Consider the following 288,358-nt stretch of genomic DNA (forward strand, 5'->3'; position numbering starts at 1 on the left):
GCCTTTCCATGGAAAAAGGAGGGGCTAGTGCATAGGGATGTGCATGGAACCGGTCCGTGCACTCCCAGGAGGGTGGGGTGGGGTCACTTTAAGGGACAGGGAAGTTTCTTCCTACCTGCCCATCCCTGCCCCTCTGCTTTCCCCCTGCAAGTGTGTTGGCCCTGGCCGCTGAACAGGGCTGCAAGCAGGAATGCTGCAGCTCCATGCCCACACTGTTTAGGAGATTGCCAGCAGCCTTCCCTGCCCCTTAAAGTAACCCCCCCTCCACCCTCCAAACCGGCTTGAACACAGACCTTCAAACCGGTTTGGCACTCCAGAAAAGGAGCACCGAACCAGTTCTTTGCACATCCCTACTAATTCGCCCTAGCTAGTGCTGACACTTCTCTTATGCTGCAATGCTGGCCCTTTTACTTTGTTTGCCTGAGGTTCTGGCTCTGACCCTCAGAGCTGTCCGTGGTTTGGTGATCCCATGGAGTCCCTGGCCCAGCCTAGGATAATTAGGCGACTGTCCAATAATACCCATCTCTGATACCAGCATAGACTGCAAGGGTTTGAAAAGCTGCCGGCATGTTCTCATCTATTACGAACACACGAGGCCTAAGGCTGAAAGTTTGCTACCCCTGTTTTACATTTAACTGGACGAGAGAGCACCAGTAACTTCCTGTAGGTACTACTACTACTTCCTGAATTCAAGAGGTTTAAAGAATGCCATATCCAACAAATTAATGCTGGAGTCCCAACATCACATTGTATCACATCAGACATATATAATACCCTATCCTTCCATTTGTATGTCTCCTGTAACCTAATAACTGCTATTTTCTAACAGAACAATTTCCTTTTAAAACAAACCTACATTTTGAGCTCTTTCTCATGAGCAGTGAGAACGGGCTACCCAGTTTGCGGGGAGGAAGCCCAGAAGCGCTTAACTCCCTGCAGACAATCATTCTGCTGTCCCTGGCTGGGCGGATCACGCGCCCAGAGGAGCACCAGCTGTTGCCAGCAGTTACGAGGGTCAGGGTGCCCGGACGCACTGCCCTAGCTCCTGGAGCTCCAATAATGTGCCATGCAAGGCGCATTATTATGGAGATTCTAGTAGCCTTTCCCCCGCCCCCGCTGGCCTCCCCTTTCCGGGCCGGGCCGGCCGCCGCTGTCTCCATCCTTCCTGCGGCCGGGCCGGACCCGTCTTTCCCCTCTCGTGTCTCTGGTGTCTTTGTCGCCAGCCTCCTCCGTCTCTGGAGGGGCCGAGTGCGGCCGCTGCCACCAGCGGGGCCCGGCCCGCCGCTGCCGCCAGCGGGCCTGGCCCAGTCCTCTCGCCGTGGCCACCACCGCCATCGGCCCCAGTTGCCCCGCCGCGGCCACCGCCGCCAGTGGGCCCAGTCTCCCCGCCGCCAGCGGGCTCAGTTCCCCCGCCGCGGCCACTGCCGCCAGTGGGCCCAGTCTCCCCGCCATGGCCGCTCGGCCGTACTGTGTCCTCTGGCTGAGGCTCCGCTGCCGCCTCCTCGGCCGGCTTCCCCCGTTGCCTCCTCTCCCCGCCCGGCTTCGGCCGCTTCTTCTCGGCCCGCCGCTTCTCCTCCTCCCAGCCAACATGGCCGCCTGGTGCCTTTACACCCAGGATTCTCCCGAGAATTCTCCCCCTTATGGGGATTCTCCCAATTCTGTCAGCCGAGTCTGTCAGCACTCGCTCTCTTAACCCTATTTTGAAGGGAGGCTTCATAGGCGGGTTTGCCACTGTGGTGCCCCTGGGATTGGGCCCAATCCCAGCGGTTCACACATACATGCCAAACCGGGTTGGGCTCCCTTAGCCCAGTTTTGCAAGCATGTGTGAATAGCCTCTGAAAGTATTTTTACATGGTTAACAGCTATGGTTCTATTTTGAGACATCTTCTATTATATTTTCTTTAAATCTTATTATGTTTATTGCAAACACATCAACTAGTAATTATTTTCCTCCACTGGAGCTTTACTCTACCTGAACAATTCCTTAACTATGCACTTAAAATATCCCTGCTTTATTTTCCAAAATTGTGGCTTGCTTACATGTTTGTCATGTCATCCACTACACTACAGAATAGAAACATGTTCCAGAATCAATTATGTATTGGGACTTTTTCCCATTAATACATCTCAGTACTAAAATTACGACGCACAGGTCTTATCGAACAGACTTATGCATCATAAAATGGACAAAAGCTTATGCAACAATAAATGTGTTAGTGTGTAAGGTGATAAAAGATTCTTTATTAATATTCCACTGCCTAGTACTTAAGCAATTAATGAGTGTGCATATTGTTCCTACTGAAGAAATGGTGAGTGTCTCTTTTTCACACACATCCTCCAAGCCCCTTGTCAAGACTGAAAAAAGTAGTCAGCAGCATAAAGTGAGGGAGGGGGAGGGGGAGAAATACGCAGAACCAATGAGGCCCTACTCTTCTCTCACCCATAAATCACTTTCTGTTTTCCGCCAGGAGGCATACACCCACTCATATGTAGCCTCCATCTGGGGCTGGATGAAGCAGTTACTCCATGAGTTGTGGTCATATTAATTCCCTTTATTCTTCTCTAAACTATCAGCTGAGACACAGTACACCTATCTGATTTATAGCCAAAGCAAATGAAAGCTTATTGATTTATTCTCTAACCAATTACAAAGCAAACTTTGTTTACCAATTACTTAGGTCTGAAGCTTTGGTTTGGGGGCTAGTCACGAGACCCTTAGCCAGGTACTCTAGGGGGAAACTCACACAGCTCTTGTGGATGCAGATTACATGTAGCTTTATATTACGTTGCCTCGTAAATCTACTGATTCTAATTCAAGGATTGTGTCAATTTCCGGGTTCGCATGGGCATTCAGGGACTAAGACGAGAGAGATGCATTTTCATGGGGAAATGGCTGGCATAAGCGTTATTCAGCAGGAGCTTGAACAATAACCCCACTTCTCCAGAGCTTTCCTGTCTGTCCCTAGAAAAAACATCTCCCCTGTTTTTGCCTCTTTTAGATGCCTTGTTCATTTTTTTCTTCTTCATGTCACTTGCTGAAGTTGTTCTTCAGGATTCAGCTCCCTCCTCAGAGTCTCAGGAAATTAAATCTCCAAGGGGTGGGTGGATGCCTCACGTCTCATAGGAATCTGCCTTGTACCAAGTCAGACCATTGGTCCATCTAGCTCAGTGTGAGGCTGGCAAGGGCTTCTCCAAGGTTGCAGGCAGGAGCCCTATCTCGGAAATGCCAGCCAGGGAGGGAACTTGGAATCTTCTGCATGCAAGCATGGAGGAGGTGCTTTTCCCAGAGCAGCGAATATCGTATATCATACAGTGCTCACATTTAATCTCTCATTCAAAGGCAAACCAGGGTGGACCCTGCTTAGCAATGGGGATAAATGTACTTCCATGTAAATGGGTGCACGACACTAAGGCACTATGTGGTGCACACAGCATATTGTGGGTGGAATCCAGTTTTAAGCAACATATAATAGTAAGTGGAGGGCTTGGACAGTAATCCTCTGTATGAGAACTGATTGTTACACCGTACACTGTCAGAACCTTCAGATGGGGTGGTTTATAAATGTAACAAATAATAAAATAACAATAATATAATGAATAATAATTAATAATACAGGTATCTCCATATTTTTAGCTGTGAAATGTTGGAGGGTATGGGCTTGACAAATCTGTTTTGGTTAACTGGAATAGCATGCACTGCACGTCCTTTATTACACGCTTTCCATTTGTGGCATGCTTGTAGTCAGGACTGTACCCCACACTTCCCAGATTGCTTGGCCACAACCTTACACATTCACAGGCATGTCCCTATTTTCACTGGTGATATATTGAAGGGTATGTTTTTCAGGCATGGACAGAAAACAGACAACCCCACAGAACATATGTAGGCCACTTGCTAGATTAGGAAGACTGGTAGCTTTGTTTCAAGAAGGGAAACAAGAAACAGAGTTTTCCCTGCTTCCTTAAGCTAGCATAAACAGCTGACAGGAAAGGCAAACACAGAATAAATGCAAAAACAGAATAAATGGATTCAAAATGGCTCCTGTTGTGCTAATGTCCTACTTGCTCCCCAATTTGTTACCTGCTAGGGATCATTCAGCTTAATGGGAAATATTATCTGACTGTAGGAGCAGTCTCAAGAGGGGATGCAGATTTGTTAGTTCCAGTCTCCAAATGAACTGTTTTTTTTTACTTTTTGCTTCAGGTGCATGCCAAAAGAGAGAGAGCAAAAAACAGCAACAGCAGCAACAACAACAACAACAAAAAGTCAGAGGAAGGGTAGCACTGTTTTGATCAGTCCCATCCTCTTCTGCAGTTCTGACTGACAGCATGTGCTCAGTCCACCAGCTCTTCAAAAACCTTCAGCAGTGAGTGTGGTAAATTGGGTTCTGCACACTCAGTTTTACCTGGGAGTTTTTCCATACCCAGCTTTTAGTTCGCATCTCCTCCAGAATGGAGGTGTGTATCGGCCAAATTTACCCCAATGTCCCTGCGAGATATCAGGGAGCACTTCACATACAATTTTAGTTTTTCATCCCGCCTTAGTGTGTAGCCCAATTTATATCCGGAGTAAAACAACAACAACCTACTTTTTGTGTCAGGTTTTTGTTTTTGGTTTTTTTTGGCAACTTTGAACTCACAGTAAAGCCTCACAGAAAACCTGCGGTAAAGCCTGCTGTCTGGAAAAGCTCTAGGTGAGGGACATTCCAGACAGGCTGAAGTCCCAAGTTTTTAGACTGACTAACAGGAGTCTGCTTTTGTCTCCCTAGTCTATTACCCCAGTCTCCCAAACAAAGTTCTGAGTCACTGCCACCAGCAGGGAAAGATAAGTACTGTATTGCCAATTAAATGTCCATTCACGTATCTCAAATGCGACTGTGGAGATTTTTATTTTTTATTTTTTGCCTCTTTTGAAATTCACCCTTGGGATAAATTCCCCACTTGTCTGTGAGCTAAAGTTCCAAATCCAGGGGGCCAAAGTAATTACAACACCGACAAGTTAGCTTTTCCTTGCTTTTATCCATAGGGTTGAGACCAATCGTAAATTACAAATCACACAAGCAGGATTTCTCTCTCAAAAGGATAAATGTTTTCTGAATACATGCTTCTAACTAAGATTACAAATTAAACAAGCAAAAGAATTACAGCTCACAAGTTCATGACTCAATGAAGAAATCAAATTGGTATTTTAAATGTTCTTCCTTGCCTGTCATACGATATATTTTCCCCTAGATGTTTCATTCAGGGCTGCCAACTCTGACAATAGCTATTCCTGAAGATCTTTTCCCCAACCTTGTTCACAATATCAGGTCATTAAAATCTCCAGAACTGCTTTCAAAATAGTCACCTGGAGATTCATGCAAATTCCTAGAGATTCCAGGCAAATCCTGAATGATAGGCAATCTTGGTTTCATGAAGTAAGCCCCTTTTATCCTAACTTCACTAAATCTTCCTAAATCATATTCAGATTTGCAGCGGGGCAAGCCTCCATGTAAACTGGATAGGCTGCATGACCTTTAGAATTCCTGGGGAAACTCAAGAATGGAATCCCAAGAAGAAACAAAGGAGAGCCTCCTATATTTATTGTCCAGACTCCACCCAGTCTCCCTCTGGAACTTTATCTGAGTGGAAGGTTCCAGACAGGGTCCATCGTTATATATGTGTCTTGCTGCTTTCTCTGACTTAAAATTTTTTGCAACTTGCTCAAACTTCTGACTTACACAATGATTTCTGTCAACTGACCCAGTGGTGGTGGTGGGGAACCCATCTAGGAGCCAGTTTGCATGAACATTGCCCAATCACATGAAGAGGGGTGAGGACACACTGAGGGCGCGCTCAGCCTGACGTCACTGAAGGGTACTCATCTTTATGGGGCCATTTGGATGAACAACACATGCAACTGAAGGACGTTCTGACAGTGTGTCGAAATGGCCTTCAATGAATAACATCAGGGTGGGCATGCTTTTGATGCATCCCTGCCTCTCTCTTCACATGTTTGGGCTGTGCTCATATGAACAGGCCCTAAGTCAGTTTTTGTCTAGCCAGTCCTAAACACAAGTGCAAACCACATTTTTCCTCAAAGAGCCTTCAGGCCAAAGCCTGACTCTATTCCTCAGGGGCTGCAACCTTAAGCACACTTATTAAGAAGCCCATTTGAAATCAGTGGGTCTTACATTTAATAAATTGTCCTAAAATCACTGTGAATCTCTGACAAGTAATCTAATATTTTCCTTGTACAGTACATTGGTTCAGCTATAATCAGTGTCCTTATAATATAGCATAGGAGCTTACCAATAGCTTCTGAACAGTGCAAATTACCCTATAATTATAATTGCCTCTTATTGGCTTCACAGTGACAATGTCTTACAGGAAATGTAATTATTTGCCTGTCAGCATCTAATTGCCAATTAGCCACAGAAACTCTGTACCCTCAACCCAGCAAATGTCCTTGCTAACCCTAGCATTCTTGAAGGCAGTTTTCATGTCAGAAACAGAGACTTTCTGACAAACAACAACAAACAGCATCACCTCTATCCACTTCTCTCACCATAGATGGAAGTCACACTGGCCCCTTATATGTAGCAATTCCCCACAAGGGTTTCTGCCTACTTTGTATGGAAAATTATAATGTTGTCAAGCAGGGGTGCTAAGATTTATGGCTGAAGTGACACAAGTTGGAAGAGGCGTGTCGTCCTTTGGAAGATGTTTCCTGACACTTGTCAGCTTGTACAGAGGTGTATAGAAGAGTGGCATGCATGTGACAAAATGGGTGTTGACTGCTGTTGTGGGTGGTTGTGATGGCACATATGCAAGGTTCTGAAGAAAGTATTTTGGAGAAGGTGCTGGTGGTGACATTTTGACAATGTGCTTCTCAGGGGAGGACATCTTAGGAGTTAATAAGCATTAAGGAGGCTTAAGCAGAAATGACACTGAGCACAGACTCACTCTCAGGCAGCAGAGATCAAAAGTTGAATAGAAATTGAGTTAAAGTAAGTGTAAATGTGTACCAGAAAGAAAGGGACCTCCCTCCATGGACCTGAACTATGAAACGGGTCCCATCCCATTCCCTGTAGAATTTGTACTCAGGGGCATAGTTAGGGGAGAGAGTGCCCATGTTCGCCCCTCTCCCCATTAGCCCCTCAGATTGAGGGAATCATGAAGAAAATAGGGAGAGGGAGAGCTGGGGGGCCCTCAGGAGCTGGAGGGCCTGGATTCTTTGAACCCATCTGCTCAATTATAGCTACACCAGCATTTGTACTGAAGCGCTAGAAAAGAGCTAAGTAGAGAGCACTAGTCGGATGCACATATTGTAGATATCGTCTAAGTAAGTAACTAAGTAACCATGATTATGATTCTGGTATGGAGCATAAGAGCAACTCCCTCTATAATTAGTCATCACACTTCCAAACTGTGTTGCTCCATGATAGATCTTTGAGGATACATTTAGGATCATCACAGTTGAGTATGGTACACTTACATTTGAAAATGTTGATTTTTCAGGTTGTAAAGTACATAAATCTCACTGCATAAATCTCACTGCAAAAGGTGTATGCTTTTTTGGTTGCGTTTTCCCCACATTAAAACATATGACAGTTCTTCCAGTAACTAGAAAACTGAAAGAACTGCAAGTCTCATCTGTTTTTTAAAATTGGGAGAATGGATAAGGGCAATAACCGGAATGTTTGCCATGTTGTGATTTAGAAAACAGAAATATGCTCCTTTTCAAACATCAACAGAGTCACACCAGACTACACAAGCCCATACTGACTCCCATATGTTATTGGCACAGATTAAGTCAGTCAGGTGCATGTGACAGGTGCTCCCAATCAGTACCTGTGGTAAACAGCTAACACAGATGTGCCCATGTAATTTCCCAGGGCCCAAATCCTCATATACAAATTCAATAATATTAATTTATAGATAGATAATTTCAGCTCTGTCATGCTGATTGGAGCTCAGGGAGTCGTTTCATGGAGCCACCTCTACCCTGTATCTTGGGACATGGAAGATAATATTTATGTTCTTTTAAATATGCAAAGATTAAATCTTGGCTACATCAAACTCAGTGGCAAAGCTCTCATTAAATCTGATGGAGGCAAGAGAATGAAGTGCCACGGTTTTTAGATACTGCAGTTTTAGAATACCCAGAATTGTTAAATTCTTGCCATGCAACTCTGCTCTCTTGCTATTCTGGAAATCTGTGTGTGTGTATTTGGAGAGACTGTCAAATTGTCACTCTACTCATCTGCAATAGCCCAGGGCCTGACTACGAATAATATATCCCTGGAATTCTCAATGAGCATATGCAGTTTGGCTCAGCTGTGATAAGGGAATTATGATGGACAAAGGATATGCCTTCTGAATGTCTGTGCGTGCACATGTGTCTGGGTATAAAAATGGTGAAAGAAGAGAAAAAAATGTCTTGAAAACAGTTATGACATTTCCATAATTGCCCCAGCACTGACAGCCAAGAAAAATACAGGGGCAATTGCAGCACAAGCCTGCTCCCCCTCTCCACCACCCCATTTAATCATAATTTTGCTGGCAGAAAATGTCTACCACAGTAGGCAGTGACACTTTGCATAGAAATGAACCTGCCTGCTTAGTCAGCAACACCTCATGTCTTGGTCTGAAACAGTCCTGTCTTCACCTGGTAGGGTAATTAGGACTGAGAGAGAGGAATACTGAATCAGAAAGGGGCGAAAGGACACCTTTGAAAGGAAAACTCAGGCAAAATCTCCTTTCTAACCAAAGCGCTGGAAACGTCTGCCTGAGTTTATTTTATTTGACTCCTAAATAAAATAAATTATTTCGGGAGACTGATGTGAGCTGTTCTATTATTGTGCGTAAAGTGAGACATTCTTCATAACAATTTGGAGCCCTTGAGACTCATGGCTCCATATAAAGAATCAGTGCATTGCTAATTAATAACTTATAATTTTTGTTTTGTTTTTAACTCTCATTCAGAGAGGGAATGAACCCTTTGGTTGCGATTTCAAAGCTGTTCTTCTCTCTTTGATGAGCAATCCTTTGTTATCAGTAAGGGCAAGTGTTTTAGAAATCCCCATCTTCTTCCCCAGGAACTGGAAATGCCCAGGTTACTACATACTGGTTTAGACAGCTGCTGATGCACTGACACAGCTTGCTTGAAATTCAGCACAGGCTTGCTGGGAAATAAAAAATTGTAATACTCATCCACAATTGACCATTGCTTTTGCTGGCTCTGAAAACAGATTGATCCTTCTGCACACCACTCTGCACACCACTCTTGGATATACAACTCTTGCATGCAGTATTGCCTTTGTGAGTGTTGATGAGGCAGCATGTTAATTTCAAGCCCCACTAGAAACAAAGGACAGGAACAACAGTGTAATTCATATTTGTCCAACTGAAAACTGCCAGGAATTTGAGGCATATTCATACCTTTTGTACGTGACGCATTATTAGCACCTTGCTTCTTCACTGCATGTGGCAATTATTTTAGATGTGTGTGCAGAACAGGGGAAGCTGGGTCATATGTAACACTTAGATGCACCTTTACAAATACCAGAATGAGCAGTCTCATCTGCAACTCTCTGCAACTCATCTGCAACTCTCTGCACAGAAACTCTGCAACTCATCTGCATCTCTCTGCACAGAAACCATTGGAGTCTGTACTAAAAAAAGGACAGGTTGGGAGCCAAGCTGGCCAGGAGAAGACCATCTGCCTCAGCTGGCAGATTTGGGGGAACCATAAATGGATACCAAATGGCCAGTAATTTAGTGTATTGTATTTTTAGCACATTGTGAGTCTGTTCTCACGAGCAGCCAAGACCAGGCTGGGCTTGGCTGCCCGTGAGAACTGGCAGGAGCCAAGTGGCTCCTGCTGGTGCTGCAGCAGCAAACCTGCCTACAGAGCCCACCAGTTGGCCAAGGTCAAGGGTGCAAGTGCACCCTTAACTCAGACTAACGGATCATGTGTAAGTGTCAGCCATCACTGGGGCGGGGGGGGGGATCCTCCTGGCCATTGCTGGGGGGATTACCACAATACATGTGGGATTTCCAGGGGATGGGACCATGCGTTCTGACCCCTGCACCTCTGCACTGCCTGGGGCAGCAGCGGACAGTCTGGTCCCACGATCCGTGTGCCCTGATCTGGCAGCCGGATCGTCTGTGGGGAAGGCGAGCTTCTGCTGCTCTCCCTGCTGCCCGCCCTCAAGCCCTCTCGCAAGATCATGAGAAAGGGCAATACTTTTATTTTATGCTAGGGACCTGTGACCTGCCCCACCTTGTGAAAACAAGCCCATGATGGCTCACCAAACAGCAACAATTAATATTATGAAAGGTAAAACAAAACCCAATTACAGTAAACAGTTCAGATGTTATACAATCTGAAGACCCACCCTTGCGGTGATATGCTCATAAGCTTCGTCCCCTGCTGCCCATGGTTACAGTGCGTGTTTGCAGGGACAAATGCTGTAGTTGTGGACAGTTTCTTCCTGTAATCAGAATGCCAGTGGAATACTGCCCATGAGTCAGCAGACAATCGCTGTATCTGTGGATGGTGGGGTGGGCAACATCTGAGTATGACAGTACTGCTAAGGGGCAGGGCTTGAGACCATGCTCACAGGGATGTATGCTGTGCCCCTGAGACAATGGGGAAACTCGAAACACTCCACTGTTCCTCATGGGAGCTCCTAGGGATACCAAAGTGGATTGGGTGGTAGGGCATGATGGGTGCTACCTACCACCCAATCAACAAAAGAAATGGACAAGCGGGCAATTTTAAACAATTTATTAACCTTTCCTCAAACCCTCCATAGGATTGCAAGCCAGTGCCTGAAAACCAATTAGCCAGGGAAACATTTAGAATTGAAATGGCCGTGGTTTTGTTCTGAGCTCAAAACAGGCACTTTATTTAAAGGGCATTTTGTTTTGAGCTTGAAACACTTGAAATGGCCTGTTTTGAGTCAAAACATTGCAACGTCAAAACTGCTGTGCGTGTGTCTAAGCCCCACCTGTTCTGTTGCAGAACACCCTGTACTGCTGCGACATAAATTTGCCCAAGTGCGGTTGCAGAACACAACATCCACTGAAAATAATGGACTTTGCATTGTGCATCTTTAAGTTGCTGTAGAACTGGACTGTTCCCCAGCAGCACAGGTGGGGTTCAGACACACACGGAAGCATAGGCAGTGCTCAGCTACCCACATTTCACAGCACTGTATGTCAGTGACTACTCTCACCATTGTTGTCGTCGTCGACATCATCTCCTCTATATATCTTTTCAATGAATAAGTTATCAAAGTGGATAAGAATGATAAGATGGTTCCCTGTCTCCAAGGGCTCACAATCTACACACACACATACACACACGGGCCAGATTATGACATGCTGATGCCCTAAACTATGTGAAGCTTAAAAGGCCCCATAGGAAAGCACAAATAATATTATTCAAACAAAAAGGACAATTAAAATAGAAATAATAAAGCTTTTTTAACTTGGCAAAGATGCAATGAAAACTGTTTTTGTGAGATTATTAGTTTACCTTGCAATAAGTGTGTCTGCATTGGAAATACCTTTTAATGAAAATACAGAACTTGAAATGTAGTCTTTTTCTTTGTATTAAGGGGCCTCTCATAATATGAAGCACTAAGCTGTAGCTTATTTACCTTGTGTCTAAATCTGGCGTGCGCACGCACACACACACCCCCCTGCAGCCACTGGAGGGATGCTCTGTTGGGGTTGAATAGGATCAGTTGCTCTCCCCCTGCTACATATAAATGGTTTATAAATGCAACATATAAATAAATAATATAAAGAGAATCACCACTATGAAAGGTGCATCTTTGCCTAATTAATGGGGGTGTGCGTGTGTGCTCACTACATGGTGGGCTTGAGCTGATTTCTGTTCATGATGCATTATACACTATTTATCAGGAGATGGTATTTTAAAGAAGCTAGCTTGGGTTTAAAACATGCTCCCTGTTTCTGAATTATTGACATAAACAATCAAGAAGTAAATATTCTGCTCTGAGCTTGACTTTTTGCTGCTCCACGCCAAATGCTCTTTATTTTGTTCAGAAGGTGCAGAGATGCTGCAGAATTAGATAACGTGTCCTACTTTTAGCATCTTGGCTGTGGAACACTAGAATAATTGCTCTATTAATAAACACACCATATGTATCTTTAACTGTTCGTTATTATGTAATATTTTATGTTTGTTTTAGGCTCCCATTGCGATTTAAACTGTGCAGAGCTTTAAAGTATATTCACTGTTGTTCAGTATTAATAGAGTTGTACTAATAATGAGCTTGGAGGAAAAGACCAAGAGACTAGCTGTGTAAAACCTGGATATCTGCCTTCTCCCCACCACATCCTTGGCTGAAGTGTTGCTGTTACTGAGCTACATTGATCAGAAGAAAAGGAAGATGGTAGCACCCGAGGACTAATGGAGGTGATTTCTTTTCTGCACTATTATTTATTTATTTATATAGTTATTTTAAAATTTTATTTCCTGCCTTTCAAAAGCTTGATTCAAGAGGGCTTAAAAATCAGTAAAAACTTTACAATCAAATTTTTGAATGGCGATGAGATACACATCTTCCAAAATCCACAATCTTCTTTTTCAAAGATCTCTTTAATGCAAAAATAAAACATAAAAACAGATGTTCAAAGACAGCAAATGTTTTGATGTGAAACATCAGCTGAAACACTGACAGCAATTGGCCAGCCCCAAGAACATGTTTCTGCGACTACTGTATAGCACTGAAGCTGATGTGGCACATCAAAACGCTTGCTTGCCTACTACATTTATATCCTAATCATCTTCCAAGGAGCCCAGAGCAGTGTACATGGCTATATTTATTTTCACAACAACCCTGTGAGTTTGCTTAGGCTGAGATATAAGCAGCTTGCCCAGAGTCACCCAGTGAGTTGCATGGCTGATTAGGGATTTGAACTTGGGTCTCTTCAGACCTAGTCAAACACTCTAATCACCATTTTATCTTCTGAAGGGCTCAAAGCAGTTTACAATATTGATGTTTTAAAAGGAGCAATTAGAAAGATCAACAAATAGACTAATGGCAATACAATAAAAAATTTAGACAAAACACCAAAGAAGGGAGAGAAGCACCACAATCTTAACAAAACAACAACAACACAGGAACAAGCCTGATGGAGCAGCAGTGCCTTTAACCTCCTCCAAACCCTGGCAAGGAGAGCTTTGCTCAACCCCCTGCTAACTGAGGCACCTTCACCAAAGTGATGATTCTCTTTATTTAGCAGGGAAGAGCAGCTGACCCTATCCATCCCCAGCACAACATCCCTCCAGTGGCTTTTGCTAGTGTCTATATTATGGGTTTTTTCCCTTAGATTGTGATCTCTTTGGGGACAAGGAGCCTGTTTATTTTATTCATTCATTCATTTAGTTATTTAATATCCATCTCTGGAACTTTTGTTTAAAAGCGTTTTTTTAAATACTTGTCATATTCACATTTAGGTACACCTTACAAGTCAAGGAGTTCACACAGTGGATGCAGCCACAAAGAGGGCCCTCTGATGACTGCGGCATACACAAATAGGCCTTCCTAGGAGGAGATCTTACAGGACAGGTAGACTCATATAGATGGAGATGGTCCATTAGGTACTCTGGTCCCATGAGATTTAAAGCTTTTAAGGTAACTACCAGCTTGTTGAATCGTGTCCAGAAACAAACTGGCAATCAGTGCAGCAAAAGAGGTGTGATGTGATGTGAAACATTAAGCAGCTTAATGTTTGTTCCTGGCTGCTGAAGTTTCCAGATGGTGTTCAGGGGCAGCCTCACGTAAAGCATGTTGTAGTCACCCCCAGTCTACTCTTAGTGACACACTGGTGCGAGTGCTCTAGCATGGGCATAAATGACAATCCGGACAACCATGGAGGAGTCTGACAGTCATATGCAGAACTCAGGACTGGCTCGACTGCCCAGGCGAACAACAGACATTTGAGACAGCAACATACTTTTAGAAGCACCAGTAAAGCCAGATGCAATTGACGAGATGGACCCCATAGGACATGTAGCACAACAGACAGAGAACTGGTCTTGTAGCAGCAAGCATGAATTGTCCCATTTGCTAAGCAAGGTCTGCCCTGGTTTGCATTTGAATGGGAGAGTACAAGTGTGAGCACTGTAAGATATTCCCCTTAGAGGATGGGGCCACTATTTTTTTTTTTTTACATTGATTTAACATTTTTTGAAGAGCAGCTGCACGCTTGCATCCAGAAAGCTCCAAGTTTCCTCCCTGGCATCTCCAAAATAGGGCTCCCTGTCTGCAACCTTGGAGAAGTTGCTGCCAGTCTGTGTAGACAATACTGAGTTAGATGGACCAAGGTATAACGCAGCTTCCTATGTACCTATGCCTAGATCACACCTTAACATATTACAGCCTAGCATACATTAAGCCTATTCACACGAGCAGCCTAACCCAGGTTGCTTGTGTTAGGTTGCTTATGTGGAGCGCCAGGATCACTCCCAATCCCAGCGTTCCTGTCCCGACTAACCCTACTTTTTGCCCTGGCCTTTAGCCAAGGGTGGTATTGAATAAATAAAATAAATAAAATAAATAAAATTAAGGGCGAGAACAGCCCTTTAAACCCAGTGCTGGCACCGTGTGTTTGCCCAAGAGGCTTTACAGACAGGGCTGTTACCCCAAATCTCCTTCAGAAGGGAGTGTGTGCATTCACACACCAGCAAAACTTACCCCTAAGTCCCTTTGAGATCCTTGGACCCACCCAACACACAAATTGGGCTTTGTCTTGTGAATTCTAGCTTATCTTGGGGTATTTCCGGATTTTTAAAATGCTGGTTTTAAGCTACTTTTTCTGAAAATGCGGGAGCAAATAGGGAGAGGCACTGACATAGAATCATTAGCATGGTAAGAGGGATACTCTCTTTACAAACGCAGGTGTAGCTCTTTAGTCATCTCTCCCCCATTGGCTAGAAGGAAAACACGGAGGCATGCCATGTGAACTTCTAAAAACAGAAACCAAGAGAGGAGAAGAGAAGCTGCTTCCCTCAATGCCGCAAGTGTGATTCAAAGTGGCTTCACTCAACATTTACCCTGCAGCATGAAGCCATGTGCAAATAACTCCCAGGCTGTACACAGCCCGAGTATACACCGAGCCAGGTGGCAAGAACACCTGGCTGAGGGAGGATCCCTCAATGCACTGCACTCCTGGCATGGGGCATTCAGGGACGCCAGAGGACTTCCTCCTCCGGCTCCCTGCTTTGGCACTTGCCGCGGCACCGCTCCTGTGTGACAGTGAGTGGCAGAGTGGAATGGGGAGGGAAATCATGTGCGGGGTGGCAAGACCACTGGCATTGATGGTCGTCTGCACAGCCTCTTTGTGACATTGCAACTTATCCTGGGGTGCAACACTTAGTGTCAGGGCTGCTCAACTCCGGCCTTCCTGCAGATGCTGGCCTACAACTCCCATAATCCCTGGCTATTGGCCACAGTGGCTGGGGATTATGGGAGTTGTAGTCCAAAAACAGCTGGTGGGGGGAAGTTGAGCAGGCTTGACTTGACTTAGATCACGCTGTAGTAGCTGTAGGGAGCAGCAATATGTCTTGTGTCAACTCTCACAAATATCTAGCCTTGTTCCTATCTCACAAAGTCCTGAGACAATCGCTTTGCCATGAGCACATCTGGATCTGGGCTGACCGGAAAAAAGTCAACCCTGGCAGAAAATAAGGGCATTATGATTGCTGGAACACCATGGTTTGCTACAGCAAACTCGTGGATGACAAACATGTGTGAACGAACACACACCTTTAAACACCAATGTACACAAGTTGGGACATTGTTTTCCAGACATCTCTGCATAGATGTTTAAAAATACAGTGCATACATGTGTGTAACATACACCTGTTATGTTTTTGCTGCAGAAAACACTTGGTGTAACATCAGAGTTTCCAACAGTAGGAGCTAGCTGAAGTGACCCTTCAAATTCATTTTTGATGCTAAATTCTCACCATCATACTAAGGTGTGCCTGCCTTGAGGACTTTCTTGTCAAACATTGCTGCTACTGAATCATCCACTCTGTGAAAAATTCAGATGTCTTATTTCAAATTTTTTGTAGAGGGATTTTCTTCTGGCAGTTCTAGTACTGACTCCAAAGTGATCTCCTTTGTCCTCTTCCAAAAGCTTGCTGAAATTTCTCTAACCGTAACCCTAACCTATAGCTTTTCCTCCTAAGTCTTCTCTATGAACATCTAGCATAGTCATGTTTCTGATCTAACCAAAGAAGGGATCTTTTCTCCCTAACTGATTAACTTGAAGACCAAACTGCATGTTACATTAAGTGTGTAGTTTGGTCCTGTGTTTTTTCTTTAATTCACTCAAATAGGAACCATGGTAGGATCAGGATTGGCACTGTAGTGCATGAGGAGGGGTATTTAACCCTTTCCCTTTAAGCTGTGGCCTCAATTATTCTTGGCAATATTACAATTAAGAATATTCATATACCTCTTTTCAACAACATTCTCAAATCAGTTTACATGGCAAAAGAAATAAGAAAACCAATTCTCTGTCTCAAAGGAGCAAATGAATGAATGAATGGATAAATAAATAAATAATAGACGACTCAACAAAAAACAATTGAAGAAAATAACTAAATACAAGGACTTTCCGACTGAAATTGAGCGGCTCTGGAAAAAGAAAACAATAGTGGTGCCAATAGTTGTTGGTGCCCTTGATGCAGTACCAAAAAAACTTGAACACCATCTTGACACCTTGGGCATCAGTAAAATTACAACACATCAATTACAGAAGGCCACACTACTTGGGACAGCACAAATACTACAACAATATCTTTAATTTTTCTTTAGCTATTCTAGACCCTTGGAAAGGGCCTGATAATTAAAGTACCAAATCCAGTCAATAACTTCTGGTAGACTGTGTGTCAATAGCATAATAATATAAAGACACAAGGGACACACCAGCAAACAGCCACTGGAAAAGATGCAGTATAGGGTTGAGTAAGAACAGTTGCTCTCTCCCTGCTAAATATAAAAGAATCAGGACTTAAAATGAAAATGTCTCCTCAAAGTTGCTACCAACCTTGGAAAAGAAGCTCCCATGTTGCTAGAAACTGACATCATCATAAGATTAGAATCTGCCATGACTTGGCAGCTTGAATCAATCCAGGATAGCAGTACCTTTTTTTGTTGTTGTTAACAGTTGTTAGCTTTAGGCTTGTGCACGATTTATCTCCATTTCTTGACATATAATGCCACTTATGATCAAGGGAATACATATGTATATCCCACCCACTTGTACAATCAGTCCATCTTTTGTGTTTGTGTACATCTGCAAATATGGGTGACTCCCAAGTCATGTGTGACATTCATTCTACATACAATGGGGCATGCATGCAAACCTGAAGAATCTCCTTGCATGTAGACAGGCCCTATATGAAAGGGGCCCATATGAACTGGATTGTTTCAGTTGCCTAGCCTCAGGCAGTGGTATGTTCTAACATGCTATCAATTGGAAAAAAGATATGTTCTTTTGAAGGTTCAGAGAGATAACAAGTTAGAGTGGACAATCTATGTCAAATGGCTGGCCTCTGCGTCTGTAGGAAGACCCTCTTGTAGTGAGCAAACTATGCTGCTTGCATCAGACAATAACAAAGAAAAGGAAACAGGAAATGTGAGGGACTCATCAAGACATAAAAATATTAGGGATCCCATTAAATTGCAGAGCACAATGCCTGGAGGGGTTTTAAAACTGTCTCAAAGACAATGATTCTAGGGTTCTGAATCTGATGTCACTGAATGTGCAGTTTTGCATTATGACTGAATATGGAGAGGGAAAATTAGGAAGTTCATCTGAATGTGACTCAGTGGGCTATTTTTAGGAAGTGATATTAAAAGACATTATAATCTCTACTTAAACTGAGAATTTTAATTACTGTGCTTTTGTTAGATGGTTTTGAGGAAAAACACCCTAATCACAGTGAACATATTCAAATATATAATAAATGATAATGTAAAATGAAAAGGCAATGCATATCATTAGCGCATATATAAAAGGTAAAGATTACAAAGTAGCTTCATTAAAAGATTCACACATATTTTCTAAACCTAGTCGCATAAAATGGAAACTCTCAGTGTTTTTTAAAAGAAACATTTCACAAGATACAAAATGTCTCTGCAGTATAAAACTGACATATTAAAGTGTTATTTATTTCAAATTTTCAGGTTTGGTTTTGCTTTTATGTCCCAAACTTTCCTTAACTTTACTACTAGTTAAGTAGTCAATCAACAGCCACTAGTCTGAGGGCTACAGGCCACCTCCAGCCTCAGAGGCACACTATGCCTCTCAATACCAGTTGCAGGGGAGCAACAGCAGGAGAGAGGGCATGCCCTCAGCTCTTACTTGTGGGATTCCCAGATGCATCTCGTGGGCCACTGTGTGAGAAAGGATGCTGGACTAGATGGGCCTTGGGCTTGATCCAGCAGGGCTGTTCTTATGTTCTAACATTCTCCAACCCTCTGGTATGCCATCCTCAGCACTTACATTTCAATTGGCTCTTCTGTGTAAACCAAGAGCAAGTCCACCACTGATCCCTGTCAACAAATGATTGCAGGGACCTGAGGGGACATTCAAATCAGTAGCCAGCTGTACCCAAAGTTGATGTGCGGAGAGACTGAACGGAATGGATAAAATTGTAGGCATGGTTAGAGTTCTTGGTTGGAGCACCTAGCTGTCAGAGGGCATTCTTATAAAAGACTTTTCCCCCCAAATGTTACGCCATTGTACTGGCTTCATGATGTATATGTTCAGACAGTAGTATTGTTGCTTTCTTAGAAATCTACCCCCACAACTTATAATGTTGCTTATTTCTGCTTGGATGGAAATTGCCTAGCACTGGGAACGTAGCAGGTCCATTTGTCCTAGATTTTTGGTACCAATGTGTTTGGGAAATTGCTCTTACAAAAAGGCTAACACATCAGATAAGATTAGAGGCTTGGCTAAGCCAGATCCTTTTCAGGCAAAACAGTACTAGTTTATTACTTTTATAAAAGGAGAGATTTCCGTCGTGGCCTCCTTTGCAATATATATGATAGATTTGACCATAATATAGCAGGGATGGCCAAACAGAGGCTCTCTCACCCAGCTGCAGCAGGGGGTGATGGGAGTTGTAGTCCAACAACAGCGGGAGAGCTTCAGGTTGGCTATCCCTGCCATATAGAATGGCAGTATGGGTGATTTTTTTACAACTGAAACATAGGAAGCTGCCTTATACTGAGTCAGACCATGGGTCCATCTAGCTCAATATTGTCTACACAGACTGGCAGCGGCTTCTCCAAGGTTGCAGGCAGGAGTCTCTCTCAGCCCTATCTTGGAGATGCCAAGGAGGGAACTTGGAACCTTCTGCTCTTCCCAGAGCGGCTCCATCCCCTGAGGGGAATATCTTGCAGTGCTCACACATGTAGTCTCCCTTTCGTATGCATTCAGGGCAGACCCTGCTTAGCTAAGAGGACAAGTCATGCTTGCTACTACAAGACCAGTTGTCCTCCCATGGTAAAGTTAAGTTGTGCCATCAAGTCGGCGTCGACTCCTGGAGACCACAGAGACCTGTGGTTTTCCTTTGTAGAATACAGGAGAGGTTTACCATTGTCATCTCCGGCACAGTACCTGTATGAGATGATGCCTTTCAGCATCTTCCTTTATCGCTGCTGCCAGATATAGGAGTTTCCCATAGTCTGTGAAACATACCAGCGGGGATTCGAACCAGCAGCCTCTTGCTCCCTAGGCAAGTTACTTCCCCGCTGCATCATTAGGTGGCTCCTCCCATGGTACTGGTGCACAAATGTATTTGTATATTCTTGTAATCTTTAATTTTATCTTCTGTGGTTGTTTCACCCTTTCCTCATGGTCATAACTTTGTTTAAGATTGTCAATACAAACATAGTTAAAAAGAAAGCCACCTCCCCCGTCTCCTGGTGTAGGAGAGGCTACCGCCCCAGGAGGCTCATCCTGCTTGGTGGCAACAATGGCAACTGATGAGGCATGAATTTCGGAACTCTTCCATTCACAGGAATAGAAAAACATTCATTCAGATTAAAATAGCCATGCTTCTAGGTTCTGTCATTTCAAATTGAAAATGACTGTTGGCTGCATTATACATGACGTCAGCCATATTAATAAGCTCTTAAAAAATACATAGGGACAAAAATGTATTCTTCATCTGATTTCTGAGAATGCCCAGAGCACCTTGGTTAGCAATCAAAATTGCCCTCTCCTGTATGTTATGTCTCACAGCAACTGAGCAACTGGATTTGATTCCTTGATCAGAAATACTGGATATAGAGGAATCTGTCTTTGTGTGGCAGGTGAACAAAAAAACCCAAAAAGCTTTCAAGGTGTTTGTGAATGTGATTCAAAGAAATCTTACCATTAAAGGCAGCAACAGCTGAGTTTCCATCTCTGACGGCATTACATGCAAGCCCTGCCCCTGCCTCTTCCTTTTTAATTCAATGGGATGCTGACAACTTAGGAACATAGGAAGATGGATTATTGGTCCATCTAGCTCAGTATCATCTACACAGACTGGCAGCAGCTTCTCCAAGCTTGCAGGCAGGAATCTCTCTCAGCCCTCTCTTGGAGATGCTGCCAGGTAGGGAACTTGGAACCTAGATGCTCTCCCCAGAGTGGCTCCATCCCCTGAGGGGAATATCTTACAGTGCTCATACTTCTAGTCTCCCATTCATATGCAACCAGCACAGAGACCCTGCTTAGCTAAGGGGACAAGTCATGCTTGCTACCACAAGACCAGCTCTCCTCTCCTATAGTATGACTGTCTTGGGACCAGGGATGAGTGAATGGCTTTGAAAGACAATTATGTCAATTCATTATAAAAAGTCTTCTGCCTCACAGAGTCCTATATGAATATGGACTGGTCTGAGTAAAACCACTTTTGAGCGCGTTGACCAAAAGTAGTTCAAAGGGGTTAATTTGGGAAAAGTCCCGGGAAGTAATTTCCATCATAAATGTGAGGATACTAAGATTTAAAAAATATGCATTGATATAGAGAGTTGAATTTAGATCAATGTATAGAAGCATAGTTTGCATGTAAATTTGAAAGATAATTTTTATTCGGATGTGTGTTCTGCTTATTTTGCCTTTTTGTAAGTTAACACAGTGACTTGGACAAAGCCCTAGAACAGCAACATTCTCCAGATGAAGGAATGCTGGGAGAGCTCCTACAAGTGCTAGCCAGGACTGGTTTCAGGGGCAAACTATCCTCTGTGGGTCCCCTCCTACCTGGATGAGTTGTGTGAGGTTCACTCTACCACCAGCACAGAAAGACTATGGATCTAGAAGTGGTCTCAGGGTCCAACAGTGGGCTCATTTGAGGACTCGGGGCCCTCCGCATCTGCTCCCTGATGCCAAGCTTTGACGTTGGGCTTGCTTGTAGCTCCCTATCTCTCATTTCAGACACTCCTGTAAATTACTCTTGGCCATTCCTTGAAAGTGAATATTTACAAAACTCAGGGTCAATGCAACCTAACATTTATGACATTTATGTATTGTAGAAACATTTGCAGTTAAATTTGTAGTTAAATCACAACATAATTTATGTATGTCATATAAAGCGGAATCCTTATGATTGTTGGTAATATGGAAATATATACAAGAGATGGACTATCAATAATTTGGTGGAATTGCTGATACATCACCCCTGCTAACTGGACAAAGAGACACCTTTCAAAGTGATGTTTCTCTTGTATTTAGCAGAGAGAGATCATCTGGCCCTATGCAGTCCCAGCACAGAATCCTTCCACCGGTTGTTGCTTAAGAACATAAGAGCATGCCCTGCTGGATCCGGCCCAAGTCCCATCTAGTCCACCATCCTGTTTCACACAGTGGCCCACTAGATGCCTCTGGAAGCCACAGGCAGGAGTTGAGGGCGTGACCTCTCTTCTGCTGTTACTCCTTTGCAACTAGTACTCATAGGCATCCTGCCTTTGGGGCTGGAGGTGGCCCACAGCCCTCCAACTAGTAGCCGATGATAGACCTCTCCTCCATTAAGTTATCCAAACCCCTCTTAAAGCCATCCAGATTGTTGGCTGTCACCACATCTCGTGGCAGAGAATTCCACAAGTTGATTATGCATTATGTGAAAAAGTACTTCTGTTTGTTGGTCCTAGATTTCCTAGCAATCAATTTCATGGGATGACCCCTGGTACTAGTGTTATGTATGAGAGAGAAGAATTTCTCTCTATCCACTTTCTCCACACCATGCATGATTTTATAGACCTCTATCATGTCTCCCTGCAATCGTCTTTTTAAGCCCCAGGTTTTGTAGCCTTGCCTCATAAGAAAGGTGCTCTAGGCCCCTGATCATCTTGTTTGCCCTCTTCTGCACCTTGTGTATCTTTTTTAGAATGCGAGCATTTTGCCACATCCCATGGCAAAGAATTCCATAGATTAATTATGCACTGTATGAAAAAGTACTTCCTCTTGTCAGTCCTAAATTTCCTGACCTTCAGTTTTATGGGATGACCCCTGGTTCTAGTGCTGAGGTACACTGCTTTGGGGACTTTTGTTGAAAAGCAGTATATAAATATTTGTCTTATTCAACCAATACTGTGATCCTGAAAACAAGGATTATGTGGAACTGTCTTGGCTCTCTGCTGCACTGGGTTGATCTTCCTTTTATGAAGGACTTCCTTTACTTGCAAGGTTCTCACACTATGTGCAACCAGGCAGACCTGAAATGAGGTGAGGCAAAATGAAATAAAATAAGTATTGTTTGCAGTGACACCTAGTGGCAAAATGAGGAAATGACTTTCCAGCCTGCAGCTGTTTTGATTTTGTTTTGTTTTTTTAAACATAAAGAGAATGTGTATAAATCATTACAAAGAGCAAATGCCAGGGAAATGCAAGCAAGACAACAAAAGGGCCTTTGCTAGGTCAGGAGCCTGGGGCTCCTTGACTGAATCTGTAGAGCTAATCTTGGACTACTCATGAAAAATGAATAAAACATCCCCCACCCCATGGGCATATAAGAAGATAGTGAACCATACAATACATTAATTCCCAATTCAGATGGGACCCCATGTTATCATGGTCACAAAAGCATTCTGCCTGTAACAGGGGCTCTTCTTACAAGTATTTGCTTTGGAAATGATGTCAAGGGAGTGAGTGGCTAACCTTTACGCCCAGTGGCAGGATGATAAGACCTAGCATCACACAAAGATGGTCCATTCGCAACTCATGCTATGGCCACTTTACTCAGATTAACTCACGTGCACTTCTCATGTAGAGATGGAAGGAACTGGAAAGGCAAAAAACGGGAAACTTCTAAAAAGAACCCAACTCCCCTTCCTCTAAGTATAAACTATGCAATTGCTGTTTTAGACTCCAAAATGTTTTCTATAAGGCCAGGGGTAATCCTTTCACGAGGAAAGGGGAGGCAGTCACCTCAGAAGAAAGCAGATTATTGGGGTGCCAGCAGGGCGGCATCATGACCTGCACGGCCACTGGAGCAGCTCTTGGGGATCATCTGGCCCTTGCTTGCTTTGCCAGGAGTACCTCCTCTCACACGCCTTACAAAGCTTGCAGGAAGCACAAGGAGGGGAGAGGAGGCGTTCCCTCCTCGCCACCCCTTGTGCCACTTTCAAAGCTTTCACGGGCTGTTTTTGAGATGGAGCTGGCCCCGATGAGGGCTATGGGGCCAGGCAGCATTTGGTGTCTTACCTCAAGTGCCACAATACTTTGGGCCACCCCTGTATAAGGACAATGAGACAGGGGAGGCCAACCTGAGGCTCTTCAGCTACAATAGTAGTAGTAGTAGTAGTAGTACTACTACTACTACTACTACTACTACTACTACTACTACTATTTATATACTGTTTTTCATCAAAAGTTTCCAAAGTGGTTTACATAGAGAAATAAAAAAATATAAAGATGGATGCCTGTCCCCAAAGGGCTCACAATCTAAAAAAAGAAACATAAGACAGACACCAGCAACAGCCACTGGAGGGATGCTGTGCTGGGGTTGGATAGAGCCAGTTGCTCTCCCCATGCTCAATAAAGAAAAGCACCACCTTTAAAAAGGTGCCTCTTTGCTCAGCAGGGGAAGTGATGGGACTCCAACTCCCATCACGCCGAGCTGTTAGTTGGGGATGATGGGAGTTTCCACAGCTGGAGAGAACCTCAGGTTGCCAACCCTGGCAGTAACAGCTCCTATATATTGGTGCCACCAAGAGTGTGAAATAAAGGGTCCTTTTTCTTTCCAGGCCTTTTAAAAAAACACCCCTATTTCCTATGAAGCCACATAGCCAGAAGGCGTGCTGCTCCACAACTACTTTGAAAATGTTTCACTGTTATTGTTACACCCCCGCCCTAAATCAGAATCTTTGCTCTAAGACTCTTCAAGCCACTTGCACACATTAAGACTCCCAATGCAAATCTTTAAAATAAGATTCAGTAATTAAATCCAAAGAATATATGTTTATCTGGTAAAGAACCGAAAAATAATTATGTGCTAGGTCAATTATATACTTAGCCACAAAGTAGAAAATATTTCTCCGTTTTGATAAGAAAATAATTAGCTTGCAGATAGTTTTACTGATGCATGCCAGACTAATTTGAATAACTCTTGGGATAAGTTTCTTGTGAACTGTAGAATTTCAATAATACCATCCAAGTAAAATAATAAAAACTGGAGAACCTTTTTGGATTAAGTGTGAGATACAGGAAGTTGGGAACATTGCAGATTTCAATTTTCAGTTTGAGAATGTGATGCTGTGTTAAACTTGCAACAGTGTTGTTATAAAAAAAAACAACCACCCCAGATATTATGCCAAATTACCCATGGAAAACACAGCTGATTAGTTAGTTACTAATTTTTGAAGTCACTCTCTAGCTCTTTTTCAAAAACTCTTCTACAAAGAATTGTATTCAATTATTTAGTACAAATATTTGCTCTAGGGTTTTTCTGTGTGGGTGGGGACGGGGGAGAGACAAGATTCCTTGCATTATTCACTAAGTTCTTGGTTTTTTTAACAGCCTACTGCCTGGGCACTGCCTACTAGCATTAGGACTATGTGAACAGGCACTGCATTATAATTGGATGGAGAAGGTGGACTCCAAGAGATGGGATATACTAAATCCTCCACCATCCTATTGCATTTGTTAGCATTGTCATATGTTCATACAGAGCCCAAATACTGGTAGACACTAACTCTCAAAATCAGTGTGCTTTCCAAAGGAGAGCCCCTTCATTTTGACTGTCTCAAACTTCTTCTAGTGTTGCTGGCATTTGCAATAGCAAACTCCTGCTAAATGGGTAAAGAGGAACATTTTAATGTGGTGATTCTCTTTATTTAGCAGGGGGAGAGTAACTGGCCCTTCCCCTGTCCCAGCACATTACCTCCAGTGATTGTTGCTGGTGTCTACTTTATGTTCCTTTTAAGATTGTGAGCCCTTTGGGGTCAGGGATCCATCTTATCTTATTTATTTATTATTTCTATATGTAAACTGCTTTGGAAACTTTTGTTGAACGGCAGTATATAAATTGCTGTTGATGATGATGTCTAGGTTCTATGCAACAAATCACACAGAGTAGTCCTAATAAAAAGGAATTGTCCTTTTAATTTCAAGGGGACAACTTTTAATAATTTCCTTCATCCTGTCATCAACCATAGATTTATTTATTTAAAATATTTATATCCTGTTCCTCCAGTCCACTGCTGTTCAGGGTGGCTCACAAAATTAGTAAAACAGATAAAATATAAAACAATATGAAATTAACAGAAATTAACTATAAACAAGACACAATTAAAAATTAATTTAAAAGTTACAAGTTAGAAAGTTAAAGCTTAACACCCACCAGATATGAGCAACAGATAAGTCTCTCTTAAAATGTGGGACTTTAGTGGGTTTTTTAAAACCCTGAGGGAGGGAGCACAGCGAAGCTCTTCCAGGAAGTTTTTCACATGGAGCTTTTAAAGCCTGTTAACTCGCACCTCCTCCAGAATGGAGGGGGTGCACTGACATATCAGCCAAATTTACACCCAAGTCCCTGCAAGTTATCGGGAAGCAGTTCACAAACAATGTAGGTTTTTCACAGCACCTTAAGAGTGTAGCCTGATTTATATCCAGGGTAAAAAAAAAATCCACTATTTGTGTCGGTTTTTGGGGACAACTCTTGAGTTTGCAGTAAAGCCTCCCGACAAACTTGTGGTAAAGTGTGCTGCTGTGTGTAAAAGTCCCAGGAGGACTTTCTAAAGCCAAAGTGCCACAACTGAGAAGGCTCTGTCTCTAACTGGATCTCCGTGAGTGGCAGGGCTGTGAATATGGGTCTGCACACACTGTTTGATATTGAACTGGTTTGCATCAGGCTGAACCAGACTGGTTCGGCCATGAACTCAATCGAGGCCAGTTTGGTCCGCGATCCAAACAGGTTCTGTGATGAGCGGTGAGAAAGGTTGTGAAAGTCTCTTACCTGGCTCCCCGCTTGCCACCCCCACCCGTAGCCAGATTGCTCTTAAAACACAGGCTGCCCGTATGGCGGTGGCGCAGTTCCAGCCTCCACACAGCCACAGAGGCCGGAAGCACACTGCTATTGTGTGGGCAGCGTGTGTTTCAAGAGCAATCTGGCCAGCAATTCAGCTGGGGATGAGGGTGGGAAGCCAGATAAGAGACTTTCACAACTTTTCTCACTGCTTCCCCGCCCCTTTACTTGTAAAAGGGAATCCTCACCAGATTCCTCTTTACAAGTATTGCTACCTGAACCTGTTTGTTTGAATGGAACGGACTGCCCAGTTCGACCGAACAGGTTCGACACAACGCAGTTTGTTTCAAATTGATTTGAATCTGAACCAAAATCAAATAAAATGTTTTAGTTTTGTGCACACCCCTAGCCGTGAGCAGGGCTTTAGATGCTGAATGGATGGCTCTCGCAGGTTTGTGTGGGTGAATGTGGTCCAATAGAGACCATGGCCCAAACCATGTAAGGTCAAGACCAGCACTTTGGATCCATCCCAGAAGCAAGCTGGTAAGCAGTGAAGCTGCTGCAGGATGTGTGTAATGTGATTGTCTGTCTGTCTGTCTGTCTGTCTATCAGATAGATAGATAGATAGATAGATAGATAGATAGATAGATAGATAGATAGATAGATATGGGTTTTTAAAATATAGATTAGGCAGGGGAATGCTGCTGTGGGGAATATGATACTAGCTCAGTCATTTTTATCCTATTTCTGTACCACCTGATATGTGCATCTCTAGGCGGTGTACAAAGTTAAAAGCACAACAGATGTAAAAACAGAATAAAACAGTTAAAATTCACAAGACAAATAAAAACCACACAAGATTAAAAAAAAATTAAACAGTTTAAAATTAATTTCAGTTAAAATCCAGAGAGAACAGGTGAGTCTAGAGGACCTTCCTGAAAGCAAACAGGAGATGCTCTTATTTCAACAGGGAGCATATTCCAAAGCCCCAGGGCCACCACAGAGAAGGCTCAGTCCCAAGTCACCACCAAATGAGCCGGCGGCTACTGTAACTGGACCTTTCCAGATGATCTCAGTAGGTGACAGGGTTCATGACAAAGAAGGCACTCTCTTAAGTACCCTAGACCCAAGCCATTCAGGGCTTTATAGGTAATTGCTAGCACCATGCAACAGTTGCACTTCTTAGGGGCAAGAATCTGTGTTTACCAATAACTCTGGAGGTATGTATAACCAGTTCTTACTGGGGCAATGTCATGGTTCATGTCATGGCTGTGCAGTCCCCCATGAGAAAACAGTGATGTTTGAAGAGGCCTCAGATCAAAACGTCTGCCTGGCAAGAGCTTTATCCCAAAAGAGCTTTAGCCCAAAAGAGTTTTCTAGACACATGTCGCTTCCTGTACTCCACTCCTCTGCCTGCCGCTGTGTGTAGATCTAATCCCAGCCAAACTACTTCCCTTGCCCTCACAGACAGAGGTGCACCTAGATAATTTTGGAGCCAGCACCTAAAGGCCTTTGGAGCCCTCCCCCCTGCAAATTAAGCATCATCATGCTCGGCTGGGTGACCACACCACCTGGGACACACTAAAGAGGTTTTGGGGGCCCTTAGGGGCTGTGGAGTCCCTGGACTTTGGCCTGGAAGTCCAGAGGTAAGAACGCTTCTGCTCAAAGATGATGGGACTGCAAACCATTTTGTTCTCTGAGCAACTAAACATTCAGAGCCATTGATTACCATTGATCTGTGGTGTCCTGAAACCATTTGGGGTAGTAGCTGTTGGTGGCAGGGGACATGTAAGCACATGAAATGCAATAGTGTTTGTGGATGAACACAGGATACTGTCTGTGGAGACCATCTCCTGACAAAGCAAGCTGTGCTGGTGGAAGTGGCTTGGCAGATTGTGCCAGCCTGTAACATTTCCACTTTTAGGAATGGAGGTGGAGACCTGGTCTTGTTATCCCCTTTGCTAAGCAGGATTCACCTTGGTTTGCATTTGGATGGGTGATTACATGTGAACTGTACAGTATTCCTCTTAGGGGATGGGGCCGTAGCACAGTGGTAAAAAGCATATGTTTGCATGCAGAAGATCCCAGGTTCAATTCCTGGAATTTCCAGATAGGGCTGAGAGAGACTCCAGCCTGAAACCCTGGAGAAGCTGCTGCCGGTCAGTGTAGACAATACTGAGCCAGATGTACTAATGATCTGACTGGAGGTAAGGCAGCTTCCGATGTTCCTGAGCTCCAGCTATAACTGAAAGTTAGAACTTCTATCATGGAGGCCATCATCTTCCATGATGTTTTGCTCTATACCAGGCATGCAGACTCCTAGAGCCCCTGCATTGTATCTTTTGTTTTGTGGTTGTTTTTACAGACTGATAGGAGCACTATATGGACACTGAGTGAAAAGCAGGATGTAATTTTTAAAAACAGACGAGTAAATGATGTGCTTGCTACTTGTATCCAGTATTAATGCTTGTGTGCATTGCATGCTTGTAGCGCCTTTTTTCGTGTTTGCGACGAAATTTGGGGCTTCATGCACATATGGATTCACTGCTGTGTGTGCCATAGTACTGACACACAGCACGAGCTTCTTGTGATGGCAGACTGTGTGCCACTGTTTTGTGCTACAGCCCGGACTCTCCGACCTCGGGAAGCGCCCCTCTCTCCATCGACACCCTACATGTGGGTGTCGGGCACATCCCGACACCCACATGTAGGGCACATCCTCATCGGGCACATCCGACACCCACATCGGGCACATCCTTTCGCATGCACGCAGGGGCAAACGACGCCCCTGGAAGCCACCTTGAGGACCTTCCTTCCTCGAGCGTGCAAGCCATGCCCTGTGTGCATGCAAAGGTGCCCTCCCCGGCTTCTTTCTCCTGGAGCTCCTGTCTCCAGCACCTCTCTCTCTCTCCCGCTCTGGCGACAGGGCGCGGGAAAGCAGGTTCCCGCGCCGAACCATGTTGGGGGTCCCCTTCCCTCCCGCAGAACAGAAGCACGCACCTGCGGGCTGGGCTGATGATGCTCCCCCGTGGTTTTGTTTTGCAAGGAGGTGGAGCTTACGAATCCCACTCCATGAACTGAGGGGTGGGGGGGAAATCGGAGCCGGGAGGTGGCGGGCGGAGAGCTCCGATCTTCCCCCAAACGCCTGTGCCGCCACCAGCCCTGCTGCGTGGGTCAGGGCTTGAGCGAGGCAACACGTCCTCCCGAGGCCAAAGCACCGGAGAGAGCGAGCCTCCTCCTGTGCCGGAGGTGCAATCGGGACCCTCGGGCGGATTGGACGCCCCCAGAGACGCCGGAGACTTGTTGAGACCCAGAGCCGCGCTTCCGTGGTGGTGCCCCCATGGAGGGGGACGTTATGGACAAGCTGGAGGACATGGCGTCGGTGAGGGACTTCGACCCGCTCACGGGGAGCATCCCCGCCACCAAAGTGGAGCTTACCGTCTCCTGCAGGTAAGGGAGGAGGCCCAGCAGCCGCCAGCCGGCGGGGGTCCAAGCGGGCTCGCTGGCAAGGGGGGTGGGGGGTGGGGTGGGGACGGCTGGTGGCGAGCACAGCCTTAGGCGGGAAGTTTCTCATCGTGCAGCCTCCAGTTTGCTGCAAAGATTCTAGCGAGGGGTTGGCGGCGAGAGGGCTTCGCACGCCGCTGCTTGCTCAAAGTTTCTGCCTTGCCAGGCATTTGGCTGGCTGGGAAGCGGTGGGTGGGGAACTTGAGGAGGAGGAGGCTGCACGATGGAAGAAGAAGCAGACCTCGGTGAGCGGGTAGGCTGCGCGGGAAGACTGCGAAGTGACGAGCTCGGCGGAGGAAGGGTGGCTGCAGGCTGGTCCACATTCAGACCCCCTCTTCCCCCGCTTCGCAGCTGCAGAGAGGGGCATTACTCCGGGCACACGCACCTGCTGGGCCCAGGGGCGTTGCCTGCTGGACGGCGGTGGGTCAGGGAACGCTCTCGTGGTTGGAGGCGCAAGAGACGAGAGGGGAAATTCGCCCACCACTACTAGCCGCTTTGATGAGGCAAACGACGCGTTACATCAAACATCCCATTGGCCCTGGCTGTGTTTTGGGTTTCCCTCCTAAACAGCAGAGGAGGGGGGAGTCTGCGTGGGGAACGTGGTGTGGGTCAGAGGAGGGAGGCTTGAACCCTTTGAGCCTGCTGCCTGGCCCCAATCTAGTTAGCCCCTTCGCAGCCTCACAACAACTGTTTTCCCATTGACGGGGCAGGGGAAGAGGGGAGGGCAAATAAAACGAGTATTACGGAATAAGCATCTCACATAAACAACAAAGAATCTAGTGGCAACTTGAAGATCAAGACATTACATTGATGGTAGTGTGAGCTTTTGTGAACTAGCCTAGAGCCCACTTCATCAGATGCATCAGTTCTGTGCACAGTGGCCAGGGAGTAAGTCTCTCCCATCGAAGTGAGACCTCCTTCTTAGTAAACATGCATAGGATTGGTCTACATGTGATCCTAAGTAGAGAACCTCTGTGAAAGTGCACCCCATATTGCAGCTCATCTGGTGTTTCTGGTCACCCCAGAACTCTGTCTTGCAGGGTTGAGAAAAGCACTGTGAAGAGTCCAGGTGCACTGGGTATCACTGGATCAACTTTTACAAGTGCAGTGCCAGGCATACTTCTGAGCCATGAAGAATTCTTTTCTTGTTTTTGTTGTTAACAGTTTTTCGGCATGGAGGTGGTTTCTGATAGGCAGTTGTGTGTAAGCAGTCGTGGTGGCACTTGGCCAGTTCTCTCCTACTCTTGAGTCCTGAAGTTGCTGATTTGAAACCTGACAGAACCGTGGGGAGGGAAACTGAGCAGAGAAAGGTACCTTTAAAAATTCAGTTTTGAGAGAGGATCCATATCTCAGTGGTAGAGTATCTGCTTTGGATGCAGAAGCTCGCCAGTCTGTGGTAGGAAGACTGGGAAAGATCCAAAAAGTTGCTGCCAGTTCGAGAAGATACACTAGTACTTGGTTAGATGAACCAATGATCAGACTCAAGATAAGGCAGGTGCATGTGTAACTGATGACAGCACACTGCTGTACAGAAGTCGATCCAGTGAAATAATCTTACCAATGATGGAAGATTTGAAATGATGGAAGAAAACTTTCTAATCTATTCACAAATTAATAATATAGATATATGCCCAGTGGGAAAAAGTGTTTCTTCTACTAAGTCCCAGAAATACATACATTTTTATTATACTTACTGAACAGTAAAACCTGAGGGATGTTATAAGTACAGAAATCTTACTGCTATATAAATTTAGAAAACTCTTTACATGGTGGTACACAGAAATTGTTGTTTTAAATTGACTAGCTACTGTAGATCCAGGAGTGCAGAAAAGATGCTTGAGAAAGGTGTTCCATATACTGATCTAAAACTAAATTAGGTTGAATTTGTGGACAAATTAAGTTTCACATGCTATAGACCTATCCTTTTAACACTCTAACTGCCTTGATACAAATTTACAAAAGAGTGGTAAACATGGGTAATTTACCTAGAATAAGTGATCTTGAATAAGCACTCTTGCATCACAGTGCTGACTGTGTGATCAGACAGACACAAAAAGAACACACATTTAGACTCCAACCAGACCAGCCCCTTCTCCCAGTTTCTATAGTCTGTGGAGCATAACTGCAGTTTAAAATTCTTTTTCACACCTCGGATGCATGCACAAAATCACTGTCTGGGAGTTGCAGTACAGTCTTGTGCCTGTTTACTTTAAAGCAAGTTCTATTGTATCCAGTAGGGCTTACGCCATAGTAAGTATATTAAGGACCCTGCTGTATTCAAAATCAGAATTTTCAAATTCAGAGGGGGGAAATAGTGATAAGCAACTTGAAGTATGGAACAAAGGGAGGGAGAGTTATTCTGGTAAAGTTAACAGAGTACAGGGATTTGATCCTGTAAATATATTGCACCCTATATCACACTATGTAGTATGTACCATCATGGAGGAAGTACATTTGTACTCCATGGAATAATGAACCCTTAATTCAATTTAAATAATCACTTCACCCATTTTAATTTTGGCAAAATCAAGAACATTCTACGCATGAACACACACATGAGACATACAAAATAATAGTTCTCCAAATCATCCATGTTAAATAATTCCCTCGCACCCAAAATATACTGTATTTAATACGATTAGCAGGATTTGAATAAGATTTCCCCCTCCGTTAAAAAAAAAAAAAAGAACACCATTCTAAGGGAAAGTACAAGAGTATGTAGTAAGGTAAAATAGTAAATAAAATGTAGCATGTTTATAACTCGGTTCTCTGCAGATATGTGCTTCCTATATGGACCCACTTCTTAAATCTTTTCTTTATTTCTCCTTTTGCTGCCTCACTATCACTGGGCAAAAGGCTAGCACTGTGAAAATTATGTTGTTGATGATTCACTGTATGTTTTTCTTCTTCTAACAAGCAGACCAAAGAATTTCTTTAGATTTTAAAGGTAAAGTGTGCTGTCGAGTTCGGATCAACTCCTTGCGACCACAGAGCCCTGTGGTTGTCTTTGGATTTTAGGAACTGCCTAACCCTTTTGCAAACTTCCCCACTAATCTATTTGCATTGACACAATGAAGCAACTTCATTCTTAATGTAAAAGCTCTTAGAATCATGACATTAGAGTGCCTCCTTATTGATGATAATATTCCAGATATTGTAGGGACTTGTACTGTGAATGGTTCTATGTCTTGATAATTTACCAAAAAGAAAAGCTTTTTTCTTATATATTGGAATTCTTTGGGCAGTGGAACATCTTGGATGTGCCATTCAGTCTGAAGATACAGGATTTCTCTGTGTTGGCTAATTGTATCTAACAAGCATGGTTATTATGAAGTTAGCATTGGACTGAATCATATGCAGTCATGCTTTTTAACAGTACAGTTCAAGCAAAATGAAATGAATGCACTGAGCACTGAATCAGAATAGAACTTGGCATGCAGCTCTCACTCAGCTATCCTGGCCCCACTTTCTAATGAAGAACATTCTCTCACACTGGACTGCAAGGTTTCTTCAGCGTTAAACACATTCAGCTTGGAATTAGAGGGGAGAGAGCTGGGACTGGCTGACCTGTGTGCTTCTATTTGCATTGCCTATCTGAATTCTAAAATAAGGAGAAGCCTGCTGAAATATTAGTGGATCTGGAGGCTCTCTTCACAAATCTGTTATATGATTATTCCAGCCTTAGTTAGGGCATCAGTTGTGATTAGGGTAGTTTATTAGCAGTAGTGTAGTTGCAAATTCAGAAGTGCAGGTGATAACCCCCATGCCCATCCTGACAGCCAGAGAAGCCAAGAAGTACCAACGCTCCTTTCCTGCATGTTCCCCCTCCACTACACCCCTGTAGTGGTGAAATTAAGCTTTTAAATTATAAATAGTCACTCATCTGGTCACCTGCGGTAAGTGGGAATTGTCTCCAGGTAACCAGGCAGGGAAGCTTTACAACAGCGGGTTCTATTAGCAAAACACAGTTCTGTGTATACATCAGCTAGTTAAATATTTGTGTAGATGTAGTTGGAAGAGTGAATTAAAAATTTACCTGTTTGGCATTGGTGGTTTGAAAATCTCTATGATTCATTTGAAGAAAGGTAGTATTGAAAACTTGCTGTTGCATGGTGAAATGACATCTTCTAGTAAAATAATAGCTCTAAATACATTTTTATAGGGCTTTTAAAGTTTGTATACAAAAATGATTAGCAAGGGCTTTGTTATAATTCAGTATTTGCAGACCAGCTTTTGGACAGTGGCTGATGACCAGCCTAAATTACTCATGAGTAGTCCCATTGAAATTAATGGGACAAGTTAGTCTAATTTCAGTGGAGCTGCTCATGAATAATTCAGTCTGGATATCAGTCAGTGTATATTAATGTCACGCAATTCTAGTGAGTCATGTGTATGGGCTCCAGAATGGGTTAGCTCAGCATGAAGGTGTTTTTCCCCAAAGTGAGGCTCATCCATTGCACTCTGTGTGTGCTGACCCCTGTGACTTCCCCAAATACAGGAAACCCGACTGCATAATTTGTGGTCCTTGGGTCGCCAGGTGTGGTTTGGCCATTGTCGCTGGGGATGATGGGAGTTGTAGTCCAACAACATAATCCCTTTCTTGACTAACAAGCAGAAGGTTGCCAGTTTGAATCCCCGCTGGTACTATATTGGGCAGCAGTGATATAGGAAGATGCTGAAAGGCATAATCTCAGACTGTGCAGGAGGAGGCAATGGTAAACCCCTCCTGTATTGCCCCAAAGAAAACCACAAAGCTCTGTGGGTGCCAGAAGTCGAAATCGACTTGACTGCACACTTTACCTTTTTAGATGGAAACCAATCAGTTTCTGGAACATAATGGAACATAATAAAAAGTATAAGTTGTGATATAAAGCTATTTGTGCTTTTCCTGCTAGGGTCAGAGGAACAAGTTCTGAAAGGTTTGTTCACTTGTGTATAGCAGGGAATTTGGTCCATAAGATTTTATTTCTAATAGCAGAAGATTGAGGAGTATTTCAAAGTGAAGGTGAGTGACAAAGTTGCTTGTGGAATCCACACGACTACCTTCTGCCCCCGAGATTTTCAGCGACTGGAACTTTGTTCCTGAAACTAAAATCCATCAGCATTATTGCTCTACACCACAGGACAGCACCATCAGTACTATAGCCATTTCAAACAAGGAATTTCACTGGCAAATGCTCTCTGTTCTCCTCACAGTATGTTGATTTCAGCTGTAGTCCTAAAACCAGAGAGCTAGGGAAAACAGCTTACGCTCATGCTGTCACCCCACCTCAAAGAACTATTACATCATTACATGTTCTCTTACAAACATCTTTGACCACTTAAATTTGAGCAAGAATGGAATTGATCACCGTAACATAGGAACATAGGACGCTCCCATATACTGAGTCAGACCATTGGTCTATCTAGTTCATTATTGCCTACACACTGACAGTGGCTTCTCCAAGGTTTCAGGCAGGAATCTCTCTCAGCTCTATCTTGGAGAAACCAGAGAGGGAACTTGCAACCTTCTGCTCTTCCCAGAGTGGCTCCATCCCCTGAGGGGAATATCTTACAGTGCTCACATGTGGTCTCCAATTCAAATGCAACCAGGGAGGACCCTGCTTATCTAGGGGGACAAGTCATGCTTGCTACCACAAGACCAGCTCTTAAGAAGGATACTGTAGAACTGGAAAAGGTGTGGAAGAAGGCAACCAAGATGATCAGGGGCCTGGAGTACCTTCCTTATGAGGCTAGAGCTACAGCATCTGGAGCTCTTTACTTTGGAAAAGAGGCAGCTAAGGGGAGACATGATCGAGGTGTATAGACTTATGTATGGAGTGGAGAGAGTGGACAGATAAACATTTTTCCCTCTCTCACAACACTAGAACCAGGGGTCATCCCATGAAACTGAAGGCTGGGAAATTTTTAGGACAGACAAGAGGAAGTACTTTTTCACACAGTGCATAATTAATCTATGGAACTCTTTGCTATGGGAAGTGGTGATGGCCACAAATTCATGGAGGACAGGTCTAATAATGGTACTAGTCTGGTGGCTATAGGCCACCTCCAGCCTAAGAGGCAAGATGCCTCTCAATACCAGTTGCAGTGGAGCAACAGCAAGGGCATGCCCTTTGCCTATGGACTTCCCAGAGGCATCTGGTGGGCCACTGTGTGAAACAGGATACTGGACTAGATAGGCTTTGGGCCTGATCCAGGAGGGTTGTTCTTATGAATTGCAAATACATACACTACCAGAAGTATGCAACTCAGTGCTACATGTACTTGCACTCAATTGCATAAGGTGAATTAAGGCTGCAACTAGAGATGTGAAGCCCTGGGGGGATGTTTTTTCACATCTCTAGCAGCAACATCAGTGTGTTTTTGGCACATTAACTGTGAGTGGATTCTCATAATCCCTGTGATGCAGGCCAACCAGGAAATGGGAGACTCTGGAGTCATGTGTGTTCTCCCAATTTCTGTTTGTAAGAATCTGGAAAATTTCAGCCATGTCAAGTTAGCACCATGCCACCCTGACATTTGGAGATCAGCAACCTTAGCTCAGATTCTAGATTACTGATCTCCTTTAAATGTTGGGTTGGCACAGTGCCAACCCAACCTTGCTGAAAATTTCCAGGTTCTTATGAATGGAAATCATGAATCTAATTTTCCATTCGTTGGCATTGTGAGGATTGTGAGAATCCACCCTGCATCTACATGGTGCTGCAATTAATGCAAAACCATGTATCATTTCAGTTGGCTCCACTGTTCCCTCTAAGGCACGTGCTCACAAGTTTTCTGATGTCCGCTCAGTTAATTTTAAATCCTGCTCAGTTTGAATTAGGAAGGCCCCACTCTGAATGCATGTGCGCACACATGCATGATATTGCCGCCCAGAACAAAACTCATTCCGCACAGAAATGAAAAAAAATTAGAGGGACCACTGATTGAGTCTTTTTTCTTTTGGGTGAGATTCTGGTTTGGTGGGTTCAACATATGGGAGAATAGAATGTACCATGGACAATTGAACTGTCGGCCAAGTCCATTAATTTGCAGATGGGTTATAGTGAGGCAAGGGAGAAGCCCCTTGATCATAGTACCTTTCTGCTTTCTGTTCAGGCTGAGATGTTTTTTATGGCTGTAATCTGAAACACACTTTCTAGGAGTAGGTCCTGTTGAACACAGAGGGCCAGTTCAGATGTTACACAGGACCACATCTAAATCTTGGTTCCATGTGATGCCTCCGAGCCTTAGGGGTGTGCATGTCCCCTCTCCTACCCAAGTGCAAGTCAGAAGAATTCTACTTCTGATTATGGTTAGAAACAAACCAAGATTAGATGTGATGTCCAGACCATCCAATCTTGGTTTATATTATAACCAGCTTGCTTTATATAAACTGCAATGAAAGAATCAATTTCCTAGTTTGGACATCATGACAGTGTTGGTTTGTTTCTAACTATGCAGAAATCATAGTTTGCAGAAATCTTCTGAATCTCAGGCAGACGGTAGAGAGTGGAGTGTGTGTTCCTGAGGCACAGAGATGTTGCATGGAACTAAGATTTAACTGCTTTCAGGTGACATTTGAACTGGCCCAGTGGGTCTTGCATCCAAATTAATATGCCTAAGATTACAGAAGTGTGTAAAAGCTTGGATCATGAGGGGCTCACTTTTCCAAGGAGGAAAACCCTTTTACAGTGAGTCCAGCAGCCTGGCCTCCATCTGAGCAGTAGCAGAGGGTTCCATACACTGGCTTTAAGTGCCTGGTGTCCTAACTGAAGCCCACTGTGAAGCACTTACACCTTCTGGGTTGACGGCTATTACAGAACTGCTTCCCTGCCCACCCTCGCCAGCCACTTAATAGCCTGGTAGGAGTGAGGGTTGCTGGATTTTATGGCTGCCTTTCACTTAGCAAGACATCCACAGCTCCAAGTGCTTTTGTGCCTGCTTCTGGGCTCATTAGTTAGTGCTATCAGTGGAGAGAAACCACTAAACTGTCTTGAAACTGCTAAAGAGTGAACGTATGCACAGGCTGAAGTGCTATGAAAGTGCCAACAGTCTGCAGTGTGCATTAAAACCAAGAAACCCCAGTGCTTTTACAGCTAAGTAGTAATAATAAATTGTGTGAACAAGCCCCAATACAAGGAACATCAACCTTTCAACATTAGGACTCCCTTTCTTTTAATGACTGTACAGAAGAGGGTGAGTATCACCAGATGTGGTTTTTCTTCCTCATATCTGCAACAAACATGTTGTAGATTTTACAGGACAAGCAGCATCGGCTGAAATTTCCTCTTAAAGTGAAAGAATTCTAATATTGAAATAGTGGCCATTTCTGTCTTAAGTCATTTGTGAAGTAAAGTATAATTTTCCTACAAAATCCAGAGCCGTAAGTTTTGGACAGTATAAAAACATGTTAAAAAAATAAAATAAAATCCGTAGGAAGCTATTGGTCTGTCTAGTCCAGTATTATCTTCCTCTGATTGGCAGCTGCATTCAGATATCTTTCTCAGCCCTGCTACCAAAGATCCTCTTAACCAGGCATCCCCAAACTGCGGCCCTCCAGATGTTGCTGAACTACAACTCCCAGCATACCCAGCCACAATAAATTGTGGCTAGGGATGCTGGGAGTTGTAGTTCAGCAACATCTGGAGGGCCGCAGTTTGGGGATGCCTGCTCTTAACTGACGAAGCTAGGGACTGAACTGGCATATTATGCACACGCTCTGCCACTGAACTACTGGCATCCATCCCCTATGTTAAGTCCTCTCCAATATGCGACCTTTCCTCAAGAATTTCATCCATCTACTCTAAATTATCGCTTCTACTATTTTGCCCATCACAGACATCTGGAACATATAAACATAGGAAACTGCCATATACAGAGTCAGACCATGGGTCCATCTAGCTCAGTATTTTCTATCCAGACTGGCAGCAGCTTCTCCAAGGTTACAGGCAGGAGCCTCTCTCAGCCCTATTGGAGATGCCAGGGAGGGAACTGGGAACCTTATACATGCAAGCATGTAGGTGATCTTCCCAGAGGAGCCCCATCCCCTAAGGGGAATATCTTACAGTGCTCACATGTAGTCTCCCATTCAAATGCAACCAGGGTGGACGCTGCTTAGCTAAGGGGAAAATTCATGCTTACTATCACAAAATCAGCTTTCTACCAATCTGAAGAAGAATGATGTTGCATTGTTGGCTTTCCAGTCCAAAGATGGATGCTGTGCAGCACCTACAAACTAGAATGAACAGTTAAACAATTTCATATTTGAGTTCCTTCAGAATTCCTGGGTGAATATTATCCAAGACTGATGTCTTATTACTGTTTAACCTATCAGTTCTGAAACTTTTTCTACTGACTTCCATTTGTGATGTTTTTGTTGGTTTGTTTTTACATTTATCACCAGACAGGAATTATTCTGGTATTGGTATCTCTCTAGTAGACTCTTTTAAGAAAAGCGGTTTCTGAACGATTCAAAGAGTTTATTCAGATCTCTGTCATCTGTGATTACACCTTATGGAGTTTAATAGCCCATAGCCCCACTGAGTCTCTAGCAGGCTTCATACATCATAAGAACATCGGAAGCTGACATATACTGAGTCAGACCATAGGTCTATCTAGCTTAGTATTGTCTACACAGACTGGCAGTGGCTTCTCCAAGGTTGCCGGCAGGAGTCTCTTTCAGCCCTATCTTGGAGATGCCAGGGAGGAAACTTGGGACCTTCTGCTCTTCCCAGAGTGGCTCCATCCCCTGAGGGGAATATCTTACAGTGCTCACCCATGTAGTCTCCCATTCATATGTAACCAGGGTGGACTCTACTTATCTAAGGGGGCAAGTCATAAGAACATAAGAACAGCCCTGCTGGATCAGGCCCAAGGCCCATCTAGTCCACCATCCTGTTTCTCACAGTGACCCACCAGATGCCGCTGGAAGACTGCAGGCAGGAGTTGAGGGCATGCCCTCTCTCCTGCTGTTACTCCCCTGCAACTGGTACTCAGAGGCATCCTGCCTTTGAGGCTGGAGATGGCCTATAGCTCTCCAACTAGTAGCCAATGATAGACCTCTCCTCCAAGAAGTTATCCAAACCCCTCTTAAAGCCATCCAGGTTGTTGGCTGTCACCATATCTTGTAGCAGAGAATTCCACAAGTTGATTATGTGTTGTGTGAAAAAGTACTTCTGTTTGCTGGTTCTACATTTCCTGGCAATCAATTTCATGGGATGACCCCAGGTACTAGTGTTATGTGAGAGGGAGAAGAATTTCTCTCTGTCTACTTTCTCCCTCGAAGTAGGAGGTCATGGCTCACAAAGGGTTAACTTCCACTCCTTGCTCCCGATAGACAGGAAATCTCAGGTGTTTTTCAAGTAGCTGAAGTCCGTCCTCCTTCTCCCAGCATGCTCAGGTGTGATTCCCCAGTTCCTTCCTATCTTCGCTCCTCATGACCTACGCCAGCCTGACCGGCTGGGGGGTACATTGCGAGGAGCTTACAGTGCAGGACCTCTGGTCCCCTCAGGAGGCCCTACACAACATCAGTTGACTAGAGCTAGGAGTCATCAGGCTGGCTCTAGCCCACTTCTCAGTCCGCTTACAGGGGTGGCATGTATTGGTGAGAGCCAACTACATGACAGCCAAGGCCCATGCGTATCAGCAAGGGCGGACCAAATCCATCCTTGATGAAGGTGACCAATGCCCCTTTTTCCAGTGGGCAGAAGGTCACCTAGCTTTGATCAGGGCAGTGCATCCAATGTCCAGGCAGACTGGCTCAGCTGCCAGACGGTGGACCAGTTGGAGTGGGCTCTCCATCCCGAGGTGTGTATTCACATACAGCAATGCCTGGGGATCCCCAGGTGGATCTGTTGCAACCCTGTTTGCAATCTTTCGTGTCCCTGTTTGTGTCCCCCACAAACAGCAGGTGTAGTGGTTAGAGTGCTGGACTAGGGCTAGAACCAGGGAGACCCAAGTTCGAATCCCCATTCAACCATGATACTTGCTGGACAACTCTGGGCCAGTCACTCTCTCAGCCAAACTTACTTCACAGGTTAATTGTGAGGAGAAACCTGGGTATGTAGTGCACCGCTCTGTGCTCCTTGGAAGAAGAGTGGGATATAAAATGTTAATAATGATAATGATAATAAAATTAATAAACAAGCTTCTTCACGAGGTGCCACCACCACCTTGTGGAGGGCATGGACGCACTCAACTCTCCTTAGCCGCAGGGTCTCCTAGATGACCTCACCCCGGTAGGTCGTCGTCCAAGGCTGATGGCACAACTCTGACAGAGAAGGGCACAGGTAATCTAGGGGTCCCGCTCTAAGGCAACCATTGTTTGCCGGACTGGTACCCCTCTCTGTCATGGCCCCAATGCCTCTGCTGCAACGGCTGGACCTTCTGACCCAAGGGCCGTTGCTCCAGCCAGACTGGGTGTGGCTCCACTACATGCCTGGAATTAACTGCACACAATTAGTGAAGAGAGGGCTACTCCAGGGCTACTGCAAGACACAATCTGGGCCACTGGGTGCCAAAGCACCAATAGGATTTACCAGATGATTTGGGCCGCCTTCCTCAGAAAGGCCGCCTTAGATGGGCTAGGCATGAAAAAGTTGAGCTATGGTTGGCCAAAGTCCCCCAAGATCTGGCCTTCCCTTCCTACAGGCAAGCCTGGATCAGGGTCTGAGACCCATTACTCTGAAACAACAGACCTCAGTTTTAGCTTCAGTCCTGAGCCTGAGGAGAGCAGGGAGTATTCAACTCCACCCCCACCTCTCTTGTTTTTTTGAGGAACTACCAATATCGCTCTTCCACTGATTCATCGCCTTCCTTCATGGAACCTCAGTAAGGTCCTGAACGCCCTCACATGGGCTCCCTTTGAACCGATTTCATCTATCCCACTAAAGTATCTATCCAACAAGGTCCTCTCCTAGTGACGATCACTCTGGCACACAGAATATCGGAATCGGGGGGTGCTCTCGGTTCAAAGGGAGCTCTGCATCTTCCAGCCAGACGTGGTGGTCCTTAAGACTGACCCTACCTTGGTCAAACTAAATAATTAAATATATTAACAAACTTAGTCTTCCAAGCCCATACATTCGCTTGTACGCAGTTTGCATTCCCTGAAGGGTTGCTGGGCCTGATGCACCTACATTCAAAGGACCTAAGGCGGTCCGAAGCCCTCCGCGTGTCCCTCCACGTGACTTCACAGGGCTGTAAGGCGCCCAAGGTGACCTTAGCTTGTTGGCCGAGGGAATGCGTCACCACAGCCTACCAAGTCCTGTCAACCCAGCTTCCATGGGGCATCATAGCACACTCTACCACAGGGCAGCCACCTCGGTGGCGTTCACAGCACAGGTGCCGCTAGGGGAAATATTCCGGGCATCCACATGGCCTGCCATATTCCCCTTTCTCAAGCACTACAAAGTTGGGGGACAGTGCTCCAACAAGTGGTACAGAACTGATCCACTCCCCCCCCCCCCCGTAACCTGTAACTGCTCTGGTAAGTCCCTTTGTGAGCTGTGACCTCCTACTTTGAGGGAGAAAGAACTATTGGACCTACCGTGAAGGGTTCTTTCTCCTCTGAAGTAGGAGGTCACGCGGCCCACCTGTGGATCAGAGACTAGTGTGGTGTCAGGCCGTGCCTTCGGGACTAATTGTTCCAATGCTAACCTTGGAACAACATCCATTTCTACCTTGATTAATATCTCAGGGCCTCTGTCCTCTATCCTACACTCTTTGCGTGCTAACCTCTAGTTCCACAACACTGTGGAGTTCCTCAGCCAAATCATGAAATGCGACAGACGGAAGTGGGGAATCACACCTGAGCATGCTGGGAGAAGGGGGACGGACTTCAGCTACTTGAAAAACACCTGAGATTTCCTATCTATTGGGAGCAAGGAGTGGAAGTTAACCTTTGTGAGCCGTGACCTCCTACTTCAGAGGAGAAAGAACCCTTCATGGTAGGTTCAATGTTTCTTTCTCCACACCATGCATGATTTTATATACCTCTATCATGTCTCCCTGCAGTCGTCTTTTCTAAACTAAATAGTCCCAGGTGTTGTAACCTTGCCTCATAAGAAAAGTGCTTTAGGCCCCTGATCATCTTGGTTGCCCACTTCTGCACCTTTTCCAGTTCTACAATGTCTTTTTTTAGATGTGGTGTCCAGAATTGTACGCTGTCCTCCAGGAGTGGCCGCACCATAGTTTTGTATAAGGGCATTATAATATTAGCAGTTTTATTTTCAATCCCCTTCCTAATGATCCCTAGCATGGAATTGGCCTTTTTCACAACTGCCACACATTCAGTTGACACTTTCAACAAGCTGTCCACCACCACCCAAGATCCCTCTCCTGGTCAGTCACAGGCAGCTCAGATCCCATCAGCTTATACTTAAAGTTAGGGTTCTTCATCCCAAGGTGCATCACATTACACTTGCCAACACTGAACAGCCTTTGCCATTTTGTCACCCACTCACTCAGTTTGGAGAGGTCCTTTTGGAGCTCCTCACAATAAGTTTTGGATTTCACTACCCAAAAGAGTTCGGTGGTATCTGCAAATTTGGCCACCTCGCTGCTTACCCCTAATTCTAGATCATTTATGAATAAATTAAAAAGCACCAGTCCCAGTACAGATCCTTGGAGGACCCCACTTCTTACTTCCCTGCATTGTGAAAACTCTCCATTTATCCCTACCCTCTGTTTCCTGTCTTTCAACCAGTTAGCAATCCACACATGTACTTGTCCTCTTGTCCCATGACTGCTAAGTTTCCTCAGGAGTCTTTGATGAGGAACTTTGTCGAAAGCTTTTTGGAAGTCCAGGTATACTATGTCAACTGGATCACCTTGATCCACACACTTGTTGACACTCTCAAAGAACTCCAAAAGGTTGGTCAGGCAAGATTTACCTTTGCAGAAGCCATGCTGGTTCACTCCCAGCAGGGCCTGTTCTTCTGTGTGCTTTACAGTTTTATCCTTGAGGATGCTTTCCATCAATTTGCCTGGAACGGACATTACGCCACCCGTCCTGTAATTTCCCGGATCACCCCTGGATCCCTTTTTGCTACATTTTCTACTCTCCAGTCCTCTGGTACAGAACCTGATTGTAGGGATAAGTTATCTATTTTAGCAAGGAGGTCAACAATTTCACATTTGAGTTCTTTGAGGACTCTTGGATGGATGCCATCTGGCCCTGGTGATTTGTTAGTTTTCAATTTTTCCAGACAGTTTAGAACATCATCTCTCGTCACTTCTATCAGACTCAGTTCTTTAGCCTCCATCCCCAAAAAGCCTAGTTCAGGAACAGGTATATGCTTAGTATCCTCTGCCATGAAGACAGACGCAGATACCTCGTTTAGCTTCTCTGCAACCTCCATATCCTCCTAAATAATCCCTTTCACTCCCTCATTGTCTAATGGTCCAGCCGCCTCCCTGGCAGGTTTCCTGCTTCGGATGTATTTAAAGAAGTTTTTGTTATTGCCCTTGATTCTTTTAGCTAAATGTTCCTCAGACCCTCTTTTCACCTCCCTTATTGTCCCCTTGCATTTCTATTGTCAGAGTTTGTGTTCTTTTCTGTTCTCTTCATTTGGACAGGCCTTCCAATTTCGGAAGGAAGTCTTCTTCCCTTTTATGGCTTCCTTGACGTTAGCCATGCTGGCATCCTCCTGGACAGTGGTACCTTTCCTCCTTTTGGTTATACAACTAACTGGGCTTCTAGTATTGTGGTTTTGAGTAAACTCCATGCATTCTGGAGTGAAGTGACTCTCCTGACTTTCCCTTTCAGCTTTCTTTTCACCATACTCCTCATTTTGGAGAAGTTTCCTCTTCTGAAATTCAAAGTGTCTGCGTTAGACTTTTTGGTGATTCTTTCCCCGCATGTATGGTGAATTTGATCACACTATGGTCACTGTTCCCTAAAGGGTCTAAGACACTGACATCCCGTACCAGGTCCTGGGTGTCACTCAGGACTAAGTTCAAGGTCGCCTTCTCTCTAGTTGGTTCCATGACCAACTGTTCTAGGGCACAGTCATTCGGCGTATCTAGAAATCTGACCTCTTTGTCATGACCTGACTGTGAATTTCCTCAGTCTATGTGTGGGTAATTGAAGTAACCCATTATTACAGCCCTGCCTCTCCTTGACGCCACACTGATTTCCTCCTGCAACTCATGCTTGCCACCACAAGACCAGCTTTCTAATGCTATTGGCATAGCATCCATTGAGGATATTCTCACGATAGGAAACAGAGGGTAGGTATAAATGGAGAATTTTCACAATGCAGGGAAGTAAGAAGTGGGGTCCTCCAAGGATCTGTACTGGGACTGGTGCTTTTTAATTTATTCATAAATGATCTAGAATTAGGGGTAAGCAGCGAGGTGGCCAAATTTACAGATGATACCAAACTCTTTTGGGTAGTGAAATCCAAAACTTATTGTGAGGAGCTCCAAAAGGACCTCTCCAAACTGAGTGAGTGGGTGACAAAGTGGCAAATGTGGTTCAATGTTGGTAAGTGTAATGTGATGCACCTTGGGATGAAGAACCCCAACTTTAAGTATAAGCTGATCGGATCTGAGTTGCCTGTGACTGACCAGGAGAGGGATCTTTGGGTGGTGGTGGACAGCTCATTGAAAGTGTCAACTGAATGTGTGGCAGCTGTAAAAAAGGCCAATTCCATGCTAGGGGTCATTAGGAAGGGGACTGAAAATAAAACTGCTAATATTATAATGCCCTTATACAAAACTATGGTGCGGCCACACCTGGAGGACTGCATACAATTCTGGACACCACATCTAAAAAAGAACATTGTAGAACTGGAAAAGGTGCAGAAGAGGGCAACCAAGATGATCAGGGGCCTAGAGCACTTTTCTTATGAGGCTAGGCTACAACACCTGGGGCTTTTTAGTTTAGAAAAAAGACTACTGTGGGGAGATATGATAGAGGTCTATAAAGTCATGCATGCTGTGGAGAAAGTGGATAGAAAGAAATTCTTCTCCCTCTCCCATAACACTAGAAGCAGGGGTCATCCCATGAAATTGATTGCCGGGAAATCTAGGACCAACAAACGGAAGTACTTTTTCACACAACGCATAATCAACTTGTGGAATTCTCTGCCACGAGATGTGGTGACAGCCAACAACCTGGATGGCTTTAAGAGGGGTTTGGATAACTTCATGGAGGAGAGGTCTATTGACGGCTACTAGTTGGAGGGCTGTAGGCCACCTCCAGCCTTGGGGGTGGGGTGCCTCTGGGTACCAGTTGCAGGGAGTAACAGCAGGAGAGAGGGCATGCCCGCAACTCCTGCCTGTGGCTTCCAGCAGCATCTGGTGGGCCACTGTGCGAAACGGGAGACTGTACTAGATGGGCCTTGGGCCTGATCCAGCAGGGCTGTTCTTATGTTCTTATGAACATTCGGCATTTCCCTTTCCACGTAGAGCTCTAATCTGCATTGGATGATCCTGAGCATTATTTTGCTACAATGTGAAATTAAGGATATTGTGCGAATGTTTGTGCAATCTGTTGTCTCCTTTCTTTGGTATGGGTATGTAGACTGACCTCTTCCAATCTGTTGGCCACTGTGTAGTTCTCCAAATTTGCTGGCATAGTTTGGTTGGAGCTTTGACTGATTCTTATTCCGTTGCTTGCCATATTTCTGTAGTAATTCCATCAATTCCTGTAGCCTTCCGACTTGGTAATGACCGGAGTGCTATATATCATTGAACATATATCACAGAACATATTAAATTAACTGCACACCCTCTGTTCACCACGATATCCTATGCAGTTAATTTAATTGAATTTATTTTTATACCATTAAAAAACAAACAAAGCCGTGAACACAGGATAGCAAAACACTAAAAACAAGAACTACAAAGTTTAGGAGAGATTATGAGCCACAATAATACAATTATGCAGCAGGGCAACACCCATTAAAATCAGCATCTAAATCAGCTGTCTGTCATTACAATCAAGGCGGACTAAAGATATCTTTGTTGCTCATTTAAAAATAGCCAGTGTGGGGACCTGGCATATGTCCCTAGTAACCACAGAAGGAAGAGCTGGCCAAGAGTCGCTTGGCAGAATAAGAAAAGTAATCTTACTGTTATGAAGCAAAGCTTTCTAGGACCCGCATCTTGATAGCATCAAACATATTCACAGTTGCCTCTCTTTGCATACATCATTCTTTCATTAGCTGCTACCTCTATCAGCTCAGAAACACAAAATGCGATCTTTCCCTATTTGCTCAATGAAGCAGCTGGTGATAAGCACTGTGGTTCTATTAAACCTCAGCTTGTTAGTCCTACTCCTTGATGTGTATGCTTTTTGTGTTGAAGCAGATCCATGTGCATTCTGAAGTGATGCAGCCCAATGATTTATTTATTTCAGGGTTTCCCAACCTATGGTATTCCAGATATTGCTGAATTACAATTCCCATCACCCCAAGCTACAATTTATTGTGGCTGGGGATGATAGGAGTTGTAGTTCAGAAACAAGTAGGAAACCCCGCCTTTATTTCATTATATCCTGCCTTTCTTCCAAGGAGATTGGTTGGCATAGATGGTTCTTCCCCCTCTTTTATCTTCACAACAACTCTGTGAGGTAGGTTAGGCTGAGAGATGGTGACTGGCCCAAAGTCACTCAGTCAACTTCATGGCTGAGAAGGGTTTTGAACCTTGGTCTCTCCAGGCCTAGTCCAAGCACTACACTGTATGAGCACATCTACATTTGCCTCAGAGTGGAATCTGCTGCATGAGCCAGTATCATGCAATGGCCACAGAGTTGGAGCTGAATGGTAGGACCATATTGCTAAAGGTGGACCTCGTCACACACAGTCCATGGTTGGGCAATGTATCCATAATGTATTGATGGTTGGGCAATGGATACCCAACCTCAGTATATGTGGGTATATAAATGGTTAAGATCCACGTATCCATGGTTCCTAAGTGGCCAGAAATGACCTCTGTAGTAATTTCCAGCCACCATTTTGTTGAAAGGAGCCATTTTGTGGCTCTTTTGGGGGGGAGGACCCCCCTCAGTGTTTAATGGGAAAATTTAAGATTTGGGGCTTTTGTGGGGCATTGCTGGACAGCTGGAGACCTGCACAGCATGGCATGGTACATTATTTCTTTAATTCTAGCTTTTAAAAGCCTTTAAAAGGCTTGTTTACACCTCCAAGAACCTAACCCCCCCTTCCGATTCCCATTGCCTCAATGTCTCATTATCCGCAGTTCCATTATCTGTGGTTGTAGCCAAGAACGGAACCCCCAAGGATGACAAGGTCCACCTGTGTACTCAGCTGTGAAACTCAACTATGAAATGGGTGATCTTGGGCAAGCCATTCTGTTCCAGCTTCATTTAGGAACATAGAAAGCTGCCTTCTACTGAGTCAGACCATTGGTCCATCTAACTCAGTGAAGCTCTTCTCATGGTCTTCCTGGAGATGTTTTTCCTATCATTTCCCCAATATTTTTCACCATATCGAGCCATTCAGATCTCCAGGATTGCTTTGAATAGTCACCTAGAGAGCGATACCTATTCCAGAAGACTCCAAACCAGTCCCGGAGAGTTGGCAGCCCTAGAACGTGCCCTAGAACAAACTCAGTTATCCATTAGGGGTGTGCATGGCTGGGGAAGATTGCTAGTGGGAGACAAACAGTCTTTCAGAGATACTTGTCCACCATTGCTGATCTTTTTGAGGAATTGCTGGATCTTTATAAGCTTTTGAAAAGTCCTGGGGATGCCTAGAACACAGTTTAAAAACCAGAGCAGCTGGTGAGGGCAGTGCTGGTGCAGTGGCAAGAGGCACCTTTAAAAATAAATCAGCAGGTGCTTACCAGTGTTCGGGCAGCACCTGCCTCAAGCAGTGGCCTCCACCCAGAATCCTGTGCAAGGCGGCAGCACTCCACCCTTATTGGTGGGATGGCGGCATGGCCCTGGCCTCTGCGCGGGATTCCAGGCGGAGTACCCCTGCTTGAGGCAGCTTGCAGGCGCTGCCCTGATGCTGGTAAGCACTTGCTGATTTGTTTTTAAAGGTGCCTCTTGCCACTGTCTCCAGCACTGCCTTCACGGGCTGCTACTGAGACAGAGTAGGTGTGACCTACCTGAGGCTCTCCAGCTGTTGGGCTACAACTCACATCATACCCAACTATGATTTAGTGCAGTTGGGGATCATGGGTGTTGTAGTCCCAACAACAGCTGGGGAGCCTCAGGTTGGCCACCCCTGATGCAGAGACATGGCACCTGAGGAGGAGGAATGGAGCAGGGATGGCTCACCTGGGCAAAAAGCTTTCCCCTGTAGGACTCACACCAATCAACAGCACCTAAAAGAGCCTCCTGCCATGTCTACCCTATTTGAGTTGAGAAGGTGGGATTGAGTCCAGGTTTTCTGTGTTACCAGATCCCTGGAGCCTCATCCCTTTATCCATCTACTGTTTAAACCCATCCCTGCAGTCCAGCACTGCCTAAAATCTCTCCTTCTCCAGGCTGTGCCCTGTTCCTGTGCATGTGACAAGGGAAAGAGCAGAGCAGATTGCAAGAGGCGTCGGGATGATTGCATGCAGCTGTGAAAGGCAGAATACTCAATATTTCAGTAATACAATAAGAGTAAGAAACCCAGCAGAGTCAGACTGTGAATGTAAATTCCAATCTATAATATATAATGCACAGGGATAATAGATTACAGTGATAAATCACATTCGATTTAGTGAGCCAGCTGGAAGCATGGAGTAACAACTCCTGTATCAGCCAGTGGTCTCAATGACTGGCCTTTCACATATGGAAATCTAGAAGCCAGCTGTTTTGTGTGTGTGCATAAACTACTTTTTCTCCTACAAGCTTGCTTGGTTTGTTAATTTTGCTGCTGCTTCCAGTTTCTTGCTGAGTAAACATTGCCACCTATTTATTTATTTATTTATTTATTTATTTGACATATTTTTCTACCGCCCAAAACTTATGTCTCTGGGTGGTTTACAACAAAATAAAAACAGAAAGTAAAACATTAGTTAAACCAAAAACAAACCTTTTAAAATGTGCAAAGAGAGATGTTTACTCTGAGGTGCCATGGGAAAGAACTCAAGTGTTCAACTGGACATGATATGGAAGATCTGTGCATAGGAACTGCCAAGTTTGGGAGTTTTTTTAGTTGAATCATAGCCACTAAGGCTGTTCACACAAGCAGCCCTACCAATGTTCTCTCTAATTATTTTCTTCTGTGTGTGGAATGAGTTTTGTTCTGGGCAGAAGTATCAAGGAAGTGTGTGCACACGTGCATTCAGAATGGGGCCTCCCTAATTCAACCTGAGCGGGATCTAAAATTAACTGAGCAGACATCCAAAAAGTGTGCTCATGTGCATGCCTTAGACAGAACAGTGAGCCTTACGCAGGCTTGCACAGCCCTACCTGGCTAGGGCTGCTTGTGTGAAGCACCGGGATCAGGGCCGATCCTGGTGCTGCCTTCTGGGTAGTCTGGGCTCCCCCCCAGGCTTTTACTGAGGTAAGAGGGTGTATGTGTGCCCTCTCGCTTCAGACCCCAGTCATGTGTCTGCTTTGGCTGCAGACAGACCGAGCAGACACCGAGCCAAGTGCCTAGAGCACCTGGCTCATGGGGGAATCTCCTAATCTTTAATTTAAAAAGAAATATCTTTATTAAAACAAATTTACAGTGCTGAACAACGTTGATCCAAACACAAACAGCAAAACCTGATACGACAAATCCCAATTAATCAATCCATCCAAACTCTAATATTGTCTAAGGCAAGAAAAGAACCAAATATGATGAATAAATAAATAAACAAATAATTTTCCTGATTCCTGTGAAGAATAAAACCTGACCAAATTACATAAAAAGCACTATTTGTTGTCTGGTTTGAACGGGACCAAATAATATGGGTTAGCTTTTCTGAGATTGAGATATGCCATAAATTCTTATATCAGATATCTGTTGACATGGTTTGATTTTCCCCAGTGTTTGTCTGTAGCTAACCTGGTAGCAGTTACCATATACACAATTAATTTTTTTTGATGTCACATCTGTATTGACCCCAGAAAATATATTTACTAACACAAGATGGGGCATAATCCTATTTTCTGGTTTGTAATCCTGCTCATTTCCATGAATAGGAATCCCCCAATCTACTGTGCTCATTGCATGGTGCATTATGGGATTTCTGGAGGCTGGGACGAGTTCCTCCAGCTTCCAGAATGCTGCGCAGCTCACGAAAGCACTGGTTGTGTGGGTGCACGGCCCGGGACCACGCCGGATCATCTAGGGGGAAGGTAGGTGGGGGCCTTCCCACGCTCCCTGGCACTTTCAAAGGTTGAGTGAACAACCTCACTGTGTGTTGGAGTATGTGGATGTGTGAGGTTGGGACCACAGTGCTGCGTGGGGAGAGGCTAACCGTTTCCTTGTTCCATTTTGCTGGTGCAAATTGCTGACCCTGTCCCTGTCCTCTGCAAAGCAGCTGTTTACTCCACAGAGGGAAAATATAATAGAACCACTTAGAGCAAGTGAAGCAAGTGACTTCTGATGAGGACTCAGTTTCAGGCCTGTAACCAGCTGGTGGCATGGCGTGTACCTGCCACACCAAAAAATTCTCTTTCCTCCCCAGCCTCACTGACTGTTTTCACTGAACATTTTATAACCTATCTCCCCTGACTTCTACAATCTCTCCCCCCCACCCCCATTTTGAACCTGGTTACAGGCCTGCTCCGTTTTACCAGTGTATGCAGTCTTCACTGGTAAGTTGCTGAGGCTCTGACCCAGCATTTTAGGCACATCTGGCTTTTTGAACATCTCCAAGGCCAGCTCCCTCTCTTGTTGCTGCCTTGGTGTGCATGCTTAGACTGCCTGGGAACACCATGGAGTGAAAGAAAGACTGAGAACCTGATGCTATAGGGAGGAACAGACCTCAACAGAAGGCAGCTGATGGGCATAGTTGTGGGAATGACAGGATGAAGAGGGCCTGACTAGGTCTTGGCAAACCACCGAGAAGGGTAGTGTGGATGGAGGAAGGGCTACTCAGTGCAAGAACTCTAGGATGTGATGGAGAGAAGGAACACTCACTGACATCCAAAGAAATGTTGGGAGGACACAACAAGAGGCTGTGCCCTTTCAGGCAGAATCTTCCTGAGCAGCAGAGTGTGTACCTGGGGGTGGTGGGGACGACACGGTTTTTTTCCTGAGCTCCCCGGCCTCTGTAAGCACTCTTTGCTGTCCAGAAATATGTCCCTGGGGTCATAAGAGAGACCAGCAAAAATCACTGCCTGTTGCAACATGTGCTCTGTTGCTCTGGAAGACTCTGGTTGAGTTAAGAGCAGCTTCTCCTTAAGAGGATGCAGCTTTGGCGGTCAGCCAGTGTTTTAACATTTTGTCTTCCTTAAGCGCAAGTCCACATGGTCCTTATTACATCAATAGCTCATGCAGTGTATCCAAGCCAACTCTGCAGTCCACACATTTCTGGGGGCCGCAGCTCACGGTAGTTCCCCTCTTATCCACATGTTTGACAAGGATGACTTCCAGAACAGCATTCAGCTCCCTGCTGTCCTCAGAGGGACATCCCGAAGGAAAAGGCACCCAGCTTTTCCATAGGCAGTCAGCACTTGCAGTTTCAGTGCTACCTGTGTAACTCTCTTCCATCTTCCCAGTTATCATTTCAACATCTTTTATGGATGTACTTTCCCAGGACTCTCAGCCTTCATCCGTACTGAGGTACAGTAGGGAATTGCTAGTGTGTCTATTTACAGTGAGACCACAGCTGGGTCCGCAGCTTGCAATTGCTGTGTGGGTAGCACTCTCTCAGGATAAACTGTCTCATGGTAGAAGATACCTGTCTTTCAAGAGGAATAAAGCGGCACAGTGTAACAGAGTTGTTGAGAAGATTAGATGTTGCCTTGCATTGGGCAGGTCCCGGTGCTTGGACCAGCTAATGGTATGAATCAGTTATGTGCTGGACAGTTCGTCAACTCATGCCACCAATTAATTCTGTAACTGAGGTCCTCCTTAGGAATCTGTTACAATCAGCATGTTCCTGAAATATAGTTTGAGACAATTAACTTTAGTGTCAGACCATCATGCAGCTGAAAATGCAAGCTGAGAAAGTGCCCTTTGTGGCAAGCATCAAGGGTGGTAAGCTAAAGTCTTCCTTGAATTCATTCCAGAGCTAAGAGCTTGGGCTGAGGGGGGAAAGCCTCATTAACTTGGAAATCCTTGAGGGAGTAATAAGCATAGCCTCAGTCATCTTTCAAGTTGTTTGGTCTCTCACTACAAGGGAAAGGAGGGGGAGGTTGAAATCCCAGAGAGCCCACAGCATGCCTGACAAATCTCCCAATCTAGGTCTCTCCCCTTTCAACGCAGCAGACTCTGGATGAAAGTAGATGGATTTCTCACTTGATAATGTTCTGGATTGTGCTTTTGCTGTGATGATTGAGAGGCAGATGGAGTGTTAAGGGTGCTCTGCCTTCACAATGGCACTCTCTAACTGCGGTGAATCAGGCGCCAGAATTCCGATTGATTTTCCTCTAATGCAAGTAAATATTAAAGGGGGGACAGCCTAATTTCAGTGCCAGTTTTGAGCATCAGTCTTAACAAGCCTTTAAATAGGATTAAAGCATTTCTCTGATGGCTCTCAGGTTTCCCTCCTGGATCTTCTTCAAGGAATATTAATCCCACCCCCATTGCACAGGACAGTATGTGCTGCCAGAGCAGAAAATGCAGCATAACATTTCTTCTTTAATGCTTTATTGCCATGGCTACCCCAGGCCATTGAAAACTGGTGAAGGGGGAGAGGTTAACAGCAAGGTTAAAATATGCATATTTCATTTGTAAGAAACAGTGGGTAGGAATGTCTGTTGTGGTTTGCAGTTAACAGATGCAGAAATAAGTATACTACTTTGTTACATAAAAGAAATTGTGTTTCAGGATATTTTTGCTATTCTGAATATGCTCTGTGATCCTGATGAATCACTAAACTTTGACTTGCCTTACTTAAAAAAAAAAAAAAAGGTTTTGGATAAATGAGAGAAGCCATGCAGTGTATTAGGAGGTATGTCAGATGAGGAGACCTGGGTTTAAATCCTTGCTCATTCGGGAAGCTCAGACCTGCGCACACACTCTCTCCCTCTCTCTCGCTTTCTCCTTAATCTGCTTCACAAGATTGTTGTGAACAGGGGCTGCCCTTCCACTAGGCAGAGTGAGGTGGTCACCCCAAGCAGCGTTATCTGAGGGAGGGCAGGATAAAAACATAATAAATTGTTCAATTTGCCCTCCCCCAAATATATATTTCTCTAAGGTGTACCTGTTGCGAATCCCATGCGTGGTAGCTCTTATGAGAGTTCACGAGCGAGCTGCCGGCAGGGGGAAAGGAAAGGTGGGCAACGGCAGACAGGCTTGTGGGTAAGGCAGGAAGGATGGGGGGGGGAGAGAAGGTGGTGGCGGCGGGGAGAAAATGGCGGTGGCGGGCAGGCAAGAAAATGATGGGGCAGTTGGGCGAGCGGAGAGGGAAAGAAAATGGCAGCAGTGGGCGGGTAAGAAAACAGCAGCAGGTGGGCAGGGAAAGAAAACAGTGGTGGAAAGGAGGGGGGAGAACTAGAGGTGCAGATGCTCTGCACCTGGCCCAGCTAGTTTATTTTAAAATGGTAGCCACAACCTAAAACAATTTCTTTATTATAGACGGGCTCTTCTGGGTGCATCCATCTCTTCATTTTACAAAGGAACAAAATCTTCCATGCATGTGTTTGTGTGTCTAGACAGATAGATGGATAAAAGTAAATTTAGGCACTATCTTTAAATATCAGCATTAATCCAGATCACCAATACGTCATACAGCTGTTTCTGCTTCATTGTATTGTGATTGCAAATTAAGAGTAATTCCACTATAGTCAAAATAGAAACAGCATTGATGTACAGGCCATGTAAGTGATTGCAACATCTGACTAATGTCATAGCACTGTCTGATGTATGTCAAGGGAGTTCAGTATTCTGTTTTATGCCAGCTGAGGTACAGTCTCATAATTTTTCCTCCTCCCTTGTGTGTATTTGAATTCACAGCTAGTGATTGATGGTTTCTTTGCCATAGTAAGTTGAAAATAAATTAATTTTACATTTTTTTCTTCTATGGCAATTACTGGACCAGATGAAATGGGAACTCTGCCTGGAATTGTTTAGCCTGATTTTTTTTTTTTTTTAAGAGAAAACCTGTGATACTGAGTACCTTCCCCCCATTTTTTGTGTTAAGATTCCATTCCATTCTGTTTGCTTAGAGCTACTGGCCTGCTACTCCTGCCCCCTTAGTCAAAAAGAGATCCTGCATATAAGCACACATACCTCCTCAAGATGTAGGCATATTTACTGCAGTAGAACTTATAGATCTGTTTAGTTCTTGCAGCATTTCATCAAGCACAAATTAATTTTATGAATGTAGTAGTTGTCAGCTCTCCCCATGTTAGGTTGCAGTTAGGCTGCTGTTACCCCCTGGTAACATAGGAACATAGGAAACTGCCATATACTGAGTCAGACCCTTGGTCTATCTAGCTCAGTATTATCTTCACAGACTGGCAGCAGCTTCTCCAAGGTTGCAGGCAGGAATCTCTCTCAGCCCTATCTTGGAGAAGCCAGGGAGAGAACTTGAAACCTTCTGCTCTTCCCAGAAACGCTCCATCCCCTGAGGGGAATATCTTGCAGTGCTCACACATCAAGTCTCCCATTCATATGCAACCAGGACAGACCCTGCTTAGCTATGGGGACAAGTCATGCTTGCTACCACAAGACCAGCTCTCATAAAGTTGTTTATGTCTAGCAAATTGCCTCCATTCACATTTACTGGTTGTTTTGCAGCTTTCATAGAGAGAAACCTAACCACTTCTTCATGGTGCAGCACAAACCCACAAAATTCAATTTTCCACTTACCATACTGACTTAGCGCTGCAGTGGAAGCTCTAAGTAAAAAAATCACCCCCTTTCCCATCTGAAACTGGCATTTTTGCACCACTTCTTTACTCCCTGCTGGACTAAATTACAGGACTCAATTTCAGCAATGAATTCCCACAGTCAAGTAGAGACTTGGCACTGCTTCATATGTGAGAGGATCGTGCATTGAGTGTCACATGCAGGATGTGACACCTGCTGAGATACGATCCTCCCCATCTCTCGTAATTTTCAGGAAACACCTAAAAACACACCTCTTCAACCAGGCTTTTTCAGCTTTTTAAAACTTGTTTTTAAATAGTTCTGAATATTTAATGGTTGTTTTATGATGTTTTTAATTGTTAATTATTGTTTTGTGTTTTATAATTTTTGTTTTAATGATTAATTGATTTTAATGGTGTTTTAATGTAAACCGCCCTGAGCCTTTTGGAAGGGCGGTATAAAAGTTTTAATAATAAATAAATAAAATAAATAAATAATAAATGTGAGGGTTTGTTTTGGTTTTTTTGCTAAATAAATACAGCACAGTTGATTGTGTCTTCCCAGTGTCATGGCCCCAGCATTAAGCAACAAACAGATCCCCAAGGGGAAGAGCCAAGCAACCCTCCATCACCAACATGAGCTACTGAGGTTCAGGCGCCTGTAGTAAGAAATCCCAGGAACCTGAACTAGGACCCCAGAGGAGGGCTCTGTTGAGCCAGACTCACCAGAGGAGGTGGACCTGGATGTACTGGGGACCTCTTGTTCTTCAATGCCTGCTTGCCAGTGCAAGGAACTAATCAGGCAAGAGGTGGCTGTGACATGGTGGCGTGCACACTCAGGGGTAGCCTTTAAAGATGCTACTGGTCCAAGAGACATAAAAGGGCTGAGTTGGAGCTGGTGGTCTGTCCAAGCAGTCTGTTCCCTCAGAGTTCGCCATGCCTCACCGTGCATAGGACCAGGAGGTCATTCACACAACTGAAAACTGGGTAGGGCATTTGTCCTACCCAGGTTTAGGAGCTGTGTGTGCTCCCAATTTTCAGTTGTGTGGGAGCAAACAACTAGGTAGGAGGAGGGAGAAGTGATTGTGTGGAATCCAGGTAGGTAGAAAAGCTGGGTAAGACAGCACTGTTTTACCCAGCTTTCATACCCAGCATTTGATCAAGGTAGGAGGAAAAACTGTCCTACCCAGTTTTAACTGTCACTTCTCCCTCCTCCTACCTAGTTGTTTGCTTCCACACAACCAAAAATTGGGAGCGCACACAGCTCCCAAATCTGAGTAGGACACTTGTCCTACCCAATTTTTCAGTTGTATGAATGATTTCCAGACCAGGACATGACACTCAGCACATGCCGATGCCGTGTATAGTATAATCCACATTACAGGTCCAGGTGAATTTCCTACAAACTCTTACATGAAATTGACTTCCATGTAGGAATTTTGCAAATTATGAAGTGCCCATTATGCCTCTTAGAATATTAACAATAAAGGCGAAAGAAATACATGATCTTAGCCAAACCATGTTTTTGTGGGCCAGTGTAAAAGGGGTTGCTCTATTCTCATTGGTCTTGCAAATGGGTCCACAGATGTTACTAGCTCACAAAAGTGTATCCTAACTTACCTACCTGCACACCCTAATGTAATTTGTAATGGCTCAAGAACAACCTGATGGAAACTCTACAAGTTTACAAAAACCATCTGTCTAGTTGCCTGAAGGTAGTGTTTGTTGTGTAGTGGTTAAAGTGCTGGAGTAGTCTAAGGTTGAATACTCACTCAGCCATGCAGCCTGCTGGGTGATGTTGTTAGGCTGGTTACATTCAGCCTATCCCACCTCATAAACCCTACGAGGACAGTTGTTATGACGATAAATTGGGAGGGTGAGATCATGTATGCAACTCTGGGCTCTTTGGAGGAGGGTGAATTAATTAATCAGTTAAATACTTTGCCATAAGCAAGTGGCTGTTTAATATTGGTATGGGTGGTTTGTCTACCCAATAGCTCACTCCCCTTTCTCCTTTTGATATGCAAATTTTTCATTGACACAGTTTAATGCTGGAACAAAGAGATCTTTCTGACATTGAAAAGAGTTCTGTATCCAAGTTTCACCTCCAGATCTGCTGGTGCAACTTCAGAGTTTAGATATTGAATATAATATTCAAAGTTAGATTTTCCATGTCTGATTTCAAAGCCACATTTAGGAGATGGCATCTCATTTTTAAAATTAGTATTTTGGCATTTAAACCACCATATCAATTTTGGCACTTGAACCAGCCAATTTGGCATACAGAAGAGGTAACACAATGGTGAATTTGTAACACTGATTTGGAAAAGTGCTTTATGAGACACGACTGCATGGCAGTTTCAGTTGGGATGAGTATTACTTTCCAAGTTAATGCCAATACAAGGCATGGCATGGTACAATCCATGGGAGGCACTGGCATATACTGAATTGACCAGCTGGGGTGCTTTTGCCAAGACAAATAATGTTGCTGCAAATGTTTGAAGAAACCATCCCTGCTAGTTTTGTCCCTGCCTTTCCTACATGTGCGAACCAGGACTAAATAAATGACAAGGAGAGAATAGCCAGAGTGACTAATGAAGCAATTAAAAGCTCTAGCAAAGTTGAAGCCATTTGGAACTGTGGAAAGCAACCAGAGAGAATTCAGTCAGCCTTTCTCCTGCAATTGGTGCCAGAGAACAGAAGACCTCACAAGGTACTTTATTTATGATGATAGCCTAGGCATTCGATTGACTTAATTGTCTTGAGTTAACCCAGAAAAAGTAGGCAATTATGTACCATGTATTACAGAGATTTGAGCACAACTGCATTTAATGTAAAACTGAGTGATATTGGAGAGATATTTTAAGCCATGGCATCATATCAGTAAGACACTTTTAGCTTTCCAGCATACAAAAGCAAGGGGAAAGTAGAGGAAAAGTTTGTGATGGGAAATGCTGGTGGTATAGAGATTTTATTTATTTATTTATTTATTTATTTGTTAAATTTTTATACTGCCTTTCCGTAAAATAATATCAAGGCAGTTTACAAAACATTTAAAACAATATAAAACCATAAAAACTACACAAAAATAATTTAAATGGAATATAAAAGTACAAATCAATTAAAAGTTCTTAAAATATGCTGCCCGTAAGCCTGGGCTTGACTGTCCACATGGTTCCTAGTGGTGCTGTAGCGCTAAACCCAGTGCCGAAGCCCAGCTTTTAGCCAAGGGTAAGGTTGCAAATGTGCCCTTAACCTAGCTGCTGACACAGAGACGGGCACCTAGAGTGCTCCTGGGGGAATCACCCAGTGCAGTGTGCTTGGCATGCGATGCTCTGTGGGATTCTTGGAGGCTGGGATAACAAGTCCCGGGCTCTGTTTACCCGCACTGCTCTCAGCAGCGCGGGTTGTGTGGATACATGCCTTGTGTGCCACAGCGGCTCAGAGCAGTTTTCTGGAAGAAGATTGAACCCTGCCTCCCCCGCCCACCCGAACGCACAGTCATGTGGGAAATAGGTACATAGGAAGTTGCCATATACCGAGTCAGACCATGAGTCCATCTTGCTCAGTATTGTCTACACAGACTGGCAGTGGCTTCTCCAAGGTTGCAGGCAAGAGTCTTTTTCAGCCCTATCTTGGAGATGCCAGAGAGTGAACTTGGCATCTTCTGCCTGCACGCAAGCATGCAGATTAGGGATGGGCCCGGACCGGTCCGGAGGCCATTGAAAAGGCCTCCAGACCGGTCCGGACCTGGGTGGTTTGGATCGGGGGTGGGGGGTAGCTTTAAGAGCGGCGGGAGGGTTTACTTACCCTTCCCGCTGCTTTCCCGCTGTGGCGCCGTAATGTAATGAGTAATTGGGGTGGCAGGATACCTCCCTGCTGCCCCTTCCCCGCTGCTGGTCTGCAAAAACTCCCAGTAATCCTTTGTGCATGTGCACGTCAGTGATGTGAAGCGCACGCACAACGTGCGTGCGCGCAAAGGATTATTGGGAGTTTTTGCAGACCAGCAGCGGGGAAGGGGCAGCAGGGAGGTATCCTGCCACCCCAATTACTCATTACATTACGGCGCCACAGCGGGGAAAGCGGCGGGAGGGGTAAGTAAACCCTACCCCCCACCCCAGTGCCGGACCGCAGTGTGGCGGTTCCGTGCACACCCCTAATGCAGATGCTCTTCCCAGAGCGGTCCCATCCACTAAGGGGAATATCTTACAGTGTTCACACACATATTCTCCCATTCAGTTGCAAACTGGGGTGGACCCTGCTTAGAAAAGGGGGAAATTCATGCTTGCTACCATAAGGCCAGCTCTCCTCTCCTTAATAGCTCCTTCTTCTTACTATTAACTGAGAAGGGCTTTTTAGCCACTCTGGTAAAAGTTCTTGATATGACTGGCCAAAATAATATATAGCAACAGCATTGCACAGGTTAATAACATGTTAGCTTGTGCAACATAGGGAAACATAATTTATCACTTTTATTCGCTAAGGAATTATACTAATTATTATTATTATTAGTTCCATTTATATATTCACTTATGTGAATGGTGATTTGGAGTATCTGTATTATATCTGCTGAATTTTGGATACAATACCACATCTTAAAGGTAAAGTGTGCCATCAAGTCAGTGTCCACTCCTGGCGACCACAGAGCCCTGTGTTTGTCTTTGGCAGAATACAGGAGGGGTTTACCATTGCCATCTCCCGTGCAGTATGAGATGATGCCTTTCAGCATCTTCCTATATTGCTGCTGCCCATTATAGGTGTTTCCCATAGTCTGGGAAACATACCAGTGGGGATTCGAACTGGCAACCTCTGGCTTGCTAGTCAAGTCATTTCCCTGCTGCGTCATTAGGTGGTTCCCACATCTTACTAGTGACGTGCACGGACCGGTCCGGAGGCCATTCTACAGGCCTCCAGACCGGTCCGGACATGGGTGGTTCGGAGTTCAGGCGGACTGGGGTGGGGGTTCCTTTAAGGGCAGGGGGAGGGTGTACTTACCCCTCCTGCCACTTCCCCCCCCTCCAGCGCACATATTTTAGTCAGTAATTGGGGCGGCAGGATACCTCCCTGCCGCCCCTTCCCCTGCTTGGCTGCAAAAGGCTTCAGGAAGCCTTTTGCATGTGCGTACGTCGTGTGTGTGTGTGTGGCCGTGCGCACATCGTGGAGACATGACGTGCACACACGCAAAAGGCTTCCTGAAGCCTTCTGCAGCTGAGCGGGGGAAGGGGCGGCAGGGAGGTATCCTGCCGCCCCAATTGCTGACTAAAACACGTGCGCCGGAGCGGGGAAAGCGGCGGGAGGGGTAAGTACATCCTCCCCCCGCCCTTCAAGGAACCCCCACCCCAGTTCCGGACCACAGCTCCGCGGTTCCGTGCACACCTCTACGTCTTACATGGAATTTATTTCTTTCCATCCACATGTTAAGGATCTTGGACAAAAGGAAAGAGAGAGAGAAATATGTCTCAGTATTATAACCTAAACTGATTTTTTTTTGGTAAACATATTTATTTATTTAAGACTTTTGCATTTTACCTTTCTGATAAAATGCACGAGGTGGCTCACGATAATATGAATCCAACAGTTATATTTGTTGGTTTGCCAGTTATTAGCTAGTTTCTTTCTTTTAGATTATTCCAGAAGAAAATATATTGTGTTAATTCCCCCGCACTTTCTTTTTGGTCTGAAGTGAACAGGGAAAAGACCCTAGAGAGTTGGGGCTTGTGCCACATTTATCCCTATATTGGATGAAACCGTTTGCTGTTATGTATGCCTAGGATTGGCTCTATTGAATATCTTATTATGCATTCTAAGCACATTACAGTGAATTATGTTCCACTGAAACTGATGAAACTTACTTCTGATACTCTGCATGCTAATATGCTGTTGTTTATATGGGAGTCCAGTGTTAGTCTAAGTGACCGTAAACCACAGGGGACAATTCAAAAATAAGCTTGTCAGACTCTCTCCCTCACAGTGCAGTTTATTTTTCCCCATCAAGATTATATCATTTGCAAATAGTTGCTGCTCCCGCCGCCCCTGACAAAAGCTCTGCTCTTTAGCAACTGCAGGATATGATCTCCACCATACTACATCTTCTTCCTACAGGGAAAGAATTCTCCTGCTGAATTTCTGCCTGACATGCAAGTGTTGAGGGCACAGGAGCCCTGGCTTAAAAAGTGGCAATCTTATTTACAGTATGCCAGAATTATGGAAATGAATCCAACAGCTCCCCCAGCCTCCGACGTCAGACACAGGGTGTGTGTGGTGCGCTTGCAAATGGAACGGTGCACCCCATTTGCAAGCAAATTCTACCAGTGCTGCATTTGTAGCGTGGCTGGGAGTGGCTCTCCCTGCTTGCAAAGGCAAGCCGTTTTTGAGAAGCTTAGCCAGTGCCGGGTTCCCAGCCTGGCCGGGAACGCATCTCCCTGCCTTTGCAAGCAGGGAGGGCTGCTCCCGGCCATGCTGCAAACATAGTGCTGGTAAAATTTGCTTGCAAATGGGGCACATGGACCTGTTTGCGAGAGCACCACCCGTCCCTGCGTCTTATGTCAGCTGCAGGGGGTGTGGCTGGGGCACCAGGTGCGGCCCTGAACACAGCGGCCCGGGTTTTTTGAAACCCGCCCCCACATGCACAATGGTGGCTCTGCCCCTGTTCAGTTTTATTTTGGCCTCTGAGCACCAATACAAAGTAGGCAGATTAAAAACTTGAAGCATTAATACAATTCATCCTAAAGTACAACAATTGGATTAAGTATGAGAGTCTGTCTGATTCTATTAGCCACCACACCAGTTTGGCTACATTATATGTAACATCGGAATTATGGTCAGCAAGAAGAAAGCAAACAAAAAACTCATCTGAATGGCCTGGAAAATTTCATAGTAAAGGAGCTATTAAGGAAGTATGAGAATCTTGATAAAACATACAGCATAATAAAACATGAACTATAGACTCAACTGAGCTATCGACTCAACTGCTCCATCTCCACATGAGCATACAGTACTCATTCCTCATAAGGAATCTGTTTAAACCTACCCTCCAGAACTGCGGATGGGAGAGCATTAAAACGTGCCAATGAGAACATCCTTCTACACTTAGGCACTATTAATGTGCTAAGGTAACTATCTGGTATAGAGTTATATATTTGGTTCTTCTGCGTGGTCTCCACACAACTGGGCTTCGCGCCTGCATGAAGGTCTGGCTGGGAACTTTCCAACCTGTCACTTCAGAGCCCAGTTTGGCAGTACCTCCACCTTCCCTACGTCTAGAAGATCACGTGCACATCCTTACCTTCTCAGTTTTTCATTGTCCACAGAAGAGAGAACACCCTTGGTTCTGATGGAGAGCTTTCCAGCCTGTAAACAACAAAAAAATCCTTGTTTTCTCTTCCCTACTTCAAAGTTTATTCTCTCTTCTCCTTTTATATTTTGAGTTCACAGTGTTTCTTTCTCCTCTGTTAATTTTGCATGTTCAGTTACTGTCACCCCCTCCCCCCGAGGGGCTCGGCCTATTACCAGCCGCCATTTTATGGCTAATATTACATCTTTTAAACATTGTACCTCCTGTAATGCCAAATTCCTGATTTCAGATGGCCACTAACTCTGCCTACTTTGCCTAGGGGAATCTCATAAAGTGCAGTCTTGCCCACATTGTCAGCAGTTCAGAAGGCAAGCCAGTCACATCTGCGCTCCTTATTGTGGGAGAGAGCCCTCACTTGCTCTGCTGCCATGGCTACAACGGTTTCTGGCAGCATGTCTGTCACTTCACAAAGTGTGCGAAGTAACTTGGCTACACAGATACCTGCAATTCAAAAGGAAGACCTTTCCTTCCTCCTAACCTGCTCAAGGCAAAGATAAATCCACCTTTTACCATAAATGCACATGATGTCCCCCTACAGCAGGGTTTCTCAATGTGTGGGTCCCCAGATGCAATTGGACTTCAACTCCCATAATCCCCAGCTCCAGTGGCCTTTGGCTGGGAATTATGGGAGTTGAAGTCCAATTACATCTGGGGACCCACACGTTGAGAATCCCTGCCCTACAGGGACTCAGCTACGACCCTATCTGGATGCGTGGGAAGACATTACAACAGACAGTTGGGTACTCACCATTGTTCTCATGGGTTATGCAATAGAGTTCCTCAAGCGTCCCCTAAACTCGGGCTCCAGGACCACAATTCCTACTGCAATTCACTGGCAAGAACATAAGAACAGCCCTGCTGGATTAGGCCCAAGGCCCATCTAGTCTAGCATCCTGTTTCACACAGTGGCCCACTAGATGCCGCTGGAAGCCACAGGCAGGAGTTGAGGGCACCACCTCTCTCCTGCTGTTACTCCCCTGCAACTGGTACTCAGAGGCATCCTGCCTTTGAGGCTGGAGGTGGCCTGTAGTCCTCCGACTAGTAGCCAATGATAGACCTCTCCTCCATGAAGTTATCCAAACCCCTCTTAATGCCATCCAGGTTGTTGGCTGTCACCACATCTTGTGGCAGAGAATTCCACAAGTTGATTATGCGTTGTGTGAAAAAGTACTTCCGTTTGTTGGTCCTAGATTTCCCTGCAGTCAACTTCACGGGATGACCCCTGGTTCTAGTGTTATGTGAGAGGGAGAAGAATTTCTCTCTATCCACTTTCTCCACACCATGCCTGATTTTATAGACCTCTATCATGTCTCCCCACAGTCGTCTTTTTTCTAAACTAAAAAACCCCAATAGCCTTGCCTCATAAGAAAGGTGCTCTAGGCCCCTGATCATCTTGGTTGCCCTCTTCTGAACCTTTTCCAGTTCTACAATGTTCTTTTTTAGATGTGGTGACCAGAATTGTACGCAGTACTCCAGGTGTGGCCGCACCATAGTTTTGCATAAGGGCATTATAATATTAGCAGTTTTATTTTCGATCCCCTTCCTAATGCTCCCTAGCGTGGAATTGGCCTTTTTCACAGCTGCTGCACATTGAGTCGACACTTTCAACGAGCTGTCCACCACGACCCAAGATCCCTCTCCTGGTTAGTCACCAACAGCTCAGATCTCATCAGCATATACTTGAAGTTGGGGTTCTTCGTCCCAGTGTGCTTCACAATAGACACACTTCTTCAAAAGGGCTCTATAGAAACAGTCTCTCCAACACAAATGGGTAGTTTTTTACTCCCCCTACTTTACCATCCCAAAGCGAGGTGGAGGACTGCGACCTATCATGAACCTTCAGAAACTGAACAAGTTTGTCATCTGCAAATGTTTTCACATGCTCACTGTGTCAGACTGCACACCACCCCAAAGTGAATAGGAGGGGTGTCAGTATACAGTGGTCCCTCGACTTACGAAGTTAATCCGTTCCAAATGCACGTTCGGAGGTCGAAAATTTCATAAGTCGAAAAGCGCACCCACGGAGGTCTAAAAAAATTCGTAAGTCGAGTAAGCCGCATCTTAAAATTCGTAAGTCGAGGAAACCGCATCTAAACCGCCAACGGTTTCCGTTCGTAGCTCGAAAAATTCGTAAGCGTGCGGCCATTTTTGTCATTCGTAAGTCGAAAACATCGGATGTCGAGTAGTTCGTAAGTCGAGGGTCCACTATATATTAACTGTGAGGTGGTGTGTACAGCTTTAATTACAAAGTGCAAGTCACCGTGTTACAGCAGGTGGTGTAACTGGCAACATGTGAAGCCTGTTAACGAGTAATAAGGCCCTCAGTAATGGCCTGTGGTGATTGGTCACTACTAGTATAAGGGTAAAGCTCAAACCAGAGCAACTTGTCCACAGTGGTAAATGCTGCACCACTGTGGTCCACCCGGCTGATGCTGTATCTATGTGCCTTCTCTGTGTGCCTTATGTATGTGAACGTGTAACTGGACCTTACTGAGACAATACATCATGTGAGTGTCCTCAACTTCAATATATTCCTTTGTTGAACTTTTACCTGTGCAAGGAGTGTTCATACTCAAGCAAGTGTGGGACACAGGTGAATTACTCTGCTATAGGGCGCAGCACCCAACACACTGTCACAGATCTACTGCCCATACTTTCCAGAGGAATGTGGTTTGCCTCAATAGATTTGGAGGATGCCTACTATCACTTAACTATCCACCCACAACACAGACAATTTCTTCACTTCCAGATCGGGTCCAAAAGCTTCCAGTTCAAAGCCATGCCATTTGGCCCCTCTTCTGCCCAGAGAGTCTATACCAAGTACATGGCGGCAGTGGCGGGTAGGGATGTCTGACCTGGTTTAGGTCACATCCAGACTGAATTCGAGCCATCTCAGGCAGCCTGGGCTCGTTTCCACTCTACAAGTAAAGGGCTGTGGGGTCGGGGGTTCTAAGGCTTTTAAGTTTTAAAAATAAATAAATAAGAGTGTGTGTGTGTACCTTTAAAAAGCACCATTGCGTGGCGGGATGTCAGGGTGGGTGGGTGAGGGAAACGTTTCCAATCTTTAAAGTGTTTGGTTATTTTTGTCTATTAAAAATACCGCTGCTGCGGCACCCGCATGGATGGTGGCGGAGGTGGCAGTGAGAGATTTTTCCACCCTCCTGCCTGCCTCCCAAATGACAGGCCAGGCTGGCTGTGGCCCATTTCAGGCCTCCCTACACGCGTATGTGTGCACATGGAGGCCTGAAATGGGGCACAACCGGCCTGGCCTGTCATTTGGGAGGCAGGAAGGAGCCCTTAGTGCCACCTCTGTTACCATTGCTACGGCGGCCACCGCATCCCACTGGGCAGCGGTGCTTCTTAAAGGTAAAAATAACTCGCCCCCCCCCCACCATCCCGATGTGCAGCGACACTTTTTACCACAGCAACAACGAAATATTTACATGCTGCTTTTCAACAAAAGTTTCCAAAGCAGTTTTACAGAGAGAAATAATAAATAAATAAGTAAGTAAGTAAGTAAGTAAGTAAGAAAGATGGCTCCCTGTCCCCAAAGGGTTCACAATCTAGAAAAAAAAAATAAGATAGACATCAACAACAGTCACTGGAAGTACTATGCTGGGGGCCAGTTACTCTCCCTCTGCTCAATAAAGAGAATCACCACATTAAAAAGGTGCCTCTTTGCCCAGTTAGCAGGGGTGATTTTTTAAAAGTAAAAAGGCCTTATAACTTTCCCCTTGCTACCCCCCACTGCAGCCCTTTTACTTGTAAAGGAAAATCCTTGCAAGATTCCCCTTTATAAGTGTACTGTCGAGCTGGCTCACAAGGTGGGGGCTTGGCTCGACTCGCCCTTGGACCAGGGTCCCCCGCCCTGGTTTGGTTCAAGGGTGAGCTTTTGAGTTGAGCTGGCTGAAGTGCAAAGTGGCTCGATTTTGAGCTGGTTCACATCTCCCTAGTGGTGGGGCATCTTCAAGAACAGGGCATTAAACTCTTTCCTATATTGGATGACTGGTTCCTGGCAGCCCTGTCCAAACAGGACCAAACAGGTGGCATGTTCACGTCACCATGAACCTCTTGATGTGCCTAGGACTAAAGATCAATTATGTGAAGTCCCACCTACAATCTATGCCCAGAATCTAATTCCTAGGCTTTGCTCTGCCAACTGCCCAACCGCCCAGAGACAAAAGTTTGGGGCGGTATACAAATTTGATAAATAAATAAATATCACTGCAGATGCTTCAGAACGCAGATGCCGGGGGTGGGCGGAGACCACCTCCTCAACCGCCTTTGGATGACTTGTGAGGCTGGTAATCACATCCGTTTTTTTAGAGCTCCTGGCCATCTTCAAAGCCTTGCTGGCCTTCCTTTGGCCGCCATGTTAAAGTCCGGCACCACCATCAAAGCCTATATAAATCTTGGTGGCAGCACGGGCTCTTGTTCCCTTTATCTAACCATGCTGATTTGGGAATGGACTCTATGACAGTGTATGCATCTCTTGGCTGTATACTACTAGGAATACTACTACTACTACTAGGAATATTTATATACTGCTCTTCATCCAAAGTTTTCAAGGTTGTTTACATAGAAAAACAAATATTAAATACATTAGATGGTCCCCTGTCCTCAAAGGGCTCACAATCTAAAAAGAAACATAAGGCAGATATCAGCAACAGCCACTGGAGGGATGCTATACTGGGGTTGGATAAGGCTAGTTGCTCTCCCCCTTTGCTAAATATAAGAGAATCACCACTTCAAAAGGTGTCAAGGTGTACATCTGGGGTCAGGACAATGCATTAGTGGACTGCCTCATCAGACTACATGCAGTCTCCCACAAATGGAAGCTACACCTGCGGGCCCTTCAGCCTCTCCTCCTCCATTGGGGCTTTCCCCAAGTTTTTCGCCAGCTCAGACAGTCACCAACTCCTGCACTTCTACATGAGGGCGGGTCAGGGATGGGGATCCCTGGGGGGATGCATTTATGATAAATTGGAACCCATTCTTTAGCTTCTTGATTCCACCAGTACCTCTGCTTCCCCGTATCCTACAGTAGACCAGGAAGAAGCCCATTGTATCCTCATAGCCCCCTGGTGGCCGAGGTATCATTGGTTCCACGTCACCTCCACCAGTTGCAACATACGTTCATTCACTTACCTGATCACCTGAATCTTCTTTGTCAGTGACATAGAATGCTACTTTACCCGAATGTGTCTAATCTGCGCCTGATGGCTTGGCAGATTCTCCTATCCTGACTGCTAAAATCTCCTTGGTCTGTGCAGCCTCCAGAAAACCAATGATGCTATGCTCCTATGAGTCGAAATGGAAAAGATTTACTGTTTTCTCATATTCTTTTAAAGCGCCTGACCCGTCTGCAGCTCCTCTGTCTGTCATTCTCTCCCATTTACTTATCCTCCAGAAAGTGGGACTCTTGATGTCCTCTGTCAGGGTCCATTTGGTTGCCTTTGCAGCCCATTAGAAGCTCCAACTTACCACTCTACTCTTTAGCATTCCCAAAGTTAAACACTTCCTCAAGCTTCACCCAGACTCCACCTCCCTGGGACTTGACTCTTGTGCTCAGATCCTACCACAGAACATGAGAGACTCTGGCATGCTTTGGATGTTCATAGAGTATTGACCTTTTACATTAACAGGACATCTTCCTTCTGAAAGACAACTTCTCTCTTCGTTACCTATGGCAACCTACAGAAAGGAGGTTGTGCCTCTGCTCAATCCATATCTAGTTGGATAGTGCAAACTATTAAATTGTGCTATGCATTGGCAAAGAAGGAGCCCCTGGCCTTGATCCAGGCTCATTCCACTGTGGATACGTCCACTGCCTTCGACAGGGGTTAGCCTTTGGAGATTATTTGTCAAATGGCCATGTGGTCATCACCTCTCTCTTTTGTTAGACTTTACGCCCTGAAAGTAAGGGCTAGAACTCTGTTTTTGGAAGCACAGTCCTACGATCTATTTTCCAATGACTCTAGGCTTTTAGTTGCTGTTTTGCCATGTTCCTTGTTCGTTTATCACGTTCCATTTCTACAGTTAACAGTTCTTTGTTTCTGAGGACTGTGCTAACCTCCTCCAGTGATGATAGCTTGTGTTGTGCCCAGTTGTGTGAAGGATGGAGACCACCCAGAATAACGTCAGGTTGCTTACCTGTAATTGGGGTTCTTCTGGTGGTCATCTGTCCTTTCACACACCTGCCATCCACCCTGCTGCATAGTCATGTGGTGGATTCCTAAACTGAGGATGTAAGGGTGTGCACGTGACCTTCTAGGTTTAGAGAGGGTGGAGTTACTGCCAAATTGAGCTCTGAAATTACAGCTTTGAAAGTTCCTGGCCAGACCTTCATATAGGTGTGAAACACAGTTGTGTGAAGGGACAGATGACTATCAGAAGAACCCCAGTTACAGGTAAGCAACCTGATGTTCCCAAGGTAAAACTTATTTATAACATAACTTAGATCGTTTTAGCATGCAATGTCTAGGAGCCTTCGTTTGAGGGCTAACTTGGCACATTCATGGCCTCACATTATAAATAGCTCAGGAGAGAATCCAAGTGAATAGAATTTCTTCTCTATTAGTAATTTCCATCGTGATTGAAAGCCATCCTTCAGTATCAAAGATGCCAAACCCTTAGGAAGAAAGCTAAGCTTTAACTGTGAATTACATTCCACTAGCCAGACCCTGATTTTCACACTTGGTACATCGGCTTCTAAACGTAAAATCACATTAGGCACACAGCAAGGCACTCAAAATAAGCTTCTCAGAAACTTGGTTTGGGTTGTTTCCAAGGCCACGAAATTGGAGTATAAGGTGATTTGGGTAGCATATTGGAGATGGTCTAGAATCAATTCTTTATATTTTACCCTCCAAGAAGCTGCAGTTTCTAGCTGATAATGGGTGTCGTTTAGTTTGCGTCTCTGTGTGTCTGACAGAAGGCAGCTTAGCTAGTAGGTCAGTGCGATCATATCAGTTGGATAGGAATATTGGACTGATATGACCGTTATTGGGATTCTTGGAAGGATTTCCGATAGGGCAACAGGGAGCCCCAGGAATATGGATTTCCAACTAAAATTCCTGCTGTCCTGTTGGAAATGCTTCCACTTACAATAGTAATATCAGGAAAAAACCCAGCCCCGTTGCTTGGATAGACTTTCTCTCTAAACTGTTTGAGGACTGGTTTTTAAGGACTGTACCCCGGACATCAAGGGGTGGGAGTGCAAAAGGAACCCCTCAGAAACTACCTATTGGGCCAGTGGATGCTTCTGGGAGGGGGGTTACTTTGGCTCCCCACCCCTGATTTGGGGGGTACAGTCCTTTTAATTCAAATCTGTAGCCGCTTGGAGAGACTACATTGGAGAGATTGGCTCATTGCCAACTGGATACTGATAATGATAATGTTGGGGAGGCCCTATTGACCTCCCCAATATTTTTCTTTCATATCGTTATTGGATTGGCATTGATCTGATATTTCTTCTAGTGCCTACTAGCGAGAGCCATCCTAGAAGCAAGGAATGGTATTTGCTGTGTAGATTTAAGACTGTTTTTCACAAGTGATTCTTCAGTTGGTTTTTTTGTGTTTCTCACATGTGTAAATTCAGTGCTTTGTTGATTAGGTTCCCAACCTGTGGTACTCCAGATGTTGCTGAACTACAATTCCAGTCATCCCCAGTGACAATTTATTGTCTCTGGGGATGATGAGAGTTGTAGTTCAGCTGCATCTGGAGTACCACAAGTTGGGAATTTCTGGATTAGAATGTACATTTCATTTCAGAATGTTTCTCTTCCACTTTCTATACTGCATTAACAACATTCACAAGTGATGCATTCCATTCAAAAAGGCATTTTCAGCATTATTTGTGAAACTGGTTATCTTCTTCCTAACTGGCCAGAGAGGCTCCTTTTTAAAGTAGAGATTCTCTTATATTTAGCAGGGAGAGATCAACTGTCCCTATACAACCCCAGCACAGCATCCCTCCAGTGGCTGTTGCTGGTGTCTCCCTTATATTTCCTTATAGATTGTCAGCCCTTTTGGAACATGGAACCATTTTATTTCTTTATTTGCGTAAACTGCTTTGAGCCCTTTTGTTGAAAAGCAGTATATAAATATTCGTAGTACGTAATAGTATGTTTAGTCAGAAGTGAGCCTGACTGTGTTCAGTGAGGCTTACTTCCAGATAGGTGCATGTCCGATTGCAGTCTGCTTCTCTGTTGATTGGCATTAATTCATAACTACTTTTTATTTGACCCACCATATGTGCTTGGTAGAAAATCCTTGTTCTGAAGGGCACATGAAGTTGGGGACATCCACACTTTGTGCTAGCTGTTTCCCTATGGTGCCTTCCCATATGGATGAGAACAACTGCATATGTCTTTTCGACCTGATTGTTACCCTCCTTCACATAATTGGCCACATGCACATGTTTCTTGTATTCAAATGCTTAGAGAGAGGACTCCATAGGGAAGTGACTTGTACACCACCAGCAGTAAGTGTGAATGGAGTCTTTGGCGAGTTACCCAATGACCCTCCCACTAATCAATCTAAGATGTGGCGTAAGCTACTTCGTCTGCAGAGGGCGGCTGCCTTTTCAGCGGATGCTACTCTGGACAGTGTTCAGTTCTCGGCATGTGCGGTCAGTGCAGGTGTCCTGGCAAGACGCAACATATGGCTAAAATTTTGGAAGTTGATAATACGTCTAGGGCTAAATTAGCCGCTGTTCCCTATGCTGGGGGGAAAGCTAATTGGGAATGAGGCCCTGAAAGAGGTCCTCATTAAAACTAAGGATAACCGCAGGGCTCTGCCATCAGCTCCTAGGAAGAAGGACAAGAGTTTTAATCATAGACCGATGCAAACCTTCAGGGCGTTTAGACCTCAGTTTGTCAGAGGGAGCCTTTTAGGCCTTTTCGATCGCAGTGGAACAGATCCAGAGGCCAAGGCAGGCAAGGGTTCACTCAGCAGAACCATCAGTCTCTCGGAAACCAGCAGCGGGGCCCCCAAGCAGCAGTCCTGACTCCCACTCAGGCAAAGTGGGGGTCTGCCATTTGGCCTGTTTGGAAAGAATCCATCGACAGGTGGGTTCTTTCCATTAGCCTACACGGGTACGAAGTGGAGCTGGCCAGCCCCCCAGGAAACAGATTCCTCCTTACCCCTAGATCTGGGAAACCGGAAAAGCACAAGGGGTTGTCCATGGCCATTCAGTATCTGGTGGCTATAGGGGCCATAGAGGACGTCCAACCTCTTCAGAGAGGCAAGGGCATCTATTCTGTGATTTTACGGTGCCAAAAAAGGACAGATCGGCCAGGGCAGTTCTCAACCTACGCCCAGTCAACCGTTTTGTGATAAAAAGGAGGTTCAGGATGGAAACCCTTTGTACCATCTCAGAGGCATTGCAGATGGGGGACTACATGACTTCAATAGATCTCCAGGAGGCCTATTTACACATCCCCATTCATCCACGCAGTCAACATATACTCCACTTCTGCTACATGGGGAGGCATTATCAGTACAGAGCCCTTCCTTTTGGTCTCTCATCAGCCACCCGAGTTTTTATGAAGGTTCTAGTCTGCTAGTGGCCACTTTATGCACTGAGGGGGTCCACCTGTATTGTTACCTTGAGAACTTGCTCAAGAAGGGGCAGTTCAGTCGGCTCTGTCCAGAACAATGTCTGTGTTACGTGCGCATGGGTTTCTGATAAATGTGGGCAAGAGTCACCTGATGCCCACACAGAGCCTTCGTCATTTGGGCATGGTAATGGACACCTCAGTAGGCAAACTGTTTCTGCCACAGGATCGGATGGAGGTCTTAACGTCACTGGCTCGTGTGATTGCTTCGAGACTGTGGGCCAGCCTTCTCAATCTAGCAAGTTTGTTGGGTCTCATGGTGGCGGCTATGGACTTGGTGCCTTGGGCGAGGTTTTAATCTATGCCAGTTACAGTGGGGTTTCCTCCCTTACCGGCACAGGATTGCCCTCAAACGTGACAAGAACATTCCTCTCTAGGTGTCTCTTCGCGAGTCGATTCGTTGGACGGCCCGGGGAACCTAGACAAGGGCAAGCTGTTCATAGAACCCGAGAGAGTGATGGTCACGACGGACACCAGTCTATCGGGCTGGGGGGCTCACTGTTGGAACAGTTCTGCCCAGGGGCTTTGGTCGGTGGAATATATGAACTGATGTTAACAGAGTAAATGAATGTTAGGGTTAATGGGCTATTTTTCATGTGGCACCAATGTTTGAACACGCCTGCAAGTCTATTAGGGGATTCAGATACAGCAGTTACTGGAATACTTTTGTACCCTGGAGTCTATTTTCTCATCTTATCTGAAAATTCTGCATATTTAACGGGCCTTGAGAATATAATAACTTGTAATATAACCCTTGTCTGAGTATGATAAGCCTTCTATAGGGCATTTGTATACCCACATCCCCAACTAAATTAGATAAGATTATTCAGCTTCCTCTTTTACTGAATTCTGCCTCCATTCCTTCACATGGTTGAATTCTTATCTAGGTAGCTGCTGAGCCTATTCGCACAAACATATGGGAATGGTTGCAAAAGTTGGGATAAAGAGCTCCTACCCTGGCCTCCACAAATGAGCAGAACCTCCATTTGGGTCCGCAAGCCCAGCACGTAGACGAACATGGCAGCTGTGGTCTCCCTTTTTTCAAATTGGGAGCTGGGTCCTCCAAGGATTGAAAGAGCTATCCCAGCATGCATTGCACTACCAGGAGACTGGCAGCTCTCATCAGCTGTCCTCTGACTGACCCAAAAGAGGCAGTAAGTGGGACCAGCCCTTCTGAAGGCATTGCAAACAAAAGCTCATAGTGTGCTTTGCAGAGTGACACATTTACAGATGCCAGCCCTGTAGCCACTATTACAATCATGTCTGCTGATTCCTGAGACTACCACCAAAGGCAAATGTACCCAGAAGACCAAAACATTGTGTTAGTAGTGCTCATGCTTTGTCCTACCTGGGTTAGAGGATCTGGGTTACTTAGATTTGAGCAAGCTGGGTAGGAAGGATTCCTGTGGGTTCACATGAACACGACTCACTGGCTATGCTGCCTCCTACCCTCTTTCTACTGGTCTATCAAGATTTTGTTAAGTTTAAAGTATTCTAACTGTACCCTATCAGCGGTTGCAAGAGCTTAATAACTGTCCACTTAGACATATTTAGCTTGCCAGATTGTTTGGGGTGGTCCCTACACTTATTGAATAGAGAATCCTTTGTGTGTGGTGGAGCAGTGATCATGTGTGAGCATACCACTGCATGGACAATAAAATGAGACACATGGGTGGTACCGATGTATGCCTGTCTAGCGGATTACCATCCTTGCCACCACCACCTAATTATTGACAGAGTTAACCCACCCCCTCAATCTACCCCCAGGCTTGGGTGGAATCCCAGGGAAACTCTCCTCCTTTTCTTACTGGAAAAGTAAACAAAAACCTTCCATATGCAAGCTTACACGTGGTATGAAAAGTAATAACTGCCGAGCTTTTGAGGTGTGTGCATGCACCAGAGTGAGACTCTCTTTCGGCCCCCTTTCTTCTGAGTCAAAAATCCATTCAGAGAGTTTCCAGCTTGTTGGAACTTTATATTACATGCACCTCTGTAACTATGTATTTGATCCTTCCCTTATTTTACTTTTGTTTAATGTTTTTTTAAAATTAAAATAAGCATTTACAATTCATTTTGTAGAGAAGGATTTGGAAATTAAAGGAGCTCAGTAATAAACTGCAGTTAAGAGATCCTGGGGCTATTCTCATGATGAGGAAAAATCGGGCTAGGAAAGCTTAGCCCGATTTTTCCCGATCGTGAGAACCACCAGGCTCGGCTACGAGCCCGGTGGTTCTCGAGCGAGTAACCTGCTCAAGTACCCCTCCTCTTAGCCTGGGTTTGCAGAGCGAGTGCTCCGCAAACCTGGGCAATCTGGTCATGAGTAGCCACAGCGTGGCTCTGCGCTGCGACTACCCATGAGTAGACCCCCAGAGGGGAGGTGAAAAGTCACCTCCCGGCTCCGGGGGTCTCTCCAGTATGCCTGCGCACTCATGCAGGGCATACTGGGGCTTCCGGGAGCCACACAGCCCCCGAGCTCCCCAGCCCCTGCCGGTTCCGTCACAGAGCCAGCAATCGTGTGAGTGGCCGATACGGCTGCCCAGGGCTTCTGCAGAGATCGACTGTGGGGAGAGCGGGCTTAGCCCACTCTCTCTGCAGTTTCAGCAAAAGCGGGTCTCACTGATCGTGAGACCCGCCTCCCTAACTGTTTTATGGTTTTCCAATGTAATTATATCTCAGCTCATTTTATGATATTATACCAGATGAATCTAATCATTATTTGGCTGTTATGGAATTCCTTAAGATACACGAGGGCTATTCTCACCACCGCATGTGCATGTCTAGGCAGGTGGTGGAGAAGGCAGGGTTTGACCTACCTTCCCCCAGATGGCCACTCTGAACCCCAGCGTTGTGCAAGCTGCGTACCCACATGACCAGCCCTGCCAGGAGCTGTGTGGATGACTATCCATGCCGCTCCCAGCAGCATGGGAAACAAAGGGCAGGACTTGTCCTGGCCTCCACGAATCCCACAGTGCACTGAGTGCAGTGCACTGGGGGATTCCCCTCAAGGGGACAGGCACTCTAGGCACCTGTCTCTGTATCAGCACAAGCTGCAAGCAGCTTGCACTGACATACGATCCTGGGAGCCAGGTTGCCTGGGCTTCGGTGGTGGGTTTAGTGCTGCAGTCTCACAGGCAGCCAAGCCCGGGCTTGTCTGCTTAAGCTTCTCTAGGCTGCTTGTGAGAACAGCCTCATGAAATATGAGTTGATAGGGACAACTTCTACATGATTTTAATGGTTTCAGGAAGATTTTATTTTGCAGATATTTGTATTTATATTAATCAGCATTTGGGATATACAGCTTGATATGTGTGTTTCTTTGACACCAGCTTCTTCTGTTCTTTGGACTGACTTTTCATTTTCATCAGCTGTATTTTTCCTCCTCCGGGCTTCTGTCTTCAGGCTACTCTGTATGTGCAGACTTGACATCTCTCCTGGTCACTCCAGACTCTATGGCCTCTATCTTTGGCCTTCTTCTGGCACAAATGCCCATACCCTCTTCCCACACATGTGTTCTCTGCATTCTAGTGGAGACATTTGTTCAGTTTGCTTTGTGGTACTATATAAAATCAATTCAAGCAGTATATAGACAAATAATAGCACTGTATTTTCCCTATAGCCAGGCTGGTTCACAACACAATTAGTAATAAGGAATTTTGTACATATGGTTACTTAATGATTGCCAGTCAGTGTGGTGTGTGGTGGTTAGACCAGACCAGACTGGAGGGATCTGGGCTCAAATTCCCACTTGGCCATGAAGCTCACTGGATAACCTTGGGTGATTCACTAAGTCTCAGTCTAACCTACCTCACAAGTCTATTGTGAGGGCAAACTGGGAGAGGGAAACAAATACACTGCCCTGAGCTCCTTGGAGAAAGGGTGGGATAGAAATGCATATATACTTGAATCCAAGATTAGTTTCCCCCCAAGTTCTTAGCTGTTAGAAATCATGCGTTTATCTTAAATTCAGTCACCTTCTATTTGGGTAAATATGATATATTGGTATTTATATAACTGCTGTTCACCAGATGGCAGCACAATGGTATAAGAACATAAGAACAGCCCTGCTGGATCAGGCCTAAGGCCCATCTAGTCCAGCGTCCTGTTTCACACAGTGGCCCACCAGATGCCGCTGGGAGCCTACAGGCAGGAGTTGAGGGCATGCCCTCTCCCCTGCAACTGATATTCAGAGGCATCCTGCCTCTGAGGCTGGAGGTGGCCTGTAGCCCTCCGCCTAGTAGCCTTTGATAGACTTCTTATATTTATACAATATAAAAACACAATGAAACAAAAACAATAATGTAGTAAAGTCAAATAATAAACATCAAGGCTCTCCATACGAGCAGTGTGGAGCGCCTAAGATGGTTCTGTGGGGAGAGCGGGTTTGACGAGCAGGCAGCTTGCCCTGGGTGGCCGGATTGGCCACCCACACGACTACCAGCTCCGTCACAGAGCCAGTTGGGGCGGTGGGGATTAGGGGGGCTTCCTGGCCCTCGGAAGTCCCGTCATGCCCCATGTGAGTGCGCAGGGCATTCTGGGAGCCTACTGACACCAGGAGGCTTGTTGTAGGCATGTACTGCGGTGACACATGATCAGACAAATGGGGTTAATGAAGTGCTCGCTCCACTAACCTCATTTAAGGGCCACAATTAAGTGGGGTTGCCACTGGGAGCCACACAGCTCCCAGCGGTTCACACGTGCAGTGGAAACCGGGCTGGTCTCCCTTTCCACTGTGCGTGAGAATAGCCTCATTATCTAACAACTGGAGAAAAACAAGTCACAGTTGCAGACTCTATAAGATTTGAGGGCCCCAATCACCCCCTTTCTAGACATCAACTCCTGTCCTTACTTGGGGACACCGGCACAATCTTTGGGAAGGTAATGCACATCCTTCGCACCCTAGGCTGTAGCCCTGCTCTCACCTGGGCTGCTGCCGGGCTGGTCAGGGGAGAAGACCAGTCCTATAGAGGCAGGCACATACCACACAGCCCCCCATTGTTGAGTTGCTCCTCTCAACAGGACCCAGAAACAAGAAGGAGGAAAGTCTGTTGAGACTCTGCAGTTTCTGACAGAAGTCTTTCCGAGCGGTACTTGGAGTTGACAGGGATTGAACCAGATGCTCTTCTGTTGTGTTAAGGTGTATGTAGGTTTGGTGTAACCATGAATCAGGGTGAAGGAGGGCCACTTCAGGCAGCAGATTATGGGGCAGTTTCTAGGGCAGCATGACAGCCCCTTCCCCATGTCTGCAGGGGAAGGAAGGCAAAATGGCACCATGCTGCTTTTCCTCTTCCAAGGAAGGAGAGAAAGGCAAGAGATTTAAAGAACTGGATTGTAATTGTAATAGAAAAAAGAGAAGGGAGGGAGTGCTCTACTTCAGGCAGCGAAATGCCTAGGTCTCTCCATCAACAAGAAAGTCTATGTTGAGAGAATACATTGGGACTTTTTGGTGGCTTAGAAGAATGGGCAAGATACAGATGTAACAAACAAATAAAGTTTGAGCAACTGGGAATGTTCTGGAAATATTTCATCTATGAAAAGTGATAAGGCTGGTGCTATTGTTTGAGCAGAGCTGGGCGGTTGCATTAAGGCCTAGACTATTAAAAAGAGTGGGTCGCGATTAGGGGTGTTCACGGACTGCAGTTTGGGCCACGGTCAGAAGTTGGACTGGTCTGTGGTCCGGCAAACCAGTCCGGTTCAAGGAGGTACCCGGGGTGGGGCGGGGGTGGATGGTGAGTGTCACCTTTAGAAGTAACACCGCAGGTCCTTACTTGCATGAACACCCCACCAGGCAGCAGCCTGTGCATGGCGGTGCAGCTCCATAACTCAATCTGGCCTTTCCATATGCCTGGAGGCCAGGTGAGTGATGGAGCTGCTGCAGCACATGAGCTGCTGGGGGAGCTGCCTGGAGTGCCCGTCACGTGGGTAACGGCCTCTGGCTTTACTTTTAAAGGTACAACTCACCACCTCCCCCACCCCACCGCAGTGCTGCCTCGAATCACTGGATTGGTCCGTGGTTCAGTTGGACTGGACCGAACCATTTTTCCAGACCAAAGACAAGTCTGAATTTGTCCTGCGGCCCAAACCGTGGTCCATGCATGACCCTAATGTGTAATGCAACTTGATGTTGCTTCCTTATTTTATTGTATTCTTTATAGTTGTATAGGGTGCTTGCTTTTTCGCAAACTGCTTGGTGACTATAGGGTAATCTCTGTGTTTAGCAAAGTAGGGAAAGACTGCTTCCTCCAGACCTTCCAACATGCTGTGATTGCCTGGTTTGATACATGTTACAAAATAGGGAACTAGGCAGGACTGAGATCTTTCAATGACCAATTGTCAGAGTTCCTTCAGTGGTTGGGAATGGCCTTCTTACTGCTTTCCTTTGGCTACTTCGCAGTCTGTGACTCTCGCTTCCTTTGCCTCTTCTTTGTGCTTTTCTACAACAATTCTAATCCAGGTTCCCATCCTTGAAGTGTGATGCAGCTGAATTTCTGGTCTGCTGAAGCTTCTGGTGTGCACTGAAGCTTCTGTATTTTTGGCAACAGCTGTATAATTTATCCTGCCAAAAAAGTATTTTATTTTATTTTATTTTGGGGGGGAAATCGTCATCTAAGCTCTGTCCTCCAGCAGAAAGTCACCGTTGCTCAATGCATGAAGAGACTGGAGAAGGTTTTGTTTTATCCCAGTGGGCCTTTTAACATTGTGGGAATGAAAGAGACTGAAGGGAGGGGAGAGGCTGATGTATCAAGAATCCTCAGAGGAAAGCAAAGCTGACAGGAAAGCAGTATTTTTTTAATATAGCACTAGAGGGCCAACATTATTAGCAGAAGGACGAATAGTTCCCAGTTGGGTGGAATTAGGATATTTCTAATTCCTGGCCTTTCTCCTTTCTGTTTTCAGTGCTTTCTCTTCCTCTCAAATTCTACTCAGTAGAAAATTGAGGACTGCTCTGCATCCCTTCTGATTCTGTTGTTTCAGGCTGAGCGACTTGTAACGCAGACTGTTCCCCCTATATTATTCTGTCTCCTTTGGGATGACAGTGGGCTTCCTTTCTCTGCACACCACTCATGCTTAATGGGTCATTCACGGAATTTGTGGCAGCCACCCACACACAAGTTTTACTGTCTCTTCACATAGTCCTCAAGCAATAAGTGAAGCTTGTCACTGCAGGGCAGGGCATCCTACTCAACAAAAGCGGCACTGCGAGGCTTAGTTGGAGGTCCACAGAAGCATAGTTGGAGGTCCACAAATTCTGCATTTAAAAAAATCCGGCAAAACAGTGACTCCACTTTCACTAGGCACATCACATCTAATGTATAAAGTGCTTTCCAATCAGTCACTCCAGTCCAGAGAATGTAATAGTCCATGAGGTCATGCACACGACCTCACTAGGGAGGCCGGGTGGGCTGTGGGGAAGGCAGGAGCCGTCCTCCCCTCTGCCGCTCCGCATGCCCACCTGAGTGGCGGTGTAGTGGAGGGTGATGCTGGGAGCGGGAGGACTTCCCCCACCTCATCCCAAGGTGCCCTAGGGCATGAGCATGGCAGCCCCCCCCCGCTCACTGCCATAAATGGCGGTGGACAAGGGGGTGGGGGAGTCATTTAACTTGGCTGTGGTCATCCAGACGACCTCCAGATGAGGTTAAGAGAACTATAGAGTAGCTTTAATCTTGGCTAAAAGCCAGGTTAAAAACTCCGGGCAACACCAGGATTGGGCTCGATCCCAGCACTTGACATGTGCAGCCTAACCCAGGCTGGGCTGCCCTCACTTGGGTTAGGCTGATCATGTGAATACCCTTAATGTGTGAAAACTGGTGTAGCAGGACTTGAAATGACATGTTTCTTCTTTCAAGATATTCTTTACTTCCAGATTTCTGTGAGGGGAAAGAAATGCAGTATCACTGCCAAGAGGAGCAGAATAGGACCAGCTAACTGCAGTATATTATGCAGACAATAACTGGTGCAGACATATATTTCCAGCCCTGTCTTCTCCTTCCATGTGTGGACCTCAGGGAAGTACAGTCATGACTGACAGCTTTTTAAGACATTCTCTGCTCCTTTGACTCTATCACCTTTGAAGATAACAGACCAAATGGAGTATTTACTGCTTCCTTAACCATTGGGTGTCGCTGAACAGATCACTCTTCTAAAGATTCCCCTACATCTTTCCCCCTACATTCACTGCTTGCAATGAATGACAATAGATGAATCATTCAGTAATTATTCTGCAGCTTCATACATACCACTGTAGTTTCAAGTTCTCCCATCAGAATCTGTGATGTCCAGTGCCTTCTACAAGCCTGGCTACACACCTTGTATGCAGAAAAATGAAGATATCTATCTTTCTGGTGATTGAGCCACGATTGTGTTGACTCAGAGCAGCTTTTGTGGGTCAAAATGTTTGGGTATTTTCCTGATCTACATTATGAATAAGGGTTTTCTAGATCTTCTAGACTGAGGCACAATTTCTTAGACTCCTGTAAAAGCTGAAGCAGGTGGGTGATACACCTCTGTGGATGTAGCCTTAGAGTTGACTCATACTGTGAAGCAGCCAATTTAGAATGATGTGCATTTGGATGATGTTCACGGAAGCTTGTGGAGTTCCAGTCCTTTAGTATAACTGACAGCAGCATCTTGAGCAATTAGCTGGTTTTTTTATAGCAGTTGGATCATTTGAACCATTGTCTCCACTGAAGGGTTATCTGTATATGAGAAAAGGAAACATTTGCAGGCAATGTTTCTGTAATGGAAATTGATTCATTAGGACTATCTAATGCTTCCTCTTTCCCCCTTCATTTCAGGAATCTTTTGGATAAGGATACATTCTCCAAGTCTGACCCACGTAAGTAATTTTTTTCATATAACTTTACTGTTTTCATCATATGTTTTGGTTATACGATTTAAGTGTTTAGTTCATTGATATTTGAGCTTCTTGAAGGAACTGGAATCCCCGATGTTCAGAATTCATGGTGCCCAGGAGTCAGACCCTGCAAATATGTGCAGGATTGCAACCTTTGTTCGCAATTCAGCCAAAAATAAGCACTTTAATTCACATTGAGTTCAACTTGTGAGAGTTAAGCAAGTACAGTTTTCTCAGTGAAATCAGTAGAACTGTAAAGTGCTTAAACTTTGGGTGGATTGTGCACTGGGTTAATGAACCCAGATTGAAAATAGTTATGCTAAAGCAAGAAACACATTGATTGTGGCAATAGCTTGAGTATGAAACCACTTAGTGCTTGAACATTAACTTTTATTTGAGCTTTCTCTGTATTAGCAGTCCATTTGAATAGTGGCCTCTCTCCAAGGACCTTCTTGGATTGTGTGTGTGTGTGTGTGTGTGTGTATGTGTGTGTGTGTGTGTGGTGGAGGCTGAAGGGAGGCAAGTAAAAAATAATTCACATGCAAAACGGGTCCTTTCTTTGCAATGAATAGGGAAGTTGGTCTGGCAGGGAGCTCCATGCATGCCTTGAAACTCCCATGCTCAGAACAGACTTTTGGTTTAGGATGAGTATGTGCAAATGTTCCCACTGAGGGTGATGTCAACCGAGCCCTTAACCTGGGCTCCAGGATCATGTGTACACTGATGCTGTGTTTAGCCCCTGTGGACACAGGCGGGTGCCTAGAGTGCCTGTCTCCTGGGGGATCCCCCAATGCATTGCATGTCATCCCGGCCTCTGGAGCTCCATACTGCAGGCACACAGTGCAGATCATCTGGGAGCATGGTTCACACTCCCAGCAACTTTGCAGCCATCATCTGGGAGGAAGGTGAGTTTGGCCAGCCTTCCCTCCCACCTGCCCACTGCCCCGCCTGCACGGTCGTATGAACAATCTTGACATATAACTAAAGAGAAGCAGCAACAAATCATCAGCCGCTTCACAAGATCCCTGTTTTTACCTGGCATCAGAAGACACCTAATGGAGGGTCCAAATGGGTTTTCTTGGGGAGGGCATTCCAACGGGTTGGCATCACTAGAGAAAAGGCCCTACTCCCCATAGCCAACCAATGAACTTGGAGAAATATGGAGCAGAGCAGGCCTTAGATTTTGAGCAAAGTGTATGGACAGGGCTGCCATATGGAAAAGAGGAAAAGATACCTGTGCCTTTAAGAGAGTCGCAGAAGAGGGAATTTCATCAGGTGCAACTTGTGCTGCAGGGGAAAGAAAAGCTGCACCTACTAAAATTGCCTCTTCTGTGCATCTCTTAAAGGTGTAGGAGATCTGTCCTCTTTTCCACATGGCAGCCCTATGCATAAAGAATACTTACAGAAGTAGGTGGTCTTTAAGGAACCCCTGCTCCCACCTGTTTAGGGAACTAATACCTTCGAAGGTAAGAACTAGCAGCTTCGATTGAGCCAGACACCAAATGGGTAACCAGTATAGATTAAACACTAATGTGCATTCTGTTTTCCCCTCTAATTTCCAGTATTATGGCATACATGTAGGTTTGGCAGATCAAAAACTCCCTGATCTACCACGAGTTGTAGTTTAGACATGGGAATTTGAGGCTTTGCTCTTGCCCCCCATAATAACTTCTTAGACATTGACTCAGTCTTTTTAAAATTCCTCTGTGAAATAGTGGTAGTTAGTGGTACACTGCAAATAGTTAGTGGTACACTGCAAATAGTTAGTGGTACACTGCAAATGTAAATCAAGCTCAGGATTACTTAATTTTCAAGGTATTTATTTTACTCCAGAAATTCATAGTTCAAGGCATCCATTCAGGTCAGCTTTATTTTATGTAACACATTTGTCTAGATTAAAGAAGTTTGTCTAGATTAGTTGCTTGGCAATTCTCATATCACTCATGTTTCTAAACCACAAGACTTACCTTTTGGGACTGTGCTGCATCACTGCAGACCAGGTCTTTTTATTTTTTATTTTTCTCTTCCCTTTTCTTTTTAAAAAATAGCTTGCACCAGGAGCCTTTACCTGATGCAAGCTATTAAAAAAACACAATGAATCTGACAGGGGACAGGCACTATGGGGAAAGTAAATGAGGTTAATATTCTTTCCTTTTCCTATATTATTAGTGGGAATAGTAGAAGGCATAGAATAGTAAGAGAAGAGAAGCTTATTGATTGTTATGACAGTTTTAGAATGCTTCTAATAACCTCTGAGTAACAACCAGTTTGGTGTAATGGATAGAGTGTTGGACTAGGAGGGAGGAGATCCAGTTCAAATCCCTGTTCAGCCATGAAACTTACGAGATGCCTCTGGACCAGCCACTTATTTCTCATCCTAACCTACCTCTCAGGGTTGTTGTAAGGATAAACATAACCATGTACCCTTCTCTGGGCTCCTTGAAGTGATATAAATGCAAATATATAAATACATTTTTTTAAACCCACCAGACTAATACAATGGCAAAAGTCTAGTGCAGAGTTTCTTAACCTTGGGCCCCCAGATGTTGTTGGACTACAACTCCCATCATCCTTAGAATGGCCTTTGTGGCTGAGGATGATGGGAGTTGTAGTCCAACAACATCTGGGGGCCCAAGGTTAAGAAACCCTGGCCTAGTGGCCGCATTCTGAACCAACTGCAGTTCCCAAAGGCTTCTTGAGGGCAACCACAAGTACGGTAATCAAGCCTTTAGGTTATTAAGGCAAGGATGGCTGTGAGCAGGTCCGTTTTCCTCATGTGCAAGTGTGAATATCTCCATGCCCCATGCATTTGTTTTGAATAATTGCTTTGGCCCTTCTGTCCTCTGGGGATATGTGGCAAAGAGGGGCTTTGTTTCTTCCGAGATACCGAGGGATCATTGGGGAATGAAGAGGGACAAACAGCAGAACCTGAGAAAATCTTAGTGAAGCACCATGTTCTCTCTGCCAGTTTTCCAGTGCTTTGGCAGCCGCTCTTCATTAGAAGCTCATTAATCTTCTTTACATCTCTGCTATGCTTTAGTAACAGGGAGCATTTGAAAGGGAGCCAAATACACTAATGAAGGAATCTTTATTGGTTCACTTAAAGAGCAGTCCTTAAGATCTTGTTTTGATTTCTGCTGGCTTTTTGTTAAATTGTGAAAGACTAGCTTGACTCTGACTTTGCCATCATAGGATCTCAAAGCTGCTTTCAGCTAGGCCTACATAAAGCAGTCAGGAAAAGGAAGGGGTGGGAAAGAGGCATTTCACTATTTCAGGTGGGCTTTGGGCAGCTGCTTTAGAAGGCAGCTTGCCCTTGTCCATAAAATGCGCAAGAGAGGTAATTTTGAGCTTTCTGCTTCTCATCCTGGCTGCTTCACTGCTAACTGTAGGTACTGGGAAGGAAAAAAAAGGCTGCCTATAGTGGGGAAGTGATGCTGCCTAGACTGGAATTGAATGGTTGTGAGTACTTGTTCTTAAAAGACTCATGCAACTATATGGATGAGCGTAAGCCCCATTTACTTTGGAGTAGGGAGGCATAAGAATGGGTGTGCACCCTGTATTTCCCACCTCCATATTAGGGCATTAGGTTCCGGTGGTGCTGATGTTTGTATAGGGAAGGGCTGAACAACTTTGGCCCTCCAGCTGTTGTTGGACTACAACTCTCATCATCCCTGACTATTGACTGCTGTGACTGGGAATGATGGGAGTTGCAGTCCAACAACAGCTGAAGGGTTGAAGCTGTGCAGCCTTGGTATAGGGCTACCCATAGCATAAAGGCAGGCAACTGGAAGGTCAGGACCTCCGTGTAGCCTCTGGAGGCTTCCTGCTTGGTTCCTGCACATCCCCTAGTCACCTTTATTAGGCACCATAGTACTTTCTCCCATCTAAGCCAAGATAGGGCAAAGGGCTCTTTACTGTCACATTTTGAACAGCAAAAGAGGCTTCTTCACATTTCACCCTAGGCCAACAGAATTGATACGATGAGATGCAGAAGGGAAGAACTGAGAGAGATTGTGCTGCTGTTCCAATGGGGATAGAGAGAATTTAAATGTTGTTGTTTTAAATTATTATTATCTTGTGTCTTGAAGTGAATGGCTAAATTCTTGCAGAATTCTGGCTAAATTCCTTTGCCTGCATCTTCACTGTTGTGAGTGCAAGTCAGTGAGCTGAGTCAGGGTTTCTGGAAATTCAGCCCCTGTTCAATTCAAAATATGGCTCTTGTTGAACATTAGTTGCCACCCAAGGTCTCCAGTTCATGCAGTAAGTAGGCAAGGGTTGTATTATCCAGCATGCTCTGTTGCTTTTTAAGTATCTGCCTCTTCTAGTGGCTTCAATTCCAGTTTTCCACCACCTACTATAATACATATGAAGCACTGAGAACGACTGAAAGCACTGTAAACATGCTGTTTAGTATTATAGTCCAAACAACAAAAGCAGGGTGGTTGTGGGGTGGCCTTAGCCACTCTGGTTTTGTCGTTTGGGCTGCAATACTGAATAGCATGTTTATAGTGCTTTCAGATGTTCTGGGTGCTTCCTATGTATTATCTTGTTGTTCTTACAACAATACTGGAAGCATCATCTCCATATTGCAGATGGGACATTGAGACTGAGAAAGGACCACCTAGTGAGTTCAGGGCTGAAACAAGATTCAAACAGGAGATTTTCTGCCTTCTTTTACCCACTGGGGATAAAATACCTTGCATCGTGTTGCAAAGTGTGGGGATGTGTCTCCGTGCTATTGCTGTATATATATATATAGTGGTTGATAATGACAATGTAGTGAAAAAGAGCAAAAGCAACCCCATGAAACTGACTGTCAGGAACAACAAAAGGAAGTACTTTTTCACACAGTACATAATTAACCTATGGAATTCTCTGCCACTGGATGTGGTGATGGCCTCTAGCTTGGATGGCTTTAAAAGGGGCTTAGACAAATTCATGGAGGACAGATCTATCAATGGCTACTAGTCTGATGGCTGTGGACTAGCTCCAGCCTCAGAGGCAAGATGCCTCTGGATACCAGTTGCAGGGGAGCAACAGCAGAAGAGCGGGCATGCCCTCACCTCTTGCCTGTGGGATTCTTGGAGGCATCTGGTAAGCCACTGTGTGAAACAGGATGCTAGACTGGATAGGCTTTGGCCCTGATCCAGCAGGACTGCTCTTATGTTCTTAGAGGAGAAATCATAGATTTCCAATTCCAGATTCCTATCTCGAAGTACTTCTCTCATCTCAGATAGTCGGGGGCAGGCTTCAATGAGCTTTCTTGGTTTCTGTTCCTACAGAGGATCCCCATGTCTAGGTAATAAGGGCATGACTGTGCAGTGTGACATCATTGCTAAACTTCCTTCACTGTGCCACTGGCTGAAGTGACCTGTAATTTTTCTCTTTGCAGTGTGTGTGCTGTATACTCAGGGCATAGAGACCAAACAGTGGAGGGAGGTATGTAACTTGCTTTTATTTTCAATTTTGATGGGGAAATGTTGGCTTCAGAAGAATAGTGGAGCTTGGGCTGATCAAATCTTCTGGATTTCATTCATACACAAAATTGAGTAATGTTTGCAAATGATTTCCCTGATTTGTACCACAGTTTCCACATGTTTATCAGAAGGGTTATGACTAATCTTCTGAAAAGCAAGCTAAGTGGAATAACTAGTTAGTTAAAATTTGTTTTCATGTCGTGTCCATATGCTCTGACAAGAGCGGCAGCTCATGGCACTGCTGGAAGTGGGAATGGGTTACAGCATGATCCTATTCCCAACTTGCACACTCTGGGTGGGATAGGATTGCTTCTACATCCCCTTGCACTGGTAGAGCATAACATTGCACCAGTGGGAGAAGAAATTATGTGGCCTAGCTCTACCCTTGTGTCAGCAGGAGGTTACAGCTATGAGTGCACAAGAGGAGGCTTTGATGATGGGAACCTTTGCACAAAAAGAGCACTCTGCACAAACAACCACGCAATGGACAACACCACCAAAAATTAAGAACCCATGAATAACATCTATCTCATCAGAACCCTTACAGGTTCCCTGCCTCCACTCTCCAAACAGCAAAATTCAGCAGGAATTTCAACACCATTGGTGCGACTGGGCAGCAAGGATAAAACACAGGTAAGCAAGAAAGGGGATCTCACCAAGGAGGGAGGAATCCATGTCTCAGAACAGGATCCTGCACTTCTTCCATCCACCCTCCCAAGAAAAGAGATGGATGTACATATCACTCATCTATGTCCACTATGTATTGGCTTAACAACTCTTCCTTACTCAAACAGATAAGACCTGAGATCCCTAGACAGAGGATGTCAAGGAAGTATACAGTGTGCAGAAATGGGATGCCTCTTGGCCCCAGTGCAGGTAAGCTCTACCATACACCAGTGAAAATCAACACCAAGTATGCCACTCTGGCACTGCTAGGCAAGCATTCATGACCTATTCCTCCTTACACGATCAGATCTGTGGCACGATATATATTTATTCATTAAATATTTCTTGTATACCACCTCCTCCAAAGACTCTAGGTGGTGAACAATAACAATAAAGGTAAAGTGTGCCGTCAAGTCGATGTCAACTCCTGGCGACCACAGAGCCCTATGGTTTTTCTTTGGTAGAATACAGGAGGGAGTTACCATTGCCATCTCCCATGCAGTGTGAGATGATGCCTTTCAGCATCTTTCCTATATCGCAGCCGCCCGATATAGGTGAAACATACCAGCGGGGATTCAAACCGGCAACCCCTGGCTTGCTATTCAAGTCATTTCCCCGCAGCACCATTAGGTGGCTTAACAATAGCAATTAAAAATAAATAAATAAATAAAGGGCAAAAGCCTGGCAAAAAAGGTAGGTCTTGAGAAGGGCCTTAAAAGCCACTAAGGGAGCTGAATAAATCTGAGGGGGAAGCATGTTCCAAAGAAGAGGGGTGGCCACAGAGAAGGCCCTCCTATGGTCCCAGGCAGCAGCACACACTACACTAAGGGCCCAGGACACTATATGGTAACTGGAGACAGTATTTTAGTTCAGCACCTTGGACTGGAATACCCTACAGGTGAATCTCAGCGGGGAGAATACCAGTAGTAGACTGGGACTGAGGCTTGGACATGAAGACTAGAAAAGCATCCAGGTTCTGCCTTCTCTCAAACATCCCCCATCAGCTACTAGAACGGTCAGCTGATGCTGTTGCCCGTTATTCATTCCTATCCTATGATTGTCTTCTCTCTCCATAGGAACACAAAGACGTCCCCCACCCCTATTGCCATGCAGACCACAAGTGCGGCCCACAGCAGCAGCAGTGATCAGTGAGAAGCAAACTCTTTTTCTATGGAGTTGCCACCTTTCTCCTCGCAGGGATCCTGTGCTTTTCCAGCCTGCATGACAGGAAACTGTCTGAACAGGGGCAGCAGAATCCAGCAGGGAGAAGCAATGCTGAGAAAGCTGCACCTATTACATCCCTGACTGTCATGCAGCTTTGTTGGGTGCAGGGATCCTGCAAAAAGCAGTAGCAACAACAACAACACTAAACAGGGGTGGCCAACCTGAAGCTTTCTAGCTATTCTTGAACTACAATTCCCATACTCACCAGCCTAAGTAAACTGTGGCTTTGGATTGGCCACTCTTGCACTAAAAGGTTGGTAAGCCCATTCTTCTGGGTTGCTTTCAGAACTCATTCTACCAGTGATATTGTTCAATAAAAACAGCAACTTTTTCTACTGTGTCTCTGTTCTTGTAACTCACATCAGTATCTTCACAGTGGGGGGCTCACAGTGGGAGGGGCAGAGAGTTCACCCACCGTACTAGCCTCAGAATCTTCATCTTACCTGCTACTTTGACAGTCAAGCTCTAGCAAAGGGGAGAGGAGGGAGCCCAGCAAAAGGGAAGGGGTGGCTGAATGCACACAAGGAAGTGCGTAGGAGTCTCCTTTTTGAATGTAATGTTTGACGTGCTGTGTGCATTCATTCATATGATGCCTGGGGTCAGCCAGGGATGGGCAGAGAGGAAAGAAAGTTAGAATTCTAGAGTTTGAGGCAACCCTGCAGGTTTTCTGTGCTCATCCCCTCTCAAATGTGCAGCTGTGCCTGCAGAAGGTGTGTGTGTGCGCGCACGCATACGCGCATGTGCATGCATCATGCCTTAAAATACAATGCTAGCAAAAACTAATTAATCCCAATTTAAGATATCCATATCTCCGTCAGTTATCTTTTATTATCACTACTTCTATTGCAGAAAAGACTGCAATGAATCACAAATGATTCAGCTTAATTTCAATTTGATGTTTTAGAGCTGATATAGCCTAGTGGCTAAGGGACTGAGCAACTAATCAGGACTGCCCCAATTCATGTTTCGCCTCTGGGATAAACTCACTAGGTGGCCTTATGCAATCCACTCCCTCTCAGCCCCAGTTGCAATATGGGCTTCTGAGGCACCCTGTGCTTTCTTGGTCCCCTAGTCTCAGTGCATGGGGAAGGTGTGTGTTTGTTTTTAGCACCCTTACCCTTCTCCTAGAATGGATCTTCCTTGTCCTGGGCCCTCACCAGAAGTCTGTTTCTTCAGCCTCACCTAGTCCAGCCACCTCATCTTTGGCATCACCTTCCCCAAATAGCCCCATATATTCCACCACTGCTGCCATGAACAGGTCTGTCAATGGCTACTAGTCTTGAGGGCTATATACTACCTCCAGGCTCAGAGGCAAGATGCCTCTGGAAACCAGTTGCAGGGGAGCAACAGCAGGAGAGCAGGCATACCTTCATCTCCTGCTTGTGCCCAGAGGCATATGGTGGGCCACTCTGTGAAACAGGATGCTGGCCTACATAGGCCTTGGGCCTGATTCAGCAAAGCTGTGCTTATGTTCTTTGTTGCCCTCCTCTTACCCTGTTCCAGTTTATCAATGTCCTTCTTAAAGTGTGGAGCCCAGAACTGGACACAGTATTCCAAGTGAAGTCTGAATACGCAGAATAGTTTCAGCACTATGTTTCTATTAACGCTGCTCAAGATTGCTTTGTTTTTTGTTTAAGCAGCTGCATCACTTGCTGTGGTCCTCTAAGACACTGAGATCCTTCTAGTGTGTGCTTTTGTTTGTGACAATCTGTAATGTACCATGTGCTTTGATGGTGCTATATAAATAGCAATATGTAGTTGGTTTTGTACATATGAATATATGAAAGTGTATATGTGTTTGCATTTTAAGCATAGGACTGTGCATCCATATGAGCCATGTGTGTGGAACTAGGGGAGTGAGTGGCTGTTAGAACTTGCAGTATGTAGCAATTTTCACATATCCTATCTGCAATAAACAGCACTCACTAATGTAATCTCATGCATTGAAGCCATTATGAGGGAATAGCAGGCCATTGTGAGGCTTTGCGTGAGGGCCGGCATTATGGAGCTGCTTTTTTGGGCTCAGTGCTCATAAATCACCTGGTAAATAAAGCTGTGACAGCAGAAGCAGATTCCTATGCAGCCAGTGTTAGAAGTCAGCTGCTATGGGCCGAGGGTGGCCCAGGGTCTAGTGATAATCATGGTGCCAATATGCAGAAGTCTTCTCTTGGAAAACAAGCAATTATCTTTGGCGGGGGAGTCTAGCAATTAGTTAGAGGCAGCCAAGTCCTAATTGAATACACACAGAGAGACACAAATATTTGTATGTGGACAAAAGGAAAAGCACACACAGAAGAATGTGCCTACATTTGAAATATTCAGGCTGTAAAGACTCTTCTCTTAAGCGCGTTTGATCCATGGCATAGTGGCCTCAGGACTGGCACCAGCATATGCATTGCACATAGGCATACACTTCTGCACAGCTGCAGGCAGGCACAGAGAAGGACCCTTGATATCGAAATACTTTGATAAACAGTGAAGAGCTCCATTCTGTCATTCTGCATTAGCAATAGTGGGAGAATCCTCATTTGTTTGTAATGAAGCAGAACCTAGTTGTGTCAGGCTAGAGCATAGAATGCAGGACATACTCATAATATTTGCCACCTTAGCTGTCAGGCGTTTGAGGTGTGATGTTGAAGGAGCCTGGTGGTTGTTTCTCCTTGGTGATTAACTTCTTATCTCTCACTGGGCACTTGCTTAGCTGAAGGTCAGCTAGAATTGGGGCAGGGCAGCTTTCACAACTACGCTGAGCCAGCGAGGCATGCAGGAAGGTTTGAGCAGAGTTCTTGAGAGAGCTGCTCCACACATGACTTTTATTATTGCTTCTTGGCTCATTTGCAAGAGTTTATAAAGCGCTGCCAGATCTTGGAGGAGCAGGGGCTAGGAACACGAGCAGGACATACCTGATCTTCCATCCATGCAGAATGAGGATCTTGTCTCCTACTCCTGTACAGCTTCTATCTGTACTGCTAAAGAGATCAGTTGTCACAAACTGTCCACCTGTTGTGGGGGGAAAGTGGGGAGGAAGTCCCAGGTACGCTCTGGGATGGAGAGCTAATCTTGAGGTAGCAAGACCCCTTTGCTAATCAGAGACTGCCCTGCTTTGCATTTGAATGGGTGGCTACATGTGAGTTCCATCTGCAGTAAGATAGAGGATGGGGCCATAGCTCAATGGAAGAGCATCTGCTTTGCATGCAGAAGGTCCCAGGTTCACTCCTTGGCATCTCGAGGTAGGGCTGGGAAATGCCTGAAACCTTAGAGTTCTGTTGACACTCTGTAGACCATACTGAGCTAGATAGACCAGTGGTCTGACTCAGTATAAGGCAGCTTCTTATGTTCCTTTGTTCTCTTTTATCCTTCTAGTCCCAACAGATAATCAATGCTTCTAGAGTTGATAATCTCTTGGGGAGAGGGAGAGAGCGGGGGCATAAGCCAATTTGAATCAAATTCAGTGGCCGACATCCAGAGCAGTGTTCCCCATTTGGAAGAATGGGGAATTCTACCTATTTTGTGCAACCCTGATTATGCCTTTGAAGGGCACAGCAGCCTCATAGCACATCAATATGGAGACATAACGCTGTGCTAGATGTCAGCCAATGAATCCCAGCTAACATATTTCAAAATTATTTTCATCAATTTGTCAGTCATCAAGCATCATCTTTCTAACTAGAAAAATCTTTTTTCCCCTCCCTAGGACATAACCCTGGTATTTCTTGAAGCATTATAATGTTCGGCTTTGAACATGCATAATGTATCACATCATTCAGCAGACCTGGGAAAGATTTAAAAATTGTTTTACTGTCTCTTGTGAAAGTGGCATAACATTTCAGACTTTCTGATTGGACACATCAGAGCATTGGAAAAAGGAAAAAGATATTGGTCCCTCTCTGGATGATAAAGTTATCCAGAAAAAGTTATCTACGGGTATTTATTTAAGTAATTAAAGCCCCAGTTATCATCCCAAAATTCAGTTTCTTCTTATCTTACACTTACTTCAATTTGGAAGGGTTTCTCTGGACATAAAGTGTCTCTAGTCTGTACTCTGCAGTTATTATTTGTAGTATGTTGCTGCTTCATTATAGTACCAGTATATGAAACTTTTGTTTGGCAAGCACAGATGCACATTTTTTGCTGAAACTGGGAGCTCCCCCGCATTCTGAATCTCAGCCTGAAGAGGCAATGAAGCATTCCATCCATGTGCAGCTTGGCTTTCTCCAGTTTGGGATGTTGGCCTTTCTCATAAGCTAAGCATCATACCTTGAATTTTCGTGTGATGTATAAATGTCCTATTTTCAGACTACTTCTTCTTCTTCAGCAACCAGTGTACCCTGGGATGCGTGTCTCCCAAGTTGCAACTTTGTGGGCAACTGGAGGCACCTTAACCATTTGAGGTGCACTTTGAGTTCCTCATTTTGAAGGAGAGGTGCAAAGTTTTCAGGTGTTTTTAGTAACTGGGGAGTCGTGGGCTATCTGTGTACCAAATGTCTGAGCTGTAGCTCATTGCAAACTACTCGAAACATTTCATTACCACTGTGAGTGAATAAATAATGAGGTCTGAGCAGCTTTCTACACATAATTATTATTTATTAGGTTATTGTAGTAGTAATAATATCAGCAATTTCTGTTATGATGTTTCTTGGATTGTCTTGTTTCCTGCACTAGGTGCTTTACCTGCATTCCAGATGAGATCAAAATGCTGCCATCTGATGGCAGATCCTTTTTCAATGAACATTATTTATATGAGGTCTAATTTCTGATATGAGGTTATAACCTCATGTATTGAGGTTCTAATTGAGAATCTTGGGTAAGTCTTCCAAGGCACTGCTAGAGCCAATTTTATATTTTCTTTGGGTGTGCAGCAACCGTATGGCATAGAGCAGTTTAGCTTTTGGTCTACTGGGATACAGGCTGGGTTCTAGTTTCTATAGGTATATGGGTTCTCCAGTATCTCATTAGTTATGTGAGAAAGTCACAGCTTGCCATTCCTTCAGCAAATTTTTGGTGGATTAAAAGAGGGTAGATTGTTCAAACGTTCCTTCTGCATCCTGGCAATTGAAAGAGCCTGGAGGCTATATGTGTTTTGTGAATGCTGTCAGAGTGAATCTCTTATTTTGCTGTGCTAATACTGCAAATCTGGGCCAACTGTCTCATTGCCTGACAGCCAGATTTTTTCCTAACATCCAGGGAATTCTCAGATTCCAAGTAATAAGCTCAACTCTGATTGTAATACTGTGCTTTGGAGCAGGGGTTCTGTCTATGATAACTAAAGGCTATTGGGCTACATATTTTAGTAAAATGATTACCCCAGATTATCGCTTTGTGATGCTCTTTATTAATAATCCCAAAGGAATCAGTCCTGCTCAGTGTTCTCTCTAATTTTTTTCATCTGTGTGCAGAATGAGTTTTGTTCTGGGAGGCAGTATGAAGGCAGTGTGTGCACATGTGCATTCAGAGTGGGGCCTTCCTGATTCAACCTGAGCGGTTGAATTAACTGAGCATACAGTTAATATTATTATACTAAAATAAACTGAGCATACAAAAAAACTTGTGAATGTGTGCACATGCACACACCTTAGAGGAAACACTGGTCCTGCTCTAATTAGACAATTTCTTTCCAAAGGAATCAGTGCTGCTCCATTAGCAGTCCATCATCCCTCTATAGATTGTATTTCGTTACCCTGATCAGTGGCTGACATTCTGACCAATGAAGCACCAGTGCAACAGGAGAAGCACCAGTACTTCAAATCAGTACTGCATCACTGCTACAGTATGCTTGTGTGAGAATTTCAGCGGCTTCCCCTTCCCATGGAAGCCCTCTGTGTCACCCAAAAATATGTCTCTGAAGGCTGCACAACCCTCAGGGGCATACTTTCTGATGGCACAGAGTGCTTCTTGGGGAAAGGAAGATTGTTGAAATTTCCTACCACCCCACTGAACCAGCAGTGGAGCTGAGTTAGTTGAACTTTTCAGAAGCACTGGTACTTCTCCTGTTGCACCAGTGCTCTGTTAATGGCAGCCAGTATATGAGGTCTGTAATCACCAAACCAGCTTCACAAGCTGTTGCTGATGTGCATGAAGTGTGGCCCTTTTCCAGAGCTCATGCAGCAGTTTATGATTTGTTAGCCAGGAAGGCTAACTGGTTCAAATCTCTCTGCAGCCATGAACTGTTTGGCACAGGAAAATTGCCATCTCTCAAGTCTCAGTCCCTGCCCCATTTGCAATATGGGTCTAACAACACTTGACAGCACTGTGGTAAGGTTGCTGAAGTAGTTCATGCAAAACACTTCGAGCACTTGGGGAAAGCCTGCATAAATAGTAGTAATGTGCATGAGAACTGCCAGGATCTGACTAACCCTGCTTTTAAACCCGGCTCTTAGACACAGCACGGATCATCGGGGAGTGCAGTCCAGATCAGAGCTCGTCTGGGGAGGTGAATTTAACCAGCCCACCCGGTCATGTGAATGACTTCTGTGTGTAGTCTGCTCTAAAAAGGAGAAAAGAAAGAAAAAGAAATCCAAGTTCTGCACCCCACCCAAAAACCCTGAATTCTGTGGCCTGTACACATTGTGCAGATTAAACAAATTTGCATAACATGCTTATTTTGTGTGATTTGTTCTGGTGGAGTTTGTACATACAGCAGAATCCAGAGGAGATGCTTTTTCTGGACAGTTCCACTTCTGGCTGCAGGTGGAGAGTGACCTGTTCGAATGTTGTATTGACACAATGTATTAATAAAACTTAGCATTTGTATACTACTTCATAATCATGATCTTGATGTATTTCTTATAACAACCCTGTAAGGTAAGGTCTTTCAATGGCTTCTCTTTCTGTCTGTCTATCTATCGATCTATCAATCTATCGATCTATCCTGCTTTGGGAACTTTAGTTGAAAATGGTATAAAAATAGTCATCGTCGTAGTATCATCCAAATATTATACCTGAGGCAGAGTGACTTGCCTAAGGAGTGCATGGCATAGGTGAGATTTGAACTGGAGAAGTCCTCAGTCTCTTAGCCACTGTATTTATTTATTTTATTTATCATATTTTTATACCATCTGATATGTAAATCTGTATGTAAATCACTGTAGACCCCAAAAGCCAGGTTCTCAGGGAGAAGGCTAGGTTATGCCTTTTTTCTTTGACACACTAGTTTCTTCGAAGTGGTCTCTGTGTTTTACACCAATGGGCTTTGCGCCTGCACAGAGTCCTCATCGGAACCGAACAAGCTCAATTCTCCTGCTTTGGGCGGGAACCCCGCCCCAGCCACTATATGCAGCTGCGCCACTCCTCATCCCCTCAGTCATTCGTCGTCCGCGCTTCAGTAAGCATCATGGAGTCTGCAGCTTGACAACGAGTAGGATCTATCTATCCCCTTGTTGTTTTTTATCCCTGCTTTTTCGATCTTCTTTCTTTATTTCTTTCGTATAGTAGCATTTTTTTCTTGGCGTTTTGCTTTTTTGCAGGTTTTCCCTTCTTCGGAGCTCCGTTCCTGGCCGGGACAGAGCGTGGTGGCTGGCATTTATGCCAGGCATGACAAACTTCAAAAAATGTGTTTGTTGCAGATCTAAGATCCCTTCCCTCGATACTCATACTGAGTATCTCCTGTGCTTGAGGGAATCCCACATTGTCGAGACCAGTCTTCATTGTCAGACGTTTACGAAGTAGGCTTGCAAAAATAGGGCTTCTCGCCTGAGTGCAGCCCTGTGAGATCCGGCGCTCCGTTCTTCGGAAGCCTTATTGTTGAAGCGATCCGTTAAAATGGCTTCAGCGGTGCAGCCGGAGTGTTTGACATCTGCTCCTGTGGAGGCCAAAAACCTGGCCCCGATACCAGCTTCGGCACCTCCTAGTGCTAATCCTTTGACGGCTTTGAGTGAGGCGGTGCGCTTGGAAGACCTCCCTAAGACCTCGGAAGACCTCCCTAACTTTGCTATCAGTTGGCTCATAAACAGTTGCCTACAACCATTAAAGTGCATTTGATTAGGTCCGTGGCGGCCTTTGTTGCCTTCGATCGTGCATTCCCCTTGGATGCTCTCTGCCAGGCAGCTACCTGGGCTTCGCCCCACTCATTTATCCATCATTATGCTATTGATGCCAGGGCATGGAATGATGTGGTATTTGGCAGGAGTCTATCTTGTTATGCGCCCATTTGTGTAAAAAACAGAGACCACATCGAAGAACTACAGGTTGCTTACCTGTAACTCTTCTAGTGGTCATTTGTCCTTTTACACGCCATCCCATCCTCCCTGCGGGGTCTACTGAAGTTGGACTCCGTGACTGAGGGGATGAGGAGTGGTGCAGCCGCATATGGTGGCTGGGAGAGGTGTTCCCGCCCGAAGTAGGAGAATTGAGCTTGCTAGGTTCCGACGAGGTCTCTTCGCAGGCGCATAGCCCATTTGTGTAAAAGGACAGATGACCACTAGAAGTACCAAAGTTGCAGGTAAGCAACCTGTAGTTTCTGCATGCAAATGGATGGTGGGGACCTGTCCTAGGGAGTGGTTCTGTAGCATATATAAACTGGACACAAAGGCAGATTAATGGAAAAACAGCAACAGTTCCTAGCAAGATTATCTTGCTGCTGCTATTTCCCTTAAACTCACTGTTCTTGAATAATAAAATACATCTTGTCTGTCTAAGTGGAGTTGTCAGCTGTTTGCTTACTTTGCCTGAGCTGTCCTGATTTCTTCATGCTGAGGTTCTGGTCCCTTTCATGAGCCATCAAGATTCAGAATCCCACTGGTATGAAACTACTTTAAGCTCAGAATTAACTTTAGTTATTAAATGCAGCCCTGCCCCCAACAATTCATCTGCGCTGTGCCAGAATGTTTTATGGTTTTTCGAGTGTTATTGTGCATAGATTACCAAAATGAAGTGGTTAGTAGTAATTACCACTCATCACGAAAATAGTTCCCTGAAGCACTGTTCTATATCTGAAGATAAACATTTCAGGTTCTCTTAGGCTTCGTTTGATTTCTCTACTGCCCTCTAATAGCGGATATCTGCAAAACTAGCATCTTCCAACTTTCCCCCACTCCTCACTTCCTAGCAGAGGCAATGAAGAAGCATGGAAAAATGTGCAAAAAGCAGTAACCCTGATGGGATGATGAAGTGGGTAATGGATGCTGCTCAGGACCTGAGCAAAGGCTTCTTCAGAGTTTCAGGCTATGAAGTGCAGAATAACTTGGAACTCCTTGCTGACTCCCTCAGAGAGGAAGGCAATGCCATTAAGGCCCCTCCAGCAAGGATTCTGTCAAGTGGTGCTTGAATTACCTTTTGTGCCACCACCACTGCCACCACCCTGGTACAGTATTGCTTTTAGAATGCTATGGGGAGTATATTTCATAGCTAAAATGGGAAGGGATGAGCCTTGCAGGTTTTATTAAGTGCCCTCCACCTTCCCTCCCATAATTTGAGCATTGCCGTCAAGCATGCCGTCTGTGAAAAGAACTGTATGGCAGGGGCAGCCAGGACCTCCTGGCCCAGACATTATCTGCTCCACTCCCAGATTATTCATGGGTGGGTGGGGGGGAGGTGGATCTAGGGAGGGCAGCTCTTTGCCACACTGAGGCATCACTCAGCACCAGAAGTATTAGAATGGGTCCAGGCATAAGGGGAGGAAATCACCTACTTCTTTCTGAAGCTAAAGACTTGCATGTGCAAGCCCTTGCCGAAAAGGTAAACCGCTTTCAGGTCCTGCAGCCCTTGGAGACATATGTCTGGAACCTAAGGAGGCTTTTGAGGGAGGGGAGGTAAATGAAAATTGCTTCCCTCCCCCCTCCCCCCCCCCGGTGTGCTTGGTTGTAGAAGAAGCCTTCCCTGAAGCTCCTCTTCCGTCCTCCTATGCCTGTGGAACATGTGGGTCAACGTCAGGTAGCTTCCTCTGCTCCGTTGCATGTTGTGTTTCTGAAATGGTGAAATAAACGAGATACTCAACTGTTCTTAGCCTATAGATCTTGGATTCTGAATCACATTTTCAAGTTTGACTGTGCAATCATGAACATGAGGGTGAATGTAAAAGTTGAGGATGTTATGAATTCTTTGCTTGGCTTTTGATATCATGATGCAGAATATGCAGAGTCCTGAGTAATACTGAGTACTTGGAGACCTGAGCAATGCAGAGATCTAAAGCTGCAGATAAATTTAATCAGTCAGTCAGTACTTTAAAATATTTGTATCCTGTTTCTCAGACACAAGATCCCTGAACTAACTAACAAAATAAGAACATTAAACCATCAGTATATAACCACAACAAAATTTAAAAAGTCAATAGTTTGGATTCAGTGGTGGTATCAAACCCAATTAAAAACTAAGGCAGCATTTTCAGTTGCTTTCTAAAAATCATTGGCCAACATCTAGATGAATGCTCTCGCTACAGCAAGTTTTTCTGTTGTTTGAGGGGAGATTTTCAATGACCTCCCCTCAGGGACATAGTTTCAAGAGGCACAGGCGGCTACACAGAAAAGAGGAAACTATTGAACATTGTGGCCCCCCCCCCCCAGAAAGCCTGGGCAAGGATGGTGGAGGGGATCTGGGTGTCTGCCATTGGGTTGCAAAAGAATGCTGTAGAGAGGACCTGTCTGTCATTTTGTGTTCAATAGACTGTGCTCTTCCATGGCCCAGAAAGCTTTGTCATAAGAACAGCCCTGCTGGATCAGGCCCAAGGCCTATCTAGTCCAGCATCTTGTTTCACACAGTGGCCCAGAGATGCCTCTGGGAAGTCCACAGCCAGGAGATGTCTCAGGTGAGCCAGCATGGAGGTGAGCCAGCATGGTGTAGTTGTCGGAGTGCTGGACTAGGACCGGGGAGACTCGAGTTCAGATCCCCATTCAGCCATGATACTTGCTGGGTGACTCTGGGCCAGTCGCTTCTCTCTCAGCCTAACCTACTTCACAGGGTTGTTGTGAGGAGAAACTTAAGTATGTAGTACACCGCTCTGGGCTCCTTGGAGGAAGAGCGGGATATAACGTAAAAAATAATAATAATCATGTTTAGTCCTTTGCTCTAGTCAGATCAAGCTTTCAGGAGCATAATGCAGTTCAGAGTGGGAAAGGCCTGAGAGTGCACTGGGTTCTGCTTCTGAGGAGGGGAGTAGAAGAATCCCAAGGCATATACTCTGTGAAGCACATTCACTTGTAGGCAGATGTTCGGTAGCACTCTGTAAGGCTCAGGACACTTGCACTGAGCATCAAAGGGGCTTGGAGCTCCTGCCAGCAGCCTTTACAGAGGTCAGGCGCATCATTTCTAAGGACAAGGGAGGAATAACAAACCTGGGGGAACGGCTGCTCATCCATCTACTGCAGCCACAGTCAATGAACAGACTTGGAAGTGGAGCCTCACAGGCCATTAGAAGTGACATGTTGTATATCTGTAGAGGATGCCATTGGTGCTGCCCAATGATCCCAACCATGAAGACATTTGAGAGAAGAGAGTGATTCAGGCAGAGGGACAAGACTAGTTCAGAGCTGCACAACTTTGGCCCTCCAGATGTAGTTGGAGTACAGCTTCCATCATTCCCAGCCACAGTAGCCAATAGTCAGGGATGATGGGAGTTGTAGTTTAACATCTGCAGGATGGTCAGAGTTGTTCAGCCCTGCTCTAGTCCGACAGAGCTCCTATTCAGGTAAAGAGACAATTGCCATTCCATTACTGAGACTGGTGGGTGAGATTCTTTTACTCAAGAAGTCTGATGACCCCATGTGGTACATTTCATCCTCCTTTGTGGGAGTCCTTTGACTTGTGTTGGCTTTCTGACCCAGATCTGTGCTGTTGCTAAGTTGGGTGGAAGGCTCAGCTGAACACCCATCATTGCTCTTCATTACACATTGGTGGAGCAGAGGCTTGCCCAAAATCACACAGCTGATCAGTGATAGGAAGCTGAAGTATTGAAGTTGAGCCTGCTGGATCTGAACTTGGAGAGTTATAACAGAGTTTATTTTCTCTGAAATAACTGAGGCTCCATCAAAGTTAAACAGTGCATTTAAGCAGTGAATCAAGCTGAGTCAAGATGAGGCCAGGACTTGTTTGCCATGTTGCTTGCTCAGTAGTGCAGAGCTCAGACTATGGAACTTCTGTCTAGAAAATACCTTAATCTACTTTGCCAGAAAGAGCAGATGCTCTCTCTGTGACAAGAAGATGCAATGGGGGAATTGCCATAATCATTCTATATTATTATTTTAAGCATTAGACAAGAACCTTTCATGTTTTCCTGTTAGTATAACAGATGCATACTGAGAGTGACTCAGTTAATGAAGTTCAGTTCAGCAGCTCTGCATGGCAAGCACACTGACTATATGGAAATTAGTTTTAATTATATATTGTGTTTAGCTCCTTCTTCAATCAACAGAGTGTAAATATTTTGAATAAATAAACATGGATCCATTGATGCTAAATATATCTATGATGAGGATCGAGGGAGAAAGCAACCTTTCATTCTGTCTGTTACCAGAGGTTTTCTCAATAGCTGTTGCATTGTTTTTGTTAAAAAAAATTTAAAAGTTAAAGTGTGCAATTCAAAGGATTATTTTTTAAAAAATTTCAAGCAACCAAATCTCTTTTGATATTTGTGGAGATCAAAATGCTGCCGAAATGTAGTTATTTGCCTATATATAATATTGAAGAATCAGAATGTCTCAAATGTATGTGCTGTACCATGGGTAAGTGAGAGCTGGTATAATGCAATGGCTAAAGCTGTGAACTGCTTCAAATGCACTTCAGCCACATATTGCCTGAAGGACTTTAAGGAAGCCACTATTCTCCCCCCCCCCCCCTTCAGCACCTGTTGAAGAGCAATCTTTTATTTTTGCTTGTGTACATTTTCCCCTGAGAAAGAGGTTCCTACCTTGAAAGGCGTTGGGACTTTTCCTACCAATAAATTATTGCTGCACTGTCCTTTCTTTCTTCCTTTCAATAAAATATGTGAACCTTTTATTTAAATATACCTATTGTTGATCAATGATGAAGATTATTATTGTAGGACCAGATTAAAATGTTCTCTTTAGTCACCTTAGCTATTGAATCCTGATCGTAATGGTGGATGAGATAGGCATTCAGAAAATACAAGACTCTTGGCGTTTCTTTGTTCTGTTATATGTAAAGTAAAAGTTTTGCTTGGGAGCTAGAGCCCTATAATCCATCCATACAGAAATTAGTTCCTAAGAAGAAGGAAAACAAATGAGGTGAATTAATCAACTCGGTTTTAAGTATCTTGTGGATTCTAGTGCAGAGACATTATAAAATGAGCCCCGATTCCCTCTAAGACAGGCCTGCTCAACTTAGGCCCCCCCCAGCTGTTTTTGGACTACAACTCCCATAATTCTCAGCCACAGCAGCCAATAGCCAGGGATGATGGGAATTGTAGGCCAACATCTGCAGGAGGGCCGAAGTTGAGCAGGCCTGCTCTAAGAGAACGTCTGGGAGCTTTATCATATTTCCATAATCCTCATCATAAGAAGGTGCCTTATACTGAATCAGACCATAAGTTCATCTAGCTTCATATTTGTCTATGTTGATTGACAGCAGTTCTCCAGTGTTTCAGGCAGGGGTCTTCTCGGGTCCTACCTGGAGATGCCAGGGATTGAGTCTTGGACCTTCTGCATGCAATGCATGTGTTTTTCCCCACTGAGCTATGCCCCGCTGCCCATTGCATCTCTTAGTGCTCTTAAGAATGCTTTCATTGTGCAATATCCTGGCACACTGCATCAGCTACAGAAGCATTGTTTCTACATGCTCCACATTGTTTCTAGCATGCCAGTACAAAAAACACAGCTTGTATAGGGACATTGAGATGCATTTTTGAGGTAAGTAGCAGATTGACACCACCAGATGCATTGAATGGTGTAATAGTACACACTGATCACATGTTCACACCATAACATGAAAGTCTTCTCTGCACAGAATTGTACAGAGCCTACCCTTGCTCCGAGGTTTGTTTGGGTTTGTTTGTTTTTTAGCTCTTGACATTTGGATGCTCAGAAATGACAAATGATACCCTTACTGCTGGGACATCTGGCCATGTGTGCAAATGGACTGAAGTGGAAGCAGGACGTGCTGGGTGCAGTGTGTTAGAATTTATGCCAGTTGGGACTGAAATGTCTCTCTGACTCATACAATGTCAGCATTGTCATGTCATCCAGAGATAATGATGCTGGACATGTGAAGAGCGGGAAGAGAAGAGCCAGGGATAGCCAACCTGAGGCTCTCAGATGTTGTTTGAGTGCAATGCCAATCATGATAGGAGTTCTATTTCAACAAGAGCTGGGGAGCCTCAGTTAGCCACATCTGTGCTATAAGGTAAAAGTTGTGCTGGTGAGTCAGTGTCGACTCCTGGCAACCACAGAGCCCTGTGGTTTTCTTTGGTAGAATACAGGAGGGGTTTTCCATTGCCATCTCCTGTGCAGTATGAGATGATGCCTTCCAGCATCTTCTTATATCGCTGCTGCCCGATATAGGTGTTTCCCATAGTCTGGGAAACATACCAGCGGGGACTTGAACCGGCGGCAACCTCTTGCTCCCTATGCAGGTTACTTCCCCACTGTGCTATATACTCTCTTAAATTTCTCACCTAGTATGCATGTCTGCTGCTTGCCTGGCTTGAAGGAGCTCCTCCTTCTCTTAGAGCTGTGATAGCAGTTCCTGGGACATATCCTTTTCAGAGGTTTCATTATCAATACACTTAGCGGATGTATAGAAGGATGCGATTTTTGCTTTGAATAAAGCGTCATTAGAGTTCAAGTTTTGGGGGTAAAGAATCCTGTCCCTGGTTGATCACCTTGGTTGCAGGAGAAAGAGATATCCATCATTCAAAACTCACACTGTCTTCCCCTCCCATTGGTCATTTTCCCGACTACCAGAATCATTTCAGGCCTTCTTCAGAGCAGCATTGGATTAGTATCCCCATTATACAACAATGGAGAAAAAGCATAGTGAGAGACTCAGTATCTTGCTCTGGACCTTTCTTCGCCCAGGAGAATTGGACGATATCCAAATGTTTATGAGTGTAAAATGTCCAGCCTCTGCCTCCGCAAGCGTGCCGCAAAGGGCAATTCAGAGGCATTTCCCTTCGCTTCTGAAGTAAGTTCTGCCTGGTGGTCAGCTGACAATTCAACACTCTATACACCAATAGAGAGGTTAAGAAGTCTTGCTTCTTTATCTTGACCTTTTCCTCTGGCTTATGAGGAGTCCTACAGTTCTCCTCCACTTCATTGGATGTACAGCTCTTTCATATCCAGTCTCACAGAGTTGGATTTGCTCCCAGCATGGATTGCCTTCTCCATGACTGTGGAAATATCTCCAGCAGAAACAATCCATTACCATATGTAATATAGACATAGTCACTATGGATGTGTCATAGGATTAATTTAGACCCTAACAGATATTAATTGGTGGTAGATAAGAAGGCTTTGCAAGTCCACCCAGCTATTCTGTAACCCCCTGAGGACTGATGACGTATAATTAACATCTGGCTAATTGAGGCACCTAGAGGCTTAATCACAGGGCCTCTATGAACTCCCTCTAGGCTAGCTTTGTGTAAAGGCAGCTGCCTTTGCCACCACACTTAAGATGCAAACAAGAAATTGGCAGTTTTAGGTACAGGAGGTTCCTGCCTCTACACTGAATCCTTCTTCCTCCTCTTTCCTGTTTTCATTGTTTCTTACACTCTGAAGAACACTGCAAACGTTTGAACACTTTCTTTTTCTACACGCCCTTCACTGTCTCTGGAAATGCCAAATGTCTCGGTGCCCTCCAACTGTATCTGTTTAGTAGTTCTTGTTTCCTCATCATGTTGCATCAGTTGCTGCACCTGGTTAGCACTTAATGATGGAGCATGCCCTTCTGATGTATCTGATTTTTTGGTAGACTACTTACTATGGCCACAAGTCTAGCAGCTTGAGTGGCTGAGCGTAGGCATTCTGATACATTGAAAAATACACCCATTTATGGTTTTGAAATATAAATACAGGCTCAGACCTCTACAAATTAAAGTTTTAAATATGATATCCTTGTTTCTTTTCTAGGTTGATTGTTTTCTCTGTTTTATCAACTAGAAAAAGCATGTGTAATAATTGAGGCCCCATTACATATTGCAAATATGTGAAATGTTAAAAATGCTATATACACGCTCCCAATATTTATTTTATTGTTAAATTTCTAAACTGCCTTACAGTAAGATTGATTGATTGTTAAATTTATATACCGCCTTTCATTAAAACAATCCCAAGGCAATTCACAGAAAAATTAAAACAATACTATAAAAACACACAATTAAAATATTAAGCTAAAATATAAAAACATGAGTCTGACTAAAAATTTAAAATACAAGCGTAAAATAACCATACAAAATACAATATGCAAAGAAGCAGCAATAGAAACAATCATATAAAAGCCTGGATAAAAAGCCAAGATTTAACACGCTTTCTAAAAACTATGATGGAGTCAGAGGAGCGAATAGCCACTGGGAGAGCATTCCAGAGTCTGGAGGCAGCAACAGAGAAGGCCCTGTCCCGAGTGCACGACAGCCGAGCCTCCCTCATTGTCTGCACCTGGAGACAGGGGCGGAGCTACCATTGGACGAACAGGTTCAAAGAACCTGGGCTGTGCCCAATCAGGGGCCGCGCTTCGCAGCTCTGACATGCCCCCCGCGTCTGATGTCAGACGTGGGGGTGGTAGTTTAGCTCCCGAGCGGGGGCTGCGCGGCTCCTTCGGGAGCTAAACTGAGGCTAGCGCTGCATTCACAGCGTCAGCCAGGAGTGGCTCTTCGCTCCTGGGCTCCTTTGTTTAACTACTGAAAGGGCCACACAGCCCCTTTGGTAGTTAAGCTGAAACTCCCGAACGGAGCCTCAAGGCTCCGTTCAGGAGCCAGACCACACCCCCTGCGTCTGATGTCAGATGTGGGGCCGTGGCTAGTCCCGCGTCTGATGTCAGATGTGGGGGGGTGATTAGCGGGGGTGGCCGCCGCGGCCGCACATGGGCCGGCGGCAGTCCCGCTCCACTGCTGCCTAGAGCAGAGCCATCTCAGATGACCTAGTGGGCAGCAACCCTTGGGAGCAGGCAGTCCCTTAGGTATCCAGGGCCCAAACCATTAAGGGCTTTAAAGGTCAAAACCAGCACCTTGAATTGGACCCAGAAACAAAAGAGCCAGCGCAGCTCTTTCAAAACGGGTGTGATGTGATCCTAGCGGGCAGCTCCAGATAAAATCCTAGCTGCCACGTTTTGCACTAGCTGCAGTATTATCTCAAGGCGGTTCACACAAAACTGCCCAGAGACGAAAGTTTGGGCGGTATAGAAGTTTAATAAAATAAATAAATAAATAAATAAATAAAAGTTAAAAACAAAACTACAAAAATTATACAATTAAAATATCATCTACAATATAAAAATACAGATCTGATTAAAAGATTAAAAACAAGCACAGTTGAAATATCCTCTTTTCTCCAGTTTTTATCTCCTCCAGCTTTTGGCTTGGCAAGAGCAAAATTTTGCCCCAAAGACAGAAAGGAGCAGATTAACCCTGAATGGGTGAGTTTACACAACTGACTGCTGGCCGGTCTTGAAATGGGGAAAATGTTGGGGATGCATCAGGACATGAGAACAAACGTTCCTGGCATGCCTGTAGCTGCCTAAGTCCAGTTCCCGAGATTCTCCGCCTGACATTCTCTTCACTTCTGCACCCAAGATCTGGAAGTTGGGTGGCCAATCTCAAGAGAATGTCAGGTGAAGAGCACAGGAACCAGACTTTGGCTGGGAGCATGAGCTCTTATGTCCCAGCCTCTCTCTATCATTTCCCCCACTTCCAGACTGGCCAAAGGTCATGTGAACTCACCCTATGTGAAGTATAAGACTAGGATAGTCATAACTTCTTTCCAAGTCCCTTTGCTGTTTGTTAGACCCCTCCAACTATTTCTCATTGACATTCTTTCCCTTTGCAGTTTGGCAGGACTGAAGTCATTGACAACACCTTGAATCCTGACTTCGTGCGCAAGTTCATCCTTGATTATTTTTTTGAAGAGAAGCAGAATTTGCGTTTTGATCTGTGAGTGACATAGGTTTGGGCATTCAAGGATCTGGGGGTGGATGAGGAGAAGGGCTGAACAGAATATCAATGTTTGCCAATACTAATCTAATTTGGGCACTATCCTGGCTGTTATTATGTAAGACTATACCATGAAGAACGAGTGTGCATATTTTATTAGTTGGAATTTGCAAAGGAACCTCCAGTGCACTGAAATGCAGCAGAGTTCTTTTTATTCAGTACTCCAAGGGCAGCAGTAATTCTAATTAATCACAGTATCATCACCTTGTCGAGCCAGGTTTTGTCTGTTCTCTTTTGGTATTCTCATACCATTCTGAAACTGGTATGAGCCTGAAAATTGGCTCCTTACTTAGCTGATGTTTGCCAAAAATCAGAACAACCAAAAGAGGCCAACAAGCCAAAAACATTTGCATGGAGTTTCACATTTATGTTCAAAATGCAAATTCCAAGTTTGCTTTGAAACAGAGTGAAAAAATTGGAAAATTCATCAAATTCTGAATATTTGTAAACATTTGTTTCAGCTCTAGTGTGAGGGAACGGAACTGGAGAGCTCAGATGGGTTAGAACAGGGGTGCACAACTCAAATGCCCTGGTGGGCCGAAACTGACCGTGACTTGGTGTGTGGGGGCCAAGGGCAATCTTTAGGGTGCTGATTATTAAAGTAACACTTAATATTAATTAATTAAATCAAATTAAAATGAATTTAATTACAATTTGACTTTTGTTGGCAGGCCCAGATTAATTTAAAATTAAATTTCTAATAAAAAACATAAATATACTTGTTAAAAAGAAAAACAGCAGAGGCTCCTCCATGGATTCACAGCCTACTTGATAATTCACAAACAAACATGAAAAAATTGCATTTGTAAGGAAAAATAATAAAGACCCCATGGTTTCACAGTTTATTATTCATACAAATCACCCCACTTAACATGAAGAAGCACTTGTAAGGGAAAAAAAGAAAGGTTTTTCTCTGAAATTTTGATTAAAATTACACCTTGATCCTTCACCACCCACTGTTCTGATCCTTCACTGCAAACTCCACCTGTGTGGAAGATGAGAGAGAAAGGGGATAGGGTAGGCTTGACCAGAGAGAGAGAGAGAGAGAGAGAGGGAGAGTGGGAGAGCGAGGGAGGGGATAGAAAAAGGAAAAGGGGAGAGAGAGGGAAAGAGAAAGTTTTAAAAGAAAGAAAGATGGAAAGAGCCACCCTGCTGCGCTGAACCTCCCGCTACTTGCCGCTTGCTTCCCCCCGCTGCACTGAACCTCTGTGTTGTTGTTTTTGTAAATTTAAGCCGCCATGTGGTCAAGGCAAGGCTGCCGGGGCAGGGGTGAGCCAGTAGTCCTTCTACCCCAGCCCCGCTGGTGGCTACCAGAGCAACGCTGAGCCTGCCATTTTGCAGAGCGTCTCCTCCCAACTTCACCATTCGCAGCCGACTTTGCTCCGAGCACCTTGGCGGCTGCTGGGGCAGGAGCTTCCTGGAAAAGAGGGTGCATTCACGCATGTGCCGTCATTTCCCGGAAACTCGTGCCCCGGCCACAGATGAGGTGCTTGGAGCGAAGTTGTCTTCAACCTGCAGGCTGCGGGACCTAAAGGCAGCCATAGCTGCTGGAGAGGTGGGCAGGCAGGCAGCAAGCCCAGTGGAGGGCTTGGGCAGAACGTAAAGGCAGCCATAGCTGCTGGAGAGGCTGGCAGGCGGGTGGAGGGAGGGAAGCAAGCTCCAAGGAGGGCTCAAGACATAAAGGAGGCGGACGGAAGCAAGTGGCAGGCCAGGAAAAAAGGCCTCACGGGCCGCATCCAGCCTGTGGGCTGTATGTTGTGCAGGCCTGGGTTAGAAGAAAGATTATATATTCCAATTCATCTTTTCTTTTTTCGACTTGAAACTTCATGTAGAACAAATGCAGCTTGTTCCAAACATTTCTGATACTCTGTGTTCTAATCCTGCCTTCATTCCTTGTTTTAAGGCGCAGGCCTGCTCAACTTAGCCCCCCCCCCGCTGTTTTTGGTCTACAACTCCCATAATCCCCAGCCACGGAGGCCAGTAGCTAGGGATTATGGGAATTGTAGGCCAACATCTGCAGGAGGGCCGAAGTTGAGCAGCCCTGCTTTAAGGAGTGGTTGGAGAAAACATCAGTTCTGATCTCAGGAGGCAAACATAGGGAAAGTAGCAGGTTTGCTTCTCCTACCTTGAATCTACTCTATTTGCTTCTTTGCAGATGTTGTTCAGTGTCTTGGTTTCACAATGGGCAGTGGGCAAAGTTCAATACTGCCCTGTGTACATCCTAAAACACACCCCAGAATCCTCTACAAAGTGGAGTTTCTGTGGCATAACCTATGCTCTGCTGCATAGGTTGTGGAGGGTGAAGTTGGAAATACCAAGAGCCTATATGATTGAAATGTGAGGTGTCATTTCTTCTTCTCTTTCCTTGCAGTTATGATGTGGACTCTAAGAGCCCTGATCTTTCAAAGCATGTAAGTCAAGTGCATATTCCCTGCCTCTTCAAGTGATTGCTTCACTTCCAACATGCTTGCGTTTTGAGCCTTTTCTTTTTCCCCTCAGATTTCTCCATTGGCGAAGTCTTGTTTTCAGTTGTCAAATATTGCTAAAATGAATTTTTCTCTTTCTGCTCATTCTGTCCATACTTTGGATCTTTCTCTTATTTTGTCATGGTTACATTATTGTTGTGCAATATTCATTCTTCCCTACTCACACCTTAAGCCTCTTGTTTCTGTTTTTTGTTCTGTCACTCACCTAATTTTTCTGCATGTGGATATGATCATGTTTCTCCAGTTGTTTGTGGTATTAGAGCAGTTTGTGGTATTAGAGCCTACTTCATAAGAGATCAGAGAGGTGTGGGATTTAGTCACTTTCCTATTATTTAATCCTATATGCCACTCTGGGAATATCTATAAAGGGGAACCATATGGATTGGCTGAATGAAAAGGGGCCTCTTAACTTGCCAGTACAGTATGGGACTCTTGCATTTCAGTTTTGGCTTCAGGGAATTTGGATCATCCATAAAAATACAAGGAGCTCTTCTTCTCATAAAATAATTTATTTTACTTAATGTCAGGTGGAAATTGTCAACCAGTTCACATGATTGTAAATTGGGTAGTGCAGGCATCGGGAGCTGTGCGGACTCCCAATTTTTGGTTGTGTGTTAGCAAAAACCTAGGTAGGAGGACGGGAGAGTGATCATCTACCAGCTGCCTGTGCCGTCCTACCCAGCACTTGTATCCAGCATTTTATCAAGGGTGGACAGAATGTATCCTCCCCAACTCCTGGCTCCAGACAATCACTCTCTCTTCCTCCTACTTAGGTTTTCCTAACACAAGACCAAAAATCAGGAGCTCGCACAGCTGCCAAAGCTGAGTAGAATGCTTGTCCTACCCATTTTATAATTGTGAGAACTGAGTGATGTTTGATTTGGTTGTAATGAAGAAATGTCCACACTGAGATTAACAGAATTCTTCCAGATATAGAATTTCACATATTGATTATTTGTCATCTCCAATTTCCAGAACAGGGGAAGGCAGCTAAGATGGAATTGTACTATTTCATAATGATCATATTAATTTCCTTTGTCAGGATTTCCTGGGTCAGACATTCTGCACACTGGGCGAGATTGTTGGGTCACCAGGAAGCCGCTTGGAGAAGCATTTGACGTGAGTGTCCAGTCCGTATGAATGCTGGGGCCTGCACGCCATCCATGACTTCACTGTGGTGGCTGACAGAGTTTACTTTGCTTTGTGTCTGCAAGATATAAAGTCAGATAGACAATTGTGAGCTGCTATCGACTGAAAGTGACTGCAACATAAACCATATTCCTGGTTGAGATTCACCAGAGGTTTCTTTCTAGATTCTCAGTTAAAAAGATAAAAGGTGAGCCAGTGTTCCTGCTGCATTCAGCCTCTGATAAATAGGTGAGGTGCTCTGCCTGTCATTTATATTAAATGCAAAGCACAAAAGGATATCGTGCACAGGATATATGTGCATGATATTGTATCAACATTACAAAATTGTCTTAGTTTGATACTAGTTTAGTAATTATAGTTTCCCCCAAAGAACCCTGGGAATTGTTGTTTGACTAGGGTGATGAGACTTTTCGGTTAGCAATCATTTGCACACCCCCACACCCCCACAGCATTACAGCCCCCATGGATCCCTGGAGAGAGGGAATTATATATCAAACCAATGTAATGTTGTCATATAGGTGCACCCTTTGATTCAAAGTGTGGATTCTAAATTCTGGCAATAAGTTTGCTATTTAGCTTAAGTGTCACATATATCAATCCTCTACTCAGTAACACATTTCTCTTTGTTATTGGACAAGTTGTACTAGTTAATACGAGATGGTACAGAACTGTACCATCTGAACAGAACTGTACTAGCACCCTGTTGACACACAGTACCAGGTTGTCACCAGCATTTATTTTGCATAGTCTTATTGAGCAGATCTGATTCCACTTGCAGGCTTACTGGATAATTAGGCTTGGAGCCATTGGTGAAGAGGAAGTCCTGTTTTTCTACGAGAGGCTATTTTGTATTTTTCTTGTGCAATGTCAAATGGATTTTAATTTCAAAATGCCGCAAATGCCACAGCAGTCCTGAAGAGCCTGTTAATCAAAGTTTGCCACGATGCATAACAAGGTCTATTATCTGAAGGATTACTGAATAATTTCCTTTTTCTGGAAGCCTGCAGTTTTCCCCATTTGTTTGCAGGGAGTTCATTCTACTCCATCTCTTGAAGTTTTAGCAGGACCCTGATGCCATCTTCAGATTCCCTTGGAGTGGATTCTTCATTTCCCCAAAGGACAGGCTAAACGAAAGGTTACACTAAATGCAGGTTGCCCCTGAATAAGGTGACCATGTAATCAGTTGATTTCCTCTCCCTCCATAATGTATACTAGGCATTGTGCTCTTCCTTGCTCCTGTCAGCAGCCATCAGTGTTGTGGAGCGGGGATGGAGAGATTCAGGACATCATGATAGCACAGCACAAACTCTGCTAGATGTTATGAAATCTATGTTTCCTCCAAAGAACTTGAGTATCTGTAAATGTGTGTCTCAGAGAAACATAGCCAGTTCTCTGAAATATTTTCTCTGGTTAATATATGTAATTTGCACATTTTATTGCTTTTGCTACTACCATCTGGATCCATTAATGTGTCCCACCATGGCATCTGCCCTCTATTTAAGATGTGATCTGCATTAGCATGTATTAGAAATGCTTGTTCCAGCTAGCTTTCTTTCATATTTGTAGAAAAACAAATAATGACAATTGATGTTTCTTTCCCTGGTTGCAATACTTTTACATATGTCTTTATTGAATTTCACCTTATTGTTTTTGGTCCAGCTCTCCAATTTCTCAAAATTACTTTCAGTGCTGATTCTGTCAACCAAAAATATTTGCAGCCACTCCCAATTTTGTATTTTCTGCACATTTTATATTGCACCCTCCCACCATGACTCCAAGGTTATCATTGTACTTGTTATCTCATACCTTGAACAACTGAAACCTTGAAACAGCTGTTCAACTACAGGTGAAACTCGGAAAATTAGAATATCGTGCAAAAGTCCATTAATTTCAGTAATGCAAATTAAAAGGTGAAACTGATATATGAGACAGACGCATTACATGTAAAGCGAGATAAGTCAAGCCTTAATTTGTTATAATTGTGATGATCATGGCGTACAGCTCATGAGAACCCCAAATCCACAATCCCAGAAAATTAGAATATTACATGGAACCAAGAAGACAAGGATTGTAGAATAGAACAATATCGGACCTCTGAAAAGTATAAGCATGCATATGTATTCAGTACTTGGTTTGGGCCCCTTTTGCAGCAATTACTGCCTCAATGCGGCGTGGCATGGATGCTATCAGCCTGTGGCACTGATGAGGTGTTATGGAAGACCAGGATGCTTCATTAGCGGCCTTCAGCTCTTCTGCATTGTTTGGTCTCATGTCTCTCATCCTTCTCTTGGCAATGCCCCATAGATTCTCTATGGGGTCAGGTCAGGTGAGTTTGCTGGCCAATCAAGCACAGTACACTGTATATTTTTCAGAGGTCCGATATTGTTCTATTCTACAATCCTTGTCTTCTTGGTTCCATGTATTATTCTAATTTTCTGGGATTGTGGATTTGGGGTTTTCATGAGCTGTATGCCATGATCATCACAATTATAACAAATTAAGGCTTGACTTATCTCGCTTTGCATGTAATGCGTCTGTCTCATATATCAGTTTCACCTTTTAATTTGCATTACTGAAATTAATGGACTTTTGCACGATATTCTAATTTTCCGAGTTTCACCTGTAAATGCATATTAAAATAAAATCTTTATCTCACACTTAGGCTCAAGATGGTTAAGAATCCAAACATAAAAAATAATTATTTCAAAAGTAAATAAAATATGTCACGAGAATACCCTCAAAATTCTGAGAATGCAAATAAAAATATGCTGGGAAAGTATCCTAAAACCTGACCCCTTATAAAAGCCACATTCTCTCTCTGTCAGCAGTTGCTGCTCCATCTGCAATATGGGGATAATAATATTCACTTTACTGGATTTTTAATATGCATTATTGGGAGAATACAAATAGATTGAATATTTATATTCTGCTTTTCAACAAAAGTTCCCAAACAATCCTTCACAGTGGTGGCCCTTGTTCTTTGGAATTCATTGAGAGTGTTAACAGGTTAGGTATGTGGATGGATGCTTCAGTTTACATTGTATATTTGGACTTCAAAAAAAGTTTTTGACAAAGTCCCTCCTAAAAACGGTTCTTGAGTAAACTTAGCAATCATGGAATAAGAGGACAGGTTTGTTTATGGACTGATAACTGGTTAAAGAACAGAAAGCAGAGAAGAAATAAATTTAGAATCTCCATAATGGAGAGAAGTAAGAATTGAGAGCCTCCCTGGGATCTGTATTGGGACCAGTGCTTTCTTATTTGTTCATAAATGATCTGAAGTTAGGAGTGAGCAGTGAGGTGACCAAGTCTGCAGATGATAACAAGGTATCCAGGGTGGTGAAATGCAAAGCGGGTTGTAGGGGTGTGCATTAATCAAAATCTGCAACTTGATTGGGGTTGAATCAAATTGCAGACTCCCCAAACTGATTAGTCAAAAGCAGCCAGCTTGGCCGGCTAACTCAACGAATCAGCCCCAAATCACCCAAATCAATTTGGGTGATTCACACACCATTTTGAGGCCCATTTTGCTGAGGATACGGACTTTAAAATGGCACTTTCCCCCCAGGGAGAATTAGTCTACCAATTGGGATTGGTGGGTAGACCAGCCCTCCGCTTGGGACTTAGTGCATCAGCCCACCTCAGAGGACAGTTCTACTCGGGTAGACCTGTCCTCCAAGGTGGGCTGATGTGCCAAGTCCAGAGCAGAGGGCTGGTCTACCCGCATATCCCAATTGGTAGACCAGCTCTCCCTGTGAAAAAAGCACCATTTTGAGGCCTGTTTTTCCAGCAAAACAGGCCTCAAAATGGCCTTCAAAATGCCCAAATCAATTTGGATCGAATTGGGGCGATTCTCCTCAACTCCGAATTGGGCCCTCTGTTATGAGGGTGATTTAATCTAGGGTCATATTTGAGAATTGTCCCCAATTCGACCTGAATTGATTTAATGGTTGATCAAACTGCACAACTCTAGCAGATTTTGAAGAGCTTCAAAAGGATCTCTCTAAACTGGATGAATGAGCAGCAAAATGGCAAATGCAGTTCAATGTCAGTGAGTGTAAAGTGATATATACTGGGCAAAAAAATAATAATTCAAAGTTTCAAATATATACTGATCTGAGCTGGAGGATAGCTGGTCTTGTGGTAGCAAGCATGACTTGTCCCCATAGCTAAGCAGGGTCTGCCCTGGTTGCATATGAATGGGAGATTTGATGTGTGAGCACTGACAGATATTTCCCTCAGGGGATGAAGCCGCTCTGGGAAGAGCAGAAGGTTCCAAGTTCCCTCCCTGGCTTCTCCAAGATAGGGCTGAGAGAGATTCCTGCCTGCAACCTTGGAGAAGCCGCTGCCAGTCTGTGAAGACAATACTGAGCTAGATAGACCAATGGTCTGACTCAGTATATGGCAGTTTCCTATGTTCCTATCAGAAAAGAGATCTTGGGGTCATAGTGGATAGTTCAATGAAAACACCAACCCAGTGTGAGGCAGCTGTAAAAAGGGCTATTGATGCTAGTGATCATTAATACAATCTAGTGATGTGGCCAGTTTTGAAATACTGGGCAGTATCCAGTAATGTAATGTAGTATAATGTAATGCTGCAATCACATTAGTACAACAATTTTTGCCAATCCCTCCTTCGCTCTGCTGCTTTCTGAAGGCTGGGGGACTCTCAGAGACATGCACTGAGGGCAGCAGAGGGAAGGGAGGATCAGTGCAAACTGTAGTGTATGCTAAATGCTCTGACATGAGGGCCGCATTAGTCTGGATGCTGCCCACTGTCTGAAGTTCTGGTTGCTGCATCTGAGACAAAGTCTTGTAGAGCTGGAAAAGGTGCAGAAGAGAGCAACCAAAATGATTATAGAGGGTGGAGCCCCTTCCTTACAAGGAAAAGCTACAGCATTTGGGGCTGTTTAGCTTAGAAAAAAGTCAGTGAAAGGGGGTGCATGATTGAGGCTTATTAAAAGTGTGGAGAAAGTAGATAGCTAGCAGTTTTCATCCCATGAAACTGATTGCTAGGAAATTTAGGACAGACAAGTGCATAATTAGTCAATGAAATTAGACAAATTCATGGAAGATAGGTCCATCAATGGCTGCTAGTCTTGTCTATATTGATGGCTGTATGCTACCTCCAGTTGCAGGGGAGCAATGGCAGGAGAAAGATTATGCCCGTCTCTTAATTGTGGGCCTACCAGAGGCATCTGGCTGGCCACTTTGGGAAACAGGATGCTGAACTAGATGAGCCTTGGGCTGGATCCAGCAGGGCTTTTCTTATGTGCATATGTTCTTCTCTTTGGGGAGTGGAGTGAAAATTTATTTTCTACCTGCTTCCAGCAATTAGATCAAGCAAGTTATTTTTGTTTTGCTGTGCTTTTTCTGATGTTTTGTTTTGATTACCCTGCGGTTGCTTCTCTTTGGTTAGGATTCTTTCCCATTGCTTTTTGGACTAACTTTAAAGGTGAATTGCTTTAATGGCAAATCCTTTTAACTTGTTTTCATTGGCCTACATATTGCATAGCTCTATGAGGGCAGAAGCAGCACTAGCAGACTGGCTGGAAAATAGTTGTGGTTTTTTAATTCCTTCCCCTCCCTCTAAAACTTCTTTTTTGCTACCAGAAATATGTCCCCGAGGGCTATGTGACCCTCAGACATATTTCTGCAAGCAAAAAGGCTTTTGGAGGGAGGGAAATGAAAATCACATCCCCTTCTGCCCATGCTGGGCTGCAGAAGAAGTCTGTAGCTGTTCTCCAGCTGCTCTGCGAGCACACTGCCTTCAGAGCTTTGCACAACATATGGGGTCCACTGTAAACTCCCTTGAGAGCTGCTATGGCTGCAAGGTGGTCTATAAATGAAAGGTGGTTACCTGGGAAAGCACCTTCTTCTGCATGATCCCCATCACACATTAAGACCATCAAGAGAGTTCTGTCTCCATATACCTCCAGCTTGTCTAGCGGTGACTTGGGAGTGGGCCTTCTCTATAGTCACTCCTGGGCTGTGGAATGCACTCCCTATAGACATTTGTGGGTTAACATCTTTACCAGCCTTTAAAAGAGCCCTTATGACACACTTTTTTAGCCAGGCTCTTAATAATCTCTGAATGTTTGAAACATTTAATTGCTGTTTAAATTTTTTAATTGTGGCAATATTTGAATGCTTTAAAATTTAATTGTTTACTAGTTGGTTTTATTCTGTTTTGTAAACCACCTAGAGCCTTTGGAGTCTGGTGGTATATAAATAAAATAAAATAAATAAATAAAAATAAATAAATAAATACAGAAAATAAGTATATAATGGCAGTGAGGCTCTGAACACTCTAAAGCACTGTGCTATATATTATTGTGATTATTTTAGTATCCAAAAGTGTTGCAGTGATAAGAGAATCTGCACCTGATGGAATTCCGTTATGAGTAGTTCTTAGGAGCACTCTTAATGGTTTTGATCCAGCAATGTTGGCTGAAGATGAGACCTCATCTTACAAATGGGTTGTGTCCAAAACTTCCTTTGAAAATTGGATGTTCATAACTCAGAACACATATAGTTCCTGTGAGGAACAACTTGTTTGTCTATGCGGGTTGGTGTTTGTAAATTGGGGACTTCCTTAATTTAGTATGTTATGGAACTTTGTAAGTATGGGTTGTTTGTAAGTTGGATGTTTATAAGTTGGGGAGTGCCTGTATTAGAGTGATTTCTTCATGATAATTGAAGAAGAAACTGACACTTTAGGGCATAGTGGTACCCCCAGCTTGTTATATAATGCTAGATGGTTCATCACTGAACCTAGCTGAGAAGCTAGTGTTGGGAGTGCAGAAGGTTAATAATGCAGATGTACATAGCCTTCGGTTCTTAGCAACAGCAGTTGACACGATCCACAGCCCTCTGGCAATGGGAGGAAGACTGCACAACCCTCTGGAACAGATTACGACCAATGGCAAGGGCTTTTGGAGGGAGGGTAGAGATGCAAAAATTGCTCTCTCTCCATGCCTAGTCCGCTGCAAAAGACGCCTTCAGCACAGGGATGCTGAAGGTTTCTTGCAGACTTGCAGTCCTCCTTCCATTTGCTGGAAGGTTGCGGTTCATGATATCCAGCATCTTTCCTTGTGGCCAGAGTGAGCAGCTCCAGTGACTTCAGGTAGGCAGCAGTTGCTAAGGGTCCACTTGCAATTGCCAGCCATGATTAGAAATGAGGATGTGTACAGTGGGAGAGAGATACCCTCTTTCACTTCTGACTTTTGAGAAGCTGCTTATTAATTCAAAAGCACAATGGGAGGGAGAATGCAAGGAGCAAGGCAGTCTGTTCGGGAGGGGTGTGTGTGCATTAAAGGAACCCACTGTGGAATTAATTGCCACTGCCATTGGAAATCATTCAGAGCCCCGTGCTTTCTCCTTAGAGAAGCAGCAGTTACAAAGTGCTGATTCTGACTGGATATAAAGGGAGGTAGATTTCTAATCATGGTTTAGCCCCTGTGCAGTATTTCCGCTGTGCAGAATGCTTTCCAGTTCTCATTTATCTGTTCGTTACAAGAAGCCTGTGAGATTGGTCATTGTTATTTATTCCCATTCTATAGATAGGGGAATGAGATTCTGAGAAAGTGACTTGCTCAAGGAGGACATAAGAGTGAATCGATGGGACTTCCGCTTGCAAAGCAGGGTGGAAATCCACAGCCTTCATTTCCCTTATGTATCACATGCATAATATGGAAGTAGGCAAATGAAATGTTTCTGTTTACATTTTTCTCTACCAGTTGAACTGATGAAAAGGAGAATGGAGGTTAGAATCCCTATGTATGTATGAAGTCTTTTTTCAAATGTTTTGGAAACAGATCATGGCAGTCTTCAAGCTCTTTTTAGGTTGTTCAATAAAGTTAAGGTTCTTGGGATCGAGATGATTGCAGTAAAGAGGATTCTGCATTGTGACCTGGGAAGGAAGTGCTGTTGCTTCCCAGGTCACAATGCAGAATCATTTTACCCACAATTAAAAAATTGTGGGAAAGCTGGAACTGCTTGCTCAGGCCACAAGGAAAGCTGGTGGTACATTATATTGTTGGAATTTTATACATGATGTTTTTCTATGGGAAATTCACAAGAATAGATCAGAGTTTAGGAATAGAGCAAAGTTGGCTACTTAGCCCAGTGCAACCCCAAGTTCCATTTTGAAAACTGGGGCCCATTTCCATGGCCTAGAACTGTGTTCTGAAAGTTCCTTAGTATGCATAAAAAGTGGTGCTTTTTGGTCTTTCTTCCCCTCTGGAAGCTATTTCCAGAATTCATGATAATGCACCTGCAGATTGCTCCTCTGATGATCACACTGTTGGAAGCACTTATATTCTTGTTAATCAGACACTCATAAGCTGAGAATCCTGTAAGTGATAGTAGACATGGATATAAGAGCCTGTTCATACAGCCATTTCAGCCCTTTTAAAATGGTTGTGTTCAGATGCCAGAAGCCAATCTGGGCTGAGTTCAGTATGTGGTGTTAGCATGCACAGTTTTTGTTAGCAGGGTGAAAATCATGGATGGATTGTAACCTGTGGTTGCTACAACTGAAATATTTGTGTGGTTAGGCCTAAAGGCCTGCCCAGTTGGGGATTTTCCTCCCCAGGAGGGACCTCACACTGAATGAAGTGCTTAACTTTGGAAGTGGCCTTCTCATTCCAGAGAAGTGCAGTGAACTGCGCTTCCTTCCCAGGATCATTTCCTGCCCATCACGGACAGACTGATTGCACCACAGCATACAGGACAGACGAGCTCTCAGGGAGCTTGTGGCAGCCAGCAACTGTACTGATTTCATAACAGACACAGAGGGGAGTGAAAGATGTACCCCTACATCAGCACCATCTCTGCTCTGCTTGGATCTCCAGGAGGTCTGAGCAGGCCTTTCAAGCACAGCTACAAAGCCACTCTTTTTGCTCATGTCCCCCCCAGGTGCAACATGCTTTTGAAACGAAAGATGCAGGAGTGGCTGACACAGCACTTTTCTTTTTCATTTCTCAGGCTTTGATTTGATGCTGATAGTTTGGAGGAGCAGGTAGCCTGGGAATAGCCTGCTCTCGGGAGACAGCAGAACGTAATTGGCCTCTGTGTTTTCAACATTTGTTTCCAGTTGCTAAACTCGAGAACTTCAGTGAAAGTGACAATAAAACATTGAACAAAAAGTTTGATATTATTAATCCACAGCCCCAGCATACCTAGGCCCCATCCAAGATAGTCAGGTGTGTTAGTTGGACTGTTCCGGGTGATTGGTGAACACCCCTAAATGCGTTCGGGTTTTATGTGGGGGATTAGGGAACTGGGGTGGAGCAGCCCCACGTCAGAATGATTTTTGTGCAAAGCTTTGGCTACGGAAAATAAGCTGACAGAGAGGTTGAAGTTCAAAAACAAAGGCTTTATTTGGGGTTCAGAGGTACAGTGGAATAAGAAAGTTGATTAAAGCAATATTACTACCAAAAATAAATTAAAAGATTAACCAGATAACTTCAAAGAGGAAATTTAGCTTAGTGTCCAAATTAAAATAACGTCCAGGCTGGCTAGAGAAAGGAGGCTTGAGAGAAACTGTGTTTTGGATTTTAGAAAAGGAGCAGGGATAGGGAGAGCCCAGAAGGGCACAGTGATGATCATACAGCCTCATCCTTCCTTTAGTGGCAATTGTACTCTCATAGCTCAGGTGCAACCGAAGGACCTCTTTCCTCAGGGATGGAAGCAGGTGATGAAAAACCAAAGGCAGCTTGAGGGTTAGGTAGCAGGGGTGAATCCAAAAGATGTCTGTTTCCGTGCTGCCAGCTTCTAGTAGCAGCAAGATGAGCTAGATGGATCGGGCCAGCGAGAAAGGCCCATCTGGAGGCTGGAAGCATGATTGGCACGCAGAGCAAGGCACAGCTAGATGTTATAGCAGGTGCCAAGTCTAGCATCCTAAACATGGGTGACTCCAAGCTATAGAAACCAAACGAAGCACACTGGTTCAAGGAACCAGGGGCAATTATAGCCCCAAATGTGTCCTGAGGCAACATTCCAGTTGCTCTTCTTTTCTGGGAAAGGCAACTCTGGTGAATCTCAAAAGGATTCATTTTCTGTGTTTGCTGAGCTTGAGTAAAACACAATGATTTGAATGGGTCAAGAGCAACCTGTATGTAAATGGAGTGAATGAGCGTGCAAACACGGTATCTCTCAAGTCAGAAGAACCAGGGGCTTTTATGTACAGCAGGTTTTACCATGAGTTTACGGGGAGGCTTTACTGCAAACTTGAAGTTGTCCCCCAAAACCAGCACAAATAGTCGATTTTTTTACCCCGGATATCAATCAGGCTACACCTTAAGTGGCACAGCGGGGAAATGCTTAACTAAGAAGCCGAAGGTTGCCGGTTCAAATCCCCGCTGTTACTATATCGAGCAGCAGCAATATAGGAAGATGCTGAAAGGCATCATCTCATATTGCACGGGAGGAGGCAATGGTAAACTCTTCCTGTATTCTATCAAAGAAAACCACAGGGCTCTGTGGGCGCCAGGAGTCGAAATTGACTTGACGGCACACTTTACTTTACTTTACACTCTAATGCACAGTGAAAAACCTGAATTGTGTGTGAACTACTCCCCAATAACTCGCAGGGACTTTGGGGTAAATCTAGCCGCTATGTGAATCCACCCTCTCCATTCCGGAGGAGATGTGAATTAAAGGGCTTCAAAAGCCCCATGTGAAAAGCTTCCTGGTAAACTAATTAGTATTTTAAGGAGCTCACCTCTGAGTTCCTATTGCCCACTCAGCTCCTTTGTGATGGGAAGGGAGTTGCATTTGCTGTGCCTTATCTGACTTTCCTGCAGAGGTGATTTAGCTTGTTTGAGGCAACTGCAGAGGAGGGGAAGTAACTGTCTTAGGACAGAAAGACCTTGAGGAGACTAACACGAAAGTTAACCCCGGAGTCTACCTAGACATTCCCAAACATAGGGAAAGGTGGGAGGCTAATCCCCTTTCAATTTGCTTGGCAGCTGCTGAATCTAGATGCTACTGTCCCACTGCCTGCTAAGTGACTGTTCCCCAGTATGCCAACAAATGGGGAGCTCCATGAGGCTCCTGAGCATGTTAAGAGTGAGAACTATAAGCTTGTGATCTCAGACATAAGCAGAGAGGCTTCTGGGAGCCCACAAAGTAGCAGTGCTAGCAACAGGTGTGAGGCAGAAAATGCACACATACACACACCCTGGGGGAAAAAGCCCTAATAATAATTATACATGATCAGCTTTTCTATTCTGTATTTAATTTTTAAATTCCTAACAATTTGCAGAGTAAAGGACCAGCGAAAGGGAGAAATGCTCAGTTCTGAATTGTGTTGTATGTCCTTATAGGTTTCACTTAAGATGTATCCATATCGAGCCTTGTTCTGCTCCTGATTTAGTGTTTTCCTATCAGAATTTCAAGTTCAGAAGATGTTGTCAGGAAAAGAGTGACTGTGGGAGAATCCTACACCAGCAACACTCAAGATAGCTGGAGCTTTGGAATTGTTCATGTATTACAATTAGCTACTGACTCTAACTGGCTTCTTTTTACAGCTGTGACGTACTTCTCCAAGCAAAGACATGAAACATTTGGGCAGTGTGCAAGGGAGCTTTTCTCACCTTTCTAGACAGAATTGTGCCTCTCCATAATGCTAATTTCAACACTGACTGGCAGAATGAATGAATGATGCCTTTGCCTTAGAATGTTTTGCATGTGCAACAGTTTTTCCTAATCCCCATTTCCCTCTGTTGCCCCCAGTGCCCCCTGAAAATATGTCCCTTTGGGCTGGGGACTCTGAAGGACATATGCCAAGGGCAGCAGAGGAAAGGTGGGGGTGGGGTCAGGAATAGAGTGTGTGTGTGTGTGTGTGTGTGTGTGTGTGTGTGTGTGTGTGTGTAAGTGTAACATTCTAATGCGATAGTGCATGCAGAAGGTTCCCAGTTTCCCTCCCTGGCATCTCCAAGACAGGGCTGAGAGAGACTACTGCCTGCAACCTTGGAGAAGCTGCTGCCAGTCTGGGAAGACAATAATGAGCTAGATGGACCAATGGTCTGGCTGAGTATAAGGCAGCTTCCTATGGTATTAGTCTGGATGCTGCCCATTCAGTAATATAATGACTCTGAACACAGATTTCTTAAACATAGTTGCCAGTTATGATAATTCAAAAGGTGTTCTTCTCTCTATAAAATTTAAGCCTTTTTTAATTTTAAAAACACCCTTTTTTTAAATCTAAGGACAACCATTCTCTTTCCTCAGCCATAGTCTTCTCTCTTATGCTCTCTTCCTCTCTCTCAAGCGCGTGCACACACACACACACACACACACACACACACACACACAGGATTCAGTATAATTGCCTTGAACAGCAGTCATTTATCACTGGAGTCTCAATTTCCTTTACAGAAGTAATTCTTCACAACCCTCAGCTGTGTGGTTCAGTCAGTGGCTGAGTGCCAGCCATGCCCAGTGGACCCCTTTGATCTGAAAGTAATGTGTTCAAGCAGAGGATATCACTTGTCTCTTAAGGGGCAAGTTCAGCACACCGGAGGCAACGGGAGAGTTACATGGAATGTGGAAATAGTTCAGTCTTGAAGCTTATTTGCATGTTGCCTTCAGAACAATGGAATGCATGGAATCAAGCTGTCTGCTCCCATGTAGGTAGCTTGAAGAAGGAAGCAGGTTCTGTATTTCTGGAGGCTAGTAGAAGCGACTGGGGATCCCACTTGGCATTTGCCTCCCGTGTCTGGCACTGCTTACCAAAGCTGGGCCAGGACAGAGCAGAAATAACAGCTGCAGGGGAAATGGCTTCAAGAAGGGAGCAAAGTGAGAGGATGGGCCTAGAGCAGGGCTGCTCAACTTCGGACCTCCTCCAGATGTTGCCCTACAACTCCCATATTCCCCAGTTATTGGTCATTGTGGCTGGGGATTATGGGAGCTGTCGTCCAAAAACAAATGGGGTGCCTAAGTTGAGCAGGCCTGGCTTTGAGTTTCTTCCTGGTGGGTACTGCCCATATGGATAAGGAGGTGGCTTTGAAGCCACTGAGTACAACCTCCAGTTGTCACTGTTGCCAGATAACCCACCTGCTCATCCATGCAGGCAGTACAAGTAAGAGGGAAGCAAAGGACTATCTCTGGAGCATCTCTCTCTCTTAAACCAGAGAAGCTTCCATAAGCAGTGCCTGGAAATCACACCCGATTCCCATAACAAGTGCTATGAGGAAGCCTCAGTTCTTGCCATCTGCTCTGACTTTGAGAATGCAAATGGCTTGATTCTGTACATAGGTACGTAGGAAGCTGCCTTCTACTGAGTCAGACCATTGGTCCATCTCGTTCAGTATTGTCATTGACTACACAGACTGGCAGTGGCTTCTCCAAGGTTGCAGGCAGGAGTCTCTCTCAGCCCTGTCTTGGAGATGCCAGAGAGGGAACTGGGAACCTCAGACGTTCTTCCCTATCCCCTAAGGGATATAGTGTCCCTAAGGGATACATCTCACAGAGCTCACACGTAGTCTCAAATGCAACCAGGGAGGTCCCTGCTTAGCAAAGGAGACAATTCATGCTTGCTACCACAAGACCAGCTTTCCTCCTCTTTTGTAGGAATGTAGGAAGCTGCCTTATACCAAGTCAGATCATTGGTCCATCCAGCTCAGTTTTGTCAGTTTTGTCTGCACTGACTGGCAGAAGCTGTACAAAGTTTCGGGCAGGAGTCCTTCCCAGCCTTTCCTGGAGATGCCAGGGAGTGAACCTTGGACCTCCTTCATACAAACAGATGCTCTGCTGAGCTACAGTCCCATCCCCCAAGGGAAGGTCTTACAGCGCTTACATGTCGTCACACACATCTAAGTGCCAACCAAGGCAAACCCTGCTTAGCAAAGGGGACAATTCATGTTTACTGCCGCAGGACCAGCTCTCCTCTTTAAACATTTCCTTAACAGGAGCTAATGTGTTTATCAGCTCTTAAATATTATGATCTGTGGAACCATTGGATGTTATGTCGAAGGAGACTCACTGTTGTAAACCTGTTCTTGAGCAGAGAAAATTTATGAAATTTACTCTGCAATTTAGTAAATTTACTCTGTAAATTTAATTTATCTTGAACCTGCTGCCTGCCCTGAATGTCTTCCTGGTCTTCTCCACTTGCTGCCTGTCTACTTTCATGTTTTAGGCCCTGAACCTGTCCTGCTTCTGTCCTAGACCAGATTCTGTCCTCAGCCTGATCCTTCTATGACAAACTTTCTTGGCCCTGATCTTACATATGCAACTCACAACATGACTGGCTCTTGACATGTATACATTTGCAGCAATACAGAATTTGCTTTCCTACCAGGCCTACTTTTGTCTTTGGGAGGAGATTATAGCCACCTAGTGGCGCAGCAGAGAATTAACTTGCCTAGGGAGCAAGAGGTTGCTGGTTCGAATCCCCACTGGTATGTTTCCCAGATGATGAGAAACACCTATATCGGGCAGCAGCAATATAGGAACATGCTGAAAGGCATCATCTCCTACTGTGCGGAAGATGGCAATGGCTCTGTGGTCACCAGGAGTCGACACCTACTCAACGGCACAACTTTACTTTTAGGCATTAGAGTATAGTGGGACTTACAGTAAGCAGGACATATTATATTAAATAGCATCTCCAGTTCTGGAGGCTGATCAGATGAGTCTTGCTAGCTGATTGCAGATACTGGATAAATTATCAGCTTCTCCCAACAGAAATGGCATCAGGCAAGGCCATGTTCTCTGACTCCTCCATTTGCTACTCCAGGCTCTCTCCAGCTGGTAAGGAGACAGATTGCCACTCTTTGCTGTCAGTAGCTGCAGCTGGGCTGATCAGTCATCTTTGCTCTTTTGCTCCCTACTATTGCTCTGACTGCATGGTGACCACAACCTGAACATGAGGCTGCTGTTTGATAGGCAGTAAGCCTGTCTGAGCCTCAGAATACAATCTCAACCCTCCTGCTGGAGTGGGAATTGGTGCAGACACAGCTGCACATGTAGGGCATAATTATCAAATGTTGGCCCAAACATGGTATTTTCCCCTAATTGTATGTTGCTTTCACAAAAACAGGAACAAAGAGTGCATGTACATAATATGTGAAATAAGTGAAAAATGGGTGAACAGACTGCATGTCACAACATTCAGACTCTCATATTACACAGCAGCTTTGAACAGTTCCCAAATTGCACTGTGCCTGATGGAACAACTTGCTCTTCAGGTTCATGTACTGAGTATCAAGTGATACTTGAGTCCATTACCGCTGCTGAGTACCTCAGTGTAGTTGAGTCCACTGTGTATTGCTGTCGAATGGCATACTGCTGCTGCTGCTCCCTGAAAATGTGTGTTACCTGCTAACTACTGGTCCATATCAGATCACTTTGACTGTTGGGAGTAGACCAGTGGTCTTTACATAGACCACTGGTCCTTTATTATTTTTCAAGTGGGGGCTGCTTTGGCAAAATGACCTTCGGTGTGAGAGCTATTTTCCACTATGCTGACTTCCACACAGTACTGCAGTTTTCTCAGTGAGAGGGCCCTTTAAGAGAGAGGGAGCCCTCTCAAAAGAGCTCTGTGGGGGAAAGTATTAGGAAAAGGCAGAGTATTCAGCTTTGGCTGAAGCTTCGCACAGGCCCAATAAACAATTATGCAGGGATCCGCACTTAGGATTGATGGGAGTCCCCATTGGCCTCTGAAACGTACAATGAAGAAAATTGTCCTCAGACTAGGGATGTGCGAACTGGCTATTTTGCCAGTTTAGTTCAAATCTGGATTGGATTTGAACTGGCCTGGCCCAGTACGGCTTCGGGTTCAGCCAAACCAGGTCTGGTCCTTGAGGATTCCCCTTTAGAAGTAAAGGGGGTACCCCCAATCCCTATCCTAAAGGCACCGGGGGTGTGTGTGGTGAGAGAAAGGGGCCTCTGTACCTTTAGCAGAGGCAGTGGGAGAGATATCAGCGGGGGCTCCTCCAAGTCCCCGCCAGCCTCCTAAATGACAGCCCGGGCTGGCAGGCTGTCATCCATGATTTGTGTGGAGGGCAGATCACTACACAATTTGCATGGTGATGCAAATGGCCTCCGCACATCCGCAAAGGACACAAATATCTCCTGGGTTGTCATTCAGGAGGCTGGCGGGGGGCTTGGAGGAGCCTTCCCCACTGCCTCCAGTGTCTCCGCCGCTGCCTTGCCAGATTCTTAGAACTTGGTCGGGCCGGTTTGAACTCAGATCGGCCTAACCGGCCAAACTGGGCCAGCTCAATTCAGACCATGTTTCAAATTGAGGCAGCTCACACATCCCTACTTCTGACCAACTCAAAAGATTTTTATTTGTTTGTCATGTGTTCGTTTCCACCCGTTCTCATGCCAGTGAACAGCAGGATAGTTGCATGTCCGTGCAGGGTGGAGGCAAGCCTGAAATTATTGTAAACGTCACAGCTTTCCAGATGCTTTGTCCAGTGCAGATGAAGAGCTGAGCCAAGGATAAGACTCACTGAAAGAAGGCTAAACAAGTCTCTCACAGCATTTAGTGGAAGGAGGAGGAGACCTCAGTCAGGTTCTATAAATATTGTCAAGGAAACTGTATCGGTGAAGGAAGAGAATTAGTCACTGTCTTGGTAGCTATGGCCCCAAGCCAAAGCAATGAGGAAAAATTAGAAGATGCAACTGTTCTTAGCAGCAGGGGAATGGGTGGAGGGGAAAGCTCAGATACCCCATAAAAACAGAAATGCATCTCCAGCTTGCACACAAAAAGAAAGTTAAGCTGAATTCCAGAACTGGCAGGATGATGCTTTTGTCAAGGTCAGGATGTGCTTGATCACTGGCTGGCATGCAGATTCTGTCATGATCTTATCTCTTTGAATATAAATTCCATGTGATTTTGTAGGGTGTTTTCAAGGAGTGAGAATTTGGAGGGGTGAGTGCTTATGAACAAAAAGCAGAGCTCAAGAGAAACACCTCAACACAGAGCAACAAACCTCTTGTCCACAGTTTATGGGAGACTATTGTCAATCTAGCAAGGGATCTTCACTGTGAGAATTTGGTGGTTTTGACACATGACTCAGCACGGTCCCATTGTGAGGTTGGGAGTCATTGCTTGGTGGCAGTGCTCTGCATGCAGGAGGTCCCAGGTTCAATCCCTGACATCTCCAAGTAGGGCTTGGAAAGACTCCATGCCTGAAACTTCTGTGCAGACAGTACTGAACTAAATGGACCAAGGGTCTGACTTGATATAAGAAAGCTTCCTGTGTTCCTATGAGGATCTCAGTAGGATCTTCGAATTTCATCGAGAGGTTGTTAATGAAACTGCCCTGGGGTTATTGGTAAACATGCCCAAAATTGTGTTTGGGCTTGCATGAGGAGATTAGCTCAGAAAGGAACAGTTCCATGTCAGATTAAATTTGTGCAAAGTTGTGGACCCAGGAAAAGACTGGACTGAGGCAAGGTTTAAGATCCAAAATAAAAAGAAAAAGTTTTTATTGGAGGGAGGGGGTACAGTGGAAAGAAATGTGTGGTTAAAGCAATATTTATTATTAAAGATATGTTGAACTGCAAAGAGGGTTTTTAGCATAAAGTCCTGATTGTATAAATTCCCAGGTGGCATGAAAAAGAGGCTTTAGAGAGGGAGGCGACTGGATTTAAGAAAAAGGAATAGGGATAGAATTGGGCCCAGCGAGGGGCAAATGTTCATATCACCTGATCTGGACAAAGAAACCTCAGGGCTCCTGGAACAACTGAAGGACTTCGTTCCTCAGAGACAGCTTGGTCAGGGGCGAGAAGGTCAGAGGGGTTAGTTGATAGAGGTGAATCCACGAGAGTGCTTCCTCCCTGGAACCAGCTTCCTATTTTAGCAAGGAAGACTGGACAGATCAGGCTAGGCAAGAAAGCCGATCTGGAGGGTGGCACAAAGAACAGGACGCAGCCTGGCATGATGGCTTGTGAACAGTAAATTGCCCAAGAAGCAGCTGGTGACTCCAAGATAGATTGACTTTTATTAGAGAATGTTTAACATATGGTTTACAAAAGCAATAATGAATAGAATTTTCCGATAAAACACGGCCGCGTACTAACGAATGTGTGGTTGCAAAGGTAGAGAGAATATAGCACTGTACGCAAGTTCCTATGGGTTTGGGTAGACTCCGGTTAAAGGAGTTCAGTGAGAGGAATGTCCAAAAGGTCCAAGGGAGGGACAGATCCCAGCCTCACCTTGCGTGTGGCCGGCAGGGCCGTGCCAGTCGTCTTCTGCCAATTGCAGCCTCTGGGCGTGGGTCCTTGACGGCGGAGGGTCTTCTCCAGGTCCAGGGGGTCCTCCAGGGGTGTTGTCTGCAGGAGTTCCTGGCGTGGTCAGCTGGTACACAAAGAGCACACTGGGTCATGAAATTGGGGCTTGATAAACTCAAAACCATATCCTGGGGCCACATTCCTGTTGTCCTTCTATGTTGAATAGGTATGTTGGGCGGAACCTGCAAGGATTCCATAGTTGCTGATCGCTCTTCCTGAGCGTAACAACACCAAGACTGATTGTCATGACAATAGAGTGCATAGGGAGGTTCCAATAACCCAATCAGTACTTTGAATGGGTACATCTTGAGGTCCTTATTGCTGACTCAACCTCTTTTGTAAGCGGGGAGAGTTACCTCCATGAGCCTTATCTGCATTCTTCCTGCTAAGTTAATTGGCACATTAGCTTGCTGCTATCCTTTGCGAAAGGAGGGGAGGGGCCGAGGCAGTTCACTCCGAGTGCAGAGTGGCCTTGGTTGGAAGTTAACCTGCAACTTCTGGGGTCTATTTAGAGTATCCCAACATAGGGAGGGCATGCATCTGCTCCCCTTTACAATTTGCTTGTTAGTAGCCAAATCTAGGGGTCACTGGCCCATTGTCAACTAAGTGACTTGTCTCCATGTGCCACAAATGGAGAGCTCATGATGCTGTGAGGCTCCTGAACATATCAAGAGTGAGATCTCCAAGCCTGGAGACTTAACAAGCAGGGGGGCCTTCTGGGACCCTGCAGAAAAGCATTGCTAGCAACAAGGCTGATAGTAGCTTAATTTGGAAAATTATGTGGAGTCTTTTGCCATTAATGTGAAGGTTGGTCACATATGCATGTGCATTGCTCAACATATTCTCACTCAGTTACATACCTGTAAATTGGCTCCATTAAAAAGTGTAGTGTTTGATGTGATGTGGGATCTTATGAAAGCTTTTTCTTTGGTATTTGATCTAGGCAGGCTAAATAAGATTGCTTGGTGTAGTTGGCATCAAGTGATGATCACACACATGATCTTAACCCAATGCTCAAACCCACTCTGTCTGCATTCTCCACTCTGCCTGGAAAATCAGTACCAGCACCAGCCTATGATCATGAATTGTTTGGGAATAAATGGGGAGCAGGATAAATGGGGATCTGCTTTCTTAAAAATGTAAACAAACATAAGCGTGCTGTCCGTAGGAATTGTAGTTTTAGCTCATCATTGTTGTTTTTTTCTGTTCCAGGATAGGAGCATTTACATTACATTCTAAAACTGGGAAACCCATGCCATCTGTCTCCAATGGGTAAGTCATGATGAGGCTCCTTCTCTCACATTAGAATTAACCTTGATATGTCTTGCCATAAAATAGCATGAAGTCTATATTAAGTAACCAAGAGCTGGAGGAAGGGGGAGCAGAAAGACTGCTAATTCTGGCACTAACATAACACATTTTACCTACTGTAAAGTCATCATTGGCAAAGGGAAGACAACATTTTCTTGCTAAAGCACACCCATTTAGAAAAAAAGTCTCAGGATTCTCTGAGCCTGGAACCAGTCCTAGTTTTGAGCTGGGGTAGTCCTTTCATTCTGCTGGTGGAACTCCATATGTATGCCTGAAGGTTGACATCTAACAAAATCCTATTACATTATCACAGAACTGCACTAGAGTTATTGGGCTCACCTGTGTTGAAATACTATTTCCATTGGCCGATATCCTGATTAATGCTATGTGTCTGCTTCAAACAAAAGTGCATATGCAGTGCTAAGCTCTGTGCTTCCGAAGTGTGAGTGCACATTGATTTTGGAGCTCTCCACACACTCCAGAAGTGCTTTGTTACAGGGCCAAAACATCCCTGAGGGTCAGGGATGTGTTTCCATACTTCTGAAGCATAGGGAGAGCTACAAAACCATTGTGTTCTTGCTCAGGACTGCCTGAGCTTTGGAAGCCTGGGGACTAGTGTGGGGTCAAGTACTGCATGCACACTGTTGTATGAAGCAGGCACACAGAGGTAGGATGTCAGCCATTGATTCTGCACACAATAGTGATCTGAGCATTATTTTTAGCTGTTTCTATAGCGCTTTTCCAAATCCATTTATTGTAATATAGCAACTTGCCATTATACAAAATCCATCATAAAACAAGCCTTTACACATTGAGCAGTAAGAAGCATCACAAATTGTTGCCAAAATAATGAATTGTGACACCAAGGATTACCAAAATCTCTGTGTTGGTCCATAGTTTGTTTGTTTGTATGTATGTATGTATGTATGTATGTATGTAAGTATGTATTTATTTATTTGAGACATTTAATATACTGCTCACTCCGAAGACTCTGGGGGGTGTACAAAAACATGCAAAGCAAGACAACATTAAAATTACATCTGAATTAAAAAATAAAGTAACTAACAAAAAAGAAAAAAACCAAATAGGTAAACTACAGAGCAAAAGCCTGGCGAAAAAGAAAAGTCTTCAATAGAGATTAAAAAATCAGTAAGGAAGGAGCTAAAGGAATCTGAAGGGGAACGGAGTTCCAGAGAAGTGGGGCAGCAACCGAAAAGGCCCTTGGCCATGAACCTCTCGGAAATTGGGGACTGACAAAAGGGCCATCTGGGATGATCTGACTGGACGGAATGTGACTGGATGGGAGAGGCGGGTCTGTAGGTAGACAGGTGCCAAACCCTGCAAGGCTTTGAAGGTCAAAACCAGGACCTTAACTTGAACTTGGAAGCGAATAGGCAACCAGTGCAATGACTGCAGGAGAGGTGTTACCCTGTCATATTTTCTTTAGTTTTAAAACACATTTTTCTTTAGCATTTATAGCTCTTTTCAGTCTACACAGTACTTGATAATTTCAGTTTCAGTACAGGTGGCTCTCATTTGCATATCTGTGGTCGAGCCATATATTCCCCACCTCGTTACACAGTTTCGCATATCCACGGCTTTTGGCAGTGCAGTTCTGCCCTTACATGGTTGTGCTCTTGCTGCATGTGCTCATGTGTTGTGAGAGGAGGAGGGCAATGGAGTGCTTTGGTCTGACTTTTTTTGGCTTTTAAAAGCCACCTCTGCTAACTTGGCAAAGAGGCACCTTTTAATGTGGTGATTCAGTACCTCCAGTGACTGTTGCTGGTGTCTATCTTGCGTTTCTTTTTAGATTGTGAGCCCTTTGGGGACAGGGATCCCATTTTCTTTATTTGTTATTTCTCTGTGTAAACCTCCCTGGGCCATATTTGGAAGGGCGGTATAGAAATCGAATTATTGTTGTTGTTGTTGTTGTTAATTATTAATTATTATTAATAATAATCAAATTTAGCACACAATACACCAGATCTGACAGTCATCAAGAAGAACTGGATTCTGATAACTGATATTGCAATCCCAGGGGATAGACGAGTTGGCAAAAAACAACTGGAGAAAATAACTAAATACAAGGACCTTCAGAGTGAAACTGAGCGGCTCTGGAAAAAGAAAACAATAGTGGTGCCAATAGTGGTTGGTGCCCTTGGTGCGGTGCCAAAAGAACTTGAACACCATCTTGACATCTTGGGCATCAATAAAATTACAACACATCAGCTACAGAAGGCCACACTACTCAGAGCCACACGAATACTACGACGCTATCTTTAATTTTTCTTTAGTTATCCTAGACCCTTGGAAAGGGCCCGATAACTAAAGTACCAAATCCAGTCAATAACATCTGATAGACTGTGTGTAAATAGATAATAATAATACCTGTTTGACTGTGTAAACAAGAAATAATAATAATAATAATAATAATAAAAAATAATTTGGGGTCGCATTTGGCAGCCTTTGGTATCCTTAAGCAGCCATTGGGAGACTTTAGGAGCCATTGCTCTGGAACTTTTGGAGGCTTCTTGGAGCCATTTTCTGGAGCCACTTGCAGCTTTGTGCTGCCCTTGTAAAATGCTAATTATCACTTCTATAAATTTAATTTTAATTTTGATGAAATTTTATTTTTTTTCAAATTAAAAATTGACTTTAATTCTCCATTGAAAATTGATTCTCCTCTCCCTCCTTGATTCTCACACACTCATCTGTGTGTGTTTATTTAAATCAGATTTAATTTTAGGCTGCCTCTTTAGCCAACCTATCAACTAATCAGGCCAAGGGGCTTGTGCTGCATTACAAGGGAGGAGAGCTGGTCTTGTGGTAGCAAGCACAATTTTTCCTCTTTGCTAAGCAGGGTCTGCCCTGGTTGTTGTTGTTATTATTATTATCATTACATTTATATCCCGCTCTTCCTCAAAGGAGCCCAGAGTGGTGTACTGCACACTTAAGTTTCTCTTTCACAACAACCCTATGAAGTAGGTTAGGCTGAGAGAGAAGTGGCTGGCCCAGAGTCACCCAGCTAGTTTCATGGCTGAATGGGGATTTGAACTCGGGTCTCCCCGGTCCTAGTCCAGCACCCTAACCACTACACCACACTGGCTGGTTACATATGAATGGGAGACTGCATGCATGAGCACTGTAAGATATTCCTCTCAGGGGATGGAGCCGCTCTGGGGAGAGCATCTAGGTTCCAAGTTCCCTCCCTGGCATCTCCAAGATAGGGCTGAGAGAGATTCCTGCCTTCAACCTTGGAGAAGCCGCTGCCAGTCTGGGTAGGCAATACTGAGCTAGATGGACCAATGATCTGACTCAGTATGTGGCAGCTTCCTATGTCCCTGTGTGCTGGACTTCAACAGCAGGGTGAAGGAACGTTATAATTACACATTGCTGAAGAAGCTGGAGAGTGGGAGAGCTGAGGTGGCCAAGGTATAGTGCTGTGCTCCATCTGAGTTTCTACCTTTACTCTGTCTTTTCAGTGATTTTTCGGTACTTTTCCTGGGCTATGGAACTTAACCCCCCAATTCCCATTGACTTAAGGCTTCATTATCTGCGGTTTCATTATCTGCGATTGTAGGCCAGAACGGAACCTGCGCAGATAACGAAGTGCTACCTGTATCTTCACAACAATTTAGCAAGTAGAGCTGGCTTTTGATATTATATATTGTGGAGGGAAGCAGGAAGGAAAGGCAAGCGCTCCTATCATGCTTCCTGAGCAAAGACGTGCCACATCCATTTTGGATATTTCAGAGAAAGCACAAGAAGAGGCATTTGTGATTCCTCCCTCTTCTTGTTACATAATGTCCAAAGCCAATCATAGGCTTAGTGACTGTGTCATACCCTAAGCTGTCTTGGGATATGAATGTGGGTCTTTCCTTTCTATATGCATCTATGTTTGCTTCCTTAAATATGTAAGGAAAAGGTTGAATGGAAGTGAAAAGTGTATGAAAATATTTCTCAAGTATGTGCTCCAAAGGGAAAACCTGTTTTAGTAGCAAACAGTGTTGCAGTTCTGTGTGAAAGCATTTGCTGAACTCCACAAAAACATATGTCACAATTAATTGATTAGTATTTAAAATGCCCCAAGACTCTTTGTCCCACCCGCCATAAAGATGTTGCACATACTCTGGACCCATTTGTCCTCCAGTCTGTATTTCTCTTTTTTGTTGCATAATTATAAACCTACATACATTTTATCCCAGTGCCAAGAAAGTGTGCACAATTGCATCATAATCGTTATTATAATTGATGCCTGTCTTTCCATTATTGAAATGACTCTCAAGGAGGCCTTTAAAGTTAAAACACAACACAATTATATTGTGAAAATAAAAAAGCAGCAGTTAAAACAGTCTAAAGCACAGTTCAACAGGAACTGTAAAACATAACTTATAATAATAGATGCATGCTGAAGTTCTAACTATCATTGCACATATGTGGCCAAAGGATACACACCCACAGGAGCTGCATTCCTGCTTTTGAAGCATGGGGGAGGCTATTTTTGCCAATCTCCCCTTTCCTGGAAGCACTCTGTGCAACCTGCAATTATGTCCCTGAGGGTTGTGCAGCCCACAGGGACATAACTGTAGGTTGCACAATCATTCTGGAGGAAGGGGAGATCAGTGAAGAGTTCCCTCTTTGTGAATGAGTGCATGCACTTCAGAAGCAGGCATGCTTCTGCTGAGAGCATGCATCCTTTGGCTGCATGCATATAGCATTAGGGTATCAGCTCCTGAATGTTACCTGACAGGCCTTCGGTTCCACTCTGTTTTACGTCCAGCAAGAATTTCAGATTTTAGAATGTTTATATCAGATTTTGCTATAAAAAATTGGGAGGCAAATTTAAAAACTCCAAGGTGCCCCCCTCCCCCCAAATTTTCTCACTTAAAAAAATAACTAAGAAGAAATTGTGCAACTGTGTAAATAATAGGAGGGATAGTTCCTTTTATTTCTGATGTACTTGTAATATGTTTTTGACTGGAAAATACAAGAAAAGGAGGAAGAATCTGCCTTCAACCAGCTTACACATTTAACAAACTATACCTCCAGAAGAATAATGGATTCTGACATTTTTAGTTCTGCTCTGCTAAACTTATCCAGTAGAGCGGAACCTCACAATATAGGGCAAAATCTGACAAGAGAAGGATTCCCTAATTATCACTACTTTTAGGTGACATTTGCATGCATTACCTGAAAACATGCTGTTGCTTTAAAAACCTCTGTCTTTATTAATCAGGTGTATACAGGTACCTGTATGTGTTTTGGTGTATCAGGAGATGGCATGGGGTGAGGTTTTCACTGTCCCTGGGGTTATTCCTATTGTGGGGAGGAACAGAGGAAGATGTGGCATTGGCAGGGTAGCAGGTTCTTACATGGGAAGGGAGATCAGAAATTTAATAGCTGTTACCCCTTCTAGCCCCCTTGCCAGCTCTTTGACCTTGGGGAGCAGTACCAACCTCCCACAGAACCACACCTTGCTACTTTGTTAATGCCAAGTCAGTTCAAAATAAACCAGAAATCATCCATGTATTACAGAGACCGGGATGTCACGAGCTTGTCTATCCGCAGTCTGGTCTCTGGTCTCTATCTGGAGAAGCCAGTAGTTCAGGAGTCGCTCTGCGTCTGCAAAGAAGCACAAAAGAACAAATCACTACAGAGTACCCAGTCCAAACCGAGTCCCCCGCAACGAGTCGCTCACCAGATCCCAAATGTCCTGAGCCAAGGGTCCCAGGCATCACCAGCAGCCCGTCCCGGTCGAAATTTTCTGGTGCCCAGCTCAGGAATCAGGTTACAAGCAGGGGAAGCCTGGGACTCAAGAGTTCCACCATGAAGCTGGGAATTCCATGTAACAGAAGGCTTGGTATGCAGCAAACTCAACTGACACGTTGCTTCCAGTGGCTTGTTCATTGCCTGCTGGCTGATTTATAGTCCTTGGCTTAATTTCTCTCCTCCCCCTGCCAGCTGTCAGAGATTCAGTGCTTATCTTGCCTGCTGAGGAAGTGCTGACTTCTTCTGAGTGCCTGCATCTGCTGTTGACGTTTTGCACGTCTTGGCTCCTGTGGGGTTAATGGTTGATCATCCTCTGGCTCAGGGTTTGGCCTTCCACCCCCCATCTCCTCTGCTCCCGATGGGCCTTCTTGTCCTGAACCTTCACCCTGGCCCATCTCAGCTACCACCTGTGGCCCAACAACCGAGCTCTCCCTTTCAGGTGCCTCTACGCCTGCTGGAGAGTTGCCAGCCTCATCGCTATCCATGGGCGAGGGCAAAAAACTGGATGATGGAGACTAGTGGTCCAGTTTAGTCCCAGCTTCTCCCAGTAGGAGCAGGTCAGAGGATGTGGAGCAGGTGGGAGGATGTAGGTGGGGAGCAGGAGTGGCTGTGGTGTATAAGAATAATATCTCCCTTACCACGGTTCCTGTCGGAGAATCGGCCTATATTGAGTGTATGTATCTACATCTGGAGGTCAAGCATAGACTGAGACTTCTGTTGGTGTACGGTTCCCAACAGAGTCCTTAACTGAGCTGACTGACTTGGTTGTGGAGTTGGCGTTGGAGACTCTCAGACTGATAGTTCTGGGGAATTTAATGTTCACTTTGGAACCAACTTGTCAGGATCAGCTCAGGAGTTCATAGCGGCCATGACAACTATGGGCCTATCCCAAGTGGTCTCGGCACCAACGCACATTGCTGGTCACAGGCTTGATTTGGTTTTTTGCTCATCAGTATGGTGTTCTGTGAGTGAGGACTCCAGTGATTTCCCTGATGTCATCAACGGACCACCATCTGGTTCAGGTTTGACTCATAGCCACAATCCTCCTCTGCTGGGGTGAAGGACCTCTTAGGCTGGTCTGCCTGAAAAGGTTTTGGATCCAATAGGATTCCAAGAAGCCTTGGAAGGCTTTAAGGTTAGTTCTGCCAGTGATTCTGTTGATGCCCTGGTTCTGACTTGGAATAATGAACTTACTAGGGTAGTAGACATGATTGTTCCTAAGCTCCCTCTCTGACACGCTTCTAAATGAGCTCCTTGGTATACGAAAGAACTATGGGGGCTGATGCGACAAGGTAGATGGCTAGAGCACAAATGGAGAAAGAATCAGCTCAAATCTGTCACTTACAACACAGAGCACATTTGAAGATTTATGCTCTGGCAATGTGCACAGCAAAGAAGCAGTTCTTTTCTGATCACATTGCTTCTGCAAGCTCACATCCAGCGGAGTTGTCTAGGGTTGTGAGAGGGCTAGTACATGTCCCTCCTCCCTTGAATAAGAATTTGGCTCCATCAGTTATCTGTTGTGAAGTTTTAAATGTGTTTTCTGCTGATAAAATCTCTCGTACTTGAGCTGAACTAGACTCTACAGTTTACTGCAGAGTCTAGTGTGGAAGTGTCCAGCAGCAATTCTTGTACGGTTAAATTGGATCAATTTCATTTTGTGACTCCCAAGGATGTGGACAAGCTGCTTGGGACACTTTGCCTTACTACTTGTCCTCTTGATTCTTGATCTTTGCATGACATGGCTTATACAATCTAGCAGGGAGAGCATTGGAGAGAGTCATGTTAAGATAATTACTGCTTCTCTGAGGGAAAGCAGGACACCTCCTTGTCTCAAGGAAACAATTATTAGACCACTGTTTAAGAAACCTGCATTGGATCCCTCAGAAGAAAAGTTATCTTAATTACCCAAGGCCTCAATGGCTTTATAGGTTATAGGTTAAACTGTTTATGGCTTTCTGTACCAACTGCAGTTTCCGGACTACATACAAAGGCAGCCCCACATAGAGTGCATTGCAGTAATCAAGTCTGGAGGTTACTAGCATATATACTACTGTTCTGAGGTCATTCATCTCAAGAAACAGACATAGCTGGCATATCAATCAAAGCTGATACAAAGCACCTCTGGCCACTTCCTCAGCTTGGGACACCAGGGAGAGGCTTAGGTCCAGAAGCACTCTCAGACTGTGCACCTGTTCCTTCTGGGGAAATATATCCGCAACTAGAATGGGCAGATCAAAATCCTCTCCCAGATTCTGACCACACACAATAAGTACCTCCATCTTATCTGGATTCAGTTTGTTATCCCTTATCCAGCCCATTACTGCCTCCAGGCAGGCATTTAGGCCTTCTCCAGATGATGTTGAGATGGAGAAATAGATTTGGGTATCATCAACATACTGATAATACCCTGCACCAGATTTCCTGATGATCTCTCCCAGCAGTTTCATGTAGATGTTAAAAAGTTGTCAGAGATGTATGGGCAGTACGGAACCCTGAGGGATACCATACAAAAGTTCACATTTTGAAGAGCACCATGTGGACAACATCTGGATACCATTTGGAATCTGCCCAAAAGGTAAGAGCGGAACCCACCACAAAGCAGTGCCACCCACCCCCAACCCTCTCAGACGTTCCAGAAGAGTACGATGGTTGATAGTAGCAAAAGCTGCTGAGAGGTCCAAAAGGACCAACAGAGCTACATTCCCTCTGTCCGTTCCTGATTGGATATCATCAGGCCAACCAGTCCCAACTGCCTTGGGATTGTTTTAATGAAAGGCAGTATATAAATTTAACATTTTTTAAAAGGTAGTCTCCAACCCATAGCCCACTCGAAAGCCAGTTCAAAATGGGTCTAGATAATCAGTTTATTTAAGACTGCCTGGAGTTGGGAGGCTGCCACCCTCTCAATTACCTTTCCCACACATGGAAGGTTGGAGTCAGGCCTATAGTTGCTTAACTGTGAGGGATCCAATGCAGGCGTCTTCAGAAGAAGTAATGATTATCTCTTTAAGACAAGGCAGCATCCTGCCCTCCATCAGAGAAGCATTTATAATCTCTGCCAGGCCTTCTACAACAACCCCCCTTCCAGATACTATGTCGGACAAGGTTCAAGAGAACAGGTGGCTTCTCCAAGCAGCTTGTCCACCTCCTCAGGAGTCACAAACTCAAACTTATCCAACCTAACCACATAAGAGGAGTTGCTGGACACCTCCGCATCAGACACTGCAATAATTGTGGGTTCCAGGTCTAAGTCGGCCTGCATACAAGAGATTTTGTCCACACATAAAAACCTCATTTAAAAGATGGCAGCAGATAATTGATAATTTCAAATTCTGATTCAGGGAAGGAGGGACATGTACTAACCCCCTCACAACCCTGAACAACTCTGCCGGATGTGAGCTTGCGGAAGCAATACGAGCAGAAAATAATAGCTTTTTTGCTGCACGCTTTGAAAAAGCATAGGTCTTCAAATGTGCTCTATGACTTAATCTGTCAAATTCAAGTCGAGTCTTTCTCCATTTGTGCTCCAGTTGCGCAGTTGGAGAATCTGTTGGCTGATATGTTGGATGATCACCAATTCAGAATAGACAGGGGGAGTGTGACTATGTTGATCCTTTTGGATCTCTCAGCAGCTTTCAATACCATTGACCATGGTATTCTCCTGGAGCGCTTGAAGAGGTTGGGAGTAGGAGGCACTGCTTTGCAGTGGTTCAGCTCCTAGCTCTCAGGTAGGTTCCAGATGTTGTTGCTTGGAGATTGTTGCTCTTCAAAACGAAAACTATTGTATGGGGTTCCTCAGGGCTCCATTCTATCTCCAATGCTTTTTAACAGCTACATGAAACCTCTGGGAGAGATCATCAGGGGATTTGGTGCAGGGTGTTATCTATATGCTGATGGCACCCAGATTTCTCCATGTCAACTTCATCAGGAAATGGCCAAACTTCCCTAAATGCCTTCTGGGAAGCAGTAATGGGCAGGATGAGGGAGAACAAACTGAGGCTGAATCCAAGCAAGATGGAGATACTCATTGTGGAATGTTGGAACTTGGGAAGTGGCTTAGATCTGCCTGTTCGGGATGGGGTTACACTCCCCCAGAAAGAGCAGGTACATAGTCTGGGAGTACTTCTGAACCCAAACATTGGCTGATATGCCAGCTACATCCATTTCTGGAGATAAACGATCTTAAAACAGTGGTGCATATTCTGGTGACATCCAGACTTGATTACTACAATGTGCTAGTTCTAAGTTTTAGAGTTTTTATCTGTATTTTAAACTGTTTAAATTGGTGTTAATGTTTTAATTGTTGTTGTGTTCTTAGATTGTCAACCACCCAGGAATGTGGTCAACAACATGTGTGGGTGAACCGGGTTCTGTCAAGTTTGATCACAGACTTGATCACAACTTCCATTCCAGTCTGTGATTGAACTGGTCCATGATTGAACTGGTCAAATGTGGTGGTCCGGTTCTATCACAGACAGGTTCGGAGGATCCCTACTGTGCAGCCTTACAAGGGTGGAGCAAGAGCTTCATCCTCTCAAGGAGCAACTTAATTGACAGTTCATGAGGCGGAGCAGGAGGAGGAAGCTATTTTCATTTCTCTCCGCTCCCTACAAAAGCCCTTTTCACATTCAGGAATATGTCCATGAGGGTTGAGTGGTCCTCATGGACATATTCCTGGATACAAAACAGGCTTTTGCAGGGGGGAGAGAAGTGAAAATTGCTTTCCCCTCTCCATTCACTTCAGCTGTGAGGCAAACTTCACACAATGCTAGCTAAGCCTCTCCTTGCAAGTATGGTGCTCTCGCTCTGCCCTAGTAAGGCTGCACAGCATGTCAACCAGTATCAACAATAATGAGCCAATAGTCTACTTTAGCATAAGGCAGTTTTATACGAAGTTCACTCGGTGGCCTTTGGTAAGCCAGTCTTTTTTCAACCAAACTTCTCACAGAGTTGTGGTGAAGTGAAAATATCACTTTTAATCCTTTGGAGTATGGAGGCTACAACTGTGACAAACATAACAACAGTAATAACAATAAATACACTATCTGGTCTGAAATGGATGGACTGGATGGTAATGCCAAGCCATCTCTTTTCCTCACCTCCAGTCCACTTACTAAGCCATTTGTTTTCTTCTCTCAGGGGGATTCCAGGGAAGAAGTGTGGCACCATCATCCTGTCAGCTGAGGAACTGGGTAACTGCAGAGTGAGTAATTCTCTGCTCTATGAGCTTCTGGTCAATTTATTGCCCCTAAGAAGCATGTCAGGTGAACAAAGAAATGTTCCCATTTATTGTCCCCCATTTATATGTGGTGCTGACCCATGGGCAGAGCACATGCCCATATCAATGTTCCAGGCAATGGTTGTTCTATTTAAATATTCTTACTGTGTGCTGGCCCATACAATTGCATCATAAGCACGCTGGGGATCTCTCACCTATGTGGATGTGATGCTGGAATGCTTACACTGTATGTGTATGGCCTGGAACATCTGTAAGAGCATTGAAATGAACCACTGGTCACATGGAATTCTTGCATTCTTGTCCAAGGCCAGGATCACATTTCAGCTGTATGGCAGTGCAACTTTCTGAAGTATGAAACAGTGGGTTGTGAACTACTCAGTTGAGCCTCAGCAGAGATCAGAATAATTCTAATGCGGAGAAAGAAGCTATGCAGCTCCAGGGAGCCATAAGGTTGCAAGATTATGCATTCTTCAGCTCTTTATTGCTCCAGGAGGAGGATACTCCAGTGTAAGCTCAGTATCCACTGTGCATTCCAGCCAAACACTCCTCTTAACAGCTTTCAAAGCTAGAATTGAGATTACAGCTAACGTCAGTGCCCAAAGTGTGTTCACAGCTAGAAGTTAAGAGTTCAGATTTGTGCTAAAGAACAAACAAGGACAATCACCAAGAACTAATGAGTGTGTGAAAAGGCAGACTGTACAGAGATGGATTTTATACCTAGATCATAAGCAATGTGGTGTCTGGTACAGTGGCGTAGCCAGGTTGAAGGCAGCCTGAATGCCAGGGGCGGATTAAGCTCTTTTCTGCCTGTAGGTGGCTAAAGATTTGCTACCCCAGTGGCAAGGGAGGAAGGAGGGGAGTTTAAATCTATTTTTTAAATGTTTAAAACTGCTACTGCGCCGGAGCATTGCAGTGATAACTCCCTCGCACCCATCTGCCTCCCAAATTATGGGTCAAAGAGGCAAGACAAATTTGTGGGCATATGGAGGGAACAGCGATGCTCCTCCTAACCCAGGCATCCCCAAACTGCGGCCCTCCAGATGTTGCTGAACTACAACTTCCAGCATACCCAGCCACAAAAAAATGTGTCTAGGGATGCTGGGAGTTGTAGTTCATCAACATCTGGAGGGCCACAGTTTGGGGATGCCTGTCCTAACCCAAGCCTGCCCACCTCCCAGATGACAGCAATCGCCCAGTTTCGGGCACGTGCATATGCAGAAAGGCCTGAAGTCAGACGATTGCTAGTATTTGGGAGGTGGGCGGGCTTGGGTTAGGAAGGGTATCACCACCCTCTCCACCACATTGGCAGAGGGTTAGGAGGGGTATCACCGCTCTCTCCACTCACCCACAAATTTGTCTTCCCCTTTTGATGCACCACTGTCATAATTTGGGAGGCGGGCGGGTACGAGGGAGCTCTCGCTGCCATGCTCCTGCACGGAGGCAATTCTAAGCATTTTTTTGTAAATGTCATTGACCAAACTTTGCCACTGGGGGAATTTTGCCACCATAGGCAGTTGCCTCTACTGCCTCTCCTTTAATCCACCAGAGCTGAGTGCAAAATCTGGAGCACCTAGCCTCTCCTTCGCTGGGTTTCCTTCTTGGTTTGCTGCCTGGCATCCTGCCTGGCTTTCCCTCAGCCGGCCAAAGGGCACACTGAAGGGTCAGTGTGGCAGAAACCTGCTGACCCTTTCAAATGGGGTCTTGCCTGCCTACCCCTTGAATGGCTCTGTGCCTGCATGTTTGTCAACCAACCTGAAGTTGGGGTGAGCATGGCTTTGGGGATGAGCTATATGGGGGTGGGGGAGGCAGCAAGCATGGCTTTTTTTTTCTGCCTCGTGGCACATGTTCTTCACATGCGCTCACCCAGTTATGGTGACACCCCTGTGTCTGGATAGAACTAGATAAGTGGTGGCAGAACATTTTATTTATTTGTTTGTTTGTTTATTCGTTTATTGTTAGATTTTTATGCCTTCTTTCATTAAAATGATCTCAAGATAGTTTTTGTCTCTCTCTCTCTCTATCCATTCAGTCATGCCCGACTCTTGGTCAATCTTTGGATCAATGCACTCCATGCCATCCTGTCTCGTACAGCTTCCCTTAATTCCGCCATGGTCATTCCAGTGTCATTTTTTATAATATCCAGCCACCGAGTACAAGGCCATCCCCTTCTCCTTCTTCCTCTGATCATTCCCAGCATAATTGTCTTTTCGAGTGAATCAAAAAGACGGTTTACAAAACACTTAAAACAATATAAAACTATAAAACAGTTACAACTGGAATATAAAAATAAAAATACAAAATACTTATTAAAAGTTTTTAAAAACGTACACAATATGACCATAAAATACAGAGCAGCAGCAAAAAACCAATAACACTCATATAAAAGCCTGGGTACAAAGTCCAGATTTCACTTGTGTTCTGAAAACTGTGATGGAGACTGAGGAGTGGATGCCCACCAGGAGAGCATTCCAAAGTCTGGGGCCAGTAGCTGAGAAGGTCCTGTCCCACATGCACAACAGCCGAGCCTCCCTGATTGTTGGCACGCAGAGCAGAGCCCCCTCCAATGACCTTGTCAAGCAGGCAGAGATCCTTGGGAGCAGGCAGTTCCTCAGGTATCAGGGCCCAAAGTGTTAAGGGCTTTAAAGGGCAAAACCAGTATGTTGAATTGGACCCAGAAACAAACTGGCAGCTAATGAATGTAGCTATTTCAATTGTGCTAAGTTTATGTGGATGCAATTCCTGTGTTAGGAAGGCTTCATACATTTCTCTGTGAAAGCTGGAGTTGGGTTTTTTTCCCCTTCACTTGGTATGAATACACAGCTCTCAGTTACACATCTGCATTTAGAATCATGTGCTACTAAGAAAAGCACCCATTTCAGTGCTTTCTGGTTATTTGTTATCTGCACCTACTTCCCTGGATGTGTACATGTACCTGAATATGTACCATGAGCACTATGGAATAGAAAAATAAACCAAACATTAATGGTGAAATGCACATGCATAGCCACTCTGTCATGCATAAAATGATGCACCCACATGTATGGGGAAGCATAGCTACATTTCAGTGTGTTAGAGATCACATACCCATTAGACAACCAGTCCAGCTTTAGCTTAGCTTTGCAGTTTCCAGCCTGCTGTGTTCTAAAACAGGAATTTATTCAACTAGGCAGGATTAAGCAACTTAATCTCTGTTGCTTAGCCTTGCATATATGTCATAGAGCATCTCTTTCCACTGAAAGTTTATACCTTGGACCATGGGTTCCCTACCTGTGGTCCTCCAGATGTTGCTGAACTACAACTCCCATTGGGGATTATAGGAGTTGTAGCAATATCTGGAGGACCACAGGCTGGGAACCCCTGCCCTAGACTCTATAGGGCAGGAGTGAGCAGACTCAAGGCTTCTAGGAACTACCTTTTTCTGCCAAAGCCATGTGGAATACCAGTATGAAATAGTGGCTTGGGGAGATGGAGCCAGTCACAAAATGGCAGCTTGTACAAAAGTTTATGTCAATGGAATAAGGGCTTTTAACATCAAGCCCCCGGAATTATGGGAGAATTTTGCTGTAGGACAAGAGGGGAGCCAGAAAGGCTGCTTTGAGGGAGAAGAGAGAAATGAATGGGAGAGAATGTAAAAGCAACCCAGATCATTTGGAGTAATTAAAAATGGCATAGCCATACCCCCACTCAGCCAGCCAATCAGGTTTGCAATATTGGCGGAAAAGGAAGGGCAGGAAAAGCAAGTCTGTATACCTGGAGAGCAATTTCAGAAGAATCTGGGAGCTACCAGTGGCTCCTGAGTTACTTAATGCCCACTCCTGCTCTAGGGCCTTCTTTCCAGCCCAACGTCCTCACAGGAAATGGCCTAAAGGGAACTCTCAATTTAGTATATCCTGCAGAGAGTAATGGATTGAAATCAGACTTCTTTGAGAAGAAAACCTCACGGTATCTGAATTGAGTGTCTTCATGGCAGCATCAGTCATTAAAATGGGCTGTGAGGGAAATGTGGGGGCAAGAGGAATTAGCATGATGGACAACTGGTAAGTATACGCCTGAGATAACCAACAGCCAAGTATTGCTCACTGGGACTTAGAATTTCTCTCTTCACTATCACAACCAGCTTGCTGCTGACACTGAGTAGAACCACAGTTGGTATGTGTCTTTTAAGAGAACTACAGACCTGTCTAGACACCATGAAAGACAGACTTTCATTCTCTTTCTTTCCCACATTCAGAAATGAACACAAACAGTATCACTGTATTTTTCTCACCTCCTCTCGCCCACATTTCTGACGTCTGCAAGTGGAGGAAAAATCCCAATTGCTCTCCTACACAGAGTAATGTAAACCCCCCTCCCGATAGATGCATATTGAATTCCCATAGCTTTAAAAAAGCATACAAATTGATTCTTTCTCACTTGTGCAATCATGTGCATATGTTTGTGTGCACAGTTGCACAAATGCATCCGCAATCCAATTATCATATTTAAACCACACACACTAACATTTTACTTTTTCTTTCCCTTGAACATATATGCACACATGAACAGCACTACATCCATAGCATAAAATGTATGGGGAGCACTTTCTCACATTTGCCCATAAGCGTATATTACATGCCCGCTTTCAGCTCATTAGACACACACTGTCTGGCTAGTGCATGCCACTTCTGACATGAATGTCCTTTTCAGAATTTCAGGGGTGTGCTTGAATGCATTCTAAGCAGTCCACCATCTGTTGCAGTATAAAGATAATTTAACACCCATTTCGATCTGAAAGAATGGAGACATAAGCAATTAGCTCTGCATGAGCAGTTCTGCAGCCTGTGATAGAAGTTGGCTTAACTCTTCCCTTTGCTTCAAGGGTGCTTGAGAATGGGTGCCAGGCAATTCACTGTGCTTCCACACAGTGCCATTTTTCCTCAGATGATTGCTTCTGACTTCACAACCACCCCAGGAAATTAACACAGCATCACGGCTTGGAGCTGTTACCATGGCAGGAGAGCCAGGAAGCAGACTGATTTCTCCATTTGCACAGGGGGGCAGAATAATAGGACCCTCTCACTATGGTTCTTATGTCTCACACAGTGTCCATTAATCTAGATCTTTGCAAACTGTGTAGCTCCAGAGAGGATGAGAAAGATACGGCTTTAGTGCCATTGGCTTCATCTGGGAACTGTCAGCTCAAACGGTTCAGTTTAGTTCCCTTCAGCAAAATATGTGAGCAGCACCTTTTGTTTTCAGTGAGTGTGTTCACCAGACAGAAAGTGCTGTCATTTCTATGGTACAAGTCATGTGACAAAGACTAGTTCTTAGAGCTTCCAGATCAAGTCTGCTTCTTTGACCTGAGCAACAAAAGGGGTTGGATCTCTGCTGCTCCCTGCCACAAACCAGTGCTTTGTCTCAACCCATACAGCATTGCCTCTCCTCACTCCTTAACCTTACTGACTCAACAGGATATCCCAACACTATCTTCTGGGATATTCCAACACTGGTAATAGGAAGCCGGCCCATGAAATCTGTAAAGTGTCCTTGACATATGTGGCCTACAGAGTTGGGGAGCAAGTGTGGTGTAGTGGTTGGACTAGGACTGGGAAGACCCAAATTCAAATCCCCATAAAACTCACTAGGTGATTGTGGGCCAGACACTTATATCTCAACTTAACCTGTTACCCCTTTGCCAACTTGACAAAGAGGCACCTTTTAATGTGGTGATTCTCTTTATTTAGCATGAGGAGAGTAACTGGCCATATCCGCCCCCAGCACAGTACCTCCAGTGAGTGTTGCTGGTGTCTGTCTTATGTTTCTTTTTAGACTGTGAGCCCTTTGGGGACAGGGATCCATCTTATTTATGTATTATTTCTCTGTGTAAACCGCTCTGAGCCATTTTTGGAAGGGCAGTATAGAAATGGAATAAATAAATAAATAAATAAATAACCTATCTCACAGGATTGTTGTGAGGCTAAACATAACCATGTACACTGCTCTGGACTCCTTGGTCGAAGGGCAGGATATAAATGTAGTAAATAAATAAACACTAGGATATTTTGTGGCTTCTTTCTCTGACACGCTGCAGACAGTTTAATCCAAACTAGCTGGGCTGGGCGCAGAGCATCTGCGTCTCTAGTTCTCGTCCCTCATTCACAGCTCCCCCCACCTTCAATGTTTTTTTAAAATCTGGCTGGCCGCCTGGCCACCTGCTTTTTCTGGCCGCTGTGGCCCCCGCTTCTGCTTTCTTCCTCGCCGGCCGCCACCACTTTCTTCACACACACACACCTTGCCACTTTCTCTGGCACTGCATTCTTCACACACACCACCGCTTTCTTCACCCCTGGCTACCACTTTCCCTGGAGCCACTTTCTTCATCCCTTGCCACCACCTTCTCGCTTTCCCTGGTGCTGCTCTCTCGCCTGTCCATCCATTTCTGCCCATTTGCTTTTCCCCGGCAGCTCACTTGCAAATTCTCACGAGAACTGCCACGCATGGGATTAGCAACGGGTACGTTTAAGAGAAATAGATAGATAGTTAATTTAGGAGTGGCAAATGGTGTGCCACATGATAATGGCATAATGGCCTGTGTCTCTATCTATACTATGCCAGACCATGAAGCTCTTCTCACAAGCATCTTTTAGTCTTTTTCCACTGAGCACCTTCTTCTGTTTTTCCATGTTCTTTTTAATCTCCCACATAGCCCTGAAGGTACTTTGATGTTTACCAGGAAACCAGAAAGGGACTTTGATCTTCACCAGGAAGCCAAAGTGAAGGTTCTGTTAGCTGAACCAGAAATGCTGCTGGGCAGTAATCAGATAATGAGGCTTTTCTCATGTGCACTCTAACCCAGCCAAGGGAATCCCAGTGCTGCTTAGTCTGGCTTTGAATCCTGGCCCTTAGCTGGGGTTAAGGACTTGAGTGAGCCCTTAATCTAAGTTCTGGGATCGTGTGTTTGCTGGGGTTATGTTCAGCCCCAGCAGACACAGAAATGGGCTCCTAGAGCATTCATCTCCTGGGGGAATCTCCTAATGCACTGTGCATGTCGTGCAGTGCATTGTGGGATATACGGAGGCTGGGACACACATGATCTCCCTCCCTGCTTGCCATGGCACATGACTGGTGCTGTGGCGAGTGGCAGAGCTGGGAGCCGGAGGAGGAAGTTCTCTGGCGAGCGTGGTGCACTGAGGGATCCTCCCTTGTCTGAGCACTCTTGCTGCCTGGCTTGGTGTATACTCAGGCTGCCAGGTATACAAACAACCCTAGTGCCAGGGTTAAGGGCACATTTGTGCCATTAACCCTGACTAAAGGCCAGGGCAAAAGGTAGGATTAGGCAATCCCGGCGCTGCCCTAGCCTGCTTGTGAGAACAGCTTCACTGTCTGGCTTAGCACAGATAGAGACACCAGCCATTCTGCTTGGCCCATTCTGCTTGTCGTGGTCATGTGGCACTCCATTTGCCACTCCTTAAGCTAACTGTTTGGATTGAACTGTTTGCAGTGTGCCAGAGACAGAAGCCACGAAGTATTCCAGTGTTAGGCTTGCCTGTGTAAATCCCCACAAACAGTCCACCAATGCGGTCCTGATTACTGCCTATATTTCTTCAAGAATGGGAATGGAGTATGTAAACTTTCTTGTTTGAATGGGCCCTGAATCTCTGCTGACCAAGATCAGTCAGGATCAGGGGCGTAACTACCATTAGGCAAGGGGATGCGGCTGCCTGGGAGCCCTGACGCCTCGAGGCCCCCCACCGCCCGAGACAAGTCACATGAGGCAAGTCATATGACTATATATTGTGAAGTGTGTGTGTGCATCAGCGAGGGGCCCATTTAAAAATTTTGTCTCTGGCCAGCCTTGTTACGCCTCTGATCAGGATGTGTAAAGTAATGAGGATCTCTGTGTTGCTAGAGGAGTAGCATTTGCAGGGTGTGGGGCGGGGGAGTCGACTGAGTTCCTGGATACCTGATAAGGCTCTCTCCAGTAGCAGGCAGGCATGAGAGGATGCCAGATGAGTTCTTTACCTAACCTTACACAACCTCTGTTTGTGATTTCATTGCCCAACCAGTCTTCAGTTCCTCCACTAAAGCTAACTATCAGCTAGTGCTGCTGCAGGCAATCAGCAGCTGCCCCTCTTCAAGTAGGGAGCGAGTGACTCACCACATGTATGTAAGCATTTAATCTTTCGAAGGAATGCCATTGTAGCTCAGTGAAAAGGAGGAGCACAACTTCTAGAGCAGAGCATATTGAGGGCAGTCAGCCTGTCTAAACTCTGTTCTCGGTGTTATGATTGCCTTGCAGTGTGCTTCTGGGCTAGTCACCTCCTCTTCTTCCCATCTACAATTCACTTCATTAAGAATGACCCAGTGCTTTTTGAAAGTCTAGGCTCAAAAGCACTAGAGAAATGCAGATCAGAAATCAGGGCTGCCAAGCTCAAAGGCGGCACATCTCCCGCGTAGAGAGGCAGTTTGCCTCCTTTGAACATCAACGAGGTGCCTTGCCCCTACTTAGTGTGCACATTTGCATGCTTATGGGAGATGTGGGGAACATTAGTGTCTTGAGTGACTGCAGAAGCAAAGCTGAGTGTAGAACATGAACATCTACTGTGGGTGATACATCCCACGGGTATAGCAGGCTGAGGAACAATGTTATTAACAGCTTCCAGTCTTGGGCACAGTGAAATGTAAGTGTTCCGAAGGCAGAGGATGTAGGATATCTTCCTCCACATTGAGGCCATTCACATGACCGGGCACCTGACTGCTGCTGGGAATGGAGAGCACACTCCCAGACAATGTGTGCTGCATGGTGCAGCGCAGATCTCTGTGTATCCCACAACCCACCCCAGCATCCATATATCCCACAATGCACCTCACAACATGTGCAGTGCATTGGGGATTCCCCCAGTAGATGGGCACTCTAGGAGCCCATTTCTGTGTCTGCTGGGGCTGAACATAGCCCCAGCAAACACACGATCCCAAAGCCCAGGTTAAGGCCACACACAATCATTTGAATCTAGTTTTAATGTGAGTTACCAACATTGAAGTAATTGTGTAAACCCATGCCAAGGTGGGAATCTCAGGCCATGAACCACCTTGGCATGGATTCACACAAGCAATTCAATGTTGGTAACCCACATTAAACCTAGATTCAAACAACTGTGTGAACAAGCTTCTGTGTGCGGAGGCTAACCACCTAAAAGGGGTTCTCCTTAAAAGCTAAGGTATCCACTAACATTCTAACAAGCTAGTAAATCATGATGTCCTGGATTGTGGATTTCCTGCTTATAAGAAATTGTTTTGATGGCAGAATCACTCTCTGTGCTTAACTTCCAGGCTAAGTACTGGATTCATGGCATATATTTTTATTTATTAATTACTTATTTAACATATTTGTATACCACCCACTACTGAAGTCTCTAGGTGGTTTACAACAATAAAACAAACCAAGACATTTAAAAACAAAACATACAAAAAGTTCAAATTAAAATAACTCTCCATAAAAACTAGTAAATAGCTAAAAACCTTAGCTGAAAGATGTGTTTCCCAAAGAGATGTCTTTCCTTTCAGTTGTTTCCTAAAAGCCAACAGGGATGGAATAGCTCTAATCTCAGCAGCAAGTGTGTTCCACAGTAAATGAATCCTTGAAATTCATACAGTTCTCGCGACCATTACTGGGGTGGGCATGGGCGAAGGCAGGGTTGAACTTATCCCCCCCCACACACCAGACAATTGGTCGTCCTCTGTGTGGTGTGCAGCTCGCACACCCACACGATCCTGCTCTGGAGGCCAGTAAAATGAAACCCATCCTCCAGGTATTCCTAAATGAGGATTTCCCTTAAGCTGGGTGGGTGCTGTAGGTGCCCAGCTCTGTGTCTGCTCATGCTACGTGCAGCCCAAGCATACACATGACTTAGTACCTGGGTAAAAGGGCAGGTAAAAATCCCAGGTTACCAGGGAAGGCAGCCTCAGTGAGGCTCTTCTCACAATCAAGTGAGAAGAGGCAAATCGGGTTTGTGGGGAGAGCGGGCTAAGTCCACTCTCCCCACAGACTATCAGTAAGCCCTCCCTGGGCGGCACACACAACTGCCAGCTCCGTCACAGAGCCAGCCGGGGCTTGGGAGTTCAGGGGCCGTGCAGCCCCCAGAAGTTCCAGCAAGTGTGCAGGGCATGCTGGAGAGACCCTCAAGCCAGGAGGCTGCTTTTTAGCCTCCTGGTTGGAGGTCAACTTGTGAGTTGCTGCAGCACGGAGCCGCTCCATGGCAACTCACAATTTTAAAAACCGGGTTTGCAGAGCACTCGCTCTGCAAACCGGTTTAAGGGCAGGGGCAATTCAGCGGGTTACCCGCTTGTAAACCACCGGGCTCGCCTGCCCAGTGGTTTACACTACCAGCAAAAATCAGGCTAGGCTCTCCTAACCCGATTTTCTCGGGTCGTGAGAAGAGCCTCAGTGTGTCATTGGTATTTGGTGAATGCACAAAACCTTGCTGAGGGCAACAATACCCAGTGAAGCTGTTCACAAGAGCTGCCCTACCTAGGCTTGGGCAGCCCTACCTGGGTAGGGCTGCTCATATGAAGCACCGAGATGGAGGCCGATCCTAGTGCTGCCTTCTCAGGTAGCTTGGGATTTTTACCTGCCCTTTTACCTGAGCAAGTGAGCCCTTTTACCTAGGTACAGGTTTACCTAGGCGAAACACAGCTTGAGCAGACACAGAGTTGGGCCTGTGTCCGATGAGGAGGAAATCCCTAAATGCACTGTACTACTCACATGGTGCATTTAGGGATACCTGGAGGCCAGGTTCATTTTCCTGGCCTCCAGACATCCGCGCTTCTCAGAGCAGCATGGGTCATGTGGGTGCGTGAGCCACACGCCACACAATGAGCAACTGATGGTCTGCAGGGAAGGTAGGTTCAACCCTGCCTACCTGATCACCGCCCGCCCTCTCCACCCCTGTAACAGTGGTGAGGATGCCCTTATTGATTTATCAGTATATGAGATGTTCTAAGTCCATAGTCCCCATCTTCCAAACAACAAAAGCAGCTACATCTGATATATTCCTAAGAACCTTGATTGGTTTAACGATAGGAGAGCCAAAAAGAGCATTGGACTGTTTGCCCAATATGAATTTAATTAACCATCTCTAGCATGGTTAGCAACGTATCTTGCCTCTTGGCATTTAAGGAACTTCTGTAGTTCTGTTTATATTCTGAAGATCAGATTCTCACTGCATCTCCCAGAAAAGAAATCAATGAAATTTTCAGGTGCCAGTACTATGCAAAGACAAGTAAAAAACCTAAATTAGGTACAGCATCATAGGGTTAGTGGCCTGGGTAATTGTCTGATTTTGCCAGTTTGGCTTCTTACTATTCCAATCCTCTCCCTTGTCTGTCAATGCAAATTTTCTTAAAGAATGACCTTCATTCCCTATCCTTGCTTTTTACAGGAGCTAAGATTTAAGATCTTGATTGTCACATATCTCCTTACTATATGCATTATAATATATTACTATATTGTTCGGCAGTGTTGTTTGTAAACACTATATGTTTTGCTTCCAATCTCAAGGATGTGGCCACAATGCAGTTCTGTGCCAACAAGCTGGACAAAAAAGATTTCTTTGGAAAATCTGACCCCTTCATGGTGTTCTACAGGAGTAATGAAGATGGGACGTACGTACAAGTACTTTTGCTCTTACTTATTTATTTCTCAATGTAAACCGCTTTGGAAACTTTTGTTGAAAAGGTAAAGTGTGCCATTGAGTTGATGCTGACTCCTGGTGACCAAAGAGTCCTATGGTTCTTTGGTAGAATACAGGTGGGGTTTACCATTGCCATCTTCCACACAGTATGAGATGATGCCTTTCAGCATCTTCCTATATCGCTGCTGCCTGATATAGGTGTTTCCCATAGTCTGGGAAACATACCAGCGGGGATTCGAACTGGCAACCTCTGGCTTGCTAATCAAGTCATTTCCCCGCTGCGACATTAGGTAAAGCAGTATATAAATAATTGTTGTTGTTGCTCTCCTGGATCTGTAAGTTTGCCAAGATCATGCCAGTATGGATTGTCTACTGCCAAACAATGGAAGCATAAGCCCTTCCCCTGACTCCAAACAAAAGACTCAATTTAAGCATCATGGTACCAACAGCAACTAGGATGTCCAGGGGGTGACATTATGGTATATCAGAGCATCCACTGAGCATGGACTGGGAAGGATGTTGCTAGTATAATGATGACAATCTCTCTCATGCTTAGTGTTATTGGCTGCATTGGGGACTTATGAAATCATATGAAACTGCCTTAAAGCAAACCAGGCTAGTGAGCTATCTGCCTCAGGACAGTGTACATTGACTGGTAGCAGCTCATCAGGATATCAGACAGGGAGGCTGTTCACACACACACCCCTATCCAGGCTTGCACAGCCCTACCTAGGTAGGGCTGCTCATGTGAAGTGCCAGAATTGAGCCTGATCCTGGTGCTGCCCTGTCGGGTAGTCCAGGTTTTTGCTGCAGGCTATTACCAAGGTAGAAGAGCACAAGTGCACTTCTTGTGCCCTCCTGGTCATGTGTCTGCTTAGGCTGCTTGCCGCCTGAGAAGACACAGAGCTGGGTGCCCTGAGCACCCAGCATTGGTGAAATCCCCCAATGCACCGCGCTCCTCGATGGGATTTCTGGAGGCCAGGCTTCATTTCCCCAGCCTCCAGATGGCCGTGTGGCTCTGGGCAGTGCTGCTCAAGTGGGCGCATGAACCATACAGCCCAAGAAACTAAAGAGATCATTTGGGGGGAAGGTAAGAGCAATCCTGCCTCCTCCCCAGCCCTCCCTGCCCTGCCATCCAGGATCGTGTGAATGAACGTAGGGTCTTTTTCCAGTCCTGCCTGGAGATACCAGAGATTGAATTTGGGCGCTTTTGCTGCAATGCATTTGCTCTACCACTAAGCTACAGCCACATCTGTGACAAAGGTACAGCCCTCCCCTTTCCCCTCTACTCGGGGGAGCCTCCTTGAAGACTCAAACTGGCAACTGTATGAGGCATGGAGCTTTTTCATGGGCTGCTTCCACTTGGGTCAGTGACTCTTTTCATATTATGATCCTGCATGTTCCATGGCAAGGCCATAGAGACTCAACACATAGTAACATGGTGTGGACATTCCTTCTTTAATATACTTTGCCTGGCATTCTAAAAATATGAGAATTTTGCATAGCTGTGGAAGAATCATGACTCCTGGGGAATACTGTCAAGAAACGTAAAGTGGAAAGGAGGACTTAAAGCTCTTTTAAATATTCTTGTCTTAGTGAATGCTGTTTGCCTGTTCTGGATCATCTTTACTGATTTGCAGTCTTTGCAAATAAAAATATTTTTAAAATGATTGACACTTAAAAAATAAATGATGGATAATTGATCTGATGCACCTTCCTTGTGGGTCTGCTTACTCTTGTACAAAGTAACTGATATGATTCCTTCAAATTAATTTCTCCTGCACAGCTCAGGTAATGATCTTCTTTGGCCAGTTTTTAAACCAGCTTCTTGGTCTGCCGTAGAGAAGAATCCAGCTCCCTGCTTGCCATGTTTCTCACAGTAATTTTTGAAATTCCTTATGATTACCCCTAAGGAGGCTGGATAATGATGGTTCTTAAAAAAATCAAAGTAAGGCTAGCCTTCTTGACTGAGATAGTCTTCCTCTTGAGCGTTTTAAGTTATAGGCAAATGAAATCAAAGTCATACTCTCCTTGATACAGAGAACATTTGCTTCACTTTTAAAAGTACAAAGCTGGCATTGATGCACTGGAGAAAGGCCATAGTTTAGTGGTTGAGCACATGCTGTGAATACAGAAGGCCTGAGATTCAATCCCTCCCTGGTATCTCCAGATAAGAGGATCTTGGATAACAATACTAAGAGAGACCACCACTAGAGATCCCAGCGAGGTGCTGCCTGTTGGAGTAGACAGCACTGTGTTCAAAGAACCAAAGGCCTGATTCAGGAGTTTCATAGGTTTCAGTTTGTAGGGCAATGGAACAAGCTCCTCTCTGACCCTTCATTCTGAAAAGGTTTATATGCATATCTTAATTGAAACAGGACGCAGATACCAAGTAGTCTATATTCCTCTCCACTTACAATATTCGCTTTTTGGCACTGAGGTCAATAGGACAACCAAATTGTTTTCTTCAAAACAATTTAGCACCATCCAAAGGACTATTTTTCAATATATATTTTATTTGGCAAGGGAGACCCAGATGACATTTCATTAATAATGCTTCTGTTGCAAGGGTGTTGCATTTTTGAAGCATTCAAACAACAATATTTGGGGGAAATATTTCTTTCTCCAGCTAGTGCACCTACGACACCACAGAGTGCTGTGTAGAATGTGGTAATGCAAGTATATATTCCACAATTGTGTAACCTGTGGAATCACAAGTTTTGAATGATATAGTGACCATATTTAGACATTTCTTATATATAAGCTTATCCCTACTATCCTGTTCAGAAGCACTCCTCTGGCTCTTTAACAAGAAGTGGCAAACACCGACAAGAATTTCCTGACTTCCATAGTTTTGCCCCACCAGTTTGTGAACTTGTTGGTGTGTGTGTTTTTAAAATGGCTCTTTGAAGGGTGTGTGATTCGCCTTCCTACCGCTGTCAACGCAGATCTTCCTGTTGTTGATAAGTGGTATGCAGGAGTACAGCCATTACCCCTGCAACAAGTCTACCCTGGTACGTGAAAACCAGGATATTGTTCTACTGATGCAAGAACAGTGCTAGCAAAAGTATTGTTCTAAGAGGAATGTGCAGTTTTACTGTCTAGAGAGGATGTACATGTTGTCTTTACTAGCTGTAAATACAGGAGGTGCTCTTTAATCCTGCTTTATGGCCTCTGGAGACGAACAGAGAATGCTACTGTTTTCAGCTATTAAAGTCATCCATTTTGGTCTTGATTCAACCCTGTGTCAGTATTTCCTTGTCCATAAGTGTCAGGAGAATCTATGTTTGGGAGGCAGAAACTTAATGAGGTTTCTTCTTATTTACTCTTCAGTGTTTAACCTAGGGCAGTCTCGGGATGCTAGGGATCGATTCATGACTTAACTGGCTTTTTGTATCCTGCCAGATTTACCATCTGCCACAAAACTGAAGTGGTGAAGAACACGCTGAACCCGGTGTGGCAGTCCTTCTCCATTCCTGTGCGAGCCCTATGCAATGGAGACTATGACAGGTACAGGTTCCATAGAGCTTGGTTTGGCTTAGCAGCTGTGTTTGCTTCGGAGAGAAAATGATGGAGAAATCAAGATTGTGTGAGGCCTGGAGCCCACAAAATGTTGCACATACCCAAAGCCAGGGCTGTCCTTAGGGCATGGCAAGCAGGGCGACCACCCAGGGTAACCCCCCATTAGAATTAACTGGAAGGGGGCCCCACACTGGCTGATTTGCCCCAGGCCCCGACCCCGCCAGGGCTCTCTAAGGACAGCCTTGCCCAAAGCACAGGAAGAACTTTCACGGTATCCTATTCTAGCTGAGTCAGGGTCTCAGGCTCCAGGAACAACACAGGCTTCAGACAGCTCCAAGGTCAAAGGAGCCAGCACCTTGACTAGCTCCAGCTAGGAACACAATAATAGTAAGGATCTGCACAAAACCAATTTGCCTGGTTCGGATCGAGTCTGGACTGGATCCAAACCGACCCAGGCATGTTTGGTTTTGTGCCCCCTGAACATACCCCCAGCTCGGCTCAAATTCGAGCTGGTTCGGGGGTTCTAAGTTTAAAAACAATTATTTTTTCCCCAGACTCACCACCAGGTCCAGGTCGGCGGAGGCCATGGTGGGCTCTCTGCCATCTCCCCTCCCCATACTGGCCTTCTTCCACTCTAAATAGATCCAGTTCGGCCCGTGTTTGGGCCATTCCGGCCCTTCTTCCGGTGGCAGTGGCCATTTTGGAGGCCACCATGCATGCACCTACAACACCACAGAGTGCTACGTAGAATGTGATAATGCAGGTATCTATTGTACACTTGTGTAACTTGTGGAATCACAAGTTTTGAATAATACAGTGGCCATATTTAGGCATTGCTTATATATAACCTTTCCCTACTATCCTGTTCAGAAGCACTCCTCTGGTTCTTTAACTAGAAGTGGCAATATTTGGGGGGCCATGCAGAGGCCCATTGGAAATGCACGACAGCCTCCAAAATGGGAGGGGGAGATTGGAGAGACACACACCCCCTGTGGCCACTGCCACCACCGACCCAGACCCAGCCTGGGGGAAAAATAAAAATAAACTTAGAACCCCCGAACCGGCTCAGAGCCCTTGAGCCGGCCCAGTTCGATGGCGATCCGGCTCGACCTCAAGCTGGTTTGCTCATCCCTAAATAACAGTTTGGCATCACAAAAGAGATGTTGCTCCAGTGGCTTCTTCTGAAGCCACCCTGCTCATACCCTTGCTGAAGGCATGCAGGACTGTTAATATTTTGAGCTGGTATCATGGTTTTGTAAAAACAATTCTTCCATATGAAGTGTGTCTGTGGACTGACAATGCTGTGGACTGACAATGGGGAGCGGGTAGCACTACCTTCAGATTCTTCTTATGGGCTTCCTGGAAGCATCTGGTTGGCCACTGTTGGAAATAGTTGAATATATGGGCCCTTAGTATGACCCAGTAAAGTTCCTCTTAATTTTTTATTTTCAAGATTAGAAGACAACATGGTAACTGTTCCCTTTTGACCCATACAAACAGCAGCTGGGTGTTTCATCCCTTTCCTCCTTTGATTCTATTACTTCACAGAAACTCCATACCCTAGAAAACTGAGGTTGTCAGATTTAGACCCAGATCCGTTGCCTGTAGCTTGAAGAGCTGTGCAGTGCAATAGTATACAGCAGCTGTGCCTAGTCAATTCATCCATCCACATGCTACAGCAAGAAAGAGTGGGCTGCCAGTAGGTTTGAGAGAAGGGTGCATGCACCATGGGATGTGAGGTGTCACTGCTGCATCATCTCACCCTGTCTCAGAGTTCTTAAAGTCTTTACCTGGGTCTGGACCTGTTAACCCTATTGTCCGAGGCGGAATTTCCTGGTAGGTTTGATGCATCTGGCTTGCTTGAAGGAGCTAAGGCTTCATTTTAAAAATGAATCTAAGGCTACATTAAAACTAATGGTTCAATTATTATTTTTTAAAAATCTGATGGTGCAATTGGATTGTTGTGACCTCTTCTTTTGCTTCTGTCAATATGGTGATCCAAAAACTGCTGCTAGTAGGGCAGGTTGAAGCGATGGGGCTGCAACTCAGTGGCAGAGCATCTGTTTTGCATTCAAATGGTCTCAGGTTCAATCCCTGGCATCTTTAGGTAGGGCCAGGAGAGACTCCTGTCTGAAACCTTGGAGAACCCGCTGCCAGTTAGTGTAGACAGTGCTGAGTTAGATAGACCAAACATCTGATTTGGATTGCCAGACCAACGAGTTCCACAACTTACTGAGGTCATTCACACAATCAAAAATTGTGTTCTACCCGGGTTTGGGAGCTGTGTGTGCTCCCAGTTTTCGGTAGGAGGAAAACCTGGTTAGAAGTGATGGTGTGGAAGCAAGGTAGGAGGAAAAGCTACCCAGGTATTCCAGCCGAAAGTTGAGAGCACACACAGCTCCCCGACCAGGGTAGAACTCAGTTTTTGATTGTGGAATGACCTCACTGAAGGTTCAGGGGAGGGCAATACTTGGAAGAGTCTCAAGGTATTATTTTAAACTTTAACCGTTGCACTATTCCATAGGCCAGTGCACTTTGTCACTTCCAGAAGTGCTATAGTACAAAAATATTTCTCCCTCTATCTAGCTGGGGACTTAAGGGAATCTGCCTCTGTTTCAAACCTGGCAGCTCAGAGCTATTCTAAATTGGATAGTTCTTGTTCTGTCTCAGCTTACCTGAGAGGCAAAAGTGGAGAAAGTCAGGGGAGAGAGAACTCCCTTGGGAAAGTGGCTTCCTCCTCACAGGTGGAAGATACCCACAGAAGTGTACTTGATGGATGGAAATCAACCAAAGGGCTTGGGAAAGGTCTGACTGAAGCAGCCCCAGGGATGGATTATCTGCTATAGTCACAAAAGCTTATTATTATTAATTATTATTAAATTTATTTGTTAGCCACCCCATAACAAATTGTTCTCTGGGTGGCTCACAACGTTAAAACATAAAACAAAAACACATAACACATTAAATCATAACAGACAAAAAAAGGTAAAAAGAAAATACAAAATACAATAAATACAGCTTAAAAACTCATTTTAAAATTGGTTAAAAATCAGAACAAATCTGAAATCCCAAATTTAAAAGTCCTGTGTGAACAAAAAGGTCTTTACCTGACATCTAAAAGAACAAAGTGATGAAGCAAGGGGAACCTCACTGGGGAGGCTATTCCATAAACGGAGTGCAACCACCGAAAAGGCCCTCTCCCTGGTAGTCACCTGCCTCACCTCATTTGGCAGGGGCACCTTGAGGAGAGCCCCGGAAGAAGATCTTAAGGTACTGGTAGGGACATATGGGGCAAGTTGCTCTCTCAGGTAACCCGGTCTCAAGCCATTTAGGGCTTTAAAGGTTAAGATCAGCACATTAAATTGGGCCCGGAAACAGACTGGGAGCCAGTGCAGCTGATATTTTAATATGATCAAAACTTCCAATAATCTTGCAGCTCTATTTTGTACCAGCTGCAATTTCTGGACCATTTTCAAAGGCAGCCTCATGTACAACGCACTGCAGTAATCTAAGTGAGAGGTTACCGGAGCGTGAGTAACTGTGGCCAAGCTATCTCTGTCCAGGTAAGGTCGCATTTGGCATATCAGCCGAAGCTGATCAAAGGCGCTCTGAGACACAGAGGCCACTTGAGTCTCTAGTGACAATGCTGGATCAATGAGCACCCCCAGACTGTGAACCTGGTCCTTTAGGGGGAGTGCAACTCCATCTAGAACAGAATGAACATCATTCACCCGGTCATAGGAACCACCAACCAACAGTACTTCAGTCTTGTCTGGATTGAGTCTCAGCTTATTCACCCTCATCCAGTCCATTACTGCATCCAAGCACCGATTCAGGACAGTCACTGCTTCACCTCGTCTGATGAAAAAGAGAGATACAACTGAGAGTCATCTGCATATTGGACACCTCAAGCCAAATCTCCTGATGACCTCTCCCAGTGGGTTCATATAGATGTTAAACAGCATAGGGGAAAGAATGGAACCTTGTGGAACCCCATGGTCAAATGGGATCAAAAGCCATTGAATTAACAAGGCTGCATTCCCCCTGTCTCCCTCTCTCTATATAGGTCAGCCCACAGCGTGACCAAAGTAGTTTCTGTTCCAAAGCCGGGCCTGAAGCCTGATTGAAATGGATTTAGATAGTCGAGTCCATTTCCTCCAAGAGTGTCTGGAGGAGTGTCTGCTACTACTCTTGCAGTCTTGCTGGTGGCAGATTGACAGTCATGTTAATCAAGGTAATACGAGTGCTTTGTACACAAGAATGGCAATTACAGGAAGAATGGCTGGGCCCATTACCTTGTACAAAATATTCTTCACAAAATATTCTTTTGAGGTTGTCATAAAACACAATATGATTCACACCTCATCCAAGTGTGTTTACACTTACACATGAGAGATGTGCATTAATGGTAGCTTTTACCAGTGTGCACCTTGCAACATTTACCAATGATTAAAAGCTCAGCCATGCTGCACATTTGCAATGCTCATTTCATATCAGTAGCCCCTGATGACAAAAATGCAGCTGCACATAGTGCAAACTTCAGCATAATCCAAAAGATGAAAATACTGTTTTCCACTTTTCTAGTTGGTGAGGAGAATGCTGTTTTCCAGTGGAAGGCTGAAACAATGATTAAGATACCGTAGCAGGACTTGGAAGAGCTGGCACCACTCTTCATTCTGTTTCATGATTATGAGTTCTGTGTAACTTGGTCCCTTACACTCTCTCAAATCAATAACATATATCACCTCATTCCTATTTGTATTGTGCCCAGTCATCCACCAGAAACTGAAACTGACACCATATTCCGTTTCCTCGTAATGCTTTGCCTTCCTTTTATTTCTAATACTATTTTTTGCCATTATTTTTCACCTGGACTTCAGAAAGTTTAAAGCAAATGCATCACATAAAATACATTCCTCTATAATTTAAAAAAAGAAAGGAAGAAATCCACATGCCGAATAAGGCCTATTGGACATATTTTTCTAGGTCTAAAATAACATAGTTGCACTATTATTCAGTGCTTGAATTATGGGAGGTAAGGTAGCAGGGAAGCCAATGAAATCCACGAACTCCACCCCTTGGGTCTCCCCAGTTTCAGCCGAATCAAGCTCTTTATTTTATCTTCTAAAAAGTATAGCTGAAGAGGTCAGCACAAAAGGTTAAGAGGCCAAGTCTCCTCAGGTCCCCTGTACATGGTTCTTGCCTATTGCAGAGCATGGCCAGGGAGAAGCCTTCAGTGATGTGGAAAGGAAGCGCGTGCCTTTCCCCATTGCTAGTGTGATGTAACACATCTAAAATAAAATTTGAGTCTTTTGCACATTTATAATTCTATTTTTGAAGGTCTCTGAGTATTTTCAGAGCAAACAAGCCTCAGCATCTTTAGTTTGGGGCAAAAATGAGCAATATACCATTCTGTTTATTGGCCTAATGGTTTCTTGTGAATAATTAATTTGAAGCCCTTCACACTTTACACAGCAACTGAGGTACACTGGTATTCCACTGGTGTTTGCTATCGAAAGCACATGAAATATGAACAAATCCATGGAGGAAAGGTCTATTGATGATGACTGTATGCTGCTTCAGATTCAGGCAGTAAAGTAAAGTTGTGCTATTAGTGAGACTTGCTAGAAGGGGGTTTGCAGGGAGAGCGGGCTCTGTCCCCACAGACGATCAAGCTGGCAGCCCTGGGCGGCTGGATTGGCCGCCCACACGACTGCCAGCTCCATCACGGAGCTGGTGGGGGCTGCTGGGATTGGGGGCTGTGCGGCCCCCGGAAGGTCCAGGATTCTGGAGAGACCCCCAGGGCCGGGAGGCTTGTTTCAGCCTCCCGGCTGCGGTCTCCTCATGTCTTGCCGTGGTGTGGAGCCACGCCACAGCAATATACGATCACAAAAATGGGGTTAGCAGAGCGCTCGCTCTGCTAACCCCGTTTAAGGGAAGGGCTACAAAAACGGGTCACCCGCTTTGAAGAAACTGGGCTCACCTGCAAGGCTCACCTGCAGGTTCTCACGCTCGGCCGAAATTGGGCTAGGCTCCCTTAGTCCGATTTTGGCTGATTGTGAGAATAGCCTCAGTGTCTTTCAGCATCTTCCTGTATCACTGCTGCCCGATATAGGTGTCTCCCATAGTCTGGGAAACATACCAGCGGGGATTCGAACCAGCAACCTTTTGCTCCCTAGGCAAGTTACTTCCCTACTGTGCCATTAGGTGGCTCTGATTCAGGCAGCACATCTCTGAATATTCCTAAGCGCTCCTTATAAAGTTTGCAAGGGTCAGATTGGTCCTGAAGAACTGCTCCAGTCCAGGGGGGCATCTTGCTCTCCTGTAAGCACCCCAATAATCTACCAGCTGAAGTGACTGCCTCCTCTCCCCTCATAAAAGGAGCACCCCTACAGGAAGAGAAGAGTCTTACTCCATTTACCAGTTCAAATTATTTCATTATTTGGCCCAATGTTTTGCTAAGCGGAGATTTAGAGGGTCACAAAGACTGCTTGCTTTATTTGCATGTATGAAAACTCTGCCATAATGGGCAAAAGGGATTTACCTAATGGTTGGACTAGAATTGGGATGTGGTACATTTTGCAAAATATTTTTATTGAGGCAACTCTTGATGCTACTTGATGTCATGTCACCCTGTGTAAAGTACACGAGAGCCCTTTTTATTGCCCTGAAGGCTTACCGTCTACTTTAATTATTGTCACCATCTCTGATATGAGTCCCTCTAGACTCATGTCTCCAGGAACAATTTGGAAGTTGTCATGGCTTGCTAATATATGTCAGTGGTTGAATTTATGACCAGAGCATAGCTCAAAGAAGCTGTTCCTAAGAAGGCTATTCCTAATTTGTTAGGAATAGCCCAATTAGATTAGGAGACTCTTCACATGCGCACCCTAGAGCGGGCTAAGGCAGTCAAGCTCGCTCTTGCCTGCACGTGTGAAGCTGCGGTGGCAAACCTGCCTGCATAGCCACCCTCTTAAATGAGGTTAAGGGAGCACTCGCTTCCCTGCTCGTGTGAAGTGCCAGGCGTCTGCCCATCACTGCTGGGATATCATTAATGCACCACACACTCACTGGTCTTGTGGTAGCAAGCATGACCTGTCCCCTTAGCTAAGCAGGGTCTGCCCTGGTTGCCTATGAAAGGGAGACTAGAAGTGTGAGCACTGTAAGATATTCCCCTCAGGGGATGAAGCCACTCTGGAAAGAGCAGAGGGTTCCAGGTTCCTTCCCTGGCATCTCCAAAATAGGGCTGAGAGAGATTCCTGCCTGAAACCTTGGAGAAGCTTGGAGATAAGTACTAAGCAGGGGATTGGACTAGAAGACCACCCTCCAAGGACCTTCCAGCTCTAAAATTCTGTGGCTGACTTCCTGACTAAATCCCTCAGTGGAAGTCTTGTTGAAGTTAAGTGGTCACTTTAGAATAACTCCTGAGTAGTAATATGAGTATTACTAGGAGAGGAGAGCTGGTCCTGTGGTGGCAAGCATGACTTGTCCTCTTAGCTAAGCAGGGTCTCTGTGCTGGTTGCATATGAATGGGAGACTTGATGTGTGAGCACTGTAAGATATTCCCCTTAGGAGATGGAGCTGCTCTGGGGAGAGCATCTAGGATCCAAGTTCCCTCCCTGGCATCTCCAAGATAGGGCTGAGAGAGATGCCTGCCTGAAACCTTGGAGAAGCTGCTGCCAGTCTGTGAAGAAAACGCTGAGCGAGATAGACCTATGGTACAGTATATGGCAGCTTCCTATGTTCCTATGAGTAACTGAGTCCGGAGATCACTCTGTGATTCTATGAAGCTGTTCTCACACACAGCCTAACCCGGGCTAGGGAAGCTGAGCCTGAATTAGGCTGCATGTGAGAACCGCCAGGATTGGGCCCGATCTCGGTGGGGTAGTGCCGCCTAGCCTGGCTTTTTAAACTGGGTTTACAGCGCCACCACACCATTAACCCAAACTTCAGGGCCATGTGTCTCCTTGGACTATGTTTAGCTGGGGAGACACAGAGACAGGGACCTAGAGCACTGCTCTGCGTGCGGTGCATTGTGGGATACCTGGAGGACAGGATGCGTCAGCCCGGCCTCTGGAGCTCTGCCCTGCAGTGGAGCAGCACAGATCATCAGGTGTGCCGCAACACACAGACAACATCTGAAATGATTGTCTGGGGGGAGGGCACATGGAGTGCAGCCTCCCTCCTGCCCCACCTGGTCTTGTGAATGGGTTCTAAGACTTCTATATTGCTAAGGACTCACTGCTATATGGCTCCTTTTCAACTCAACCAGATCCTAAAGTCTCAGGGCTTATTCAGTGTTTGGCTGTGGCTGTGGTTAGGGATACATGTGAGCTGATTAAAACTGAATCCTAACAAAACTGAAGTAGTGACGGTTAGCAGGCCAGGAGTCTGGGAGTGGGTCAAGAGAAAGAATGGGGATGCCTGTCACTGATGGGGTTTAGCCTTCCCTTTTTACCATGAATTTTCAGCATCTACAATTCTGCATTACAGTGGTAGCGAGGACCATACTTCACTGAAATACACACACACACACACACACACACACACACACACACACACACACTCAAAGTAAAATGTGAACTACCTTTACATAAAATAATAGGCATATACAGCCCTCATGGACATGTTCCTGGCAGCTAAGGCAGCTTTTGTGTGGAGGGGAAAGAAGCAAAAATCTCACCCTACCCCCCCTCTCCACTGCTGCTGGGATGTGGAACTAGGCTAGGAGGGCTGTAAAGCTCTAGCCTTTTTGTGGTGTTTCAGGGCTACTTCCATTGATGTATCATATCAGCCAATGACACTATTTAAGTCCAACCACTTGCCTAAATTTAGCTTCTACTTTGAGATGGCTCAAATAATTTGTAGGTTTTTTATTTGCAAGTGAGACATCAACCACCTGTGCTGCTGTAAGGAAATAATTTTTATCCAGAAGGGAAAAGAACCACCTGTTCCTTATGAAGAATAGAAAATTTAAGGGAAGAAACAGTGAAGAAAGCTTTCAGTTTTGCTGCAGTCACAGAGACAGTATCATTCTGACTCTGGGACCCTTTGGGTCTTCCTTGTACAGTCTCCAAACAGAGGATCTGGAAATGCAAAGTCATAAATAAGTAAATAAATGCGAACTCATCTAGGAGCTATTCTGACTTGTGCGCTAGATTTAATTGTGGGTCTAAGAGGATACCTTAGTGTTCCAGATGACTGCCGGAGCTGGGTCTCACAATCAGTGAGACCCAGTTTAGAAGGGTGAGTGGGGAGAGTGGGCTAAGCCTGCTCTCCCCACACACGAGCAGGGAGGGGGCTGGGGAGCTCAGGGGGCCACGTGGCCCCTGGAAGCTCCAGTATGGAGACCCCCAGAGCCAGGAGGTGGCTTTTTGCCTCCCCTCTGGGGGTGTATTCGTGAGTAACCGCGGCGTGGAGCCGCACCGCAGCTACTCATGATCTTTAAAACCAGGTTTGCGGAGCGCTCGCTCCACAAACCTGGTTTTAGGGGAGGGGTACTTAGGTGAGTTACCCACCTAGGAACCACCGGGCACGCAGCTGAGCCCAGTGGTTCACATGATGGGCCGAAATCGGGCTAGCCTCCGCTATCTTAGTACCCTAGTACCTATGCCAGGGAGGGAACTTGGATCCTAGATGCGCTCCGCAGAGCAGCTCCATCTCCTAAGGGGAATATCTTACAGTGCTCACACATCAAGTCTCCCATTCATATGCAACCAGCACAGAGACCCTGCTTAGCTAAGGGGAGAAGTCATGCTTGCCACCACAGGACCAGCTCTCCTCTCCTAGTAATACTCATATTACTACTCAGGAGTTATTCTAAAGTGACCACTTAACTTCAACAAGACTTCCACTGAGGGATTTAGTCAGGAAGTCAGCCACAGAATTTTAGAGCTGGAAGGTTCTTGGAGGGTGGTCTTCTAGTCCAATGCCCTGCTTAGTACAGGAATCACTTACAGTATCTTGGACAGATGAATACTGTCTGAAGCCTCTGACTGAAAAGCTCTGAGGATGCAGACTGTTCCAGTGTCAATCAGTGTTTGCATTTAGGATATCCCTTTTCCTTATGCCTAGCCTGAATCTGCTTCCTTGCAATTTCAACCTATTCCACTTGCCCACAGAAGCAATAGAGAACAGGTCCTTCTTCCTTCTATGTGGCAGCCCTTCAGGTATCTCATGGGTGACTGCAAGGGGAGCGGAGAGAGCCTGGAAACTGGGTAGAGCACCACTAGTGGAAGCCATCCTCCACTGGTTTCCAGGCTCTCCCTTTCCCCCAGCAGAGATGCAACCCACGCCATTGTGGAAGGCTTCAAAACCTTGGTTACACCTTCTCTGCAGGTTCAAGGGGCTACAACAGAACCAAGACCTACTTGCACTAATTTTCTTCTGATGGTGTTGCTGTGAATATGAGTCCATATGTTTAGATTTGACTTTTCAAAAACACTTTGAGGCTATTCACATGAGCATGCAAAACTGGGCAAAGGAAGCCCAGCCTGGTTTTGCACGCTCGTGTGAACCACCAGGATTGGGCTCAATCCCGGTGGTGACAGGGTGGCAAACCTGCCAAAGTGGGCCACCTAGTTAAATGAGGTTAAGGGAGTGAGTGCACCCTTGACCTCATTTTCTTGATCGTGCTGCAGTGGGCACACTCGGGGTGGGTGGGTGGGTTGGGATGGATCTCAGTAATGCACCGCGCACTCATGTGGTGAATTATTGGGGCGGGGGGGTCACACAGCGGTGCTTCCTTACATCCAGCCCCTGGAGCTTCTGGGCAAGCCGCTGGGGAAGCCGCCACTCGTCTGGGCGGGCAATCCTCCCACCTAGTGAAGGGTGAGTGATCATCTGCGGGGAGGGTCAGGCAAACCCACTCTCCCTGCACACTGCCGAGGAGCTCTTCTCCGTGATTGTGAGAAGAGCTTCTTTTTTTGCCATTCACAACCATTTGCCATCTTTTTGTCTCAGTGGTTTATGGATTTGTACTGGTCTGCATGAGTTTTGGAACTGCACTCCTGTCTGTTACTGTTGGAACCCAAAAGCACAGGTGCATTTGACATTTTATTCTAAATGAGTTATATTTAGGATTTGCCATTTATTCATCAACAAATGACAAATAGTAAATAGAGGCATATTTACAGCTGTCAGTAAGGAAATAAATGGCCAAAAAACAACAACAACAAACCAAACCAAGGAACACCCTAGTAAGCAAGCTGTGTTCACTGCATAAGAAATAACCCTTATATATTGTGACAAGAAACTGAAATACAGAGATAGCACAGTGATCAGAATATATTATGCAAATCAAGCTGCAGATTTTGTGATATAACAGAATTTGGAACATTTGGGGAAGGGATTGGACTGCAACATAGGTTACGGAAGGGAGGCCATAGTGCAGTTGAAAAGGAGTAGACAGAGTCTGTGAAAGAGAAAGAAAGAACTGTGAAAGGCAGTATTGTGTGGTATAGCATACAGGTGAAACTTGGAAAATTAGAATATCGTGCAAAAGTCCATTAATTTCAGTAATGCAAATTAAAAGGTGAAACTGATATATGAGACAGACGCATTACATGCAAAGCGAGATAAGTCAAGCCTGAATTTGTTATAATTGTGATGATCATGGCATACAGCTCATGAAAACCCCAAATCCACAATCTCAGAAAATTAGAATATTACATGGAACCAAGAAGACAAGGATTGAAGAAAAGAACAATATCGGACCTCTGAAAAGTATACAGTATACTGTGCTTGATTGGCCAGCAAACCTGCCTGACCTGACCCCAGAGAGAATCTATGGGGCATTGCCAAGAGAAGGATGAGAGACATGAGACCAAACAATGCAGAATTGCTGAAGGCCGCTAATGAAGCATCCTGGTCTTCCATAATACCTCATCAGTGCCACAGGCTGATAGCATCCATGCCACGCCGCATTGAGGCAGTAATTGCTGCAAAAGGGGCCCAAACCAAGTACAGAATACATATGCATGCTTATACTTTTCAGAGGTCCGATATTGTTCTATTCTTCAATCCTTGTCTTCTTGGTTCCATGTAATATTCTAATTTTCTGAGATTGTGGATTTGGGGTTCTCATGAGCTATACGCCATGATCTTCACAATTATAACAAATTAAGGCTTGACTTATCTCGCTTTGCATGTAATGCGTCTGTCTCATATATCAGTTTCACCTTTTAATTTGCATTACTGAAATTAATGGACTTTTGCACGATATTCTAATTTTCCGAATTTCAGCTGTAGAGGATAGAACATTGGACTTGGACTGAAAAGATCCAGGTTCAAATCCCTGCTTGACCATGAAACTAATTGAGTGACCTTGGGTCAGTCAATATCTAATCTGCTTTACAGGATTGTTGTAAGATTAATAAGGATGTGGGGGACATGTATGCTGCCCTGAGCTCCTGCCCGAGGAAAGACAGGATAAAAATGCGTGAAATAAACTGGGAAACCATGGACCTTCTATTATTATTGTGAAGGGAAACCAGTAGGTGCAAATTTCTTGGGATGTGTGTGAGATGCCACTGCTGCAAATTGGATTCTGGGGACATTCGTGTGCCATCTGTTCCTGGTTCATCCTGGGAAGGTACACTCTAAAAAGCAATTTTGTATGTTTTGTGTGGTTCACCAAAAAATGCTTTTATGGGGCCATGATTCCATGCATTTGCGAAGATGCTGGAACAGGCTGGTGCTCAGATTCGCAGTCCGATATCGCACTACGAGCACTCCCTCTGGGTCAGTCAGTGGGGGGAACGCTTTCCTCAGTGGCCTAAATAGGTAGGGCAGTAGGGTGTAACTTCCTTAAGGGTGTGGCTCTTCCTCCATTTGTTTCAGGTGTTTTAGTGTTGAGCCAACCTGACCTGTGCTTCCACAGGGTCCTATAGGCTGCCACTAGGACTCTTCAACTTTCACAGGGATATCCAGGTTCATAGTTTAGTCTTCTTTTCATTATTCTGTAACAGGACTGCTCAACTTTGGTCCTTCAGCTGTTTGGTTGGTTTTTTTTACTACAACTCCCATAATCCTCAACCACAGTGGCCAATGGTTAGGGATTATGGGAGTTGTGGAACAACATATGCAGGAGGGCCGAAGTTGAGCAGCCCTGTTCTACACCAATTATCCTGTCATTTGATCTTTAAAGTTCTTACGTAGTGTAGGGATGTACATGAACTGAGGTCTGCGCCGCAGGGAGGGGAACAGCGAGCGGGATCTTTTAAAAAGAAGGGTATTTTTGTAATTGGACTCATCTTTAACTAATTGCTAAAACAAAAGTGTTTGTAATTACATTTTTGGATCTGATTATTCTTAGATTCTGAAGCATATGAAAGGTAATTCCTAATTGGTCACAAAAGATCTGTGATTTGGACCAAAACTGTGATCTGTGTGCAAGATCACAGTTTGTACCCTCGTTTTCATGTTTATTCTGCATCTTAAGCCTAAGCCAATATCCGAGAGGCAAGAGTTGCCAACAGTCATGCTGCACCTGAGCACTGTCACATGGAAACATGGCCTGAAGAATCCCATTTTTCAGCAGAACCTTCTTTCTAGTCTGTTTTGTGGACATTTCAGCATTCTCTCCCTGAAACAGTTATTTCCCTCCGTCTTTAACTTGTTAATCTGCATCTTAACAAGTGAAAAAAATGATAGTGATGATGATGATTTTCAATATCGTTGCAATTCCTGCACTGGATCTTTAATTAGTTTGCTTTGACTGCTGCGTGGGCCTTCCCATCCCCCATTTTAGGTGGCATATTTTTAGGTTAGTTTCCATGGAAACGTATGACACCGGGACCAAGCTAGTCACAGACCGAGACAACAAATGCAATCTTCCCCTCATTCTATCTCCTGATTGAAAGTGTGCTATAAGTATTAACTTTCCCTTTCTCCTGTGGTTGCAATTGACAGTAGTTAGGTCACAAACGCTACAGATGCTGGCTACCTAAAGAGCAGGTGCTTGTACATGTGGAAGAAATTCCTGCATCTGGCATTATCTCAGATCTGCTGCCATCTTGTATCCTCTTCATTTATACTGGCACACTAGTGCCAATATAGTCAAGATGAAAAGTTGTTTCAACATTCTATCACTATAAGCCCTGAACATTTTATTGTTCATAAAATCTAAACCGTCTGTCTAGTCAACCTGAAAGTTTGCAGATATAAGGGCAGTTCACACAATCAACAATCAAAACAAGATCGGAGGTGGGGAGCTTGATTGTCAGCCATGCCCCAGCTGGGTAGGATGAGCATGTCCTACCCAGATTCTGTCCATAGCTTTGGAATGAGGTAGGCAGAGAAGTCTTCCAACCCAGCTAGGGTATGACTGATGATTAAGTTCCCCACCTCTGACCTCGTTTTTAGCTAACACACGATCAAAAATCGGGAGCACATCCAACTCCCAATTATGGAGACTTCTCCTACTCTAATGTCAATTGTATTAATTGCCCAATAGAGTTCTAGTCTGTAAATGAGAAGCCTTCTTCAACTTCACACTCTGTGGCTCACTGATATGGTAAAAGTTGAAATGGGAAACTAGATGTTCACTCTTGTGACAAATGCAAGATTTCATCACAGAAGGAAACATTAGAATGGCATATTCACCATATGACACAAACTCCATACACTTCAGTGGTCCCTGCTTATTAGGATGGACCCAATGTTCAGATACCTGTCTCCAGTAAAACATTGTCCTCATTTTGTTCCTGTCTTTCCTATTGCTGGATCTGAGTGAAGCCTTTTAAAAATGTTGTCAGTATGCGTTGTAGAGTTGCTATTCTTAAGGTTTTAGTTCTCTGCACCTGGTCTACAGAAGTTAGATTTCTGAGGCCAGGGGGTGGGATGTGTGTGATTTCATTCTATCACACATGGATGTGAATGGCCCTAATGCCATGTAGTGTACTAGTGGTGTTTGTTCTGAAGAATTAAGTATGATAATATATTATTTCTTATTTATACTACTCTTCCTCCAAAGGGCTCAAGAAGACCAGAACCTACCCCTATGAGGTAGGTTAGGCTGAGACAGTGGCCAACATCCACACTAATACTGTGCATGCAGAGACCAAAAACATACACATGCAATGGCTGCAAGCCTGCTTCTAAATTGCATTTGGCGGGGGTGGGTGGATTTTCTCCAATCCCTCTTTTCCCCAGAAACTCTCTGTGCAACTCACAGTTATGTCCCTGAGGATCATGCAGCAATCAGGGACATAATTGCAGGTTGCAGAGAGTGCTTATAGGACAAGGGGAGCTAGATGAAAATCACACACACAAAAATACCCACCCACACTCAAGTAAATGCACTTCAGAAGTGGGCTTGTAGCCACTGCATGAGTGCTTTTGGGGGCTCTGCATGCACAGTGCGGATGTCAGGCCCTGATTGGCCCAAGATCATCCAGCAAGCTTGGTGATTTGAGGATCTGAACCCAATAGAGGACAATTATGTTTCTCTAATATATCTTATTCAAATGAACAAGCATGTTTTATATGGCCAGTGGAGAAGTCTTCAGCAGGGTGTGCAGTTGTGGCTGGGGAAGGACCCTCAAGCAGTTATCTTTGGTATGAGAAGAGGAGTGTGACAAGTACATGGGAGTACATTTTTTTCATCTCCAAAATGTTGAAGGGTAGGAAATGAATGTGATATCGTCATCTAATTCATTTAACCCTTTGAAAAGTGGCACGAGAATCTGGCATTAAAAAATGTTTGACATTTGAAGACTAGAAGGAGATAAAGTAGAGAGCAGAAGGCTGAACAATATCCATGTCTCCCTGCCCGCCCCCCAGCAAACAGAAGGTACATCCTGGCAGTTTAGGGTTGCCGCCTGGACAGTTTTGAACGTTTTGACTGCCTGTGTTTCCATGCCTGGGCTGGCTGCTATTCCAGACAGTATGAATGTTGATTATCTGTCCAAATGCCGCCTCCAACTCCATCTAAGAAATCAGAGTAGTGGCAGTGCTTCCCCCTCATCCAGGACAGGAGATTATTATCAGTGTTGTCCACTTGGACTCTACAACCCATGGGTAGCGCTCACCTGCCTGTTCAGAGGTTTAAAAACAAAACAAGTCCCTATGACAGGGACTGGGAGCATGATTTCATCCAGTCTTCACAGTCCAGGTATGGCTTCAGCCCATGCAAGGTCATAGAGCTTCCTGGACTGCTCACAGCTAATTTCCTCTAGTTAGGTTCAGTCTACAGGTTTCCTTTTCCACATGGAAGACCAGTTGCACCTGGCTGCTATGTCTACATTAGGTTATTATGTAGATCAGGGTTTCTTAACCTTGGGCCTCCAGATGTTGATGGACTACAACTCCCATCATCCTCAGCCATGTCCATTGTGGCTGGGGATGATGGGAGTTGTAGTCCATCAACATCTGGGGGGCCAAGGTTAAGAAACCCTGATGTAGATCATTTCAATCCCATAGAGAGTTTCCATGCCAACTACGAGTTAGAGCCAGTATCATAATGCAATACACTATTATAAATCTCTGATGCACCCACACTTAAAATACTGCAAGCAGTTCTAGTCCTCCAGCCTTTTAAAAACTATATAGAATTTTAGAAGGCATAGGAAAACTTAACTAAAATTATGGAAGGTGGGAGTTTAAGATGGTAGATAATCTTCTTTGTGAAGAGAAAGATATGTAATTAGGGCTTTTTAGTTTAGACAGAAAGAGAACTGGGGGATATGTGGTAAAATGATTGTCTCTATCTTCCTGTTGAAGATTCGTGATTCAGTAAGAGCCCTTGTTAATGAGGGACATCCAGATGACATTCTCCACATCCCGTGTGGGATTTGTTTTACTTCCATGAAACACTCATTTCTTTTTGTTGATCAGTTATTCTGACTTCATTATGCTAGTGGAACAACTGTCATGATGAGGAAAGATTTAGATGGATGATAGCCATGTCTGGGTTTGAGGAGTAATGTTTTCTGCATAAGTGATAGTTTATTGAAAGGTTCCAATACCCTACCTGGATACACCCCCTCTCTTCTACATCTAAGCACACCTTTGCTGCTTCTGGTTGTTGTCCTTTGCAATTAAAAAACAAAACCTGAAGCTAGTATTATTGCTATTACAATATTCTTCCACCTCTATTTTTGTTTTTAAAATAAAGCTGCTCCCATTCATCCTTACTCAGATGTAAACCTCATTCCTGTTAATGGGATCACGGGTTTTGTAGTAGGACTGTGGATGTATTTGGATGGTAATTGAAGGTTGTTGTTTTTATAACATCTTTTCTATTCCAACTTCTCTAATTATGACAGTTTAAATAGCTGAAAGTCAAACCTCAAAGCTTTAAAGTGTGTGTTCATAGAAACCTCCACACCTATCTGCCTGAAATGTGAGTGGCATAGTGGCCTCAAAATGCTCTCCCATGCATGCAATTTTCATCCCATTTTGACAAGAAATTAAAAAGTTGTAAGTTCTGTAGTATTCCTCATTACAGTCTATGGCAAGAAGTGATTAATTAATGATCAGCAACAGTGCAGAGCAGAAGACACTGAAAGCCACATCAAATATTTTGATGGCAACAAAATTTAAATGTTTTTAAAAGCCTGATTTGGTGGGAACAAGGGAGGGGAAGGGACAGGTACAAACTAGCAATATTCCATCCCCCTAATATGGGGGAAAGAAATACAGCTGAAAGGACACATAGTGATGCCCCAATATTGTACCCCAATTCAGGATGGCAGACACGTAAACTTTTGAGGCGCAATTGCATTAACTTGTGGACAGTCTAACCGATATGAACCAAATTTGCTACAGCTGAATGGACAGCTGAGTGGAAGGGATGCCCCAATGGTGTAGTTTGTGATGATGTCACCTACCCCAAACCAAGATGGTGGATGCATAAACTTTTGAGGCACAAGTGCAGTAACCTGAGGACTGTCAAACCAATTTGAACCAAATTTGGAACAGCTGTAGTGAATGGCACACAGGGATACCTCAATGGTGCGGTTTGTAATGATGATATCCACCCGATCCAAGATGGTGGATACATGAACATTTGAGGTGCAAGAGATCTAACTTGTGGGCCTTTATTTGCACCGGATTTAGTCCAGATGTAGAGATTGTGAAAGGAAAGTAGGCTGATTAATTCTTACTAGAACAACTTGTTCTTAACTAAAATAGTTGTGGGGCAGGGGGATCAGCATGCAGGAGAGGGCATTTAAAGGGACCTTTTCCTCAGACTTTTTTTTGTCAGAAATATGGCTGTCATTGGCTTTGAGCATGTTCTTATCCAATATTTGCAGGAGAAAATCATTACTTGGCCAAATCTTGGGGCCTCGGCCACAGATTATTTTGAACCTAGTTGTTTAATGCTGCTGCTGGTGGTATTATTACTGTGGCTACTACTACTTTTTATATACTGCTTTTCAACAAAAAGTTCACAAAGCAGTTTACATGAAAAACAATAAAATGGGTTGTTATTAATGACAGTAACTGGCTGGAAAAACGCTAGCCTTTTGTGCCAACGTCCAGTCTGAGCTGAGCCCTTCACAAGCCTTGATTCCCACTTGCCAAACTGCTGCTCATCTTGTTATGAATGCAACACGCCACTGGTTTTCTGAATGGTTTTATGTGAGCTCCATTTCTAATGGTTTGTAGAACACTGGATCCGTTTCTTCTTTTGTTGAGCTCACTGAATTCTTTGTTAAGTGTTGATATGATTTTGTCTTAATGAAGGCTTTTTATTATTATGGGGCCTCACACATCCTCTGCTGACTGTCCCTGTTATAAATATATGCTAATGTACTCTTGGCTATAACCTTGACCATAGATTGGGATTGTTCTTCCTTACCCAGCTTTGCTGCATATCTTATAACTTGTTTGCTTTCTATAACTCGCTGGCCAGAGCAGTAGTTTGATGGCGGACCAGCTGGCTTGAAGAGGCACTGCACACATTTAAAAAGCAATTCAAAAGGTCACTGGGGATGTGGCACAGTCTCTGCAAATGAGCTCCAACTGTAGCTCAAAGTGTGATGCGGCTGTTCTGCCCACTCCGATGCCCCTGAGAATTCAGATGTCACCCGTCAACATACATAGAGCCACAGGCGAATTAATCACTGTCACTCTTCTAACTGGAGTTTAAGAAGCCAGCTAGCCAGGGGCATTTCTTGACAACAATCCAGCGGCTGGGGATATGATATAGGGAGTGGGGAGGGGAAAGTTATTATGGCCAGCATTTCCATTGCTTTCTTAGGAGCAAGGAGTACACCTGGCATTGCTGTAAGCGAGTCGGGCCTTGAGTTGTCAGGAAGGGTCAAATGATACAAACCAGAGGCTCACAAACTTTGCCACAGCAGGCTACCCACTTAATCAAGCTTCAGACTGTTCAAGCCTTCCCAAGGGTAACTAAGAAAGAATATAGAGTGTTCACATCGCAGCATTCACTTTTGTTCATTGTTTAAAGACAAACAAAAACAAATCATTTACGAAAGGGGAAGGAGCAGGATTATCTTGATCAGTGGAGATGCTTTAAATTGCTTAGCGAGGGGACTAAAGGGAGGCAAGAAACTTTGCCTGTTGAATTGACAGAGGGAGAAACTGGAGTCAAGTCATGCCTTGCACTGGGAGAACTAATGATGTCAACACATCATCTACATTCGTGTACAGAGGCCTCACTGTAAAGTGGCTAAGAAATGCCATTGCAGGCTTACATAAATTTCTGTCCCTTGTAGAGAAGCCAGTACACAGCTTTAATATCAGAAAAATCCCATCTTGGCTTTGTATTTGCTCTCATTTTCTTTCTTTTTTATCTCTCTTTTGGCGAAGGGCAAATTTTATCTCCAACCTACAGCTTGACACTTTTCTTGCCAATGGTTTCCACAGAGAGAAAGAAACTGAAGCGGTAACAATACAAAAAGAACTTGTTTTGTGAATTACCGTTCTTCCCATATTTTTCAGAACTATAAAGGTGGAAGTATATGACTGGGACCGGGATGGCAGGTAAGTAGAATTCAGATTATTTTATTTTAAAAGCCATTAAAAATCTTTCTGACTGGGGATGTTGGACTAAAATGAAAGGGATGGAGCAGGAGTACATAGACTTGTGGCATGCTTTTGGTTCTTTAAAAACTTCAAGGAAGCAAAAAGTCTGTGAAAAAGATAGCCCTTTAGCATCACAAATCAACACAGTATATAAATATTCTTAACAATGCTTTCAGTTAAAGGGCACAGCTTATATAGCTTCCTATGTTGTCCTTACAGGTGGGAGTTGCACTCTACATCCCCTCCCAAACGTGCAGAAAACACAGGAATTAGGGCATCGAGGGGAGTTGCTCATCTCTGGCTGATAATGAGCCCTTTCTCACCATTGGAGTAAGCGCTCAAAAGGGGCGAGGGGAGGAAGGCTTCAAAAGCTTACCTCCCCCGCAGACGATCCACTTGAAGCGTCTAGGCGTGGAGATCTCGCACCCAGATGTGCAGCTGCCTCCTCAAGCAGCATGGGGAGTTGGGGGGCTGGGGGCATCACCCCACCCCCTGGAACTCCCATAATGCCCCGAGCTAGTGCGCGGGGCATTATGGGGGTTCCCTCGATGCCAGCCGGGAGCCCTGTCGTCTCCCAGCCCTGGCTGCAAGCAGCCGGGGCTGACAAATGACCAAAAGAATGAGGTTAAGAGATCACTTGCTCTCTTAACCTCATTTTGAACGTGGACTCCACAGGTGGGTTTTCCACAGCAGGGGCAGCTGTTACCTCCTACTGCTTCTCACAAGCAGCCATGAGCGGGCTTGGCTGCCTTAGCCCGCTCTTGGCTGCTTGTGAGAACAGCCTCAATGTCATTTACTTGCTGAGACCATTTGTATGATTTCATTAGAAAATATACCCATCGAGAAAGGAACTGCTGAGAGCGCCTCTGTTTTACAGCCTTTCTCACAGGATTTATTTCCCACTAACAGTCATGACTTCATTGGAGAGTTTACCACCAGCTATCGAGAACTGGCACGAGGACAAAGCCAGTTTAATGTCTATGAGGTAAGTTTAATGTCTATGAGGCCTCAAGGTATCCCTCAACATCAGGAGAGAAGATGACTTGATAGTAATAGGTGACTGAGATCCTTCAGCCATAAAACCACTGAGTTGGGACACAATCTGTGGAACCTTTACGGGGCAATCTTATGCCAGCATCCCACATTTCCAGCTGACTGGTTCACTCACTATAGCAGCAGCTAAGTGGCTCCTTGTGAGCTCTGAGACCTCTACCCCGCTCCCTAGACAGGGGTCATAGAGCCCATGGGGTCAGAGCACAGTGTCATTGCCCAGGTGTCATAGAGGTCCTTGCCCTTTCCCCTTCAGAGCATCATCGTGAAACCAGCTGAGGCAAGAAATTAAGATGGGGAGAAGGAATCCCTGTCTTCTAAACCCTGGAAACAAAGTAGCAACAGATATGATAGCATTAAAGTTTGTATTTGTTGCAGAAGGTGGTTTCAACCTTTTTAAACAAGTGTACTCCTTTTGTCTGAAACCTTCAGCTCAGGTACCCCATCGAGATTTTGTGTGTGTGTGTGTGTGTGTGTGTGTGTGTGTGTGTGTGTGTGTGAATATGCAGACACACAAATTTGTGTGACATTTATGAGACAGGCTATTACAGTCACTGGCTTCCATCCAGAATAAGTTACTCATGAGTACGCCCATGGAAATTAATAGGACAAGTCAACTGGTCCCACTAATTTTAGAACCTCCTAACTACCTTAAGCCAGTGACTGTAATAGCCAAGTCTTCTGATCAGGAGGCAACAGGGCTGTGTTCTAATCACTGGTCAGTGAGTCAGGAAAGTGGGAGGGCTCTGGGTACCCCTTACAAGCCTTGAAAGTACCCCAGGGGTTCATATACCCCTAATTGGAAACTGCTGTGCTATAGCATCATAGATGGAGTGCCATCTAAGCAAGGTGGCCGGGGTGGTGGGGAGGAAAACAAGAATTAGCCTCACCTACTATGTCTCATTTACTGCCCCACCCTGCCTGTATGGGCCACTCATGGATTTTAGATACTATTGCAAGCCACTCTTTGATCCCAGGATTCATATACCCCAGAGCCAGTTGAATCTGGTGTATCTCAAAGGTTGCATCTGTAACCTAGCCAACTCAAATGCCCTCATTCCATTCTGCTATAGTGTCAACAAAAAAGATGGCTTTGAGCAAGTCCATCTGTTTGGGCAATTATCTTCGGGGAAAGAGAAAAGTTATGTTTAGGATGGAGTCTGAAGGATGAAGAAGTGGTTGAAGATATATTGAATAACTAAGGCTAGTGGGAATCAACACACCATTGGTTTCTCCTGGCTGATGATGCAGCCCAAAGCGCTTAAATGTGGCTATTTGTGTAATAACACCCCCAAAAAGGAGAGATTTAGTGAGGAGCTGCTGTGCAAAATTGGACTCAGTTTTGTCAGTGATACTGCTCTCTGCTGTGACAACAGAAATATGGCCAGTTCTGCACTTTGGAGTTCACTTTTATTGTACAGCTATGTATGATTTAAACTCTGCATAAAAAGGAAGGGGTATAACTTTCTTGCTGGGGCAATCTGTTTCAACAGAGAAATGTTAGGATCTATGGGAGCAATAGTTGTTGTCTCTCCTGCGGACTGTGAAATCATCCCCTTAAGTGAACTGGCAGCATCTCTTTATCTTTCAAGTGGCTGAAAAGCTGGTGAATTGCTGCTTTTGACAGTCACATGATGAACTACATAAAATAAACCAGTGAGGTTGGAATTATAGGAGAGGTACAGATCCCCCCTCCCTTGTTTCTGCAGTGATTATTTTATGTTTATGTAATATAAATGAAAATTATATTGTATTTATTCATTTATTGTTATAAATATATACTGCCTTTCATTAAAAATAATCCCAAGGTGGTTCACAACACATTTTAAAACAATACAAATTTCACAATTAAAAATAGTAAAGGTAAAGTGTGCCATTGAGTGAGTGTTGATTCCTGGTGACCACAGAGCCCTGTGGTTCTCTTTGGTAGAATACAGGGAGATTTACCATTGCCATCTCCCGTGTGATATGAGATGATGCTTAAAAATAGTACAAATATTAAACTTGAGTACCAAAAATGGTACCAAACTGGAAAACACATACCCAATAGGACAGTAAAATGCAGTGCACAGAAGGCCACATCAACAAAAGCATTATATAAAACCTTATATAAAAGCCTGAATTAAAAAACATAGTTTAACCTGCCTTCTAAAAACTGTGATGGAGACTGAGGAGCAGAAACTTGCATTTCTATAGAATATGGAAAAGATCCCAGAGAAGATTATCTAAAGCAGAAACCTAGCTGCAATGTGTTATACTCCCCCAAACAAATGGGAAATACATCTGAAGACGGTTGATAAGCTTTGATTTCTTGAGCACAGTTGAAGCAAATATATTATTCATTCATTCATTCATTCAATTTCTATACCGCCCTTCCAAAAATGGCTCAGGGCGGTTTACACAAAGAAATAATAAATAAATAGGATGGCTCCCTGTCCCCAAAGGGCTCATGGTCTAAAAAGAAACATAAGATAGAAACCAGGAACAGTCGCTGGAGGTACTGTGCTGGGGGTGGATAGGGCCAGTTACTCTCCCCCTGCTAAATAATGAGAATCACCACATTAAAAGGTGCCTCTTTGCCAAGTTAGCAGGGGTTAATACTAATACTATACTAATACTGGTATACTAATATATACAGTAGTTAATACTTTAAGCTAAAACCAAACAAATAGAGGAAATTCTAGAAAATGTCACCTATGTAACTATATTTCTAAAATGCTTACATTTGGAGCGCTCATGCAAATAATGGGAAAGGAACTTGGCAACTCTTTTCCAAAGATTTTTAGTTATATTGGGTACTTTAGTAAATAATCTTTTTTAAAGCCTTTTTTGTTTGGCTGAGATTATTTTTAACTGAACATTTGTCTGCAGTCTCTTTCTTTCCTTTATTCTTCTGCATTCAGAGATCTCGATAAGTCTTTGTTCTGCTGAGGAATACACACATTATTTAACAGAGCTTGGAAATATGAGTTTGCATGCAGATTCATAGGAAGTGTTTCTGTTGACCTCCCATTTTTTGCCAGGTTATTATTAACATATTTTCTTTTCTATAAATCCGTTTCAATTTTATAAAATATGTCCTGAATATAATATATTATGTAGTTATTAGGAACGCTTTTTTTAAACCTGCAAACAGGTTTTTTTAAAAAAGAAAAAGCATTTTGAGTTTTAACAATGGGTCCTCAGCGTAGTAAGTCTCAGGGGCGTAACTATAATAAGGCAAGGGGAGATAGTTGTCTGGAGGCCCACTGCCTTGGGGGGCACCCCAGAGGCAAGTCACAGGACTGACTCCCCCAGCCGCTCACCCACCCGGGCTTCCTTCAGTTGTATTTATCCTCCGAAATTGATGACCTGGAGCTACCAGAACAGCATGTCTTTCTCTAGTACCATTAAATGACTTGCATCGTCCACAATTTACAAAACCTTTTTAAAAAAAATTTAGGATGATGTTCTATTGTGGCAGATAGGGGTGTGTGTGTGTGTGTGTGTGTGTGTGTGTGTGTGTGTATTTATATTTAAAAAACCACTATTCCACCTCATTTAAGATTTTTTTACTTCATGAGCTGAGCTTCAGTGACCAGGGGTGGGGGTGTGGGGGTACAGTTTTAAAATAGTCTCTGGGCCCACTCCAACCTTGCTACGCCCCTGGTAAGTAGCTTATTGCCCAAGCTATGTAGAGAATGCCAGCAGCATTTCCAGATGGAGCTTTTAGTTTGCTTCACCTTTGGAATGGAGGGTGTGCATTCACATATCAGCCAGATTTACCCTGAAGTCCCTGTAAGCTATTGGGAAGGACTTCACACATGACTTGGGTTTTTCATTGCCTGTTAGAGCATAGCCGGATTTCTGTCCGGGGTAAAAAAAATCCCCTTTTTGCGTTGGGTTTTGGGGTTGGTTTTTTTTTGCAAATTCAAGCTCGCAGTAAACCCGCTATCTGGAAATAATCCAGGCTGTGTTGTAATCTGTAGCATAACTATCATTTTTGCATTTTGTTCTCTCTTTTTCTTCTTTCTGTCCCCAACCCCATTTCTTTTTGAATATTTACCCCTTGTCTGTGACTGTTTGCAAAAATATCTGCCTCTAAGTATTGAATTTTGTCTCTGAGCATATGATCTCAGGCAATGGGTAGAAGATGTCAGAGGCAGCAGAACTTGTACACAGCTCTGCTAGTTTTGTAAGGGAGACTGACATCCAGTTCAGCCTACTGGCACGACAGCAGAAATATGTGCCTGGGCAATGAAGAGCTGTCCTTGTTACACTCTGGCTACACAGCCTTGGACACAGCAGATGGGAGTGAATTTCAGTGCTTTGCGCTGCCTCCAGAACTGCCCTGTGTCATCTGATAATTTTGATTGAAACTGCTCCGGGGTGATTGGCAAACACCCTGAAATCTCCCTTTTGGGATCATGTGGGGAAATTAGCTCAGAAAGGAACAGTTTCACTTTAGTTTTAATTTGCACAAAGTTGTGGACTCAGGAAATGAGTGGAGTGAGACAGGTTTTAAGTTTCAAAATAAAAAGAAGGTATTTATTATAAGGAGGGAGTACAGAGGACATAAATGTGTGGTTAAAGCAATATTACTATCAGAAATACATTTGACTGCAATGAGGCATTTTAGCTTAGAGTCCTAATTGTGTAAGCTCCCAGGCAGGCAAGAGAAAGAGGCTTTTAGAAAAGGAGGTGGTTGGATTTAAGGAAGTGGGGTAGAGATAGAATTTGGGCCCAAGGAGGGGTGAAGGCTCATGTCACTTGTTCTGGATGGAGGGCTCCAGGGACTCCCCAATGAACTTCATTCCTCAGGAACAGGTTGGGCCAAGGCAGGTGCAGGAAGGCTGGAGAGGTTAGTCATTAGAGGTGATTCCAGGAGGGTGCTTCCTCTGTGGAACCAGCTTCCTAAGTTAGCTAGGAAGACTGGGCAGGTCAGGCTGGGCAAGAAAGCCAATCTGGAGAGCGGCATGAAATACTGAACACAGCCTTGCATGATGGCCAGTGGGTAGTAAATCACCCAAAAAGCTAATGGTAACTCCAAGAGAGCGCAAAGATCTCACAGGGCATACAAATTGTAAGGAGCACGCTGGATCATGTAATTGTACAGTGGTCCCTCGACTTACGAACTACTCGACATAAGTATTTTTCGAGTTACAAACGGCAGTTTTAGATCCGGTTTTAGATTCGGTTTTTTCGACTTACAAATTTTTAGATGGGGTTTCCTCGACTTACGAATTTTACATGCGGTTTCCTTGACTTGCCTGCCTGTTTACTGCCTGCTTATTCTTGAAAAGAAATGTTCCTGTGCAGTTTGCAAGCCTTACTGGGGGTCTGGGTCTTTTTTCTAGGCTCCGGAACGCATTAATCCGTTCCCAATGCATTCCTATGGGAAACTGCTTTTCGACTTACGAACTTTTCAACTTACAAATGTGCATTCGGAACGGATTAATTTCGTAAGTAGAGGGACCACTGTATATCCAAATACATATCCTGGGGGCAAATTCGAATTGACTGTTGCTGTATGACAGGTGTGTTGGGAGGGGCCAGCAAGGATCCCATTGTTGCTGATCTTTCTTCCTGAGTGTGACAATGCAGGACTTGCTGAGGTATGCCAAAGCTTTTGTTATGAAAATAGAGTGCATAGACATGAGAAGAGGAATCTGCATAGACGAAAAAGTCCTGTAATCTAATCATTATTTTTAATGAACCTAACATCTCTTAAGTTCATACTGCTTGCTCAACCTCTTTTGTGGCGGGGTAGGGAGCAGGGGGAGATTTGCCTCTGCAAGCCTTATCTGTGTTCTTCCCTGTGAAACTAATTGGCCCATTAGTTAGCTGCTATCCTTTTTGCAAAAGGTGGGGGGAAACAAGGCAGTTCACCCTGAGTGCAAATTGGCCTTGAGAGTGAGTTAACCTGCTTTAGTTAATTTCTACTATGCAGTCTACTCAGGATTAGGGATGGTATGCATCTGCTCCCCTTTACAATTTGCTTGTTAGGAGCCAAATCTAGGAGCCAAATCTAGGAGAAGCTTGCAGGAGAGAGAAGAGGAGAGGCAACATCTGCTCCTAGGTAGACCCCAGGGTGAGAGACTGGGTGTCTGCCTGTTTGCTTCTCCTGCTGCCCCCCTGTCTGTTATCTGCCCCCCAGTACTGGGTGCTGTGCTGAGTTCTGCTGTGCCTTGCAGAACTGGAGCCCGGGGAGGAGGGTGACTTGGCAGTTTCCTGGATTCCATCTGCCTAGAGCTGCCTGCTCAGGGCTATATAGGGTTTTGCCAGTGGCAGCTGGCCCGCCACCGGTGGGGTCCCCACCAAAGGAGTGACACCGAAGGGGGTTGCCCCTTTGGGGGAGCCACTTCGGGGGACAGCGAGGGTGAGGGCCAGGTCTCTTGGCCCAGGTATTTGTATGTGGTGGGGGGCATTTAATTGTGGGGCTTCTGTTTTAATTTGTCCTGGGTGAGATAGACCTAGGATGTGTCTGGGCCTACCTGGAGATGTTCACTGACTTTGGGGGCGTGTTCACTGACTTTGGGGCGACCATTCCAGAGGTGATGGGGAACAGAAGAAGTAACGTTGGCAGGTCAGCAGGCTGTTACAGGGGAAGGGGACTTGGAAATCTAATAGCTGTTTCCCCTTCTGGCTGTCCTGCCAGCTCTTTAACCTTGGGGAGCAGTGCCGACCACCCTTGGTACCTCACCTTGCTCCTCTGTAATGCCAGATCGGTCCAGAATAAATCAGAAACCATCCATGATTTGATTCTGGATGAAGGGGCAGACCTGGTATGTATTACAGAGACCAGGCTGGGGGCCCAGTGTGGTCCCAGCTTCTCCCTCCAGGGTACTCTGTTGAGGAGTGGGTGAGGGACCGTGAGCGGGGAGGTGGAGTGGCTGTGGTCTATAAGAATATCCTTTCCCTTACCAGGATCCCTGTTAGAGTGTTGGACCATATTGAATGTGTGTACTTAAGTCTGGGGACCAGGGATAGACTGGGACTTTTGTTGGTGTACCGATTGCCCTGCTGCCCAACAGAGTCCCTAACTGAGCTGACGGACTTGGTCTCGGATTTGGTGTTGGGATCCTCCAGGCTTGTGGTGCTGGGGGACTTCAATGTTCACTTTGGGACTGATTTGTCTGGGGCGGCTCAGGAGTTCATAGCAGCCATGATGACTATGGGTCTATCCCAAGTGGTCTCGGGACCGACATACATTGATGGTCACACACTTGATTTGGTCTTTCACACTGATCAGGGTGGTGTTCCGTGAGTGGGGAATCCTGTGATTTCCCCATTGTCATGGACGGACCACCATCTGGTTAAGGTTGGACTCACAATCACTTCCCACCTTCGCAAGGGTGAGGGACCTATTAGGATGGTCCGCCTGAGAAGATTATTGGATAGGATTCCAAGAAGCCTTGGAGGGATTTAGTGTTGGCTCTGCTATTGATCCTGCTGATGCCCTGGTGGAGAATTGGAACAGCAAACTCACCAGGGCAGTAGACATGATTGCTCGTAAGCATCCTCTCCAAACCACTTCAAAACTGGCCCCTTGGTATATGAAAGAACTACGGGGGCTGAAGTGGCGATGTAGATGATTGGAGCGCAAGTGGAGAAAGACTTGGCTTGAATCTGACAGAATGCAACATAGGGCTCATTTGAAGACCTATGCTCAGGCAATATGTGTGGCAAAGAAGCTATTCTTTTCTGCCTGTATTGCATCCGTAAGTTCACATCCGGTGGAGTTGTCCAGGGTTGTGAGAGGGTTAGTATGTGCCCCTCCTCCCTTGAATGAGAATCTAGAACCATCGATTACCTGCTGTGATGTGTTGAATGAATTCTTTGTGGAAAACATCTCTCGTATTCGGGCCGACAAAGACTTGGTCTCCACAATTACTTCAGCGTCTGATGTGGAGGTGTCCAGTGACTCCTCTTGTGTGCTTAGGTTGGATCAGTTCCAATTTGTGACTCCTGAGGATGCGGACAAGCTGATTGGAACGGTGCGGTCTACCACCTGTTCTCTTGACCCTTGCCCGACATGGCTTATACTGTCTGGCAGGGCGGTTGTTGTAGAAGGCCTGGTAGAGATTATAAATGCGTCTCTGAGGGAAGGTAGGATGCCTCTTAGTCTTAAGGAGGCAGTTATTAGACCACTTCTGAAGAAGCCTACCTTGGATCCCTCAGAGCTGAGTAACTACAGGACAGTCTTGGAGGAAACTGATTTTCTAGACCCATTTCAAACTGGCTTCCAGGCTGGCTATGGAGTAGAGACTGCCTTGGTCGGCCTGATGGATGATCTCCAACTGGGAATTGACAGAGAAAGTGTGACTAGGTTGGTCCTTTTGGACCTCTCAGCGACTTTCAATACTATCGACCATAGTATCCTTCTGGAGCGTATGAGGGGGTTGGGAGTGAGAGGCAGTGCTCTGCAGTGGTTCTGCTCCTACCTCTTGGGTAGGTTCCAGATGGTGTCCCTTGGAGACTGTTGTTCTTCAAAATCTGAACTTTTGTATGGTGTCCCTCAGGGCTCTGTATTGTCTCCGATGTTGTTTAATATCTACATGGAACTGCTGGGAGAGATCATCAGGAGATTTGGTGCAGGGTGTTATCAGTATGCTGATAACACCCAAATCTATTTCTCCATGCTAGCATCATCAGGAGAGGGCATAACCTCCCTATATGCCTGTCTGGAGTTGGTAATGGGCTGGATGAGGGATAACAAACTGAGACTGACTCCAGATAAGATGGAGGTACTCATTGTGCGGGGTTGAAACTTGGGAGATGATTTTGATCTGCCTGTTCTGGATGGGGTCACACTTCCCCAGAAGGAACAGGTACGCAGTCTGAGGGTGCTTCTGGATCCAAGTCTCTCCCTGGTGTCCCAGGTTGAGGCAGGGGCCAGAGGTGCCTTCTATCAGCTTCGGCTGATACGCCAGCTGCGTCCGTTTCTTGAGATAGATGACCTCAAAACAGTTGTACATCTGCTGGTAGCCTCCAGACTGGATTACTGTAATGCACTCTATGTGGGGCTGCCCTTGTACGTCGTCTGGAAAATGCAGTTGGTTCAGAATGCAGCACCCAGATTGGTCTCTGGGTCATCTAGGAGAGACCATATTACTCCTATATTGAAGGAATTATACTGGCTGCCGATATGTTTCCGGGCAAAATACAAGGTTATAAGCTATAAAGCCCTAAACAGCTTGGGCCCTGGGTATTTAAGAGAACATCTTCTTCGTTATGAACCCCACTACCCATTGAGATCACCAGGAGAGGAAGTCTTTAAAAACACATCTGTTCACCCAGGCTTTTAACTGATACTGTTTTGATTGTTTTAAAGGTTGTTTTAGAATATGGTTTTTAAAAATTGTTAATTGTTGTGTTTTAAATTTCTTGTTTTTGTTTTTAACTAATGTTTTAATGTTATTCTTATTTTGTTGTAAACCACCCAGAGACATAAGTTTTGAGTGGTATAAAAATATGTAAAATAATAAATAATAATAATTGTCACTAAGTGCCCTGTCCCCATGTGCTATAAATGGAGAGCTCACAATGCTGTGAGGCTCCTGAGCATATACAGAGTGAGATCCCCAAGCTTGGAGACTCAAACACCAACAAGGGGGCTCCTGGGAGCTGACAGAACAGTGTTGCTGGCAACATAATATGTCACAGGACTCTTCTGGAAGTAGCGCAAAGCATTGAAAGTTGCTGCCTCATCTGCATCGGAGGCTGCTCAACCAGAACACTGATGAGGAAGTTCTCCGTTGCACTCGTGTGTCTTCAAGCCATGCTTCTGATAGGTGTGACGGATGTAAGCCAGTGAGGTCATTCATATGACCACAAGGGGGTGGACTGGGAGGATGGCAGGAGCCTACCATGGGACCATTTGCCCTTCAGGCCTCCGCTACGCACATGAGTGCCACAGCAGCAAGCTCAGTGACAATTAGAGTGGGGAGCAAGCTGAGGCCACCGGGTGTCCCATAATGCACTGCATGAGTAGTGTGGTAGCTTCTCTTTGGAGAAGCTCTGTGTTGCCTGACTGCTCTCCCCCTCCCCCGGCTCTATGATAATAAATATGGCTGCCAGCAACCTGGGAAACAGCTGCCAGCAGTGCAGAGCCCTCAACAGTCAGAGGATGAGGTTGAAGATTTGCACTTATCCTCCTACCTCACTTTAAACCTGCTTAGACAATCAGGGCTACCTTGGGGAGTAGCAGTGGAATAGGGAGCAATCCCGGGGCCCCAGACAACCAACTCTACCTGGGCTAGCCATATGCTGGTCATAAGAACAGCCCTGCTGGATCAGGCCGAAGGCCCATCTAGTCCAGCATCCTGTTTCACACAGTAGCCCACCAGATGCCGCTGGAAGCCTACAGGCAGGAGTTGAGGGCATGCCCCTCTCCTGCTGTTACTCCCCTGCAACTGGTACTCAGAGGCATCCTGCCTTTGAGGCTGGAGGTGGCCTATAGCCCTCTGACTAGTAGCCATTGATAGACCTCTCCTCCATGAAGTTATCCAAACCCCTCTTAAAACCATCCAGGCTGTTGGCTGTCACCACATCTCGTGGCAGAGAATTCCACAAGTTGATTATGGGTTGTGTGGAAAAGTACCTGGGTTTGTTGGTCCTAAATTTCCTGGCAATCAATTTCATGGCATGACCCCTGGTTCTAGTATTATGTGAGCAGGAGAAGAATTTATCTCTATACACTTTCTCCACACCATGCATTATTTTATAGACCTCTATCACGTCTCCCCTCAGTCATTTTTTTCCTGAACTAAATAGCCCCAGGTGTTATAGTCTTGCTTCATAAGAAAGGTGCTCTGTTCATGAGAATGGCCTCAGTATCTTTAGCTGGGATATTATCTAGAAATAGTTCCTGAGCAGACATCAACTCAGAGTTGTTGTTCACTGGCATAGAGAATATCCAACTAGATGGCATCATCTCTTTACATCCGATATCACCTGACATGATGCACAGCCTACTGTCGTGTAATGGTCCACCCTGTGGCTGCTGCAGACTTCAAGTCAAGTTGCAATGTGATTCAGAAGCAACAGATGCTGAAAGCATTTCTGCAGGTTTCCTCATTTGCAACACTGGGGAAATCTGTGGAAATGCTGCTTCTGCATCTGCTGCCTCTGAACAGCATTGTAGCTTGAAGTCAGCAGGCCTGGGGTGAACATTAAGGCAACAGTAGGCTGCACATAGTCCTTACAAAGAGTCACAGCTCTGGTCTACCATTGGCTCTTGGTTAAGATGGTCAAGCTGCTTCTCTCTGCTTATGCAAGAAGACTTGATGATGTAAACATGGTACAAAGAGACATGAAGAAACTTATCCTTGCGTCCTCTACAGCAGAATATTCTGTTTATTGAGCAATTTGTGTGGAGGCTGCTCTCTGAAACGTAGTTCAGGAACAAATTGGGTGCAGTTGTGCCCCTATTGATGGAAACCAGCAATAATATTTTGGTATCAAATTAAATTTATGAACTGAACTAAAAAAAACCCTTCTCCTTTCCCAATTATATGCCCAGTTACATCAATAATAGAGCTCGTAGGAGCCAACAAGAGCTGTCCTGCTGGTAGATTAACAACAGGTGGCATCTCATAACAGCTAAGCCTGACCAGCTCAAGTGCCAGGAACAACTATTAAGACTGCCATATCTCAAGATCCCTATATCCCTGTTGCATAGAGTACTGCTCCGGTGGAGTAGAGAGTTGGCAGTGTCAGTAATGACTGGTACCACCTTGTACCAGCTTCAGGTATTAATAAGAACAGAGTGAGAGATTGCCTGGAAAGTTGGATAGAGTCTGATGCCTCTGCCTTATTTGCTAGGCACAAAACTTGGCTGTAGCAGCAGGAGCAAACAAAACCTTGTGCACTACCCTGGCCAAAGTGAATTGGACTTCTTGATGGCTTTAGGCAAATAAATCTCAAGCACATTCACTTTGACCAGGCTGTATTAATTTCAGTCTTCATGCCAAAGAGGGCTGGCCTTTGGTGTGGGACTGAGGACTGGGGCACAATATTTTTTGATTTGATTTGATTTGTATCAAAGTGGCTCCAAAGTGGCTCCCCTCCAAAGTGGCTCAGGACAGTTCCTTTATAATATATTCCTTTGTGGCTGTATTAAGAGTTGTAACAGCTGTCTAGCCAGCTTTCATTGCTGAGTCTTGGATGAAGTTAGTCTGTGATGTGTTTGGGTCTGTCTAGAGATGTGGAGACAGAGGGTGCGTCGGTTGACTGTGGGACAGCTATTCCGGTGGTGGTGGAGAACAGAAGAAGTAACGTTGGCAGGTCAGCAGGCCATTTCAGGGGAAGGGAAATAAGAAATTTAATAGCTGGTTCCTCTTCCGGCTGTCCTGTCAGCTCTTTGACCTTGTGGAGCACTGCCAACCACCCACAGAGCCTCACTTTGCTCCTTTTTAATGCCAGGTCAATCTGGAATAAATCAGAACGCATCCATTATCTGATTATGGATGAAGGGGCTGACCTGGTGTGCATCACGGAGACTTGGTTGGGGGAGGCTGGTGGCCCTGTCTGGTCCCAGCTTCTCCCTCCAGAGTACTCTGCAGAGGAGCAGATGAGGGGACGTGGGTGGGGATGTGGAGTGGCTGTTGTCTAGCAGGATGGTATCTCCCTTACCAGGATCTCTATTGAAGTACCTGACCATACAGAATGTGTGTATTTATGTTTGGGGACCAGGGATAGATTGGTGTACTGATCTCTGTGCTGCCCAACAGAATCCCTAACTGAGCTCACAGACTTTGTCGCAGGGTTGGCGTTGGAGTCCCCTAGACTTTTGGTGCTGGAAGACTTCAATGTTCACTTCGGGACCATTTTGTGCGGGGCAGCTCAGGAGTTCATACCAGCCATGACAACTATGGGCCTATCCCAAGTGGTCTCTGGACTGACACACATTGCAGGTCACATGCTTGATCTGGTCTTTTACTTTGATCAGGGTGGTATTCCATGGGTGGGGAACCCTGTGATTTCCCCATTGTCATGGATAGACCACCATTTCATTAAGGTTGGACTTAAAATCACATCCTACGTCCACAGGGGTGAGAGGCTCATTAGAATAGTCCACCTGAAAAGATTATTGGATCCAAAAGGATTCCAAGAAGCTTTGGAAGGATTTAGTGTTGGCTTTGCCAGTGATCCTGTTGATGTCCTGGTGGAGAATTGGAATAGCCAACTCACCCGGGCAGTAGACATGACCGCTCCTAAGCGTCCTTTCTGACCCACTTCAAAACTGGCCCCTTGGTACATGGTAGATCTACGGAGGCTGAAGCGGCAAGGTAAGTAAGTAAGTAAGTAAGGAAAGAAAGAAAGAAAGAAAGAAAGAAAGAAAGAAAGAAAGAAAGAAAGAGAAAAGAAAAGAAAAGAAAGAGTAGATGACTGGAGTGCAAGTGGAGAAAGACTCAACTTGAATCCAACATATTACAACACAGAGTGCACTTAAAAATCTATGCTCAGGCAATACGTGCAGCAAAGAAGTGATTCTTTTCTGCCCATATTGCATCTGCGAGCTCACGTCTGGCAGAGTTGTTCAGGGTTGTGAGGGAGCTAGTACATGCCCCTCCTTCCTTGAATCAGAATTTGGAAGCATCAATTACCCGCTGTGATGTTTTTAATGAGTTCTTTGTAGACAAAACTCTTGATCGATTTTCCACAATTATCGCAGTATCTGGATGTGTCCAGCAACTCCTCTTATGTGGTTCAGCTGGATCAGTTCCAGTTTGTGACTCCTGAGGGTGTAGACAAACTGCTTGGAATGGTGAGACCTACCACCTGTTCTCTTGATCCTTATCCAACATAGCATTCTGTCTGGCAGAGAGGTTGTTGTAGGAGGCCTGGTAGAAATCATAAATGCTTGTCTGAGGGAGGGCAGGATGCCTCCTTGTCTTAAGGAGGCAATCATTAGACCTCTTCTGAAGAAGCCTGAATTAGAACCTCAGAGTTAAGCAATTATAGACCTGTCTTCAACCTCCCATGACTGGGCAAAGTAACTCAGGTGGCCTCCCAACTCCAGACAGTCTTGGAGGAAACTGATTATCTAGACCAGGCATCCCCAAACTGCAGCCCTCCAGATGTTGCTGAACTACAACTCCCAGCATCCCTAGACACAATTTTTGTGGCTGGGTATGCTGGGAGTTGTAGTTCAGCAACATCTGGAGGGCCGCAGTTTGGGGATGCCTGATCTAGACCCATTTCAAAATGGGTTTGAAACCCATTTCAAAATGGGTGGGCTATGGGGTGGAGACTGCCTTGCATGGTCTGATGGATGATTTCCAGTTGGGAATTGACAGAGGAAGTGTGACTCTATTGGTCCTTTTGGATCTCTTGGCAGATTTCAATACTATCGGCCATAGTATCCTTCTGAAATGTCTGAGAGAGTTGAGAGTGAGAATTGTTTTACAGTGGTTCCGCTCTTACCTCTATGACAGATTCCAGATGGTGTCGTTTGGAGAGTGTTGCTCTTCGAAATGTGAGCTTATGTATGACGTCCCTCAGGGCTCCATACTGTCTCCAATGCTTTTTAACATCTACATGAAGCCACTGGGAGAAATCATCAGGATGTTTGGTGCGGGGTGCTTTCAATATGCTGATGACACCCATATCTATTTCTCCATGTCAAAGTCATCAGGAAAAGGCATAACCTCCCTAAACACCTGCCTGAGATGCTAATGGGTTGGCTGATGGATAATAAATGGAGAGTGAATCCAGATAAGATGGAAGAACTTATTGGGTGGGGTTGAAACTCGGGAGATGGGTTTGATCTGCCTCTTCTGGATGGGTTCACACTTTCCCAAAAGGAACAGGTATGCATTCTGTGAGTGCTTCTGTATCCACACCTCTCCCTGGTATCTCAGGTTGAGGCAGTGGCCAGAGTTGCTTTCTATCAGCTTTGGCTGATACACCAGCTGTGTCCGTTTCTTGAGATGAACGACCTCAGAACAGTCGTACATATGCTGGTAACCCTCAGACTTGACTTCTGCAGTGTGCTCTATGAGGTGCTGCCTTTGTACGGAGTACAGAAACTCCAGTTGGTACAGAATGCAGCAGCCAGGTTAGATAGACTGCATTACTCCTGTGTTGAAAGAGCTGCACTAGCTACCGATAAGTTTCCGGGCAAAATACAAAGCACTGGTTATAACCTATAAAGCCCTAAATAGCTTAGGCCCAGGGTATTTAAGAGAATGTCTTCTTCATTACAGCCCCATCACCCATTGAGATCATCCAGAGAGGTTCATCTCTGGATGATCATCTCTGGATGATCCAGAAACAGGCCTTCTCTGTTGCTGCCCCAAGACTGTGGAATGTGCTTCCTACTGAAATACTAGCTTCCCCATCTCTGACAACTTTTAAAAAGCACTTGAAGTCTTATCTTTTCACCCAGGCTTTTAAATCTGTCTCCGGTTTTAAATTGTTTTAAGGTTTTTACTTTCTGTGTTTTAAGATGATGATGATGATGATGATGATGATGATGATGATGATGATGATGATGATTGGTGTGCATTGGAATGTGCGTCCTGGCACCCAGCTGATTGGCTGGGTGGTGGAGGCGCCTGATTGGCAGAGGCGCACTCAGGAGAATTGGCCAGCTGGGTGGCCATGGTGGCGAGGCTGCTGCGGGCCTGGCCGCAGTGGCGGGCCAGGCCGTGGTGGCAGTGGCGTTGGGTCCAGCTGTGGAGGTGAGGCGGCGGCGGGCCCGGCCACGGATGCGAAGCAGCGGTGGGCACAGCCGCGGATGCGAGGCGGCGGCGGGCCTGGTTGCGGATGCAAGGCGGCGGCGGGCCTGGTAGCGGATTCAAGGTGGTGGCGGGCCCGGTCGTGGATTCAAGGCGGTGGCGGGCCTGGCCGCAGCGGCGACATCCATCCTGGCAGTGGTAGCAGCACTCGGCCTGACAGCCTGGGCCTGGCACTCGGCCCGGCCAGAGACTGGGGCAGGTGGTGGGGAGAGGTAGCCAGCCCCAAAGAGTGCACAGATGCTCTGTGCAGGGATCGGCTAATTGTTGTTTATTTATTTTATATTTATATTTATTTTTACATTTCTATACCGCCTTTCGTTAAAAGAAAACCCCAAGGCGGTTTACAAAAATTAAAACATACAATAAAAGCAATAAAAACACCAAGCAATAAAAACACCAAGCTAAAAACATATCAAACAAGCATAAAAAACAAGACAGATAAAAACACACTGAAGCAGCAGTAAAAACGATTATGTAAAAGCCTGGGTAAAAAGCCAAGTCTTTAAAAGCTTTCTAAGAGCCGTGATGGAGTCTGAGGAATGAATGGCCACTGGGAGAGCATTCCAGAGTCTAGGAGCAGCAACAGAGAAGGCCCTGTCCCAAGTGCACGACAGCCGGGCCTCCCTCATTGTCGGCACCCAGAGCAGGGCCCCCTCAGATGTCCTCGTCAAGCGGGCAGCAACCCTTGGGAGCAGGCGGTCCCTCAAATACCCCAGGCCCAAACCATTTAGGGCTTTAAAGGTCAAAACCAGCACCTTGAATTTGACCCTGAAACGAACCGGCAGCCAGTGCAGCTCTTTCAAAATGGGGGGTGATATGTTCCCAACGGGCAGCTCCGGATAAAACCCTCGCTGCCGCGTTTTGCACTAGCTGCAGTTTCCGGATATTCTTCAAGGGCAGCCCCACATAGAGCGCGTTACAGTAATCCAGCCGCAACGTGACTAAGGTGTGGGTAACCGTGGCCAGATCTGCTTTCTCGAGAAAGGGACGCAGCTGGCGCACTAGCCGAAGCTGTGCAAAGGCACCCCTGGCCACCGCCTCTACCTGAGCTTCCAAAAGCAGAGCTGGGTCCAGTAATACCCCCAAGCTGCGTATTTGCTCCTTCAAGGGGAGTGCAACCCCATCCAGAACCGGTAAAATCTCCTCATCCCGATTGGCTCTCCTACTGACCAACAGTACCTCCGTCTTATCCAGATTCAATTTCAGTTTATTAGCCCACATCCAGCCCATCACGGCCTCCAGCCCCCAATTCAGGACATCCACCGCCTCCCTAGGATCAGATGACAAGGAGAGATAGAGCTGAGTGTCATCCGCATATTGCTGACAACTCAGTCCAAGTCCCTGGATGACCTCTCCCAGCAGCTTCATGTAGATGTTAAACAGCATGGGGGACAAGACCGATCCCTGCGGGACCCCACAGGCCAACGGCCACGAGACCAAGCAGTAGTCCCCCAGCACCACCTTCTGGACCCTCCCCTCAAGAAAGGACCGGAACCACTGCAACGCAGTGCCTCCGATTCCCATACTCGAGAGGCGGCCCAGAAGGATACCATGGTCGATGGTATCGAACGCCGCCGAGAGGTCCAGCAGAACCAACAGGGACGCACTCCCCCTGTCTAGTTCCCGGCATAGGTCATCCACTAGAGCGACCAAGGCAGTCTCAGTCCCATATCCGGGGCGGAAGCCAGATTGAAAAGGGTCCAGATAATCCGTATCATCCAAGACCCTCTGCAGCTGGGATGCCACCACACACTCCATCACCTTGCCCAAAAAGGGAAGGTTAGACACAGGTCTATAGTTATCCAGGTTGGAGGGATCAAGGGAGGGCTTTTTCAATAGTGGTCTTACCATCGCCTTCTTAAGGCACGATGGCATCCTGCCCTCCCTTAATGAAGCATTAACGATCACCTCCAGCCATCTGCCTGTCCCCTCCCTGGCAGCTTTTATTAGCCATGAAGGGCAAGGGTCAAGAGCGCACGAAGTCGCCCACATACTGCCCAGGATCTTGTCCACATCCTCAGGCCGCACCAACGGAAAAGAATCCAAAACAACGGGACCAGATGGTACCAAAGGCACGTCTGCCGGAACTGCCAAAACTCTGGAGTCCAGGTCAGCACGGATGCAAGCAACTTTATCTGCAAAGCGACAGGCAAACCGATCACAAAGAGCTGTAGATGACTCCTCCCCCATTGTCTGGGGGGATGTGTGGAGCAAGGTTTTTACCACACGAAACAGCTCTGTTTGCCTGCACTGAGCAGACGCAATGGAGGCGGAGAAAAAGCATTTCTTCGCCACCCCCACCTCCACGGAGTAGTCCCTAAAATGGGCTCTAGCCTGTGTTCGGTCGGATTCGTGACGACTCTTCCTCCAGCGTCGCTCCAGCCGTCGCCCGAGTTGCTTCATCGCCCTAAGCTCCGAGGAAAACCAAGGAGCAGAACGGGCTCCACCAAGCCGGAGAGGGCGTTTAGGAGCAACCGTGTCAACAGCCCGGGCCATCTCCCCATTCCAGAGATCAACCAAGGCCTCGACAGGGTCACCAGCTCTGGACACTGGAAACTCCCCGAGGGCCGTCTGGAATCCAAGCGGATCCATAAGCCTCCGTGGGCGGACCATCTTAATCGGCCCACCACCCCTGCAGAGGGCAGACGGAGCAGTCAAACTAAACCCCACCAGGTGATGATCTGTCCATGACAAGGGAGTGATCTCAAATTCCCCCACCTCCAGATCATTTATTTCCCGGTCTGCAAAAACCAGATCTAGAGTGTGTCCCGCCATGTGGGTAGGGCCCGATACCAACTGAGACAGGCCCATGGTTGCCATGGAGGCCATAAAATCCTGAGCTGCACCCACTAAGGGGGCCTTAGCGTGGACATTGAAATCCCCCAAAACAATAAGCCTGGGGGAACCCAAGGCCACCTCCGAGACCACCCCCGCCAGCTCAGGTAGGGAGACTGAAGTGCAGTGGGGTGGTCGGTACACCAACAGAATCCCCAGCCTATCTCGGAGGCCCACCCTCAAGGACAAACACTCGAAATTCTGAGATTGCCTGACCGGGCACCTGGAAATGGGGAGGGTCTCTCGAAAGATGACTGCAACGCCTCCTCCCTGACCCTCGAGGTGGGGCTGCTGCACGATCTGGAAACCTGGAGGACAAAGCTGAGAGAGACCGACCCGGCCCAGCACATCCAACCAGGTCTCCGTAACACATACCAGGTCAGCACGCTCATCCACAATCAAATTGTGGATGAGAGATGTTTTTGCATTAACTGACCTGGCATTCAGCAGCAGCACCCTAATCCTCGAAGGAGTGTTCTCAGAGCTCCCTAGGGTCAGAGGGTTGGGAGAATGGCCGGAAAAAAGAACAGGCCTCAGTTGCCTGGACCGTTTTCCCCTGTAACAGCCTGCCCAACTCCCACCGCCATACCTCCCTCTGCCCACTACCTATGATATTGCCACCCCCACTCCAGACCCACTTTTTCGCTCTCCCAGACACATCTCCCCAGACTAACCCACCACAGCTTCTTGGCTTAATAAAAATCAGAACCAGAGTTGTACTCTTGCTGGCTTCTTAACTGCAGGGAGAAGGATCCTCAGCGCAGAAGGGGAGAGATCTTCCGGACCCTGGGCAGCTCGCCCCACGGCAGAGAGCCACAAGGACGAGAGCCCTTGTGCTCTCACCCTTCAGCTCGCGCCAAGAGGCTCGCGCCCTTGGGCCAGCCTGCCCTGTATAACAGCAGAAGCCCCAGCACAGCAACAGCCCAGGAGATGTTACACATCTGGAGGAGAGACGGGGCAGAAGCAAAAGACAGTACAGCCAGTGCCCCACCCAAGCTGTTCCCTTCTTCCTTCTTCCCCCTTGTTGTTATTGTTATTATTTTACATATTTTTATACCACTCAAAACTTGCGTCTCTGGGTGGTTTACAACAAGATAAAAATAACATTAAAACATTAGTTAAAAACAAAAACAAGAAATTTAAAACATAACAATTTAATTTTTTTAAAAACAATATTCTAAAATAACATTAAAAACAATCAAAACAGTATCAGTTAAAAGCCTGGGTGAACAGATGCATCTTTAAAGACTTTTTAAAAATTGTCAAAGATGGGGAGGCTCTTATTTCACTAGGGAGCGCATTCCAAAGCCTCAGGGCAGCAACGGAGAAGGCCTGTCCCTGAGTAGCCACCAGATGAGCCGGTGGCAAGTGCAGATGGACCTCTCCTGATGATCTCAATGGGTTTGGGGGTTCATAAGGAAGACCAATGGTCTGACTCAGTATATGGCAGCTTCCTATGTTCCTAGTAATGTCACTGTAAACCACTCAGAGTTGAAAGTTTGGGGTGGTGTACAAATTTGATAAATAAATTTTTTTTTTTAGCACTTTTCTCTCTTTTTTGTGAAAAAAGCCTGCAAAAACTGAAGGCATTTGTGATACCTCAAGTGAATCCACTGGGCAACAGTGTAACACAGACATTAGAGACCTGCCAAGGCTACTGCACAGCATTACTAGGAACATAGGAAGCTGCCATACACCGAGTCAGACCCTTGGTCTATCTAGCTCAGTATTATCTTCACAGACTGGCAGTGGCTTCTCCATGGTTGCAGGCAGGAATCTCTCTCAGCCCTATTTTGGAGAAGCCAGGATACTTGGAACCTAGATGTTCTTCCCAGAGCGGCTCCATCCCCTGAGGAGAATATCTTACCGTGCTCACACTTCTAGTCTCCCATTCAAATGCAACCAGGGCAGACTAAGCTTAGCTAAGGGGACAAGTGTACACGGGCTCTTTTTAAGCATTTGCACAAGAGTGCATCAGCACCATGGCTGCTTCCATGTATGCAGCTGCCATGATTGGTCCCATGATGAATGTCAACCACTGGGTTTTTCTTTTGACTTTAATTTACTATACATTTGTAAGTTCTTCTTTTGTCAGTGGGTATCTAATGTACCTGAAGGAACCTTATCTATTTGTAGAGTTTAATGGCCGCTGTCTAGATGGTAAAGATCAGCAGAGGATGAGGGTGAGTCTCTTTGCAATTGATTCATTTGTGTTAGCAAGGAAGAATACTGATCAGCTTTGATGGATTTGCTAATTTGGTTTAGAATAATTCTCTGTGATCAGTGGGGTTCTGTTAAATGTCAGGTGTCAACATCTTGAGGCAGAGTTAATAAAAAATGTCTCTAGTTTGTCAGGTTGCTTTTGTATTCCTGCCTGGCATATGAAATACTAACTTACTTTGTTGTTTCTGGTAACAATCAAGGTCGGTCTTCTACATTTTCCTCCCTTTGCCAATCAGAGAGTTATTGTTTTCTGTTTGTTAATGGAGCTTGCTACTTGCATCAAGTAAAGCTGGATGTTTGAGTTTGCGTACTGCTCCAATGCCATTCAAGCTATCCTTCTCAAGACCTCCCATGTTTTATTTCTTTCACAAAACTATGTAATATTTTCTGTTATTTCAGCAATGAATATGGAACCATTTATCAAGCTGTCACTTAGAATATATGATTTACCTGCTGTAGTCAGGATATCTAAGTGGAAGAAACAAAGGCAACTAGGGAGATTCACATATTTTAGTGGAAGAAACTGTCTCTTGTTGTTTGAAATGTCACAGAAGGTGGTGATGCTATGGTACCATGTTGTGTGCCATCCCATAGGAACATAAGAAGCTGCTTTATACCAAGTCAGGCCATGTCCATCTAGTTCAGTATTGTCTACACTGATTGGCAGAGGCTCTCCAAGGTTTCAGGCAGGAGTCTCCCCTATCCCTACCTGGAGATGCTGCCAGGGAGTGCACCTGGAACCTTGCACATGCAGGCATGCAGATGCTGTTCCGGTGAGCTATGGCTCCATCCCTTAAGGGGCATGTCTTGCAGGGCTCACATGTAACCACTCATCCAAATGCAAATCAAGGCAGACCTTGTTTAGCAAAGGGGACAGTTCATACTCACTAGCACAAGACCTGCTATCCTTCTCAAATCCCTAGGAGCAAAAGGGTATTTGAGGAAATGGTATTAAACATTCTTAAAGACTCCAGTACATAGCAATGGACTCTAGAATATAGCATATAACATAACATAATCCTCTTGGATCGGCCTAAAAGTCCACCTGATTCAGGATCCTGTTTCCATTGGTGGCCAGGTCCCATGTTCCCAGAAGGCTCACCATCAGGGCATGAGGACAAAAGCCTTTGTATGTCCTCATCACCTGGTAATCAGAGGTATACCGCCTCTGAACATGGAGGTTCCATTTGGCTGTCCTGGCTAGAGATGTGCACAAAACCGGTTTGCCCGCTTCGGTTCAAATTCGAACCAGGTTCGAACCAGGAGGGGCTGGTTCAATGTTAGTTTTGCTCAAACCTCCCCCTGGTTGAGTTCGAATTCTAACCGGTTTGGAACGGTTCGGACTGGTTCGGACATCCAAAATAGGTAGGGTGGTAGCTGGCACCCAGGGGTACCTGCCACCCAAACCCCAAAGCAATCGGACACTCGTACGATTTTTTAATGAATTTTTGAAATTTATTTTTATTTTTTCCTCATAGGGTATAATGGGACTCAAACCAGCCCATTATTCCCTATTGTGGAGCACCCATGGGTTCCAACAACCATGCAAACCCCAAAGCAATCAGACACCCCTATGATTTTTTATGAATATTTGAAATATTTTAATTACTTTTCACATTGCTTTGGGGGTTGGGTGGTTGTTGGCACCCATGGGTGCTCCACAATAGGGAATAATGGGCTGGTTCAAGTCCCATTATACCCTATGAGGAAAAAAAATAAATTTCAAAAATTCATTAAAAATCGTACGAATGATCAATTGCTTTGGGGTTTGGGTGGTAGGTACCCATGGGTGCCACCTACCACCTCACCCAATTTTGGAGGTTCAAACCAGTTCAAACCGGTTCAAATCGAACCACCTCCTGTTTGGTTCGAATTCGAACCTGCAGCTCGAACCTGATGGCTGGTTTGGTTTGAATTTGAACCTTCGAACCACCCTGGTTCGAATTCAAGCCGGTTCACACATCCCTAGTCCTGGCTCATAGCCATTGATAGACATCTTCTACAGATTTGTCTAATCTTTTAAAGCAATCTAAACCGATGGCCATCACATTTTGTGGTAGTGAATTTTATGTTAATTTTTGTGAAGCCTTTTTTGGTCTGTCCTGAATCTATTACCAGTTATATTTGTTGGATGACCAAGAGTCTACTGTGAGAAGGAGAACAATTTCTCTCTGTCAATTTTTCACACATCATTATAAACCTCTATCTTGTCTTCTTCCATCCTTTTTAAAACCTAAAATCCCCAAACACTAGTTTGCCCCTTTTCCAGCTCTGTAGTATGCTTTTTGAGAAGGGCGCTTTCCAGACTAGCTGCTCAATAGCAGCAAAATGCCTCCATTCAGGAAAGTCACATTCAAAAAGGGAACAGCAGGGGGAGCATTCTCGCGGAATTTAACCTGAAAAAATAGCAACTTCTTTATGCCGAATATACTACGTCCTTGCGCTATATTGCAGCGATTAAATTTGAAACAAGGCATTGCAAATGTGAATGGCACCCTGCTGCCCGTATAGGAACTGCGGTGTCACAACGCAGGAAGTGTGGAAGCACACTTCTGAGATACGATGTGTCCTCATTGCAGGGTCTAACCTGGAAAGCACCATGGCCAGAATTGTAGACATTATTCCAGCTGCAGCTGCACCATATACCACTAGTTCTTTTATTTTCAGTCCCTTTCCTGATAATCCCTAGCATGGAATCTGCTTTTTCACGGTTGCAGCACACTGAGTTAACGTGTTCATTGAGCTATCAACACCCTCTTTCCTGGATACCACATCAGTGTATATGTGAAGTTAGATTTTTTCCCCCTCTCCAATGTGCATCCCTTTACACTTATTTACATTAAATTTCATTTGACTTTTGTTACCTAATTGTACAATTTGGAGTTCCCCTTCTAGAGCTTTTTGCATCTTTTTTTCTCCATTCTGAATAATTTGGTGTCATACAAATTTGGCTAGCTCACTGCTCACTCCTGACTCCAGAAAGTTTATAAATAAAGAACACAGCACTGGTCCCCATACAGAGCCTTGCCCCGCCCCCCATCAATGACTACTGCTCTCCATTGTGAAAACTATTTGTATACTTTTAACCTCTGCTTCCTGTTCTTTAAGCAGTTCCACCCTTTTACCTAATGACTGCTGAGTTTATACAGGAGCTTTGGGTCAGGGACTCTGTCAAAGCTTTTTGAAGGTCCGAGGTTATAACATCTATTGGATTGTCTCTATATAACTTCTGCCATGGCCAGGAGTGTCTTTGTACAGCTTTGGCTTGTGTACCAATTCTGCCTCTTCCTCGACATCTGGACTCTTTACGCATGCCTTAATCACATTACATTTGGATGACTGCAATGTGTTCTATGTGAGGCTCCCCTTAGGAACATAGGAAACTGCCTTATACTGAGTCAGGCCATTGGTCCATCTAGCTCGGTATTGTCTTCACAGACTGGCAGCGGCTTCTCCAAGGTTGAAGAACATGCAGGAACTTCAACTAGTGAAAAATTCCAGTGTGCAGCACTGATTGGTTCTTCATACATGGCAGCAGTTTACAGATCTTTGGGTCACCGGTTCTAGCCCAAACAGTATTCCTTTGTGTAGAAGCCATGCTGATTCTTTCTCAGCAAACCTTTTTCTTCTATATGTTTAACATTTCTAGCTTTAATAATGCTTTCCACCAGTTTACTCAATGTAACTGTTCGATTCATGTCATTTTCTGACTTTTTTATTAAAAATCAGTGGCTTATGGACTACCTTCCAATTCTCTCATAAAACTTTGGTACTCTCTAGACAATACATTTTTCAGCAAATTGCCCTGTTGCCCTAACTTTGTTCCTCCCTGCACTTCCTTTACAAGGAAATAACACTTTGCCAGTTCTCAGGCCATACGGTGGGTTGCTGACAAGATAGAACTTTTGAGCCTGCAGGCACAACTAACACCGTTGTTGAGAAGGTCGTGAAACATAATTCCCAATTAAGACAAGATGCACAGCACATATATAAGTGGACCTCAATATTCGTGGGGATTCTGTTCCCGGCTGCAGCTGTGGATATGGAAACTGTGGATATTGAGGCATTGGGGCTATGGGATTGTGGGGGGTGTGTGTGTTAAGCTCCAAGTTGGCCAAAAATAGGCCAATTGTGGGGGGAGGGACATGGAGAGAAGCTCCTTATCCTGCTTTGCTGCTCCATCCGTCATGCTGTGTCCCGGAATTCAGCCCAATCAGCCGAAAATCACCTATTTTTTCCCTTTTAATTTAAACGGAGCTATTTTGTGGCTCCGATGAACAAAATGGCAGTTGGAAATGACCTCTGCGGCCACACCCAACCCGCGGATATGTGAGATCGATGTGTGTTTTTCTCTTTTTCCATTGCATATGACGAGGTCGGGTGTCTTTTACCCAACCACAGATATGCGAATCCACACTTAACAAATCCATGAATAATGAGGTTCTCCTGTACTCATGTTGCTCATGCTGTTTGGAGGGCTTTTAGGTCTTAGTTCTTTAAAGCAGGCTTCCCCAACCTGTGAAATTTTCTTTCCTTTGAAGTTTTAATTTTTAATTTCATTTTAATTTTAATTTTCCACTGAGCTATGGCCCCATCCCCTAAGGGGAATACCTTGTAGCACGCACATAAAGTCACCCATCCCAAATGGAAATGAAGGCAGACCCTGCTTAGCAAAGGGGACCATTCATGAGCACTACTACAAGACCAGCTGTCCCCCGAGACACCCGATGAATGTTATAAATAAATTAAAAACATAAATGGATTCTTTGTAGATCAGGGTTTCTCAACCTTGGGCCCCCGTTGTTGATGGATTACAACTCCCATCATCCCCAGCCATGTCCATTGTGGCTGAGGATGATGGGAGTTGTAGTCCATCAACATCTGGGGGCCCAAGGTTAAGAAACCCTGTTGTAAATTGATGGTGCTTCTGTAGCTGGGTCAGCAATAGTAGCTGAATACTCCACCCTCTATCTTTGTTATTGCAGAGGTAGCTTCTATACCCCATTTCTAATTGGCTTGTGTATACCTCTGTGCTGGGCTGGTTTCATCATGATCATGTGTGTAATAGTGCCTAGCCTGCTTGTGTAAATGTATGATTCATAAGGGAATGGAGAGAATGTTGATGTACTCTTTATTTAGAATGCTTTCTTTTAAAAAATGTGCAGCATTCTGCATCCAAGTTTATTTATTTATTTATTTAGTGCATTTTAATGCCGCCCTAACCCAAGGTCTCAGGGCGGTTCACAACAAATAAAAACAAAACATTAAAATCAATTAAATATTAAAAACAGCTTAAAACAAATCAATACATAATCCAAAATTTTAAAAGTTGAAAAGCTAAAAGGCCTGGGTAAAAAGATAACTCCATCAAGTTGCACTCAGTGAGACCGATGATATACTTCAGTTGGTTGTCAGAGTCTCTATTCATGCTGAGGATCTGGTCCCACAAGCAGATGGCAAAGCCCATGTGGAACGGAGAAGCAAATTGCTGCAGCAATAAACACACACTCACACACACACGTCACTGGTTTGATGCCTGGGGTTTCCTCCCTCCTGTTCTCTAACAATTTTTGCATTCCACATGTGTTAAGTGCAGCAGCTCCTCTTTAATATTATCCAGTCTGACAGTTTTAGGCCGGTTCCTAAAGTGACTGACCTGACTCAGACACAATCAGATCCCGGCAGCTCATCTTATGGAGCTTTGCTGTTCCTCTCAGCAGGAAAAGATGGGAGCATGCAAAGAGCCGGGAAAGAGGCTCCTGCAGGATTTCTATAAATCATTAATAGCTTTTGTTCTGGATGAATTCTCAAGACCTTATCGGAATGGATCATCATGAAAGGGAGGAGGGAAATATGTAATTTCAAAGCAAGCACTTTCCTGAGACTGAGGTGAAAGTAATTTCACTGCCTGGCAAAAGAATGTGTTTGTTTATCATAATGAGCATAGAAAAGAAGAGCATTTGCAGATGCTGGCAAAAAGGAACTGCAACTGTAAAATTTGGCTGGTTATCTGGAAGATAACAGAACGTAAGAGCCTCTCCTCCTCCAAGGCACTGAAAGAACCACACCTTCTCTCTCCATTCCCCCCCCCCATTTTTTTTTGGTCAACAAAAAGGCAAGTTGAGATATGTAAAATATTCAAAATTAATGCTTGATTATGAGCCAGTAAAGAAAAGGGACCAGCCTCTTCACCACTGGTCACACCTTTTTATTTGCATGCATCTGTTTTTTAAATAGTGACTGACCTGTCATGCAGTGCAGCACAGGTGGTACGGGATCACCTGCACTGCCACAGACCTCTAAATTACAGTGCTGCCCAAAGGACATGACGGCTGACTCGCACCGTGCTTCCATGATTCACAATGGAGGTAGCACGCAACATGCGATCATGCCAGAGTCAGCAGTACTGGGGATGCCCTCTTGGGGATGGCCTGGGTAGGATAGTGCAGGACATGCCTTGCCTCCCCTTCAGATACAATGCTGGGGTGAACAATGTGGATTGGCTAGCAAACCCTCACTTTCCCATCCACTTACTTGGATTTTTGCCAACACACAGCCAGTTTCCAGGAGCGCACACAGCTCTGGAATCCTGGCTGGATGCTTTTCCTACCCAACTTCTGATTGTGGGAATGGGCCCACCTTTGCGAACATAATGCAGTGCTAGATGAAATAGCAATAGCAATAGCACTTACATTTATATACCGCTCTATAGCTGGAAGCTCTCTAAGCGGTTTACAATGATTTAGCATATTGCCCCCAACATTCTGGGTACTCCTTTTACCGACCTCGGAAGGATGGAAGGCTGAGTCAACCTTGAGCCCCTGGTCAGGATCGAACTTGCAACCTTCTGGTTATAGGGCCGCAGTTTTACCACTGCGCCACCAAGGGCTCAGCTTGAACTGAAAGCTTGAACTGATCCAGCAGGCTTCTTCATATGTTCCTAATGTGCAGCTGACCTTGGTAGAGAGAGAGAGACACACACACACACAAGGCTGGGGAAAGGATGCCTTTGGGTGTGTTTATTCTGCTCTGATTGATTGTCAGACAACTCACCTGCCGGTATGGTTCCTAGACTCCTAGAGGGAGCAACATGAGCGCAGGTTCATTTAGGCAATAGCAAGAGAGGGGGAAACTGTCTTAATCAACCCACTCCTTTCTCCCGCCATATCCCTCCTTTCTCCCAGGCTCCCAAGTGCAAACTGAGCAAAGCAAGCATGAGCCCAGCTGGGGGAGTATGTCAAGTTATAGTGCTTCCAACCACCTCTGGAGGGGATTGAAGCTTCTCTGCAGATTCAAGGGGCCTCCCCACACATGTGCTGATATAACTTCCAATAATAAAACAGGGCTTCGATTATTTATTGAACAAAGAGGCATCTTTTAAAAGTGGCGACACCCTTTATTTAGCAGGGGGAGAGCAACTGGCCCTATCCATCCCCAGCACAGCATCCCTCCAGTGGCTGTTGCTGGTGTTTGTCTTATGTTTCCTTTTTAGATTATGAGCCCTTTGCAGATGGGGGTGGGATTTTATTTATTTATTTATATCTGTGTAAACTGCTTTGGAAATTTTAGTTGAAAACCGGTATATAAGTATTTGTTGTGTTATTTGTTGATTGATTACATTTGTTTCTTGCTGGGTGCTGTACTTCACATGCCAACCCTGTGCAATTGGTTTGTCTGAAAGATAGTTATGGAACAAGCCTCATGACAGTGCAAGATTTGAACTCAGGTCTCTAGGATCCAAATCTAACACTCAGTTTATTCAGTCCACTACATCACGTGGCTTAAGGAGAAAAATATGAGAAAGATAGCTGCATTGGCTAACAGGAGGTATTGTCCTGGCTGCTAAGCTGCTGGAGAAGGTTTATATGGGTGTAAAGGACTGCAGGGAAGGGTCGTTTACTACATCATAGTGTTGGAGTATCTGCTCCCCACTCCCACAGACACTATTGTTCTTGGCTTTTGTGTAATCCCTCTCTAGAGGATGCATAACAAGAAGACACACATTGGAAGCTTGGAATAGAGTCTACAGTATTTTCAGACTTTTATTTAATTGTTTTGGAATAACTATATGAAATATCCTGAGATAAATTTATTTATGTGAGTATTTTATACTGGCTATTAGATAAACAAGTCTCTTGAATCTAATGGCCCTGAATGATTGGTTTAGAACTTTCTGGCTGAGGTCTGCACTTAATGCAAACGTGTTGCTTGCTGTTTCCTGTTAAATACCAAGGCAGAGAGTTATTGAAGTATGTCAGCTCTATTTTAGAGAAGATTATTTTGTACACATGCAGTGGTTGTTTACAGTATAATACACAGAATGTTTACTTTGCATTTGCATTGCTTCACTGCAGTCAATGATTTCTTATTTCCCGTTTGAATTTGCATCATTTCTATCTTAGGGGGTGTCTCAGGCCCCTGTTCCAGGGATAGAAAGAAACATTCAGATCACTTGAATTCTTGGTCTCACATCAAAGCACTCAACCGTATAATAATTCTAGCGGCTTGGCAACTCACAGCACCAGCAAGCTGGTATGCAGAATGGGCCACAGGACTGCCAATACTCCAGTGCAACCCCACAGCTTGTGACATCTGTAGCATGGGTTGCATGCTGAAAATTAAATTTCTGCACCTGGGCAATTCACATTCTTACACACACACACACACACACACACACACACACCTGGATTTTGCAATCTGTGTAAATGATGCATCATCACTTCTCTGATTTTGTATGATTTATTTTGCTTTTTAAAATATTTTGCATAGTTCTGGTTTTGTTAGTCATGCGGAGGGGCAAGGAACTATGCAGTGCACCGAAAGTCCACCCCCAGCCACTGGAAATTTTATTCAGCTTCTGAGATTGTAGCAGGCATTGCCAGTACTTCAGCATAATAAGGGCTAGGGCCTTGCTCTTTTTAATGAAAGCTGAGGTTCTCAGAAAGCTGAATTCTGCACCACATTTTATGTTGTTTCTCTGTTTCTGCTAATTGCAGCACACATGCAGTGCTGACTAGAGCTGGCAATAGGAACCAACCCCAGATATGTCAGTACTGCAGCAGCAAAAAGTATTGGCAATAAGCTGCATTGCATATGCAGTAAAGTGCATTTAATGAACTGACAGTGTGGCGGGTTTAATCAAGCCCCGCTAATGGTGTAAAGCTATTACATGACACAGGGAAAGACAGAACGGGGGTGCAGGAGGGCTGGATAGAAACTGGGATAGGAAATAAAGTGGAATGAATCAGCTCATATTTTAAACTGGGCACACCAGAAAATTATAACTCCATTTATAGCCTGCCTTTCTTTTATCATGGGACCCAAGGAGGAATGCATGAGATTCTCAAGTGGTCTGTCATCCAAGGACTGACCAGACCTAGATCTGCTTAGCTTCAGCATAGTGGCTGTATTATGTGCCCTCAGACTGTGCCCAGGGACAAAAAAGCATCTGTGCTACTGTTCTTTCTTTTGCTCAAGAGGCATAGTGGATAAAACTGATTTTGGATCTCAGGGGACCTGACTTCACAGACTAACTCAGTCTTGGATTTACTAGTTGACTTTAGGCACAGCATGTCTCTCAGCTTCCTTTCCCGTCCATGCAATGTGAATAGCAATGAACCATCTCAGAGCTGTTGCAAAGATGAACGGGAGGGACTCGGAAATCCCTCAAATCCCTTCTCTAAACCCACTGTTTCTTTAAAGACATTGACTTTACCTTCTCGTCCTCCCTATCCCATCAGAAATAAAGCCTAGCAATGTGTACCTAAGCAAAAGCCAAATAATATTCCACTGTATTTGTTTATATTCAGGCCTTCTTAAACTTGCTTGTCCCTTTATTCCCTTCTCCCTCTATTGAAATGTAAATTGTAAGCCCTTTGGGGACAGATCGTGTCTTTTCTGTTATGTCCCTCTGTGAAGTACAGTACCAGGCATGTCCATGGCAGTAATATAAATAAGTACTAATAATTTGCTACTGCTCTTCATTATAGACTTGGCAAACTAACTTACAATGGGTTGGAGGCATCATCCTTCACCCTTCTGCATCATCTTCACAAATCTTTTCTTTTCCTCCCCTATTTCTTTCTTCTCTCAGGTGGTGAATCCAAAAAAGAAAATGAAGAAAAAGAAATACATTAACTCAGGAACAGTGAGTCACTCTTTTTAGCTTTTGTTTTGGGTAGCTCAGGAAAACTGTAAATTGATCAGGAAAAGAGTAAACACTTTCCCAGTCATTATACATTCTAACAGTGGACTCAGATAGTTGAGTGCCAGTCAGTGTTGTAATGGGTGCCACTTTTGGTGATATAATTGCCACCCAGTTGGTTACAGTCTAGCCTGGTCATGTTTTTGGCTGTGTTGCTGCGATTTTTAAAGAACACTGGAAACCCAATGGGGCAACAAACACATGTATACACTGCTGCAGACTGACAGTGAATAATGGATACTCAGCAATGGCATTTGCCCCACCTCTGAGTGTGGCAGTGACCCTCTCAATTATTTTTACACAAATAAGGGCCAGCTCTATTGTTACAAAGGTAACTGAGGTTCAGTCCCTTATCCAGTGCTTTAATTCAAAACTCTCTTAAAGCATTTCAATATTATCTTAGTCAAAAGCATGCATGCAGCTGAAAAAAGGTGTGCAGCAATAGCACCCCAGCTTCTGAATCATGGGGGCTCACATTCGGGGGGAGCAATTTATACCCATCTCCCTTTCCCCCGGAAGCACTCTGTGCAGCATAAAAATATGTCTCTGGGGTCTGTGTGACCCTCAGGGACATATTTTTTGCACTGCACAGAGTGTTTCTGGGGGAAGAGGAAATGGGTGAGAATTGCCCCCCTCACACACACACACATGTGAACTCCGCAAAATTCAGAAGTGGGGATGCTACTGCTGCATGCAGGTTTCTTTTTGAGGTATGCATGCAGCTTTAGTCAGAAGGCTGGCCAATGATGATTCATTAATTCCCTAATACAAAGCAAACTATTAATATATTAATGATTTAATATTTTAATATTAATTCTGTAATACAAAATCAACTGTAGGTGATATAGACTGTTGGCTCACTTGTCTGAGCAATCTAGATTATTTTGCTAATATTATTAATTGAAAGAACAGTCATTTGTCTCTGACCTGGCGTTCATTGTTCTGAATTTGGAGACAAGACTTCTCTTGTTCTTGTCCTAGTCCTTCATCCATCTTCCCTACCTGCTTCACAGCACACCTACCCACTACAGAAGTTGAGGGATGGGGAAATCGAGAAGGGAAGCTGCAGTTTTCTTCTTTGCTGGTTCAACACAAATGTAAAGTTAGGGGAGGATTCTCCATATTGTGACTGGGTAACCTGAAGGAAAGATATTTCCTCTTCAGGGGAAAAGAAATTGATTCGCCAAGAAAATGTTTATGCAGGTTGGTTTCAAAAGTCCAAAAAGAGGGAGTTCTGTGGGACTGAGCTGTTAACTATCAGTGAAGGTGCAGATTTGGAATCTAGTGCAGATTTCCATGTACAACTCTCTTGTAGTAATAACTACTTCGAGGTTCTCTGTGTAACACTTTCCCAATTTCTTGATTTTTGAGGTGACATTGCTCTCGTTTGCCACAGAATCAGAGCACACATTTCTGGACTACATTAAAGGAGGGTAAGTGCAATCTCTTAGTATCCAAATTGAGGTCGCAAGTTGGGATGGGAATACTTTCTGTTTCAAGACAAATAATGATCCATGGAATTGAGTGTGTTCAGGAGAAGAATCCTAGTTGGGAGCCCTGATTTGCCTTCAACATCTTCTTGGTACTCCCAAATTGTCTATTGATACAGTGTCAAACTGTATGTGCACACACACACAAGCGCACGTGCACACACACCCTTACTGGTCTGCTCAGGATCTGTCTACATTATAGCTGAAACAAAATTTCATGTTATATGAATACGATGGGGAAAATATATATATATATATATATATACACACACGCAGCTTTTCAACAAAAGTTCCCAAAGCGGTTTACATAGATACTGGCTGACATTATGCAGAGCATCTGCGCCCCTAGTTCTTCGACGTAGTCTCTGTCTTTTACACAAATGGGCTATGCGCCTGCGCAGAGACCTCATCGGAACCTAACAAGCTCAATTCTCCTGCTTTGGGCGGGAACCCCACCCCCAGCCACTATATGCAGCTGCGCCACTCCTCATCCCCTCAGTCTTTCGTTGTCCACACTTCAGTGAACATCGTGGAATCTGCAGCTCGGCAATGAGTAAGATTATTATCTATCCCCTTGTTTTTCTCCCTGCTTTCCTTCTTATTTCTTCTTATTTTTTGCATAGTAGCATTTTTATTCTTGGTGTTTTGTTTTTTTATGGGTTTTCCCCCTCTTTGGTAGCTAGCCAGCCTACAACATTTATGCTGGGCACAACGAACTTCAAGAAATGTGTTCTTTGCAAATCTAAGATCCTTTCCCCCAATACTCATACAGAGTGTTTTTTGTGCCTGGGGGAATCCCACATTGTTGAGACCTGTCTTCATTGCCAGAGGTTTACGAAGCAGGCTCAAAAGAATAGGGCTTCTCGCCTGCTCGCAGCCCTGTGGGACTTGCCCCTCCATTCTTCGGAAGCCCTATCGTTGAAGTGGTCCATTAAGATGGCTTCTTCAGCACAGTCGGATCTTTCAGAATCCGCTCCCATAGAAGTCGAAAACCCGGTCTCGATACCAGTTTTGGCGTCTCCCATCACCGATCCCTCAATGGTTTCGAGCACTTCGGTGCATTCTGAGGACTTGCCTCAGCATCCTCTGCCCGCTGTGCAGGATCCTTCTCCGACTCCTTCGATGTCGAAGCCGAAGAAAAAGAAGACAACGAAGTTGCCTCGTGATCTGCCAGCAGGTCAACACCTCCCTCCTATCCAGAAGAAAAAGAAGGCTGTGTCGGTCCCTTCATCGGAGGCCCCATTGGCCAAAAAGCCTGACAATGCGTCCCAGGATTGCCCAGCAAGGGCTTTGGCCCCACCAGTACCGAAGTCGTCGGTTTCTGTTCAGCCTAGCTTGCCGCAGGCCGGAGACTCCTTCACCTTGGCGCCTGATCGTGCCCGCATGAACAGAGAACTGTTGGTGGTGACTGACAAACCTGGATTCACCTCATCCAAGGAGGAGGCGTATTCACAGGCCAACCCTGCAGAAGACGCGTCGTGGCTACCTCACCCCCTCAGCAACTCCAGGAGCATCTCCCTCCTAGGGATCAGAGTTCCCATTGGGACTCAGATGACCGCTCCTCTGACTATAGACAGGATCGAGACTGCGACCATTGTGAGTCTGTGCATACAGATCAGTACCATATGCCGGAACGCCGCTCCCCCTTGCATGAGGTTGAGCCATTCTCTTATGGCACTTGGTGCCGGGATTCGGGAGCTTATGGACGTTACCAAGTTAGACTATTGGACTGTGCTAGGCCTCGATACGGTTCTCTGTACCAGAAAGGTCCCACATATGGGAAACCAGGAACTCTTCAAGATTGGCCTGAGCCCCCCTCGCACTTGGAAAGGAGGCCTCGTTCTCAATCCCCGCAATACCTCTCTTGGGATTGGTCTGTGCGACACAATTCACCCTCCATGACTCGGGGTCAGCAACAAGCGTCACAGTCTGCTCAGGTGCTACCGTCGGAGCCGGTACCGGTACCAAGGCTCATGCCAAGGGCAGATTGTATGTCCAGATGGAATGATCCCGGGGAAACAGCCTCTGATTCCGGGGAGCTAGGATCGCTCTCACAGTCTGATTCGAGAAGCACTAGAGAATCTTGTGCCAAGTCTGTCGAAACCATAGGGGAAGTCCAGCTTGCTTCCCACAATGTTGGATACCAAGGCTGGAGGCTTGGTACACAGCAGAAAGGGGAATTGGATCCCTTATTTAGCTTTATTGATGTGGAAGCCAAGGTACTGGCCACTTTACCCCTTAACTCGGCACTGCTGGAGGTCATGCGAGGTCAGTGGAAAAAGCCAGTGACTCTTTCTCAACCCAGTCGGCATTTTAGAGAATTTTTATAGGGTGCAACTGCAGGATGATAGGCCTTTCTGAAGAATCATCCCACCCCTAACCTTATCATTGTAAAAGTGTCTCTGCAAAAGACCAGGGCCACAGCCAGTCGGCAGCGGCTGACAAGGAGGGCAGAAAACTGGACTCCTTTGGGAGGAGGCTTTACTCAGCCTCAGCTCTCCACTTAAGGGTGGCAAACTATCAGGCCTATAATGCACGTTATAACCACTTTGTGTGGGGAAAGGTGGCTCCCTTTTTGGATCCCCTGCTGCGGGACAAGTGTGATCCAGCTAAAGCATTCCTCCTTGAGGCTATACAGGTGGTGAAACAGGAGCTCTGCTCAGCCAGACACTTGGTGGAGTGCATGGCCAAAGTGATGGCCACGTCCGTGGCTCTCAGGTGGCACACCTGGCTGCATTCGTCTGGACTGACCTCTCAGGCCTGGGCTAGGGTCCCAGTGGCCATTCGCTCCTCGGACTCCATCACAGTTTTTAGAAAGCTTGTTAAATCTTGGCTTTTTATCCAGGCCTTTACATGATTGTTCTATTACTGCTTCTGTGTGGTTTTATCCATGTATAGTTTTTATGTTTGTATTTTATATATTTTAAATCAGATTTATTTTATATTTTTAGCTTACTACTTTTAACTGTCATTTTTATTATGTTTTTTAACTTTTGTAAACCGCCTTGGGATTGTTTTTAATGAAAAGCAGTATATAAATTTAACAATAAAATAAAATAAATCGGGCTACAAAAGAGTCTGTCAGAAATAAATTTGCTGCTCCTGAGAGACAGTGAACTCTGCAGATCAATACCAGTTCATTTAGACCACTTAACAATGATGGTTAGTCCATGCTATTAGCCTGTCAGAAGGAAATCCTAAAAGGACACGGTTTGGAATTGAAGACAAAATATAAAGGTCACCAAGATTTCTTCAGTTTATTCAGTAACAAAATGAAGCTGGAATAATTCTTCGGCAAGTGCAGGTTCCTTGAGTTATGTCGGGCGGCATTCCCTCATGAGCATTCTCCAGAGGGCCAGAGTTCTATTGACTCTCTCAAATAACAAAGGAAATGTGTTTCCTCTCATAACATTTTATGGGCCAAAACTCTTTAAATGTCAGCACAAGATAGAGATGCTCAGTTTAATTATGCTTCAGTTTAATATCTTGTTAATAATTCATTTCCTTTCATTGAGCCATCTATCCTCCCTCTTGGAAAAACTGGGCTTCCCATCAGGAGGACTCCTCTACCAAGCTTGCTTGCTTGGTTGTTTTTCATTCATATTCATTCTCTCGCTCTCTCTCTCTCTCTCTCTCTCTCTCTCTCTCTCTCTCTCTCTCTCCTTGAGAGCAATTAGCCAGCTGTGCAATTATTAATTTTCTTTGTGAATTTCGGCATTACTTTTATTTGAATTCTTTTTTATTAGCATTGCTTTGACACATGCTCAAGCTGCCAAGAAAATACCCGCTCTGATTCTCTTTCTTCATATTGCAAAATGGACAAACGACTCAAACATATTTTCAGGCGCCGTTTGTCAGCATCGCCTGTGCTCCCATGATTTAAACATAAGGCACAGACTCTGGGAAGTTCTGTCTGCATCCCAAGAAGCAGTTTTGCCCACATATGTCTTCTTTGTGGTTTGTTTTCTGAGCTGATACCAAAGAAGTGTGGGGGGGGGGTTAAAGTCAAGACACTGACATAAGATATACCCAACCATGAGGATACATGCTGCAATAGGGTTGCCACCTTTTCACTGGCTCTGCTGGTAAAGGCAGAGGAGCAGCACCAGTTTAAAAAAAACCCAAAGAAAGATGGCCATCCGAGCCACAAGATTTAATCCGTATCCTAGGTTAGGGAGGACATTTTTTAAACCTTTGATAACTTACACAGACTGAATCAGTGGATGTCAAACATGTAGCATATTTGACAAGGAAGACTAATTGGATTAATAAACATTTCGCCTACTCCACCAATAAGTGTACCCATGGGCCATGTTATCCAATAAGTGGACACACGGGCCATGTTTCTAAGGCTCCTGGAAGGAAATATGGACTCCTGAGTAAACACGAGCCTTCCGCGCACCCCCTCTCACCCTCATCCCATTGGTTTTAAAACTGACTGATGCGATGTTCACAATTGGTCATGGCTCTGGTCAGTTCCTTGGGTACCTCTCCTCACCTCCTTGGAATGCAACTTTCACTAACAGCATCCTCTTCAGCCATCAGCTGTGCTCACCAGAAGTTCTGGCTTCACAGTCTCACTTCTTGCTTGTCATGCCGTGCATTGCGGGAAAGTTACATGGCTCCCAGGAGAGCCACTGTGTGCACAGCCAAGCTGCACAGCCAGGAGGCAGCAGGGAGGGCAGGAGATCATCTGAGGGGAAGGTAAGTTCAGCACAGCCTTTCCACACACACATTCACACACACACAGTCCGTCCTGCCTCCTGTCATATGAATAGCCTTATAGTCTAGAAACGACCTAAGAATGATAGGGCTGACCTTCCTGAGGCACCCTCTCCTTTACCTCTTCAGCCTATAGCTTTGTTGTGGATCTTTCAACATGCCCAGCATATTTTTCCTTTTGTCTTCTGTATCCTTTTCTATACCTCTGTCATTATCTGCAGAGTCCATTGATCAATTAGGCATGTTCAAAAGCAACTGACTGAAGTATCACATGAGGCCTGGAGTGGGCCATTTTTGCACACCCAGAGAAGTGCATGTGCTTTAATTTCCCCTCTGGACTTCAGGGTACATAAAAACAGCCCTGCTGGATCAGGCCCAAGGCCCATCCAGTCCAGCATCCTGTTTCACACAGTGGTCTACCAGATGCCTCGGAGAAGCCCACAGGCAAGAGGTGAGGGCATGCCCCCTCTTTTGCTGTTGCTCCCCTGCAACTGGTATTTAAAGACATCTTGCCTCTGAAGCTGGAGGTGGCCTGTAGCCACCAGACTAGTCACCATTAATAGACCTGTTCATGAATTTGTCTAAGCCCCTTTTAAAGCCATCCAGGTTGGTAGCCAGCCATCACCATATTCTATGGCAGAGAATTCCATAGATTAATTACGCACTGTGTGAAAAAGTACTTCCTTTTGTTTGTCCTAAAATCCCCAGCCTTCAGTTTCAGAGGATGACCCCTGGTTCTAGTGTTGTGAGAGGGGTAGAAAAATTTCTCTCTGTCCACTTTCTCTACTCCATGCATAATTTTATACACCTCTAGCATGTCTCCCCATAGTCACCTCTTCTCCAAATTAAAAAGCCCCTGATGCTGTAGCCTTGCCTCATGAGGAAGGTCCTCCAGGCCCTGATCATCTTGGTTGCCCTCTTCTGCACCTTTTCCAGTTCTACAATGTTCTCCTTAAAATATGGTGACCAGAACTGCACACAGTACTGCAAATGTGGTTGCACCATAGATTTATATAAGGGCATTATAAGATTAGCATTTTTATTTTCAATCCCTTTCCTAATGATCCCTAGCATGGAATTTTCCTTTTTCACAGCTGCCGCATGATGTGTTGACACTTTCAACAAGCTGTCCCCCACGACCCCAAGATCTCTCTCCTGGTCTGTCACTGACAGCTCAGAGTCAGTGTATATGTGAAGTTGAGGGTTTTTTGCGCCAATATGCATCACTTTACATTTGCTTACCATGAACCACATTTGCCATTTTGTCACCCACTCACCTAGTTGGGAGCTCCTCTCAATCTGTTGAAAATTTCACTACCCTAAATAGTTTAGTGTCATCTGCAAATTTATTTTTATTTATTTATTTATTTATTTATTTTTGCATTTTTATACCGCCTTTCGTTAAAAGATAGCCCCAAGGCGGTTTACAAAAGTTAAAAACATACAATAAAAACACAATTAAAACATCATGCTAAAAGTATAAAAACTAGGGGTGTGCAATTCGGGATTTCGGGTGATTCGGCTCGGACCTGAACCGAATCACCCCTGTTCTGTTTTGTGCCCGAATCTGGGTCACCCGAATCACCCTTGATTCGGTTCGGATTTGGATTTAATCCGAATCCGAATCCGAATCGATTTGGGGGGGTAAAAACGGGCCCAGGGGCAAAATTTTGGAGTGGGGTGGTAGTGCCCAATGGGTAGAGTCTACCACCCCAATTTCAGGGGGATTGGGCAAAATCCTGATTTTTGGTGAATTTTTAAAGTTTTAGTGACTTTGGGGCAGTTCGGGGGCATAGCATGGGATCTGGGCAAAAGGAGTGGGGTGGGGTGGTAGTGCCTAATGGGTGCAGGCTACCACCCCAATTTCAGGGGGATTGGGCAAAGGGCTGATTTTTGGTAAATTTCTGAAAATTTCATGTCTTTGGGGCAGATTGGGGCATATTGGGGCAGAAAGTGGGGCCTGGGGCAGATTAGTGGGGTGGGGTGGTAGTGCCTAATTGGTGGAGGCTACCACCCCAATTTCAGGGGGTTTGGACAAAGGGCTGATTTTTTGAGAATTTTTGAAGTTTTAGTGACTTTGGGGCAGTTTGGGGGCAGAAAGTGGATCTGCCCCAAAATAGTGGGGTGGGGTGGTAGTGCCTAATGGGTGGAGGCTACCACCCCAATTTCAGGGGGATTGGGCAGAGGGCTGATTTTTTGAGAATTTTTGAAGTTTGGGTGTCTTTGGGGCAGATTGGGGGCAGAAAGTGGATCTGCCCCAAAGGAGTGGGGTGGGCTGGTAGATAGTGCCTAATGGGTGGAAGCTACCACCCATCCCCAATTTAAGAGTGATTGGGCAGAGGAGTGAATTTTGATGAATTTATTTGTATGAGGTTTGTCTTCATAAGGTGAAGTGTGCTAAATTGATTACTTCCTCATATTATTCATAGTAAAGGAAAGTGTGAACAAGTGAAAGTGGGGTCATGAGAGTTGTTTAATTGAAAAATATCTCATTTGCTATGATAGAATGAGAATTCACACCTCAGAAGTTTTTTTCATGCCTGAAATTCGGGTGATTCGGCTCGTGCCCGAAAAATATCGGGGGACATCAGGGGTGATTCGGTTCGGCCCCGAATCACCCGAAATTGTTCGTTTCGGGCACAGATCGTTCTGTGCCCGAATTTTTTTGCACATCCCTAATAAAAACATATAAAAACAGGCATAAAACAATACAACAAATTTGGCCACTTTGCTGCTTATCCCAACTTCTAGATCATTTATGAACAACTTAAATAGCACTGGTCCCATTACTGATCCCTGGGGGACCCCATTTCCTACCTACCTCCATTATGAAAACTGTCCATTTATTACTACCCTCTATTTCCTGTTCTTCAACCAGTTACCAATCCACACATGAACCTGTCCCCTTATCCTGCTCAGTTTACGCAAAAGCCTTTGGTGGAGAACTTTGTCAAATGTTTTTTGAAAGTCCAAGTATGCTATGTCAACCAGATCACCTTTATCCACATGCCTGTTGACATTCTCAAAGAACTCCAAAAGGTCAGTGAGGCAAAACTTGCTCTTGCAGAAACTATGCTGGTTCTCTTTCAGCAAGGCCTGTTCTTCTATATGTTTGACAATTTTGTCCTTAAGTGTGCTTTCCATCAATTTACCCAGCACAGAAGTTAAGCTAACTGGCCTGTAGTTTCTCAGATCCCCGCTGGATCCCTTCTTGAAAATGAGAGTTACATTAGCTGCTTCCCAGTCCTCTGGTACAGAGCCTGAATGTAGGGACAAGCTACATCTTTTTGCTAGGAGTTAGGTAATTTCACATTTGAGTTCCTTCAGAACTCTTGGGTGGATGTCATCCGGCCCTGGTGATTTGTTAATTTTCAAGACAATTTAGAACATCCTCTCTCATCACCTCTAATTGGCCCAAGCCTGAGAAGCTCAGTTCCGGTCAGTATCCTCTGCCGTGAAGACAGATGCGAAGAACTCATTCAGTTTCTCTGCAATCTCCTTATCCTTAATAATCCCTTTCACGCCTGCGTCATCTAAGGGCCCAGCTGCCTCCTTGGCAGGTTTTCTGCTTCTGATATATTTAAAGAAGTTTTTGTTATTCCACTTGACACTTCTAGATATATGCTCCTCAAATTCTCTTTTGCATCCCTTATTGTCTCCTTGCATTTCCTTTGCCAGAGTTTATGTTATTTTCTGTTCTTTTCATTTGGGCATGACTTCCATTTTCTGAAGGAAGTCGTCTTCCCCTTTATAGCTTCCCTGACATGCTGGCATCCCCCTGAACTTAGTGGTACTTTTCCTCTTTCTTGGTATACATTCCAACTGAGCTTCTATTGTGGTTTTGAGTAAGTTCCATGCTTTCTGGAGTGATTTGGCCCCCCTGACTTTCCCTTTCAGCTTCCTTTTTACCAAACCCCTCATTTTTGAGAAGTTTCCTCTAAAGTCCAAGCATCTGTGTTGGATTTCCTTGGCAGTGCTCCACTCACATATAAGCTGAATTGGACCACACTATGGTCACTATTCCCCAATGTTTCTACAAGTCTGACATCTCACACCAGGTCCTGGGCACCACTCAGGATTAAATCCAAGGTTGCCGTCTCTCTGGTTGGTTCAGTGACCGACTGTTCTGAGGCACAGTCATTTAACATGTCTAGAAATTTGGCCTCTCTGCAAATATCCAAATGTGAATTTGCCCAGTCTGTGTGTGGGTAATTGATTGATTAGGTGCTGTCAAGTCGGTGTTGATTCTTAGCGACCACATAGATAGATTCTCTCCAGGATGATCTGTCTTCAACTTGGCCTTTAATGTCTCTCAGTGGTGCATTCATTGCTGTTGTAATCGAGTCCATCCACCTTGCTGCTGGTCGTCCTCTTCTTCTCTTTCCTTCAACTTTTCCCAGCATTATAGACTTCTCAAAGGAGTTGAGTCTTCACATAATGTGTCCAAAATATGATAGTTTGAGCCTGGTCATTTGTACCTCAAGTGAAAATTCTGGATTGAAGTCACCCATTATTACAACTCTGTCCCTCTTTGATGCCTCTCTGATTTTCTTCTCCAACTCCAGGTCACTGTTAGTGTTTTGGTCCAGCAGGCAATAGCATGTCCCTTGTAACACATTTCCTTTCAGTCCTCATATTGTCACCCATAATAATTCTGTGGAGGACTCTGGTCCTCCTAGGTTTTCTAGTTTGTTGGTTTCTATCCCTTCTTTATCCCTTTCTGCTACTCCACCCCCAATCCACCCGTTCCTGTCCTCCTTTCTGTAGAGTTTGTATCCAGGAATAGTAGTGTCCCACTGGTTCTCACCTTTCCACCAGGTTTCCTGTTATGCCCACTATATCTATATTTAAATTAGCAACCATACACTCCAGCTCACCCATCTTGGCTTGGAGGCTTCTGGCATTGGTATATACAAACCTATATGCCGAGTCTCTTACCTGGCATTAGGAGAGTTACTCCCTCACTTGACCTTTTTGACCAGCTGTCATGTGTTTCCATCTGCTGTACTCCTGATTTTACTTTATCCCCTTCTACTTTATCTAAAACATTTGCATCCTCGCACCTTTGGTGATTTTGCTTGCCAAACCAGATACCACCTAGTTCTTGTCAGCAATCCCCCAGGCATCATTTTAAAAACTGCTCTGCAACCTTTTTTAAATTTTAACCGCCAGCAGACTGGTTCCATCTTGATTGGAGCCCATCCCTTTTGTACAGGCCTTGCTAGCCCCAAAATGTATCCCAGTGCCTAACAAATCTAAACCTCTCCTCCCGGCACCACCATCTCATCCACACATTGAGAGCCCTAAGCAGGGGTGGAGCCACTATTGAGCAGACAGGTTCAAAGAACACGGGCCTCTGCCCCTCAGAGGCCATACCTCGCACCCCAGACACGCCCCCCGCATCTGACATCAGATGCAGGGGGCATGATTTACCACCCGAATGGGGCCACACAGGCCTTTAAAAGGCAGGGAGAGTTGCTCCGGCTGCACTGCAAATGCAACGCTGGCTGCTTTAACTCCCAAACGGGGCCACATGGCCCCATTTGGGAGGTAAACCATGCCCTCGCATCTGACAGCAGATGTGGGGTTTGTGGCTAAATGTTCCCTGTGTTTGATGTCAGATGCAGGGGGTAGGGCTGGGGGGCCGTGGCAGAACCTGGGTGCCGCTGGCCTCCCTCTGCTCCTCCCCCTAAGCTCTGCCTGTCTCACTGGCCCTGCATGTGGAACAGGTAGCACTTCAGAGAATGCTACCCTGGGGGTCCTGGACTTCAATATGCTACTTAGCAGCCTAAATTTGGCTTCCAGGACCTCCTGGCTGCATTTCCCAACATCGTTGGTGCTGCCATGCATCACAGCAGCTGACTCCTCCCTAGCACTTCTTAACAGCCTATCTAGATGCCACATCACATCCGTAACCTTCTCACCAGGTGGGCAAGTGACCATGTGGTCTACATGCGGGTCACAAACCCATCTCTCTGTGCCCCTAACAATCAAAGCACCCACTACTAGGAGGCCCCCACCCCACCCCTCTGTGTGAGAGGATATGGGTGCATCACAAGGAGAAGGTGAGTCCTACCCCATTTTTACCCAAGGAAGGGGTCCCTTCTAAGGGAGCATTCCCCTATTCCTCAGACTGATGTCCTCCTTCCCTGAGACCTTCATTCTCCATGACAACAGAGGATTTTTCAGCCTAGAAATGGGATGCCTCTATCACATCCCTAAGGGTTTCACCCACATACCTCTCTGAGTTTCTCCAGGTCATCCACCTTGGCTTCAAGGGAACGAACCTGTTCCCTGAGAGCCAGGAGCTCTTTGCACCAAGTGCACACCCACGTCTACCCTTCAGAAGTTGTACCCTTCAGATAGTCATACCCGCAACACTCTGTGCAATACACTGGGAAGCACTCCCTCCCCTGCTGGCTTCATAACTGGTTTTATTGGCTATTTAGAATATATAGAGCTTGTTTATTTGAAAGCTAGCTGCAGTTGTCAGTTAAGTAAAGGATCTAAGCTCTGTCTTCCAAGAAAATTACAAAAATGGGGTAGGACTCACCTTCTACTTGTGTTGAGTGTCTCTTTTGTGATAAACGGGGACTGCTTCTGTGCCTCCACACACACTTCCCCGCTAAACTTGACGCCAAACTACTTTGATATCTGTTTGCAAATCCCTATTCACAAATTTCCTCTGGTTTGACCCTTGTCTTCAGGAGCTGCTTGAAACTGAGGCACCTCAGGTATGTGGCTGTCTCACAAGCTGTGGGACTAACCGGGAGCTAATGCTCCACCCAACCACACTGCTCTGCCAAAAAGGCAAACTTCATGGCAGCCAGAAATAAAAACCTAGAAAAGACTAACCCTAACTTAGCTTGTCTTCTTCCCCTCCTTGTTTTCTTGTTGGTTTATTTATTTATTTCATTGCTTGGTGTCTTCTTTAGGAGAGAAATCAAAAGTTTTCTGCCTCCTCTGGTCTGACCCTTGACTTAAAGACCCTTGTCTTCAAGATCTGCTTGCAGACTTCCCCACCCTGTACTGTTATCTTGGCGTATCTCCAAGTAGCATAACAAAATATCTGTTCCCACTGGCCTTGTCTCCTCCTATCAAACCAGCAGTTAAAATGTTATCTTCCATTGACAGCCACGTTCTTTCATTAGGATCCTTGCATAACATCTGAAGGAAGGGTCTGTCATGGGAGCAATTGATATTGATTGAGGGTAGGAGATGACAGGCGAGGAATCTCATCTGAGAAGGCTGCCAGGGAAATGTCTGCAGGCAACTTTTTCACTCATCCCTTTTATCAGCACTAATGTTAGCTGTCCTCTAAACTACCATTTCTCATCCAGTAGGATGAGACCCAGAAATGAGACTTGGCTTGCTTCATACCAGTCATTCAGGGACCAAGGAAAAATAACACATTACTGATGCATTGTGCTGTTAGCTTGAAGCTTGCTTCCACTTAGCAAAGACATCTTACATTTATTATTGCTTTTCGTTGATTCTTCAAAAAATATTAAAATAGGGAGTTGGACTAGAAGATTTTTAAAAATATTTAAAATTTAGATGTAAGATTTAAAAATTTTCCAGTTCTAGTGATGGAAGGGACCTTGGAAATCTTCTCATCCAACTCCCTGTTCCAACAGCAGTGGAATCCTAAATTGGTAATCCTCTTCACAGTGGCTGACAATGAAGCCCAGGCTGAGTTGTATACAGGAAATGCTTCCACTTCCCTCTGAAGCCACTTTCCCCTCCCCAAAATATGTGCCAGGGCCCCCAAACATCAGGGCCCTGTTTTCAGGTGGCTGCAGAGAGAAGGGAGATAATAAAAAATCACTCCTCCCCTCTCCTGTGATGGAGCCAGCAGGGGCTATGGGGATTGGGGACCATGTGGCCCCTGGAAGTTCCAGGATGCCCCGCGCAAGCACGCGGAGCATCCTGGAGAGACTCCCAAGCCTCCTGGCTGGAGGTCTACTCATGTGTCGCCGTGCACCATGGCAACACTCAAGCAATGAAATGAGGTTAATGGAGTGCTCGCTCCGTTAACCTCATTTAAGGGGAGGGTGGTTCAAGCAGGCTAGCTGCCTTGGGAGCACCAGGCTCACCTGCAAGCCCGGTGTTCCCACAACTACTGAAAAGTGGGCTAAGCCCACTTTCCAGTGATCATGGGAATAGCTTCGTAGTCTGAGTCTTGTCCACTTACTTAGGAGTAAGCTCTACTAGAGTCATGTCTAAGTAAACAAACATAGACTTAGGTTCCAAGGCCGAAGGGGCTACTGAGACAAGAGCAATGTTCCCTCTAAGAGGGATTCCCAGATGTTGTTGATGACAACTCCTGTAATCCCCAAGCAAAAGCCACTGTAGCTGGGGATTCTGGGAGCTGTAGTCAACAACATCTGGGAATCCCTCTTAGAGGGTACAGTGTACAGGAGGGTTTTGTTTACTCAACGTTACTCAACATTTTGATGTTTAAATGAGGACAGTAAAGTGTGTGTGCATTTGGGTTTTCAGATAGGTTGAGTACCATTGCACTATACATGAGAAAGTTAAGAGGGAGCCCTTCAGTCTACTACAATGAAAAGGAGTACGTCTGAACTGCATTTTAGTTATGGATTATATACACCCTATCCTCCTTGATATCTAAGTCAAGAGTCCTTTCCTTGCTCTAGTCAAGGTCCCAGTGACTGCAACAGAGGATTTTAAAGCAAGGAATTTGATTATTTTGTTTCAGTTAACCTTGATCAGTTCCATCAGAGCCCAGATGCCATAAGCAAAGTATGGAAGAGGAGAGCTGGTCTTGTGGTAGCAATCATTACTTGTCTCCTTAGCAAAGCAGGGTCCACCCTGGTTGCATATGAATGGGAGACTAGATGTGTGAGCACTGTAAGATATTCCCCTTAGGGGATGGAGCCGCTCTGGGGAGAGCATCTAGGTTCCAAGTTCCCTCCCTGGCATCTTTAAAATAGGACTGAGAGAGATTCCTTCCGGCAACCTTGGAGAAGCCACTGCCAGTCTGTGTAGACAATACTGAGCTAGATGGACCTATGGTCTGACTCAGTATATGGCAGCTTCCTATGTTCCTATGTATGTCTTGAAACAGAAAATACTTATTATCATGGTGCTGCATTATGTCTAGTTGGCTGATCATCTAAGGGTGGAACTATACATGAGTAGCAGGCCCACACCTTCAGAACATGGGTTGTTCCAAAATGGCAGTAAGGTGGCAATTGTTGAAGGCAGTGGGATGCTGAACTCATGCTCCACCTGTTGCTTTCCTCCTGGCAATCCCTTCCAAAATCACTCCCTCCCACCCCACACAGTTGGATTCATTTCCAGTCTCAGAGGAGACGGAGAGAAAAGGGGGTGGGAAGAGGGGTTGTAGGGAGAAAAGAAACAAGAAGAGGAAGTGTTCAGAACACCACCACACTGAAGTCCTGTTTATTTAAGAAGTGTGCTATTGTATACTGCACTGTATATGCATTGGACACAACATTTGAATGTCTGTACACAGACTGTATGTGATTGAGCATAATATGCGAAAAAGGCTAGAATGTCTGCTGGAAATTACCACCCCGCCCATATGAAACTATTATTGCTGAGTCAGACCATTGGCCCATCTAGCTCAAGATCAACTGCACTGACTAGGAGGTCTTTCACAGCTCTGCCTGGAGATGCCAGACATTGAACCTGGGGCCATCGGCATACAAAGCATGTACCATTGAATTTCAGCCTCATCCCAGCACTTGACTGCTGTCTGGTGGTAACCTGTGTGAAAGACATGTGGGCCTGCCATGTGCAGCTTCATGTTCGGACAGTGAGAAAGCACAGGACCATTCAAATGGCAGACTGCTCTCCATGTTTTCATTTCGTTTGTGGAATCTGAAATGCTTCAGGTGCAGAGCCTCTGTGGTTCCATGGCATCCTGGATAAGAGAGTGTCCCTCTTACTGGCTGGTTATCTGCAGTGGCTGAGGCCCCCTCTCAACTATTGAAACTGCAACTAAAATGACTAATGTTTTTAGTGCTTTTCTGGAAGAGTAATGAGACCAACTTGGCCAAATCCTGGAAGCTCTTCATCAGGCATGAGAAAGCCTGGTCCCATGTGATGTTTCTGAGGCTCAAGAGTGTGCTCCTACTTCCCATGCCCTCATGAGTAGGCCACATGCATACTTCCCATGCCGCATAATTCCAATTTAGGTTAAAATAAACCAAGATCGATTGGTTTATTTGGATCATCCAAACCAACCAGTCTCAATTTATTCTAAGCGACTTCATTAAAATAAACAGAGATCTAGACCCATGGTTCAAACTGAGTCACAGATCTTGGTTTATTTCAAGTAAGTAGTATAGAATAAACCAAGATTGGTCAGCTTGGACATCATGACCATTTTTGGTTTATTTTAATCTAAATTGGAAGTAGATGTTCACATGGTGGGGGGGACCATGTGCTCCTGAGTCCTGGAGACATCACACAGGACCAGGCTTAAACCAAGGTTCTGCATTACATCTGAGCTAGCCCATTGTTTAAAAGCCTGAGGAACCATTGCTAATGTGGATAGTAATGTAACTCTCTGATTCAGATCCAGACTTTGATATACCTGATAGCACCACATGAGTGGGGATATAGCAGGGCTGCCTCGGTTTTCCAAGGAGTATTGGCTGCATGCAATAGGATCACCTTCCAGTTGCTGCAGCCAGCTGTGTGTTAAGAAGAGGAATATAAATATAAACATGCGGCGGCAGCAATAGTAGTAGTTCAGTGCAAAGATATATGACAGCAGAAACTTGAGTTTTTGCCTCTTTTTTCAACCCTCTTTAAGGAAAGAGGTTCTTAATTTGAATCCTGTCTCAGTGACTTCAAAAACACATGGTTCTTGGAGTGGAGATGGAAGTGGAAAGAAAAGTGGCTGTAGAGATGGGGAAGTGGGGTCCCAGATACTACTTTAGAGGTATCGTTTTTCTCAGTCAAAATGTTTATAGATTTACTAGTCTGGATAATAATGATGATGTGACCTTTCTCCAGGACACAGATCAATTTTACAGTGGCCATTGACTTCACAGCATCCAATGGTAAGTTTTTTTTTTTTTTAATGGCACAGGTTTGCAGAGCCCACGTTAAACTTTTGTTTGCTTAGACAATTTTCCAGGGTTTAAATAATACAAATTGAAATTAGATTTTTATTGAAGCTATTCCCTCTTGAAATGGGCAGACATGTGAAGAACAAAAGTGCTGTCCCTGCCATTTTACACAATGCAAATACCAAAACTATAACACATGAGCAAGATAAATGCCTTGTTTTAACTTTGTGTACAGTTCAGATATAAAAGATATGTGCTCATTCCAGTGAGTCAGCAATTGCTTGGGGCTGGCTTTGCTTTGTCAAAACAAAGCAACCTGATTATCTGGTGAATGGGCTAACATACTCACCTATACTCCACACACACCAAAAATCACTGAACAGCCCATCTTGCTAAGTAGATTCAAGAAAAGAATTAAAGCTAACAAGAACTGGGCATGATGTAATACAGGGGTTCCCAACTTATAGTACTCCAGATATTGCTGGACTCCAACACCCATCATCTCCAGCCACATTACATTGTGAATGAATGTCTGCTGAAAATCACATCCTGCAGTGATGAGAGTTGTAGTTCAGCAACATCTGAAGTATCACAGGTTGGGGACCCATGACTTAAGAGAATGTATATGAGTACAAACAGTATATTGCATGGGTCAACATAAGAACAGACCTGCTGGATCAGGCCCAAGGCCCATCTAGTCCAGCATCCTGTTTCGCACAGTGGCCCACCAGATGCCACTAGAAGCCACAGGCAGGAGTGCTGTTACTCCCCTGCAGCTGGATTTCACAAGCCTGCCTATGCCCTAAGATTCGCTTCAGAGCCCCAGGTCTACATGCTGTCATTTGGTGGGGACAAGACACAGGGCATCCCACCATTCCTGACCAGACCAGAAAGTATAGAATGCCACCCCCCACACCCCCTTCCTTCCTTGTCGGGTCCACTGGGCTCACTCTCTCCATCACATTTCAACAGGCTTTATAAACTCTTATGTTTAATCAGGCTTCCAGTGTCTAATGGCTTGCAGCCTTTTGTATTTACTTGGTAGATGGTGTAATTTTTTATTATATGAGTTCTGAATTTTCAAGGGCCTTTTTAAGAATAGTTTTTTTTAATGATTGGCGTTTATGTATATTGTGTGTGTGTAGTATTAAAATTGATTACATTAATAAATTTGCCTTGTGCTTTCTGTATATATGCTACTCTTGCATTTATTCTCGCTCCAGATGCCTACCAAACAGTGAATCCACTGCTGTTCTCTCTCTCTCCCACTTGGCAGGCAATCCTTCTCAGTCTACTTCCCTTCACTACATGAATCCATACCAGCTCAATGCTTATGCTATGGCACTGAAGGCCGTTGGCGAGATCATCCAGGACTATGACAGTGACAAAATGTTCCCAGCACTTGGGTTTGGAGCCAAAATTCCACCTGATGGGCGCGTGTCTCACGAGTTCCCCTTGGTACTGACACTTGAATCATGCTAACACTCAGACACAGCTTCTGAGTTATACTTTGTTTCCAAAGTGGATCTAGTGCCAGACAAACCACTCCAGTCTCCCAGGGCTCTCTAATCCCTTTTCCTGATGAAGCAAAATGCAACATGCTTGCCCAGCAGAGGCTCTGCTCAGCTGAAGCAGAATCATTTGAGCTTTGCTTTCCTGGGCCATGACTCAGTCCTTCCAGGCTTGCAGAGCTCACTCTAAGAAGAACAACTGGAAGTCTTGGGGTTAGGCTAGTGCAGAGGCTCTTTCTCTGTGGTTTAGATTCCACACCTGTAACATTGGCACAAGCCTGAAATCCAAGAAAAGGATATTCTCTTCAGCTGGTGCAGCTACCCCTTTGAATCCGCAAGGAGGCAGCTCCCATTACATGTAGTTAAGCTGTGCCTGGGGAGTCCTTCATCACAACCTTTAGATAGCTTCCTTTGCTGGAATGCTGATGTGTGCTAGCTGCAAGTTATCAGCCAAGTGGGATGTTGAGCAAGGGGTGAGAAATGCAAAGTGTAAGGACGTACTGTATATTCTAACCATGCCTCCCATTCTCTGCTGCAGAATGGCAACTCTGACAATCCTCACTGTAGTGGAATAGAGGGGATCCTTGAAGCCTATCACGAGAGCCTCAAGACCGTCCAGCTCTATGGCCCAACAAACTTTGCGCCGGTGGTTAACCATGTGGCTAGGTATGTCCCAACAGTACGAGTTACCCTCAAAAAGCACAACAGACAAGTTGACAGTGAGTTGTGGGTGCTGAGGAGCAACTTCTGATAACTGTGGGTAGATTTAAATGACCCCTTCCATTTTTTACAAACTCATTGTGAGTAACTGCATAGAGTTCTGATCATTTTAATGTCCACCATGCAGTGGGGTGAATGTTTCGACACCCTCACAACCAAATGCAAATTGGAGTTCCCCCTCATTAACCTTGTCTACAGGTCAATGAGTTCCCATATTTTTTCTCCAGTTGGGGTAAAAGCAGCTTGAGGCTGGCGGTTTTCAGTGGGGAAATGGTACAAGAGAAAAATTCTCAGGTATCTTAGGTACAAGGGATAAGAAGCCCTTCTCCTCCTTCTAATAAAAAATCTTCATAGTCAACCCATTTTCCACATATGTCCCTTTTGTCATCTCAAGGATTGTCCAAGCACCATAAGATATCCAGTACATGCACATCCAAATAAAAAGTTATTTTATCTTTTCTCCAACCCACCCAAAATAGACTGTTGTATATGTAACTCCACAGACAAACAGCAGGGAGATGGAAAGAAAACAGCCAACCATATGACTTTTTTATTTTTCTCAGATTATAATAAGAAAACAGGAGGTAAGGCCCAAACTAAGTCAAGATTTAAAGGGACAGATATTCACATGGTCATGTGATTTGATCCCTAACCATGGCTGTATCAAGATCAGGTTTGCATCCAGTCCTAGTCTAGAAGTTCCAGGAACATTTTGATCTTTCATCAACCCCAAAGTATAAAATGTCTTGTGCTGCTAATGGGAATGGGGACATAGCTTAGTGGTAGAGTATCTGCTTTGCATGCAGAAAGTTCAATTCCTGGCATTTCCAGATCGGGCTTGCAAATCATCCTGCCTGTAAAGAGTATGCCAGCCCTAAATACTCCTGTCTGTAAGGAGTATGATGGAGAGCCACTGCCAATTGGTGTAGACAGTACTGAACTAGATGGACCAATGGTCTAACTCTGTATAAGGCATCTTCCTATGATATATTGGATGTAGATCGCCATCAAAACTGCATGAATTACATCTGCCACGGACCCTTCTCTTTACTCCCCAACTGATCCTGCTCTGGGCACAGTGGATAGCTCTGAGGATGGAATAGGGTAGAAAGACCCCATAGCCCTGGTCTGATGGAACAGCCTGCACCAGGGAACCAGGCAGATCCTGTTCGGCATCTATGCTACAACTCAGACTTACAGCCCTAACTTCAACCTCAAACTTGAAGGAGTCCCTTGAACATCTGCCAACTGTAGTAGCAGAAGTAGAAGGAGTAGAAACACACACTCCTGTGTCACTGGAGTCAGCGCTGCCAAAATGGAGCAAGGCTCCTTTATGCTACAGAACCTTCACCAGAGAAGGGGTGGGGCCAAAGCAGTCTACCAGGTTAGCAAGTATAAAAACTTACATTTGGCTCCAGAGTAGAGCTGGAGTAACATCTGATCTATTCTGTTATACTACCCAGCTTCTTTCTTCTGCTTGGAGCTATCCAAGGTCCTGACCCCGTTGTCTGCCTGGTGCTTCTCCTGGGTAGCGGCATGCATGAACCATGGTCCGAGCACTGGTTTGGTGCCAAACCAGTTCAGACAGGGTGCAAACCGGTTTGCACCGCAGGGCAAGGATCAGGGAGCGGGAGCTTTAAGAATGAAGAGAGCAAGTCCTTACCTGATTTCCTCCACCCTATGCAGCTTCCAGCTGGAGTGGCGCTCGGCCCAAGTATCCCTGCATGGTGCCAGCATGGACATGGCATCCACGCATGCATGGGCACCATTGGCATGGTCATCATGGTGTTGCCAACCATGCAAATGGTGCCCATGTATGTGCAGATGCCATGTGCATGCTGGCGCCACATGGGGGTACTTGGGCCGAGCACCGCTTCAGCAGGAAGCTGCATGGGGCAGCAGAGATCAGGTAAGGACCTGATTTCCTCTTTCTTACTTCCACTCCCTGCTCCTCTCCCCGCGGCACCAAACAGGTGCTTGAACTGCAGTTTGTGCACATCCCTACTCAAGATCTGTATTCCTTCCAGGACTCTTCCCAGAACCCAGATCCCTCCTCTGGCAGAGGCCGCAGCTTGGTCATCAACTTGTACCAGGGACAGGATATTCTGAGTCATTCCCTCCTCCTGGTGACAATCATAGCAGGTGTTTTTTTAATATCAAAGATGAGGTGGTGTGTTGTTTTTTTCCTTGCACAGTTGAATAATTGGACAAGGTGTTCTGACCAGTTGCCAGAGGAACAAATTCCTCTCTGGCTCCTGCTAAAGAACATGCAGGCATAATTATAACTCAGTCACTCACTGTATTGCATTAAACTGCCCCTTAACTGCAGCAGAATATAGGATTTTCAGTGCAGAATTCAGACCACCCTGACACACTATCTCTGTTCACATGATCTCCCCACTCAGGTATGCTGCAGCTGTCCAGGATGGTTCTCAGTATTTCATTTTGCTCATCATCACTGATGGTGTGATATCGGACATGGCCCAGACAAAAGAAGCTATTGTCAATGTGAGTAGCACATGTTCTGTTCCCTTGTTATGCCAGTGTTGTCATTGCATGGTGAGTTCTGATCTGGACAGCAAGTAGGAAAATATGACAGGTGACTGTGCCTCCACCTGCAGGGAGAAAGACTTCATCTTCAGGTAGGCAGTATAAGATGTTGGGAAGCTAAGAGACCTGAGAATTGCTTCTAGCCATAGGAAGAGATGGAGAGGCTATTCTCACGATTGCAGAAAATCAGGCTAGCGGCCCTCCGCTAGCCCAATTTTCTATAACCGTGAGAACTACCAGGCTTGGCTGCGAGCCTGGTGGTTCTAGAGCGGGTAACCTGCTCAAGTACCTCTCCCCTAAAACCAGGTTTGCGGAGCGAGTGCTAGATCGTAAGTAGGTGAGTGCTCAAGATCGTAAGTAGGTGCGGCTTTGTGGCATGCCTACTCACGAGGAGACCCCCCCGGAGGGGAGGCGAAAAAAGCCGCTCGCACAGGGCATACTGGAGCTTCCGAGGGCCACGGAGCCCCCCAGCCCCCGCCGACTCCATCACGGAGCCGGCAATCATGTGGGCAGCCGATCTGGCTGGCCAGGGCTCCTGCTTGCTCATGTGTGGGGATAGCGGGCTTAGCCTGCTCTCCCTGCTCAACTTCGCAAACCGGGTCTCACTGATCGTGAGACCCGGCTCATAGTCTTGTAGCCACAACCCAGATTTATTTACACCGCTTCAAAAATATCAAGCCATTCACTAGCCCAGAACACAGGAATTCTGTATTTATCTCACCTTAGGAAACCTGAAGGGTGTTGCTGCACTGGTTTAGTTTCCCGCCTTTTTCCCAGTTTTTGCCTCCATGTTGTTTGTATTAGTGTAATATCACTTCTATTTAGCATTCAAGGTGTTTAAAGTGCTCCACAGGGTTATCTTAATAATTTTTTGCAACATCCCTATAGGGAGGTCAGTATTATCTCCATATTACAGATGGGAGAACCAAAGCTGAATGAAAGCAGCAAGTCTTGTCATTCAGTGAGTAGGTGGGCGAGGTAAGAGTTGAACTGAGGTTCTCCTGACTTGCTTTTCTAACTGCTGTGCAGAGTTACCTCTTACCTGGAGCCTTATTTGAGGGTGAGCAAAAATTACTTTGAGGATGAGCAAAAATTACTTGCCTGAGGCAACTTGGGTCATGTGGACTTTGAATTGAAATCTAACAGGCCAACTTGATGACCAGCTAGACCAGGGCTAAACAACTTCAGCCCTCTTGCTGTTTTTGGACTACAGTTCCCATCGCCTCCAGCCACAGTGGCCAATAGTCAGGGATTATGAGAGTTGTAGTCTACCATCTGCAAGAGGGCTGAGGTTGTACAGCCCTGAGCAAAACTATGTAAAAAGTTTCCTAGTTACATCATAATTTGCTTTGGGTGTTCAATAGCCTCCTCAGCAATTTTTTCCTTCTTTCAGTGTTTGCAGCCACTCTGGCATTCCTATGTGCAGTGCTGTGGGTTCCAGTGGTGATGAGTGCTGCTCATTAATAAGCGATCCCTTGTTGCAGCCTAGCCAGAGATCTGCACAGGCAAAGAGCTCTGGTGATTACTGCTTCTGTGTTTAACAGCAAAAGCAATCAGTGATTGCTGGAGGGAAAGGGAAGGGAGCTAGATAATTTGATAATAAGGCAAAGAGAGAGTGTGTTAAGTAGAAGCAAGATTCCTGGAGGCTTTAGGCAGGCAGAGTGGAAAGCACAAGGTGTCTCTATGAATTCTCTGCCCTTGTAATGAATTACACAATGGCAAGATCCATTAGCAAGTAAAAGGGCAGTAGGGTCACGGAGAAGGTGCAAGAAGGTTTATCTATATGCAAACAGAAGGGCTTGGCCTAATAAAACAGAAAACAAAGGGGGGATGGGGAGACTGTGCTTCATTTCTTTATGGTAGCTAGGAGCAGTTCCATACTAAGTGAATTCTGATGGCAGACTAATTCTGGCAATAACCCATGACTGTATTTGCTTATCATTATGGAGAGTGTGAACTAAACCCACCCTCCACATCTCCTTCTCCCCTGGCGCTGTGCTCAAAACATTTAGTTGGCTGTATAAACAAGAGGTAGAGTAATTTGTGCTTTTAAAAAAATTACAAAATTTGCAAGCAGAAAGTGTGGTAATCATTAAATATACCAACAAAAAGTACAAGACTAGGCTGACAATACAGTGGCTGACATACTGTGCAAGGCTCTGTCAGTCTAGGATCAGAGCACTTGCACTGTTACACACAAGCTCTCTTGTGCAAGACCACACAATTGTGCATATGCAGTTGTGTGATAGAGAGCCAGTGGAACCAACGGCCCTTTATAGCACAACTGCATTTATGCAATTGTGAGGTCTTGTGCAAAAGTGCTCTTGCGTAACTGTGCAACATCTCTTCTGCTAGCCTGACAGAGCCTTGCGCAGTATGTCCAGCCATCATAGCCACTTCTGAACTTAGTAATACAAAAATGACAGGTAGTCTTGTAGCACCTTTAAAACTGACACATTTATAATGACGTACTTTGGTGAATTACATTCCACAAAAGTTTATGATGCAATCTATTTGTTATGTCCACAAGACTCTGTTGTTTTTGCTACCCCTCTGGAAGTAGCAATGCGAAGTATTTATAATCACAAGCCTCTCCTCGTTATTAGTATAGCATATGGATTATGGAAAGAAAGACTCAAGAGTCCAGATTTTGCACTGTGTAGTTACCACAAGAATTGATCTCATGAGTAGCCCAAACAGCTCTTGGCCAGACCAACACTTTCAATATGTTGGTCTGGCCAAAAGTTGTATTGCCACCACCAGTGTGCACTCACTGGTACCTGGACCGCCTGCCCCCCCCCCATTCATTAAGTGAATACATAATTGGGCATTCAAAGTGATACCAATTATTACATAGATGAACTACTGTAAAACAAATGTGTTTCAAAAGCCCTAATCAGGCACTGTGTTGGACAGGTGTCTTTGTGTATGAATGACTGTTCATGTGATCATTTAAAAAGTGAACCTGGGTAGAGGCCCCTTCAAAGTACAGGGTACAGATAGGAAGGGTACTGCTCTATGGGTGTTAAACAGAATGTGTGAATAACTGTATGTGTGTACCAACCTGTATGTGCATACACTGAACACAGATTGTATGTGCATTGAATACACTGTGCACTGTGAATAGGGCTTAGAAAAGGTCTAAATCATTTAAGTTTATGATTAGGACTGCCTTTGATTCTGGATATCTGAATTTTCTTGTGCCAAGTTAAGAAACAGCTGCTTTGATCCCATTTACTCCTCTGTTTTCTTTACTCTAGACACTTACACTCCGCAGTACTAACTAGGCCACGCTAATCCTGTACAATGATCTGATTTCTGGCACATCATCTTTCAGTTTTCTATCTTCAATTCATGCTCTCTCTTCCTTTTCTCCCATCTCATTTTCCATCAACCCCTCATTCTCCCTTTCTTCCTGCTGCCTCTAAGGCTGCCAAGCTGCCAATGTCCATAATAATTGTGGGAGTTGGACAGGCTGAATTTGATGGTAAGAACCTAGTTTGTGCTAAATGGATTTGTTTACCTCCAGCAATGAAATATAATAACTTCCATATGCTTTAACTGAAATGCCAGTCTTATGCTCCTCTTACATTGGTAGCTGCTATGCCAAGGCTAATGCCAGTGTAAAGTAGTTGAAACCAGCAACAAAGTGAGCCACACAATGCCCATAAACAAGCACTAGCACAGCAGCATAGACAGAAGCTCTCCCAGCAACCTTGCCATCAGTCACCAATCACAACATTGTGCAATCAAAATTCCACCACATTATGCACACAAAGGGCAACATTGAACACACAGGGATGGCCGAATTACCTCATGATGTCACACAACACTCTCCCTGTACAGTGTGTGGCCAGAAATCAGGAAGAGTCCAGTGTTATTTCTAGTGAAGACCATGACACTGGGAGGATCCGTAGGGCAGCAGCTGACACCAGGGGCGGAACCACCATTGCACAAATGGGTTCCAAGAACCCGGGCCACTGCCCTTGCAGGGCTGCACGTCGCACCCCAGCCACATCCCCGCTTCTGATGTCAGATGCAGGGAATTATTTCGCTAGCAAATGGGGCTCCGTTTACGAGCAAAATCCAGCCAGCGCCGCATTTGCTGTGCGGCTGGAGCGGTTCTCCCTGACTTTTAAAGATTTTGCTCATAAACAGGGCCATGCAGCCCTGTTTGCGAGCAACACCAGCTCCATGTTGGCAGCATGGCCGGGAGCAATTCTTCCTGCCTTTAACCACACGCCCTGTGTCTGACATCAGACGCGTCTGACACAGGGGGCAGGGCTAGAGTTGCTGCGGTGGGCTGAGCCCTGGCCGCCGCTGGTCTTCCTCCGCCCCAGCTGATACCTATAGCCACAGGCTCCAGGGGTTTAAGGGTTTGAATACTCTGGTAGCCTGAGCAGCAGAAGTCTACTAACAACTAGCTGGGGAAAAGTCTACTAACAACTTGCTGGGGAAAACATCAGGTTCAGACAAGGAAGGAAAGATTGCTGTTCCATTCACAACAACCCTCCAGTTCAGTGATTAGAAGGAGGCTTCACATAGGGGCCCATAGGCCACACAACACCCCAGAGAATTGTTCAAATCCTCCTCCTCCTCCTCCTCCTCCTCCTCCTACTACTACTACTACTACTACTATGGAAATTTATATACCACTTCTCAATCAAAGTTCTCAAAGCAATTTACATAGAAAAATAAATAATACATAAATAAGAGGGTCTCCTGTCCCCAAAGGGCTCACAGTCTAAAAAGAAACATAAGGCAGATACCAGCAACAGCTACTGGAGGGATGCTGTGCTGGGGCTGGATAGGGCCAGTTGCTCTCCCCCTGCTAAACATAAGAGAATCACCACTTTAAAAGGTGTCTCTTTGCTCAGTTAGCAGGGGAACTAATCCTACTGTAGGACTAATCCACATAATGGACTGATTCTCACAACTAACAGCTGGGTAGGAGGAGCATCCAGCCGGGCTCCGAGCAATGTGTGCGCACCCGAGGAACAGCCATGTGTCAGCAAAAACTGAGGCAGGAGGTGGGGGTAGTGATCGTGTACTTGCTGCCATCTGGGTAGGATGGGTAGGACATGCTTTTCCTCCACCTTTGATACAGTGCTGGGGACACTATGTGGGTTGGCCTCTGCTATCCTACGTAGATTGTGCCTCAGCCTGCCAATCATGGAAACGTCCACCATTACACTTACAGTTGCCACCTCTTCAGATGAATTCTGTCACTGTGAGTTCCCGCCCGACACATCACTCAAGTCACACGCTTGGGGTGTGTGTGTGTGTGTGTGTGTGTGTGTGTGTGTGTGAGCTGAGTGATGTGTTGAGCAGGACTTCCAGGGCACCTTCAGGGTCTGTATGTGAATACAGCCTCTCTCTTCTAATGTCTGAATAGGTCTATGGTTTCCCTCTCCCTTGCAAGCCTCCCTCCTTTGCTTACCTGTGTGGGTACTTTAAGAACAATGGAAGCTACCATATACTGTGTCAGACCTTTGGTCCATCTAGCTCAGTATTGTCTACACAGACTGGCAGCAGCTTCGCCAAGGTTGCAGGCAGGAATCTCTCTCAGCCCAGTCTTGGAGATGCCAGGGAGGGAACTTGGAACCTTCTGTATGCAAGTATGCAGATGCTCTTCCCAGAGTGGCCCCACCCCCTAAGCGGAATATCTTGCAGTGCTCACATGTAGTCTCCCATTCAGATGCTTAGCAAAGGGAACCATTCATGCTTGCTGCCACAAGCGCAGTTCTCCTCTTACTACTTTATCTTACTACCCCAACATATCACTGGAATTAAGGTTCTTGCAGAGTGTTTCCATCTGAAATCCTGAGGCAGGGCACCTATAAACATCTTGAGCAGACAGACATCATTAAGATGCCCTTTGTTTCTATTTGTTCTCCCTGGTGTTGGCTGTTAGTCTTACCTTTTGTCCTACTAGATTACCAGTTACATATGTCTGGAAGAACTAGGAAAAATTGGGGAGGAATCAGTTTTTGCCAATAAAGATGTGAACAAACACTGTAGGCTTCATTTAAAAATGCTTGCTTAGTCAAGTGGCAGCAACGCAACAGCTAACCTATTTCATATTTGTTCAAGCCACCATTTACAAATTTCATATCTCATGTTTGACAGTCTCTGGTGCAAAAATCTGCCCTATAATGAAAGGCTGTATAATAAAATTCACAGGTGGAATGTAACAGATCAGTTATACTTTCCAGTGAGGACTGAGAAACAGGCATTGATAGGGACTGTTAGCAGAGCAAACTGCAATATGCTCAAGGAGAATTGAACACACATCTCCAGTTTAATTCACTGGAAGAAAGTAGTTGTGCCATTTTCTCAAAACACCTTTTCCAGATAATTGATTTGCTAATCAGCCATGGCATAGAGGTGTGTTTGGGGCCTCCTTTAGCTTTTTGTATTCTTACTCATGCTGTGTGTAACCCTTTTTGCTTCCCCCCACCCCTGCAACGGGAAGCCATGGTGGAGCTGGATGGAGATGACATTCGAATCTCATCCCGTGGGAAGATTGCTGAACGTGACATTGTCCAGGTAAACAAGATATCTTTCTCCCACGTAACCTTGTGCACCTGAAACCATGTGCCAGTCTTGGCACGGAACAGGAGAAAGTTGAAGAATCTACACTCTTCAGAGCTGACTTGTGGGAGCTGTCAAAATACCTCCAGTGTGTAAGAGACCCAAATAATCTATCTATATCTATGTATTTATTTCTCTTAGACATACCCATTGCTAATCCCATGTGTGAGCAGCTGCAAGATAGGATTAACGATGGGAACAGGGGAGAAAATAGGGATGGTGGCTGGAGGGGGCGGTGGGCGGTCCGGCCGCCAGGAGGAGAAGGCAGCGGCGGGCCTGCCCAACCCGGCCAGCGGCAGCAGGAGGTGGTGGCGGGCTGCCCCAGCCGCCAGGAGGAGAAGGCGGCAGCAGGCCGACTCAACCCAGCTGGCGGGAGGTGGCAGCCACTACTGGGAGTGGGTGGGTGGGAGGAGGTGGCGGGCTGGCCAGCCCGCCAGCCAGAAAGCATGGGGTGGTGTGGGGCAGAGAAGAAACGGACTGGCTGGCCCACAAGCCAGAAACCATGGGGTGGGGCGAGAAGCAGGCGGGGTGGGGAAAGGAAGCTGGCCAGCCCACCAGAAAGCAGGGGTGGGGAGAAGCTGCTGGCCAGCTAGCTGGCCAGAAAGCCAAGCTTGTCAGGGGAGGGAGGAAAAAGCAGCCGCGGTGGGAGGGCCAGCCGGAGGCGCAGATGGTCTGCGCCCAGCCCAGCTAGTTATTTATTTATTTTATTTAAAACATTTATATACCACCCAAAACACAAGTCTCTGGGAAGTTTACAACAAAATAATAAAAACAGATAAAAAGCTTTAAAATATTACAACAATTAAAGTTTAAAATGTTAAAACTATTACAAACACAATTAAAACAATATCTAATTAAAAGCCTGGGTGAACAGATGTGTCTTGACTGCCTTTTTAAAAGTGGTAGGAGATGGGGAGAATGGGTATCCACACTGATCTTTGTCTGACCAAAATGCATGAGAGGGAAAGCTCTGAACAAATAGTTCCTCACCTGAGAGCATGTTACATTAGTACACGTGAAAGCACTCTGAATATGAACAAATGCAGGAGAGAGAAGAGGACTGAAGGTGGCTAGAGAGGGCGGGGTTCTAAATGTCAGGGCAGCAATTCTAATCTACATATACAGCCCAACCCATCCCAAGGGTTTGAGGTGAAAAGCAATTTAAATGCAATTTAATAGCAGTTTAAATCTTATAAGATTTTAACTCACCTGAGGTTAACAAATTCCTTAATGAAGTAGTTGTCTTTGCTCATCCAGACGGTTCTCCTGAATAGCAGCTATTGTTAAGAAAGTATTTAGGTTAGTTTCTTGTGAGCTGTTACTTCCATTTGTGTTTCTGGGAAAGTACCTCAGCTGGGAAAGTTGGGCATAAGATCTGCATGATGAATGCTGCAGTTTGCCACCCGTGATCTTTCTTTAATCCTTGTGCCAGTTCTAAGAATATGAATTGAGTTTTGAAATTGTCTGCTATCGTGCTCTTCATATCTCTGACATCTTTTCCTTACCAGTTTGTCCCATTCCGGGATTACATTGACCGCACAGGAAACCATGTCTTGAGTATGGCCCGGCTGGCTAAAGATGTCCTCGCTGAGATCCCAGACCAGTTCATCTCCTACATGAAGGGACGCAGCATCAAACCCAACCCAGCACCACCACCCTACGCCCCCACAGGCCAGACCCTTCAGACCGAGATCTGAAGATCAGAAGAGGAAAAGAGCTCTTGGGTCAGGTGCCTGCAAAACACACATCACTCTCTTGTGTCAGCTATCAGTTTTCTGTGGCCAGACATCAGGCAGTGACCATGCCACCAAATGGAAATCCACGGTGTCTTCTTTCCCCCGCCCCCAATAGTCCACTTTGGGAACTGGTTTAAGCTGTAATTCTGGCACGCCAATATGCATAATTGGAAGGATGTATCTGCCTTGAGACATGGCAACCCGGGGAAACGTGGGTGTTCCCCCTGCCTTTCTTTAAGGACAAGCCCGGTCATTGGCAAGCATCCCTATTTCCATATGGGTAAGTCACCAGGGTGAGAGGAACCCCCTTTGTCTTGGCAGTCTTTGTAAAGAGACCTACGTCATTTCATTCTGTTTAATGGTTCATGTGATGGACCAGCTGTTCCCAAAATCCTGCAAGTATCTCTTCCTTCTCTCTCTCTATCAGGAGTTTCTGAACGATTTGGGGTTTTTAAAAATATCCCATGCCACCTGAAGTCTTGTGCCTTTGCTCCTTGCTTTGTAATGGCTCCGTTTACGGGTTGACCTGGCAGGCTGAATATTGTGGTCCATTAATTGCGTGATCTTGTCTCTGATGCTGCTGCTGTTGCTGCTATTCCTTGTGCATACTGGCCCCAAATGGCTTAATACCCCTTATTCTTGGTAAATCTCATTTGGCAAATATTTGTACAAGCCTGATTTGTTTGTGTACCTGTATTCAGGCTCTTTTTCATTTTTGTGAAATCCAGGTTTTTAGCCAGTTGCTGTCCAGACTTTGACACCTGGAAAGTTCTGTGCAGAGTATTATGGAGACATGAACATGGGAGTGGGAGTAGAACATAAGGGCTGGGCATGGTGGTAGTGTGTTTGTTTTAACCTTGCTGCAGTCCTGTACGTCAGGTTGGTCAGTCAGATGAATCCCATTCCATTCTCTACTGGAACAGCAGATATTGGAACTGCGGATCATGGGGCATTGTGGCAATGAGGGGAGGGGGGAAGTTAGGTACCTGGAGGCTGAAAAAAATGGGCAAAACCCAGTAAAATGGGAGAAATACTGAAAGAAAGTGCCCTGCTGTGCTCCATGGGTCTCCAGCCTTCCAAGAATGCCCCCACACCAAGTCCAAAAGCAGTCATTTGTCCATGAAAAATTGGGGGGGGGATATGTTTTTTTAAAACCCAATTAGCCACAAAATGGCTCCTACTCCCCAAATGACAGCAGGAAATGACCTCAGAGGTCCTCCTTTCTGGACACCACAGATACATGGAACTTAACCCTTTGTGTTCCCTGTATGCCAAGGTCACGTGCCTATTTTAGGACTCCCACCCCCCACCCAGCAGCCCTTTACTTGTAAAGGGTAATCCCTGCTGGATTCCCCTTTACAACTATGGCCATCAAGCTGGCTTGACGACCGGACTGGGACCAGGCTTGTTCAAGCCAAACCAAGCCACCCAGGATGGCTCGGATCTGTCTTGGATCTGGCCAGTTCCATGCACATCGCTAGGAAGCACGTTGGATGATTGCTAAGCAATTTCCCAGTTCTCTGTCTTCCTCTAAAATAGATTTATCTAGCGTTGGGAGGGGAAAACTAAGACTGAGGTGGTGGCAGGGGCGTAACAAGGCTGGAGTGGGCCCAGAGACAAAATTTTAAAATGGGCCCCTCACTGATATACACACACACACACACACACACACACACACACACACACACACACTTCACACTATATAGTCATGTGACTTGCCTCTGGGGGAGCCCCTCGAGGCGTGCGGGGCCCCAGGCAGCCGCCTCCCCTTGCCTAATGGTAGTTACGCCCCTGGGTGGTGGTAGCATAGTGTGGAGGAAGCATTTTGGCTTTGTGATATCCCCCAGATTTGATATTCTCTAACATCACCCAACTTGCTCCTGCAACCACCTGTATGGCTGTGTCTAACGGTGGACATAGGTCAAACCATTGGACAGCTAAACAAGATAGCCCGTGGTAGCCCCAGCAAAACCTAGACTAATATCTGAATTTTCCCCCCTATGAAATAAGGGAAGACTTTCTGTTACAAACAGGAGCAAAGGGTTCTTTCAAACCTGCATTAAGTGCTGTGTGTCATGTAATTATAAGCAGTTATTTTCTCCAAATGACTCTCTGACCTACCTGCTTAACAATCAAGCAAACAAGAAACAAAATCTAGGCCACAGTCAGATCTTTTGGTGCCTGGAATGGAAGAAGAAAAAGCCTATACCTATGGGAACAAGATATAGGCGTAGTTTACTATTTACTACTACCCTAACCCCTGCTAACTGCGCAAAGAGGCACTTTTTACCATGGTGATTCTCTTTATTTAGCAGGGGGAGAATAACTGGCCCTATCCACCCCCAGCACTGTACTTCCAGTGACTGCTGCTGGTATGTGTCCTATGTTTCTTTTTAGAATGTGAGCCCTTTGGGGACAGGGAGCCATCTTATTTGTTTTATTTCTCTTTGTAAACCGCCCTGAGCCATTTTTGGAAGGGCAGTATAAAAATCGAAATAATAATAATAATAATAAATAATACTTCCAAGGCACATCACCACTGATATGTCGAAATATACAAAAACACGTATTAAGCCCTAGTCTCCTTTCACATTATTATTATAATAAGTATTACTAATTTATTTATTATACCACTTTTTAACGAAAAGCTTTTCAGAGTGGTTTGTGTAGAAAAGAAGGAAGAAAAGAAGACGATTCTCTGTCCCCAAATAGCTCACAATCTAAAAAGAAATGCAAGGAAGGCAACACCCACTGGGGGGTGCTGTGCTGGGGCTGAACAGAGACAGTCGCTCCCCCCTGCTAAATATAAGAGGAGCACTACTACTTTGAAAGGTCTCTTAGCCCAGTTAGCAGGGGATCATTTCAGCTACATTGCATCCTGGTGGTGCCTGTCAACATGGCCTTACGATTTCTGTGCCATTTAGCAGTTTGCACAGCTACGTGTGAGTGGCAGTCAGAATGGCTGGCTGGCTCATAAATTCTTAAACAGCTAGTCAGCCAACATCTTTTAATATGTTCCAGAGCACCGTGGTGGATTTCTCTTGTTGCTTTAGGAGTTCCAAATATCTTCTGTTTTACCAGTTGATTCTCACTGCCACTTAACGTCCCTCCCTGATCCAGATCCTCTGTTTAAGCTTCAGCTTAAACTCATCTAGACTTAAACTCTCCATTTGGAGCCGGAATTGCTGTGTGGAATGTGCTGGCCCACATGGTTCAGTAGCACAGGCTCAGGGTACAATCCAGAACTAGTCGCGATAAATGGGAGCCTCGCTATTGACTTCCCTTTGAGATGTGGATTATACTCCCAAACTGCACTGCTAAAGCTGCATTTGGAGGAGAATTGGGGGCTGATGCAAAGGAGGCAGAAAAGCAGCAAAAGTCCACTGCCTCCTTTCTTTTGAAGTCTGAAGGACCACACGTTGGCAAAAGCTAAACTTCCCAAGCTCCAAAAGAAGAGAGACAGTGGATATACTACTTCTTGGCCTCCTTTGCATCAGCCTCAGTGTCCCTTCAAAATCAACATTCTCTGAAAAGGAAATAGTGGGAGGCATATATAACACCACTGCCCAGTTCTGAAAGAGCAGAAGTTCTGAGCAGTGTTTGCCCACGCGGGTTTGTGCTCCGTCTCTGTCTGTGCATTGTTACATCATGACAGGTGTAATTGGGTGCAGCATATCTTGCAGTTTTGTGCACCATGTCTCTGTGCAGTGTATGTGTTGGGTGGAGCATGCTGAAGCAGTCCTGCATCCAGTTATGTGAGTGTTTTAGCCAGGTGGTATACACAGGCCCACTTGTGCCCTGCTGTGTATGAATGCAGTGTGCCTAGGGTTAGGGTGGCAGACACAGAGAATGCACTGGGTATGTCAGGTATTGGACTCAAGCACACTTATTGATTCCCAGGCCCATAGATTGGCTCTCAGGTAGTGATGGAAACAACAGGAATTCTCCAGGTGACATGATTTGAATGCATGGAGAAGGGCTGTTCTATGTACAGTCTACTCCCCAAATCAACACTTGCCCTAGCTTCTGTTTCTTACAGCTATCCAGCCTGTTCTTGCCTAACTCATTTCCCTTCCCCATTCACAACTATATTTATTTGCATGGCAATGACCGTTATCTATTTTATGCTACTGTATTCTGCATTAATTGTCTGCTGTAATATGGTTTCTATTGGATTGCCTTAAACAGAAATAAATGATTCCTTTTATTAAAAGCACAGTGCAAGTCTTTATTTCATAGCAGGAGTGATTTAAGATGTCCCAATATTTTGAGAAGAATACAAAATAATCACCGTTATGTCTTGAATCAAGAACTATTCTTTTCATTTCAGAGACATCTCCTAAATATTGCTATATGTATACAGACAAGGAGTCATATAATGAGTGGATGCTTTTAGAAACACGTTCTATACTACTAAAGAAGCTAGACTGCCTCTACTTCCCACTGTATAATGTATACATACTTGGTAACCTAGCAATTACTGCCACAGTTTATTATACTTGGAGAAAACAAACAAACAATATAAGCACTCTGCCCCTTACGTTAGACAGTAATGCACAGTATTTATTATCCAGCATAACTAAGCAATTGCATGCTTTGGAATCTTTCACTATAAACTTTAGTTAGTGGTTTCATGATTCATGTGGCTTGCCTAGGACAACTGACACTAGGCATTGAATTCACACATGCAAATGTGTAATTAACATTCAAAAGAACTGCTTGTTTTTGTGTTACTGTTAACTGCCCAGAGACAGAAGTTTGAGGCAGTGTACAAATCTGATAGATAGATAGATAGAATAAAGTGTTGTGTTCCAAACACTGCTTGCTGTCAAGCATAAGAAGTCCTCCCTTATTTCTCTATTCTGGCTTTGTAAAATGCTAATTCCTTCTGTAGGAAGCATAGGCACCCATTAGTATTGGGGGAAGAGATTTTAGAATCTGTAAAAAGCACAAGCATTGAGACAAGGTTACCAGGCCATGGAAGAACAGAAAGGCGGCGGGGGGGCGGGGTGTTTATCAATGTTAATATATATATATATATAAAGCAAAGTCCTTTACTTAACACTCTAAAAATCATACAGTGTTCTCCTCTGATAAAAAATGCTGGGAATTCCTAATTGCACACTAATGGGAACTGGCTGTTTCATGTCTTTCATTATTTATTTAGTGTGCTTTCAGAAAGATCAAGGGTTGTTTCCAAGTACAGCAAAATGTTAGCCACATGCTCCTGTGATTCTTCAGATATCTTTGTGAACATCACTATGGTTTATGGCCTCAATCCAATGGGTTACATGGGACACACCATACATACAATGGACTTACCCAGCCACTCCTCTGCTTGTGGTGTGTACCACCAGGCAAGCACCTCACCTGGAAAATTCAGAGTTGTTCAAAAGTGCCCTCTAGTGCAGTACAAGGAGCCCCTTACAAGAAAAACAAAATCAGAAGACCTCCCTCAACACCACCCCTGCCAGCCTTGTACTAAATGAATGTAAGGAAAACCTTTGCTTCCTCGTACAGAAAAGCCTTGGGGTCTTTAGAACACAGGGCAGTGTAGAAGTGTAGTAAACAAATAAATAAAAGCCAGGTTCATTGGACCATAGTTTGTGTGACATTCCAGTAATCTTTCACCAGACCTTTGAATTTAATTCACATTAATTTAAGTTAATTGGTGTAATTCGCATTATAGAGTTGTGGGCCAAGACAATTGTAGCAGACCTGACCTTTGAAGCTTGCTGAAAACACATTAGACTGATTTTCAGAGGTTTTGTCGAGAAGTTGTACCCTTACACCAGAATCAAGACACCGAAGCAAAGCCACATGAGCTGCTAATCCAGAACTTATTCTCATGGGGGCAAGCCACAAGGTACAGATAAGAATCATTTGTTTTTGTGAAAGCCACATTAAACACATTGGATGACATCCAGACTAGTGCAGCATGGGTGTGGTGTTGCTGCATGATCACTTCAGGAGTGTTCCCAAATGGCGATTTTACTTTGATCAGCCATGGAAAGGCAAGTGTGTGTTCACATATTCAGCTTTAAATCGAATTCCTGTGAGCTATCAGGGAGCATTCCATTGTTAATAGATCTACTCCAGAGTGCTTGAATGGACACTCTGACTATGCTTTTGGGTTATCTTGGGGAATCAGCTTGGCTATGCGGGGAACAGACTATTTCAGTATTAATCTGAGCAAAGTTTTGGTCTGGAAATGAGGAAGCGTAAGTGTAATACAGATTTATTTAGGGATAAAGGAGTACAGGAAAGCAAAAATTGATTAGACAGGCAGTAACCTCTTCATTAATAGTCTTTATAAGAATCTCACTAGGAGGAATTTAGCTTAAGATCCAAATTGTAAATAAATCCGCTTAAGGTTTGCCATAGAAAGGCTTGACTGCAGAAATAGAGAGGTAATAAGAGGGGGCAAGGAGATTCAGAAGGGCAAAAGGCAAGTATTAATAATATGTATCCGGTGGTGTGTTCAGTGCACTTGTAGATGGGTGCACAAGCAGGTCTCCTCACAGGGGTAGGGCAGCAGAAAAACATGGGAAAGAAAGAGCAAGTGGTGCGAGTTACCACCCCTAAGCTTCAGAACCAGTATGGTGTACATCCAGGTAGACTTCCATGTAGATCTTGCATGCAGTTCTGATTCTGATGCCGTGCGGCTGGGCCAGGATTCCTTGTACTCCAAAACATGGCTGGGAGCAATGCATGGATCATGCTTCCTTCCTGGAGGGACTGGAACCCGTGCTGAACAATGAAGTTCATAGTTGCATGAACTGGTCAATTTGAGTGTGGACTCACTGAACAAAAATCTAGAATGACTTAGGAGAAGGGTACATGGAGGTCTGAATGGGTGGCCTTAAAGCTTATCACGAAAAGGCGTTGTCTCTCCAGGTGCAAAAATAAAATTTTCTAAGTTTTAAGAAATTATCTCCTGGTCCTTGCCAACTCATTAGCTGTTGATGGTGGGGTGGGGACTTGCTGCGCTTATCTGAGTTACTGTGGAGAAGATCTGTGGAGCAATCTCCCTTGTAAAAAGGAAGTTTGTTACTCTCTGAGTGGATGATTTTGACCTGGCATCTACTTTGCTAGCTTCTTTCGCTTTGACAGAGAGACAAAGAGAGGTTCTTTTTTATAGGGATGACTCCCTTGCAGTCTTTGTTGCTGTTATTATTTTATTATTTAACATATTTCTATACTGCCCAAAACTTGCATCTCTGGGGGGTTATGACCCCAGGGTAGTGTTGCCCAATGTCTTGCTTATGCTAATCAACCATTTGCAAGTCTTGCTACATGTGCAGAGTTCATGATCCCACAAACTCAGGTATCCCAGATGGAAGTGGTGGTCCCACAGTTCCAAGAATATGGTGGAGTGCTGTCTGCTACCCCCAGATAATGCTGTATTGGCAACACCATACATGATTTGGGTTTTTCCATTGCTCGGGTGTTTTGGCTGCTGCTGCTTTATCTCATTGATCAAGAGCTAGAGAAAAGCCACTGCCTACATCTGCCATATTCACCTGACCAAGAGAACAGCAAGGTAGGGTAGGGCATGGATGAAAAATAAACAGCAGGGTTACAGCCCAGAGGCCAAGGTAGCCAAGGCCCTTGTTGATGGTGCCAACACAGGAAAGGTCACTGAAGCAACTAGCATATCACCATAAGCTCCTCACCAGCAGCTACAAGGCAGGTGCAGGGTGCAGCAACCATCTATGCGCTTTCTGGCTCGAAGGGGACATCGTAGGTGACTTCAGGGGCTGCTGCGGCATGTTTGTGAGGATAGGCTTAGCAATGCACAAGAGCTCAATTATATAGAGCAGACAGGAGACTAATGCAGCTAATGATGACGTGGGAACCAGAGCCACAATTCAGTACAGGATTCCATGGAGCACAAAGAAGCAAACAACCCACCCAGGCACACACACACACCCCTTGTATTTAGAATCAGAGACGATGACTTCACTGATTCACTACACAGATGATTTAAAGAGAGTATTCTCACAAATTGGTGACGATTACCTTTTGAGTGTTTCATGAACAGTCCCTGTGTTTGTGCCTGCCTGCTTTTCCTGCTGAAGGCAGAGGGAGAACTATGAAACACTCAGTCAATCATGTTGGTGCTTGCTTACGTCACACCAATTACTGCATTTTTTTTAAATGGCCCTGTTTGGCTCTTGCATTGGCGAGGGAACATTCAGATTTATTATTTATGCTGAACGACGGGGCTTGTACCAGAATCATCCATCCTGTTGGAGAAATTGGTTTGTATTTATGTTTCATTAGAGTCTCTCAGCAATTATTAGTGTTGAGATGGCTATTGGGAGCTGCAGTCAGAGTTGCTCAGAAAGGAAGGGAACGGGAGTTTGGGCGGCATTTTTTTTTAACACCAGCATTCTATGTTCGTATAAAATGAGAGAGAGAAAATGAAAAGTCACTGCAAAGAGGCCCAATAAAATTGAATAAAACTAGGATTATAGTGCTGCTTATTCCTCAGACCTGCTCTTTGCCTTTCTAGATCTGTTTACTGTTTACAACACTCCGCTTAGTGGCTTTTTTGTCAAGTACAATAGTGACATCTAGAGGCCAATTCAACAACAACAAAAAATAAGAAATTGAAAATAAATTTCATGGGCTGAAATGAAAATTTTCAGGAACGCATACCATGCATGCGTAGTAGGGAGGGGGGAAGGAGATGTGGCATTCTGCCTCCGCTAGAAAGCCATTGGCCTGAAGGGACCAGAGAAAGACCTGGGAGCAAGTGGTATGAACAGTGCACAGAAATAATTCAGAAGGAATGGAGAGACAATGCATCAAAGCAGCCCTATGTGAACCCAACCACACCCTCCCCATTTTATCTGAATTTATTGATGATGATGATGATGATGATGATGATGATGATGCTTATATGTGGCTAATATCTAACCTCATAACTCGCTGTACTTTATTCCACATAATCCCACAGTTAAGCTGCCATCTGGGAACACCCCAGGCCAGTCTCCTTCAACTTGTACTCTGTCTTAGGTCTAGAAGGATGTGGAGAAAGTCAGGCTAGAAATGCAAGTTTAAAATGAACAATAATATCAAACTCATACCATGCAAGAGTGGAATGACACATTTGGCTAACTGAGCAAAGAGACACCTTGTAAAGTGGCAATTCTCTTACATTTAGCAGGGGGAAAACAACTGGCCTTAGCCAACCCCAACACAGCATCCTTCCAGCGGCTAAGGGGGCCAGCTTATGTATGTATTTTTTTAAAAATGTAAACCACTTTGAGAACTTTGGTTGAAGAGTGGTACATGAGGAGGAGGAGGAGGAGGAGAAAGTCTCAGATGTCTTTGTTCTAATCATTTTATTACAACTGATTTCTTCTTTTAAAATGCAAGTTTCTAGCTCTTAAGACTACAAAGAGGCTTGAAAGGATCTTGGCAATGCCTGAAGAATGCTCTAAAACTAGAGCAAAACTGTTATGCCCTTTGCATCTCTCTCCTTTAATGTACATACTTAGTTTGGATCACAGGATTCAGCTTCCCTTGATAGATGCTTTGGCTTACCTTGGTACAGAATTCTGTCTTCTCATGCCCCTGGCTCACTCTCATGTTGCCCTGCCTAAGTTATATTGCTGGTGGACTGGCTACTAAGCCCCACAGCCCTTGCTAGAAAGCAGAGTCTTGGGGAGAGAGGAAACGGTTCTTGGTTATATATTTTGAAAAGTTTGTGTGAAATAAGGTCACACTTCCCAATGAAATACAGATTCCAAATTTTGCATGAACAATCCTGCCACTGAAATTAGCTGAATGCACAACCTTTTACACGGGAACTTACTCTGTGAAATTTTAAATAAAATATTTGGTAGTCTTTTGAAGAAATTCTGAATACAATCATATTTTCACTGTTTTTGTTCCCAACAGGTTTTTAACACTTAGAATCAGAATCATTTCAAAATGACATCATGCCCAAGAAATGCTGGATATCTTTCTCAGTTTCAAATTTACTTTATTTAAATTTATCAAATATGGTCATTATGCAATAAAATGAATGATTTTTGAAGCTGAAATCCTACAAATCTCAAACTGTTCCTTTACTTCCATTTTGCAATAGCCAGCACATTAAAAACAATTCTTTTATATATATTTGATTTCTTAAACTTTCCTATACATGTAATCTACATAAAATGACTTTTCCCAGTCAATGACAGGCCTCACCTACTAGTTTTATCATATTTCAGTGGATACTTTGATTTAAACTGACCACAGAAAGCCAGCTGGGTATAAACAGAGCCCCGGTCCAGCTGTAATAATTAGTGCCACATAGGACTAGTGGGATCCAGAGGAGGAGACATCCCTATGCGCATCCAGTCAAGTCCTGCATGGCCTGGACAAGCATCATGATGCAGATGAATAACCGGATGTATGCTGCAGAATTTCTATTAGAATATACATATCTGGATCTCCATTTGCAAATTAGACTGATAGTATACCCCTTTTATTATTAGATAGAGTGGCTGACATGATGAGGAAAATTACTCAAAAGTAGGCCCAATGAAATTAAAAGGACAAGATAACTTGACCTTTTAATTACAATGGGACTACTATGGGAAACTTGCCTCATGTCAGCCAGTATTTTCTAGACAAGGTCCATATACAAGTCATGTGAAGCATTGATACAATTATGTTGTACAAATTAAAGACCATTGTTCTCTTCATTGCCTGAGGAACAGGACACCATATTCAAACATAACAGCTATTACACACATGCAATGCCATCAAGAGGATGTGTAACAAACACTTATGTTAGTGCTCAGACGAGTCAATCCCTGGTCTACCCACCTTGAAGGTTTCTCTGGATACCAAACTCTTACATAAGTAAACATCATATGCTATAACGTCTAAGAATTGTTCACTGGTTCTGGATGAGCCTTTCCAATTCAAGAAGAGAGAGAAAGAATAACTGGAGCTGACCCTCAAACATAAGAGAGAATGCCTTTGGACAGTGGTGCTCATAGCCAGCCCTTGAGCAAAACACACACTTTCCATTCTATGCTTAAAAATTGTTTCCAAGAGATGGGCCTCAAAGAAACAAGGAATATAACTGGGTTTGTGGCCCCAACAAAGCTAGTGCAGCACAGCAGGTTGGCTGAATCACAACATCCACACATCGGCTTGTGTTGCATTATCAGTGCCCGCATGGTTTAGCATTCCTTTTCTTCCCTTCATCCACATATAGGTCAGCAGATACAGCTAAATTGGGAAGAGTCAGGCAAAAGTTCATTGTTCTCTAGCATCTCCCTGTCCCTTCTCAGGCAGCCCAACTCACACTTTGGGAACCTAGACCTAGCAGAGATGCAAGGCTGGGCTTCTCTCAACATGTCATGTTAAAACAATCCATCTGTTTTGGTGAACTTTCACCACAGTTCACTTGCTTGCTTGCTTGCTTATTTATTTATTTAACATATTTTTATATCACCCAAAACGTACGTCTCTGGGTGGTATACAACAAAAAACAGAAAAGTTAAAACATTTATTAAAACAAAATAAATCACAATAGAGAAATTAAACATTGCTTAAAATAAATGACAACAAAATGTTAAACCATTACAACAATTTAAAGCCTTAAAACAATATTAAAACTATTAAAACGGTATTTAATTAAAAGCCTGGGTGAACAAATGTGTCCTTAAAGATATTTTTAAAAAATTGTCAGAGATGTGGAGTATTTCAGCTCCCTGCTGAAATTTCTTATTTCAGCAGGGAGCACATTCCAGAGAGAGCCAGTGTGTTGTAGTGGTTAGAGTGCTGGACTAGGACCGGGGAGACCCGAGTTCAAATCCTCATTCAGCCACGAAACTAGCTGGGTGACTCTGGGCCAGTCACTTCTCTCTCAGCCTAACCTACTTCACAGGGTTGTTGTGAAAGAGAAACTCAAGTATGTAGTACACCACTCTGGGCTCCTTGGAGGAAGAGCGGGATATAAATGTAATAATAATAATAATTCCAAAGCTTCGAGGCAGCAGCTGAGAAGGCCCATCCTTGAGGACATGCAGCTGATGTGGGCACACAGGAACTTAACAGATGCATCTATTGATTAAGAAGATGACGAATATCTACATCTTGGGTCACTAGTTATGCACAACACAGACAGCTCTAGCTGGACCACAGTCAACAAGGGAAATCCTCAGTCACGATTGACTACAGTCTTTCTAGCAACCCAGCTATGCACAATGATGATCAACAGATGGTTTACAGATCAATTACAATTCCATGCAAGCTTTCGGTTTTATTCTTCAAATGTTTTCATTATGCTTATACCTTTCTAATCATCCTTTTCTTCATGATGGCAAAGTACTTGACTCCACTGAATTACACAAGTTTCGTTTCGTTTACATCTAGCTCTCTCTAAGCAGCTATAGCAAGAATCATCTAAGTTCCATCCATTCTGCTTCTGGGGCTGAATCACCTAGAACTTCTCCCGAGAAGCAGCTTTTTCAGGCCAGCCTGAAACTGATCCGAAAGGGAAAAGCAGATGAGGGGACTCACTGAGCAGTTGGAGTAAGCCAACACAGTGGATAAACTGAAGGCTACAAATGCTGCAGAAGTGTCTGGAAGGCTGTGGGTTGCTGAGAGGTATATCATCACAGAACATGGTATCCACATCAACATGAAAACTACTAATACAGTCAGAATCATAACAGTTGCCTTTCTGTTGAGCCGAATACTCACTGGGGAATGAACCACCACCATCTTCCGGAACCAGAGTGACTGGACAATTCTAGCATAGCATAGGACCAAGAGAAGCACAAAGGGGGAAAAGGCCAACCCCCCAAAGAGAACAAAATACAGGTATGTTTGCCTTTGTGTCATCAGAAGCATGCAGTACCTAGCATCTTCAATCACAATGACTCCTTGATGTATCCAGTTGGGGATGGAAACTGTGAAGCCCATAACCCACATGAGCATGCAAAGCAGGAATCTCTGGAGCCTATTTGTTGAGAAGAAGCAGGTTGGATGGACCACAGCTACGTACCGTAGAATAGAGGTTGCTATCATGCTGTAAAAGCTACAGAACATGGTCCACATAGAAAAACTTTGGCTGCTGACACACACAGCTGAACCCATCTCCCAGTCCTCATAGATGAAGGTAAACATCAGCACAGTGACATTGTAGAGAAGGAAGATCAGATCAGAGATTGTGATGTTGACCATGAGAGTATTGGTCATAATGGAAACAGAGCTGCTACCGCTGCTCTGGAAACCTTCAATCAAGACCAACAACATCAACAGGTTGCCGGCAAAACCAACTAACAAGATGAGGCCACAGAAGCAGGCAAAAATATATCTGAGCTGTATCACTGTCAAGCCACCAAAGCTATAGTCCATCCTATGTGAAGAGGCATTGATGGTGCTATTGGAAGCAAGAAGAAAATCTTCACTGCTTGTTGGCAACTCCATCCTCAGTCCAGCTCGGTAGGAAGATGGCACTGAGCAGGTATGAATCTAGAACAACAACATGTAATAGACATTGACTCCCTGTTATTGCTCTTATTACCTGTCTGATCTTTCTTGATTTTGGAGTCAGCTGCATTCTAGTGTTTAACTAGATCAAGGCAAAATCAGTGTTTGCAAATTTATTTTGGCTAGAGATCGCCACTCCATAGAGCCATTTTGCTTCTACACAACTTGGTGTTCTTGTGAATGAAATGAAGATGCCCACAATGGGGATTATTAGACTTATTTCTTAATGCTCGTGGAGAGTCCAAATACTCTGAAGAAAGAATCCCATGAAGTCACCGTAATTATTGAGAAAATGTAATGAACTAAAATTTGTGAAAATGTAATGAACTAAAATTTGAAGCAGAGAGCGGGCTTCACAACGGTTTTAAGAGCACTATTTCACAATCCCTATAAGTTGCCAACTAGCATTTTATAACCTTCTAACAAAAATTCGGTCACATTGTGCTGTATGAGAGGAGTCTTTTTGTCAATGTATTAGTGTTAATGACAACTATGGCATGTCTACTGGATGCATTTAAGGCATGGCTGCCATAAGGCACTATGAGACCCTGGACAAAGTACAACCTAGTGTCCGCCTCTGCTGACTCTTGTGTATTAGGGTGATAAAAAGTGAGGACATATGCAAAGTGCCTATCTTTCTCATGCATACATAATGGAGCCAGGGCATACACCACGCAGTAAGCATAAGCACAACCCACATATCAGCAGTGTTGCAGGCAGATTGAGCCTATTACAGGAGGGGGAAAGAGCTTGATGGGAGCAACTTATAGATTCTTCCTGAGCATCAGCAGACTGCTTTCCCACATCCCCTATAACAGAGCAACTTGGGAAATAGAAAGTTCTGAGGCTTCAAGGCTGCAGTCTTATGTATACACACTGATTTAGGAGTAAGGCCATTCAATGGAATAGGACTTATTTCTTAGGAATTCTAAGCTGCAGAATATTTATATGCATATTTACTTTCTATATGCTACTATCTCCCATGAGACTACAGGAATTTATTTAAAGAAAGAAGGAATGCCTGCTGTCATACCTAGTCAAATAGCTCCATTTTCAAGCAACCAATCACACTGCAAGCCTCCCAAAGGAGGCAGTAAACATTTGCTACATAGAACATCCCCAGACTAAGGCTAATGGGGCCAGTTAGCAACAATGGGCTGAAGCATCAGCGCCGGAAGGAAGCCCCCTTTCTGCCAGTGAGCATCAGCATCAGTGCACTATTTGCTCCAGTGACCTGCTTGCTACTGTGAATCACCTGCTCAGCTCACACAGCCTATTCAGAGCAGCAGGGAACACAACAACATCCAAATGCAAAGGCTCAGTTGAAGGCATTTCTAGAGAAGAAGGCGGAAGAGGCACTGGACAGAAGAGTGGGAATGTGGACAGGATGGCAGCTTCTTTCAGAATACAAGATGGCGCAGGCGTTCAGTTTCTGCAGTCTACAATCACAAGGACCGTCACCATCTGTGACTCCGAACCCAGGCTTTTCATGGCAAAGGCATTGGGGGAAGTTGGGCCATTGAGAGGATAGAAGTCTCTGCTAGAACGAAAGACAGACGCCCTGGTACCACCTAATAAGGCTGATGATGCTATACTCAGCCATGTTTTGCTAAAGGAAGAAGACTTACCAGGTCATTGTACATTAAATAACTGCAGACTGATGTGATGGAGAGAACAGTTCTGCCATTCCTACATCCTGTTCCGGAAGGCAGCAGTGTCTTATATGACTTTGCCCGGCTTTTGTGGAATTGGGGTTGGTGTGTGTGTGTGAGAGAGAGGGAGGGAGGGAGGGAGGGAGGGAGCGATCCTCCTTCAGTCACCATGGAGCAAGAGTTGAACTGGGGTGGGGGCAGGTGGTTGGATGAAGGCAGATTCTCACATGTTACAGCATGTTGGTGATAGGGAGGGAGGTGGGAGAAGCTATCAGTGCATAAAAACTGTCCCCTGTGAAACGGTGTGGTCATTAGAAATCTCATGGGTGTGCTTTGCAAGTGAGGTGAATATTAAGGCTGGTGGCAAGCCATCTCTTCAGTTTATGTTATAATTTTAGGCCTCCTTTACTTCCCTTCCACCAGCATATGTTGCTATGTTTGTTGGAGACCACAAGTCTTGCTGAAGGATCAGTTGTTGTAATTAAATGGTGCGTAGGCATCATTTCTAGAAAGTTGTTTGTTAATTTTATTTAATTTATTTATTTATTATTATTAATGATTTATAAAAATATTTTCTGTATCTTGTACTAGCTTATTTTGAAATCTTCACTCTAGATCTGACAAACCTTGATTTTATAACAGACAAGTGGGACCTGCAACAAAATGTAAACAGTGTATCCTCCAGCCACCAAAAGGAGCATCCCTTGGCTGTCTAGAACAGGGATGTTCAGACATTGCAGAGAGGAAAGATGATTTCAGAAGGCGGGATGGGGAAAGGATCCCCCTCTCATTCCTTTAAGGTCTTCCTTTGCTGTGCTATATAGCTCTATAGAGTAGATTGGGACTGACTACCAGTCCAGACTCCTGAACCTAAGTTATGGTTAAGGAGCTTTGAGGAGGAGTGAGAAAGGGTGTCTTTCCCCCCTTCCTGAAACATCTCTATTGAATAAAAAGAGGGACTTCTTTAAACCTCATGTCATGCATCCCTCCCTATAACTGATCATCCCCTCCCTCTAGGATACTTATGATAAGATCTTAAGGGGTTGTACAAGCCAATTCCTTCTTTCTCTTCTGATGGCCTCTTCCATTTTCCAGTTTGCTTTTTAACAGATATCTTGTCTGAAGATGACTGTAGGTCCTGGCAGCTAAAAGAGCCATTTGTTTGTTTGGGTTTTAAAAAATAGTTGTCTTTTAGCACTTAGCAATAGCACTTACATTTATATACTGCTCTATAGCCACAGCTCTCTAAGCGGTTTACAATGATTTAGCATATTGCCCCCAACATTCTGGGTACTCATTTTACCGACCTTGGAAGGATGGAAGGCTGAGTCAACCTTGAGCCCCTGGTCAGGATCGAACTTGTAACCTTCTGGTTACAGGGCGGCAGTTTTACCACTGCGCCACCAGGGGCTCTTTTAATTTACAAAGTGATGTATTTTTGTATACCTAGGAAGTCTCCCAAGTATATAGAAACCATTTATTTTTTTTAACAGACAGTTTAACAAGTCACCTTAAGTGACACAGTGGGGAAATGCTTGACTAACAAGCAAAAGGTTTGAATCTCCACTGGTACTATATCAGGCAGCAGCGATATAGGAAGATGCTGAAAGGCATTATCTCATACTGCGTGGGAGGAGGCAATGGTAAACCCCTCCTGTATTCTACCAAAGACAACCACAGGCCTCTGGGGGCACCAGGAGTCGAAATTGACTTGACGGCACACTTTACCTTTACCTTAACTTCCAAAGTTGAAACAGGCGTTTATAGTAAACCTGAGTTTACTATAAGAAGGAGTGATATTTCTCTAAGTGAGTTATCTCTAGGAATATAGTGAGAAGAAAAAAAGCTAGTGGAGAGGAAGTTATACCACAAAGACCATGAATTGGATGTTAGGAGACTGAGCACTCAAGATGGTTAGGTTGTCATGGCAGGATAGCCTTAGGATTTTCGGGGGCTTAATGCAAAGAGAACAGACATTTCCAGAAGAACATTTGTAGCTCAGCTGTCTGTGGGATTACCAGCTGATATCCAGACAAAGTTACTCAATTGTACTACTCAGGAGTTACTCTAAAGGATTATTCAATTTCAATAGGTCTTACTTTAGGAAATTGAGTTGGGATGTCAGCCACTTACTTTTTCTGGGTCTGCTCCTTTGCCTTGACACATAGAAATGAACTAAGTGAAACTTTCTCTAGCATTTAATCTCCAAACTAAAAGAGGCTTGTCATGCAGAGGCCAAATTCAGACATAACACGAAACCAGAGTTAAACAGGGCAGAGGTTGGAACTCCAGTACATCCAAATTTGTGAAACAGCGGTTTTAAGCCAAAAGCAACCTGCAATTTGCCTCACCAAACTCCCATTTGAACATTTGGTTTACACAAAGGTTTGCCACCGAGACCTCTGGTTTGGATACCAAAGTGTTACATCCAATCCCAGACACCACCATAACTGCGATTTCATACCAATTTTCAAACCACAATCACAGAGATGGCAGCGTAGACCTGTCCAGGATCACAGTCATTCCATGGCTGCAGTGCTTCTCATTGGCCATCTCTCCAAGCACCAGCCCCACCCCTCCTGTCTAGCTATGGAGTTGCCAAGCACAAGGATGCCACCACATACCATCTCAAGCTTATTAGCCTGTCAAGCTAATTAGCCTGTCAAGGGGCATTCCACTCTGTCCCTTGCTCCCTCTACCAGGCAAACAGGAGGGAAAGCAGATGGGATGACAGAATGGGCACTAAGTGTTTTTGTCTCCAAGAATGAAGTGGCAATGATGTATGTTCACAAGCACAAACTCTCCAGGTGGGAAGCAGGGCACCACATCACAGCACCGGGAGGGGAACAGATAGCTTGGAGGAGGTGTTCCCAGGGTTGGGTTTAAAAGGCAGCCCCAACCAGGGATTCTCAAATAGCCAAGTTCTCCCCACACACACACACACAGAAAGGTTGGGGAAGGGGACCCCAGCCCCCTCCCATTTAGGAGTTTGCAGTCCCTAGGTTTACTCAGCAGGGCTGGGTAGCAGGATCAGCACTGTTCCAGTGAAAGGAGCAATTACTCATATGCGATGAGGATGGATGCTGACCCCAGCCAGACCATGGTCACTCAAGAGAGTGCTAGGCCGTGGGGACACCCTCTCACAACTCATGAGAAGAACCATCAGAGGGGAGAGGAGAGAATTTCCAAGCAAAATCTCTAATAATGTGTGGTGATAAAACAACCTCTTCTCCCATGGACCACTCTCTCAGAAGAGTGCCAGGCCACTGGGGCTCTCTATTGAGGCAGGTTGCTCTATGGAGGAAAGCCATGGGGATGAGTGCCCTGGTGACTGCTCTCCCTGTCTTGGTGACTGCCACCAATTACCTGTCAAAGCTTTCCCCAAGCCCGTTTGCCATGTGGGCATGTGTACCCTTGCTTGTGCCCTGAAATGGTGACCCCCACATTTCACGAGGGGACCTAGACTCCCCTCTCCTGTGATTCCCCATGCTGGCAGATCTGCATACAGTGCAACACTGGACCAAACCTGGGAATTTTGATTGGGTTTAAAAATCTCTCCATGCAGACGGTGTTCCCCCTATCTGTGCACATGGTCAGGATCTGACACATGGAGAATTAATGTGTTGCTCCATTTGTGGGGGAAATCAACCAGTGCTGCGCTCACCGTGTGGCCAGAGCAGCTCTCCCTACTTTCAAAAAGCAGGGAGAGCCGCTCCTGGCCACACTGCGAATGCAGCACTGGCTGGATTTAGCTCGCAAACAGGGCCACGCGGCCCCTTTTAAAAGCAGGGAGAGCCACTCTGGCTGCACTGCGAGCACGGCGCTGGCCAATTTTTCTCATAAATGGGGCTGTGCGGCCCCATTTGTGAGATAAATGATGCCCCCCGCATCTGACATTAGATGCAGGGGACATTGCTTGGGAGTGATGCACAGCCCCTGAACGGTGGTGGCCCGGGTTCTTTGAACCTGTTTGCACAATGGTGGCTCCCCCCCTGTTCTCTTGCGCTCCCTTGCTCTCTGGATTGTGATCCAAGTAACAGGATTAGGTTGATGGGACTGCTTGGACCCTACAACTATCTCTCTGTGGCCAGTGGAACTTGAAGACAGTTGCTTTAGTTAGAACCGCTGGAAGCTGAGTAAGTTGTAACATGGTGCTGCAGCCCAAGAAACTAAGACCTATAGCAAGTGTAGGGCTTAATAAAGCATTTTATTGCACCTGCATAAGACTGCCTCAGTACAATTCATAGCTCTATCACTCTACTTATCAAATATAATGTGTGACCCCTATGTTTGTTCTCAGGGAGAATGTAGCCAGGCTAAGCAAGTTGCTTGCTTGAAGGAGGAAACAACAGAGAGGAGAGTTGAGGACTGGAAATAGTTTTGGAAGCCTTTACCCTAGTGACTAGAGACAATGTTTTAAGATTGTAAGTGGGTTGTTGTAGCAATTGATTATTTAAATTGATTATCAGTACAATTTACCAGCCACAGGTTTAAGTGAAGATTTAAAACACATCCCAATGATCCAGGAATTAAACTAACGCAGGGGAATAGTCATATTGTGCATCAAAAATACCTTTGAGCAAAGGAATGTGGAGAGACCTACAACGGGTGCCCAGAAAATGACCCATGCTCCTGTTATTATTCTGAAGGTGCCACATACATCTTGTGACTCTGTCAATGATGGCAAGTGTGGTGGTTTAAAATCCTAGCTGATTGGGCGATTAGAATCAGTACTAAATAAAATACTCAATTGTTTCAATAACCACCAGTTGGATTTACAAACCAAGGAGGACTGGAGCATTGCTTTGTTCAGAAAGCTGTTGAAAAATAAGTTATCCCTTCTCTAAATAATGGTGTGCTGCTGTTTTTCAGAAGTTCTCAAGCTTAAGAGAAACTATCACAGCTGTGCCAGAAAATACTTTATTTAGATTTTATAAGACGTAAATGTTGATAATCAGTTAAGCAATTGGTAAAAGCTATTGGAGTGAAAATTGGTGATAGGTATATTAACAACCTTCGATATGCAGATGATATGACATTGCTTGCAGAAAGAAAGAAAGATCTGGATCAGCTAATTTTTAAAATTAAAGATCAAAGTGAAAAATTTGGATTGCATCTTAATATCAAGAAAACAATGATATTGACGACTGCAGAGAATACACGTCAGAGTTAAGATCAATAATGAGATAATTGCACTAGTAAAATAATTTATTTTTCTTGGCTCTAAAATCGATCAATGTGGTGACTTCCTGAGATCAGAAGGCGTATAGCACTTGGAAGAACTGCAATGATCAGCATGAGCAAAATTTGGAAGAGCAAAGATATTAGTCTTCCAATCAAATGTAGACTAGTCAAAGCAATAATATTTCCAATAGCTACATATGGCTGTGAAACTTGGACTTTGAAGAAGGCAGATAGGAGAAGGATGGATGCTTTCAAGATGTGATGTTGGAGACAACTGTTGAGTATCCCATGGACAGCGAGGATCATGAAGTTTTAGCTCGAGTTAAACCAATAATATCGCTAGAAGCCAAGATTACTAAACAAAGACTGACATATTTTGGTCATGTCATGCGAGCTGATTCACTCGAAAAGACAATTATGAATGATCAGCAGAAGAAGGAGACGTGGATGGCCTTGTACTCGGTGGCTGGATTTTATTTTTAAAAATGACACCGGAATGACCATGGTGGAGTTAAAGGAAGCTGTATGAGATAGGATGGCATGGAGTGCATTGATACGTAGAGTGACTGAGAGTCAGACACGACTGAACGGATAAGAAGAAGAAGAAAAGCTAGCTACAAATATCTTTAATGAGTTTCACAGCTCTCTTTCTTATTCTCATGAATGTTCTGGTTTCAGAGATAGTCACAGAATTCAAAACATTGAGATAGCACAAATCAGTCACTCCATCTGCTGACTTTAGAATAACATCTGAGGAAGAGAGTACATTCCCAGAAGAAGTTTCTTTCTGGTGAGCTCCCTGAGAGTCAATAGCTACTCACTTGTTGCATGAACATTAATTTCAATTCTGTAAGTCTGGTTCTGGCTCACATCAGCTCGGTGGTGCCGCACCCTGAAGAGCTTCTTCAGCTGGAGCTGGGTTTGGTCAGAGAAGCCAAAGAAGATGAGAGGACTGACGCAGCAATTGGAATAGGCCAGTAGCACTGTCAAATTTGACATGATGAAGACCACAGGATTTAATGGGAGGCTGTGGTTTGTCAACAGGAATGTCATCACCCCGTAGGGTATCCACATGACCACAAAAATCTTCACAATGGTGAGGATCTTGGTGGTTACTTTTCTGTTTTCCTGGAAGCAGCTCTCAGTGTGAATGGCTCTTTCTCTCTGGCACCAGAGAAACCACATGATCTTCCAGTAGCAGGCCATCATCAGGAGCAAAGCTGGGAGGAAAGCCACACCGAAGAAGAAAGCAAAGTAAAACAAAGTATGTGCCCCACTATGTGGTTGTGTCATGCAGAACACACATCATTGTTGGCAGCCAATGCTTGCTAGCTTTTGGTGCATCCAATTGGGAATGGAGATGATAAAGCCCGGAATCCAGGTAGAGCTTAGTAGCAAGAGTCTCTGGAATTGGGTGCAGGAGAAGGAACGTGTAGGGTGAACAACAGCCTGATAACGTAGGACAGAGATGGCCACCATGCTGTAGAAACCACAGCATATAGCCCATGTTGAGATGCTTTGGCTGCTGATACAGACTGTTTTCCCCAGCTGCCAGTCTTCAAAGACAAAAGCTAGGAGCATCACTGGGACATCAGAGAGGAGGAAAACCATGTCAAAGACAGAGATGTTCAACATGAGCAAACTGGTGATGACAGAGACATCACTATGGCTGCCACGAAGACCGTCAGCAAGGACCAGGAACATTAGCACATTCCCAGCAAGACCCACCAGCAAGACCAAGCTAAGACAGAGTGCAATGGAGTATCTGGTTGACTTATTATTTTATTTATTTAACACATTTTTCAATACCTCCCAAAACGCAAGTTCTCTGGACAGTTTACAACAAAACAATAAAAACAACCAATAACAAAATTAAAACATTTCAACAATTAAAATTTAAAATGTTAAAACTATTAAAACACAGTTAAAACAATATCTAGTTAAAAGCCTGGGTGAACAAATGAGTCTTGACTGCCTTTTTAAAGGTTGTAAGAGATGGGGCGGCTCTTATTTCAGTAGGAAGTGTGTTCCAAAGCTACATAGAAGAGAATTATGGTATGATATCTGTTGCAATCATATTACCCAAGATTGCCCCAGTTCATCCTAAACCATACACCTGACCTCTGCCTTCCAAGTATTTGGGTGTTTTTCTTTTTAAACAATTACTGTATGGAATAGATTTTGATCCTTCTCTCTTCTTCTTCTGTTCCAGCTATCAGCAGAGTATTCTATTAACCAAACAAGAGATTACAGCAGTATGTAATGGTAAGATGCTAAAAATCAAGAACTCTGAAGAAACATAATCGGACCTTAACTCGAACTAAGAGGATGGCTGTGCATATATTACCCACCCAATATTCCATAGTTAAGGAATATTTTGCCCAAATGAATGAATCTGCATATTCCATAAAGGTAACTTCTTCCCCACCCATATTCTACGCACTGGGTGGATACTGGCTAGGCTCAAGTTTAGTGTCATGTATGAAAACATCCTGTGATGACAGAAATCCAGCTTTTGTGTGCCCCTCTTGTTTAACTTGTTTAATTGTTTTAATATTTTAATTTTATTAATGTTGTGAGCTGCCCTGAGCAGTAGTGTGCTGGAAGGGTGGGGTATAGATATTTTAAACAAACAAACAAACAAACAAACAAACAAGGCTCCCTTAGTAAACAGACTGAAGCAAAGGAAACCCACCCTTTCAAGGAGACCTGAAAGTTGGGTTCTGGCATTCATGTGTTAGTACAAGGAAGGTCTAAAGATCTATGTCCACCAAGACATCTTGGTTTTCTCAGTCACCCAGATTCTTAACTTAAGACAATTGGCATTGGTCAAAGGTGCTGAGTCTAGTGCTTCTTCACAAAGGAAACCTTGTGCTTTTATAGGGTGAAATGATCTGCCCTTCTGCCTTGCAAGCCAATGAAACAGAATGCAAGAAAAGAGGAGGGGCAGGCAAGATTCCCTCCTTGCAGATTTCCTTGGTGATTTTCATGATGCAGCCAGTAGTCAAGTTAGAACATGGTTTGGATATGACCTACACATCTTATAAAGTACTACATTTCCAGCACTGTCCCTTTCTCCTGTTGAATGAACTGACATAGTACATATATGTTTACATGAAGGCAACAAAAGCCACTTAAAAATATGAACAGCTGTGCACAAAATATTTCAAGATAGCATAACATTATATTATCTCCGTTGAAAATATAGCTGAAAAGACTTTACCATCAATAATTACAATTACTGCTAAACAGTAATGCAAAGAAGCTTTGTTTTATTATACATGCAGAGATCTTTGGGTGCATGCAAAAAAGAAATAAGATTAACATATAACATTCCAAATACAAACACTTCTGTGTGTGTGTGTGTGTGTGTGTGTGTGTGTATATATATATATATATATATATATATATATATATATATATATATACACACACACACACACATATATACACACCCCATCTTTAAAAACAAATGGCCAGATAGATGGAACAAATGGCCAGATAGATGGAATGGCCAGATAGATGGAATTTGTTCAAGGTCAATTGGAAGTTTTGTGCTTGTGACTGAATGATGCCTATACCAACAAGAAAGGGGCAATCCTCAGACAGTAGCCACTTCAAAAGGGGGCAATCCTAGGACAAGAGCTCTAAGAAGGGGGCAATCCTCAGGCAATAGCAATAAGAAGACTTATTTTTTAAAATAAATAGCTTAAATGAGACTTGCCTACATGAGAACAAACCTAACTGGCATTTGTTTCCTGTACATTGGACAAGGCACTACATAAGTTGTGTTCTCATAATGAGAACAAAAGAATTCACTATGATTGGCAAGCCCTGTGCACTCTCACGGAGCATGTCATGAGAACCTGGAATTACCAGGTTATCCTGGTTAAATCGCTGCAGTTAACCAGCATTTAACTGGGATCACTAAGTAGGATTGGATCCTGGTTATCTATCCCAATTAAATGCTGGTTAACCTCAGCAATTTAACTGGGATAGGCTAGAAATTTCCAATTTTCACAGCATGCTCCATGGGAGCGTGTGGGGCTCACCGGTCGCAGTTAACTGTGATTGTTCTCGTCATGAGAACGTGGCTTTAGTATTATATTTTCATTGCAGTGGTATCTTTGAGAGCATACATTGGATGAGAAATAATAATGACATAAAGTCATACTAGAAAAAAATACTTTCTTTGGAAAGGTGGAAGGGAAAGATGATCACTCTGACTTGTTGCAACAATGACCAAGTTAGGCTGATTTGGCCAAAGTTAACCAAGGATTCTGCTGTCATGCCTAGATATCGCATATTCTAATTCAAGGCTGCAGTTACGAAAACTAGAGCCCAATAATACGTGCCTGGGCATGTTACGTTTGTTGTGCCTCCAAAAAAAAATACACCAAGGGAGTGGGGTAAATACAGACAAATGCTATAGTCTCTCTCTCACTTTGGCAGAGAGAGAGAGAAACAAGCAGGGAAGAAAGTATAGCTCCCATCGGGTTCTAATTTGCTCTGAACATGTCATGACCAAACGGCAAATCCTGCATCGTCCCAGCAACTCTATATGTTTGCCTCAAAGAGGCAATACAATCACCTGTGGAGGGAAAGCAGTAGGTATACACAGGAGCTGGGAAGACGCAGGATTTTTCTTTTAGTCAGTCTAAATTTATTTATTTATTTATTTAAATTTAAATTATTTATTATTTATATATTATTATTCTTCATTATTTATTATTTATTATTTATAAATTATTTATTATTTATTTATTTATTTATTTAAATTTGAATTTATTTATTTATGTATACACAGGAGCTGGGAAGACGCAGGTTTTTTCTTTTGGTCAGTCTAAATTTATTTATTTATTCATCTATCATAGTTTTATACTGCCTATACCATCTTTAGGTGGTGTACAGAAGTTAACACACAATTAATATAAAACAGAGTAAAAACAGTTAAAATATCACAAAATAAAAACAAAAAAATCTCATAAGATCAAAAGAAATTAAACTGTTCAAAATTCATTTCAGTTAAAAGCCTGAGAAAACAGATATGTCTTGAGGGTCTTCCTAAAAGCAAACAGAGAAAGAGATGCTCTAATTTCAACAGGGAGAAAATTCCAAAGTCACAGGGCAGCCACAGAGAAGGCCCGGTCCCAAGTCGCCACCAAATGAGCCAGTGGCAACTGTAACCAGACCGCTCCAGATGATCTTAATAGGTGACAGGGTTCGTGACCAAAAAAGCGCTCTCTTAAGTACCCTGGACACAAGCCATTGCAGACTTTATAGGTAATAATAATAATTTGTATTTCACTTGGAATCATATTTGCAGCCAGTACAGTTATTTTAACATCAGTGTTATGTGGTCCCTTTGTGTTGTCCCAGAAACCAGTCTGGCTGCCACATTCTGTACAAATTGTAGTTTCCAGACTATATACAAAGGTGGCCCTGTGTAGAGTGCCTTACAGTTGTCAATCCTAGAAATTACCAGCATGTGTAGCACTGTTTAAAAGGTCATTTACCTCCAGTAATGGACATATTTAGTGTATCAGCCAAAGCTGATAAAAAGGTACTCCTGGCCACAGCCTCAACCTGAGAAACTAGGGAGAATTTGGGATCCGGGAGCATTCCCAAACTACATACCTGATCTTTCAGAGGGGGTGTAATCCCATCCAGAACAGGTAGATGAGATCTAAACCATCTCTCAGGTCCTGACCCCCCACAGTCAGTACTTCCATCTTATTTGGCTTCAACTTCATTTTGTTGTCCCTCCTCAAGCCTATTACTGCCTCCAGGCAGGCATTTTAGGATGTTATGCCATTTCCTGATGCAGTCGATATGGAAAAATAGATCTTGGTGTCATCAGAATATTCCCTGCACCAAACCTCATGTTCTCTCCCAGTGGTTTCATGTAGATGTTAAAGAGCATTGGAGACAGTATGGAGCTTTGTGGAACTCCATACTTTAGCTCTCGCTTAGCAGAACAATAGTCTCCAAGTGACACCATCTGGAATCTGCCAGAGAGGTAGGAACATAGGAAGCTACTATATACTGAGTCAGACCATAGGTCCATCTAGCTCAGTATTGTCTACACAGACTGGCAGTGGCTTCTCCAGGGTTGCAGGCAGGAATCTCTCTCAGCCCTATCTTGGGGATGCCAGGGAGAGAACTTGGAACCTTCTGCTCTTCCCAGAGCGGCTCCATCTCCTAAGGGGAAACTCTTACAGTGCTCACACATCAAGTCTCCCATTCATATGCAACCAGGGTGGACTCTGCTTAGCTAAGGGGATGAGTCATGCTTGCTACCTACCACAAGACCAGGTCTCCTCAGGTAGGAATGGGAACACTGTAAATCAGTGCCACTCAATCCCACCCTCCTTAGGCGACCCAGAGGGATACCATGGATGATGGTATTGTAAGCCACCAAGAGATCAAAAAGGATCTCTATCTGCAGTGTTCCCTTTAACAGGGATTCCCAGATGTTGTTGACTGCAACTCCCATAATCTCCAGCCAAAGGCCATTGCAGTTGGAGATGCTGGGAGCTGTAGTGAACAACATCTGGGAATCTCTGTTAGAGGGAACAGTGTCTCTCTTTCAATAGTCAATTGGAGATCATCTATCGGGCCAGCCAAGGCAGTCTCATCCCCATAGCCCACTCGAAAGCTGGTTTGAAATGGGTCTAGATAGTCTGTATCATCCTAAACTGCCTGGAGCCAAGAGACCACCATCCGCTCAATCACCTTGCTCGGCCATGGTGGAAGATTAGAAACAGGTATGTATTTAACTAACTCTGTGAGATCCAATGCAGGTTTCATCAAATAAGGTCTTATAATAGCCTTCTTAAGACAAGGAGGCATCCTGCCCTCCCCTCAGAGAAGCATTTATAATATTTATATTGAAACCCTAGTCTCCACTTCCTCCATTTTGACTCCATTAGGCAGATGGTTACTTAGGCTTCTGGAGACCCACCAACAGAAAATAATAATGTGTCATGTGGTGCTAATAATTATTTAATAATTAATTAATTGATTAATGCTTAATTAGTTGATGCTAATAATTATTTTATTATCTTATTTATTAACATTTTAACCCACTTAAAATGCTTGGTACATTATTAACAATTTAAAAAGATTCATATGAGATTATATATTACATACATATACACACAGCCAAGAATATTTAGTGATCCTGTGATAAACCATTGGTTGAACAATGAATAATGATGACTTAATGATAACAGATGTATGCTTACTTTATTGAAACTAAAAAGCAGACATACCAGGTTTCTGTGCTTTTTGATCTGGAAAACCAGTGCCAAATTATAGAAACAAACACACAACTACATCATGTTTCCAGTCCAATTTTATTTGTATCATATTGTTATACTGCCCTATATAAATCTCAGGGTGGCTTACAATTTAAACCAAACAACAACTAAAACCTAAAAATCACATTAAAACAAATTAAAATTACCATCAATAAAACTTTAAAACATTATGAACTCAAAGCCTGATAAAACAAGTGTGTTTTCAAAAGTCGTTTAAAAAACAACCAAAGTTATAGTTAGAAATATTTAATTTCAATTGAAACCAATAGTTCAAGTTGATCACAACAAAACCTGATTATTTGGACCGAGGCCTACATATTTAAGCTGGTTTTAAGACAGTTTAATTGTGTTGATAAGTTTTGTTAGATATTTATAGCACACTGACAAAACTACAGTTTCCAGAGTCCCTAGATGGAAGCCATGCATTTTAAAATGTAAATGATTTAAACTAGTGTTGTACTGTTAACATACCCTCACAGATAAGCTCTTTCCATGCTAGGCATGAAACCCACACAGTAACCATTCCCTCACATACTTAATAGATTATTGGCGGTTTTTTAGTGTCCTGTAACTGGAAAATGGGCCATTGCTTATCTATCATAGGATGCAACAGACACCACACATTTCGTGCAGAAGTTTTAAAAGAAGTTTAGTGCAGGAAGAAAAGAGGTAGTACATCTCCACATTAGGAAGCTTCCGATAATCACGCTATACGGCAGGGGCGTAACTATAATAGGGCAAGGGGAGACAGTTGTCTGGGGGCCCACTGCCTTGGGGGCCCCCCCAGAGGCAAGTCACATGACTGACTCCCCCAGCCGAGCACCCACCTGGGCTTCCTTCAGTTGTATTCATCCTCCAAAATTGATGTGAGTGTTAAGACCTGGAGCTACCAGAACAGCACGTCTTTCTCTAGTAATTTAGGATGATGTTTTATTGTGGTACATAGGTGTTATATATATAATATAAGTATATATATATATATATATATATATATATATATATACACACACACACACACACACACACACACACACAAACTATTGAGGGGGGGGGGCATTTTAAAATCTTGTCTCTGGGCCCACTCCAACCTTGCTACGCCCCTGCTATACGGGGCCCCAATTTGACTGTGGAAAGATGAAAAACATCTTTCATTGTAGGAAGGACCACACCTTTGTTTCTCACCGAGACCTCATTAGCACATTCTACAAGGCAATAGATTTCTCAACTCGGATATTAAAGGCTATTTCAGGGACTCCAAATTCTCAGCCCGGAAGCTTCAGCACAATTAATATTCCCTCCAGTGAGCCCTTTCTGTTGTTGCTACTAGAATCATTTTGAGTAAACAAACATGTAGTATTCCTTGGGAATGAATCAGTGTCCAATTAATGGTACAAACAAGTCAGAAATAACCAAAGCAAAGCAATTTTGTGAATCAATCAACCATACCACAAAAAAGAAATTGAACATAAGATATTCTAGAAAGAGTTTAAAGCACAAGTTTTTTTTAATCTGCCAGCAACTAAGGATCTTCAAGATCTATTTGCTTTTTCAGATGAAGAAATCTGACAATCTAAATATTTTAAATTGATGCAAATACACAACTGACTACAATTACAATTTTGCCTATTATTGGTCCCCCTCCCCCATGTACATGAGGCAGGTCATATAAGGGTCAGAGCAGCCCATGGTGAGAGATGAAATATGTCCGCTTTAACGAGGCCTGTGACAAGGCCTCAGGATGTTCTACCCAACACTTCTATCCTACCCACACGGGTAGGATCTGCTTGCCAAATCCTCTTCCCTGTCTTCCTAAAAAGGTTTCTTAGCCGAGCTTGGAACTGGCATGAAAGGATGAAGCAGATGATGGGATTGATGCACCGATTGGCAAAGGCCAGGAGAGATGTCAGATAATAGGCAAGGTACACAGGGACTGCATTAAACAACTGATCAAACCTGGTGAAGAAAATCACCAGCCAATACGGGAGCCACATGGTTACAAGTGCCACCATGGTGACTAAAGCCATCACGGTAGCTCGCCAGTTAACAAGCAAGCTGGAAGCTGTGTGTATAGATAACCTCCTCCTAAACCTTAGAGCAGAGATGACCCTTGAGTAGCAGAAAATCATCAAGACCATAGGAGGCAGGAACCCAACTCCTCCCAGGAGCCGGAGGTAGAGAGTCACTTCCTCATTCGCCATTTGGTTCACACAGAATGTTTCCCCCTGCACATGAATGACTTCATAGTGGATCCAAAGTGGGATGGAGAACAAGAGGCAAATCATCCAAATGAACACACAAGCCATCACTATTTGCTTCTGGGAGATGGGTACCACTCGCATTGGATGGATGACAGCGATATAGCGAAGCAGCGAGACAGCCAGCATGCTATAGAAGTCGGCTAAAGAGATCCACAGGGACATGTTGTGGCTGGAGAGACAGAGCAGGTAGCCCAAGCGCCAGTCCTTGAAAATGACAGGGCCAAACATTACAGGGGCATTGGAGAGGAAGAAAAGGAGGTCAAGAGCCACAATATTGATGAACAGGGGCTCAGTCAGACGTGAGACGTGACTGCCACTTTTTCGCCTGAGACCTCGGATCAGGACTAAGAGCAACAAGATGTTTCCAGGCATGCCTAAGAGGAAAAGGAGAACATAGAGGAAAGCAAACACACTTCTGCTGTAGAACACGAAAAGATCACTCAAGCCAGAATCAGTCCCTGCGCTGGAATTGGAGGCCATAGCAGTACTGGGGAGGAGGCAGCTGTAACCCTTGTTCCGTCTGTGCCAGGGGACTTGCTAGTAATCTGAGCCTTCTTCTGTTGCCTGGAAACAAAAATATTATATTAGGGTAGCTCATGGTACTCAAAACAGCAACATTTGGCATTAGTATTGCTAAAGTTACCCCCAAAAATCTACTATTTCCAGTGTTCCAGCCATTTCCATCTGTTGAAGCAAAAAGAACAGAGACCTACAACACTCTAAAAACTAATACATCTATTGTAGAATACGCTTTCGTGTACTACTAGAGGCCACTTCATAGCTTAAATGTGTTCATCTCTAAGGTGCCACAAGATTCAGGCTGATATCCTGATTAAATTTACTCAATGAAATCCAATTAGCTATTCTTTTAATTTGAAGAGGACTTCCTTGAGAAAATTTTGTCAAGACATCAGCCACAGTCTTTTTCAAATCTACCCAGTGATATATAAGAGAATGAAACAGAAGTCAATTCCTGCAGGTCTCAGTCTAAATAAGGCAGACACAGGAGGATGCGGGAAAGAGAAAGGGACAGGACAAAAAAAATTCTTACTGAAGATTGACTCAATTTAAGGACAGACTATAACTTCTTTCAGGTCTTCTATTGGGAAGCATACGTTTTCCTTGGCTGCTCAGTTTAGAGCACTGGAATTCCTGGATCCACAACTGAACTACCAAACTAAGTTGTAGTCTAGGATTGCTTTTCACCAATATCTATAATGAGAAAATTGGAATTCTGTTTATAGTCATACTATTAGGGATGTGCACAAAACTGGTTCCACCGGTTTGGTCCAAATTAGACCTGAATTCAAGCTGGGAAGTCTTGGTTTTAGCTCCTCTGAACTGGCGCCTGGTTTGGTTCGAGCTCAAAGCCCTACCAGCAATGGGCAGCGAAGATTCCCCTTTATTGGTAATGGGGCCGGTGGGGGCACTTCCCTAATAGTGGAGGGAAGTAAAAATGAGTACTTGCAAGTCAGGCCAGCAGTGGTACCAGCAGCTGTGGCCGCTGTGGGGGAGTTGTGGTGGGGTGGGAGGCAGCAGAGGCTCCCCCAACCACCACCAGCCTTCCCCAGCATCTTCTGGCCCAGTGCAGACCCTTTTTTTTAACCTCCATGCATGTGCACAGGCCATTTGCGTTGCCATGCAAAGTCACCTTAAGTGGCACATTGGGGAAATGCTTGACTAACAAGCAGAAGGTTGCCGGTTCAAATCCCTGCTGGTACTATATCAGGCATCAGTAATATAGGAAGATGCTGAAAGGCATCATCTCATACTGTGTGGGAGGAAGCAATGGTAATCCCCTCCTGTATTCTACCAAAGACAACCACAGGGCTCTGTGGGCACCAGGAGTCAAAATCGACTTGACAGCACACACTCTTAAACGGCCTGTACATATGTGCAGAGGTTAAAAAAGAAAAAAAGCCCTCCATACCTGTGCAGAGGCTCAAACCAGGCCTGAAGATGCTGGGGGAAGCCAGTAGGGGTCAGGAGAGCCTCTGCTGCCTCCCTGAGGTCACTACAGCCGCTGATGCCACTGCCAGCATGAGTTGTAACTACTCATTTTAACTCCCCTCCACTGTTAGGGAAGCTCCACCCCACCCCTTCACCAGTACAGGGGAATCCTTGCTGGATTCCCTTTTGCTTGTAGAGTTTCAAGCCAGTTCCAAACAGGTAGGCTGGTTTGGTTTGACCTCAAACTGATCCGGGTCCAGTTCGGTTTGAGGTTGAGAATTTGAACCGGCTCAATTTCAAGCCAATTTGCACATCCCTACAGGCGATCATCAACCCATTAGGTACAACCTCAAATTCAGGCTATTGTGATACAGATTGTGTGGGCTGCCCTTACCTGATAGTTTGAAGGCTCCTGAAAGGGGTGAATCCCTTGGCAAACCATGATACCAGTACTTCAGGAATGACTTTGTCTCCTAGTTGTCCCAGACAAAATTTAAAGTATTTATACTTATATAGCCAGCCCTAAACAATGTGGGTTTCTTATATGAACACCTTGAATCACAGCACCTTCCATATACCAGGTAGTTGACCTGATAGCTTGGCTGGAGAGGAATGCAAAATGAAACAGCTAATGATACTCAGTGAGGCTGTTTTCATGCGAAGCCCAACCCAGGCTAGGTAAACTCAGCCTGGGTTAGGCTGTGTGTGAGAACTGCCAGGATTGGGCCTGATCCTGGCAGGGCAGCGCTGCCGAGCCCAGCTTTCTAACCTGGCTTTTAGCTGGGATTAAGGAAGCAAGTATGCCCTTAACCCAGGCTCTGGGACTATGTGTCACAGACAGGTGCCTAGAGCACCCATTTCCTAGGGGAATCCCCTAAAGCACCGCCCTTGGCACGCGGTGCATTGTGGGATTCCCAGAGGCTGGAACATAATCATCCCGGCCCTACAGACCTTGATCATCTGGGAGTGCAATCTGTACTCCCAGCACAGTTTTATTGATTGTCGAGGGTGGGGGAAGGTTGGGTTTGCACAGCCTTCCCCCCACCCACCCAGTTGGTTGTGTGAATAGCTCCAGTATCTTCATAATGCTGAGTAGTGAACAAAGCCCAAATTTTAACTGAGCTGAAAAGGGCCAATGGAACACCAATGGAATCTCTATTTTCAATCCTATGCACCAAGGTGATAAAACGCAGCCAGACAAAACCATAATCAAATCTCTGTTGGAGTGTATCTGCTTGCTATCAACAGGGAATTGATTGCATGTAAAGTTTGCCCTCCATGGAAAAACACCAATGAGGAATTAACATTAGAAGGGCTGTATGGGAATGTAAAAATCCACATGAGTTTTACAGGTAGAAAACATGAGCAGAAGCCTAACCTCCTGCCTGCATCGGATTCAGGAATCTTTCCAAGAAGATCAACTTTTGCAGTCTGATATAACTTTTATCACAGGCCCTTTGATCACAGAAGTGATCTAAAGTTATTCTTCTACAGCATAAACACCCCTATCAGTCCAATCAGTTTTTATCCTTTTAAAAATTCAATTGAGTTCAACAGCATTTTGCCTGCATGGATGGAGGAATGCCCTCTGATAAGTTGAGGAGCAGTTTGCTTAGTACAAAGCTAGGAAGGTTGGTTCTGAAGAAGCCATTAGTGTCACAGCAGTCCATCAGTGAATATGAGCCATTTTCACCCAAACCTGAATTCCCATTCACATAACAAGATTCAGAACAATGAATCAGGGTTTCACTCTAATTGGAATTTTGATATGCTTAGCACATTATAATCTCTTTGTGCCAATGAAGGTCCTCTATCTAAACTGTTTTGGATTTGATTATCATACTTTCAAAAAGTCAGAATCTGAACCACACAATCCGTCTGTGTCTCAGGACTTCAAACCCTACAGATTATCTGTGTGAAAAGCACACCGTGTTACAGTGCAAACCACAGAGACTGTTACCGGTGATAATTTATGCTCTTTTCTATATAGAAGTGCAGGCTTTGTAGCAGACTTCTCACATATGAAGTGACCCAGAAAAAATATATTGGGAGGGCTCAGAAAGTCATTGGGGAAGAGTGAGTTTTGTCTCATGTAGCAGATGGGGCATAAGCAAGGTTGGAGCGGGCCTTGGAACAAACAATGAAGATGCCTCCATCTTCAGAGAAGTGTCAGGGAGAGAACAAACAGTTAACTCACCCATCTGGCAGCCCCACCACCACTACACACACACACACTCCAGAGGTGCTCTTACCTCTGGACTTATTGGCCAAAGTCCAGGGCCTCCACAGCCCGTGCCCGCCCCGCAAATCCTCTTTAGTCTGTCCCCGGTGGTGCGGTTGCCCAGCCGAGCATGTTGATGCTTAATTTGCGGGGGGGTGGGGGGGAGGCATCCAAAGGCCTTTAGGTTCAGGCTCCAAAATTACCTAGGTGTACCTCTGCCAGCAACCCAGGGAAATTTATACCCCCTTCTTCTATTGTAGCCCCTGGTATTAGACTTCTGAAAGGGGAAAAACCTGAAGATTTTGCATCAATGCAAAATTCTATTGGATGAGGGGGTCAACTTTCAAGCAAGCATGTTTAGTTTGGTAACCTTATTGTACTTTCTAATTTATTGTTCAGCAACAGGTCCAGAAAAGGAGAGCAAGCTACTTGTCTAAGGGTGCTTGCCATGCTTTTGGTGTTGCCTCAGTGGATACCAACAGATGTGGCATAAGTTCCATTCTACAACCCTCAGTTCTAAACTTTGCATTGAATTAATGTTAAGAGAACCTTAGATGTTAAAGGCAAAGGAGCTAAGTTATCATTATCTCATCTAAACTTGAAAATGCAGATCCCTTTAATTATCATGCTCTAACAATTTGTGAATCTTTTGAAGTTAAAAAAAGTCATACCTTACTGTTGGTTTCTGGGTACCATGAACAAAAGAGACCAGTAGGCTAAGCTATGGTCAGTAGTATTTCCCTTTATGTCCTGTCTTCATCACTTTTCAGAACCTCTGCAGACTAATTTACGGACTTCAGTAGAAGAAAAACAGAAGGAGCTGCTGAGGAGGATGCTCTCTTGCTGCTGCCAAGTAAGGCCTGTCTATCAACATTTCTCCCTTCAAGCAAAGAGGCAGCCTGTTTAATCGCAGGGAATCATTTGTCTCTGATCATCACCTTGTAGCACAATTAGCTAGGACTGAGCAAGCCATTTTCTTCCCTGCAGGTGATGTTTATCTTCTCGGAAGCAAACAACAATAATTAGAACCAGGTTTGGGATCATCCTTTGCAGGCAGATTCACAAAAGTACCCAGGTTCAGAGCCTTTTACGCAGAGGATTCATCCAGAACCACCCCTGCCCAATTACTCCATTTTATCTAATGGTGTCTAGGAAATAAAGACTATTAGTTTCATAGTCAGCGAGTGAGAAATATTACATTCACCTTCAAAACACTATAGTCTTAAGGGGTGTGTGTGTGTGTGTACACACATATGTATTCCAGGGGCGTAACTATAATAGGGCAAGGGGAGACAGTTGTCTGGGGGCCCACTGCCTTGGGGGGGTGCAGAGGCAAGTCACATGACTGACTCCCCCAGCCGCGCACCCGCCCGGGCTTCCTTCAGTTGTAGTCATCCTCCAAAACTGATTTGAGTGTTAAGACCTAGAGCTACCAGGACAGCATGTCTTTCTCTAGTACCATTAAATGATTTGCATCATCCACAATTTACAAAACCTTTAAAAAAATAATTTAGGATTATGTTCTATTGTGGCACATAGGAGATAGATAGATAGATAGATAGATAGATAGATAGATATTTACTATGCTTTTTGTTACCACTATTCAGCCTCATTTAAGATTTATTTACTTCATGAGCTGAACTTCAGTGACGGGGGGGGCGGGCATTTTAAAATCTTGTCTCTGGGCCCACTCCAACCTTGCTACGCCCCTGGTGTATTCATATAACTAGTGAATGAGATGACCGCGTTTGCTGCCCTGAGTTCCTTCCACAAAGCAAGCAGATTCTATCAGTAAGAAATCAGGTTTGGGGAGCTGAACTGTGAGAATAGTTTATCTGCTCTGTGTATTCACTGAGCTTCAAATTATAGTTTGGACTTGGCCGTTGGTACTCAGACAGTAACTTTAAAGAGATGGGAACAGGTGTGTTGAAAAGGAATACTGTAGGCTTATGACTGGCATTTTGAAAGTGCTCTCCATTTGTGTCAAAATGGGAATAGGTGTGACCGTGACCCAAGTCACATCTACTGCAATCCATACTGGAGACTTTACCTTCCTTCCTTCCTTCCTTCCTTCCTTCCTTCCTTCCTTCCTTCCTTCCTTCCAATATTACGTTCTTTAAAACAAGAAGCAGTTTACTCTGGAAGAGGTATGTTACTTACATAGGTAGCTGGAGAACCTGACTCCATATAGAAGTTTAGGAATGCAAAATATATGAACAGGGCATCTCTCCCGTGTCCCTCCATTGATATAGACCAGTCATATTCTGATAAAATGATTTTAAAAACTTACACCTACGAGAACTCCAACCCTCCTTGGTTATTTTGTTACCAAGATTATTTGGAACATAGGAAGTTGCCCTATACTAAGTCAGACTATAGGGTCCATCTAGCTCAGTATTGTCTACACAGACTGGCAGAGGCTTCTTCAAGGTTGCAAGCAGGAATCTCTCTCAGCCCTATCTTGGAGATGCCAGGGAAGGAACTTGGAACCAAATACCCCTAAAGGAATATATTCAGATTTTTTCCTTCAGTTTTACCTCATTGGCTTTTGTCCTAACCACTCCCCCCATCCATGTGACCAGAGAACATGTTCAACCTAACCCCATTAAGAAGTGTCCAACGAGTTGCAAGCCCCATTAAGTCTGCATAGGATTGGAACACTTGTGAAAATAACTGACCCACCTCAATTCACCAGTTTTAACCCCACCTCAGCTCTTTATATTAAAAACAAACAAACACATACACAACAACAACCCGGAGATTAGTGGTAAATAGTGTACTAGCTTCCCATTTCTTCATATCTTTTCACTGTACTATCAACAATCAGTGGCACATCTAGATATGTTTTAATCAAGCTGTTTCCCTCCATGGTGTTCTAGATATTCTGTCAAAGGCAATGTTATTCAGAGTATAGACAACAGTACTGCTCATTTCTTTCACTCCAAAATTGCCAATTTTTATGAATGGGTCTGTAGATAAACCACTCTCACTAGAATGGCCTATACCCATTAACAAATTATATTGGGTAAGTGGCTGTCTAGCTTGCAGGCTAATTCTTTCTGATATTGTTTTCAATGGAAGACTAAGATGTGTGCATATGGTAGTGGTGGTGGTGGGGGTGTTCATTAAAAATTTAACTACATTTGCTAGTCAAATGATTTGTGTGAAGTAAAGCATAATGTATATAATTATTATAATGGAATAATATTATTACTATTACTAAAAATGTGTCTCCTGAGAGCACCAATTATACAGGCAGTTTTATGAGCCATTTCCCCCCCTGCTGGTAATACCTAACTCTGAATACCAGTTGCAGGGGGAGTTATAGCAGGAGAGAGGGCATGCCCTTAACTCCTGCCTGTAGGCTTCCAGTGGAATCTGGTGAGCCACTCTGTCAAACAGGATGCTGGACTAGATGGGCCTTGGGCCTGATCCAGCAGAGCCATGCTTATGTTTTATCTTTAACTTCTTGAAAAGAAACAGTTATCTTTAGAAACAGAGTATTCCTTACAGGGGCAAATAGTGTCCTGATTCACAGGGTGTTGCTCAATACTTTATACAGACCTCTTCCCGCCCCCCACCCCACAGTTACACCATTATACTTCTTACTTCGGTAGTAGTAGTAGTAGTCGTCATATAGTGTAGTCCATGTACATGATGCTTTACAACAGATGAGAGGAAGGGTTCCTGCACTGAGGAGCTCACAATCTAGAAATAGACTCAAGGGAGACAACAGAAGGAGAGAGGAGTGGAGAAGGAGAGAGGAGTGGTAAAGACTGAGGGGGAAAGATGTGCTTTTTTCATGTACAATACATGCACTGCGGTGGCTTAGTTGCAATAGGAGAGGGGTGGAGCTGGAGGAACGAAGGTCATAGACAGGAGTGTGACAGGATAGGAGTGTAGAGAGATCAGGAAGGGCAAGGCCATAGAGGGCTTTGAAGGTTAGGATGAGGAGCTTGTGCTGGACCCAGAAGCAGACAGGACACCAGAGTAAGGATATAAGGAGGGGTGAGATGTGGTAGGTTCAGTGAGAGAGCTGAATGATGTTGCCCACATATGGATGGAGGTGAGGGGTGGAGTGTGGAGGTGAGAGGTTATGGAGGTGAGAGGAAACAGCCACGTGATTTGTGACAGAATGGATATGAGGAACAAAAGGAGGAAGAGAGGAGTCAAAAGATAAAACTGGGGCTTTGAGCAATATGGTGGATGGTGACACTGTAAACTGAGGAAAGAGAAAGGCTTGGGAGGAAAGAGAAGAAGCCTGATCTTGGTTGTATTGCATTTGAGACAACAAACCATCCAAATTAAGGAATTAAAATATCAGGGGGCCAAGAACAGATAACCGAAGAACCCTGACAGAGAGAGGAAAAACTTAGGAAAAGTTTCCCCAAGGAAACACTGAAAGAGAGATAGTTAGGAAGAGAATGATTTGAATCAAATGATGAAGACAGAATCACAGAGACATCAAGTATAAAGGGAGTTGAGCAAGAGAGAGAGTGAAGACAGAATAGAGATCTTTAGATTTAGCAGTAGGGAGGCCCTTGGTGATTGTTGTGAGAGCAGTTTCTGTGGAGTACACATGTCAGACTAGAGGGGATCTAGAATGGATATTTTAAAAGTGGGGGAGACTACTTTGCTGTGATAGCTGTTTTGGGGATGATATCTAGCAGGAAAACAGTGCCAGGAGAAAGGGTTAACCCCCGCCCGCCCGCTGTACATAATGGTCCTAAGCTGGATCAGACCCTGCCCACAGCTGCTTTCCACACCAAAGTGGCACTTCCAAGTTACTTTCAGTGTTATGCCAGTCAGTACATTGACAGGTTTAACATAATGTGTTGCTTGGCCATCAGTTGAGGCTGGTATAGGGTTAACATAAGAACAGCCCTGCTGGATCAGACCCAAGGCCCATCTAGTCTAGCATCCTGTTTCACACAGTGGCACATCAGATGCCGCTGGAAGCCTACAGGCATGTCCTCTCTCCTGCTGTTACTCCCCTGCAACTTAACTTTTCACTGAACTTCAAAATTACAATGGATTTCAAAGGACCAGAGTGAAGGGGTCACCCAGGACCCACCTTCTATCCACCCACAGAAGCACAGTCCAAGAGGCACAGAAGCAAGGAGATTTTGCTGGCACATCCACTGGCAATTCCTACACTTGGAATGGAAATGCTTGTGATGGGTCCCCAGTTCTTGATCCCATATGTCAAAGAAACTGCATATGGAGTTGCAACACTGGTGTTTGAAAGAAACTCTGATTACTGTTTTTATTAGCAATCTTTTAAGCCACCCACTTTTTGACATTAGTAGGCAAAAAGATACAAATTTGTCCTTCAGTAAAACTCTTGACATGACACAGCCTGTTCCAGCCACTGGAGAGATGTTAATTAAGATTTTGCTATTTGTTTTGAAGAGTGGGGAATGTGCAACTTCATGGCTCACATCCTCCCCCCTCCCCTTGTGTGCAGCTTGCATGTTCTGGGCATATGTGAACTTGTTATGCCAACCTCTCCCAGTAAAGTACCAAGAGTCTATTTAACACACATTTTTGATGGAAGAGGGCAAAGATATCAAGTGTCACTTTTTAAGGGAGAGCATGTTAAGTGTTTTTTATAAATATGGCATAAGGGGAAAAAAGGGGAGGAAACCAGAGACAAGAGAAGTTAAGGCTAAAAACAAGACAAAAACAACAGGCCAAAATACCACCTCCACTCGCCTCAAAAGAGAAGGAACAAGATGGCTAAGTGGCTTAATCTAAGAGCAGAACAAGATATTCAGCAGCAAATAGAGGCTCTGGGGAAGCAGAATTTACTGGCAGGTGTGTGGTGTGAAGGAATGTCATTAGGAAGTGGTCCATGGGGCTTGGGCCCCCAGTGAACGGCTCAGAGCCCCGAATCTTATCAGCCACCTCCTCCTCAAATGGAAGTGGTCCATGGGGCTTGGGCCCCCAGTGAACGGCTCAGAGCCCCGAATCTTATCAGCCACCTCCTCCTCTGCTGAACGATCATTTCTCATCTCTGCCTCCCAGAGGTGCACCTAGGCAATTTTGGAGCCTGGACCTAAAGGCCTCCACTGCTGCTGCAGTAAGATAAGCTGCAATGCACTATTTTTTACTCCAGAACATGCTCAGGGAATGCTGGAAATGTTGTGGGTTTTTTTTAACGAAGAAATTAAGAAATTCTTATTCAGAAGTATCTGAATAAGATACTACCCACTGAGCCACACATACCACATTTGGCATGGACAGTCCTGCCACTTAAAATAGATGAATGCACTACTTTTTACACCAGAACATGCTCAGGGAACAAGGTGGAAACTTTTGTTGTTATTTGGTATTTTTAGAATAAGTTCTGAATAAGATGTTTCCCACTGACCTGCAGATACCACATTTTGCATGGACAATCTTGCCACTTAAATTAGCTGAATCACTACTTTTCACACTACCATATGCTCAAGGAAAGGTTGAAACATTTTTGGTGTGATGTCTTTTAGAAGAAATTCTGAATCAGACCCTTCCTACTAACCTGGATACAAATTGTGTTGTATGCTGAGTGACAGCCCAGCCACTCTCCCCTCTGTGCAGCCCAAAAGCACAGGGGTGGTAGGGTGGGGAGAAAAAACAAAACTGAGGCAAGCAAGGAAGCAACTCTTCAGCAGGCAGTGCAGGCAGGCCAGCAGTGGCCCACCACTCCTCTGCACCCGGGAGAGAATTGGGGGGGCCCCAAGGCCTACAGGGGACTGGACTTTCACTCTGAAGTCCAGGGGGAACAGCATCCCTGCTGTCTTCTCCCTAAAAGGTGTTGTGCTGGGGACAAAACAACTTTAGCCCCCAATACAGTACTTGCCTCCTCCAGTTTCCCTTTGGGAAGGAGTCAAATGTAATTATTCTGTTGCTGGGGGTTGATTGAGTTTAATTAGCTAAAGAGGGGCTGTGAGTCTTTTGAGAACCTAGCAATGTCCTTGGTGGTGTGTTTAAGTCTTTCCCACACACAGCTTTTCTGCAGTTGCTTTAGTACACTCACATTTGAGAACCCCAACTGGGAGAATAAGCAGAAGGTGGGAAAGAGTTGACCACCTGCCACACTACCCCTGCAATTAGCCGCCGCCACCCCCTCCACTTTTTCAGTTTCAGTTTGTGACTCCTGAGGATGTGGACAAGTTGCTTGAATGCTGCAGCCTACCACCTGCCCTCTTGATCCTTGTCTAACATGGCTTATACTATCTGGCAGGGAGGCTGTTGTAGAGGGCCTGGTAGAGATAATAAATGCTTCTCTGAGGGAGGGCAGGATGCCTCTTTGTCTTAAGGAGGCAATCATTAGACCACTTCTGAAGAAGCCTGCCTTGGATCCCTCAGACTTAAATAATTACAGGCCTGTCTCCAACCTTCCATGGTTGGACAAGGTGATAGAAAAGGTGGTGGCCTCCCAACTCCAGGCGATCTTGGAGGAAACTGATTATCTAGACCAGGGATTCTCAAAGTTCAGTCCCCAGATGTTATTGGACTTCAACTCCCATAATCCCCAACCAAAGGCCACTGGGGCTGGGGATTGTGGGAGTTGAAGTCCAATAACATCTGGGGACCCAACGTTGAGAATCCATGATCTAGACCCATTTCAAACTGGCTTTTGGGTGGGCTATGGGGTGGAGACTGCCTTGGTTAGCCTGATGGATGATCTCCTACTGAGAATTGACAGAGGGAGTGTGACTCTGTTGGTCCTTTTGGACCTCTCGTCAGCTTTCGATACTATCAACCATAGTATCTTTCTGAACCATCTGAGGGGACTGGGGGTGGGAGGCACTGCTTTGCAGTGGTTCTGCTCCTACCCCACAAGCAGATTTCAGATGGTGTCTCTTGGAGACTGTTGTTCTTCAAAATCTGAACTTTCGTATGATGTCCTTCAGGGCTCCATATTGTCTCCGACATTGTTTAACATCTACATGAAACCGCTGGGAGAGATCATCAGGAGATTTGGTGCAGGGTGTTATCAATATGCTGATAACACCCAAATCTATTTCTCCATGTCGGCATCATCAGGAGTTGGCATAACCTCCCTAAATGCCTGCCTAAAATCAGTAATGGGCTGGATGAGGGATAACAAACTGAAACTGAATCCAGATAAGACGGAGGTACTTATTGTGCAGGGTCGAAACTTGGGAGACGTTTTTGATCTGCCAGTTCTGGATGGGGTCACACTCTCCTAGAAGGAACAGGTGCGCAGTCTGGGGGTGCTTCTGGATCCAAACCTTTCCTTGATATCCCAGGTTGAGGCAGTGGCCAGAGGTACCTTTTATCAGCTTTGGCTGATATGCCAGCTGCATCCGTTTCTTGAGATGAACGACCTCAAAACAGTGGTACATCTGCTGGTAACCTCTAGGCTGGATTACTGCAATGTGCTGTATGTGGGGCTGCCTTTGTACGTAGTGTGGAAGCTGCAGTTGGTTCAGAACGCGGCAGCCAGGTTGGTCTCTGGGTCATCTAGGAGAGACCATATTACTCATGTGTTGAAGGAATTGCATTGGCTGCCAATACATTTCCGGGCAAAATACAAGGTGCTGGTCATTACCTATAAAGCTTTAAACAACTTAGGCCCTGTGTATTTAAGAGAACATCTTCTTCACCATGAGCCCCACTGCCTGCTAAGATCATCTGGAGAGGTTCACCTGCAGCTACCGCCAACGCATCAGGCGACTACTCAGGAACGAGCCTTCTCTGTTACAGCCCCTGGACTTTGGAATGTTTTCCTTGTTGAAATAAGAGCCTCCCCATCTCTGGCAACTTTTAAAAAGGCACTAAAGACACATTTATTCACCCAGGCTTTTAATTAGATTTATAGTTTTAAATAATTTTAATACTGGGTTTAAAAATTTGTTAATCTTTTAAATGACTGTAATTGTTAATTGATTTAATGTTTTAAATGATTTTAATTGTAAACCGCCCAGAGACGCAAGTGTTGGGCAGTATAGAAATACTTTAAATAAAATAAATAAGAATAATAAATATTTATCCTTGAAATGGAGAAGCAGTAATCCAAGTTCCCAGACCCATGGATGCCAGCAAATGCCTCAAACCACCCTAAGACTTGCTGTACCAGCAACCACATCCAGGGACTGGGGTTCCCAACTTTGGGTTTCCAAATGTTGTTGGCAATTGTGGTTGTGGACGATGGTAGTTCTTTACTTTAAGGTTGGGACCTCTGTTGTGGGGCATGCTGGCTGCTGTACCAGTGTCACAACTTCTGAACTGCAGGAACAGGATTGCAGTTCAGCTGATTAAAAGTTGAACATATGGTGCTTATTTGAGATGAGCTCATGAAATGTTTTTGATCCCAGCAGTTCCAAAGTGCCAAGGGTTGGGTGTGAATGTGGCTTTTCTTGAGGGAAAGCATCACTCTCACTTTAGCCCGAATGGCTGTGCAAAAACAAAAACACGCCATGGAAAGTAGAACTTCAGGCTTATTACTGATGGGACTAATGACAATACAGCACTAATGGGAAAATGACATTGTAGCAGAAGCAGACATTCGAGTAGTTTTGTCATAGAAGTCACAACGTCGGCTCTAACATTTCCTGAGTTATACCACCATTTCAGATGTGGGGATGGGATACAATCCACCCACAAAGCTTGTGGGGAAAAGTCAAGATTCAGCAATGTCTGAAGTGCTGTTACATAGTAGGAGGAGGAGCAGCAGACTTGTTCTCTGTTGCACCCAAGGCAGAATTAGAACTAATGGGTTGGAATGCCAAGGGAAACAGCTTCAGGACAGACATTAGGAGGAGCTGTAAGAGCTGTTTTAGCAGCCTCTTGTACAAAGGTGGGTTCTCCTTCACTAGAGGTTGTCAAACAGAGGCTGGATGTAGAATCCTCCATGAGGCAATGGGTTGGGCTAGAAAACTTCTAAGGTCCCTTCCTACTCTAAAACTCCAGCTTGAATCCAAGGTGAAGTTGCAAGACAAGCAATAATATATTGTAAGCGCATTTGTTGCTATTTTTCTTGTATTATTATTTATTTTATTTCAATTTATTCGTTTATATACTGCCTGACTCCAAAGGCTCTAGGCGGCGGTACACAAAACTAAACACAGCACAAACAAAAATAAGGCAAATGGTTAAAATAATCTAAAATAATTTAAAACATTCAAAGATTACTAAAAGCCTGCTCTTCTAAAGGCTAGTAAAGATGTTCAACTATGAACGTTTATAGGGAGCACATTCCACAGTCCAGGAGCAACTACAGAGAAGGCCTGTTCCCAAGTCACTGCCAGACAAGCTGGTGGCATCTGAAGACAGACCTCTCTCGCTGTCAAATGTGCAGTGGGGATGAAGAAGAAGAAGGTGCTCTCCCAGATAACTCAGTCCTAAGCCGTTTTATGGACATCACTAGACAGTGGTATCTACACAGTTCACTTTTAAAAGGTTTTTGTTTTGTTTTGTTTTAAATATAAATGCCTAGTACATAACTGTTTATAAAACAGACCCTCTAACTACAGAATTGCAGAGATACAGAGCATGATCTGAAGGCATAGGATACAGCCCTCCCCCACTTGCTGATGCTAAACAGGTCTAGGCCTGGACAGTGCCTGGATGGGTGGCCACTTGGGAGCCCCATGTATGCCCCCTCAAGTTCCATGATGGAACTTAAAAAAAATATAAATGTAATAAAATAATAAGAAACAAAACTAGTGAGCAGTCAAAGATAAATGTTTCCAAGGAAAAGTCATTTGTCGTCTGTACTCAGAGATAATAGCTCAGTGGTAGACCCTGTTTTGCATGCAGAAGGTCCTAGGCTCAATCTCTGGCATTCCCAGTAAAAGGAAAAGCAAGATGTTCTAGTAAGAACTAATCTGCCTACTTTCCTCTTACTATAATCTTAAATTGATAATTACCATCCTCACAAGTTAACCCACTTGTGCCTCAAAGATTCACATGTCCACCATCTTGAATTGGGGTGGATGACATCATCACAGTTGTGGTGTCCCTACAGCTGTACCCAATTTGGTTCAAATTGGTTAGAAGGTTCACAAGTTAGCTCACTTGCACTGCTAACATTTACATATCCGCCATCTTGAAGTGAGCTGGATGACATCACCACAAACTACACCATTGAGTGTAGTCCCTACTACTGTACCAAATCTGCTTCAAATTGGCCCAGGCACTGCAAAAGTTGATAGGAACGGGGACACAGACAGACACACACACACACACACCCCTGGGTGATCTCGTAAGCTTACTTTCCTTAAGGAAAGTAGACTAAATATAGTAGTAGTGATGGGAAAGATCATCTTCCTCAGCCAGTGCCTCACTCAATATAAGGCAGCTTTGTGTGTTTGTATGGGAAGTCTGCCTCCTTGTCCCCAGATCAAATTGGATGCACAATGGCCTTTGGCTATTATAGCTGGGTGATGGGAATTGTAGTCCACCAATATCTGGGGACCCAAGGTTGGGAACCCCTTTCCTAAATGATTGCCCTGCTTGTCCATCAAATGACGTGGTCCTAACAAGTCATTTGAGAGCTTAACTAAACTCAGCTCCATTTGCAGATTGGAAGTGACAGGGTCTTTCCCTGCAAACAAAGGTTTTTACCAATTCTGCAGTAATAACTTCTTACTACAGAAATTCAGTGAAATGGATTTGATCATGTACACTTTGAGGAAGACTGAACAGCCATGAAAATATGCCCTAAAGACACAATTAGCAGGTACAAAGAGTGCCCGCAACACTTATTAAGTGTCATTACTTCAGCACGGAGGGAACCAGAAGTGGCTGCGGCACTTAGAGGTAATCATAAAGGACAACTCAGGGCATAGAAAGTGGAGTTTATATGTTGGAATTGGCTGGATTTATTTAGAGATACAGATGACAAGTAGTAGCTCTTTGGAAGGCCAGAACTGATTAGATGGAAAGACACATCTCTTCAGCCAAGCTTTTTAGCTATTTGGCAGTTTTAATAGGTATTTTAATTTTATCTTTTTATATTTTTTTTAACTGTTAAAATGTCTTGATTTTATTGCTGGAAACCACCTAGAGACTTCAGCAGTGGGCAGTATACAAATATGTTAGTCAAACACACACAAACACAAACACAAAATAAAATATTGTTTTGCTGCCTAGAAACTCTTCAAATTACCATTCCCAAAGCCAGTTCAGGGCACAGCAGCTAGACAAAGAGCTTCTGAAAGAGTAAATGAAACCCCAATTGCTGCACAGTTCATCCCCCAAATCCTATGTAATCTATAGATTAGTTGGGTGGATAGTGGATCAGTCTGCAACAAGTGCAACCTCATTGCCTACTGTTACATTCGATAGCACTGTCAAAAAGGCAAATCCTTTCTGTGGTTGGATATCAACCACAAGTAAACCCTGCAATTTTTTTAAAAAAAGATTTTGAGATCACAAGCCCTGTTGGTCCATTTATGTATTTGACATTAAGCAAATGTACTTTCAAATATTAATTTAGAAGGGCATTCAACTCAAGGATATGTCCCATCCCAGATTTTTCACAATATATGCTTTTCCACCACATTTCTCCATCAAAATAGGCATTTTGTTAGTTTTCGGGGGGGGGGGGGTAGGTTAGCAGCAGCAGCCCTTGAATTCTTTACATTGAAAACATGTGAATGCTGTGAAACTTTAAATGAGGTTTTTTTTAATGGACAAAATCTCTTGTAGTCGAGCCAACCTGGATTCCATTGTTGGTGCAGAGTCTTGAGCGGGGGTATCCAGTAACTCCTTGTGTGGTTATATCGGATCGATTTCAGTTCATGACTCCTGAGGACATGAACAAGCTGCTTGGAATTGTGCCTCCTATCATCTGTTCTCTTGACTCTTGTCCAACATGGCTTATATTATCAAGCAGGGAGATTGTTGGAGAGAGCTTGGTTGAGATAATAAATGCTACTCTAAGGGACGGTAGGATAGAATTCTTTTAAAGAAGCCTACACTGGATCCGTCAGAATTAGGCAATAATAAGCCTGTCTCAGTTGAGGTGGTGGCCTCTCAACTCCAAGCAGTCTTGGGTGAAACAGATTATCTAGACACATTTCAAACTGGCTTGAGGGGAGGTTATGGGTTGGTGACTGCTTTGGTCAGCCTGATGGATGATCTCCAAAGGGGAATTAAGAGCGAGTGTGATTCTGTTGGTCCTTTTGGATGTCTCAGCAGCTTTTGATACCATTGACCATGTTAACCTTCTGCTCTACAAAGTGAGACTTTGGTATGTGCTTTGTATATCCCTGATACTATTCTATTATTGTTTACCTGTAACATAATTAAACTAACACTAGCCTACACCCATTTTACCTAGGGTGTTGCAAAAGATTCTATAAACATTTAAACGTGCATTAAGACAACCTATTTTTGTAATCTTACTAAGATGCTTAATTGTATCTAAGAAAGCTAGAAGCCTCAGATAGAAGCAGTCTGTAGAAATTGAATAAAACTGGGTTGTTGTTTTTTTGTTTTCTTTGTTCAGCAATGATCAGTTGTTCTCATCCCATGTAGGTATACACATGGAAGGTGTTTTTTGTTTTTTTATTTGCCCAATACCTAGTGCCACAGGGACTTTGGATTAAAGCACCCAGTCTACTGGTCCAGTTCTCTGCAAGTTTTCGGGTGCTTGGTGGCAGCCTTTGGAACCTACCGATATTACAGAAACGTTTTAGGAGACGCCTAGCCCTGCAGCTCAGCAGGTATGATTCAGCATTTCCTTCCCTCATATGAGCTTGCTCTGAGACAAAGATTTTAATCCGCTACAGGCTGCCTTCGTACACAGTTCGGAAGCTGCAGTTGGTGCAGAATGCTGCTGCCAGATTGGTCTCCAGGACATCCTGTAGAGACCATATTAATGTGCTTCTAAAAGATCTTCACTGACTACCAGTAGGCATCTGGGCAAAATACAAAGTGCTAGTTATCTTCTATTATATTAATTGTTGTAGACGTGCCTCTGGTCCCGGCAACCCAGCAGATTGGCTGGGCGGTGGAGGTGCCGGATTGGCTGGGCAGCGGTTGGCCGCATAGGGAAGTGGCCATTTGGGGAAAGGAAAGGAAGGAAAGCGGGCAAGTGGAGAGGAGAACTGAACGGACTGGGGCAGAAGGGAGGGGGGAAGCTGAGGGGAGAGAAAGCGGGGGAGCCCGGCTGGGCAGAGACAAACAGTTGGCTGCTTCGGAAGATGCTTTCTAAAGGGAGGGCTGCAGGAAGCTGGCTGAATGCTTGGCGGCCCAACACCAGGGACTGGAGGAAGGAAGATGCGGCAATGGCCAGCAGGGAAAACACAAGCAGGCTAAAAAGCGGAGACGGAGTGGGGGAGCACGAATGAGAGAGAGAGAAAGAGAGAGAAAGAGGTGGAAACGGAGAAGAAAGCAAGCTGGGGCAGAAGGATTGGGGGGAAGGGGACTGAGGCAGAAGGCTTGAGGGGGAGGGGAGTAGGAGAATTGGCTGGCCCACGCTGGCGGGCCTGGCTTGGCGACCGCTGGTGGCTGCAGACTCTAGCGATTGAGAGAGGCGGGTGGCGGGGGGAGCGACCGCGCGAGCGAGAGAGGCGGGTGGCGGGGGGAGCGACCGCGCGAGCGAGCGAGGCGGGTGGCGGGGGGAGCGACCGCGCGAGCGAGCGAGGCGGGTGGCGGGGGAGCGACCGCGCGAGCGAGCGAGGCGGGTGGCGGGGGAGCGACCGCGCGAGCGAGCGAGGCGGGTGGCGGGGGAGCGACCGCGCGAGCGAGCGAGGCGGGTGGCGGGGGAGCGACCGCGCGAGCGAGCGAGGCGGGTGGCGGGGGAGCGACCGCGCGAGGCGCGTGGGGGGAGAGACAGAGTGAGCGAGAGGCACGTGGGGGGAGAGACAGAGCGAGAGAGAGAGGCGGGGGGGCAGAGCGAGCAAGAGAGCTGTTGTGGGGGGGACAGAGTGAGTGAGAGAGCTGTGGGAGGACCAGTCAAACAAATTCTCCCAACTAACCCCAAAAAGGAAGTGAACTACCGTACAGATGTTATGTGCGGGTTCAGCTAGTTACCTATAAAACCCTTAACAGCTTGGGACCACAGTATTTAAGAGAATGCCTTCTTTCTTATGAACCCTGCCACCTACTAAGATCTTCAGGAGAGGTTCATCAGAGGGTGCCAACAGCTTGTCTGGTGGCGACTCAAAGGCATGCCATCTCTGTAGTTGCCCCAGGACTGTGGCATGCACTTCCTGCTGAGATTAGAGCTGCTCCATCTCTGTTGGTTTTTAGGAAACAACTAGAGACACATCTCTTCAGCCAAGCTTTTTAGTTGGTGTGTTTTTATGGATATTTTGATTTTTTAAATGGTTTTA

The 288,358-nt window shown here is 44.7% G+C and overlaps 1 protein-coding gene and 1 long non-coding RNA gene across 10 annotated transcripts; one reads left to right on the top strand and one right to left on the bottom strand.

Annotated features, from left to right (window-relative positions):
* Positions 1-29,517: 29,517 nt before the first annotated feature.
* CPNE5 (copine 5) lies at positions 29,518-243,173 on the top strand. Of its 9 annotated transcripts, none has more exons than XM_053246507.1 (21): positions 29,556-29,944; positions 81,626-81,666; positions 87,077-87,123; positions 106,973-107,076; positions 109,508-109,547; positions 110,665-110,741; positions 130,236-130,295; positions 141,246-141,309; positions 152,882-152,985; positions 156,420-156,524; positions 176,448-176,489; positions 177,441-177,516; positions 208,458-208,511; positions 209,940-210,001; positions 225,794-225,840; positions 227,126-227,307; positions 227,899-228,026; positions 230,486-230,588; positions 234,060-234,117; positions 237,106-237,179; positions 238,733-243,173. In XM_053246507.1, exons 1-21 carry the CDS (start codon positions 29,835-29,837, stop codon positions 238,919-238,921), a joined length of 1,767 nt encoding a protein of 588 aa, XP_053102482.1. In that variant the 5' UTR covers positions 29,556-29,834; the 3' UTR covers positions 238,922-243,173. The 9 variants fall into 9 exon arrangements, with proteins under 9 accessions (XP_053102490.1, XP_053102487.1, XP_053102488.1 ...); XM_053246508.1 differs by lacking the exons at positions 29,556-29,944; positions 81,626-81,666 and adding exons at positions 85,005-85,021; positions 86,886-86,983; XM_053246512.1 differs by lacking the exon at positions 234,060-234,117 and having other exon boundaries at positions 29,554-29,944; positions 238,733-238,915.
* LOC128323420 (uncharacterized) lies at positions 76,060-81,205 on the bottom strand. Its single transcript, XR_008306258.1, has 2 exons — positions 81,068-81,205; positions 76,060-76,354 (listed from the first exon to the last, which is right to left on the bottom strand). It is a non-coding gene; the product is annotated as an uncharacterized LOC128323420 (long non-coding RNA).
* Positions 243,174-288,358: the final 45,185 nt, after the last annotated feature.

Source organism: Hemicordylus capensis, chromosome 4 (genome assembly GCF_027244095.1).
Source record: "Hemicordylus capensis ecotype Gifberg chromosome 4, rHemCap1.1.pri, whole genome shotgun sequence".
NCBI classification, from domain to species: Eukaryota; Metazoa; Chordata; class Lepidosauria; order Squamata; family Cordylidae; genus Hemicordylus; species Hemicordylus capensis.

What these genes read in the sequence shown, in the direction of transcription:
- CPNE5 (XM_053246507.1), top strand. Translation starts at nt 29,835, where the DNA reads ATGGAGGGGGACGTTATGGACAAGCTGGAGGACATGGCGTCGGTGAGG. An exon ending in ATTCTCCAAGTCTGACCCAC is followed by an intron (nt 81,667 to 87,076) that starts GTAAGTAATTTT and finishes TTCTCTTTGCAG; the next exon opens with TGTGTGTGCTGTATACTCAG. An exon ending in TGACTTCACAGCATCCAATG is followed by an intron (nt 225,841 to 227,125) that starts GTAAGTTTTTTT and finishes CCCACTTGGCAG; the next exon opens with GCAATCCTTCTCAGTCTACT.